General features: G+C 48.5%; 4 protein-coding genes and 1 pseudogene across 5 annotated transcripts; 1 reads left to right on the top strand and 4 right to left on the bottom strand.

The window, feature by feature from the left end:
- Positions 1-32,373: 32,373 nt before the first annotated feature.
- Positions 32,374-35,764, bottom strand: OTUD7A (OTU deubiquitinase 7A). Its single transcript, XM_068544021.1, is given in 10 exon segments — positions 32,374-32,483; positions 32,486-32,638; positions 32,641-32,794; positions 32,796-32,881; positions 32,884-33,397; positions 33,400-33,696; positions 34,810-34,909; positions 35,091-35,131; positions 35,133-35,191; positions 35,758-35,764. Coding segments are annotated over 10 exon segments (1,521 nt in total).
- Positions 35,765-73,603: 37,839 nt separating this feature from the next.
- MORF4L1 (mortality factor 4 like 1) lies at positions 73,604-95,230 on the top strand. 2 transcript variants are annotated; one of them, XM_068559174.1, is made up of 13 exons: positions 73,604-73,762; positions 78,192-78,238; positions 79,951-80,018; positions 82,942-83,058; positions 84,613-84,699; positions 85,509-85,589; positions 88,505-88,530; positions 89,014-89,102; positions 90,119-90,220; positions 91,395-91,483; positions 93,036-93,208; positions 93,490-93,574; positions 94,987-95,230. In XM_068559174.1, the coding sequence occupies exons 1-13, from the start codon at positions 73,723-73,725 to the stop codon at positions 95,069-95,071; spliced, it is 1,089 nt and encodes a 362-aa protein (XP_068415275.1). In that variant the 5' UTR covers positions 73,604-73,722; the 3' UTR covers positions 95,072-95,230. The 2 variants fall into 2 exon arrangements, with proteins under 2 accessions (XP_068415275.1, XP_068415279.1); XM_068559178.1 differs by lacking the exon at positions 82,942-83,058.
- A 9,498-nt stretch (positions 95,231-104,728) lies between these two features.
- LOC137764863 (small ribosomal subunit protein uS10-like) lies at positions 104,729-105,941 on the bottom strand (annotated as a pseudogene).
- Positions 105,942-108,193: 2,252 nt separating this feature from the next.
- Positions 108,194-127,751, bottom strand: CTSH (cathepsin H). The gene is made up of 12 exons (XM_068559166.1): positions 127,624-127,751; positions 123,897-123,928; positions 123,132-123,237; positions 121,496-121,566; positions 120,812-120,916; positions 118,151-118,237; positions 117,311-117,366; positions 115,440-115,521; positions 114,041-114,109; positions 111,358-111,464; positions 109,457-109,582; positions 108,194-108,646 (listed from the first exon to the last, which is right to left on the bottom strand). Exons 1-12 carry the CDS (start codon positions 127,712-127,714, stop codon positions 108,571-108,573), a joined length of 1,008 nt encoding a protein of 335 aa, XP_068415267.1. The 5' UTR covers positions 127,715-127,751; the 3' UTR covers positions 108,194-108,570.
- Positions 127,752-142,822: 15,071 nt separating this feature from the next.
- RASGRF1 (Ras protein specific guanine nucleotide releasing factor 1) lies at positions 142,823-249,765 on the bottom strand. The gene is made up of 27 exons (XM_068538117.1): positions 249,490-249,765; positions 231,761-231,867; positions 223,063-223,210; positions 212,925-213,017; positions 210,118-210,371; positions 202,808-202,887; positions 200,088-200,281; positions 199,507-199,616; positions 195,625-195,743; positions 193,666-193,826; positions 189,835-189,898; positions 187,646-187,782; positions 185,401-185,483; positions 178,068-178,316; positions 175,123-175,496; positions 172,639-172,764; positions 170,823-170,993; positions 170,150-170,256; positions 169,616-169,728; positions 167,191-167,251; positions 162,904-163,007; positions 161,351-161,435; positions 158,009-158,206; positions 153,757-153,836; positions 147,493-147,610; positions 145,609-145,677; positions 142,823-142,915 (listed from the first exon to the last, which is right to left on the bottom strand). Exons 1-27 carry the CDS (start codon positions 249,763-249,765, stop codon positions 142,823-142,825), a joined length of 3,774 nt encoding a protein of 1,257 aa, XP_068394218.1.
- Between the last annotated feature and the right edge of the window lie 37,223 nt (positions 249,766-286,988).

Here is a 286,988-nt window from a genome sequence, read left to right as displayed (position 1 = left end):
ACACACACACACACACACACACACACACACACACACACACACAAAACCCCAAGCCTGTTAGACCTAATAAAGTAAATGAATACAGCAAAGTGGCAGGATACAAAACCAACACACACAGATCAGTTGTGTTTCTATACACGAACAGTGAGCAACCTTGAAAGGAAATTAAGAAAACAATACTATTTACAATGCATCAAAAATAATAAAATGCTTAGGAATAAACTTAACCAAGAAGATGAAAGACTGTACACTGAAAACTACAAAACACTGCTGAAAGAAATTAAAGGCATAAATAAATGGAAAGACATCCTGTGTTCATGAATTAGAAGACTTAATATTGCTGATATGTCCATATTACTCAAAGCAATCTACAGATTCAATGCACTCACTATCAAAATGTTAATGGCATGTTTTTCAGAAATAGAAAAAAAAACATACTAAGATTCCTTTGGAATCTCTAAGGGCCCTGAATAGCCAAAACACTATTGAGAAAGAAAAACAAAGCTGGAGACCTCACACTTCCTGGTTTCAAAACATATTATAAAGTCACAATAATCAAAACAGCATGGTACTGACATAAAGACAGACATATAGACCAATGGAACAGAATAGAGAGTCCAGAAACAATCAACAGAGTGAAAAGGCAACCTATATAATAGGAGAAAATATTTGCAAACCATATATCTGATTGGGGGGGGGGGGTTAATATCCAGAATATATAAATAACTCCTACAACTCAACAACAAAAAAATGAATAACCTGATTAAAAGTGGGCAAAATTCTCCAAAGAAGATATAGAAATGGCCAATAAGTGTATGAAAAGATGTTCAACATCACTAATCATCAGGGAAATGCAAATCAAATCCACAATGAGATATCACCCCACACCTACTAGGATGGCCACTATCAAACATAACAAAACAGAAAATAGCAAGTGTTTGGTGAGGATGTGGAGAAATTGGTACCCTGTGCGCTGTTGATGGGAATGTAAGTTGGTGCAGCCCCTATGGAAAACAGTACAGCGGTTCCTCAAAAAAATTAAAGATAGAATTACCATATAATTCAACAATCTCACTTCTGGATATACTTCCAAAAGAATTGAAAACAGGATCTCAAAGAGATATTTGTGCATCTATGTTCATTGAAATATTATTCACAATATCCAAGGGTTAGAAGCAACATAAAAGTCCATCGACAGATGAATGGATAAAGAAAACTTGCTCTATACATATAATAGAATATTATTCAGCCTTAAAAAGGAAGGAAATTCTGACACACGCTAAAACCTTGAGGACATTATGCTAAATGAAATAAGCCAGCCACAGGAAGACAAATACTGTATCATTCCACCTATATAAGGGACCTAAAATAGTCAAACTCTTAGAAGCAGAAGGTAGGACGCTGATTTCCAGGGCTTAATTGGGAGGGGGAAGTGAGGAGCCGTATAGAATGGCAAGATGAAAAAGCCCTAGAGATCCTTGTGCAATAATGTGGGCAGAGTTAACAATACTATACTGTACACTTAAAAATGGTTAAGATAGTAAATTTTATGTTACGTGTTGTTACCACAATTTAAGAAAGTCAACTTCCTTGGATATTCGTACAACATGCATAGGGATGAAAGTGTAAAAATCTTTTTTAGACGTTAAGAGATCTAAATATTTGGAGGAATTAACCATGTTTTTGGATTGGAAGTCTCAGTATTTTAAACTACAGTGGTTAAGAATCCGCCTGCCAATGCAGGGGACACAGGTTCAAGCCCTGGTCTGGAAAGATCCCACATGCCACAGAGCAACTAAGCCCATGCACCACAACTACAGAGCCTGCGCTCTAGAGCCCACGAGCCTCAACTACTGAAGCCCGAGCATCGCAACAAAGAGTAGCCCCCGCTCACCGCAACTAGAGAAAGCCCGCATGCAGCAATGAAGACCCATGCAGCCTAAATAAATAATTTTTTTAATTAAAAAAAAAAAAAGAATTCCAAGACAGCAGGAGGAGAATATTAAATCAAGTGTAGGGCTCTTTTGAGCATGGGGCCCTGAGCAGCTGCACTGGTGGCAAGCCCATGAATTCGGCCTGATTATTGGCTCCAAAATATAAAATAAACCAATGGCTCAAAATAGAGAGCCCAGAAACAGGCCAAGGCACATAAGCTCATTTGACTTATGACAAAGGTAGCCCTGCAGGAACAGTGGGGAAAGGACAGCCTTTTCAGTCCTCAGCCTTTTCTGAGCCTCAGAAGGAGGCTCAGAGAGTTAGTTCATCAACCTGCTCAGGCTCACACAGCTGGACATAACGGCTGCCGAGATGGTAAAATGCCAGATCAGTCCAGCAAGGGAGAGTCAGGGAGGGTGCACAGAGGAAGTGGCCTTGAGCTAGGCTCTGGGGATGGGAATGGGCTCTCGGATGGAAGACAGAGAGGAAGGGCAGAGAACAAACAGCATAGACAAATTCGGGTGCTGGTCACCCACTGAGCCTGGACCTGGGTAGGCGGTGGCAGAGGCAGGACAGGCTCAGAGCCGGGTCCTGCAGGGGTGCCCTCCCGGGTCGCAGGGGTGTCGAAGGGATTCTGCTAGGGAGTGACACCCTCCAGGGGGCTGGACCTGTCGGGGCCTGAAGCTGGTTTTGATGAGAAATCAAAAACAGGTTTGTGGGTGAGTCAGTCACAGGGAGCACACGGAGAAACCAGCTTCTTGGAGGTCTTCCCTCAGCCCTTCAGACTGGGCAGCCGCCCACGCCTGCCCGCCTGAGGACCAGTGGGAACAGGTTTGCTGCGCCCGCTGGGTGTCTTCCTGTGTGGATCTGGCCTCACTGTTGTGTCTAGACTGCCAGTGGGGGGTCCGGGAGGGGGCACTGGACAAGGCTACGTCTGAAACCTTGTTCCCAACCACAGATGGGGCAGGCTGGTTGGAAAATATTCCTTTCCTGAGGCATCGCAGCTCGGCCTCTTTGAATCACCCGGCCACTTCCTTCCTGTGTGTATCTTACGCTCGCTGGCTGAGGGACTGGGCGGGTTCAGTGTGTGTTGTTGTTGCTTATTTTAAGTTTCTGTCTTGTTCCTTTGTGAGTTGCACGCAAGGGGGGTGGGGTTGGCTCTAAGAGGCCTTTGTCACTGTAATGCATGTCGGGGACAACTTGGGTTTTCTCTGCAAGTTAAAAACCTCTGCTTGTGAGAATGAGAAGGAAGGAGGGTCTCCTTAGGGCCACAGGTAAGGACCTTCACATGTGATATCATGCTTAGGCTCAAATCGGCGTCAAGACACAGGTAAGGCAGGTAAGAAACATGGAGGATCCAGGAAGCTGGAGTATTGGCCGCGGTCTTGGAGCCAACGTTTCCTGCCTCCTAAGTCCAAGTGCTTTCCTGGATGTCCACGGGCGATGCCAACATGCCTTCCAGTGCCTGTGGCGGCTGGGGACACAGTCTTTCCCCCTGAACCTTCAGAGCCTGCACTAAAAGCATGTGCTGCCTGTTTCCTGAGAAGTCAAGGGAACTTTGACTTGTTTTTCTTTCTCTTTAAGTAAACAGAATACAAGAGAGTTTCTCCAACTTCCTTGGCTGTGACTCACGGGAGACGATGCAATTCACATGGCAACCCCATACACACACGAGGGTACACGTGTATATACACATGTGTGTATAATGTGTGTACATGTGTATACAAAATACAAACATTTGTCTCTAATGGAGACAATTTTCAGAAAAAACACTCGCCGTCTGTGCCCCACATTCAACCCACCTGTGATACACGCACATTTTCTGTATAGATGCAGACACACAAACATATATGTGTATCTGTAACTGCTGCAAATTTTAGGAGACAACGTCCACTCACCCTAAGTGTGACGTACTCAGTGTGTGACCTGCTCCGTCTTCTGCTGGCCGCCTTGCACCGAGCTGTGTCCAACACATCAGTGGGTCTCAGTTGATGCTTGGCAGGCACTGCAAAGGAAGGAGTTGTGTGTGTGGGGCCCCAGAGTCCCGCACCCAGTCCCCGGGCACCTGCACTCCCCGCAGTCAGGCGCGCGCACGCTTTGGGCCTGAGGGCAGGAAGGTTTGCCCCTGCCCACGTGGCAGGCCTGGGAGCGCTACCCCGGACTCGGGGTTTCCTAGGGGGCCAAGTGTTTGAGGAGGGGCGTCCAGGTAGGAGGAGCTCGAGGCCACGTCCCAAAGGCAGGTGTCCACGTGGCAACATACAGCACTTGCCACCCCTCCGAGCGAGCCCGTGTTTCCTCTAAATATGGGTGATGGTGATAATGATCGAAGCACAGCCAGCTCCGTTCACAGCTCGGAGGAGCGCGTCTATCACACCTCGCATGGCAGGAGGTGCTCAGGGCAGAGACGCTTCTTGCTAATTCCCATGAATTCCCACGAGGACCAGAGGCCCGGTGGCCCCACCCACCGCAGTGCGCGGGAGGAGTTAAAGGTGGGCGAGGTGTCAGTTCACCCAGGTGCGCCCCGTGTGTGCGCGGGCGCAGGGGTAGGGACCCAAGAGGCTGATTCAGAGAAGCGTGGCCCAGGGTTGCTGCGCCCTCCATGTGGCTGTGGCGCCCCTTTATTCCACACCAGGTGACAGTGATGCCCGTCTGGGGAAGTGCCCGCGGAGCCCTTTCTGATGGGCACTTTCTTGCAGGGCTCTGCAGGCAGTGATGGAACTAGATATCCAGCCGCTACCCTCCCAGAGCTCAGGTCCCATCGCAGGGACCACTGACTCAAGCCTGCTGCGGTGGATTAAGCAACCATGAAGAGGCGCAGTATGGGGGCCGCAGAGTGCAGGCTGCCCTGCCCAGCTCAGCCAGACGTGTGGTTACCAGCCCTGGTTCCCAGCCATCCGTGAGGTGCTGGTTTCCCCCTGGGTCCTGACATGGAGTGTGGACAAGGGCAAGATTCCAAGGGTCAGGACCTGATGGAAGTGGGGTGCCCCCAGGACTGCTAGAGAGCCCCAGCTCCACAGAAAGACAGTCACTGGGCCAGGTTAGAGATACACTCAGCCGTTTAACACCCCTAGGGCTGCTGTGAGGTTTCACACGGTCATGGCCCAGGGCGGTCGCAGGCATGGGAGAGGATCTGCCGGTCAGAGGGGCTTGGCAGGTGACCGGGGCGGGGGATGTCGGTGGGGCAGCTGTCTTCCTTCATGCTGGGGTTTGCTCTGGGTGCCCCTGCAGCTATCTCCAGCTCCCCATGTAAGGAAGGGTGATGCTGGCCTAAGGGCTGCTTCAGAGCCCAAGTATCTGTGGGGTGGGGGCAGGCTGGGGTGCAGCCCGGGGAAACAGAGCTGGCAGGAGGCAAGCCTGGGATTCTTTTCTACCTCAGCCCCGCTCCCTGCCGGGGCTTCATCCCACTACTGTTGCCACGCTTAGCAAATAAAAATATAGGCCGTCCAGTTATGCCTGAATTTCAAATAAACAACGAATACATTTTTAGTATCAGCATGGCCCCAGTGTTGCAAAAGTGTCCTGTATCTGGCCACTCTACCTCCTAGACTTTGGGCTCCATGGTTGGGTCTTGGAACCTGGTCTTCTGCAGGGGCTGGGAGCTAAGGCTGCAGGTCTGAGGCAGCCAGGACAGGCCACCAGACAGCAGAGCCCTTGTGCAAAGGGCAGATGTGGAAAGAATGGGTCAGAGAAGCAGGATCCCGTAGGCCTGGAACGAAGCCTGAGACAGAAGCTGTGCGAGCTCCGAGCCCACAAGCCCGCGTATGGGTGGCTGTGACCTCCTGTGACCTTCTGGGACCCCTTCCACCCAAGCTCACTGGAAAGGGTCTCTGCTCCCCAAACCCTGTCCCTCGCCAGCCACCGACCTTGCAGTGGGGTACTGGTCTCCAGGTGCTTCCCCTGGGGAAGCGGAGGAGACTCGCTCAGCTGGCCCTTGTGCCCCCTATATCCGAAGAACTGGGGCTCTCTAGCTGTCCTGGGGGCACCCCACTTCCATCAGGTCCTGACCCCTGGCACCACAGGACATGAGACTGAAGAGGAAGAGGAAGATTGGGCATGAGAGGGACGTCCCCGGGATAAACACAGCGCCAGTAGGAAGGCCTGGGCCTTTCCTGCTCCCACACCCAGGCCACGTAACTTGCTTTTTTCACTAACAGCTTGGCCTTAGGGAAAAGGAGGGCCCTAGCTTCAGCAGAAGGAGGGATCCTAGCAGTACAGCCCAGCTAAGAAGATTCTGTATTAGAGTTTGGGGCCAAAGGCCATTGAGTAATTGTATAAGGGCTTTTTTTTTTTTTCATTTGTAATTGCTTGAAGATACAGTTCAAACTTGCTTAAACAAAAAGAGGAATTTAATTGGCTGTGTAACTGGATTACTAGCTTCAGGCATAGTTGGACCGAGGAGCTCACATCGCACCCATAGTCAATATGTCAACCTCTCTTTCTCTCTCTCTCTCTCTCTGTAATTCTATTTTGCCCACACCCTTTTGGATTCTTCCTGGGGCCAGCTCCTCCACATGGTCAGAGTGGCAAGCTGACCATCAATAGCTCCATTTAGACAAGCCAGAGCTTCACAGGAAAGAACTCAAGCCCTTGAGGCCACTCTCATTGGTCCCCTTGCTTGTATTCCCAGCCCAGACATACCCCTGTGCCAGGGAGGCAGAGCTTGGCCAGTCCGGGGTCATGTGCCCACTCCCATGAGGGCAGGAGGGAAGAGGAAGTTGGGCAGACAGCCGTGAACCTCTGCAGTGTACGCCCCTGCTAAATTTGTAGCTCACCATCCTAGCGCTTGTGTTTCCAGCAGGGACCTCACCCAGAGAGGAGAGGGGTGGTCTGTCTGAGGGTGGATTCAGCTAATCCTAGGGACTTTACACAAAACTTTGTTAATGTGACGTCTAACAAGCCAATCAGAAGGTTGTGTACTTATGCCGCTGACAGATGACTCAGGCAGGGCTTGGGGAGCGAGACAGCCTCCTGCCAAAGCAGAGTGTAGGCAGAGTTGGTCCTTGGGGCTCTCAGGCCCTTTGGATGGAGATTTCTGGTGCTGAATCCATCTGGTTTCCCTCTGCTTCCAGTTCCTTGGGAGGTGACACTATTAAGTCCCTCACAGTCAGGGGTCACGTGACTGATTGTGGCCATGCACTGTAAGTGGAACGCTGTCTGTGACATCCAGGGGGAGGCATGAATTCTCCAAGACTCTCCCTCTTCTGTACACGATGAGCAGATAGGAGGTCTCGAGGGGAGACAGAGCCACAGCATGGGTGCAGCTTGGAGGGCCACCTGCCACTCGGTTAATCTTGTCCCTGAGAGTTGCCCAGATCTGAAGTGTACTGTGTGTGAGAAATAAACTTTTGCTGTGCTCGGACTCTAAGATCTGGGGCTGTTTGTTGCTGCGGCGTAGGGCTCCTGACAAATACACCTTAACAGTCTCTTGGCCACTGTGAGACCCTGCTTTGCTCTGAGATGGCCCCAGTCTGCTCATCCTTTCAGTCTCTCGGGATTTGCACCCCTGCCTTCCTCCTTCTCTATCAAATATTCCTGGCTGGCTGATGGGGTGCTAATATGAGCTAAGGTCTTAATGGTCGATGCCAGTTAATCTTGCCCACCCAATGTTCTCTTGCCCTTAAACTCTAACCAAACCGAGCATCCTCCAGAATCCTCTCCCCTGGATCTTCGCTGTCCCTGGCCTTTCTGTCCTGTTCCTGCCGTGGGGCCTCGCTGCCTTCTTGGATGGGTGCAGTCATACCAACCCCTTCACACCGTTTCGGATTGCGGCTCCTGGAAGACATTTCCCAGCATGCGGACCCCAGCCTGGACCCTCCGGCAGCCTGCGCTTGTAGCTTCATCTGGGAACCACGTCTGTGCTCGCCTGCCTCCCGACAGACCGGGGGCTCCTGGAGGGCAGGCGGGGTCCAGCCTGGCCCCTGGCGCCCAGGGAGTTTCACCTGCGCACCGACCCCACTTTAGCAGAACTGTCGATGCGTTACGCCACTGGGCGAGTCAAAGGCACTCAGACACCTCCTCCCGCCCCGCTCCCGGCTTTGTGGGCGCGGGCTGGGGGTGCAGAACGCCTGGGGATACTCTGAACCTCGCCGCTCGCTCAGTCGCCCCTTCTGTGGCACACGTGGCCGCCAGCAGGCAGAGGCAGCGAGGGGCCCGCGCTGACCTCGCCGACCTCTCCGGTCCCGGAAACTCCCCGCGGAGCAAGCGAAAACCGCGAGTCAGAGCGAGCGCAGCGCCGAGGTCACGGTGCAGTGCCAGGGAGGCGGCGCCTGCGGGCCGACCGGGAGACGCCCGTCCCCCCTGCCCGCGCGCCCCCGCCCCCGCGCCCCCCGTGTCCCCGTATCCCCCCCCGCCCTCCGCGCGCCGCCCCCCGGCAGCCCCGGCCCCACCGCGCAGCTCTCCTCCCCTAGCACGCTCCCCTCCCCGCGACTAGCCCGCGCAGCCGGCCTCAGCTTCACCCAGAACCTATTTTTAAACCTGGAAGCTGGCTGAAGACCAGTTTGCAAAGACCGACCTTTAATAGAAAGAGGTGCATGACTGAAAGAAAAAGCAAGGCACGTTAGCGTGGGGACTAGTCAGTGGCCACAGAAAGCCCTTGACGTCTTTTCAGTGGCTCCAGCGATGGGGCAGCTCATTCCCACATAATAGCACTTGCTGAATACTTACCTGCACTGGGAGAGGCGCAGGTGACGATGGTGATGGCCGCTCCAGTCTACTGCTTGAGCATCTGCTGTGTGCCAGGCTCTTCACCAGCCACTGTACGTACATCGTATCGGGGGTATAAACTGTTATCCCAACAACAACGTTGTTTTAATTGAAGCATAAATGCGTCAGTCCAAGGCACTTAGATCTTCGGACAGCAGGAGATTCAGACTTTACTCATCTTCAATGTCCACATCAGCGCACTTTCCCAGTCACTGTGGTGGTGTAGCAAACCATCCCCCCCAAACTTAGTGGCTTCACAAGGACATTTATTTTGCTCTTGAATCTTCGAAACACATTCCCCTGGGGCTCAGCAGGGGGCGGTGTTTTGAAGACAGCCCCCCCCCCCAGCCCCCACCTGCCCCCAGGAGGCATTCTGCAAGGACAGAAACCATTCTTTGGCCAGAGCCACCTAGGCTTGACTGGGGGTGGGCAGGGGGGAGGGTGGGGGATGGAGGAGGGGTGTCACAGGCTGCCAGGACCTGTGGAGCCACTCTGTTCCCTCATTCTGTGCCCGTACACTGGAGGGAACAGAGTTCAGGAGGTGAGATCTGCAAAGAGCAAATGACCCAGTCCGGTTACCCAGAGTTACTAGGCAGTTAAATTAGACAGGACGAATTTAATTAATTAGGCTGACTTAGTAAGGGGGACAAACTGGTATCTGGGACTTCTGTCCCACGGGGCCCAGTCCAGGGTGTTCTGATTTACACTCAACCTCAAAGGATCCCAGCTGACCCCGGAGCAGTTGCAGAAAGGGATGGGGCTTCGAGAGCCCCAGCTGGAGGCCCACGGCTGGGAGGAGGATGCCAGCCCGTACCCCCGGGGCTGCAGGATGAGTCTCTTCTTAGAATAGGCCTTCATATTATTTATCAAGACTCAATTTTTTTTCTCCTCTAACTCATTTACTTTTGTTTTGATCCTTGTGCGTGCCTTTAAAAATACAGTCCTCACATCATATTTCTCTTTTCTATTCATTCCTTCTCGCTTGGTGATGAGGGCGGGCGGTGGCCACGTCCCGGGAGTTTGGCTGGGCAGTTTTCTCATCATTCCTGTCTATGTTAGTTGCAGTTTCCATTTCTTCTGTGACCCAACATTTATTTAGGAGAGGGTTTTTATTTTCAGTTTCAAGTGGGTAGATTTTTAAGGTTGAGGTATGATTTGTACACAGTGCATTTTATAAATTAAACTGTAGTTATTAACTTGAACATTTATTGCACTGAGGTTTTAGGACTTCCGTACACTTTCTGCCCTTTGGTATTTATTGAGGTTTTCTTGATGGCCCAATGTATAAACCTTTTTTATAAATATTTCTTGAATGCTGGGAAGGAAAGTGGTCTTTTTAAAAATAAAATTTGAGGGACTTCCCTGGCGGTCCAGTGGTTAAGACTCCACGCTTCCACCGCAGGGGGCACAGGTTCGATCCCTGGTTGGGGAACTAAGATCCCGCATGCTGCGCGGCGCAGCCAAAAAAAAATTAAAATTAAAAAAAAATTAAAATTAAAATTTGATGTAGATATGGCTCACAGGTCACCAGCCTATGACCACGAAATAATAGGCAAGTCTTTCTTATACCTAAATTATACCCAAATTATGAAGACACAGTGCACACGCGCGCACACACACACACACACACACACACACACACACCCTGCTCTGTTGCCAAGGACATAGAGCTCCACAGAAAATGGCCTGTCTTCCCATAGCAGTGGAAAGACTGATGGGGTCCATCAGTTCTAAGTCACACTTTGCCACCTTGACCAAGCAGAACTCCTCTTGGGTCCCAGTCTGACCTCCAAGACTTTGTCCTCAAAGGTTAGGTAACCTCTGGCTATAACCCCATGGCTCAGACATTTTTCTAGATTGCTCCAGAAACTTCTATTCCTCAGCTCCTGCCCTCACTCTCAACTCTAAGAGCTCAAACCCAGTCCAGGGTACCCGGGAAGGGGCATCTGTCCTGGCGTTCCCTCTACTCCACCCACTCACCCGTCCCCCCAGAAGGCTCCTGGTCCCCAAATAAACTCTTCCATTAAAAAAAGAGAAAAGTTCACATGACAACGGATGTTTCTGAACAAAGCTTTACGGTGTTGTAAGGAGAAGTGGAGGTTGATTCAGAGTCACTTCTGCTGATTTTGCAGCCTGTATCAGTACTTTATTTTTATTGCCAAATAACATTCTATTGTATGGATATACCAGATTTTATTTATCCATTCTTCAATTGATGGACATTTAGTTTGCTTGCCTACTGTGAATAAGGCTGTTATGAACATCAGTGTATAAGTATTTGTGTCGGCATATGTTTTCACTTTTCTTGGGAATAGACCTAGGAGTGGAATTGTTGAGCCATTTAAAAATATCCTTAACCATTTTAAAAACTGCCAGACTATTTTACAAAGTGGTGGCATCATTTTACATTTATGCCAGCAGTGTATGAGGGTTCTGATTTCTCCACATCCTTGCCAACACTTGTTGTAACCTGACTTTCATTCTAGTCAGATCTAGTCTGGTAAGTGTGAGGTGATATCTAATTGTGGATTTGATTTGTATTTCCCTAGTGGTTAATGATGTTGAGCATCTTTTTATGTCTTCTTTGTTGAAATATCTATTCAAATCCTTTGCCCATTTTTAACTGGGTTATTTGAATTTTGTTGTTGAGATGTCATAATTCTTTATGTATTCTAAATGCAAGTCCCTTATTAGATATACTATTTGCAGTTTTTTTCCCTCCCATTCTGTGGATTGTCTTCTTACTTTTTCATATCCTTTGAAGCACAAAATTATTTAATTTTGATAAAGTCCAATTTATTTTTTTCTTCTGTTGTCTTTGCTTTTGGTGTCATATCTAGCATAACCCAAGGTAATGAAGACTTATTTCTATTTTCTTCTAAGAGTTTTATAGTCTTAGGTGTTTCATTTAGTTCCATGATTCATTGTGAGTTAATTTTTGTATATGGTGTGACATCTCAACGACAAAAGGGCCTTCAACTGATTGGATGAGGCCCACCCATATTATGGAGGGTAATCTGCTGCACTCAAAGTCTACTGATTTAAATATTAATCACATCTAAAAAATATATTCACACACACACACACACACACACACACACATATATATATAGGGAGAGATTTATTGTAAAGTATTGACTTGTGCAATTACAAAGGCCGAGAAGTTCCATGATCTCTCATCTACAAGTCAGAGAGCCAGGAAAGTTGGTGATGTCATTTAAAGGTCCAAGAGCTGAGAGCTCTAGTCCAAGGCTGAAGGTCTGGGGACCAGCAGCACAGAAGGCAGGAAGAGATCAACACCTTAGCTCATGCAGTCAGGTGGAGAGCCAATCCAATCTCCCTCTGCCTCTTTGTTTTATGATGCCCACCCAAACTGGGGAGGACCATCTGCTTTGCTCAGTCTCAAATGCTATTAATCTCTTCCAAAAACCCCCTAGCAGATACATTCAGAAGTAACATGTAGGGACTTCCCTGGTGGTGCAGTGGTTAAGAATCCGCCTGCCAATGCAGGGGACACGGGTTCGAGCCCTGGTCCAGGAAGATCCCACATGCTGCGGAGCAACTAAGCCCGTGTGCCACAACTACTGAGCCTGCGCTCTAGAGCCCACGAGCCACAACTACTGCAGCCCGTGTGCCTAGAGCCTGTGCTCCGCAACAAAGAGAAGCCACCACAATGAGAAGCCCACACACTGCAACAAAGAGTAGCCCCCGCTCACCGCAACTAGAGAAAGCCCCGTACACAGCAAGGAAGACCCAACGCACCCAAAAAATAAATAAAATAAAATAAAAGAAGTAACATGTAGCCAGAGACAGGAGCATCCTGTGGCCCAGTCAGGGTGATGCATAAAATTAAGCATCACGATTTTCATTCATTTCCATGTATTTTAAAATTTCATGTGAGACTTCCTCTTTGATGCATGGATTATTTAGAAGTGTGTTGTGTAATTTTCAGTGTTCATAGATTTTCCTGTTGTGTTTTCGGCATTGAGGTCTAGTCTGATTCCATCTTGGTCAGAGGACGTCCTCTGTACGAATGTTTGCAGGTTCTAAAGGAGCAGATTGTTCATCCATCCAACCCCTCGCTCTTCAAATGTGACCAGAGACCCCCGTTGTGTAGGAGGAGGTTTCAGGTCCACAGGGTGGGAAGCAGCAGCGTCTTCATGAGGTCCAAGAGCTGTCATCGTGTCCTCTCTAAGTGACCTCCAGACAGTGCCAGGTGAAGCCAGAACCCTGGGTGGAGAGGCCCAGATGAAGGGTCTGATTATCCACGTGGGGCCTGAACCCACCAGTATCGGAATGAGGCTGCTATACCACACGGTATGTCAGACCCAGGCTTCGTCTGTGGCACCAGCCCACACTCAGCAGTGAATTCAGGAGTGGAGGGAGCTTGGCCTGAGTCATTGGGAGACAGGCTGGGACCTGGGACCTGGCACCCTTGGTTGCAATACTTGCGACAAATGTCTCCTCAAGCAACAAAATGCAAAGAAACTATAAGGGACTAAAAATAACTGCATGCATGTGCAGTTGGGGCAAATTATGGACAACAAGATACAAAGAGACCAAAAAACCCAACTGCCACTTCTGAAGAGCAAAAGCAGGGCACTGCGCATGCCCCCTGCACACAACACCACCAAAGGGGTGGGCAAATCTCCTAAGCACCCCTTCCAGCCTGACCCCTGGACCTGCCCCCTACCCTCACCCCATATAAGGAACCAGCTCTTCCCCCGCCACCCCTGAGAAAGCAAGCAGGGGCACCTATTACTTGTTCTCGCTCCCCTCTGCTGCAGCACCAGTCCCAACAAAGCCTTGCCTGAATTACTTGTCTGCCCTCCTATCAATTTCTATTGATTAAGGAGGCCAAGAACCCTGGTGGGTAACTATTCGGGAGGAGCCCACCCACAGGCCCCGAGACAGCAGAGGGCACTCTGGGTCCTGGCTGGAGGCCTCCGCTACCTTCTAGCTCTGCAGGTGGGTGTCAGACCCCAATGGCCTAGGAATCCCATTCGTGGCCACCCCCCCGTCCTGGGTGGCTTGGCCTAGGCAGGGGTATAGAATGTGAGACACAGAAGACAGGGTCAGTCATGGGGCCAACTCTGGGAAGGATGAACCAGAGCTCAAGGGGAAAAAGACCGAGGCTGAGGCATCACGCTTGAGCTGGGCTCCACATTGACTCTGCTCAGCTTCTAAGTGCAGGAAAACCCCACTCTTCCCACCCTAGTCCCAGAGCAGCTTGCCCTCTCCAGCTGCGTCCTGTTCCTCGGGCCGGCGGGTCAGTAGGGAGATGGGTCCTCTCAGCCTGGTCCTGGGCGAGGAGAGAGCAGTGGGCGTCAGCACAGCTTCATCCAGATGCTGAATGTGGCTCCAGCGGCCATCCCCCCAGGTGGTGTGGGTGCAGGCGGCACTTGTCACCTCTCCTGGCACTCTGGCCCTGCTCCTCTGTTCCCTGCTGGGGTATGCGGCTGAGGTTGGTGGCTGCGTGGCTGGTGCCCGGCCACTCTTGGCTCTGCCCACCTCCACGCCCCGTGGCACCAGCAGCATCACTCGCCATGTGTTTGCACACACCCGACTCAGTGCTTCTGTCCCGAGGATCCTATCCCGCAAAGGTACTCAAAATCGAGGGAAGACAAATGACAGAGGTGTGCTAGTAACCAAAGAAACAACTACCGCTCGCTAAACAGCACAGGTTTCAGTCTAGGGTCGTCCACTCACACAGTGGCCCGTGTCTGCTGCCGGAAAGCAGGATTCTGCTTTTGATGTTGACTTTGATATGGGCACAGTCAGCTCCCATGGGTGTGGAACCCCCCGCCCCGGGCATCCTTGTCCAGTCTCACGCCGCCCAGACACCCGACAACACACGCTGTCTGCAGGCTGGCAGCTGCTGCCTCGGGGTGTGGGTGTCCAGACCCCAACTCCCAGCATCACTGTTTTCTTTACCTAAATCAGGATTGCATCCCTTTTAAGTCTGCTTTCCACGTCCTTCTATCATACGTGTTTAAAATCCATTCACAACTTTCTCAAAACGTCTCTTTGGGGAAAAGTGAGCCTGGGAAGAAAGTGCGAATGATGAGTCCTGTTTTTCCGAAAGACTCTCCATCTTCACCCTACAGGATGCAAAGTCACTTTCATGAGCTGCTTGGGAATTTCCTGTTTATTTACCCGGGCTTCCAGACAAACCCAGACTCCTGCCCCGCATGGCAAGGCCAGCAGCCGATTTGGCCCAAGGAGCCGTCTCGGCCGGAGCTAAGAGTGACTCACCTCAAACCTTCCCACCCCAGTGACCCCTGCCCATGGCGGGCCCCAGGCTGCTGCAGATGGAGGCGCCGGGCACCCCTGGACCAGAGGGAAACCCCCGCAGGATACCTTCCAGCAAGAGACGGGTGGCACCAGGATCTCAGCCTGCAGCAGAGCAGGCCTATTTCCCCCTCCTTAGGCTCCTGTGGGCAGAATTGTGGGGACAGCTCTGGAGGAAGAAACGTTCCCCCGCTGCGGGCACAATGTGTGCACAGGAGACCCACAGACAGACCCACAGACACCTCCCCAATGCAGACACACTGCCAGGCACGGATAGGCACACACACACAGGCACTCGCCGTGCTCAGCCAAGGCCTCCTGTACACTCATTTCCTCTTCCTTCTGTGGAGGCTGCATCAGAGCCCAGCTCGTGGCCGCCCTGCCAGGCCTGACACCGGGAGCGTTTTCTCTCGGGGGCCAGCAAGGCTGTCAAGATGTGCCAGCCTCACACCCACATCCATGCTGTTCCCCACCTGCTGCCGCTCTCATTGCAGAGGTCTCGGAGCCCTTTCTCAGACCCTGCTGCTCTGTTCTGCCCATCGGCCTCTTTCTCAGACTTGAGTAGGTGAATTCCCACAGCTGGAAGGGAGTAGCCTCTGTTCCAGGGCTGCAGAGGCCAGGGAGGTCTGAGCAGTTGATGGTCCTTCTGAGCAGGGAGCCACGGGGCCCCTCAGCCAGTGCGTCCTGGGCCCCCCCAAGCCTCCTGAGCCCCCAGCCCCGCCAAGCTTGCTCTGCCAGCAGGCCTGTCACCAGCCAAGCCCTCTGGTGATGGGTGACCAGGAGTGGTGGGTTCTCTGGTGTCCTTTCCTTTCTCCCGGATTTGCTTCCCACTCAAGAGAAGGCCCCTGACTCAGGGCACTCGGGCACTAGGTCATGAATTCTGGGTATGGAGTTTTCATGATGGTTTAATGTCAGCATAAGTGGGGAGAGCCCTTCTCCCACCTCTGTGCCCGGATAGTTGAAGGGGACACCTGTCCCTCAGGTCGCTAGGCTAGGGTTGCCAGAGAGACTCCTGGATGCCCACACCTCACACTGTGGACTCAGTGTTTATGTGGCAACCCTGCCTCTCCCACCCCCACCCCCAATTCTTATGTTAAATCCTAATCTCCAAGGTGATGGTATGAGGAGGTGGGGCCTTTGGGAGGTGATTAGGTCATGAGGGTGGAGTCTTCATGAATGGGATTAGTGTCCTTTTAAGAGACTCCAGAGAGCTAGGTGGCCCCTTCAGCCAGGTGAGGACCCAGGGAGAATTTGACTGTCTATGAATCAGGAAGTGGGCTCTCACCACACACGAATCTGCTGGCCCCTTCATCGTGGGATTTCCCAGCCTCTAGAACTGTGAGAAATAAATGCCTGTTGTTTATAAGCCACCCAGGCTATGGTATTCTGTTCTAGTAGCCTGAATGGACTCCTACACCAGTTGAATTTGAATGGAAAGTCAATGGAAAATTGTTTTTAGTGTAAGTATGTTGCAAATATTGCACAGGACATACTTATACTAAAAACTGTATTCATTGTTTATCAGAAATTCAAATTTAACTGGGCATCCTATATTTTATTTTTTCTTTCTAAATCTGCCCACCCTACCCAGACCTTTCTGTCTGAGGCTCACTTTTCCTCCATGAAACAGCTGACTGGGAGGTGTTGTGCGGGCCTCTTCCTGCAGGACCTCTGCCCTGCTGGGGGGTGGCTCCTGGTGGGTCCTCTCCCAGCATCAGTCCTCCCAGACCTACTGGTCTTCATTCTGCCCAGCTTGCCTTCCCACCTGCTCCCGCCCTCGGCTTCCTGGGCCTTGGCTCCAGTTCTCCTGAAAGGTGCCCACCCCAGGTGTTCCATCTGCCCCTGGCCGGGCCTCTGGCTCCTTTACCCTCTCTGTGCTTCTCCCCCAGCAGAGGTTTACTGAGCACTTTCTCAGCTCCAGGCCAAGCCAAGGGGGAGAGGGGGGAGGGGAGTGGGGGCAGCAGGACCATAGGCCTTGCCCTCAGGAGCCCGAGTGCCCGGGTCGAGTCTGGGCACCAGGAAGCCTTCCACAGCTGTGTCACTGGTGATGAGCTGCCAGCAGATCTGGTTCCTGTCGAAGGCCTGCTTCCAGGTTTGCAGACAGCCATCTCCTTGCTGTGCCCCACATGGCAGAGCGGGGGGGGGTGGGGGGGGGGGGGAAGAAGCAGCTCTCTGGCCTCTCCTTATAAGGACACTAATCACATCACAAGCCTCCCGCCTCATGACCTAATCACCCCCAAAGGTGCCACCTCCAAACACCATCATATTGGGGCATAGAATTTCAACATATGAATTTTGAGGGGGATGCAAACATTCCGTCTATAACAGAAGGCAAAGACAAAGGATCCTTGCAACTATTAACCTGACCGCTTTTGGGGGACGGGAATCACCAACAAGCATTCCTCCCAGCCACGTTCTGCCCAGGGGCCCTCTGCCCTCTCCTTACTCTCTGTTTTCACTGTCCACCATTCGACATTCAGGGGTTCAGCACACCCGCAGCAGTGGGTGCCCGATGGGTTTCATCCATGGTCACAACGCACCTGCCATATGGCTACCAGAATCACAAACCCTGCAGCAGGAAATAATCACAAACATTAACCAAGTGGGAAAGGGCCCTAGCTTTTTTGCGGGGTTCTTGGTGATGGAGAGGTGCCTTCAAAAAATCTTCAAAGGGGCTCTAATCCTGAGACCATTAAAACCACTTTTAAAGCATATTTCCTCTGGAGGCAGTGTTTTCTGATTATATCTATTGCATCTCTCTTTCAGGCATCCAGAAAGGGATTTTTTTCTACTCATGGTATCAAAAAAGTCTAACTGAAGGAATTGATTATTTTTAAATAAAAAGTTGTTTTTGAAGTGGATGTGTTTGGTATCATTATTCATTTCTATTTCTCAGCAGGGAAATGAATGGATTAGGTATTTCCCTAACTGCTGTTGGTAGCAAAGAGACTGGGCTTTATTTCATCATAAACAAAATGTTGTGTTGAGTCCAAACTTCTGATTTAGTTACTGTTGGGTGCACCATAGTCGGTTACATATTTCAGATCACAGATCACAAACTGTAGTAAAATCTAGACCTACAGAATCAATGGGTCAAGGCATTAGATTTGAAAGGAGAATTGGTTGGTTTGCTAAAAACAATTTGTGGAGTATTTTGTCGTGTTCCCCCCACCCCCCGCCCCACAATGTAAAGGAAACAACACGATGAAAACCCTGTTGTGGATCTCCTGGAGCTCCTGACATCTCAGGAGAGCAGACTCTGCCTGGGGGACCATCCTTCACAGCCTCCCGGGAGCCTCAGGCCCCGTGTGGCGGCCCTGGCCACCAGGGGGCAGCGCTGGGCTGGCTGTGGCTCCCAATGCACCCTGGCCTGGTCTGCCCCCGGAGAGGCAGGCCGGTTACCTTCCCTCTGCTCCAGAAGCAAACACAAAAATCACATGTAGTCTCCAGCTGGGTTGCGTATGAAGGGCAGGATTAATATGTTTACCACTGTAGAAGTTTAAACTGATTATTCAACAGATTAAGAGTTAGTCCCAGATCCAAAGGGCATGTTAGCCCCCCGTTTGGGTCAGTGTAATTTACATTTCCCAGGACCTTTAGCTTTCTTCTTTTACAGGCTTCAAATCTATCTACAGAAAACAAAAAGCAGTTAAAAGCCCTCCAAGACTGAGTCGAAGGAAAAAAAAATAACTCTCTGCATTTTCTTATCATAATATAGGTCTCTGTTTACAACTTAAAAGCGGCTTCACACACCCTAACTGAGGACAAAGCCAAAATTCCTGCGAACGCAGCAAAGTCTTTTTTTATAAGCACAGGAGCCACCAACAATCATCCAAACACATCTCCAGACGCAATTTCCTTGACGTTAGTATTTGTTGTGACCAGAACATGTGGCATCCTCTGGCTCTGACATCCCGTTAGTAACACTGCTGTTGGCCCACCTCACAGGGTGGACACAGTGACTGGACATGTGTCATGGTCATCACAGGACAGCAGACCTCTGATTGCACTGCACTTTATTGCATTTTTTGCTGAGCTAGTCTATACGCACCGTTTTCCTAACAGCATTTGCTAGCTTCGTGTCTCTGTCACATTTCAGTAATTCTGGCAATATTTCAAACTTTTTCATTATTATAGTATTCTGATGACTTGTGATCAGGGATCTTTGATGTTGCTATTGCTGAGGGCTCAGATTATGGTTAGCATTTTTTAGCAATAAAGTATTTTTTAAATTAAGGTATTTACATTGTTGGGTTTTTTTTTGTACATTGTTTTTTAAAGACATATGCTATTGCACACTTAGTAGACTACAGTATATTGGGAACGTAACTTTTATTTTTTAATGATTTTTTAATTGAAGTATAGTTAATTACAACATTGTGTTAATTTCAGGTGTACAACAAAGTGATTCAGTGTTTTATATATATACATATATATTTATATTCTCTCATATATTCATATATATGAATATATATTCACCTCATATATATTCATATATAGCTCATATCCCATATAAATTCATATATATATTCTTTCTCAGATTCTTTTCCATTTTAGGTTATTACAAGATATTGAGTATAGTTCCCTGTGTTATACAGTAGGTCCTTGTTGTTTATCTATTTTGCATATAGTAGTGTGTATATGTTAACCCCAAACTCCTAATTTATCCCTCCCCGCTTTCCCCTTTGGTAATATCTCATTGTGTATATATATACCACTTCTTCTTTACCCATTCATCTGTCGATGGACATTTAGGTTGCTTCCATGACCTGGCTATTGTAAATAGTGCTGCAATGAACATAGGGGTGCATGAATCTTTTCGAATTATGGTTTTCTCTGGATATATGCCCAGGAGTGGGATTGCTGGATCATATGGCAACTCTATTTTTAATTTTCTAAGGAACCTCCATACTGTATAGAGAACTCCATACTGTTCTCCATAGTGGCTGTATCAATTTACATTCCCACCAACAGTGTAGGAGAGTTCCCTTTTCTCCACACCCTCTCCAGCATGGGAACATAACTTTTATATGCACTGGGAAACCAAAAAAATAGTGTGACTCTCTTTATTGCGATATTCACTTTATTGTGATGGTCGGGAACTGACCCCGCAATATCTCCGAGGTCTGCCTTAGACAGAAGCTTCCAGGTGGAGAAGGGAGAAACAGCAGGGGGGCTCCAGGGCCAGCCATGGGTACCAGCAGCTGAGTGCTGCCCCTCAGGGTGGCAGCCTCCTCACCCACATTCACTTGTCCACACAACGTCCTCTTGGGTCCAGCAACAAGATTTCTCCTTCCTCACAAATCCAAAACCCTCTGGAGCCTGCGGTGTAGACGAGCTGGCCCACCAGCCAGTGCCTGCTGTGTGCCCACCCCAGGAGGGTCCAGCGCTCACTCCAGCATTGCAGGCGGCAGCCTCTCTACTCTTCCTGCTGTGTGTTGTGGCCCAGCCCTCCCCCAGGGGACCCTGTCTGCTCCCAAAGTGGACTTAGCTGTCAGCTTTTGCGTTCACCTCCCCCCGCTGGGGTTCGGCCTGCACCATCCTGCCTGGGGATCTTTCCTTCCATGGCAGATATAAAGTGGCTTTCCCTCTTGTGTCACTGATCGTGGCCAGCTATTTTCCAAAAGAACAGGAGCCCCAATGGAAGCTAATCCTTGGACTGACAGGCAGGAAGCAGTCTGGCCCCTTGTTTGTTCACACCCATGCCGTCCTCTGAGTCGCTTGCTTGTCCTTGGCGCTCACTGTCCTCTCGTCCCCACCCCCCTCCTCAGGCTGCTGGGTTTTCCAGAGGCAGAGGCATGAGGCATGGCCACTCCCGACCCAGTTCCCATGGTGAGCCCTCATCCCAGCAACTGCGCTGCTTTTACTGAGATCTGGAAGTTCAAACATCCAGACCACACATTTGGACCTGATGGATGTCGGGGCTCTGCCAGGGTAGAGGGGGCCCCGGGAAGGCAGGACTGTCCCCATCCTTCTGCCAGAGTGCTTTGGCCACCACCCCAGGGCTCGTTCTAAGGCACCTGTCCTGCCAGAATGGGTCCGGGTGCCGGTCCTTGGTCGAAAGTGCAGACAGCACTGTACAAGTCATGTGTGTTCAGCTTGGACAGGAAGGGGACAGAGGGCAGGGACAGCTGAGTGTAGTGCAGGGAGGGCCATGTTGTCTTCCTGGGGGGCAGCCTGGGCTGGGGCGGGGACTTGCTTTCGGGGCCCACGTGCGGGGCGTGTGACTGACAGGTGGAGGTGAAGAGGCCAGAGAGGATGGTCTTCTTGGCCCTCTACCTCTAGGACTGGCCAGCGCCACCAGCTGCTGGACACAGGCCTCCCTGAAACCCCCAGCTTCCCCTCTGTGGGCACGTCCCGGACAAGCACGGACCTTGGGGCCAATGGCGCTGTCTGCAGCCCCTGAGAGGTCCTCCTTAGCCAGAGATCCCCGCTTGGAGCCGAGCTGAGCCCCAGCGCCGTGCTCCCAGCTGCTCCCTGGGAAATGCAGAGCACATAGTCACTCCCGTTCCCTGGGAGGCCGCTTGCTGGGCTCACCTGGGCACACAGAGGGAGGCTCCTCTTCCATAAGGAGGGAAAAAGCGCCAGTCACACCCATGGGCTGGGCCCCCTGGGCATTGAGGCAAATCAGACAAAAGTCCTGATGTCCAAGAGCCAAACACCCAAGCAAGGAGATGCACGCGCGTGAGTTTGACCAGGGCAGAGGGCAGACGGAGCTCAGCCTCCAAGAGAAAGGGGGCGGGAGGTGGGGTCGGGAAGCAGGAGAGACAGATGGCTCAGGTCTGCACAAACACACCACGGGGACTGCCCAGCCCTGTGCTTCTGCGCACGTGCCCAACACAGGCATGTAAAACCCTGTGTGTGCCGGGAGTCCATGTCCACCTGGGCTGCTCCAGGGAGGGGCGTTGTTGGGAGGCCATGGGGGCTACTGCACAGGCTCCAGAGAAGATGGACAGGCTATGCTGGTGTCTCAGGTAACCAAAACCATTTGCTGGTGGGATTGGAAAACCATACAGCCTATTTGGAACACTGTTTGGAAATTTCTAATAAAGTGAAATATACACTCATTCTGTGAGCTGGCAACTTTCTTCTTCTGTATTTATCCAGAAGAAATGAAACCTTATGTCCACAAACTGTTCACAAAGGCTCATAGTGGCTTTATTCATAATAGCCCCAAACTGGAAGTAACCTGTCCATTAACAGGAAAATGGATACACAAATTGTGGTAGGGTCATACTGTCCTGCAATAAAAAAGTTACAAATGACTGATGCCCACACCAATATGGGTGAATCCTCAAAACCTGTGGAACAAATGAGAACTGGCACTAAACAGTACATATTTTGATTCCCTTTGTATATTTGTAAGGACAGAGCAAATCTAGAGCGGTCTGGATAAGAGCTGCTTTAGGGGGTGGGATGCACTAGGTCGGGGGTGGGGTTTGCGTCTTTACTGTGCTGGTGGTGAGACATTTGTCAAAACACACCCAACTGTATGTTTGATATTTGTGCCTTTGGCTGTACATAAAACATCTCTGAATAAAATTAACGTTATTAAAAATCACTTCTGGTCTGAAGGCAAAATTCCTTGCTTAAGTAGCCACACTGTAGAGTCACAACCGTTGATGGACTTGGCAGGTCTGAGCCACTTCACAGCTCTGGAGCCCCTTGGCTCGCCCGAGAAAGCCCTGCCGTATCACCCAGCTGACACAGCACATCCCCTGCAGACCTTCTCCAAGGGGCCTGAGACCTTTCGCAAGGGCCACTGTGGCCGGGGACAGACAGACAGACGTGTTCTGACAAATGACTCTTCCCCTTTAACCACGGGGGATGGGGGATGGGGACACTTTGACAATTCAGGGTACTCAGCACTGGCTCTGGGTTGTCACTCATTTCTGGTGACTTAAAAACAGCCCCGTGGCCCCATGGTCAAAGTGGGGGCTTGTGGAGGTCAGGGGGTAAAAAGAGTTTTGTCCCAAGTGTGGGTATCCAGGGCACTGGCGGGTCTGTGGTCATCTCCCCAGTTTCCAATGCGCGGTTGGAGGGGTTATACTCGTCTGCTGGCTGAGCCTCCACGTCGGCTCTCCCGTCTTGGTGTGGATGCTACTTTGGTAGACACGGGACAAAAGTGAAAGTCCTGGCATTTCCCCTCCCTACCAGGAGAATAAATCAAAGGTGATTAATTTGCATCCTGGGGGAATCGCAGCGATTTGTGGGGCTATCAATGACTTGAGTGTGTTCCTAAGGCATCCCCTTATCGTTCCACATCGTGGGCGCTGATGGGCGCCTTTGGTTCTCCCTGTCCATCTGCAAGGACCACCAGAAACAGTTTGTTCATGCCTGCGGGTGCCTGGGGCTCGTGCCATCTTCCTGCTCTCTGCCACAGCACAGCTGGCAGAGGCCCTGCAGAACGCCACGCTGGAGCCACCATTGACATCCTCGTGCAGATCACACCTCCTTTCCTGAGACACAAAAGAGGGAGAAAAACCCCCACAAACATTCGGGGGCCCATCACTTTGACAAAGCTTCGGGGAGACCATGGAGTGTTTCAGGACAACCCAACAAAGTGAAAGAGACGTCGTTATACCTAAAAAAGGAGGGATAACGTTTGCAGAAATTTTTTGGATTTTGAAGGCAACCTATCGGGCATTTGGCTGTGCCCTCCCAAAACCTTTACCAACGAACCTGTAAGGCCACCAGGTATGAGTGGGGCTCCCGGACCTCATCTCCTAATAGACCCAGTGGCACTCAGTGTTCGTGACCAACAGCAATGCTGCAGAGAGCCCAGCGGGGGGACCACCAAGCAGAGCGCCAGGGTTCTGGACAAAGCCAGGCCCTCCTCTGCATGTGACTATTCTCATTTCCAAGAAACAGCTCCTGGCTACCACTGGGTCCCAGTGGGGACTGAATGGCTGACGGGGACATCAGTGGACTGCAGTCCTGAGCTCAGTGCATTATGGACCGGGTGTGATCTGCCCCGCCCTCCCAAGAAGTCGGGTCTACTCGGCTGCAAATTTTCACCTCATGGAGACGGTGCGTGAGAGCCTGAGACAACCCAGAAGGCACACGTCAGTTGCGTGAACAGGTGGCTCAGACCCTGTGACATGTCCTCTTGCTTGTGGCCTCCTCTCTCCCTCGATCGACACCTTCTGGGAAGTTCCCAGTGACCAGATGGCCAAGGAGGTGTGCTTTCAGATGGTTCTCCATGATGCACTGGCTCCAGCTGAGAACAGGCTATGAGGGCATGACAGCCCCAATGTCAAGTGTCCCTGGAAGACAGAGGGGAAGGGAAATCATCCCAGCGGACAGAGCTTGAGTAGAACAAATGGTTATCGCTTTTCTGGACTGAAAGACAGCCGGAAGAATTAACCTACACCAGTGACTCTTCCCCTCCCCCCACCGCCTTGCAGATATTTGGCGAAGTCTGGAGACGTTTTGATTGTCACATCTAGGGGAAGGGAGCTACTGGCATCCAGTGGGTAGAGGCCAGCCAAGGACATTGCTGCACATCTTACAATACACACAGGACCGTCCCCTACAAAAAAGGATGATCTGGCCCTAAACTTCATTAGTGCCACTGTCAAGGAATCCCAATCCACACTGTTTTCCTTTGTCCATGGTAACAAGTAAACCGGGGAAACAAAGTAATGTATCTCATCCCCAAATCAGTCGACTGAACAAGTAAAAGAAAAAGAAAAGGGAAAGAAACAGAGGAACTACATTCACTTGCCAATGCATGTTGGAAGGAACCAAGCCAATACACATCAACACCCATCAGTTAAATGAGACCCACCGGTCAAAGCTGAGGTCGAGCAGGGTTCAGGTTCCGAGCGCAGACTCAGGGAAGTCCCCTGCAGCTCTAAGGGCTCCGTGGGTGGTGGAGGGTCCGGGGGCTTCCTCGGGGTGTTGAATGGTGACCGGCTCTGCCACGGCCCATCTCCAACCCTGCTCATGGTGGCTTTACTAGTTTTGATCATAAGTTAGTGGAGACAAACTGCCTGCTCCCACCTGCCAAATCATCACTCCAAGGCAGGTGTTTGGATTCCATTCCAGGCGAGTGGGAAGCACTGGACAGGCCGCAGGGCTCCTGCCTTGGAGAAAGGTATGCGAGGGCAAAGGGGATAGCCCTGGAAAGCTCGCCCTCTCTGAGGACTGCCAAGAGCACGCCCCCTCTCCCCCACTGTCTGTCAGGGCAGCAATGAAAGGGACCTTGTTTATTGGCAGTTCAAGCAAAGGGACACACACGTGTGGGCCCACTCACCGTCTGCTGGGCAGCTGCCAAGGGAGTGCTACGAGGGAGCTCTTATCCCCCTCCCCAAATGGGGGACCCTAAAACATGGCATCCAGAGAAATGATATCGAAACCACGGAAGGGGAAGAAGAGAAGGACAAAGGCTTTTAACCAGGCCACAGTAGGACAAGGGTCCTATAAGAAGCATGTAACAGTATTTTGCCAACAACTCTTATTAGAGGAAAACACATTTGGCCAAATGATCTAGAAGTAAACAGCAAGGTTAGGTAGTTGGGAAGATCATCCCGCAAGGGCAGGAAGTCCAGAGGAGGAAGCGTCCCTCCCCCTTTGGTGGGCTGGAGGGTCTCCAGGTGCCCGGGGCTGCGGAGGCTGTGTTGTTTGGCTCTGTGATGTGCAGGCTCTGCCCCTGCAGCACACACCCACCCATGACTAAGGGGGTGACCGGGGGCCTCCAACTTTGTCAATGCAGTCCCCTCTCACCTGTGTGACCAGCTCCCCTTCCCTGAAGGCCTGCTTTTGGTGACACAAGAACGGGTCCTGCTAGTGGTGACTCCCTTTTCTGGGCTGGGTCATCTGTGGCCACTGAGTTTGCTCTAGGAAGGAAGGCCTGTCTACCTGGAGCCACTGCAAAGGCACAGCGTCCTAAGGACCCATTATAAGGGACTCTCCAGAATGGTCCAGGCCCATGATGACCTCATGGAGGGCGCGTGATCACGAGAGCTGCCCTGGAGGAAACTGTCCCCACCTCAGCCTTTCCCAGAGGGCCCTCTTTAGACAGTGGAGTCCCTGTGACACCACTGTGAGGGAGGGCCCCGGGGCGGGCGTTTAGTGGGGAGACCTGCCACCATCAGGTCTGGTGCTCACTGCCACGTCTGACTGCTGTGAACCACAGGCTGGAGAAGCAGCCAGGCTGCTATATTAGCTAAAATTCTCCCCATTTAGGGGTAAGAGTAGAATCTCGATTTGATAAAGGCTGAAACCGATATTTTTAGGTCTCTTAATAGCTATCAAATTATTGATTTCATTCTCTTTTTTCAACAAGTATTTATCCATCACCTAATATGTGTCAGGCACTGTTGTAGGCACCAGGAGTACAGCGAAACATACAAAAATTCCTGCCTGAGTGGAGCTTACATTCTGTGGGGGCTGGAGGGAGGCATACAATGAATGAATGAATGAATAATTCACATGCAGCGCTCAGATGGCGATCAATGCACAAGAGGAACATGCACAGGGAGGCCATGGGGAGGGTGGGATGTGTTGGCTTATTAAATAAAGAAGTCAGGGGCTTCCCTGGTGGTGCAGTGGTTGAGAATCCGCCTGCCAATGCAGGGGACACGGGTTCGAGCCCTGGTCCGGGAAGATCCCACATGCCAAGGAGCAACTAAGCCCGTGCGCCACAACTACTGAGCCTGTGCTCTAGAGCCCGTGAGTCACAACTACTGAGCCCGCGTGCCACAACTACTGAAGCCCACGCGCCTAGAGCCCGTGCTCTGCAACGAGAGAAGCCACTGCAATGAGAAGCCGCACACTGCAACGAAGAGTAGCCCCTGCTCACCGCAACTAGAGACAGCCCACGCGCAGCAACGAAGACCCAACACAGCCAAAAATAAATAAATAAAATAAATAAATTTGTTAAAAAAAAAGAAGTCAGGGAGGGTCTCCTTGAGAGGTGACACTGGAACAGGTAGTGACTGGCAGGTAGTGACGGGTGAGCCACGTGGCTGAGGGTGGGTGTCAGGGGGAAGACATTCCAGGCCGAAGGGCATGTGCAAAGGCCCTGAGGTAGGCCTGTGTGCCTGGGGCAGAGGTTGGAGAAGTACATGGGTGGGAGTGCTCTTTGTAAGGAATTGGCTCCACTAATTTAGCCTCTTGAAAATAATGGGTTGCTTTGGTCTTGAGCATATTCAGCCTATATTTAAAAAGCCAGTGGTACTCCTCATCTTACGTTAAAGAACTGTGTGTGTGTGTGTGTGTGTGTGTGTGTGTGTATGTGTGTGTTCTTGAGATGCTCTCTTGGAGGAATAAAAAAGGATCAGCAAGGGACATCATTTTTTATATAAATAATTAGTGTTGGTGGGACTCCTTTTTTTTTTTTTTTGCAAGCATCAAAGAGCAAAAATGAAAATTTCAGCAAAATATTTTGCAAAATAAATGGAAATAGTAATATTGTTCACCTTGTTTGGAGATTCTGGCTTCCGCGCTGTCCCTGCGGTGACATCTGTGTTAAGTCAGCCGGGGGGGAGAGGGGGAGCACGGCATCTTGACACCGCACAGACTACACACGCACTTATTCCTGAGAGGTCCATGCAGGGTAGCCCCCTCTCTCTTCTCTGCTGGGGGTGGAGTGCGGAGGAAGGACTGCTTTGGGGAAACAAAGCTACCCGCATCACTGCAAACAGACCATTTCACACACTACTGGGAGCAATCATGAAACTCTTCCCAAGCGGGGTGCCTGGGAGCTCTCCCTGCAGCCTCCGGGCCTCCTGGGGGGAGTATGGGGGCCCCTAGTCATCATGAGTGCCCTGTGAGTCTCCCTGGGATGAAGCACCCTGGACCCACCCCCGTGTCAGCAGACCCACTGGACCCTCGCTGGAGAGTGGACGTGGGGACGTGGCTGAAACAAGAATGAAGCTGGGCACCCCTCACCGCCCTGGAGCCCCACACCAAAGCGGGCCAGTTCCAGCAGCAAAGAGTTTACAGTATAGTTAGGACTGAAGAGCAAGGTGGGACCCGGGGAGCCACCGCTTTAAGGCTTTTTGGAAAAGGGGTGCCTGCTCCCTGGTGCCAGGGGCGCCAGCCACCACAGGGCCCTTTCCCAGATGTGCCTGTGCTCAGGTGACAGCAGAACCAGACTCTGGACAGAGGCAACGTCCCAGCGGCCGAGGTCTGACAAGGCAGGGCCCGCTCAGCCGCAACACACATTTTCTCCTTATTTATTAGAAGCATCGGGAGAAAGAAAAAGAAAAAAGCACTCGAGGAACTTAATCTGTAAAGTCCACACCGCAATGAGGAAAACCGAATCGTGTCCTAAAGAAAGAAACCCTCCCAAACGCGCATTACTCTACTTCTCTTAGTAAACATAAAAAACACAGAGAATGGAACACGTGGGTTTGGCAAAGCCTGTTTTTTTCTTTCACAAATTTCCCACCACTGATGGATACAGCCCTTTTTTCTTAACTAACGTGAGATATATTTTCATCAGTTAAGTTTATTTCTGCAAAGTAGAGTAATTTGCAAAATAAGCTTGTGGTTGCTAAGGGAGGGGGTGACAGCCACGTAGCCACGACCCCACCCCCCCCCCAAAGACGGTGGGCGCTGCCCAGAGGATTGCACACCTCGAGGTGTGCCCCCTGCTATCTTGAGGCACTAAATAAATCAAATCGGTTTGGAAAACATGAAGTTTGTAAAGTAACAGATCCCAAATTTTCGGAACGTCACTGGAGCCACTGGGTGGTGATAGGGAAGAAATGGTCCACAGTAACTTAGTGAATAGAAAGTATTCATTTAAGAGGAAAAATGGAGTACCAAAATCCAGGAACAGAAAACAAATGGAGCTTTCCATGGAAAAAGAAGAGACATTAACACTGTTCCACTTTCAGAGGAGATCTGAGCAAACAGCACAACGCGTTTCACCCCCGCAGGCCAGCGGAGCCCCACTCCACCTAAAGGTAGCCCTCCAAGGAGACAACCCGGTGACAATATAAGGGTGCAAAATATTGCTCTGTGGCATATTCTGAAAGTAATATAAAAATAATTTCTGTAGTACAGTTTAAACTTGGCTTGTAAAATATCAACATAACATAGCATAAAATCTACAAACAGAATACGCTTAAAAACGCCTTCCTTTCACAATATATTGTTTTTTAAAAACTCATATACCCAGGTAACGCAGATGCAGGAAGTGTGACGCAAATGACTGAAATAACCTCCACTGGAGTTTATAAGTATCTGGGATTCTTCTGGAAACTTGCTGTCACTTAGAGACATTCGACCTTCCCAGAAGGGGAAGTTTGGCCAGACCCGATTGGATGGGAAGGTCGCTCACCAGCAGGGCAGCTGCGCAGCCCACATCTAGGACCTGCACCCTGGTGGGGCTCACGGCCTTTCTAGAATCGCGACTGGCCATCTTCCTTTTCCCCAGTGCCTGCAATCCACTTCCTTTTCCCCACTCCACAAAGGGCCCCCAAGTCATAGAAAGACATTAGGGGACCTCTTGACCCACATGTGAAAAACACAGCAGTTTCTAACAGTTCTTGTGCAGCCTGATGAACTCATTTGGTCTGAGATGTCTGGCCAGGGACCAAGGCTAAAGAGCTCTTGTGAACATGGGGGGCTGGACCGGTCTGTTTAACAGAACAGTGGGCTCGCTCAGTTTTTAACACTGTTTAGAGGAAGGGTGGATCCAGACCTCTCACAAGAGGAAACGGCTATTTGTAAACTACGTGGACGGAGGGCATCCTGTCTGATAGGAGCGACACCCACAGGCGCCCGCAGGTGAAGCAGCCAGTGACCAGGTGGAGGAACTGGGGCCCTTTCAGGCGGCCGGGGGAGGAGCCTGGTGGGGGCGGGGCCTGGATCTCAGGCTTTTATTTATGGCACATATGTCAGGTGGGGGTGGGGCGGAGGTGACTGAAATTCAAGGAGCTAGAACAGGGCACTGTTGTTTTGTTTTGACTTTATTTTTTAACTCTTTTTTTTGGCCGAGTGGCTTGTGGGATTTTAGTTCCCTGACCAGGGATTAAACCCCTGCCCTCAGCAGTGAGGAGCAGTGAGAAGTCCTAACCACTGGACCACCAGGGAATTCCCAGGTCACTGTTTTTTGATAATACCTAGGAGGTTACACTGCCTGGTTTTGAAGGTTTTCCTTTTTCCTCTGGTACTACAAATGGACCATTTTTATTCTCAGTTTGCCTGCCTCCCTCCTTTCCTTCCTTCCTTCCTTCCTTCCTCCCTCCCTCCCTTCCTTTCTTTTTTAACCTGGCAGAGAGCATGAGAAAGATAAATTTTGGAAATTTCTGGTCGGCTGCTTTCATGTTAAAAAATTAAAAAACAAACACGAGATTACTTTCTGCCTCCTTGACTTCTTGTGCGTATGTGTTTGGCTTCTGAATGCCCAGGGAAGCATTTTCCAGACTGGCCGTTGCACCTTCTGTGAGATGCAGGGCAGGAGCTGGGGTCTACACATGAAGCAGTATTTATTTCCTGTGACCTCACAGCTTTGGATGGCAAAGCAGTTGGTCAGCACGACATGAAGAATCAGTCCAAAAAGCTGCCACAAACTGTCTTGATGAGATATTTTTTAAAAACTACTTTTTTTAAACAAAAGAAGCCCCAGTAATATGACAGACGTGAATGTTACTAATTTCCACACATTGAAAGTATTATTTAGCATGAAAAGTAAAACTTTTGAAAAAATTTAAGATCCTATGTAATTAATAATTTTAAGGAACCACTTATGTAAAGCTTGAATAAATTACTGAAAACTCCACGTGCTGTGGATATTTAAAAACAAAAAGGAATTACGCACAGGAGATACTCAAATTAGCTTATTATAATTCTTCAAACAAGTAAAACAAAAACTCCCCTCCCCATTTTTTTGTTTGTTGTTGTTGTTGTTGTGTGTGTGTGTGTGTTTTCCGTTTTTGCTGCTCTTTATGTCCGGGGGGAAAGCATTCTTTCTGGAGAAGAAGCTGGCTCCAATGAAGAGATGGTCTACCTCCTGTGTTTTCTGAAGATACAGCCACAGCGAAGCTGGGCACCTTCTACTCTCTTGGGATTATTAGAGGCAATTCTAAGGCTCTCACAGGTTTTAAAGGATTCTTTTGCTAGTGAGGATTTTACCCATCGTATCTGTATTTCTTGGAAACAAGATCTTCCCTTAGTGAGGCAGGTTTAGCGCCTCAGTGCCCTTGGCCAAGAACGGTGTTCTCCAGAGGTAATCTTGGAAGGAAGACGCTGCATACTGCTGCTCAGAACAGAGTAACTAAGGACACTATTTTTTTTCTTAAGAAATGTAAGGAGGCACCAAAATAGGGACGTGATGGGGCTGCTCCTAATGTGTTCTGCAGCCACGGTCAGGGTTACCCGCACCCTGCGGAGGGGACCCCGATGGGAGCGGCGCCCTTCCACCTGGCTGATCCCGGACAGATGCGGGTGGGGGGCGGGGTAGGGGTGGGCTTCCTTCCCGGCGGCCCTCAGCCCCTTCCCTCTGGAAAGAGGCGCAGGCCGGGTTTCAGGGCGGCCTAGTGGGAGCTTACACAGTGACCGCAGGGTCAAGTTCTCGCCTCTCTCCTGGGGCTTCGATGGTCGCCTCCTACGGCGCCCTCCGGCGACGGTTCCCTGCGGAAGTGTCTTTGAAGGGGAAATGTAGGCAGGGTGTCATCTTTGCTCATATATGGGCAACTCCAAATAGTGAATTGGGAACCTTGCCTTTGGGACCCAAGGTGTCTTTGGAAAGCTCCTGTCACCTGAGCTGCCTGGCACCGGGAGCGATCGCTACATCTCACCGCGCCCTGCGAGGTAGGTTGTCCGGTGTCCATCCTACAGACACCCGCGGCTTTGAGGGCAGTGTGAATGTCGCTCGAGCCGGGGGCTGTGGGAGGAGGCTCTGCTTATGAGATGGAGCCGCGTATTCCTAAAGGGCCACAGAGACCACCAGGGCGCCAGCGGGCGGCCAAGCGTCCTGTCCTCCAGGGGCCCGGGAAGGGCACAGGTGGGAGGGAGCCCGAGGCAGAGCCGCCACCGCGGTCCCGGGGCCGCGCGTTCGCTTTGAAACCCTGGGTGGCACCGCTCGCACGCAGGTGACCGCTACATGTAAGAGGTCAGTCGCCAGGTTAGAGAAAAAAGCCCCCCCCCCCGAAAAGAGGCATGTAAAACACTCCCTTCTAAAAACAAAGGGGTGCAAATTTCTTTACTTCTCTTATCGAGGAACAAAAATACTCTTGCAATGGCTATTCAGTTTCCACAGGTACGAGGCAGGTGCTAGCTAGCACACCCACTTCCAACAGTATGGCTGTTTGCTATCCGTCTACTACCTGAGTGGCGTCAGTGTAGGTTCAGGCACCATTAGGAACGTTTGACCAAACACGTACACAGCACGTACAGAGGATCGCCGGCCTCCCGGTGGACCAGGGCGCGGAGGAGACACCTACAGCACGGAGAGGACAGCCCGGCCGGCGGGGCAGCGGCGCGCGCTCAGGGCCGGGCCGCGGGGGCCTCGCGCCGCCGCCGCTCCTCGCGGCAGCAGTACGAGCAGTAGTGCTCGGTCTCGGCGCGCCCGTAGAACGCGCACTTCTCTCGCTGGCGGGGCCGCCCGGGTCGCCCTCACCGTTCGAGCGCGCGGCCGGCGCGTCGGCGAACTCCAGGCCGTCGCGCGCCGAGCCGAAGCCGTTGGCGTAGGTCTGCGACTTGCGCTCGGCCGCGCTCGCCGCCCCCGCCGCGCCGGGCAAGGCCCCTGGGAGGCGGGCGCCATCAACCCCACCGTGTTGACCGTGCGCAGGGCGGCGGCGCGCGCCGGGCGGTAGCTCAGCGACGACAGCTCGCGGCTCTGCCGCGGGTACGAGGCGCACCGCCGCAGCACGCCCACGGCCGGGGCGCACGCCTTGTCCCGCGCGCCCCATCGCCTCCACGTGGATAACGCTCTGGCGCCCCGGCGCTGGGGGACTGCCCCCGGGGACCAGTCCGCTGGCGGCCGCGCGCCGCTGCCGCCGCCGGGGCCCGTGGAGGCCGCGCCGCGCGTCGCCGCCCGTGCCCCCTCCGCCGACCGGGGGTTCGCGCGCTCCTTGAGCCTGAGCACCAGCTGCGTGGGGGGCCCGGCGAGGCACGCAGGGCTCCGCCCGCCCTCGGCCTCAGGCCTGCGCGGCGGCCCCTTGGCCGTAGAGGCGGCGGGGGCGTCGCGGCGCCGCTGCTCCTGCTTGGCGCTGAAGCGCTCCTGCGCGCTGGTCACGTAGTAGCCGATCATCATCTCGTGGAACTAGTGCCGGTGGCTGGCGAGCAGCAGGCCGGCGAAGATGAGCTTGCGCTCGCCCTGCATGGCGGCGCGCAGGATGTGGAGGTTCAGCTTCACGTCCGTGCTGTACTTCCAGGCGTCGCCGCGGGGCCCGCCGCCCTTGTCGGGTGGCGACGCACCTGCTGCCTTGCCCGTGGGCGACGGCGTGGTCTTCTCCGAAGGCGAAGTGCTGGCCGAGGCGCCCGATTCCTCCTTGCTGTCCTTGCGCGCGCCTTGGCCTTCTTCTCCTTGCCGCGCTCGGGCGCGTCACCGTGCTTGCCATTGGCTGACTTGGAGCGGCTCATCGGGCCGTGCACCAGGCCGCCCATGTTCTTCTTCAGCTGGATGCCCACGGAGTCCGCGCGGGTCTTGTCCTTGTCCTTGCGCTGCTTCTCCTTGTCCTTGTCCTTGCCGTTCTTGCTGTTGGAGTTGCTGCACAGCGAGTCGCGGTCCGAGTCCAGCGAGTCGGGCAGGGACTGCACGTCCTCCCCCGCCGAGGCCGTCGGGGACTCCGGCTGCGCCAGAGGGGCCTGCGAGGGAGAAGGAGGGCAGGGAAAGGAGGAGGTTAGAGACCAGCTGTCCCCACGCGGCAGATGGAGGCAGACCCCTCCCCCGCGGTGTGGCCTCCGGCCTCACTGTCCCCAACCCGAGCTGTGGCCCAGCCTGAGAGTCTCCTGATTCTCGAGCTAGAGCTGCTGCCTTCAGAGTCCTCGTGGAGACTAGAAAAGAACACCCACAGCCAAGTCATCACATAGTCCATGCAGCTGGACTCTGGAGCCAGACTGCCACGGATTGTCACTTGTGCCATCAGTAACATAGGGTATCAGGACCTGCCTCAGGGAGCCCTGTGAAGATTAAATACACGTAAAGGCTGAAGTACGAAAGCACTCTGAGCAGTGCCAGCTTGTCCTGGGTACTGTGTGCCGGGCACTGCCCTCCTTGCTTTCCTCGTGTCACTTAAAAAAATATTCGTCACGATCCCCAGTGTATGGTTAAATAAACTGACGTCTGGGGAGGACCAATTATTTGTAAGTTTTTTGTTTTTTAAACAAATCCCTTTTCCTGGCACTTTACTACTGAGATCACAAAAAAATCAGTCCGGTACTTAGAGCGAATCCCTCTTAGCATCTGGAGGCAGGGCCAGCATGGGTCCTCCCTAGGGGAGGGGGCCAATTGGAGCACCAGCCCCTTTCTCACAGCCCTCCCCTCCTGGAGGGGAGAGAAGGAGAAGGAGGGGGTGCCAAGGAATCACGCCCTCGGTTCCCTGCCTTTTCCGAGGACCCACACACACTTTTATAATTAATTCCGCTCCGTGGCAGCACATCGTGTTCCGATCTCGGCAGAGAGAGTTTTGTGTTGTGACTTGCCTACGGTTTGTTTTCTGAGTAGGGGCGGGTTTATTCCTCTCCTTCCGGAGAAAATAAGGGAAGAAAAACTCCCCTAGCCGGAGCGCGCGCCTACGTCCAGACTCGCAGGCACACGCGCACACAGGCTCGCGTTCCAGCCGGAGCCGGGGCGGCGGGGACCGCGGGAGGGGCTGGGACCCGGCGCGGGGCGGCCCCCCGTGGGGTAGGATGCACCCCGCCTGCCCGCCCCCGAGCCGAGTGCGCCTGCCGCTCCGTCCTGGCGCGCTCCAAGCTCACCCGGGTCTCGGAGGGGATCCGGATGCACGTCACATTCATGTAGCTGTGCAGAAGGTTCAGCTTGGCTTCTAGCGACAGGATCAGGCTAGAGAGAGAGGAACACAGAGTGAGACGCGCCCCAGCTCGCCCGCGCGCACCCCGCCCGCCGGCGGCCATCCTCGAGGAGCAGGGGCGCACGGCGCCCAGCCCCTTCCCGGGAAGCCCGGGGACAGCCCGCCCCATAGGGCGCTGGGGGAGGAGGCACAGGGTAGGGTCTTATTGGGCCAGCCGGGCCCAATAAGTTATCGTTGTCGTCTTTCCCCCACTCCCAGTCCTTCCCTGGCGTCCACCGCAAAGTGCAGAGGCAGCAGCTTGTGCTCCGAATCCTTCAGGGGGATCACGGCTGGGACGCAAAAGAGAGAGACCCGTGCCAGGTGGCCCAGGGCGCTATGGGAGGCTCAAAGACCCCGCCACCCCCAGGGAGGACAGGAAAGGGCCCCCGAGACCAGGTGTCTCCGTGATTAAGGAAACCGAATGGGGGTGTACACAGGACCTCTATGCCAGTAGGAGCGTTAAGGCCAGAGATTTCAAAACCATCCCTAATAGTTTTTTTAAATTCCTCTTTATTGTGGACCCTGAAGAGCAGCTGGAGACGTGACCTGGCCTCGACATGGGTCAAAAGGCAGGTGCCCTCTTTGGGCAGCAGACAAAACAACGCTATTACTACTTCTGCCATTTCTGAGGAAGGATCCAGGCCAGACAGCACAGGGAGCAAGGTCACCTGGGAGGGGGCTTGGGGCCAGACCCACCCATCTCCTCCCAGAGGAGGGGAGCAAGGGCTGCCGGCCCATCTGCTCTTTCGGGAGTTCATGCAGCAAGTCTGTGTCAGTGTGGGACCCAGGGACCCCGTCGCCCTTGCCGCAGAGAGCTCACATCCCGGACTGGGGACAGGATAAACAGGTGACATACAGCTCATGCTGTCAGGCGGTAATAGCGCCCTGAGGGTGAACAGCAGGAGTTTGGCAAACCTTTCTGGGGTGGACCAGTGAGCCTTCCGAGGAGGGAACGTGCAGGTAGACAAGGCAGTGAGGAGAGATGGGCCCCTCACTGCACAGAGGGGTTGATTCATCAAAGTATGCCCCTGCCCCGGGGAACCCGGGACCACCTCAGAAAGGCTGAGGTGGAGGCGGGTGTTTACAGGTTTGTCTGGGATCTGCTGGGAGCTTCCGGGCCCGGTGGGATCAGCTCCCTGGTGCCGTTGTTGATGTCAGGGGCAGAGAATGGGGAGACGGCTACCCCCCCATTTCTGCCCTCGGTGCAGCAGCCGCATGGGGGCTGCACTAAGCTCCCCTGCAGGCCCCACCTGAGGGTCAGGCCCCAGCAGAGCAGCACAGCCTGGGGCTCGGCCAGGCCAGCAGCTTGGTTGCCGGAGCCTGGCTTCCTGCCTCCGTGCCAGTGGCTGGTGGAGGGAGAATTGGGTGCTTCTGTGAGTGCTGCTGAGGATGGTACGTGTGGGTGCAGGGCCTGGTGAGCCTTCACTCAGACCCTTCTGGGGCCTCCAGCAGGGGCTCTCGCCTCTGCTGTCCCACCAGCTTAGGAGGGAGGTGTGGCCAGGCCCCCTTCTAGATGGGGAAGTAGGTTAGGAGCTGACAGCTCCTGGGTGGGCGCCTCCCTGTTTCAGGCCTATCCTTGCCCCTGGAGTGCCTCTCTACTGTCCTGATTGAGCACATGGGGCCTCCCACACGCTGTTTTCCTTTGGCACCAAGAGCCCCATCTTTGGGGACAGTGAGGCCCCAGGCACCACTCCAGGATGCAGGGGGCCTTCCTCCTGCCCAAGGTTTACCTGACCTCCTCCTCCTTACTCCTCTCCCGCCCCCACCTCCCAGGTGCTGGCCGTGAGTCTGGTGTCACTTCCCCATATTCATGGCAGGGGTGCCATGGCAAAAACAGAAAGGCAAATCAATAAATAATAAATACATAAAATCTAAGATTGAATACCATTAGTAGTTGATTTTCTAATAAGAAATCGGAAACATTGACTCAGTGCTGCCCTCCTGTGCTGCTAAAGAGACACAAATAATCCTCTTCCTCCACGCCCCCCACCCCCCCCACCCCCGTCCCCCAACCCCCCATACAAGGGAAATACAGCTTTGCTCCGGATTTTCCTTTTCATCTGGATGGGGCCGGGGGGCACTGTGCTCTGGTTTGAGAGGTCAGGGGCAGCTTGGTCTGCCTTGGCTTGCTCAGTCCTGCCTTTGTGTGGCCGTGACACACAGGCCACCCCTCCCAGGGCTGAGCTGCAGGGTAGTCATGCCCAGGGAGGGCTGTAGGGCTGGCTCAGGACCAGCCTCCCCTGGGCCATACCAGGAGCTAGTCCCATAGTTCCAAGAGTCACCACGACAACAGAGAGATGTTGGCCCGGCTTCCCACCCATGGGCGGGGGCAGGGAGTAGAGGCTCCCTCTGTAGACAGGGCAGCGTGGCTCCCTGGAGGGCTTGGTAAAGGCGCTCACCCCAGGCCCCCAGGCAGATGGCCAAACCAGAGTATCCAGGAAACGGACCCAAGGACTCTATTTTAAATAAGCATCCTCCGTGGGTCTTAAAATCAAACAAATCTGGGAAACATTGTTCTAGAATAATAATCTGTTAGGGACAGTTTCTGTAGGTGTAGTGTGGGTGATTTGGGGTCTGGCTGTCCACCTTCCCAGGGGACAGATGCCTTGGGGGCATCTGCCCAGGCCGGCTACATTTCCCAGTCCCCACCCTAGCGTTAGGAAAGAACACGTGCTGTCTTGCGCCCGTGGGGCATGAGCGGAAGCCCTGGGTGAAGTGGTTAGGCGTGGGTGGCCCTTCTCCCCTACACCCCTTCCCACCGTGGTGCCTTCTGATGACGGTGGCCCTGGAAGGCATCAGGAGTGGGCTCCCGACTCCCCACTTGGAAGGGACCTGCCTGTTTTAGGAACACCCGTTTTAGACTTCGCAGGAGAACCAAACTTGTATCACATGAAGCCACTATGATTTTGGTTTATTTGTTTCAGATAAACCAGCTAAAGTTGTACAGCCCCCCTCAGCCTCCCTACCAAAGGGCTGCTGGGAATTCCTACACTCAGTAGCTGGGCTGGAACGGACTTCCTGGGCTCCCCACCTTGACCCCCCACCCCAATACACAAAGCAGAAGGTTGGAGTCATCTGAAGGTGCTAGAGCCTGACCACCCAGCAGGCTCCTGGCAGCCTCTCAGCCTGGATGTCGGAAGGCATCTTGTAGGCAGAGGGCACAGCTGTGGCCCGCTGGTCAGGGTTGAGGCTGCAGGGCCCAGGAGCCCCACCTGTAGCTGTACAGCCTAGGGTGGCCTCGAGAACAGGCCCTCTGTGAGCCTCAGGTACTTCCGATGCTTCTGCCTGTCACTTTACACACTTACTTTTCCCTGTTGGAAACCTGGCCTCAACCAATGAGAGGGGGAGTGATGCAGCGACTCGCCCTCTGGTGGCAAATGTCAGGAACAGCAAATGCTTTTCAAAATAAGTCTGCCAACTTTTTTTTCCCCCTTTGAAAAAACTCTCTCCTATCGTTTAACCTGGAAACATATAGGCATCATTTCAATCTAGCTTGGACAAGGGGTAACTGAAGCAGCATCCAATTTTCAGTACTTATTTTCCAAAAAAGAATGGGGACCTCTGGTTTCTGTTTGGGATGTAAAAAGCTGAAGGAGCAATGTCCCACCAGTATAACAACAATAATCTAGACAAACTGCAGATTCACAACTTTCTTTTTTTTTCAAATAAATTTATTTATTTATTTTGGCTGCGTTGGGTTTTCGTTGCTGCGTGCGGGCTTTTCTCTAGTTGCGGTGAGCAGGGTCTACTCTTTGTTGCGGTGCGCCGGCTCTAGGCGCGAGGGCTTCAGTAGTTGTGCCGCGTGGGTATCAGTAGTTGTAGCGCACGGGCTCAAGAGCACAGGCTCAGTAGTTGTGGCGCATGGGCTTAGTTGCTCCGCAGCACGTGGGATCTTCCTGGACCAGGGCTCGAACCCGTGTCCCCTGAATTGGCAGGCGGATTCTCAACCACTGCGCCACCAGGGAAGTTCTGACAACTTTCCTTTAACCCGTCTGAGAGCTGAAGTCACAGGCAACTGGCTAGCCCCAAATCGAAGGAAAAACAGGTGCCTTTGAGGAGGGATGGACATGAGCTTAATAGGGGCAGACTCAGTTGGACCCCCTTAAGAAGAATTCAGCTAAAATTGGTAAAGGAAGGGTGTAGCCTGGGGCCACAGACATAAGGGAAATTCACAAGCACTTACAGGCCCCTCTCCATGGGACCTGACCTGTGTTCACAAAAAGACTGGCCAGAATTCTGAAAAAGTGTCCTTCACGGACCTTTCCCATCTGTACTGTGGAAGAGACTGCAGAGGACAGGGCAACACACACCCTTGGTCTTAGGGCACTGGGCCTTTCCCCAGTAAAGCTTGGGGTGGGAGCAGGAAATAGGGAATAAACCTCTTTTTCCCTGGGGGAGGGGCAGGAATATGTGTTGAGACCAGAAGTACAGCTGGGGGAGGTCACTCCCTCCGCCCAGATCCAGGGACACAGCACCTGCCTAAGACAGAGGCTTAATCAGAATAATAGAAACATTACGCTTCTGGGCTCCCCTCCCACACCCAGGCTAACAAGCTGCGAGTAATAGCAATCTAATGCCAGGAAGGGGGCAAGAATATGGAGAGAGACCCTTGCCGAAGTGAAGCGCAGCACAAAGCATGCAGCAGACAGTGAGAAATACCATCCCTACCGTAAACACAAGATATAACTAGAGGCCTTTGAAGGCTGGGTAACCAGCGTAGCATCAGATCCCGACAAGACTGATGCCAACCCCATGAAGCAAAAGGAAAGGAATCAAAATGATATACCTTAGTCTTTACTGCCCTATTCAAGATGGCTGGTTCTCAACAAAACATTTCTGGCGTAAGAAAAGACAGGAGAAAACCAGCACATTGACAAGAGACAGGACAAGTGACAGAACGAGGCAGATATGACACAGGTGTTGATACTATTAGACCTGATTTAAAATAACTGATTAGAGTGAAGTAAGTCAGAAAGAGAAAAACAAATACCATATGCTAACACATATATATGGAATCTAAGGAAAAAAAAAAAAAAAGGTCATGAAGAACCTAGGGGCAAGACGGGAATAAAGACACAGACCTACTAGAGAATGGACTTGAGGATATGGGGAGGGGGAAGGTAAGCTGTGACAAAGTGAGAGAGTGGCATGGACATATATACACTACCAAACGTAAAATAGATAGCTAGTGGGAAGCAGCCGCATAGCACAGGGAGATCAGCTCGGTGCTTTGTTACCACCTAGAGGGGTGGGATAGGGAGGGTGGGAGGGAGGGAGATGCAAGAGGGAAGAGATATGGGAACATATGTATATGTATAACTGATTCACTTTGTTATAAAGCAAAAACTAATGCACCATTGTAAAGCAATTATACTGCAATAAAGATGTTAAAAAATAAATTTAAAAAATAAATAAAAATAAATAAATTAAATAAAATAACTGATTAATAAGTTGAAGACTCTAATAGAAAAGGTAGATACCATGCAGAATTTGATGGTTAATTTCTGCAGAGAGAAAAAAATCTATAAGAAAGAGTCAAATTTAAATGCTAGAAGTAAAAAAAACCCACAATAATAGAGATAAAGAATGACTTTGAGGGGCTGATCAGTAGACTTTACACAGCTGAGGAAAGAATCTGTGAACAGTAAGATAGGTCAATAGAATTTACCCAGATTGAAACACTGGCTGTGCGTACCCGTTGGAGCTGCCCATTGTCATTCAGAGCGGCCATCAGGGCCCAGATTTTGCCTGGAGATGAGAAATGACACGAGATTACAATACTGATGCATGAATAATGGTCACATCCTAGGAGAGAACCACGCAAAGAAGGGTTTCTGTTAGCACGTGTTCACTCACAAACTCCCCACCAGTAGTTCTCGTTCATTTTTCTTTATGTTCTTTTCTTTTTTTTTTTTTTTTTTTTTTTTTTTGGCCACGCCGCATGACTTGCGGGATCTTAGTTCCTTGACCAGGGATTGAACCCAGGGCCCAGCAGTGAAAGCGCCGAGTCCTAACCACTGGACCGCCAGGGAATTCCCTCCTTTTTTTGGTTTTTCACTCAGTGTTTTTTTAGTATATTCACAGAGTTGTGCAACCATCAACACTATACAATCCGAGAACATTTTCATTACCCTGAAAAGAAACTTTTTTAAAAAATTGAAGTATAGTTGATTTACAATGTTTCAGGTGTACAGCAAAGAGATTCAATTATATATACACTTATATAGATCTATTCTTTTTCAAATGCTTTTCCACTATAGGTCATTACAAGATATTGAACATAGTAGTTCCCTGGGCTGTACAGTAGGGTCCTTGTTTTAGTTCTCATTTTTCAGAGGGGCAAAATGGCCTGATGTGTACTCTCTAAAAGTAGAATTTCACACCCACACCTGATGTTCCCTCTGAAGTAGGTGACATACCTACTGTCCTGGCCTTAGATTTGCACACCCTGCAGAACCCTCCATGCTTCTGAAAACCAAGTCATACAGCTTACTCTCCGAGGGGAGCAAAACATAGAGTAAAAAAAAAAAAAAAAAAGAAATGAATGAAAAGAACTCCCACGTTTTCTCTGGGCTTTTGCTCAGTATTTCACCTTTTCCTTGAAGCTTAGTTTGGGGAGGGCAGAGGCTTCGGGGGGCTCGCTGTGTGCGAGCCTCGGTGGGAGGCGACCTCAGAGCTCAGGCGCTGGACTGGGTGAGACCCCAGGCAGGACAGGTGTGCCCACCCCAGGCAGCACTTGGCGGGATGGGTGCTGGGGGTTTGCAGCACAGAAGGGGAGCTGATGGGGGGCTGGAACTCGGTGTGGGGCCTCTAATCCCTGACTCTGAAACTTGGTGGACTTCTAACGGAAGGAAGGAGGCAGCACACACCGCATCCGATTCCATTAGGCATCATGTGCTTTTTAAAGGCAAAGAATTAAAAGCTTAGCTCTAATTTTAAAGAGCAAATAAAATCTTACCCTCTCCCGATTAATTTCGAATTGCAGGTATTCACTATATTCACTAACAATATGCTGAATTATGTGGTATAGACAATAGAATGAGTCTTCGAATGTCTAAAATAATATCTGAGCATCTCCCTCTGGTCTTTCTATTTTTTCCTGCAACAGACTTGATACTATCAACCAGAATGTTTAAATTCTATCACATGGACATTTACAATTTAATCATATTTTTTTCCTCCACAGTCAGCTAACAAAGACACCACAGAAGCATCTTTGCACATCTCAGTGGGAAAGAAAAGCAAACGAAACCATCCGGGTTATTCTACAAAACCCCAGCAGGGTCTGGGGGTGTTTTTGTAAGTGATGACAGGTGGGGACGTGGGTGGAAAGCAGCTCTGTTACTGTTAGTAGTTGTGTCGTGCAGGGTGGTAGCCATGACAGTCAGTTTAGGGGAACCAGTTGAAGCAGAAATGCAAGTGTGCACTTTCACTCTTACACGCAACTAACAATCACAGTGTACATACACTGCCTGTGTGACCACAAACGCACTTTCAAGTCTAAGTGCTGGTGTCTATCAAATGGGCACCCACGTTCCAGGGCACGGTCCAATAATGGCAAGACAAGGCCCTGACTTTAGGGACATTATTCCTTAGCCGGAGTGATGACCTGGGTGGGCACCTTGCTCTAAAGCAGGGCCGAGGGTGGCAGGGGCCCCAGGGAGGGCTGAACCCGTGTCCGGGAGGAAGGTCAAGGAGAGCCGAGGTGGAAGAGAGGCACACGGACCATGATCCTATCACGAAATGCAGACACGTTAATACGGGAGTGCGTATTAACAATGACACCAGCCCAACGGATCCTGGCTGGGAAGGGAAACAGCCCACGTGGAGCACCCGGGTGGAGCTGGGGGTGTCATCGTCCCCCAGCCCCACGGGGAACAGGCACTGTCCTGGCTCCTCACCAACAGAAAGTGAGCCTTAGAGGGTTGCTACACCATGGTGTTTGCATGTGAACCCTCCAATCTGGTTCTTTCCACCGAGCTGCATCTCCCCTGCAGGGCTGCCCGTGGACACAAGACCCAGTCCTGGCGGAGCTGTGGCCCCCCAGCTCCTGCTCCCAGGAGCCAGTCCACCATGCTTCTCCCACCCACGGGAAAGAGCCCGTCCTGCTGTTCCAGCCCGTTCCCAACAGGAGACCCTTCCAGAGCCCCCCATCCACATTCCCATCACAGGCAGTCACGACCGACCACAGTGATCTCTCGTGGCCTCCGTGAACCAGAGCTCCAGGGTGGGGGGAGAGGGTGTTCCCTCCACGTGCCTCTGTTAGAGCATCAGCTAGGGTGACGCCGGGAATCACATGTCCAGCCATCAGCAAAGGCCGGTCCACTCTGCTCTCTCACCCAGGGACCTCTCACTCGCTGGTTTTTCCCACTTGCTCAGGCCTCTGTTGTCTTGTCCCATCACTGCCCTGGGCTCCTGCTTACTTCGCTACACACCTGCCCGTATCCCTAACCGGTGAGCATTCTGGTTCTAACCTGGGCTGCACCTTTTAGCAAACGGAGATCCAGTAAGTGTCGGGTGAGAGCGAAGATGGAGGGGAGGAGGGGGCAGCACTGTCCACAAGGCCCAAATGCTTCCCAAATGCTCGCTTCCAAGATTTTAAAGAACTCCTCAAGGATCCAGGACGCGAGGGTCCGTGCACGTGGAAAGGGTCCAAGAGGCCACTGAGAGGGAAGAAAGCAAGACGGACGGAAGACAGGCACACTCATCAGACGTTTAGGGGGTCAGAGCCCCTCGAGATCTGCTTCCTGCTCTGCACAATTCCAAAGACGGCAGCTCAGGACAACCAGGAATGTCAGTGGTGACTGACAGATGTGTGGATGGGGAATGAGCTTGACACTTGTGGTTGTACAAGTTGTACTAAAAACAGGAAATCTAGAGGAGAGGGGCAGGAGGAGGGCCCTGGTGGCCTGGGAGCAGGGTTTGGTGCTCAGAGAGCGTACATTTCAAGATCCCCTTTCATCTTCTCCACTGTAAGTCTTGAGAGTACCCACAGATGTCACATGGAGGGAAGATGAGGTGGAAGGGCACTGAGGCCCACCGTGGTGACAGCATCCTAGTGATGGAACGGGCGGAGGCCACACGGAATTCACAGCTGGGTGACTGGGGCGCCACAGGCTGTGAGCCCTGAAGCCAGCACACTCATTAGAGGGGGGGATCAGTCTAGCAGCGCAGTCAAGACTCAGGCTCTGGGCCTGGCCCCAGCTCCCAGCTACTTCTGTGACAGTGACTATACACATGCCACCACGCGAAACCTCGGGATACGTTTCTGTGCAATTGGGATAATAAAATCCACCTGATGAAAATTCCTAGGCGGGGTAAGTGAGGCAAGGAGACTACGTTTGTAAAGTTCTTAGCATGCGGAAAGCTCTCAGTGTTAGGACCATTCGTGATAAGTTTTCGCTTATGCCTAACTTCTATCACTTACGGTTGAAATCCAGATGGTAAGTGACACAACTGAGATTCAAAGCCAGGTCTGTCTTGATCAAAACCTAAGCTTCTGGGACCACAGCTCTCTTGAACCTGACCTTGTTTTGGCTCCTGGCTGCTGACCACCCTTGAAACCTCCCTCTCCCCTGCCCACCCATCATGACACCATAACAGGACCTGCCCTCCTTCCTGGACCCCTCCATCCCCACCTTGCCAGTGTTTTCACTGGCTGGGTCCTTACTCTCTTCCCCACAGACTCTCCTGTGCTATGTGAAATTCTCATTCAGGTGTCACCCATGCCATCTCCTAAACCAGCAGGCCACCAGGCCACAGAGAGGACACCAGAAGGCCTCTCTCCAACGCGACATCTTAACAGCCCCCTTGTCCTATGACTCTGAACACTCCATGTCCCCTCTTCTGGCTCCTTCACCTTTCCCTGCCCTTAAAGCACATGGATTCCCCCCATTTTTCTTCTTGTTCTCTTCTTCTCTTAATTTATACCCTCTTTTGAAGATTAAGTCCATCTCTATGGGAATACTCATCAATCTAGTTACAGTTTGTATACTCAGCTTCAAGGCCAAATGTTCAACGATGACAGATGATAGTTGACTATCCAATCTCTATTCCCCTCTGATTCTATATGCACAGAATTCTCATTCATTTGCAAGAGCAACTTGCACAGCTAGAAATACTCATTTTTCTCCTGCAGCCGACCTGAGTGTTTCCAGTGATGTTCCAGCAGTATTTCTCCAAGGACAGTATTTCTCATAAGACAGTATCACTGTCTGGAAGACCTCAACCCAAAGCCTTGAGAGATGGCAGCTGCCTGACAAATGTTTCCTTCCGGGCACTGCCTCGGTTTGTGACTGTCACACGCAGCAGGTGACTGGGGTACCAGCAGGTCACACGCAGCAGGTGACTGGGGTACCAGCAGGTACAGATTTTACCCTCTAGCACTGTTTACTGGTGACGTGCTTGTGCTTTAAACTTCTAATTCATTTTATTTTTTATTGTCTTAAGAGGAACATCAAGTGGGGTTCAATTTCAAGTTAAGCAGTGTATTTTGTTTTGTCTCTCGAAGGGGTATGTGGTGCTTTAGTTTAGCACTAAAGCATCACATCCGTGAAGGAAAATGATGAAGCAGTGATATATGAGCTCACAGGAAGATGTGAAAGAGGAGCTGACTAAACTCAAGGAAAAAAGAAAAAAAAAGAGTTAAAATAATTTCAGAGATGAAGTTCAGTTATAAGGGAGCAGAGAGAAAACAGGTACAGATAGCATAGTAAGGACCATAAAAATGAAAATTAGTAAAGTGAGCAAAATGAAACAGAAATAAAGAAACAAAGGGTTATAGGGAAATGGTAGATAGAGCCTATAGGTGAAGGAAATGCCACATACAGATCACTGGAGCCCAAGATAAGAAATCGAAAATAATGGAAAAGAAAAAAGAATTCAAAACTATGATTAAAAAAGAAAACTTTTTAAAAAAATAGGGAGGTGTTTTATTATTTCCTTATAATCAGGCAAGCTCAACAAAATGATATGCTAATTAAATTTGTGAAATGTCTTGGTAATAAAATTTCATGAAATTTTAAGACAAGGAAAAGCATTTGTCATGTGAAATCACATCACGTTGGACAGGCACTGTGGTTCACATTTTGGGGGCCTGTGATTCCCTCTTCTGCTGATTCTCAAAAAAAGAAGTTAAAAAAATACATTGTACGATGCACATATATTCTGCTTTATCTCATAATTTCAGAAAAAAATATGTGCACACAAATGGAAATACTAAAACAATTAAAAATGAATAATCTCCTCAATATTCTTTCATTAATTAAGAAGAAACAAAATGGATAGCCATCATAGAGTGATCTTGGGTATCCAATCAGTGAAAAGTGAAGGAAAATCAGGAGCAGATGGGATGGCAGTTTTAGGAGAGAAATCTAAGACCAGCAACAGAACTTCTGACATCAATACTTGATCCTACACATTGAAAGGGCACACTGTATATATGGAAACTGTCCTAGTATAATCAATACCACGATATAGCCTTATAACATTATTATGTTTTATAGATAAAAAGAATTATTTGACTATTTCAGCAAAAAGGAAAGACGATCAGGCTGGTAACATACTTCTTGGCAGCCCAATTCAATGCCTGAAGATAATGGGGCCACCTTTACAAGATATTGAAAGAATTAAAGAAGTGTGAGCTAAGAAATGTTTATACCTGTCTAGGCTATTTCTTCATGGATAAGGTTACAGACAAACCATTTTAAACGTATATGAGTTCAGGAAATATTAGCCAAATGGATCTTTCTTGAGAAAACTACTAGATGAGTCCCAGCCGATCAAGAATGCATGCAGGTTTGGCAAAGGGAAATTAAGGCGGCAGTAAATGTATTTAACTGTACAGCTAAGTAAAAGCAAAGGTACAGATACAAATGACAGAGGAGAATGTCAATATTCTGCCAAAACAAAAATGGTGCAATAAATGAAAATGGTAGAACGTAGAAAGTAGAATCCACTTACAGATGCTTCAGCTGTACAAAATAGTATTTGAAGTTGGAAGATCAAATATAAATATGTGAACATATATAATAGTACAAAGGAAGACACTAAAAACGTATGAGTGATATACTACTAACTAAATTGGATGGTAGAAGAGAGAAAGGGAGGAAGAATAAGATATAAACTAGTTTTATTGAGGCAGATCATTGGAACCAACTCTAAGAAAAAGGGAAACAATGTTCATAGCGGCACTATTTACAATAGCCAAGACATGGAAGCAACCTATCCATCTACAGATGAATGGATAAAGATGTGGTATACATACACAATGGAATACTACTCAGCCATAGAAAAGAATGAAATAATGCCATTTGCAGCAACATGAATGGACCTACAGATAGATTATTATACTAAGTGAAGTAAGTCAGACAAAGACAAATATGATATTGCTTATATGTGGAATCTAAAATATGACACAAATGAATTTATCTACAAAACAGAAATAGACTCACAGATACAGAAAACAAACTTATAGTTACCAAAGGGGAAAGGTGGGGGGGGGGAGGGATAAATTAGTAGTTTCAGATTAACATATACACACTACTATATATGAAATAGATAAACAACAAGGACCTACAGTATAGCACAGGGAAATCTACTCAATATCTTGTAATAACGTATAATGGAAAAGAATCTGACAAAAATATATAATGTATTTATGTATAATATAAATATAAATATATATAACTATATATAAATATAAATATATATATATAACTGAATCACTTTCCTGTACACTTGAAACTAACACAATATTATAAGTTAACTATACTTCAATAAAAAATAAAAAGCTAATAAAATATAGTGAAAGTCATTTAAATGTTTATATATAAATAGAAAATATAATATGACAAAACTACGACCAACCATATCTGTCACAGCAATAAATTTAAACAGGTTTAATGCAGCTGTTTAAAAAAAAAGGATTTTCACATTACCTCAAAAAGCAAAGACCAACTTGTGCTGTATATGGGAGATATATCTAGAGCAAAGTGGTTCACAAAGGTTACAGCTAAAGGGGAGGAACTCTGGTTCATCAGGTTTATCAGGCAAAGATAAAATAATAACAACAAAAGGCAATACAGGGGTAATGATCTTATATTGAACAAAGCAGAATTTAGGCCAAAAGGCATTAAGTAAGATGAGGAAGGCCATTTGATAATGCTGAAGGGTTCAGTCCACAGTGGAGATGGATTTATCATGCTTTTTATTTTCTGTATTTTTGAGGTCTTGCTGACCTGGGAGAGATCGCCCGTCTCAGAACTCTGTAATTCTTAGTGATGGCAAGCCTGCCTTTCATATGAAAAACAAGCCAATGCAGAGCCCAAACCCCCCAACTCCCTCCTCTGTCAGGCCCTCATGCTCTGCACCAGTCACCCAGGGCCAGAGACAGCTCACTGCAGCCCCTTCACGCTGGAGCCTGCTGCAGTGATTCACACCAGCCAACCCTAAACCCACCTACCCTGCCTTGCTCACTCCTTCTTGCAGAAACCACAGTAAATCCTATGCCCATGTGTCCCTCTCACCCCCTCTGCCTTCCGGCCCTGGTGCTTCTATGGATGGCCCTGTGTGCCATGCCTCCCGCCTCTAGGGAACTGGGGGTAAAACTTTCTGGCTTCATGACAGTCATTTCTGTGTGTGTGTCTTACCAGACCCGGTTAAAACAAACCCCAGGCACATATTAAAACAAGGCATAAGAAATATGAATATATGCATATTAAATAAAAAGTAGAAACTTTATAAAGCAGAAATTACCACAAGATGCTAAGATAAACACACTGACATGGACATTGACAGAGGAACGCCTGCTATTTATGGCAACAGCCTCCAAACCCTCGAGGCCACCACAACAAAGCTTTGCTTTTTGCTCAGCCCATGGTTCTGCTGTGGGTCGGAAGAGCTCATGTCACACCTTCTCACTTCAGGATTCAGGCTCACAGAGCAGCTGCTCCTAAAACTGCCCATCAATGCAGCAGAGGCACAGAAAGCCCTGGAGCATCTCCCACTAAGGATCAAACAGTCTGGCTCAGAAGTGACACCTCATTTGTGTTCAAAACCCTGTGGCTGGAACTAGTCAAAGGGCCCATCCAACTACAAGGGCCAGGACAGGCAATGCACCCATATCCCCACTAGGGGGAGGCAGAGAGCCGGACACAGTCTATGAACTGCATAAATACAAAGGATGCAAAATTGACATACATGCAAAACAGCCTTCATGTATAAACAAAAATAAGTTAGAAGACATAATGGAAGAGAATATTCCATTTAAAATGGCAACTAAAAGAAAAAATACAGAGAAATAAACTTAAAAGAGATATGTAAAAGACATATGTGGAAAAATTATAATATCCCTGAAAGGCACAAAAGTAGAACTGCACACGCTATGTTCTTAGTTTGAAAGACTCAATATCATCATTTCTTCCTACGCTAATTTGTAAATTTAATATGATCCCATAAGAAATAGAAGCACTTTTTTTTTCCTTCTTGGAATCAGGCAAGATTAATGTTCATTTGGAAAACTAAGCAAGAATAACCAGTGAGAGGGGAGGGGCACTTGCGGGCACCAAACCCACTCCACTGCCTCAATAATTGGCACAGGTAGGGATTTTTTTTGTTTATTTGTTTTTTTTATGTAGGTTCTAGGACCACCACTCCGAAAGCTTTTGATTCTTTCTTTCTTCCTTCCCTTCTTTCTTTCTTTCTCTCTCTCTCTTTCTTTCTCTTTTTCTCACACTGTGCTGCATGCAGGATCTTAGTTCCCTGACCAGGGATCGAACCCATGCCCCCTGCAGTGGAAGCATGGACTCTTAACCACTGGACCAGCAGGGAAGTCCCAATATTTGGTACATGAACAATCAGAGAAAACCATGGAACGTAAGGGGAAGTCCTGGAGAGATTTAAATACAAAATGTCAAAAGGTAAATGTCAATCTGGGAAAATGTTTGCACCTCTTATCACATACAAGGCGTCATCTCTGAGCCAGGTCTGTTCCGGAGAAAATCTGAGGAAGGGGCGTGCTGGGGGTGGTGGTGAGGCAGCAGGACTGGGCGGGAGCGGCAGCTGACCCACCGTGAAGGTGCAACGGGGCCTCGGCTGCACTGGCAGGTGGCATGGCAGTGGGGGTGGCCCTTCGGAGGTGTTCACACTGTGGTGAGGGGCCGGGCTGTTATACTCAGATATAAGAAGGCACGGGACAGGGGCGCCCCCAGGAGGGGGAGAGTCTTGGGTGAGGTGACAATCTCCAGCTGGGGCGATGCCTGCAGAGGCCTCAGCTGTGAGCCACCAGCAGCCGAGGCTCCCCATCTCGGCACCCACAGCAGACACGACACCCTCTGCTTTCTCCTGTGTAGTGCATGTGTGTGCATGTGTGTATGTGTATGTGTTTTGCCCAGAAACAATAAGGAAAAAAAAAAGATCACTCAAAAGACACACAGGCAAAGGACATGAATAGATAGTTCACAAAAAAAGAATTACAAATGTCCATGAAACAAATGAAAAGATGCTTGATTTTATTCACAAAAGAAATGCAATTTACAAATATACTAGAAAAAAATCTGAGAAACCATTTCACACATATCAGAGGGGCAAAATGCAAAAGTTGGCAACAACCTGGTTATCAAGTTAGTGGGTAAACAGCCTTATTCAGCTGCTGGCTGGTGGAAGTATGGAATGATATAACCCCCAAGCAAGGCATTTTCCCAGGATTCACCAAAATTACAAGCCCTTATCCTGTGACTCAGCCATCCCACTTCTGGGAATTTATTCTATAGAAATACCTATACACATAAATATGAGGTATGTACAATATGGTCATTGCAGCATTGTTTATAACAGCAAGTTAATGGAAACAAGCTAAGTGTCCATCTGTAGAAGAATATTTAAGTAATCTACAGTCCACTCCCCTAACATAATGTTCTGCTGTCGTATGAAGGAATGATGGAGGCGCCACAGGAGGGTCTCCAGCATACACTAGGAGTGAAATAAGCAAGGTGTGAAATATTCATAACGCCACCTTTTGAGTAAGGACAGAAAAATACATATATGAATGTTTGCTTGCATCTGCTTACACAAAAGCTGGAAAGGTAAATAAGAAACTAACACAAGTGGTGAGGGGTCAGGGAGGAGTCGGGTAGAGGGCACAGAAGGGGGTGCAATGTTTTCAGTGTCTTCCTCTTTTAAGTTTTGAATTGTTTGAACACATTAGTTACCTAAAACAAACAATAAATAAAATTTAAAGAGGATTTAAAGTAAATCACCCAGTATTTTAAGTGTTTTAGAGTGAGAATTTTTCCATAATGTTTCGTCCGCCATATTGCCATAAGTGGAAGATCTCATTTACATTTGCAGGCAACAATGTCGAATTTGCTGGCTATTAAATGCGGACAGAAATAGAAAGAACTAATTGAAATAAACAATCCTCTAAGCTAGCTGGTAATTTTTTTTTTGAATAGATATTCATACATATCATTCACTCATTCATTCATTGTTTTGAACAGGTAATTCAAATCAGGTCAGAAATGTGTAATAAAAGACAGAATGATGAATGAGGTCTTCTGTGAGTTAACAGTTTGAAAAATGTGCTATTTGGGATATACATATTTTTAAAAATGGGAGCTGAAAACCTCAAAAAGTTACTTTTAATGTAACAAATTACCAACATAACCTAAATTAACTACAAAAATACAAATATTTCATGAATATGAACGACAGGTTTTAAAAAGAAGTCAGCTAGTCAGTAACTAAGGGGGAAAAATGACCTTGTTCTGATTTATCTCATGCTGGTACAGTGAGTGACAAAAAGACTACATAAACAGTTAATGAACTCTCTCTCACTGAACTTGTTTCCAAAAAATGTCTACAATGCCCTTGAAATTAGGCACTATTGATCTGCAACAACAGTGTGCCTTGAATTTCAAGTCAACATCTGCTCACAAAGGCCAGATTACCCTTTTTTTTAAAGTAGCTATCGTAACTATGATAGTTGCTGGTCAAAGAATTTAACCAAAACCTGATCCTACCTTTCTCAATAACTCAAATGTCTTTCAAGTTTTGTCCTTTAAAAGCACCATGTTTGACTATACCACATCTGCCTCCTACACACAGATGGAGAAAGAGAAATATTGGTTAAAACTAAGTATGTAAAATTACTGTTACTCCACAAACTGTGAATGCAATTTAAAGCTTTGACATATTCAAGTCCCTAAGCCAGGACTCGTTTCTTGGAAAGAAGTATAAATCTGAATTTGGCACATCAGGATAACATCCTAAAGATACTACTTGACTGATTTTTGCAGCTTTGTCTTTGGGTATTACAAACAGCAGCCTGAACACTCCATCAGCCAAGGCTCCAGTGAGCTCACACCAGCCCCCAGGAATTCTACCTCACCTCCTGCTCTTTCCTGCTGAAAAAGTACATTGGAAAATACCGTATGTTTTATGTACTTCCTGCAGAACATAAACAGAAAAGATTTGGTCACCATTATTTCAGTGACATTAGGCAACTTCTGTTTCTTTTTTTAATTATTTGTACTGTTGTGTTTTTTTTAATTTATTTATTATTATTTATTATTTATATTTTTGGCTGTGTTGGGTCTTCGTTACTGTGCGAGGGCTTTCTCCAGTTGTGGCAAGCGGGGGCCACTCTTCATCGCGGTGCGCGGGCCTCTCACTATCGCGGCCTCTCTTGTTGCGGAGCACAGGCTCCAGACGCGCAGGCTCAGTAAGTGTGGCTCACGGACCCAGTTGCTCCGCGGCATGTGGGATCTTCCCAGACCAGGGCTCGAACCCGTGTCCCCTGCATTGGCAGGCAGACTCTCAACCACTGCGCCACCAGGGAAGCCCCAACTTCTGTTTCTTAGTCCAAAACACAAAGCAAAATTAAAATGTTCTGGCCTTTCCAGTCAAGCATACCTTGCCTTTGCAGAAAGCCTTCTCTTAAACCACCCTGTGCTAATTAAATTTTTCAAGAGCAATACAGACCCAGGTGTTTTATAAACAACAGCAAACAAAGCACTTCTTTTTTTGCCCTGAAACCTAAATGTCATCTGGCTAGAAAGAGGGAGAACCCCATCGACGAAGTCCTGTATCTCCACACTTCCCGACTTGGGTTTATTAGATGCAGCGATGTGGCTTCTTTCTTTCCTCCTCTCCCGGAAATGCCCTTACGTACAGGCACCTGGGATGCAGCTTTTGACTCACAAAGAAGTCCACGCCCGTTTCCTCCTGACCTGGCAAGAGAAGGATCCTCACTGCTGAAGCACTCCGCCTGAGGGAAGAGAGCCGCCGGCACGACTTGCAAAAGTTCTGGTTCACCTTCACCCGGAGTTCAAAGCGCCGGCACTCTGGCCCCGCCACAGGCTGGCTACCCCGAGTCCTCTCCCGCCCCGCTCCCGCCTTCCCCACCCTCTCGGTCCTACACCATGTCAGGAATCCGGACAGGCACCGAGCTGGGAGCTGACATCACTCCCAGTCCCAGGTACCTCCCCTAGATGGTAATTATAAGGTCAGTTTTATTTAGTTTATTTTTATAGAATTGTGTAGAAGGAAATTAGTCCAAAGGCTGCCTCAACTAATCTTCCAAGAGGTTCACCAGATCCTTGCCCAAATATAACAAATCATAATATAACAGAATTATATGACTGATATTTTGGATATAGAAAATTTAACAAACATTAGTATTATTTTGTATTCCATTGCCAACTATTGAGGCTAATATATGCAGACAATTTAAACAAAGGTTGAAGGACAAGAGACATTATGTTTGCATACCTTCACTCTCTGGCCTGCTGTAAGGTGGCTTTTGTGAGCACTGCTCTACAAAACAACTCTTTTCAAGATGACCAATGACTTTGATGTAGATAAATCCAAGGTCACTGTTCTGTCCCCATTCATATAGCTGACCTCTCCCTCCTTCTGGACTCACTCTCTTTTTGGGGGGGGCAGTGGGGGAAGCAGTATCTAATGCACAGCATGGTGTCTGTCACTCTCACTTCTTCCAAGACTCTACATTCTCTCACTCCGATGGCTGCTCTATTCCTCTCCTTTTAACAGCACCTCTTCCTCCTTCACTAATCTCTAGATGTTGTCATTCCTCAGTGCTCAGATCCGGGCCAAACTCTGTTGGTAGGTGTCTGAAAAGGATTTTTATTTCTGATTTAAAGGAATGTAGATTTAAGAGGTGAGCTGCCTTGTGCTGTTATTCCCCATTGTTACTGACTGGAATGCAGTGTGATACCTGGGGCTGTGGCAATCATCTTGCAAACATGAGATAATAAGCATGAACATGAAACATGAAAAGCCCAAGAGCTACGAATGGCTAAGCAAGGGGAAAATAAAAGCCTGAATAAGAGTCTGGATAGACTACTGCCAGCAACCAGCTAACTAATATAGAGAAAAGAGACAGGAGGTCAGAGAACTACAATGAGACCTAAGTGTTGTGCATGAGTACAGGGCCCTAGGAGGGGACCTAACTCAGACTTGGAGGATGATCAGAGGTGCTCTCTGGAGGATGTCTCATTTAGGCTGAGACCTCAGAGCAGAGTAAAAGCTATTTTGGCAAAGAGTCAGGAGCAGGTAAGCAGGGAGAGGATGGCACGTGGATAAACCTGGAAGTATCATCACCTGGCACATTTAAGCACTGAAGGCAGTTACGTGTGAGTGAAGCCCAGAGTCGAGAAGACAGGAGAGGCCTGGCTAGGGAAACTGAAGTATGCAGGGAGATGGAGATGTCAGGAGAGAGCACCCCTTGGAGGGTCTTGTGAAGTGTGCCATGAGGTCTGGACTTTATCCCAGGGGCAAAGACCGGTCACTGAAGCATTTTCAATAGGTGTGGGGCTGGCTCAGCCCCTGTGTCTTCGCGCCCCTGCTGTCTTTGCACGTCCTGCCTGCAGTGCAGGAGAGGAACCCACGGGGCTGCTCCCGGAATCACCTTCCCGTCAGAGTTCTGGGGGTGGCCTCCAGTGAGAGGTGTTCATTCAAGATTTGGAGGAGCAGCTCAGGCCAGTTTTCTACGGAGGGTTGCGAACAGATACCTGGGCAGAGAGCACGCGTGAGGCGGGCTGGAGGTTCGGGGCAACCTCCTGAGAAGCACCTGCTTTGGTGATCCAGCCGGTGGGTGGGTGGCAGAGGAGGTGCCTGGGACTCCTGAGGCTGCGAGGACTCCCAGTGAGCACCGGTGACCCCCCACCCCATCCTGAGCACAGTCCTCTGATGGCTGGCACTTCTGCGGCTTCCTAAACCTCTAGCTCCCATCCCTCCTGGGAGTACTTCCTCACCCGATGCTGATGGATGCAGAATGATGAACGTGGTGCCAGGAACGCAGAAGCACAGAGACGAGGTTGGTCCTCTGCCGCCGTGGGAGAACCAACAGGACTGTGGTGGGCTCCCCTTCCCGCTGTACCAGGCAGCACGCTGGACAGAAAGGTGCGGGGTGCTCGGCTCCAGGCATGGCTGCAGAGTCAGAGCCCCCACGACCTCCCTTTGAGCTCATATAGCTATGCTGCTGATTCCAAATCTGGACCTTGTGATGCTGCAAGTAGCTGAGTTGTGCAAGCTTAATCCAAAGCCTTGCCAGGTTTCCCAAGAATGGGATAGGATGGTGAGCAGGAAGGATGAGGGCTTGAGAGCTGCACTGGATCTTGAGAAGGTTTAAGGGGGCTCTGATGAAGATGGGGCCCCTGAGTCTCCTGAGCAAGCAGAAGCAGCCCCTCCTCCCTTGACTGAGGCTAGCCCCGTGTTGTCTGAAGACCCAGCAATGACCTTGTCTGTGCAGATGTGCTACAGGGAGATGCCCAGCTCTTTTCAAAGTTTTCAGATTTGTAGCTAGGAAGATGGCTTCGGAAGAGGTCCCACACACATCAAAAGAACTGCAAGATTTCTTCCAGTAGAAATTTGAAAGAAGTGCAGAGGAGTAGATTTTACAACTGTGAAACCAGGAATTGCCCAGCATGCGAATGGCAGACACGGCTGCTGAGTTAATGGCACAGACTCTGGATATGAAGGTCCGGGTGCTGGGTGAGGGTGAGCAGAGCAGGGCAGGTGCCCTGGGGAAGGCGTTACAAACACCCAAACCAGAGTCAGCCAGGGGCCGGGTTCAAGACCCCAACGGTTTGCAGATTTTCTCCCTCGCTTTGTTATTTATCTATTGGTGAGATGAACCAACGAGTACCAGTTTCTCTTCCTTGTCATAGAACATAAGGAAGGCTAAGCGTGAGTAAGCTCTTAATTCAGTCCTCAAGTTACAGATTATCAAAGATGGTCACAATCCAACTAGGTGAGGGATGAACAAAATCCAAGATGGGTCCAGTGCCTTGTGGACTTTGTCTCCGAAGTTGGTGGGAAGTGAAGCATCTTTAGCTGCACGATGGATGGTGTGGAGTTGGCAGGATGTGACATTAATGGGTCACTTGCTCGTTTAGATATGGGCCAAAGGATGTGTGTGGGTGGGGACTGGACAAAGGGGTGAACTGTGCCGGAGATGGAGAACCTGTTGTCAACTACGTGACTGCTTCCCATGCACTCCTCTTTTTCATTCTCCTCTGAAAATGCGGGAGAAGCCTGCAATGACCCTTCCCAGATTGCTTTTCTGACCGGTTCCAGGTTCCCAAACGAGAAGCACTCATGCAAGGTTTGCAAGGCTGCAGGAAGAGCAGCCATCATGCTCCACGGCGAGCTGCAAGCAGGAACACACAGCTCCCAGGGTGGAGGGACTCTGGGGAGTCCCATCCTCAGTAGCCCATGAGTCACAGCTGCTTCCAGAGGACAGCCTGCAAAGGAGGGCTTTGGTGCTTTGGTGGGAGGTGGTGACAGCAGCAGCCCGGCCCGCGGGCATCCCTGAGGTTGAGGGTGACTCCCTTCTCTCCTGCTTCTCTCTGTAGCTTCCAGGCTTTCACTCTCCCAACCCTCCAAAGATGGTGCAAGTCTCTAAGTGCCTGTATTAAAATCCATCACACTTGCAAAGCTCAAGTATCTTCTGTGTTCCTGACAGAGCTCTGACTGTATTCATATGTGTGTGTATACATACACGTACATAAATATGTGTATGTATATATTGTACATATATATCATGTACATATCTGTAGATAATTATTTGAGCTTGGAGAAAAATACTGAAGTATACATATAAGGTTGCTAATATGGGTTTCTAGTAGTTGAGAAGAAGAAGGTATGGGGAACCAAGCAGAAAAGAAACAAATGCTATGTATGTTATAATCCCATTAATGCAATATTATGCATGTATGCATATATGGATGGATGCAGTAAAATAGAGAAAAAAATAGAGAAAGGTGAGTAGGGTCCAGGTGGATGCTTGGCAGGAGTTCTGAAGGGCAAGGACATACTGGTCCACCCTATGTTGTCCCTGGGGGAAGGCGCCTGGCCGGTTACTATTAGGTGCCTGTCATCCAACACTTAATATTACTCTAAGAGCAAATGCATTTATCCAGCTTCTTTCCTGTAAGATAGAAGAACCATGGAGACATGGGGCTATGGAGACAGACCATAAAGGCCACGCAGAGAGGGGAGATCGATGAGTGGGACCCATTACCCTCAGCTCTGACAGTCTATTTCTTTAAAATTAACTAACTTCTGACAATCATCGACAGGAAGACACTGGAACTCACCAGAAAAGACATCCCACATCCAAAGACAAAGGAGAAGCCACAATGAGATGGTAGGAGGGGCACAATCACAATTAAATCAAATCCCATAACTGCTGGGTGGGTGACTCACAAACTGTAGAACACTTATATCACAGAAGTCCACCCACTGGAGTGAAGGTTCTGAGCCCCATGTCAGGCTTCCGAACCTGGGGGTCCGGCAACGGGAGGAGGAATTCCTAGAGAATCAGACTTTGAAGGCTAGTGGGATTTGATTGCAGGACTTTGACAGGACTGGGGGAAACAGAGACTCCACTCTTGCAGGGCACACAATGTAGCGTGTGCATCGGGACCCAGAGGAAGGAGCAGTGACCCCATAGAGACTGAACCAGACCTACCTGCTAGTGTTGGAGGGTCTCCTGCAGAGGTGGGGGGTGGCTCTGTCTCACTGTGAGGACAAGGACACTGGCAGCAAAGTTCTGGGAAGTACTCCTTGGTGTAAGCCCTCCCAGAGTCCGCCATCAGCCCCACCAAAGAGCCCGGGTAGGCTCCAGTGTTGGGTCACCTCAGGCCAAACAACCAACAGGGAGGGGACCCAGCCCCACCCATCAGCAGACAAGCAGATTAAAGTTTTACTGAGCTCTGCCCACCAGAGCAACACCCAGCTCTACCCACCACCAGTCCCTCCCATCAGGAAACTTGCACAAGCTTCTTAGATAGCCTCATCCACCAGAGGGCAGACAACAGAAGCAAGAAGAACTACAATCCTGCAGCCTGTGGAACAAAAACCACATTCACAGAAAGATAGACAAGACGAAAAGGCAGAGGGCTATGTACCAGATGAAGGAACAAGATAAAACCCCAGAAAAACAACTAAATGAAGTGGAGATAGGCAACCTTCCAGAAAAAGAATTCAGAATAATGATAGTGAAGATGATCCAGGACCTCAGAAAAAGAATGGAGGCAAAGATCAAGAAGATGCAAGAAGTGTTCAACAAAGATCTAGAAGAATTAAAGAACAAACAGAGATGAACAATACAATAACTGAAATGAAAAATACACTAGAAGGAATCAATAGCAGAATAACTGAGGCAGAAGAACGGATAAGTGACCTGGAAGACAGAATGGTAGAATTCACTGCTGTGGAACAGAATAAAGAAAAAAGAATGAAAAGAAATGAAGACAGCCTAAGAGACCTCTGGGACAACATTAAATGTAACAACATTTGCATTATAGGGGTCCCAGGAGGAGAAGAGAGAGAGAAAGGACCAGAGAAAATATTTGAAGAGATTATAGTCAAAAACTTCCCTAACATGGGAAAGGAAATAGCCACCCAAGTCCAGGAAGCGCAGAGAGTCCCATACAGGATAAACCCAAGGAGAAACATGCCGAGATGCATAGTAATCAAATTGGCAAAGATTAAAGACAAAGAAAAATTATTGAAAGCAGCAAGGGAAAAATGACAAATAACATACAAGGGAACTCCCATAAGGTTAACAGCTGATTTCTCAGCAGAAACTCTACAAGCCAGAAGGGAGTGGCATGATATACTTAAAGTGATGAAAGGGAAGAACCTACAACCAAGATTACTCTACCCGGTAAGGATCTCATTCAGATTCGATGGAGAAATCAAAAGCTTTACAGACAAGCAAAAGCTAAGAGAATTCAGCACCACCAAACCAGCTCTACAACAAATGCTAAAGGAACTTCTCTAAGTGGGACACACAAGAGAAGAAAAGGACCTACAAAAACAAACCCAAAACAATTAAGAAAATGGTCATAGGAACATACATATCAATAATTACCTTAAACGTGAATGGATTAAATGCTCCAACCAAAAGACACAGGCTTGCTGAATGGATACAAAAACAAGACCCATATATATGCTGTCTACAGGAGACCCACTTCAGACCTAGAGACACATACAGACTGAAAGTGAGGGGATGGAAAAAGATACTGCATGCAAATGGAAGTCAAAAGAATGCTGGAGTAGCAATACTTATATCAGATAAAATAGACTTTAAAATAAAGAATGTTACAAGAGACAAGGAAGGACACTACATAATGATCAAGGGATCAATCCAAGAAGAAGATATAACAATTATAAATACATATGCACCCAACATAGGAGCACCACAATACATAAGGCAACTGCTAACAGCTATAAAAGAGGAAATGGACAGTAACACAATAATAGTGGGGGACTTTAACACCTCACTTACACCAATGGACAGATCATCCAAACAGAAAATTAATATGGAAACACAAGCTTTAAATGACACAATAGACCAGATAGATTTAATTGATATTTATAGGACATTCCACCCAAAAACAGCAGACTACACTTTCTTCTCAAGTGTGCATGGAATATTCTCCAGGATAGATCACATCTTGGGTCACAAATCAAGCCTCAGTAAATTTAAGAAAATTGAAATCATATCAAGCATCTTTTCTGACCACAATGCTATTGGATTAGAAATCAATTACAGGGAAAAAAACATAAAAAACACAAACACATGGAGGCTAAACAATACGTTACTAAGTAACCAAGAGATCACTGGAGAAATCAAAGAGGAAATCAAAAAATACTTAGAGACAAATGACAATGAAAACACGACAATCCAAAACCTATGGGATGCGGCAAAAGCAGTTCTAAGAGGGAAGTTTATAGCTATACAAGCTTACCTCAAGAAACAAGAAAAATCTCAAATAAACAATCTAACCTTACACCTAAAGGAACTAGAGAAAGAACAACAAACAAAACTTAAAGTTAGCGGAAGGAAAGAAATCATAAAGATCAGAGCAGAAATAAATGAAATAGAAACAAAGAAAACAATAGCAAAGATCAATAAAACTAAAAGCTGGTTCTTTGAGAAGATAAACAAAATTGATAAACCTTTAGCCAGACTCATCAAGAAAAAGAGGGAGAGGACTCAAATCAATAAAAGTAGAAAGGAAAAAGGAGAAGTTACAACAGACACCGCAGAAATACAAAGCATCCTAAGAGACTGCTACAAGCAACTCTATGCCAATAAAATGGACAACCTGGAAGAAATGAACAAATTCTTAGAAAGGTGTAACCTTCCAAGACTGAACCAGGAAGAAATAGAAAATATGAACAGACCAATCACAAGTAATGAAAGTGAAACTGTGATTAAAAATCTTCCAACAAACAAAAGTCCAGGACCAGATGCTTCACAGGTGAATTCTATCAAACATTTAGAGAAGAGCTAACACCCATCCTTCTCAAACTCTTCCAAAAAATTGCAGAGGAAGGAACACTCCCAAACTCATTCTATGAGGCCACCATCACCCTGATACCAAAACCAGACAAAGATACTTCAAAAAAAGAAAATTACAGACCAATATCACTGATGAATATAGATGCAAAAATCCTCAACAAAATACTAGCAAACAGAATCCAACAACACATTAAAGGGATCATACACCATGATCAGGTAGGATTTATCCCACGGATGCAAGGATTCTTCAATATACGCAAATCAATCAATGTGATACACCATATTAACAAATTGAAGAATAAAAACCATATGATCATCTCAATAGATGCAGAAAAAGCTTTTGACAAAATTCAACACCGATTTATGATAGAAACTCTCCAGAAAGTGGGCATAGAGGGAACCTACCTCGACATAATAAAGGCCATATACAACAAATCCACAGCAAATATCATTCTCAATGGTGAAAAACTGAAAGCATTTTCTCTAAGATCAGGAAAAAAACAAGGATGTCCACTCTCACCACTATTATCCAACATAGTTTTGGAAGTCCTAGCCACGGCAATTAGAGAAGAAAAAGAAATAAAAGGAATACAAATTGAAAAAGAAGAAGTAAAACTGTCACTGTTTGCAGATGACATGATACTATACATAGAGAATCCTAAAGATGCCACCAGAAAACTACTAGAGCTAATCAATGACTTTGGTTAAGTTGCAGGATACAAAATGAATGCACAGAAATCTCTTGCATTCCTATACACTAATGATGACAAATCTGAAAGAGAAATTAAGGAAACACTCCCATTTACCATTGCAACAAAAAGAATAAAATACCTAGGAATAAACCTACCGAGGGAGACAAAAGACCTGTATGCAGAAAACTCTAAGACACTGATGAAAGAAATTAAAGATGATACCAGCAGATGGAGAGATATACCATGTTCTTGGATTGGAAGAATCAATATTGTGAAAATGACTATACTACCCAAAGCAATCTACAGATTCAGTGCAATCCCTATCAAATTACCAATGGCATTTTTTACAGAACTAAAACAAAAAGTCTTAAAATTTGTATGGAGACACAAAAGACCCCAAATAGCCAAAGCAGTCTTGAGGGAAAAAAACGGAGCTGGAGGAATCAGACTCCCTGACTTCAGACTATACTACAAAGCTACAGTAATCAAGACAATATGGTACTGGCACAAAAACAGAAAAATCGATCAATGAAACAGGATAGAAAGCCCAGAGATAAAACCACACACATATTGTCGCCTTATATTTGATAAAGGAAACAAGAATATACAATGGAGAAAAGACAGCCTCTTCAATAAGTGGTGCTGGGAAAACTGGACAGCTACATGTAAAAGAATGAAATTAGAACACTCCTTAACACCATACACAGAAATAAACTCAAAATGGATTAGAGACCTAAATGTAAGACCAGACTCTATAAAACTCTTAGAGGAAAACTTAGGAAGAACACTCTTTGATATAAATCACAGCAAGATCTTTTTTGAACCACCTCCTAGAGTAATGGAAATAAAAACAAAAATAAACAAATGGGACCTAATGAAACTTAAAAGCTTTTGCACAGCAAAGGAAACCATAACAAGACGAAAAGACGACCCTCAAAATGGGAGAAAATATTTGCAAACTTATCAATGGACAAAGGATTAATCTCCAAAATATATAAACAGCTCATGCAGCTCAATATTAAAAAAACAAACAACCCAATCCAAAAATGGGCAGAAGACCTAAATAGACATTTCTCCAAAGAAGACATACAGATGGCCAAGAAGCCCATGAAAAGCTGCTCAACATCACTAATTATTAGAGGAACGCAAATCAAAACTACAATGAGGTATCACCTCACACCAGTTAGAATGGGCATCATCAGAAAATCTACAAACAACAAATGCTGGAGAGGGTGTGGAGAAAAGGGAACCCTCTTGCACTGTTGGTGGGAATGTAAATTGATACAGCCACTATGGAGAACAGTATGGTATGGAGGTTCCTTAAAAAACTAAAAATAGAATTACCATATGACCCAGCAATCCCACTACTGGGCATATACCCAGAGAAAACTATAATTCAAAAAGACACATGCACCCCAATGTTCATTGCAGCACTATTTACAATAGCCAGGTCATGAAAGCAACGTAAATGCCCATCAACAGACAAATGGATAAAGAAGAAGTGGTACATATATACAATGGAATATTACTCAGCCATGAAAAGGAACGAAATTGGGTCATTTGTAGAGACGTGGATGGATCTAGAGACTGTCATACAGAGTGAAGTAAGTCAGAAAGAGAAAAACAAATATCGTATATTAATGCATATATGTGGAACCTAGAAAAATGGTGCAGATGAATCGTTTGGCAGGGCAGAAATTGAGACACAGATGTAGAGACCAAACGTATGTACACCAAGGGGGGAAAGTGGGGGTGGGGTGGGGGTGGTGGTGTGATGAATTGGGAAACTGGGATTGACATGTATACACTAGTGTGTATAAAATGGATGACTAATAAGCCTGGTGTATAAAAAATTAAATTAAATTAAATTTAAAAAATTTTAAAAAATGACTAACTTCTAACTTGAATGATCATCTATATTCTAGAAATACAATGTGAATGACTCAAATATCTACAAATGGGAAACACAGCTCGGGTGAATTATCTGACAAGTCCTCCAATGAGTGGGAGCTGTTTTTCTACATGAGAGCTGCAGGCTGTGACCAGAGAGGACCAAAATGATACTCTCAGGGGAGTTTAAGGAGTTTAAAAAATGCATAATTTGGGACTTCCCTGGTGGCACAGTGGCTAAGAATCTGCCTGCCAATGCAGGGAACACAGGTACGATCCCTGGTCCAGGAAGATCCGCCGTGCTGCGGAGCAACTAAGCCCGTGCACCACAACTATTAAGCCTGCGCTCTAGAGCCCGTGAGCCACAGCTACTGAGCCCGCGCACCACAACTACAGAAGCCTACGCACCTAGAGCCTGTGCTCCACAACAGGAGAAGCCACCGCAATGAGAAGCCCGCGCACCGCAGTGAAGAGTAGTCCCCACTCGCCGCAACTAGAGAAAGCCTGTGCGCAGCAATGGAGACCCAACGCAGCCAAAAGTAAATAAAAAATTAAATAAATTTATTTTTTTTTTAAAAAGGTAGAATGGTGGTTACCAGGGGCTGATGGGGAAAATAGGGAGTTGTTTAATGGGTACAGAGTTTCAGTTTGGGAAGATGAAATAGTTCTGGGGATGGATGGTGGTGATGGTTGCACAACAGTGTGAATGTACTAATGCCACTGAACTGTGCACTTAAAAATGGTTAAAATAGTAAATTATATATTATGTTTATTTCACCATAATTTTATAAAAAGAAACACAGTATAGAATGGTATCCAATCCAGGATCACCTATTGCATCTGATTATTATGGCCACTGTATCTCTTTTAATCTAGCAAAAGTCATTTTTTTAAAATACAATGCTTACTTCTTGAGGACACAGGGCCGTTTGTCCTACAGAATTTCCCACTTTCTGATTTTGTGCTATTGCTTGCTTCCTTGCGCTGTCATTTGTCTAGTTCCTCATCTCTATTTCCTGTAAACTGGAAGTAATATCTAGTGGTTGAGAGATCCACGCAAAACATTTTTTGTCTAGAATAATTACCATTGATCTTGTGTACTTCAGGTTATGTCACCTCTGAAGACACACAATCCTGTTGAAGATTAGTAAACCACTAGCGAAACTCAGATTAATTTCTCAGGGTGATGACAGCCTGATACCTCTGTTTCACAGTTAGATTGCCCACCCCTGCACCTAGGAAGTAACCGTGTAGTGTTGCTTTGACCCTGTGTGACCCTTATCAACTATTAACGCAATGGTTTAACCTCGATGGCTAATCCTCGTTTTTTCGGTTCTTTTTCTTTTCTTTTTTTGGCCATGCCACGTGGCATGCGGGATCTTAGTTCCCCCACCTGGGATGGAACCTGCAGCGGAAGTGCAGAATCTTAACCGCTGGACCACCAGGCAAGTCCCCGGATAACCCTCGTTTATAACGGTTTGCCGATTTATGCTTTTTCTAATCCTACATTTTTTTCCCCCACCCTATAAAGTAGAGCACTCCCTCATCACCTGGGACTCTTTGGTTACTGGGAACTACAGTTGCTACTAGAAAAGCAGAATAAATCTTTAATTTTTTTCGTTTTGGTGGGGAAAGGTTTGAAATAATGGTCCCTTCCCACGCAGACGTTCTATCAGACTATGGGATAAATGTCTTTACCTTTTAGTTCTGTGTGTGAGCAAACGCCGTAATTAATTCAATTAATTTCTGAGACTGCGTTAGCTTTTTAATGATCTTCTATTATGTGAACAATGGGGCATGGATTAGTTGAACCACCGTCGTGCCACAGAAAAATGCCAGAAACCTCCAAGTCACGCGGGGGCCTCGGGAGGCCAGCCAGCTCTACAGCTGCGCTTTGGATTTGGATCTTCTCTAGAAGGGGGAGCGCGCTCTGCCAGCGGGGCTCTCGGGGTACAAGGGAGGCACCCCAAGCCCACTGCCTTTCCCCCCGGCTGGAGTTTGGGGTCGCCGGCATCAGCCTGCTTTACCGCTTGACCTCTAGAGGGCCATTGACACTATTAAACAGAAAGAGTTTTTGTGCACAGAATCAGAAACGAAACACAATTTTGAAAATAGTAAAAAACTTTCCCCAAAAAATTATGAGAAAAAAATTTAAATGCAAAATATGTCTTGGAACAAGTTTAAATAATCTTATTATTTGAAAAGACCTAGAAAAAGGATCATGTTCGACTGCCCAGCTAGCTTAGTCTGTACAGCATGGGGCTTTTAATCTCAAGGTCCTGGGTTTGAGCCCCCAGTTGGGTGGCAGCTCTTTGCATCACCTGTAATAATTAACCTCAATTCAGAGAACCTTAGTTTTCAAGCAATTCAACACATAACTGACTTCAATCTGGAGTTTCGTATTTTCAAACAATTCAACACTTTAAAAACTACTAAGACTGAACAAGTTAAAAAAGGGAACAATAAAACTAGAAAACAACTTCATATTATAATTACACAGTTAAAGGTTATCTGTGTAGAAAAATATCTGTTACTGAGTGGTCTATTTGAAGGGCAGTGGAATGCCAAAGGTTAGGATATATCAATAGAAGACATGAAAAATTAATGAAATTGTAGGGTTCATACATATTGCTGAAGTGATCTCAAAATGTTTGAACTGTGTAATTTTAACTTTATGCTCTGCGATACTGAAAATTAGTTCGGAGATCAGCTCTGATTCACACTATACACATTAATTTCATATCCTTGAATTCCTCTAAGTAAATTAATTTACTTTGTGCCTTTGGGAAGGGCTAGTGATTATTATGGGCTGTTTAAACCACTGTAAGATTGTTTTAGTGATTAGCTAATCAGGTAGCTATTGTGAACAGACACAGGGCTTTCTTAATCCTTTTTTTCCTAAGTTAGTGATCCAAATTGAACATATTTCCTGCAGCAATTTTGGAGTCTCAAAACATATCTCATTCAATATCCTGTGATAAACCATAATGGAAAATAATATAAAAAAGAATGTATATATATGTATGTATAACTGAATCACTTTGCTGTACAGCAGAAATTAACACAACATTGTAAATCAACTATACTGCAATTTTAAAAAAACCCATATCTCGAAGCAAGGAGTTATCTTTTCCTTCATATGTTTTCCTAAACAAACTCAATTTCTTAGGGCAAAACTTTGCTTTTATGTTCACAGCTGCAAATTCTTTCCTTGTCTTAAATATTTTCCATCATTCCCAGCAATTCTCAAACATTCTCCAAATTACTGTATGTTATTACCATCAGTTCAAGATACAATTTCAGACCTCGGAAGAAACACATGGAAAATTTTGCAATCGAAAATGGAGATTCCCTAAATACTGCTGTTATTACAAAGGAATACCTAATCTCTAGGTGATGGGAGGCGAAGTAGAATTTTTCAAAAGGCAAACTCTGTCAGAGAAAAAGCAAACTGGTAAATTGACGAGAAGTCAATGAAGATACATTTACTTTTTTTTTTTTTTTTTTAAAGTTTAATTTGTATTTATTTATTTATTTATGGCTGTGTTGGGTCTTCGCCTCTGTGCAAGGGCTTTCTCTAGTTGCGGCGAGCGGGGGCCACTCTTCATCGCGGTGCGCGGGCCTCTCACTATCGCGGCCTCTCTTGTCGCGGAGCACAGGCTCCAGACGCGCAGGCTCAGTAGTTGTGGCTCACGGGCCTAGTTGCTCCGCGGCATGTGGGATCTTCCCAGACCAGGGCTCGAACCCGTGTCCCCTGCATTGGCAGGCAGACTCTCAACCACTGCGCCACCAGGGAAGCCCGATACATTTACTTTTAAATATACATCCATTTTAAATTGAAGATCAGTGTTATGGGTTGAATTTGCGACTCCCTGGTATTCATATGTTAAAGTCTTAACCCCTAGTAATTCAGAATGTGACCTTATTTGGAAGTAGTGTTGTTGCAGATGTAATTAATTAAGATGAGGTCATATCAGAGTAGAATGCACGCTTAATCCAACATGACTGGTGTCTTTATAAAAGAGGGAACTATGGACATAGGCATGCACCCAGAAATGTACATTTAGACATATGGGAGAATGCCATGTGAAACGAAGGCAGACATTGGGCTGATGAGTTTATAAGCCTGAGAATGCTAAAGTTTGCCAGCAAACAACCAAAAGCTAGGGGAAAATCCTGGAACAGATTCTCCCTTAGGTCCCTCAGAAAGAACCAACCCTACAAAAAGCTTGATCTTGGACTTCTACATTTGTTGTTTAAGCCACCCATTTTGTGGTATTTTGTTATGGTAGCCCCAGGAAACTAATGCAATCAGTGTCCTATTGGGAGGTGATTTTGATTTTAAATTTATTTTAGTATACCTTATATTAAGTAGTCGTCGTCATCTTCCTTTCCTTTTCTACTTATATTAAGTGTTGTCATCATCTTCATTTCCTTTCCTTTCATTCCTGAAGCTGTAGGGAAAGCAATGGTTTGTTTACATGTGGACGTAAATTCAGCTCAAGTGAGGACATTATGATTACAGCTCCTTCAGAAGTAACATTTAGAAATTAGCACAATCTCGAACTATATTTTCTTCTTATTGTTGGCTGGTGATTTATTATGTTGGCTACTGACTTATTGCTATTTGTACCAAAAGAATATATTCAAAGATATACTAAGTTAAACACGTTTTATTCTCCCATGGAACTCATACTTGGAGACTTTATATTCAACTATCCTATTAATAAATCATTTTAAGAAAGTGTGCTAATTCTCAGTGGTCCAGTTTCTTCAACAAGTAAATGGCAATAAAAAGAGAGAGTCAGAGTGAACTCAATCAAATGAAATGCATGGACCGTGTTTGGATCCTGATTTGAACCAACCAATCATAAGATTACACTGTGACATAACACAATACAATCATGAGATTATATGAGACAATCCCAGGAACCTGAACACTGACTCAATACTTGAAGATACGACAGAATTATTTATTTTTAAATTATTTTATTTTTAAATTTATAAAAAAAATGTAATCATGGTACGGTGTTTTTAAAATAATGGTACGGTGTTTTAAATAATGGTTCGCTCAGGAATGGCGAACCCGAGCACCAGGAGATTGAAAAATGAGGTGCGTTTTAGAAACCTTTTAGAGATACGTACTCACTTGTTTAGAAATGAAATAGACATGATATTTGGAATTTGTGTGTACATATTTTGGTGGGGGAGGAATAATTGGGTACCAAAGACACAAGATTGGCCATATGTTAGTAACTATGGAGGCTAAGTGTTGAGTACACACCATGATTCACTGTACAATTCACTTTGCTTTTGTATATAGTTTTAAATTTCCATAAATTTAAATACTGTTTGATTATGCAAAATCCCAAAGTATCTTAACCTCCTTAGCCCAGTGATCAAATTTAGCCTCACTAATGAGACAACCAGACATCATGTGCCTCCTGATGTGATGCAGTATTTTATGTCACCTATAAAATATTCTTGTCAAAAACACTCAACTTAGATCTAACCAAGTCTTTAGATGTAACTTAAGTTTATAGGAAATATAGGGAAAGAGAAATGAGTTAAGTAACACCACAAGTAAACAATCAGACAAACGCAGAATGTCAAAGATTCAAAAGAATCAGGTTTTTCAAAAAGCAAATGTAGCGAACAAATACTAACACCACTAACAATAAAGTGTATGTGTGTGGGTGGCCTATTCTGTGCCAAGGGCTCCCCTCCCACTCCTGTGGCAGTCCAGTGAAGCCAATGAACTGTTTTTCCAGAATGTTTTTAAATGTATAAAATAAAAAACAACAACATAGGATTATAAAGGAAAACAATTATATTGAAATACAGTTATTAAAATACCTTAAAATATACTATGGTAATGTACATGCTTCATTTTTTTAAAAATAAATTTATTTATTTATTTAGTTATGGCTGCATTGGGTCTTCGTTGCTGCGCGTGGGCTTTCTCTAGTTGCAGCAAGCAGGGGCTACTCTTCGTTGCAGTGCATGGGCTTCTCATTGCGGTGGCTTCTCTTATTGTGGCGCACAGGCTCTAGGCGTGTGGGCTTCATTAGTTGTGGCACGTGGACTCAGCAGTTGTGGCTCGCAGGCTCAGTAGTTGTGGCGCACGGGCTTAGTTGCCCCGTGGCATGTGGGATCTTACTGGACCAGGGCCCAAACGCGTGTCCCCTGCATTGGCAGGCAGATTCTTAACCACTGCGCCACCAGGGAAGTCCCCATGCTTCATTTTTAATACATTAAATAAGATCTAGCAACAGGTCTAATAACTACAGTAATTTCAAAGTAATGACTGTAAATAATATCTCTAAGAGGCTTCCCTGGTGGCGTAGTGGTTGAGAATCCGCCTGCCAATGCAGGGGACACGGGTTCGAGCCCTGGTCTGGGAAGATCCCACATGCCGTGGAGCAACTGGGCCCGTGAGCCACAACTACTGAGCCTGCGCGTCTGGAGCCTGTGCTCCGCAACAGGAGAGGCCACGATAGTGAGAGGCCCGCGCACCGCGATGAAGAGTGGCCCCCGCTTGCCACAACTAGAGAAAGCCCTCGCACAGAAACAGAGACCCAACACACCCATTAAAAAAAATAATAATAATAATAATATCTCTAAGATATATGGAAGAACTAAAGTGATATGAAAGCATATTATTTTTATTGCGACAAAACCACAGGTGCTGCTGATATTTTCAAGGTTTGTTACCTTCATTTATAATGAAAGGAAATGCTAAATTTCACTTTGAATTTGATGAAACTAAAGATGTAATTTTTTTTTCTCATCCAAGTTCATGGACCATTTGATTGTATCCATGGACTCCTACCTTAAGAACTGCCTGTCTAGATTTTAAAAGACTTAAGAAATTTAACAACCAAATGCAATACATTGTCATTTAATGGATCCTATTTTGAAAAAACAATCAACAAGCAAACAAACATAAAAATATTTTAGGAACAAGTGAGGAAATGTGAAATGGGAATTATATGATTTTAGGGAATTATCGTTAATTGTGTTGGGTGTGATAATGGTATTGTGGTATGTAGGAGAATGACCTTCTATTTCGGAAGTACATACCAAAGAAATCAGGCATAATAGGTCCTGATGTCTTCACATACACACACACACAATACACACACATATATATGTATTATAAGGCAAATATGGGAAAATATTTACAATTGTTGAATCGAGATGATATGTAATATATTCTTTCTATTTTTCTATGTTTGACGTTTTCATAAAATGTAAAATAAGGTGATTTTTAAAGATTTTTTTATGGTATAATATAGGTATGGTGGAGTGTATTACTCATGAGTGTACAACTTGATGAATTTTTACATTTGTAAACACCCATGTAACCACACCAGATTAAGGTTATAGAACATTTCCAGCACCCTGAAGTTCCCTAATACCCCTTTCCAGCCAATTCCCCCTTCTACCCCAGCAAACCACTGTCTTGACTTCCAACACCATCGTTAAAGTATATTGTCTTTGGTGTCTGGCTTCCTTTGCACAACATGACTTCCTCTTATATTAAAATAAGTTTTTAGGGCTTCCCTGGTGGCGCAGTGGTTGAGAATCTGCCTGCTAATGCAGGGGACACGGGTTCGAGCCCTGGTCTGGGAAGATCCCACATGCCGCGGAGCAACTGGGCCCGTGAGCCACAACTACTGAGCCTGCGCGTCTGGAGCCTGTGCTCCGCAACAGGAGAGACCACGATAGTGAGAGGCCCGCGCACCGCGATGAAGAGTGGCCCCCGCTTGCCGCAGCTAGAGGAAGCCCTCGCATAGAAACGAAGACCCCACACAGCCAATACATAAATAAATAAATAAATAAATAAAATACAAGAATCTTAGAAAAAAACAACAACAAAAAAAACCCCCAAAAACCTCAAGTTTTTAGAGACTGATAATACCATGTTTGGCATGGATGCGGGAAAACAGGCCCTCTCTTTAATTGTTGGTTGAAATGTAAGCTGATGAGGCCTTTAATAAGTTTAAAATGCCCACAGTCTTTGACTCAGTAATTCTACATCTAGGGGCCTAAAAATATAAAAACAATGGGCACAAAGGTTTAGTTTGAAAGACATACGTTTCTAACAGTATGAAAAACTGAAAGCAACTTAAATGTCCAGCAAGAATCAAGGTTAGATAAATGTGGTCTATTTATACTGCAGTATGTCTCCAACAATTAAAAATGTGAGATGGACACATAATTAATTGGAGTGACCTCTAAGCCATATTATGAAGCAAAAAAAGAAGACACAGAACAATATATACAGTCCATTTATGGTAAAAGGAAAAACAATTAGGGAGCATACGAAAATGTCCATGCAAAATGATGGGGAAGTAAGGAGGGAAATAGAAAGATTCCTCAAGTTTTTTTTTTTTTTTTTTTTTTTTTGATTCCTCAAGTTTTGCCCTGTATTTTATACCTCTGAATTGTTGCATCATGTACAACTCAAATATTCAGATATTACTTGCATAATTAAAACATAAATGCAATAAAATTAATATAAATGGAGAAAGAACACAATGAGGGTGCTAGGATAAAGAAACTGCAAGGATACTCAAACAACTTATAATAGTAGTACCTTTGTGGGGGAAGGAGCAGATGAGGGACTGAAGTGGGAAAGGGACTTCTCACTTATCTTCACTTTTTTTGTTTTTTGTTTTTGTTAAAGCTTCATGCACGCTAACTGATTCTTATCCTCAGAATAAGCCAATGAGGTACATTTTGCAGATAAGGAAAGAGCATAGAGAGATTAGCCAAGCAGTCCAATTTTTTTTGTTTTTGTTTTCTTTCTTTTTTTTTTTTCTGCACTGCACAGCATGCAGGATCTCAGTTCCCCGACCACAGATCCAACCGGAGTCTTAACCACTGGACAGCCAGGGAAGTCTCGCTATCTCCAGTTTTATATTAAAATTATTTTGAATTATTGAATTTTGAATTATTTTAAAATATTCTGTATTCAAAACGTTAAAAGAAGTATAGTTCAGAGTTTTGGTGTGGTGATGGGGTCACAAAGAAGCCCTTGCCCCTTTCTTTGATATTCTAAGAAGTGGAACAGACCAGATGCTGTGCAGACAAGTGGAGTGATGGTTCTTTGTGGGTTTCTGTGGTCAAAGAAGGGCTTGTGTTCAGGCAAGACTGAAGGAGAAACTGGAGTCAGATAAATGGAGAGGGGTCTGGAATTCATGGGGTGCATAGCATGCTCAGGGGAGGGTTTAGAAAAGGCATGCAGACAAGCACAAAGCCTGGAGGACGGTGGGGGACTGTTTGTGGAAGGACTTCAAATGCCAAGCCAAGGACTTCGGGATCGATCATCCTTAACGTTTGCTGAGCGCCATTTCACTGTTCAGCGCCGCACTAAGCCTTTCCATGCAAGTCTCACAGTAAACCGATGGAAAGGTGGTCTTATTCTCCCCATTTTGCAGGTGAGCAAACTACAGACTTTTTGAACAGGGGAACGACACGAGGAAATTCGTTTAAACCGTGTGTGTACTCAATAACAGTTCAAAGACATCAGGTGACCAAAAAGTGCACACATAGGGCAGGTGCAGAACCCCAGCGTGGGTATTACTTGGTATTATCCACGGTAGCCTCTTTGGGCGGCGGGCAGAAGTCCATCACCCAAAAAGCCAGAGCTCGCCCCCCCAGCCTGCCTAGTGTCTCCCTCTCCGTCCTCATTTCCGCAGGACCCAGGCTGGAGAAGGGGAGGAGCAGGACCCGACAGATGGCCGTCAGTCCCACCAAATAAACTGTCAGTGAGCTTGCTAAACAACGAAACTTCTAGACGCAGACTCCACTGCCTACCCCCCTTCTGGCCAGATTGCTGGCCGTGAAACTTTTCTAGGCGGAAACTACTCGAGATGCTACTGAAAGTAGGCTTCAGGAAGCAGCCTTTTCTCTCAGGCCATTTCAAAGCCCACATCATTGTGGCCCTGTACTGCCCGTGGGCCTCCGCAACTAGGCCTCTCCCATTCTTAAGGTGAGGTACTGCCTTCCCTCGCCCTCGCTCCAACAAACAAGCAAAATCAAATCCAGGCTTTAAAAACCCCAGGCGGTCCCGGGGTGGGGGATGGGAAGAGGCCGCTGCCCCTCCCCCACACCGCGACGCCTTAAGCGCCCGGGAACTACCAATCCCGGCGTGCCCCGGGAGCGGGGCGGGCGCAGGGGCGCGTGCGCGGAGGGCAGCCGTTGGCTGGAGCGGCGGCTGCGCGGGTCGCGATGCTGTGAGGTGTGTGGCAGCTGGCAAATCGGGCCCAGGATGTAGAGTTGGCGGTGGCTGACGGCGCGTCTGACGCGCAGTTGGGTGGGGTAGAGAGTAGGGGGCGGTAGTCGGGGGTGGTGGGAGAAGGAGGAGGCGGCGGCGGCGGCGAATTACTTATAAATGGCGCCGAAGCAGGACCCGAAGCCTAAATTCCAGGAGGGTGAGTTTGAGTTCCTGGGGAGAAGGCATCTATCGGCGCAGGAGAGGGAGGCGGGCTCGGGGTGGTTGAGGTTTGGGGGTCGAGGGTGGCAAGGGCTGCGCCCGGAGGAGGCGGCGGACAGGGCTTTGTGCGGGGAAAGCGCATTGCGGCGGGTTATTTCGGTGCGTCATGAGGCGAAAATACCTTGTGAAGCGAAAGCGTTAGGCAGGCGTTAGAGTGGCAGAGGGAGCCGTTGCCGCGTGGCAAAGCGTTAGCGCAGTGTTTGTTCCGAGGAAGAGGGCGCGGAGAAAGTAGCCTATTGTAGGGAGGCGACGGGCGCGCCATGGCGGCCGTTAGGGGAAGTGATGTGGCGTGGGGGAGGGGAGGCAGCGGCGGCGGTTTCGGGCGCCGGCGCGGAGCACCCCGGCCGCGTGGGCGGCCAACGCCTGGCGCTCTGGGGCGGTCTCGAGTCCGTAGGTGGTCGCGCTCGGTGGAGCCGCCGGGCTGCGGCTGGTGGGGGGGGGCGGGGTGGGCTTCGCGTCTCGGGGCGGGAGAACTGCGTTGTAAAATGGCTGCTGCAAGATGGCCGCGCCATCATGGCCGCCGGCGCCTGGGTTCCCGGCTCCCGGCCGCCGACGCCGCTTTAGGGCAGATACAGCGCCCCCTTCTTCGCCCGCTGCCGCGCGGGAACCGGTTCCCCGACGCTTACCCCAGGGAGGTGGGTGGGAACTGGAGAGAAAAAGCGCGAGCGTCTGGGTCGGCTTTGTGTTGCCGGCAGGCGTCTCTTTGCTTACCGAAAAGCTGAGTGCCAAGATCCTATGGGGATGTGACTGCGCTCTTGGCTGTGCGGTTGCTTGTAAAACAATAAATAAAAGCTACCTGAACGCGGTATTATGTTTTCACTTATAAGTCCCATTGCCTTGCTGTTATCTTTTAAGTACAGCAGTTGTTTGAGTAATTGCAACAATATTTGATTAACTGATTTTAAAGTTGAGTTTTTATTGTCTTTGATCGACATGTCTTGGCCGACGGTAGAACCTGATTTCCAGTGGAAGACAGCTCTTTAATTTTCACAATTAACGTATCTAATAATTTATATTAAAGTGGAGGTTTAGGAGTAAACTAAAATGGAAGTAAAATTCTGTGAGGCAAGCAAGAACACTTTAAAATTCCCTTTCATTATTATGGATGTGTTAGTTACCGTAGATGTCGAGACGTCTGCAAAAAATTGTTGTAGCGATTTTCAAACTTTAATGTGCGTTAGTCATTTACACAAAACCCAAGTATATTGTAACTATGGAATGTTTAAGACGTTTCTAAGCGTGTTTCTGCTATAACTGACTCTTAATACCTGCTTTCTCTCACGCTGAGAAGCTGTGTGACTACCTTCTATGGATTGCCTTTTTTTTTTTTTAAACTAGATATTTTGGAGCAGGGATTCTTAATCTAGGGTCAGTGTTTATAATTCAGAAGATCCGTGAACTTGGACGGGAAAAAGTTTTGGTTTCTGTTGTCTAACTAAAATTTAGTATTTTTCAGTTGTGAATGTTAGAACTCCTCCCCCACAAAACAAGCAAAGCAAACAAAGAAACAAAAAACCACAGTAGTATTAGCTGTATGTTTTCATGTCCCAGCATTACAGTGGTGGGAGATACATTGAGATGTAATGTATGCTCGTCATTATTTCAGAGTTGTGGTAGTTATTAGATTAGTGGCTAAATGTTTATATCCATTAAGGAGCTCATATAAAACCATAGAACGTGATATTTTAAATGTTTTGGTAACTATTTCAATACAGTTGGTTTCTTTTGTAATACTGTTTTACGTGTTTGTAGAAAAATTCTGGGAATAGGCCCAAAGGCTTAACCAGACTGTGAAGGGTCCATGGCACAAAAAATTAATCCCCACTGTAGGATATCAAAGGAAGATCACCCAAGTGTGGGACAGTTAAGGTTGGCTTTCTGGAGGAAGTGCTTTAGTTCTAAACTAGAGGGATGGTAAGAGTGATAACAGCGAAGGAGAATCCATGTGCTGCTATAGTGGTGAATTAGAGAAGAGTATGAACCAGTGTATCTGTAAGGTTTTGAAAGCTACCCAAGAGTCTCTGCACTTACCATTACTGTCACTTTCCAGACATGTTTTCTACTCTTGTGTCAAAGTTGTAACCATCTTTAAGAAATTATAATTATTTATAAGACATTTTCAGAGAATATTTTATAAGGAAAAACGAATATTCTGTTGGAACTCACAGAATTATATTAAAACACTGCAGAAGAATTGAGCTTCTGTAATGGTGGAAATACGAATGATCAGAAACAGTTTTTTTTCTAAATGGTTCTTTTAAACTTGAAAGTTTTTATTTAATAATGGTGCAACATGTTATAAGCAGTTTTTAAGCACAGTGACTGTTTTTGCACTCGACTTGGTCTTCCACTTGAAATGTTAAAGCATAAGGTAAAGAAAGCTATTGGGCAACTAGCCCATTGTCAGGGGGAGGACTCTTGGCTTGTTAGGGGACTGACTGATGCTGGAATTTGAGTAATGTTCCCAGTAAGCAAACCAGTGGGAGGATGGGGAATTGGAATCTCATCACCCTTGGAATTTGAGAGCATTGGGCAAGATTACCTTTGTAGTTTGATACTAGAAAGGATTAAGAGTGAAGAAAGATTTTTAAAAAATATCTGAGACTGTGGTTTGCTCCTTCCCCAATTAACAGTCTTTCCACTTCCATGAAAAAAATAGGCATTTGTTATCCTGGGTCATGCTCTTCAACTTACTGTATATTTTTTCAACAGGATATTAGGGCCAGGTAGCTAGAATGGAGGTCAAAGGGTCTTAGTCTCAGTGCAGTTGTCTTTGGAGGCAGCAGCCAAAAGGAGGGAGAGGGGAGTGAGGCCATTTTCAGGGTGCCTTTAAAGAGTACCTGGAGAGTTAAATTTAGGTACACAGGTCTGATCTTTGGTGCTGCTGTTTAGGCCCTATATCTTATCTATATCCCCATGGTCTCATTCTTGTCCACAGTATTCAGCAGTGGCTCCAGCCTAGCTTTCTCTTGCGAGCCAGACACGTACTCAACTGCTTACTAGATGGCTCCAGTTTGGATGTCCTGTAGCCACTGTAACTTATTCCAAAATTGATCAGAAACCCCTCCCTCCATTTCCTTTTCTCATTAATGCTCCCACCATGCTGGAAGTCAGTTTAAAGTGTTTCTACTTTGGCTTAGCTGTCCTCCTCACTGCTTTTGATTCATACCTATTTCTGTTCTTATCCCTGACAGTTGGGAGAAGTCTTTGGTCTCCTTGTTTCTAGTCTCCACTTTTTCTGCATAGGCCTAGTAGCCTCAGGCAGTGGTTCCTCAGGGTGGACCACTGCACAGAATTTGTCATGTTTCTTCTATGCTTTGGTACCAGTTGCTTTCCTCAGCATGGGCCCTTCCCTGTGACCTTCCCAAGTAGCTCATCAGTCACTCTTCTTACTGCTTATGAAGAGAGTTAAAATAGGAAATCCAGTAAATTGTGCAAAACTTTGGTTACATGTCAGTGTCACCTATACTGCCCTGTAGTCTCTTCAGAAATGAGCTAGTAGGCTATTTTAATTTAGTTTTAGAGTCGAAAGAGCTGACTGTGTTGGCCCTTTTGTTACCTCTGGGCCTGTTGAAACCAAATGGACCGAAAATAATGTGAGACGTCTATTTTTTCTACAATCGAATGATATTTTAAGGTACTGCCAGGAATTGCCTGCCTGATTTGTCTGATGAGCAGGGGTGTCTTCCAGATCTTATTCCAGTCCCTAACATTTTATTTAGTCTTGCAAGTCTTAATGGTAGATTCAACAGAGAGAGTAAGTTCGAAAGGTTAGAATTGTCTGGGTTTTTTTCTTTTTTTTTTTTATTTTTCCCATTGAAGCAGCCCAACACCCAGAACATCATTGAACACACTGAAGGCATGAACATAGTGGGACCTCTTTTTTTAAAAAAACCCCTGTATCTGATGCACATTGAAATTTTTATGTAGTGTTTTTCTTAGTTTAATCAGTTTAAGACGGTTGGAAGCAGAGAAGGAATAGGTAGAGCATAAGGTCCTAAACGTAAAATGTCTTTAAATCCCACATGTATCAGTACATTGAAAAATAAACCAATTCTGCCAGTAGATAACTACAGTAGATTTAATTTGTTTAGCAGGTGATAGATGATTTGATGATTTTAATAGATTGATATCCTGATTGCTTTTTGTTTACATCAGATGCTAAGGTGTTTTTGTTGTATTGAAGTTTGATCTGAAGCGTTGATGGATACATTGCCTTACCCACTTGCCTACTTTTTTGAGGAATACTATGGTACAAGTGTGATGGCTCTCCATCACAACCAGATGTGCATATTCTTATATATGAAGAGAAATCACAACTAACCCAGTACCTTTTTTGTGTGTGTGTGTGTTTTTTACTTTTACAGGTGAGAGAGTGCTGTGCTTCCATGGGCCTCTTCTTTATGAAGCAAAGGTATTAAACTTGTTTTCTCTTGAAAAGTTGGCTGAAATTACTGGTTGGATAATATCAGTTTTCAGTGGTTGGTAGCTTTAGTGAGAGCTACCTTTTTCATAGATTTTCATAGATTCATAGTTCCTCATCTTCTCTTTATGGGTGTCTTACTGCTTTCTTAGTAGGTCTTACAAAGCATTGCTGTCTTGCCGTTCATCTTACTGAGCTGCTAAAGGTCCAGTAGTTGGAAAGAGCATTTGAGGGGAAAGATAGAAAATTGACTATTAATGGGAGCAAAATAGCATTTTGTAGTTAATGACTTGTGAGAAAATACTGGCAAAGTTAACTTTATTTGCAAATGTAATGTGCTGAGTAAGCACTGAGTAGTTACGTTAAAGGTAAAAACTAACATTTAAAATGAGTACATTTAACTTACTTGTTGGATTGTTTGGCAAAGTTTGAATTAGGGGGGGTTCCCTTTCCCTTTTCTCTGTATCAGTGTTGTGCTCAGGTAATTGATTTTTCCATTTAGCCAAAGATAAGTGGAATGATGCATTACGAAGTCAAAGGTGTTCTTAGTATTTTGTTTCTGGTAACTTTTTTAGCACAAATATTTAAGGTGTGTCAACTTCTTTTACAGTGGTGGTTTTTTAAAAAAATGAACAGTATGCTGAGCAGTAGAATGTTTAGTTAAAGGTAATTTCTACGTATGTTCTTGGTAAATAGTTTATGTCTCTGAAAATAAGACTGTAAAGTGTCAGTGAGACTAACCATTTTCACTACTTTTTAATTACTTTGAATACATAGTGGATGTATGTTTTTAAAGTTCTAAAATGGCTGAAACTGGATTCATGGAGATGGTCAAGAACTTTTTGTGTGTGTACGTATATCTTAATGGTTTAATACTGCTGCAGCTTATAGTATATTTTAAGTCCTGTTTATCATTTATATCCTTGAATGTTATTTTTGTTGTATCAATTTCTGGCAAACTCTACTGGACTGGCAGATTTTTCTGCTCTGGCAGCAGAAACACTCCAGTGAACATTTTTAAATGGTGATTGAAATAGCTTAAACTATTGTTCTCTTGATTTGCATCTGATAAAAACTTAAATCCAGACAGTCCTCACTTTTTCATAGTTAATGACTTCCCCTAATGATTCAATCCAATTTGTTTGGCTGCTTTTAAGAAGAACACAAGATGTTTTTCATCTGTCACCTTGCTAGTTGCTGATAATCTGCAGCAGAACAGCTATTGCCTTGTGTAAACTAATGAAATTTTTTAATGATTCAAATTATTCAAACTTATTTTAAATTTTTTTAAAAGAGTTTAATTCTTGAGCTGAATTTATTTTTGAAATAAATGTAGCTTTTGGCTAGTTGGACTTTGAGAAAACACAAATACAGTTTTCATTAGCTGTTCTTGGATAGCTTATCTAGCCCATTGATTTAAGGTTTTAGGGGGACCTTTTGTGCTTATGGTTCTTCAGATTTGTTGGACTGACTCCAACAAATTTTATGACTCTTCGGCAGTTTTTATAACTCTGAATACCTAAGTAGTCTGAAGGCTTAAGTGATCTTCTTTTAAAGAGTTGCATCTTATTATGTTCATTTTGGCCACCAGAGAGTTTAAGTGTAGAGTTTGTCTTCGAAAGATTGGATACTTGAAAATTATCCAGGTAGTCTTTTTTATTTCCTTCAGTATTTCTAAGTGAACTTTTTCTTTTTTATTTCAGTGTGTAAAGGTTGCCATAAAGGATAAACAAGTGAAATACTTTATACATTACAGTGGTTGGAATAAAAAGTGAGTATTAGATCTTTAAAAGCAATGTTTTATTTATAATTAACAAGGTAGCTTTGTGTCGTAGACTGATACAAGCATATGCTTCTTAATTCTTGCAGTTTTAATGTAAATACATGTTGAGGCAGAGGTGAACCATTTGTAGTGTGATGAAAATAGAATAGAAATTAGGGTATACAGCCTTTTTTTTTTTGGCTGCACTGCGCAGCACGTGGGATCTTAGCTTAGTTCCCTGACCAGGGATCAAACCCACGCCGCCTGCACTGGAAGCTTGGAGTCTTAACCACTGGACTGCCACGGAAGTCCCCTACAGCCATTTTATTTTACATTCTTTGGAGTATTTCTGTGTTCTGGTATAATGTCTAATAATAATTAGCCCAACTATTTTCTGGTTTTGGTACATTTTAGGACAGCTTGAGTTTTTTGCCTTAACACAAACTTAGTGACTACATATGGTATTTCAAGCAGTTATACTCAAAGCTAGTTGGCTTTTTCTACCTAGAAAAGGGGGGGGAAAAGAAAAAGATTGCCTGATTTGGAAGTATTAACCAGCTCATGTTTTGAACTTTGGAAGCATAATTAAATGCTAACAAAGTGAATTCATGTGGTTCACTTTTTAGCATATGACTTAACAGAGGTACAGAAATTTAGTTACAGAACCTAATTTTGCACCCCAAAGAGTTAAACTTGTTTTTCTTTTTTAGAAGTGATATTGATGTTGCTGGGAGTGGACAGTGGTTATAGATTGAACACATTCTAGAATGTTTAGCCATTGGAGCTCTTTGTCAATGATGGGTCTTTCTTCTTGGGGCCCATAAATATCACATTTGATAATTTAATTCATTTTTGGTGCTTGTAATTGAATAGCCTATAATTTTTACTATGAGAGGATTTTAATTTTACTAATGGTGTTTTGTTCTTCAAAAATAGTACTGCCAGAAAGTGTAGTTCTTGAGGAGTTGTTTTTTAGCAGATTTTAAAGCTTTGTGTCACCTTAGCCATACTCTGGTAGCTGGCTCTCCAAGTGAGCCCTGCCATCTGATTTGATGAATACTCTTGCTTTGGAAGGAGCTTTTCTCCTTGACATTTACTGACCCTGTGACTTTGGTCTTCTTCCATACAGTCCCATAGCCAGGTGACCAACCCAGTTAGTTTTATTTATTAGAAAATTTTATCACAAAATGGTTTTAGCTAAGAAGAAATACCAGACCCTTACTTTTTCTTCCATTAGTATGATTGTAGAAAGGTGGAGATGTAAAATGTGTAAAAGCGCATTCAACAAATGATTTTTTCCCAGTTAATGATAATTAAAATATTTATAATAATGATATGTTGGTAATACAGTAACTCAGAGTGACCCTATGGGCTTTTAATCCTTTGGTCTTAATAGAAGTAAACGTCTATGATTTTAAATGGGATTTCAGGTTTAATGCTAAATTGAGTCTAATATCCAGGAGAGTTTATCTTCTGGATCCCAGTGTAGTTTATGGCTTTTTCTTCCCTGTTAAAAAAATGAAGTGTTTAAAACTGTATGTCAGCCTTTTATTAGACTTAATATGTTATATATCAATATTCTGTTAACATCAGGTAAAGTTGAGAGTATATCAAGATATAAAGAGAATCTCAGTTCACTATAGGAAATAGAATATCTTACTTATGCATATCATGTATGGGAAGTCTATCCAGGAAATTAAAGAAAAGCAAATAGCAAATTCATGGAATAGGTCTGACCCCATCCCCGTGCACACTTTAAGTGTTTTAGGATTTCATCTTAATAGCAGTGAAGACCGCTTTTGTGCTTAATTCTTTCATGTATAATATTTTCTATAAAATTACATGCACGTATGTACAGTGTGAAGACTGGGTTTTAAGTGGCATTTGTAGCTTATAAGAAATTGTGGAAATACATAAAATGCTTGCATTTTCTGATAGTATTGCTTGAAAATAAACCTTTGTTTCCTTTGTTATGTTATCTAGTAACACAAATGATAGGGTACATAGTTTTTTTGGTTTTTTGTCTGTCTCATTTTATATATTACTCCTTGTAAAAAGAATTAAGGAAAAAATAGCACTGAATATTGGAGATCTTTATATCTTTGTAGACGTATTGAGGAATATTAACAAGAATGTGTTTTTTGTAGTTGTTCTGGTGTATAGGTAAATATACGGAATTTTGAAATTTTTTATCTTTAATAAGTATTTAGAGAAGCCTTTAAATCCATACAGAAAGGAGGAGGAGTTGCTCAAATACCCAGCAAGTATGTTATGTTTTTATTTAGTGCTGTGTAAGTAGTGCCATGGATCATTGTGACTTTGGGAATTAATGACAAGCTACCTTTAGAAAATTCTGAAATTCTTTTATGCTTGAGCTATATGTAAAAATTTCTGGATATTTGGCCTTCAGTTACTACCCTAGTAGTGGTGTTCTTCAGAGCAAAAGATGTCATTTCATTTTCCTGTGGTTCAGCAAGGGTTTTCAGCTCCTGACATGTGAAGGAAACTCAAGAATTGGTTTTTAGATCAAGGTCCTTATTTAGATGCATTTTATATCGGGGGAAGGAATTTGCAGGGTTCTAAAATGGAACTTTGTGGTAAATAAAAATTTGCTAGCTCCCTTTAATTTAGAGAGAATTGGAACAGATACAAGAATAAGATCCTCATTTTGAGTACAGTTTATAGGATACTGTACTTTCAGAAAAGCATACAACAAAAGCCCAATCTCCAAACTGGAATTTTCTTAAACTTCAGTAAATGTATACTTTTCAAAAGCACAATAGATAGTAAGATATTTCTAAATTTTCAAAAACCTTATTGGAATTTGTTGACACAGACATTTAAGTATTATATTTGTAAATAAATCTTAAAGCTTAAGCTAAATTCTACACCTAGTTACTGAGATTACTTTGTACTATGCTGTCTGTATCAGAAGTGCTGTGAGGCCCAGGCGCTCTGAAAAAACTTTGAAGACACGTGAGGATATTGTAGCACTTTTTCCTGTTCCTGAAGGAGCTCCCTCAGTACACCACCCCCTCCTGACCTCTAGGTAAATGCATGTTTTAAAGTTTTCTCTAGGAGATCATGTTGAGGGTTGCTTTTTATTTTTTATTCTTCTTTTGGCTGTCTTACATAAGAGGTCAAAGGTGGGAAATTATTAAATAAAAGACTTTGAGGATACATCTCTTTGTGTCACTAAAGGAGCTCCATCAGCAGGAGGAAAAAATTTGAACAAAAAGTTCAGCATTTCCCTAAGAAATACCTTATCTTTGTTTTCCCTTTTGGAAAAAAAGCCACATCAGAAATCCTGATCTGAACAACAAGGTCCTACTGTAGCACAGGGAACTATATTCAGTGTCCTATGATAAACTATAATGGAAAAGAATATGAAAGGAATGTAAATATATGTATTATTGAATCACTTTGCTGTATAATAGAAATTAACACAACATTGTAAATCAACTATACATCAATAAAATAAAATTTTAGAAAAAGATCTTGTCTTTTTTTAAAGATCTTGTTTTGAAGGAGCTTTTCTAAGTGCCAGAAGGCCTTAGCAACTAGATATTTTAAGAGAGTGGTTGGTTCTATCTTTTGATGTTTAGAACACCAAGAATGGTTTTGCCTTGAAAGTTGGTGTATTCGTTTGTGAGTGAGTGATAACCATTGTAACACTTCAATTTACAGTCTTAGTTGAGCTGATCTAGATGGTATTCCGTATTGTAGACCTCCTAATGTTTCTGGCAGACCTTGAGTGTTTATTTTTTTTGTCAAACTCTCAAGTGTTTTATATGTATTATTTAATTCTCATAACAATCCTATGAGATAGGTACTATTATCCTCATTTTACAGGTGAAACTAAGGCACAGAGAGTTCTGTAATTCTGTATCACAGGTAACCAGCCAGTTAGTTTTAGTTCTTTAAGAAGTCAGCTTATTCTGGATTCCTGTGCCTCATTATTTTTTGGAATTAAAGTTCTTTTAGGTACCTTTATTCTGTAAGGATAGTTGCTTAGGGGCTCTTATGTTAAATGCCATGCTTTTATGCCATTTTAAAAAACAATTTGAATAATCTGTTTTTGGACTCGCAGTTTAGATTTGGAATGTTGCTTCTGAGAATATGTTTATTGCCTGTTTAAAAAAATCTTTCATTTATTTATTCTTTGGCTGCACTGGGTCTTAGTTGCGGCACATGGGCTCTTTCATTGTGGCATGTGGGCTTCTCTAGTTGTGGTGCGTGGGCTCTGTAGTTGCAGCATGTGGGCTCTCTAGTTGTGGCGCACGGCTCAGTGGTTCTGGTGTGCAGACTTAGTTGCCTTGTGGCATGTGGGATCTTAGTTCCCTGACCAGGGATAGAACCTGCATCCCCTCCATTGGAAGGTGGGTTCTTAACTACTGGACCACCAGAGAAGTCCCTTTACTGCCTTTTTACAGAACAGATTTTCACTTTAGTTGAGAATGAATTTGTAATGCCAGTTCGTGAAATTAGTCCAGAGAAGTCCGAAGTCTTGCCTCTTGTATTTCTAAAAAAACATAATTGGAGGACAGAGTCTGAGTAATAACGAAATAGTTTTGAATGATATTTTAATTTTTCTCTTTTTCAGTTGGGATGAATGGGTTCCAGAAAGCAGAGTACTCAAATACGTGGACACCAATTTGCAGAAACAACGAGAACTTCAAAAAGCCAATCAGTAAGTTTGTTTTGCAACATGAATATGAGGAGAAATGCCTGTAAGTTAATTTTTAGGAATGAAATCCACAATGGAAATCATGTTGGCTGCCTGCCTTTAAAATGATCCTTGGGACCTGTCAGCTGCTGTGATATGACTCTGACTTCAAGTGATCAGAAAAGCCTTTCCTGGGGAAAGGAAGTAGCATACATGTCATTTCTGGAGTCTGTCCTTAGAGGTAGGTAGAAAACAGAGCAGGATGTTGTTGGAAATTTCTGAAGTTGCAAACTCATTGTTACAGTCTTATCTTCTGGGCTGTTTGGAAGGTACACTTGGTGGGGGAGGAATAAGAAAGGGGGGGCGGTCCCCATTGTTATTCACCTCTGAAAGCACATTGAGAAAAGGAACCCTGAAAGACTGTGTGGTCTATAGGGTAATTGTTTTGTTTTCATTTCAAAACTGAAATATTAAGAAAATGGAAATGATAAAATGGGATCAGATTAAAAAACATTGGGATTGGTGAATTTCAAAACAAATGGAATTTTCAGTTATATGAGAATCTATTGTCACTTTTTACTACATTTATTTTAATTTTCGTAAGTATAGAAGAGTCGAATCTTAGGGCTTTTTACTGTTCTTCCTTTCTTGAATTGATTTTTGTAAATACATTATCTCTCTGTTGAACTTGTTAAATAAAAACTTTGTACCACAATATGTATAGGCTCAGGACTTCAATTTGAATATAAATTTCAAAATGGAATCAAGTGATTAATTTATTTTTCCACATAAATACTCATTTTAAGATGATTTTATTGAAATTATTTTTGAAGGGAGCAGTATGCAGAGGGGAAGATGAGAGGGGCTGCCCCTGGAAAGAAGACTTCTGGTCTGCAACAGAAAAATGTTGAAGTGTAAGAAGCTCTGTCTTTGTTTTAATTTTACATGCTGTTTGTGAAACTCAAACTTGACACACATTGTCTTCTGTTAGGATTTATTGAAAATGAAAACTGGAACATTGTTGTGATTGGAAAAATGCCAATGAGAACCCCCTTGGTGTTGGGTTGCTGAAAATACCTGTTAATTACATACTGATTTCCTTAATTACATACTGAGTCCTTAGCAGTTTTTCTCCCCCCACCTTTCCTTTATTTAGTAAAGGGATATTTCCTTTATGTAGTAAAATATACATAACATGAGAATTTACCACTTAACTCTTTTAAGTGTACAATTGGGTGACATTAAGTACATTCACAACCCTCCTTCTTCTTTTAAAAATTATTTATTTATTTATTTACTTACTTATTTACTTACCGCACCAGGCGGCATGTGGGATCTTAGTTCCCTGACCAGGGATGAAACCTCTCCCTGCAGTGGAAGTGTGAAGTTTTAACAGCTGGACCACCAGGGAAGTCCCTTACAATGCTTCTTTTAAGTTGTATTAAATATGTATACATGTAATGTGTTTTCTTTTACAAGTATAGTGTTGAATTATGAGGACACAAATTTTAAGATTTGGGGGACAGATTGGCTTTTTCAGTAGTGCTAAATATGTGTATTAGTTTTAATTCCCCTTTTGAAACCCATGGTAACTGTGTGAGATGTTAAGGTTTCAAATCATCCCCCCTCCTCTCAACCCCCAAGAAAAAACCATTCCTTGTTAACTCTTAAGATTTAGAACATCTTGGTAATAAGCCTATGTGTGCAAGTCATATGCATACACACATTGGTGTAATAAGTTTATGTACCTGAAAGCCAGTGTGGGAATGGTAGCTTAATAAAAGAACATAAAGAATCATAATTCTTATTAAAAAATCATTTTTTCTTGCCACTTGAATATTTTAAGAACAGATAGGTTTAATGAGTGGTCCGTCACGTGCTTCTTTTCAAAGGATCAAAAGTAACGTGCTGTAAAATATGATTTATTTAAGAGAAGTATGTTTTTCGAGATTATATTCTGTTGCTTTTAGACCTAACTAGTCTGACTTTACTACCTAAAAATTAGGTGATAAGTAATGAAGGTAACGATGCATTTTGAAATGTTTGGGGTTTTAACCTTTTTGGGTGCGTCTTTCTTTTTCTCAAGGAGTCTTCCTTTTAATGGGAACATGACACTTTGATAAGATTGTAATCTGAGTCCTTAGAAAGGCATCATGTAATTTTAAGTATTGCTTTGCCCTGGTAGAATAGAAGATCTATTTTAAAATAAAAATACTGAGTAATTAAACCTGGAGATTAATTTTTTTTCTTTCATTTTGATTTGAGGTTTTGATACAGTTTTTAATATTTAATGTTTAGTTTTATACCTTGCACCATCTTTAGTGTTTGGTAATTGTTCTGTAGCTTTCTCTGAATATACATAAACATGTATGCATCTGGTTGGAAAATATGAGAGCCAGATTTACCTTTACTTTGTTGACATCTAGGTCCTTAAGTTTGGGCGTTTATTCTTTATAAACTAATAGTGAATATATGTGAATTTTGTTAGTGCTTTGGCTTCCAAGCATACTTTGGTTGTTCGTTATTTAGTGGAATGACTTTTCTCAAGAATGACTTTGGGCTTCAGTTATTCTTTCAAATACATTGACTCTAACAGTTGATATTTTGATATAACATTTAGTCCTGAGGCTTAGAAATAGGAAGTCAGACAACACCAGCAGTTTATTTATTGTATGAAATCCGTTGCGTACTTGGAGAAAGTAGCTTGCATGTTTAATTAATACAAGCAAGAAGGTTGAAGCACGAGTCTTTACCACTGGTATTCATTGAAGTGTAGTTTATAGATCTTTAGAGTTGAGATCAGTTGTCAGTATTTTTTCTTTAATTCTTTGGTATAGACTGGGTAAGAAAGGAGTGTAAGGGCTCTTGGCTTCTCTTGGTCTGCCCATGTTCTTGACATGTAGAAGTTCATGGTTTAATCTGACTCAGAAATACTGTCCAACAAATACTAGTGTTACAGAAGTTAACCTTAGAGAAGGAGGGAAAAACCTGTAATTTCAGATGGCCAGATTTTTGTGTTTATAACCAACATAAGTTAACTTTGAGTCATCAGATGAACCCCAAGCTCTAAATTAAATGAATACAGGTAGTTAACATTTGTATTAAAGCTGTAGAAAAGTAAAAATAGTCAGGTGTTCTGTTATGGTCCCTCCAGGCATAATCTATAATCATGGGCTTTGTAAACTGTTTTCCTTGTATTCCAGAAATAATTATGTATAAAATCGAAGTTAGTAATTTACTCTTTGTTAGTGTGTATATAAATGAACATGAGTTAAGTTGCTATTAGAGATGATAACCAAGACATTAGCTTTGTTCTACGAATGGGAGAACAGAGTGTGTGGTGTTGTAGTGGAGGGAATATAGTTCAGAGACGAAATAAAGTGAAAGAATTTGGACCAGTGAGAGTGGAGTAATGGATTGGTCTGAAACATACAAATCTAAAGTCAAATTACGTTGGTACTAAAGTAATTGGGAGAAAATGTTTTAACCTTTGGAGCTTTTTTTTGTGTTTGTGGAACTAATAATATTCTCACAAGGTGTATTTTTATCACTTAACGTGCTATAAACTTACAAACGAATAATATAACCCTGGAAGGAAGCCTCCTGATGTAGTTTTGGTTTGGTTTTCTAGTATGTGGATTTAGCCAACTATCAGTAAAAGTCCTTGTGTCTGAGTAGTGAATGAGAATATGTACGAAATAAGATCGCGGCCTGATCTTAGCAAACAAGGCAGTATTTCTCTATGAACTTAACCTGGTAGGAATTTAAACAGAGGCAGTTTTACTAGCAGTAATTATTTATCTTTTTTCTTTTTCTTCCCTCCTTTCAGGAAAACAAAAAAGAACAAACAGAAAAGTAAGAATATTAACTTTGTTTAAATTATTTTGCCTTTTATAACATTTGCATTTTGAATTCACTGTTAAATTTTTAAAGTTACGACGTTTTAGAGTAAGCTTATGTTGTTGATGGTCTCAAATATGAATCACAGCAATGTTAGAGTTAGGTACGTAGTAGTAGAGAACTCATACTCTTTCTACCATGGAGAAGCCTGTAAGCGTTTATTATTTTCATGTTACTTAATGACTGATCCTGAGACAATAACATTTTAAAAATAAATGTAAGATGGTAATATTACTAAATGTCGCTTTGTACTAGATGTTTGGTAGAGCAGTTTATATAAGATATTTTTGGTAGGAATATGATTCTTTAATGTAGATTTAAGTAAAATCAATGTAATGGAAAAGTCAAAAGAGGGTATGTCACGAAACTAGTTTCCTTAATAGAGTTTCTCATTTATTAAGCTAAAAATACCCCTTCCTGACCCCCAAATTTTTACAGCACCTGGAAATGGAGATGGTGGCAGTACGAGTGAGACACCTCAGCCTCCTCGCAAGAAAAGGGCCCGCGTAGATCCTACTGTTGAAAATGTGAGTTTTTCCTTAAGTTTATGAATATATAGCATGTTAGAATTTTTAATCTTGTCATTTTACAACACAGTAAAAGTCATAGAACTTTGAGTGTCTCAAAAGCATTGCTAACATGGTTAACTACTGAAGTGAAAATACTCCCCTTTTTTGGATAAAAAGGATATATTTGTATACATCTTTATTTCACTTGTAGCACTAGATATGTTCCTGCTAGATTTTACCCCCAGCTCATCATCAGATGTTCATTGTAAAGCTCTGTGTTCATGTACAACACTAAATATTTCTTCGGTATTAGACTGAATAGACTTAGCTAGGTCACATTAAATGGTTTAGTGTGTCCCAAGATGATTTAGTAAACCCACAAAAAATGCCAAGAAAGCCTATCAGTTCCACATGTATGTGTGGGTACAATAGTTTAGGATTCTTACATAAGTGAATAAGATGTCTTATTTCTAATTTATTATATTTATAATTTCCAAAGTTATGAATTTGAAAATAAGGGTTTTAAAATTTTAACCAATGTCGTTTACATTTCTGAAGCTGAGGTTAAAACAGTGGTATGTTCTAAAAATTAGGTATTTTTAGGCAGTTATTGAAGACAAATTAGAAGATAGTACATTTAATTTTCTGTATTAAACTTTAAGATAGTCGTGTTTGGGCTAGTCTTTGGAGGTATGACTATTCAAAATCAATAAATTTGAAAATACTAAGTTAAAATGCATTAAGTTGGAGTGGTCATTTATAGAGGAAAAGGAAATCTGCTAAAGAATATTTGCTTTCACATGAAAAGACATTGAATGGACTATCAAGATAAGATTCTTTTTTCCCAGGAGTTAGCTATATGATCTTTCCATTTATCAGTTTTGAAATGACAATTCCAGCAGTCCATTTGAGTAAATCATTAATTTATACCCAGAGGCTCTAAAGGTTCAGAAAAGCCTTTAGAAAACACTTCTGGAGCTGTTCTGCAGCAAGAAAGGACAGATGTTTAATACTCTTGCTTTTTTTCTGTTTAGGAGGAAACGTTCATGAACAGAGTTGAAGTTAAAGTAAAGATTCCTGAAGAACTAAAACCATGGCTTGTTGATGACTGGGACTTAATTACCCGGCAAAAACAGGTAATTTGAAAGCTACACAGATTGTAATCTATATGATATGTTCTTGCTAGTGTAAAAAAATTTTTTCTAAAGAAAAGGTTGTAGACTTGAATATTGAAAGTATGACTGATGAGTATTTTAATTCAGGGACTGAATAATTTGATCATCAGAAAGGACTTAGGAATAAAACGAAGTACATATATAAAAGTCCATGAGTTTATAATGAATTTTTTTAAAGGTCAAGATAACTCATTGTTGGCGGTTGCTAGGGCAGGAACACATTATTCTGAAAATCCATGAAAACAAGCATGTATTTCCTGTCTTAACTATCATTGAAAATGGGATATTGTCTCATATGTGGCTGCTAATGGAATGTAATAGGAAGCACACAATACTGCCTGCAAGGTATTTGTGACCTCTGAAAAGAACGTGAATCTGACAAGATCCTAGGTCTAATTACTTGTGTACAGGAGATAGGGACATTATGAGGTATGTATGTAACATCACAAGGGTAGTCATCAAAGTCCAGAATGAGGCACTCTACAGGACAAAAGAACCAATTTCTAAAATAGCACAAGCAGGGGTAGGGGAGAAGTGGGGACTGTGAGGATTATGAAACTTCATAGACATCAGTCATATACTGTACAGTATGTGGACTTCGTTTGATTCTTGATTTGCCTCTGGACCTAAACTGCTAGGTTTAGCTTAGTTCTATCTACCACTTACTGAGTTGGGGCAAGTTACCCAGCCTTTTTGTGTTTTAGTGTTTACATTTAGTGGAATAATGGGTCCCAACCTCATAGTATTGATGTGAGGATGAAGAGAATATTCAGGTAAGTGCTTCAGACAGGGTCTGGCACATAATACTATACAACACATCATGACTTGATAATATCACAGAGGTAAATTTATGTGCAAGTGTGTTCCATATATAGTAATAGTGTAATGTGTCCAACAGATTGAGTCTTCAGAGCTGTGCTGTCCAGTATGGCAACCACTAGCCACTTTTGACTATTGAAATTAAATAAAATTAAATTTTTAGTTAGTCACATTAGCCATGCTTTAAGTGCTGAACAGTGCCCTTTTCTATTTTGTAATACTATTAGGTCATCTTTTATTGCGTTAAAGCTTTTCTAGTATACTTTTCCTTTGAAAAAGAGGATATTAGTATTCAAGTGTATTTTTGTTTTCATAGCTCTTTTATCTTCCTGCCAAGAAGAATGTGGATTCCATTCTAGAGGATTATGCAAATTACAAGAAATCTCGAGGAAACACAGATAATAAGTAAGAATATACATATCTTTGAAGTATACCCAAAGACATTTCAAACATTATTTCTAAATAAATTATCTGAAACGTGTACTTTAAAACAAATACCATCAGGGGCTTCCCTGGTGGCGCAGTGGTTAAGAATACGCCTGCCAATGCAGGGGACACGGGTTTGATCCCTGGTCTGCGAAGATCCCACGTGCCACGGAGCAACTAAGCCCGTGCACCACAACTACTGAGCCTGCGCTCTAGAGCCCGTGAGCCACAACTACTGAAGCCTGCGCACCTAGAGCCCTGTGCTCCGCAACAAGAGAAGCCACCGCAATGAGAAGCGCGCACACCACAACGAAGGGTAGGCCCCGCTCGCCTCAACTAGAGAAAGCCCGCACGCAGCAACGAAGACACGACGCAGCCAAAAATAAAAAATAGAATAAATAAATTTTTAAAAAAAATACCATCAGAAACTAGTAAAATAGAATTTCATTGTTTTAGGGGGTTTGGCTGGCAAACTTTTTTTTTTTCTTTTTTGAATCTTATTTTTTATACAGCAGGTTCTTACTAGTTATCTATTTTATACATACTAGTGTATATATGTCAATTGCAATCTCCCAATTCATCCCACACCTGCCACTTCCCCCCGCCTTGGTATCCATACGTTTGTTCTCTACATTTGTGTCTCTGTTTCCGCCCTGCAAACCCATTCATCTGTACCATCTTTCTAGGTTCCACATATATGCGTTAATATATAACATTTGTTTTTCTCTTTCTGACTGACATCACTCTGTATGACAGCCTCTAGATCCATCCACGTCTCTACAAATGACCCAATTTCGTTCCTTTTTATGGCTGAGTAATATTCCATTGTATATATGTACCACGTCCTCTATCCATTTGTCTGTCGATGAGGCATTTAGGTTGCTTCCATGACCTGGCTATTGTAAATAGTGCTGCCATGAACATTGAGGTGCATGTATCTTTTTGAATTAATGGTTTTCTCTGGGTATATGCCCAGTAGTGGGATTGCTGGATCATATGGTAGTTCTATTTTTAGTTTAGTTTTTTAAGGAACCTCCATACCATACTGTTCTCCATAGTGGCTGTATCAATTTACATTCCCACCAACAGTGCAAGAGGGTTCCCTTTTCTCCACACTCTCTCCAGCATTTGTTGTTTGTAGATTTTCTGATGATGCCCATTCTAACTGGTGTGAGGTGATAACCTCACTGTAGTTTGGTAAACATTTTCTTAAAGGGCCAGATAAGTAAACGTTGCAGGTAAAATCGAAGCCATATGTAAGTACCTATATAACCATTTAAAATACAACTGTCCGAAGATGTGAAAACCATCCCTAGCCTGAGGGCTATAGTTTGCTCACCACTGGTCTGTTTTTGGAATTGATTTCTTGCCTTCTTATCAAATCTCTGTTTTAAAAATCTGTTCAGTAGAGGCTCAGGGTCATTAATTTAACCTTTTAATTCGTTACCCTTATGTTGGTTGACTTAATCTTCATCTCTCAATTCCTTTCAGTGACCTGCTTTGAAGGTAAATATTTTTATTCATTTATCAGGGAGTATGCTGTTAATGAAGTTGTGGCAGGGATCAAGGAATACTTCAATGTAATGTTGGGCACTCAGCTGCTCTACAAATTTGAGAGACCACAGTATGCTGAAATCCTCGCAGATCACCCGGATGCGCCCATGTCCCAGGTGTATGGAGCGCCACATCTACTCAGATTATTTGGTAATACTGCCATTTAGAAAACAATTTTACATTTTTTCCTTTGAGCCTTTAATGTTTTTGTCTTTCCTAATTTATATCAAGGGGTAACATAAAATAACATTCAAAAATAATGATTTAATTCCAATTTGAACTTTTATTTAATATAGTAAAATCCAAAGTCAGTTTCTAAAATCATATACTTTAAAGGAATCAGTGATTGTTGCGTTTGCTCATGTAATTAAAATACATGCTTATAGTGCTACCTTGGATGTAACTTTGACTAAATTCTTTTGTTTAAATAGTACGTATTGGAGCAATGTTGGCCTATACACCTCTGGATGAGAAGAGCCTTGCTTTATTACTGAATTATCTTCATGATTTCCTAAAGTAAGTCTAAAAATTAATGCTTGAAATTAAAAACATGAATTAGTCTAGTGTACTGAAAATTACTCTGTGATAGATTGACACTATATAGATATTATTATAAAACTAAAGTAAACAGAACAATGTGTGGTATTGGTACAAGAGTAGATACATTGTTAATGGAACAATTTAAGTGCAAATGTAAGCTCTTAAAGATGAAGGGAATATATGTTACACATACACGTTAAAGGGCTGGTATCTTTAACACCAGAGTTCTTAATATGAAAAAGATGAACAAACCAGTGAAAAGTAGACATTGGATATTCACAGAATTGTCAGTAAAAAGGCCATTAAAATATGTTTAACATAATTAAAATACCTCTTGTCGATTGGCTTATATTTTTGGAGAAATGGAGGAAAGGGCAATCCTGGTTTTTACAGCTTTTTGGAGGGCATTTTGGCAATGCATATAAAATTTTTTAATGTGCTTTTATCCTTTGACCAGACAGTTATGCTTCTGGGAACTTATCCTGTAGAAATACTTGAATGCACAAAGATTTCCAAGCATGTTTATTGCATTAAAAAAAATGGTGAAGAATTTTAAACTGTTATTAATAGATGAGGTAGGTCTAAATATACAAATCAAGAAAGATGTCCATGTTGTGTCAGTTTGAAAAAAATAAATTGCAGTAGAGTATGGTATGATTCCTCTCGTTTGTAGAAACACTTTCAATCTTTGGAATAGATTTGGAAAAATAAGGATCATACTTAACAGTGAGTTGTTTCTTGGGCATAGTTTTGGGAGAGAAGGAGTTTTCCTTTGCTACTTTATATAGTTCTGTGTTTGAATTTTCTTAAAATGGCACCGTGTATTTTATAATAATTTTAAAACCAACGTGAACCTGGGAATCTAATCAGTTTTTATAGTCTTTGCTTTACCAATGATGAATTAACATCCTTTCTCTACCCCCACTTCTTTATGAAATGAAAGTGCTCTACTACTTGACATTTCAGGTCCCTTTGATTTTTATGTTGTTAATTCCAAGTTTAAACTTGAGAATTACTGGTCAATTTCGGAATCTATATTTAATATGATGGATTTCAGAGAGCTAAAGAAAACACCTAGATGTTATTCTTTTAGGCTAACAACACCTGTTTCTTAAAGGTAGTCCAAGTGCTCAGGTTGGTATTCTGGTGACTCCTGTTCTTCGCTTATTTGAAATAAGGGGAGTAACTCTGGACTTTCATCCTTTTTTGTGTTGTTGTCAGGTATATAACCCTATTTACCTGAGTTATAATTACATAGTTTTACTGTGAGGTTGTGATTATTTTAGTATATTTTAAAGTGCTTTGTGTGGCTTCTGTATATAATTGAGAAGAGATTAGTATCAAAATATGATTCTTTTTCATGCTTGTAATGAATATTTCATTTTTAGATACCTGGCAAAGAACTCTGCAACTTTGTTTAGTGCCAGCGATTATGAAGTGGCTCCTCCTGAGTACCATCGGAAAGCTGTGTGAGGCGCTTATACTCACTCTTGTTTGGATCTCTGTAAACACGTTTTTGTTTCTTAGTCCTTCTCTTGTACAAATGATGTACTTTGGAAATGTTAGTGTATAACAGAAGTGATGTTTGTTTTCTGTTTGATTTTAAACAGAAAATAAAAGGGGTTACAGCTCCTTTTTTCTTTTCTTTTTTTTTTTTTCCATTTCAAAGTTGCTACCAGTGTATTCAATGATGGACAACAGAGAGACGTACTGTAGAGTGTTTTATTGCTTAGTTGACAAAGCTGCTTTTGAATGCTGGTGGTTCTATTCCTTTGACACTACGCACTTTTATAATATGTGTTAATGCTATATGACAAAATGCTCTGATTCCTAGTGCCAAAGGTTCAATTCAGTGTGTATAACTGAACACACTCGTCCATTTGTGCTCCCCCCTTTTTTTTATGGTGCTTACAGTAAAGAGCCCATCCTTTGCAAGTCATCCATGTTGTTCCTTAGGCATTTTATCTTTGCTCAGATTGTCAAAGAATGGTGGCTTGTTTCATGGTTTTTGTATTTGTGTCTAATGCACGTTTTAACATGATAGACGCAATGCATTGTGTAGCTACAGTTTTCTGGAAAAGTCAATCTTTTAGAAATTGTTTTTCAGATCTTCAATAAATTTTTTCTTTAAATTTCAAGGAGCAGTGTGCTTGTGTGGATGCATCACAAAACCTTTGTATATTGTGTATTCCTTCTTGTATTTAGACAGTGATTTTTCAGGTGAGTGATTTTCTTGTTTGGCCTTTTATGGAATGAGAAGCTTGGCTTCATTATCTACCTTTAATCCACAGCAGCTTTGGTAGTTTGCTGTCTTGAGTTTTGGCTAAAAAGTTAGAGGTTCACGTGACTATTTCTCTGCTTTTCATAGACTATTATTGTTAATTTTGAGCACTGAGGGAGTTTTTACCTGTGTGACAGCTACCTTTCTGCTGATTGTTTACTTTGAGGTGTTTACCAACATTATTCACAATGCCTATAATTTGAGCTCCTTCCCCCAGTTTAAATATAGGCCTCCTTGAGAGGTTTTGACATGTGTTATCCCTCACCTTTGTTCTGTGGAAGTTCTTGAAGTTAAAAGGCATCTCATCTCTGCTTCTAGGAGTACCCCCTGTGATTTCTTCTTTGTTCTCCCATACAGTCCATATATTCTTGTGAATGGTTATAAACCATGAAATCGACCGACCAAAAGCTGGGCTCAGATTTGGCTCTGTCCTCCCCTGGCCGTCACTGTCATTTCACTGTCTGAGCCTCGGTCTTTTCATCTGAGATAGGAAGGTTTGTTGAGAGGTTGACACAACATCTCAGACAATTGTTATGTGCTTTTTACAGATGAGTTGACATTGTGATCAAACAGAATAGCTCTCTGTTTACACTAGTTGTCGAGAGACAGAATCAGTCAGCTCTGGAATCTTCTTTCCTCCCCTTTTGTGGTTTGGCAAGAAGCTGGCTCAGCAGATGTGACTTAGCTCAAAGGAAGAACAGGCTGAGACTGGAGGCTGAATTCCAGAGGTTCCCCCACTTGCTAACAAGGCCACCTGGTGGACCTGGAAGCACTGCTGTCACACAGATGCCTCGAGGTTGCTAGCCCCACCCCAAATACGTAGAGCATTATGGGGGCAGGTCCTGTGTCTGGCCCCGCTGTGGCCACCCTCAGCGCCACTCCTGGTGGGTCAGGAGAGCTTAGAGGGTTGGCACCTCTGCTAGTTCTAGGTTTTCTCCCAGTGGAGAACTCGAGTGGGTTAGTGATGTGTGTGGGAGTCCAGAACCCCTCTGTATGATGTGAGCTTTCTAACTGTTGCTTGCTCTCTAACCTCTTATTTTCTTTTAACCATTTGAGACTGCATTGTCCACGGCAATGGTGAGATTCTCGGCCCTGCCCCCCAGAGATGCTGGGTCAGCAGGCTCAACATGGAGTTCATAAAACTGCCGATTTTATTTATTTAAAAATTTTCTCAACTTTTTATTTCAAATTCAATCCCACAGAAAAGTTGCAAGAGTAGTAGGATGAATACTTAGTTGTATACTCTTCACCTATAAGATTTACCTTTTGTTAATATTTTTGCCATATTTGTGTACACACGTGCTCTCTCTCCGCACACTTTTATTTCTCTGAATCATTTGAAAGTAAGAATGTAATTGCATTTTTAACAATCTCAGTGCAAGATCCTATTTGAGAAAAACTAGACTAGAGATTCACTGTATAGTAATTTATTGGGGGCAGGGGAAGAGAAGGAGAGGGGTTAACAGTATTTTCTGTCTGGAAATTAGGGCACTGTCACCTTTGAGAAAGATAAACCAGGTCAGGATCAAACTGATCTAGGAGCCAAATATTAACCTAACTGATTGAACTCAAGAAAGGGTTTTGAATGGCTTGTTTGCAGTTAAGAATATTGAGAGCCTCCCTCCCTCCCTTATTCCTCTGTGGCAAACCCTAAGAATAAGTGAGAGGGGACAGATATATACACAGATAAATATGTAGATTTCTTAAACAGAGCTTTAAAAAAAACTCCTTAAATATGACTTAAAGGAGAAGCTTCTTTCTCCAGTTTGCTGTCTTTATCCATAGGATAGTAATAGGTGTTGCCAACTGGTTGACCCTCTTACGCAGTTTGGGGAAGGAAAGTTGTGCCTCCCTCACCCCTCACTCACTTCCACATGACACAAGGTAGCTTCTTTCACATTTGTCTTGATTTGTCTAAAATGGCAAGAAGGTCGTTATTCCAGCTGGCTCTGGCCCTCTCTCAGACCCACCTGTAGAGTTCAGGTGGGTCTGAAGTTCACCGTGTTCCCTGCTCCTGACCCCTGCTCCTCTCCATTTGTAGTGCAGGCTGGAATGTCCAGACTAGGGGTGCGGTGGGGCAGGCTGGTGGAGGTGGGGTGGCAAGAAGCGCCCCCCCCCCTCGGCTGTGAGATCCAGCAATAAAGCAGAGGGATGCGATTAACAACCCCAGAACTCTTCGTTACAAAAGATGTATGTGCTTTGTTGAAAGAAAGTCAAATAACCCAGAAGTCTGTTGATTCTTCTTCCTCACACACATTCCAAGTTAAATACTTTTAACCTTGTGGTGCAGGTCTTTCCACACCTTTCCCTATGGACAGATGGACACGTCTGAGTTTCACTGGGGCCAGGGCAGAGGAGACAGAAACTCAGCCCCGTGGGGACCCAGAGGAAGGAGGACAGCATCTTCAACTGTCCCACTGTCTTGATAAGCCAATTGTCAGATTGCTGTGCAGTGGGGTAGCCAGGCTGGGCTGGTCCCAGCAGCCTTTGGGGAGAATCAAGTTGGGGAAAGCTGCACAAAAGAAACCGAAGTAAAATAGTCTCTGTAAGTATTGCTTATTCATATTGCGACATTTAGATACTGAGAATAATTAGAAAAGTAGGAATTGAAAATGAGGAAGAAATGAGAGATGAAGTGGGTGGTTTCAGAAGAACAGATGGATATATTTTGTGATGCAGCCTTGGGAGAGACTGGAGGGCAGCTGAGCCTGGGAGGATGTCTCCTGCCCTTGGGAGGGGCTTGGGGGTGGGATTCACGGGTGTTGTGTCTGGGAGTGATCAAGGTTAGAGAAACCTCTTGAGGGTTTGGTGCGTCCTTTATCTGATGTTCTCTGTCATGAAGTTAACCATGGGCAGAGCTGTGGCTCTGATCTGAGCTCATCATCCTGTGAGTCTAGCAGTGGTACCAGCACTGACGCCCTTACCGCCCCCTACCCGCGTTGGTGAGCATGCACAGGAAAGGCAACATGCTCTCCACGATGTTCATGGCATAGGTGATAGCTCTGTGTTTTTATTCAAGGATGACATCATCCTACCTTTCCTGGTCCCAGAGCTGGAGACACAAAGATGCCCCCATGGGCGGGTTGGTCTGGGACCCCGGAGGTTCCTGGTATGACCTGTGTCACCAACTTGGGACACACTTCTTCACTTTTACTTTTCCAGGTGATGCTCAAGCCTTTATGTCCATAAGCAACAATTCTTGTACCTCCCTCTAGATCACCCTTCCCCTGGATGTCAAAGAATTCCAGGGGTCAGTCGTCCTTCCCAAGCTGGACTGGGACACCAGAAAATTAGATGTGCACACTAATTGACCGTGGTGACCACAGGTGTCACTGGTGTAAGTGAAGGTCTCCCCATGGTCCATGGGCCTGCCCACTCTCTGGGGACACATGCACAGGGTTGTGGTGGCAGCCCACTCTGGTGCCGTAGAACAACTTCTCTTGGCTGTCACATGTTCCGCCTGCCTTCCTCAGAGCAGGACATCTGCCAGGGTCCCTAAGTCCTCAGTGGCTTCCCTCAGCTGTTCCATGAACCTTTTGATTCTGAATTTGGGTCAGCCTCCAGGGCTTCTGCCCTTCTCCAGGGGGAGTCCCCTTAAGGGCCTTTCCTGCCATGTGCCTGCTTCAGGGCCACCCCAGACTACCCCGATGGCTGCCCCAACTTCATCCTCTGGGTTCATATGCAAACGTCCGCCCTGAACTGTGGAATCCAGGGAGAGGCAATCTTTGCTGAACCACACACAGCAAACCAGGCGGCTCGTTTATGTTTATCACCTTTCCCTAGAACAACTTGCTGCTTTTAGATTGACATAACCATGGAAGCCTAGTCAAAGGATTTTTCCCATAATAGTAAACGTCCGTTCTCTGTTTCTAGCTTAAGACTCAAATTCTCTATCACTCTGCATTAGAATACTTACTTTAAAATGTTTAAAAAATAATATACCAAGAACCATAAAAAGAAAGTAGATATTACCCTTCAGATACCCCCTTGTATCAGCCAGGGTGCAAGAGAAAGGACACCTCAGTGGGATAGTTTGAGGAGAGTTTAAGAAAAGGCTTGTCTGCCAAGGAGGAGGGAAACCCCAGGCAGACATGGATAGTGCCCAGCTACCACCCATGGGCCTGCAGGGGCAAGGCCAGGTCTCCTAAGAGCATATTCAAATTACTTGCAAAGGTTTTAAGAATCCCAAGGATTCTAAATCCTCTTTGAAGAGGCAGCAGAGTGGAGGGGCTGAGAGCACAGACTTGTATGTGAATCCTGACCCGGCCACTTACTGATTTTGTGATGTGGGGCACGTTGCTTAACCAGTCTTGTGCCTCAGTGTCCTCACCTGCAAGTGGGGGTCATAATAGTGTCTGCCTCATAGGGGTGCTGTGAGGAGTGAATGCTGTACATGACCAGGTGCATTGCCTGGCAAATGGAGCTTGTGAAATAAAACCAATAAAAAAATGTCACTGTATATGCAACAAGCTGATGTAACCTGCTGACTCCCAAGACGGGTGGGCCTTTTACCTTGCCCTTTGTTGCAGGCAGCAGACCAGCATTGTCCTTGGACTCTCAGAGCCCCACAGGGCTGTAGGGAAAGAATTCCTTTCTTACCACCTCTGCTCCCTTGGTGCCAGGCGCAGGTGCCTTGGACTTGGCAGGCTGGGGCGCCCTTGCTGGGCATCCCCTTAGGGGACTTGGCCTGCAGCCCTGACTCACTGGTAACCAGCCCCAGCAGAATCCCTCCCTCTCTGTCCTCCAGGGTGGCTGTTTCCTAGTCAGTCCCTGCAGACACAGCCTTCAGCTAAACTCATGTGTTTACTTATTCTGTTGCCAGTTCGTTTGCCTTTCTGAATGCTGTTTGAAAACTAAAAACAATTATTAAAAGTTTAAACTTCATTCTGAGTCAGAAAACTTCACTGAAGTGACTGCTGGTGGGAGTCAGGTATACCTTCCATTCTGCTTAATTTTTAATACCAGCTTGGCATTTTTTTTTTTTAATTTTTAGATTAAAAAAAATTTATTGAAGTATAGTTGATTTACAGTGTTGTGTTAGTTTCAGGTGTATAACAAAGTGATTTGGCTATGCATATATATATACATATATGTCTTTATTCTTTTTTTCTGATTCTTTTCCATTATAGTTTATTACAAGCTATTGAATATAGTTCCCTGTGCTGTCTTCAGAGAAGGCAGAAAGAAAACTCAGTTGGAAGCCTGTGAGTTTGTGAATGCAGCTCCTAGACCTGACTTGCCCCTGCCATGTGCCTTCCCTGCCTCCTGGGGCAGGGCGGGGCACATGTTGGGGGCTTTTTTTTTTTTTTAAGGCGTGCTGAGCAGCATGCGGGAACTTCCCTGACCAGGGATCAAACCCGTGCCCCCTGCATTGGGAGTGCGTCGTCTTAACCACTGGACCGCCAGGGAAGTCCCACATGTTGTGGGCTTAATACACAATTGGTTCTTGGACAAATGAGTAGAAGATAACCCTCTTTTCCTGAGCACTTTCTAAAGGCCAGATGTGGCACTGGCTCATAACAAATGCCATGTAAGTTATGTCACTGTCACGAGCAGACACGTTCTTGGAAGGAGATGCCTAGTTCCCTTACAATAATATTGATGGTGGCAAGGATAGGCCCTGATCTTCCACAGTTAATGTGCCTTGATATTTTTAGGTCTTGAGTACACAGACTTGTTTGTCTAAACATAGCCTACTGCATTCATCAGGATTGTTTTAGTTGCAAATGATAGTTGCAACTCAAACTGGCTCAAAGTAAAAAGGGAATTCATTGGCTCATGTAACTGAAAACTTTGTGGAAAAGCTTCAGGCATTAAGGTGCTTTGTGGTGCTTCAAAGCTTTAGGCATTGATCCAGATGCTCAAGCAGTGTTCTCTGGAATATCTCATCTCTTGACCCTGCTTTCCTCCATTTTGGCTTCCTTTCATTTTTGGCATTTCCGCATTTCAGCAGAGTGGCCAAACAGGAGGCTACTGGTTATGTCTTATTAACTTAGCCACCCAGGGAAAGAGAGTCCCTTTTTTTTTTCTTTTCTCTTTTTTTTTTTTAGCTTAAAACACCACACATTTATTATTGACAGTTTTGGAGGTCAGAAGTCACTTTAACTGAAACTATTGATAAAATCACTTGTCAGCAGGCCGCATTCATTCTGGAGGCCCCAGGGGAGAATCTACTTCCACACCCTTTTTTTAAAAAATTGAAGTATAATTGACCTATGTTAGACTAACACCACGTTAGTTCCCGATGTACAGCATATTGATTTGATATTTCTATACATTACAAAATGATCACCAGAAGAGTCTTTTGATGCTTCCCACAAAATCCCTTGTTCATTGCCTCTGAGTGGCCCATCTTGAGCTATGTGCTATTCCCTGGACCAATCACTGTGGCTGGGAGGATGAGGTGGTGTCATTGACAAGGCCTAGGTCACATGGTCCTGGGGGTGGGGGTGAGGGTATAGAGTCCCTCTAGTAAAACCTTAGGGACTAACAGGGGCAAGGCATGGCTTCCCAAAGAAAAACCCAATGCTATTACCCAACTAAGAGGAAACATGATGGAGAGCTAGAGCTTATTAAACTGAAATTTTCTCTTTGGAATTTCTACAAATGTTTCTGTTTGATGTAAGCACAATGTACAGGAGCCTGTCACTCTGGGTTTCCCAGACTCACTGGTGTGGCATTTGCCTCCTCTTAACCTCCCAGCCCCAACTCCCTGTCATACAGAGGCCCCTATACAGAGCTGTCCCGCAGTGCTCTTTGCCATTCCTGAGCTTTTGAACATGCTTTTGCCCTTTATGTGGAATGCCTTCATTGTTCCTCATTAAGCCCATTCATCCCGCAAAACTCAGCTCAGAAGTCTCATTTGTGAAGCCCCTGGTTTCCTGGGGGGCAGAGCCAGTGCCTAACAGTATGGGTAGCATCCCCTACCAATCCCTCACAACACACACGCCTAGATTTTTTTAAAGGATATAATTTACACACCATAAAACTTACCCTTTAAAAGTATACAACTGAATGAATTTCAGTATATTCACCAGGTTGTGCAAATATCACCACAATCTAATTCCAGAACATTTTTAAGACCCCCAAAAGAAAGCCTAGACCCATAAGTAGTCACTCTCCATCCTCCCCTTCCTCAGCCACTGGCAGTCACCAATCTACCTTCTGTTTCTATGGATTTACCAGTTTTGGACATTTTGTGTAGATGGAATTACACAATACGTGGTCTTTCATGTCCGGCTTCTTTCACTTGCACAATGTGATAGTGTTTGCGAAGTTTATACACGTGGTATCAGAACCTCGTTCCTTTTTATTGATATGTCTGAACAATATTCCACTGTATGAATACACCACATTATCTTTTTGTCAGATGATGAACATGTGGTTATTTCCACACTTTGGTAATTATGAATAATGCTGCTATAAACATTCATGTACACGTTTCTGTGTGGACATATATTTTCAATTCTCTTGGGAGTGGAATTGCTGGGACATGATGGTAATTCTGTTTTTAACTTGAGGAACCGCCGAACTATTCCAAAGTGAGTGCAACATTTTACATTCTCATCACTAGTGTATGAGGGCTCCAGTTTCTCCACATCCTCTAACACTTACTATTGTCCATCTTTTTGATTACAGCCATCCTAGTGGCTGTGAAGTGGTATCTCAGTGTGGTTTTGATTTGCATTTCCCTATTGACTAATGATGTTGAATGTCTTTTCATGTACTTGTCATTTGTACATCTTCTTTGGAGAAATGTCTATTCAAATCTTTTAACCATTTAAAAAATGGGTTATTTGTGTTTTTATTGTTGAGACGTAGTTCTTAGTCTTAATACTCAATCCCTATCAGATACTTGATTTGCAAATATTTTACCCTGTTCTGTGGGTTGTCTTTTCATTTTCTTCATGGTGTCTTTTGAAGCACAGAAGTTTTTAATAAAGCCCAATTTATCTGTTTTTCCTTCTGTTGCCTGTGCTTTTAGTATCATATTTAAGAAACCATTGCCAAATCCAAGATCATGAAGATTTGCCCCTTCTAAGAGTTTTATAGTTTAGCTCCTACATTTAGGTCTATGAACCATTTTCAGTTCATTTTTATATGTGATGTTAGGTAAGGGTCTAACTTCATTCTTTCGCCTGAGGATATCCAGTTGTCCAGGAACCATCTATTAAAAAGATTATTTTTTCTCCATTGAATTGTCTTGGCACCCTTGTTGAAAATTAACCACAAATGTATATAGGTCTCTTTCTGGACTCTCAATTCTGTCCCATTGATCTGTGCCTATCCTTATGTCAGTACAACAATGTCTTTATTATTGTAGCTTTGTAGTAAGTTTCAAAATTGGGATGAGACCTCCAAATTTGCTTTTCCTTTTTAAGATTGTTTTGGCTATTCTGGGTCTCTAGCATTTCCATGTGAATTTTAGCTTGTCAATTTCTGCAAAGAAGCCAGGTGGGATTTTAACAGGGATTGTGTTGAATCTGTATATCAGTTTTGGGAGTATTGCCATCTGAACAATATTAAGTCTTTCAATCCACGAACATAGGATGTTTTTCAGTTTATTTAGATCATTTTTAATTTTTCAATAATGTTTTATAGTTTTCATTGTACAAGACTTAACACGTCTTTTGTTAAATTCTTTCCTAAGTTTTTTATTCTTGTTGATTCTGTTGTAAATTGGATTGTTCATTGCTAGCGTATAAAAATGCAGTTGGCTTTGTGTGTTCATCTTGTATCCTTCAACATTGCTGAAGTTGTTTATTCAGTAATTTCTGTGTGTTGTGTATGTGAATTCCATAGGATTTTTTTTTCTTCTTTAAACAACATAATTTCTCAAAATAATTGATTTAAGCATCTGCAGTGGTGACTTCAACCCTTGACTCCTGGCTCAGTACTGGTGAAAGTAATCAGCTTAACCGTCTCAGAAGGACTGTGGCAAGTCAGTGAGCTGCTTGTGGATCCTCATCTGAAAACGGTCCCATATCTTAGAAACTTCACCACAAGGAATTTTTCTTGTAGTGATTCTTAGAGCCTTGGTAGGCATCTGAACTGGTCCTTTCACTTAGAGATTCTTTGCCTTTGCACCACTGATCAAGACAGCACACACCTTCTCCAAAGATTTTACACTGTGGCTGGTCAGGGTAATTCTAATTCGGTGAATTGCCACCTCTGGTTCCGTGGTGTCTTTCCGGTATCTTTAAAAGCAGTGGCTGCGTCATGGCTTCCTGAAAGACTGTTCCTCAGGGAGATGGAACAGCACAGCTGTGAATCAGGAGCAGAAGTGGGCAGTCCGGGGCTTCACTGGGGCTGCGGCTGTGTCTGCATCTTCCTCAAAGAGCAGGATTTTCTAGATACAAGATCATGTCATCTGCAAACAGAGATGGTTTTACTTCTTCCTTTCCATTCTGGATGCTTTGATTTCTTTTTTTGCCTAAATGCCCCAGGTAGGCCTTCTGATAGGCCTTGCATAGGAGTGATGCTGTGGGTTTTTCATAGCTGCCCTTTATCAGGTTGAAGTTGTTCCCTTCTATTCCTAGTTCGTTGACTGTTTTATCATGAAGGGGTGGTGGTGGTGATTTTTCCAAATGCTTTTTCTGTGTCTGTTGAGATGCAGTTTTTGTCCTTTATTAATATACCATATTCTGTTAATATGGTATATTACATTGATTGATTTTCTTATGTGGAACCAAATTTTTATTCCTGGGATAAACCCACGGTGTGTAATCTTCTTTGTATGTTGCTGGATTTGGTTTGCATGCAGCATTTTATTGAGGATTTCTGCATCTATATTGATAAGGAACATTGATCTGTGGTTTTCCTGTGATATATTTCTTTTTAATCTTTGGACCTTATATTGTGTTGTTGTTTTATTTTTTACTTTGTTGTCTTTTCCCCCAGCATGGGAGCTCCTTAGGGCGAAAGATGTGTACCATAAACCTCAGATCTCTAGACCTCAGCACAGGGCCTATATGGAGGGGTCAAGAGATGGTGACTGAGACAAATGAGGCAGCTTCTGCCCTGTACCAGACTGTCTTCTGGATCCTTGGAGTTCAAGTGCATTTGGAATGTTTTCATCCCAGTTGGATAGAACCTTGCCTGCTGCTCTCTTTAAATCCAAACAGCACCAAGGCATGTGTCATTTTTCCTGTTTCACAACAGTCATGCCCACAGGGATGCCGGGAGCATCTTTGTATTCTCCCAGGAGCCTGGTGTAGGAGGGGAGTTGCAAACAGCTGACACTCAGTAGTTGTTTGGTAACTGAAGGAGAGGTTGGGAATTGGCCTTTGCAAGCCCCCTTTATAGGAGATCCATGATCACCTTGTGGGTTTGAGGGCTACAGACATCCTGGGAGCTTGTGGAGAGAAAGCCTGCATCCAAGTCCAACCCCATAATCTGTAATGAGCTAGGAAACCCCCCAGATGAGGTTAATTTTGAAAATGGTTATTTGCTTTTCTGTGGTAATTTGAATTTCTCTGAAACCTCATCCAGAATCTTTCTCTAAAATGAATGACTTAATAAAAATATGATTATTAATAACACGTTGGTTATATTGGTTCATTAATTTCAACAAATATTACATACTATTGCAAGATAGTAATAATAGAGAAAACTGGGTGTGGACTATATGGAAGCTCTTTGTATTATCTTCACAATAGTTCTGTAAATCTAAAACTTAAAAAATTTTTAAAGTTTACTTAAAAAAAGGATATAATGCTGAGTGAAGATTCAGGTTAAGCTGTTTTTCCAAATAGCTATCCAATTTCCTAGCTCCTTTTATTGAATAGTAGAAATTGATTTGTCTGTCTGCTACTTATGTATAGAATTCTCATATTCTCATAATCTGGGTGTTAGTCTACTCTTAACTGATGCACTCTTTTAAGTGTTGACATTTTATACATTTTGATATGTGAAAAAATCCATTTTCATTACTCAGTTATAAAACCTTATCCATCTTGGGCTTTTTCTCCCCCAGGTAAATAGAAAGTATCAAAAAATTATATTGAGATTTTAGACAGAAATGTACCAAACCTGTATTTTTATTTTGGGCAAGAATCAATTTATTTATGTTAATCTTTCAAATTCAGGAATATGGTATGCTTCTCAATTTATTCAAGTCTTCCTTTACAGTTTTTAGTAATTTAATCATTTTCTTCATGTAGGACTTTTGTGTGTGTGTGTGTGTGGTTATTCCTGGCTACTAGTTTCGTTGCTACAGTGTAAAATATTTTTCTTCTGAGTTTTGTTGAAGGATTTTGATTTTTTTGTATCTGTATCTGGTAAGCAGCCACTCTCTGAACTCTTTTCATTAGTTCTGAGTTTTAATGTATATCCTTTTGAATGTTTTTAGCCACATTAGTATACTGTCTGCACATATTAATGTGGTTTATTCCTTATCACAGCAGCCAGACCTTCCAGATTAATGTTAAGCAACTGTACTGATCTTGGGCCTATTTGTTCCATGCCTGCCTTTAATGGAACTCCTTTTATACCACTGCCCTGGGTTTGGGGATCTTTATTGTATTAAGGAATTATGCTTTCATTTCATGTTAGTGTTTTTTAAAAATCTAGAGTAGATTAACTAGAATAAAATAGATTGAATTTCATCCAATTACTGTTAAGTTTATTAAGGTGATTGGTTTTTGTCTTGACTTACTGTTGTGGTGTCTTATGTTACTAGACTTTTGTAACAGATTAAACCACACTTGCATTCTCTAAATAGGGCTTGTCATGAAAATAACAAGTCTCAAACCATTAGCTCTCCAGGAGGCCCAAATGGCATGAAAGATTTTCTTATTAGGTACACCTATGAACTGTAGGACAAACAGCACCAACTCGTGCCACAGACCCTGCTCCCTGGAGCCCAGAGGCATCGGGAAGCAGCCGAGACTCCACGGCCACCCTCTGGGTGGAGACCCCATGTTCTCAAGAGAAGGGATGGTGGATGTGGCAGGAGCATCAGGGGAGGAAGAGATGGGGGCAGCCCCAGGCGGAGGGGCAGGGGAGTAGGAGCAGGAAGCTGGGACTGGGGAGGCCCCGTGGAGAAGTACAGGCTTCCAGGCTGGTGTCGTGGGTTTGAATCCTGGCTCTGCCAGGGCCTGGCACACTAGCTCCTCCTTCCCCATGTGGGGATGAACAGTCAAGATCTCAAATGAAACCTGTTCTTCCTCCCGGGTCCCACCTCTGGGAGACAGTGGTGCCAGCACCCACGCCATCCTCCCAGCCAGAGAGCCGGCCACCCCTTGGTCCCTCCCTCTTAGGAGGCCAGGGCCCGGAGGCAGGCCCAGGCCCCAGCGCACAGCCTGACTCAGGGAGGTGCTCACTGAAGGTTTATTCAATAAAGACCACAGAAAAGACTGTCCGTGGAGCCTCCTCCAAATGGGAGAAGCAGCCCTTCTGGGAAGAAAGAACATTCTTGGTCCATGTGGGGCTGAGTCAGTTAAAAACCATGCCTAAGGCACATGGCTGGTGGTGACCTCTGTGTCAGAAGACGGCGTGGGCTTGTTGCTCCATGGAATTCTTCCTCGCTGTTTTCTTTGGGTTTCCAGGCTCGGGGCCGGGGTGAGGGCACAAAGTGAGGGGCCCTTGGGGGGTCTCCCACCGCTCACTTCCTCCAGGGCAGGGTTTTAGGCCCCAGGCTGCCCGGTCCTCCCTCCATCCACCAACCAGTCGCTGCTGCTGCCACCCTGGCTCACACCAGGGGGATGGGGTAGGAGGCGCAGGCTGCCAGGCCGCACATGTTCTTCCCACGCTCCATGAGGAAGTACCTGCGCAGAGGGAGGGGCTGAGGCCTGGCGGGCGGCTTCCTCTCCACAGGCCCTTCCGGAACCAAGGTCTGACTCCAGGGATTAGGCCCTCTGAATTTACTCACAAAACAGCAGTACTGGGTTATTCTGACCACCAGGAAATCTCTGACCTGTGAGTAACTTCTCCTTCCCTCGACCTGGCTGCCACCTGAACTCTCTTCCTTATTCTGTCCATATCTCACTTGTCCCAGAGTTTCCTGAGGGCCCCGTTCTTAGCCCTGCCTAGGCCCTCATGTAGTTATTTAATCACCACTGGGACCCCTCGGGTAACAGATGAAAACCCCCTTTTCAGATGAGGACACGGAGTCTGAGAGAAGAGACAGGGACAAAGTCCCATCAAGGTATGTACCCAGGCCACCTGATTCCAGCCCCATTCCAGGAGGGGCTGTCAGCCATCGGGTAAACTTGGTGCTTGGATTTCTCACCCACAGGCCCTCCCAGACGCTGGCTTAGTCCCTGTAGGGCCCTGTGTTGTGAACTGTTTCCTAGTGGTGGTCATAGAACCTCCTGAGCCAAATGGACTCCTGTTCCGGACACAGAGTCATCAAAATCTGGGGTCCAGGATGGGAGAGGGGCTGCTGGAGGGTTCTTCGGGATGTGAGGGTTACATCCTCACGCTCCCCTCTTCCTGGCCTGGGCTAAAGGCTGTGGTGAGCAGCCCCTTCTTGGAAGCCACATTTGAGGTGGAGGAGACCCCCTGCACACTCCGAGGGCCCCCAGACCTGAGCAATCACGCCCCCTCCCAGCACACGGGACCTGGAAGCTGCTTACCCCTTCATTCCCCACTGGGGACCCCAAGAGTTCTTCACGATCCAATAGGGTATCCCATTTTCTTCTCCGTACCCAACAGCCAGGACTGCGTGGTTTACTTTATCTGGAGTTTTATGACAGGAAGTACTGGAAAATGAAAATGAAAAAGGCTTGAAAATATGGAAAATATGTGGGACTTCCCTGGCGGTCCAGTGGTTAGGACTCTGCGCTTCCACTGCAGGGGATGTGGGTTGGATCCCTGGTCGGGGAACTAAGATCCGGCCTGCTGTGCAGCACGACCAAAGAAAAAAAAAGGTGATTCGATCACATCCAACAAGTGAATTAGAGCAACGTTTCCCAAAGCGGGGACTGGGAGGCATTTAAGGTGGTGAATTAACTCTCGTTTAGTCACAGGGCAAGAGAAGTATTCTCTTCAGCCCCTTGGGTTCTGCTCACCCAAAGGAGTGAGATTTAGCGCGGTGCTGGCCCAGCTCTGACACCTGATGCTTTCCGATGCCTCTTTCATAACAAGGAGAGAGCAGCCCTCCTGCTGCACCTTCTGAGGGCAACAGTGTCCGGCTGGAGTTTCACATGGCATTGCTTTGTTGCCTTTTAAGATTACCTTGTATTAGGGACAATTACACAGGTTTCTCATTTTAGCTAGTGAACTAGTTCTCATGAGGACATTCTGAAAATTTCAATAGGACAAACTGCAGTGGTCATGTGATCACTGAGCCGACGTGTAACTGAGTTGTTGGCCCGGGGACAAGGTGCGAGACACCAGCAGTGTGCAAAACTCTGCTCCTGGATTTAGCATGCCTCCTTCGGCAGGGAGCAGGATGGCAGAGAGGCTACTTCTGTACAGTGGACCGAGGGCTGTGACAGCTGGAGGGCTGACAGGAGCCCGAGGGAGGAGATCCAACCAGGTGGGAACGGGGTGGGGCAGGGGCAAGGCTTCCCTGGGGAGGCAGGGGACTCGCATAAAACTACGAGCTCTTCAGTGGGGCAGGGGCAGGGGCACGGGGTGGAACAGGGAGGACGCGGGTGGCTTTGATGGGAGATGAGCTTGGAGAAAGAAGGACCAGAACACGGGGGTTCCCCCGGCCGAGCTAAGACACGGGATGGTGGGGAGACGCTGGAGGATGGAGAAGTTGGTGTGGCGAGAAGCGTGTTCCAGAAGACTGACTCTGGCTCCAAGTGGAGGATGGACCAGCGGTGAGGGCACAAGGACAGAGCAGGAAGGAGGGAGCGGAGAGCACGCTTCTGAGCAGTGTTAATGGGGCAGCGTCTGGTGAGGGACGGAAACATGCAGGATCTGAGGTTTCCACGGGCCATCCAGCTTGATGTGGCGGGGAGGCCCTTAGATCTGTGGGTCTGACGCCCGGCAGAGACCAGGCTGGCGGATGGAGACTTGGAATTTCTTAGCAAACAGCTGGCCGTGGAGTTCAAGGAGTGTGTGAAAAGAGGGCAGAGGGCTGAGGAGAAAGCCCTGGAGAACACCTGCACTTAGGAATGGCCAGATGACAAGAAGGCCATGAAGGAGATGCTACCGGAAGTGGCCGAACTCACATTGCAAAACAGGCAAGAGGCCTGGGTGAGACGAAACCAGTGTTAGAGAACTCGGGTTTCCTGAAAAACCCTGCGGTGGAGGCTTCAGCACGGGATTCTGGCATCTGAGAGCAGCTATTTCCTATTTCACATCTTCAAGTTTCTGAACACAGGTTTTCATCACGAGAGGCAGCTCTTCTGCTGAGGAAGGGTGAGCTCTGGGCTCAAATGGGGGCCCGGGACCCCAGCCCTGACCAGCCATGTGACTGCCTCTCCTCCTCCCACTTGGGGACCGAGGATCCTGACCTTCAGGGCTGCAGGCTGATGCACTGGCGGAAGGTGCGAAATGCCCACCCAGCCCCTCCCCGGCTCACCTGGAGTAGACGCCCTTTTTGTACATCAGAAAGTCATCAATCACCTCGAAGGCAAAGCTCACAGGGTTGTACAGGGCCACCGCCTCCACCATCGCCTCCTCGTCGTTCTGTGGACAGAGGGGCCGACAGGTGGACACACGTGGCCTCTGCCACCTCCCCACCCCACTTGCGAAATACGGCCCTTTGCCCAAAGTAGGGGACAGAGGCTCAAAGTGATGATACTGAGGAGGGAAGAGAAGTCTGTTTTAGACCAAAAAGCTGCCGCCAAGGGGGAGCTGCCCTTCCTTACAGCAGAGCCAAGCCCTGGGTATTGGGGGCTGGTATGGGGGCCCCTGCCCTCTTGCGCCCTGAATGGCCGGGATCCCTGGGGTTTTTTATTTGGCTTATGGGCCCCTCCTCCCAAACTCTGGCTCCCCTGTGACCTCCCTCGGCTTTGCTGGGCTGGACCGTGCGCTCATCTCTCTCCCCCTCCCTGCTCTGCTCCGAGGGAATCCTGCACCCTTCCAGGTCAAGCCCAGGGTGCAGCGTGGACTCATTCGCTCACTCACAGCCACATGCCAAGGCCCTCCCGTGGACCAGGGCCTCCAGGGGGTGCAGACACGGGTGTGACTCCCCCACTCCCACCCCCAGGACCCCCTGCACCCACAAAGCCAGTCTAAGGAGCTTTTTTTGGTAGAACTCAGGGGTTAGAAGTCCATGAGCAGATAAGGCCCAGACGGTGGTAGAAATGTGTGTGTGTGTGCCCAAGGAGGATGCATCCCGTCCAATGGGGAAGGTGGGCGTGAGGAAGTCAGAGGCTTCCTGGAGGCTGCGGCTTTGGAACAGAGCTGCGGAGACTGGGCGAGAGCAGCAGTTGCAATCACCGGGGGAGACTTACAAAATCCCAGTGCCCAGGCTGCGCCCCAGACGATTACATCAGCACCTCCAGGGTGGGTCCCATGAGCAGGATTTCTTAAAGCATCCCTGCTGGGACCCACTGGGTTAGCGTGAGCTAAGGAGGCCATTCCCCTGGCTGGAGACTTAGGGAGTTGAAATGAGGGTGAGCTGAGGCCAGGGCTCTGCTGAGGGAGGGTCAGGCTGGAGGGGCTGGGGCACCAGCCCTTCCTCCGTCCTACCTCCCTGGAGGGGCAGGCAGTGACCCAGCTGCAAAGAGCAAATGGCTGCCTGGTAAGCAAGCCGCTTGCTTCCCTGTGCTCAGAAAAGGCCTTGTGAGCGCAGACAGGTCAGGGCAGATGAGACCAGGAAGGCACGGAGGCCTGCTCACCAAGAGGGGGAGCATGTCATGGGGCCGGCCGTTCTCGTGGGCATCCCTCGGCCCTGCCAAGGAGGGCCGGACGCCAGTGCTGGCCTGCTCTTAGGGCCCTGCAGGTGCCATGGGCAAGGCTCTCCTGGGCACCAGGCAAAAGGGATACCTTTGAGCTGCTGGTTCACTGCCTAATGGGATACGAATGGGCCAGAGTGGTTCAGCCCTTGGTGAGTGTATCTAAGAGAAACTGGCTCTTGTTTGAAGATAAATCTACCATAGAAACATCCCAACTACAGGGTGTAGATTTTGGAATGACACGGTCTCCGTTCAAATCCAGCTTCCACTTCTAGCTTTGTGGCCTTGGGCACGTTACTTAACCACTCTGAACCTTTCTTCACCTATAAAATGAAGGTTATAATGACATTTATCTCATTGTCTTGATAATACATGTTAAGGGTTGTCTTGATAATACATGTTAAGTGGCTGGTATAGCTCCCGTCAGCACTCCGTAAGTTTCATTACTGTTGCTGACTGCATGGCACATGCTTTAATTAAATGGTAGCTACTGTCATTACACACACATCACGTTTGTGATTTACACCCACATTTGTGGGCACACGCCCTCAGCCTCCTGCTCTCATCAGCACACGTCACACCTACGCACACCCGTGGAAATACTCTTTCACTCTTTATGCATGTTCGCCCATGCTTGCAAACATGCAAACAGTGGAGTCACGAGGGCTGTTCACACTTACTCCAGCTCCCTCTCGGACAAACAGAGTATGGTTTGTACTGTACTGCAGTATGGAAGTACTGCACTTCCCCATCCACTTGAGGTTAGGTGTGGCTGTGTAACTTGTTTTGGCTTTGAGCGCCAGTGCATAATTTACCACTCTCTTTCCCTCTGCCTGGGTCCTGGAGTGAAGCCAATGACACAGAGAACAGCCCTGCTTAAACCAAGGGACACGTCACATGAATGAGACATAAAATCTGATTGTTTTAAGCCATCCAGATTTTGCAGCTGTTCCTGCAGCATAAGCTGGTTTATCCTGACTGACGCACATTCACTCTGTGCATTCACATTCAATCTCTCACACACATGCCTGATATCACACACATCCTCACATCCTCTTTGGTAGGATGGGGATTACTGCTTGCATTTTACAGACAAGAAAACTGAAACACAAGATGGAAGAGCTGTACAGACCCAGGTGAGAACCAGAGCACGCGACTGCCAGTCTCTTGCTCTTTCCCTTCTGTCTTTCACCCTGCCCCCATCACGGTGATTGAGATTCAAGGATAATCAAAACTTTTGAATCAAAGTGATGTGCTGCTCGGAAAGGCTGCCCTGCAGTGCCCATTGGCCATCTGACGGCAGTGGAGACTGGCCTCCTGATCAGAACACATTCCCTATCTGAGAGAAGGATCGGTACTCACCATTGTGATGTTGGCTACATCCTTGACAAAAGCAATGGCCTTACTGGGCTGGAACTTGCAGTCACCATCCTGTTCAGGGTGGCAAAGGTCATGGAATACAGGTTAGGGATGCTCGGCCCCGGGCTGAGACTTCAGGCCTCCCCTATGCAATTTGATAACATTTATAAAGCAAAAGCTACAGGTCCCAGGGCCTGGGTGATGAGGTCACTTATGAGAGAATTAGAGGCCTCCTCGTCCCCAAGGACCTCACAGTCTAGTGGGAGGAGATGGTCCTGTGCTGGCTTTGGCAGAGGTCAGCTCGCATGGCACCTGCTGGGAGCACAAGGAAGGGGCCTGGCCCAGTCCAAGGAAGCTTGCCGAGAAATGGAGCCGAGTAAGAGCCTGCATGGCAGGAGAAGGGCGGGCCAGTCTCAGCCCAAGGAACTTCACCCATAAGAGGCAGGCGCAGAGGACACACGGAGGGAAGATCAAGCCCTTCTGAGGCGGGAGAGACGGTCAGGATGACAAGAAGGCAGGACCTGACGTTTAGGAACCAGCAAGTGGGTGGGTGGGAGCAGAGGGCTTATGAGTGAAGTAAAAGACAAGACTGGGAAGACAGATCTGCGTGAGGTGGGGGGAGGGCAGGACTCGAAAGGCAGGCCAAAGAGTCTGGAGTTTCTCTTGCAGGCCCTGAGGAGCCTTTGAAGAGTTCTGAACAAGGCAAAGTGTGGTCAGAGCTGAGTCTCAGAGGCCACTCTGGCAGCCCCTGGGTGGAGGGGGCCCAAGGAGAGGGCACCCACAGTGATCTAGGGTGAAGGGAAGCCAAGGTCTGAGTGCAGGCAGGGACACAGGATGGACCAAAGGAGCAGATGCGAGAAGGTCTAGGATGGTCAGGCTGACTGAGGTGAGGTCTGGGTCAGGAGGCCGCCCCAAGAACGGACCACTGGCCGCCAAGACATTTTAGGGAAGGGTGGTCCTCCCATCGCTGAGAGGGGAGATACAGGAGGAATCCCGGGTTTGTGGGACAGTCGAGGTGCCCAGCCATGCACAGGCGGGGTTGAGGTGATGGCAGGGGAGGCCCTGGACAAAGTGGGTGTGGGCCCAGGAGTGCTGTCCACATGAACGGGGAGGGAAGAAGCCAACAGACGGCGTCCCGGTGCACTCACGGCAGGGTGGGGCAGCCTGACGGTGCTGCCACACATAGGGCGCTAAGAGGCCCCCGGCTGGCTGACAGCTGGGGCTTGGGCAAGCAGAGGAGGGGAAAAAAGTGAGCTGCAAGAGACAATTCTGAGAATCCAGGTGGAAGTGGGGAGTCCTCCAGGGGGGTGCGGGGGAAGAGATGTGTTCTGAGGCTGGGACAAGAACGGAGACGGGGAGCACTGCAGACCAAGAAGACGGAGCCCAGGCTGCCCAGAGTTACCTGGCCCTTGTAGGGGTAGGTGTCTTCACCCATGATGCCCTTGTTGTACCGGATGTACTCGAAGGCCTGGCTGGGGAGACCCCTGCAAGAAGCACACACAGCTGTGCCCACCTGGGACTGGCCCCGATGGAGGTAGGGGCTGGAGCTTGCCAGACGTTTGCCCTGGCAGGGCTGGGAGGCCGTGGTTGGGGCATGTCCCAGGGGCAGAGAAGTCTCCGAGGGGCTAGCAATGCCACCCTGTTTGCCTGGCCTCAGGATACAGCTCAACAGACTCAGAAGAGGCTATCAAGGAGGGTCCAAGGTCCAGCCACACGTGCTTCCGTGGGACAGAGACCTCTGGAAGCCAGGCCCCTCACTCTGTCAGGAACAGGACCCAACAGGATCTGCCCAGCTGACTGGTCATTGCCACCACTGTGCCCACTGGGCCCCGCCTGGGCAGGCGCTCTGCAAACATGACTTTCCAACCCCTCAGAACCCCGGGAGGTAGCTGCTGTTATTTCTTGAAGCTCAGAAAGGCTGAACAACTTGCCCAGGGCCCCAAAGCTACAGCCAGGATCTGGTTCCAAAGGTGGATCTTCTTCTACCTCGTGTTGCCTCCTGGAGTAAAGAAGACTCGACAGCTACCCAGCCACAACTCCCCATCAATCTCCTGTCCCTTCTGGTTTTTGTCCGGAGCATCTGTCACCACCCCACCTGCGGCACAGCTAGAACATCAGCTGCTGTATCCCTCGTGCCTACATACAGGGCAGGTGCTGTCGTATTTGCTGAATGAACGAAAAAATGAAGTAAACCAAAGCAAACAGATCCCTTGGAAAAATGGTGGGGCCCCAGGATGCCCTTTCAGACTTGTGATGGGTGGTGTTTATAAGTTGCAAAGAGGAAAGAGACCAAAAAGCCATGAAGCTAACCATGATATGATGGTGGGTCAGCAACTAGGCCGTGACTTCACCCCCGACTCCCAGACGCAGCCCAAGCGTGGAGGCCCTCGTGTTGGCTCTGTCAGGTGGAGCACCAGGCCTGCCCAGGACTCGCCCGGGAGAGGGATGGGCTGCAGGTAGGCGAGGGGAGGCGAGGCTGGGAGCGTGCTCTAGGGGAGCACGAGGGCCTGGCTTTACACACGTGTGTGCTGGGAAAGCCACTCATCCCGAGGAAAGGTCTCAGAGCACGTGAGGAGGAGATGAGGGCTGGAGACATGGAGAAACGTGGGTAAATCCCTAAAAACCCGTGGGCCAGGGGAATTCCCTGGTGGTCCAGTGGTTAAGACTCGGTGCTTTCACTGCTGTGGACTCGGGTTTGATCCCTGGTCGGGGCACTAAGATCCCACAAGCCATGTGGTGTGGCCAAAAAAATAAATTAAAAAAAAAAAAAAAAGGGCCAGGAAAGCAGGCCCAGCAGAGACGCAGCCTTTATGCCTGAACCCTGCACCACATCTACAGGAAAGCTCCTCCACGTGGCCCACCAAGCTGGGGTGGCTAGTGCTTTAGAGAACTTGTGGAAAGGCCAGCCAGACACCTGTGTGTGGATCTTGGTTTTGGAGGATGGCGTGCTTCTCATTCTATTAATCCTTTCGGCCACTCGCCCAGAGGCCTTGGTGGCCGGTGAGGCCAAACGTGCTGTGGGGTGAAATCCGGATGACACCAGGGAACGAGGACGGATCCTGGAACCAGCCAGGCCTGGGCTTGCATTACAGCTCTGCCCGTTCCAGCTGAGGGACCTTGGGCGTGTGAGGTGACCTTCCCCCTCCACAAGCGGGGCCGATTTTGCTCCCACCGAGAGCAGAGGCTGTGGCAGTGCCCAGCCCGTACGAGGCCCGACAGAAGTGACCCCGGGAAATGAGCAGGGGCTTCGGGCCCCCCCGGTCAGGGCCGTACCCTTGGCAGCCGTGATTGTTGAAGTTCTGGGCGCAGTCCACCAGCTGCTGCTCGGCCTGGAGGGAGGAATGCACGCCCGGTGAGCTGAGCGCCTCCAGCGCCTCCCCGAGCCGACCCACGCCTGCGGCCCCGCCCGCCCGGGCTCAAGGGCACCAGATTGTAAGCTCCCCGAGGGCAAGGGCTGTCTCTGTGTGTCTGAGGTGCCAGCCCAGGAGCCGGCCTCTGTTGGGGAGAAGCTCAGCGACGGCCTGGCAGCCAAGCGGGCAGGTGAGGGGGCGCGGGGGGCCCTGAAGGTGTGCACGTACGTGCGGCTCCTGGGGTCCCGCGGTGGCAGATGGGAGGGGGAGGGGACGGGCCTTCCCTCAAGCCAGTTGCTGGTGGCCCTCGCCAGCCTTGCCCGCCCCTCTTCCCCACACAGGAGGCAGCGGCTGGGCAGTCACCCCTCACTCCGGGGGCTCAGGGGTCCCCGCTCGCTCTTCCCTGCCTGAAGGTGACCAGCTTGAGAGCGGGCCCAGCTCCTACAGGGCTGCCTCCCTGGCAGGCTCTGCTCTCGGAAGGCCCCAGGTGGCCACACCGAGGAACTCCCCGACCCACCCAGGGATGAGCCCTTGGGCCATTTCCTCTACAAGCCTCATTCCTTCTGAAGTGTCAGCTGAGGTCTGCACGCTGCATGTCCGTGAGGCTGGGACACCTGAAGTCCAACTGAAATGACACTGTCAGCTAAAGCCACAAAGAAGCCTGACGGCCCAGGCCTGGCCCTCCGAATCAGGCCTTGGAGCGAAGCTGTGACCCCTCCTCCGCGTCCCTCCCCCGGCACCGGCACCGTGGCTGATCGCTCACCAAAGAGGGCAGCCTCCCAGTTGCAATGGCGACAGCAGACTCCAGGGCCCCGGTGGTGGAGAAGGTCCAGCAACTGCCGCAGCTGCCCTAGAGGCCAAGGGGAGGAGGAGGGAGGTCAGGGACCAGGACCCCTCGGGCTCCCGTGACTTCAGCTGACAAAGCCCTGGCCCACACTGTCCACTCTGACCCTCACGAGGCCTCCGAGGCCGGCATCCTTCTCCCCGTGTTGCAGATGAGGAGGCCGAGGCTTGCACAGGGGAAGCAGCAGCAGCCACCGGTGACGAGCGCCCGTGCACTCCCAACCCTCGCTACCAATCCCCACTGGCCTACACGGCCAGAGCCCTCCCTCCCGACCCCATTCTGTGCTCTTCTGTTCTTCCGAATCTTTTTCTGGCATGCGGGATCTTAGTTCCCCGACCAGGGATGGAACCCGACCAGGGATGGAACCCGTGCCCCGGCAGTGGAAGCGCAGAGTCTTAACCACTCGACCGCCAGGGAAGTCCCTCTACTTCCGAATCTTATGCTGGCTCCTCTTCTTCCCACTGTCTTCCAACAGAAGGACTCGCCAGAGTCCTGTTTCTAGAACCTTCTCTCTCACCTTTCCACCTCCAATCTCACCCACAGTCCCAACTGTTAAACTGACAACTCCCCAAACCCTGCCTCGGCCCTGACCTCCACCCAGGCACAGACACCCTGTCTCCCAGATGATCCCACCCGTATACGCCCCAAACCCCTCAGACTCTGCATGTCCTGCCCCATCCGTCCATCTCCCCGTCCTCTGCCACAGTCACTGCCGTTGCCCGGCCACCTTCCTCCCGGCGCCTCCCAAGGGCTCCGAGTCGGGCGCTGGAGCCTGCCAGCCTGGTTCAAATCATAGCTCTGCCCCACACCCCCTGTGCAACCTGGGCGAGCTGCTGCCCCCTCTGACCCTCGGTCTCCTCATTTGTAACATGGGAACAGCCGTGCTTACCTCACAGGGCTGTTTGTCAGAGGGGTAGATGAGATCCTGCCCATCGTGCAGTTACTGCACGGGCTCCATAATATTAGCTGCTGTTTGTGTTTTTCTCTCAGCCGCATCTTGGTCTCTTTTCTGCCCCTTGCTGGTTCAGTCTTCCATATTTTACTTCTGAAACGTCTCCTAAGATTCCCTTCCTCACTGTCCTTGTTGAGTCCCTCACTGCTTGTCTCCCTGGAAAGAGCCTTCACGCTACCCCGGGCCCCAGTTCTTTCTCTCAAAGCCTTCCCTCGGCAGGGAGGGAGGGCCTGGTCAGAGCGTCTCTGGCTGGTCAGAGGCTGGGCTTGGCCACCACTGCAGGAGGCAGGGCAGGGCCGAGTGGCCAGCACTGGCCTTGAGCAGAGACCTGGATGGAAGGGCCCTCTGTCGTCTGCTTGCCTTGTACCTTCCGCACTTCCTCCTCTGTAAAGTGAGAAACCCTCAAGGCTGCTGAGCTAATGTCAGATCCGGTCACCGTATCTGTAACCACATGGTGGCTACAGCGAGAGACCACACACACCCGTGAGGGTAATCGCCTTGTTCTGGCCCCTCCGCCCCGGGGCTCTGTCCTGCCCGAGGGTCAGTTAACACAAGGACCCGGACCGTTCTTGGCAGACTTCCCCTTCTCACCTGCCCAAAGGGTGAGCAGGTTTCGGGCTTCCACATTTAACACTTGTTGCTTTGAATGGTCATGGAATTCTCAGATGGTCTAAAAGCTGCCTTTGGGGCTTGGGGCAGAGGGCTGACTTCATTCTACCCCTCCGACTGCTGGGAGGGGAGAATTGTTTTGGCTTCCAGGTGCTGGTTTAAACGTCTAGATCACTAGGCAGGTTCTGGGAACCCAGTGAGCCTGGGAGGATTTGGAGCTGTGCCATGTGGCTTTAAGGAAAAGGAGAAAATGTTTCTCATGGAGAGTTTCAGTGGAAAGCAAAGTGCTTCCAGGAGGGAAACCTTCACCTTGTATTTCCTGGGATCGGGAGGTCGGCATCTTCCTGAAGAAGGCCACTGCACTGTCACTTCCAGGGGACAGCAGGGGGTGGGTCCAGACTCTCCAGGACAGAGCAATGTGCTGGGACCCTCCAGCCAGCGGCCCAGTCCTCACCTCTGTGAGGGCAGGGAAGACACCGCCACTCCCCTTGCCAGGCACGCTGTACCCTGCAGGGGGCGCTCCTGAGAACACATCTGAAATACTGGGTTCCATTCTGTTCACTAACCACCTGCAGCTCCCTTGTGGGAAGCAGGCCAGCCAGGGAGGGGCTGGACCCTGGTGCCTTGTGCAGCATATGGAGGACGGAGAAGAAAAGATGTATGGGCAGTAGGAACGGGGTCCCGGTGTGCAGTTACTGAAGGGCACAGAGAACGTGATGTTTTGGGAGACTGTAGAAGAGACCTATGGCCAATGGGGAACTTTAGACAGTGGGGTGGAACATGGGGGATGGGTAAACTTCAGCCCAGTGAAGAAATACGCTTTTATCCCCCAGATCCATCCATAAAAACAATGACCTCCCAGCCTTTCAGAGGAAGGCAGCTAGAGAGATGATGAGAAAAAAAATAGAGTTGGGGATATACTCTCTGTGTTTTGGGATTCTTTTGAGTTTTTCTTCCTGGCATACTGTCTGAGAATGTGGCTGTTTTGGGGGGGGAAAGGTGGGGATTGTCATACGTACCTGATTTTTCACTGGTGAGACGAAATTTCCTTTTTTCCGCCAGTCCATGGAGGGTGGGTAGGGACCAGTACCCCGCAGGTAGTTACCTTTGGTGGCTGAGCAATTCTGAAACAACGAATTACATTTTTTTCAGGGGGAAGAAGAGAAACCTTTTCGATGGAAAAGTATGTAATTCAAGTGGAATCACCAAGAGAGAATAAGAAAGATTGTAGCTGTCAGAACCATCCCACCCCCACCTATTGGTTCCAAATGCTAAATGACAGGTCCTTTTGGGAGCCCAGATTGGGGGTAGTTAGGACAGGGCAGGCAGATTTAGCAAATAAAAATACAGTTCACCCAGTTAAATTTGAATTTCAGATAAATGATGAATAAGCCTGTAGTGTCTGTCCTGTGCAATATTTAGGATATACTTATGCTAAAATATTAGTTGTTGTTTATCCGAAATTCAGTTTTAAGGGGCAACTGTATTTTCTCCAGCAACTCTAAGTTTGGGGTCTGCATGAGGCCATGAGCATGGACTGACGAACTGCTGGGGGCTGATATGTCTGGATCCCCCAAGAACCTGGGGGCCCCCAGCTGCAGCTGGGGAGGGGCCGAACCGCTCTGGAAGCAGAGCCGGCTATGAGCTTATTCCAAAGGTTTGAGCGAAAAGACTCAGATTTGGTCACAATGAGTAACACCCACCTGAGGCTCTGACCAAAGATACTTGCGTTTTAATTCAGCAAAGCTCATGTCTGAAAACTGGTTCAGTCCCACTGAAAAAGAGAAGGAAAAACCATAAACAAACAAAGAAACACACAAAAAAGAGGAGCTCAGTAAGTCACTAATAAAGAGAAAAAATAATGAAACCCCACGTTCACGTGTGTCCGATCTACAGCCCCTGCAACGTGGCTCCTTTAAATTTTTAAATGTCACGTACAGGTGACCCTTTCAAAAAAATTTTTTTTAATTTATTTTTTATTGAAGAATAGTTGATTTTACAGTTGACCCTTGAACCGCATGGTTTGAACTGGGCAGATCCACTTATACACAGATTTTTTTCAATAGTAAATACTGCAGTGCAACATGATCCCAGGTTGGTTGGATCCTTGGATGCAGAACCGTGGAGACAGAGGAACTGGGTATACAGAGAAACCGTGTATATGGAGGGCAGACTATAAATTATACTCAGATTCTCAGCTGTGCAGAGGGTCGGTGCCTCTAACCCTGCATTGTTCAAGGGTCAACTGTAATTCAATATACCAAGGTCAACCTCACTGTGCTTCAGAATTCCCTGGGGAGCTTGCCTTCGCTTTTTCTTTTTTTTTTTTTTTTTAATATTTATTTATTTATTTTGGCTGCGCCAGGTCTTAGCTGTGGCACACGGGATCTTTGCTGCCGCATGTGGGATCTTTTAGTTGCAGCATGAGGACTCTTAGCTGTGGCATGCATGCGGGATCTAGTTCCCTGACTAGGGATTGAACCCGGGTCCCCTGCATTGGGAGCACAGAGTCTTACCCGCTGGACCACCAGGGAAGTCCCGTGGAGGAGCTTTTCAACAGTACAAATGTCTGGGCTGCACCCTGGAGATGCAGACGTAATGGGTCTGGGGTGGGGCCTGGGCACCCATATTTTTAGATACCCCATCAGTGAGTCTGGTGAACGGCAGGGTACAGAACCAGCACACCTGCGCCAAGTGCCCGCCCACCTGCCACCTCCTTCAGTCTTCCTAACCCACGAGGGGAGTGTTATCCTCTCTACTTTACAGTCAAGTAAAACTTCACAGCGGGGTCACACAGTCAATATTGGGCAGAAGTGAGATTCAAACTCAGGTTTCCTTCCACCTCATGCTTTTGCCCACATTACCAACTTAGCTGACACTGCCGTCATTTCTGAGCCCTCAGTATACACACAGTGTGTGTGTGTTTCTAGTGAAACTAACCCAGAGGGAAGGCAGATGTCCTAAGAGGCTGCTCATGAGTCCAGGGCATGTCTCTGAAGAGGCTGCCCCGACAGCAATCCAGGGGCTCAGCATCTGGGCTGGACCTGCAGATGGCAGAAACAGGGCAGGGCTTCTGTTCACCCCCTGTAAACTTCACAACCATCCAGGGGTACCAGCATTGTCCTAAAGCTACAACTCCCTGAATCTCAGAGAATAATGGCGGAGCCAGAATCTGAGGTCAGCCAAGCCCAGCTTCAGAGCCTGGTTTGCTGCTCCGTCCACCCCAAGCCCCTAGTGGGCCCTTTAATCAGTGGCACCACTCATTGATTTCCTTCCAGATCTGAGATGCTCCCTCCTGCCATGGGCGAGAAGCCCGGAGGAAAGGTGTCCCCACTGTACTTTTGAATGTGTGGTTCCCGGCGTTGTGGGCATTGATCTTCCTCCAGTTGCTGACAAACGCCTGCAGCCTGTGGTGGTACTCCTCCGAGCTGTATGTCTTTCGGTGCTGAAACAAAACACATCAGCAATAAGTCACAGAAACAGGATGCAGCTCACCAGAGGGAGACAGTTTTGTTTTCTAAGAGGAGGATTGGAAGTTTTCTTTCTGCCACGATTCTCAGGCCAAATCTGTATCACAGGCAGAAAGCTGCCCTGGGTCTCTGTGGTGAAAGTCGGGAAGTTACAAAGCAACCCCCCCGCTGCCTCTGGGGACCTGTGGTCAGAATGAAGCCCATGCAGCTGCCAGAGAGTCAGCCAAGAGACCAATAGGCCCTGGTGAAGGACCTGCCAAGTGCAGGTCACCTCTGGATGCCGCAACTGGTACTAGGTCAAGTTAATGGCAGAAATCACCATTTTTCAAAAATACGCACACTAGTGTTTTCCAACTGATTTTGCAGCAAGCACACAATGTGACGTGAATACAAAATACAGAAATGAATCTCAAGGCTTGAAAGGCTGCTAGCCAACTTCATCACTGGGGACCACTGTTTGGAAGGAATTCACTTAACTGAATCTTTCCCAGTGCTTGACCGATTCCCAGCTGGGAAAGACCCAGGGAGATGGGGTTGGAAAACCCCTCTTTATTATCTCAAATCCAGCACAGTTTCGTTTGATAACAGGAAACTTAGTGAAATGAAAAACTTGAGAAAGAAGCTGGACACTGACCTGCACCATCCATGACTTAAAGTGAAACATCTCTGCAAAAAAAGAAAAAAAAAAAAATTAGGCCTGGGTGTCTTACAGTAACGTCTATAGCCAAGTAGGGCACATCAGAACTGATTTGCATTTTAGGGAACTGGGCTAAATTTAAAGCACCAAAACTGGTGTTATCTAATGCTGAATGTGAAGAGGAACTCAAACTCTTACCACTTTTGTACTCCAAATTAATTTTGAAAAACTACACACCATTAACCTATGGTATTAAAAGTCAGGATAGGGGCTTCCCTGGTGGCGCAGTGGTTGAGAATCTGCCTGCTAATGCAGGGAACACGGGTTCGAGCCCTGGTCTGGGAAGATCCCACATGCCACGGAGCAGCTGGGCCCGTGAGCCACAACTACTGAGCCTGCGCGTCTGGAGCCTGTGCCCCGCAACGGGAGGGGCTGCGATAGTAAAAGGCCCGCGCACCGCGATGAAGAGCGGCCCCCACTTGCCGCAACTAGAGAAAGCCCTCGCACGAACCGAAGACCCAACACAGCCAAAAATAAATAAATAAATAAATAAAGTAGCTATAAAAAAAAAAATTTACAAAAAAAAAAAAAAAAGTCAGGATAGTGGTGATCCTTAGTCGGGGTGCAGAGGGGGCTTCTGGGGTGCTGGTGATGTTCTATGTCTTCATCTGGGTGCTGGTTTCACGAGTATGTTTAGATTATGAAAATTCATTAAAATGCATATTTAATGATTTGTGCATTTTTCTGCGCTATATTTCAGGAAGAAGTTAATTTAAAAACCTACAAAAAAAAAACCTATATATCCCAAGTGTGGGCAAAATTTTGTTAAAGGGACAGATGGTAAATATCTTAGACTTCGCTGTCTCTACAGTCTGTTACAACTACTCAACTCTGCCCTCGTGTGTGAAAACGAAGGGGTGTGACGGTTTCAATAAAACTTTATTTACAAAAAACAGGCTGCAGCGCCAGTCGTTTGTAGACCCCTGCTATATCCACCCTTGTACATTTTTAAGTTATCTAAAAACTGCACTTCAAATTTTTATAGCTGCAAAGGATGTATTCCAGCTTATTGTAAAGAATGACATATAAAAATAAGACTGTTACATCATTCTTTTAAAGCTGGCCAAAAGGATCCATGATACCATCATGATTTGATATCCACCATCAATAACATGAACAAACCCTTCTATAAGAGCTGGATATTTTAGATAGTTTCTTTTTCTCCTTGAACTCCCATCTCCATCCACATCTCACAGAATTTTACCCTAAGGGAGCATCTGTTTTCACTTGGTCGCTCTAGCATCCTTTTATGCAACAACAAGAACAGAAAGTATAAATTTAAATTACTTTTACTTCCTGTGACCCATATACCCCTAACTATTATAAAAATTTATTCTGGATTAAGTCATCATCATCACCATCATTATTAACACTGATTAAAACATGTCAAATATACCTTATGAAAAGTATTTGTTAAACATAAAAAGTAAACTTGTATTGGAAAGGCATCTCTTAATGAGGTAAATTAAACTTTACTAACAACCCCCCTCCCCATGGATTTATATATTCATGGGTGAATATTACCTATTTTCTTGAATGGGTTAGCATTAATTCTGGTCTTTGTCTCAGCCCTTTCAAAGGGCTGAGAAATTCTGCTCAAATAAACAGGATTGTTCATTGCTTATTGCTTCTGGGAACAGAAGGCAATTTTTAGGGCAATGTCATTCAATTCCTTGCACTCCTTCCTACGCCCCAAATCACATGGTGCTCTATTACGCAACATTATTTCTCGGACCCCAGCAGCTGATACTTCGGTGAGGTCCTCCCTTCTCTTGGAAGTAAAGGGTTTGGAAATAGATTCCCTGTCTGTGCCGGTATCACTTGGAACTTTTTTGTGTTTCCCCACTGATCCACACCCCACAGTTTGAAGATCTCTGTTTTATGGAATTTAGGATCTCCGCTTGTGGGTCACAGATCTGTTCCAGAAAGCAAGTGATAGCCATTTTCCCTGGGGAAGAAATGCACATTTCCCCAATATATGCCCTGCGTGGGGTTTCAGAGGATTGCAAATCCTAGTTAAGGCCCTGCTACAGCTGATGGCTTCAGAGGAAGACAGATCTCAACTTAGGACCAGGGTTTAAGGCAGATGGTTTAGGACAACTGACCAGTGTTTGCCTCCAGAGGTTTCAAAAGCAACAAGCAGGTGTGAAAACCCAGTATTAGTTCTCATTCGCTGGAGGTCAGCAGAAGAAAAAGCCAGAGATGATCTTGGGCGAGAAAGATCTCTGGTGACCCTTCACCACAACCTCAGATAGATCCATTTCAATCCATTGTGACTTTCGGAAGAAAGCACACATGCTTTATGTACCGCCCTGTCTCGGGGACCACGTGGGAGTATCTAGAACAGGGATTAGCCTGTTTTTGTATGGCCCACGAACTAAAAGTGTTCACACTTTTAAATGGTTTTTAAAAAATGACATTTTGTAGCACCTTAAAATCATTTGAATTCAAATTTCAGTGTCTATAAGTAAAAGTTTCCGGGAATACAACCCACTCATTCATTTGCACACTGCCTATGGCTGCTTTCAACACAAGTAGCTGCTACAGAGCCTGTGTGGTTCACAAAGCCTGAAATATTTACTATCTGGCCCTTTACATAAGGAAAAGTTTGCCAAGCCCTGCTTTGGAGTTAAGACAGCTTCCAGCACCAGCCCTCCTCCTCCACGCAGGCCACAGCCAGGATAAGCAAAGCCCTGGCTTGGGAGCAGCTGGGTTTTTCTTAGGTTGGGACTGAGCTGGAGCTGGGCGTCCTCCCAGGTCTGCAAGACTGGGGGACTTCCTTGGACAAATGGGTCGGGAGGAATAAGGCAAGATTCTGGTCGAAAAGATTCAGCCCCAGTGATCTTTGTCCCATCCCCAGGCTGCTCTTTGGCTACAATTCTTTGTCCTCAGGGTGAGGGGGCTGGTGGTCTGCTGAGGTCAGAGCCTGTGGGCGGTGGGCAGAGGCTGAGGGTGGGGAGTGGCAGGGCAGGAGGGAGGCTGCAGGGGTGAGCCTTCAGCCTGGGGAGGTGGCTGGACCCCCAGCAATAGAAGGGGTGTAAGAGCAGCATGAAGCTGGGCCACTCACAGCCCACCTGGCCACAAAGGGGAGCCCTGGGGCTGGACCTTACCCCCCTGAGCCCTTGGAACAAACACCCTCAGTCTTCAGGGGCTAAAACTGCTATTGCTCTAAGTGCATGTCACTCCTCCAAACAGCCCGTCCAGCCCATTGTACAGATAGACTCTCAAGGCACCTCTGGGGATCCCCTATGTGCCAAGTCCCTGGAAGGTACTCGGAAAGGCTGGAAAGTCCCTGCTTGCCTCCGGCAGGGGCAGATCAACGTCCTCTAAGTCTCCAGATGGGGGGTGGAAGGCAGAAGGGGCCGCAGACTGCTGTGGCGTTCTAGTCTCTGCAGCGCCCAGAGCAAGGGGGACCCTGGGCATCTAGCCACCCGCTCCTCTGCTCACGCGAGACGCCCGCCCTCCAAACCTCCCCCTCCTCCCGCCCCCCTCCCCGTCACACAGGTCACCCTGCCTGGATCCCGGTTACCGGCCCGCAGAGCCCTTGAGCCTCGGGCCTGGGAAATGCGCTGCCCGGCTGCTCCCGCGCCGAGTCCCCACCCGCACAAGGTCCCCCGAGTCTCCGACCTGCCGGGGCCCTTTCCGGGGGCGCTCGTCCCCATACCTAGGGAGCTCACTGCCAGGTCGGCGGCGCCGCAGGCAGTGGGGCCCAGGAGCCAGGCTCCGGCGCAGAGCAGCGGCAGGACGGCCCACATCGTGGCAGTGGCTGCGGCTGCGACTCGGGCGGCGCACTGGCTCCAGAGGCCCCGGGCAGGCAGCCAAAAGCCGCCTCGTGGGGGCGGGAGGGCGCGAGGGGCGGGGCCGGGCGGCGGACGGGGTGGGGGGGGTGGGGAGGCGGGAGGCGGGAGGCGGGAGGCGGGAGGCGGGCGTGGAGGAGGCCGGGGTGGGGGGGGCGGGGGGGGGTGGAGGAGGCGGGACCCTGCAGGACTGCTCCGAGCGCCAGGCTCGTGGGAGTGGAGCGCCTTCGACCTCCTGTCCTGGCCACATCACTCCCCTTCTCCGCAAGGAAGGGCAGAGGAGAGTTGGACCGCTCCGTCCGGCGGGGTCCTAGATCTGCCGGTCTGTCGGGACTGGCCGGCACCATGGGCGAGGGTGGTGCCTGTCCCCACCCCAGAGCCCCCATCTCCCACCCTCATTAATCACATTCCCCTGGTTGTCCCTTGAGCCTTGGAATGAACTTAAACTAGAGGAAGTAGATAGTTGTTTTTATGAGCTTGTTCCACCCCTACCCCCGCCTGCCCCGCAGAAAGTCTAAAGTCTTTCTGCTGAGGAAGTCCTATTAGCAGCTGTAGGGCCATTTTCTCTATTTTGCAAATCTGAAAAAAGGAAGAATATGATTTATAAGAGTCTGGGTGTGCGATAAATAAAACAATGAACATCTCCAATGAAGGAAACATGCACAGGGGTTGCTTCAAGGGAGAGGAGAGGATGATCAGACCTGCCTGCAGCAACCCGTCAAGCACGCAGTGGGGCCAGGTTCTTCACTTAGGTCATCACCCTGCCAAGTGGCAGGTTGTGGACCTGCCATTTTACAAATGGGGAAACTGAGGCTCCAAGAGTTGATGGTAATGTTCCCAGTAAGCGTGCAGAGGGAGTCTGAACCCAGGTTTGACCTACTGCACTTGCTCACCCTGCTCTTTTGCAGCCCGAGGCATTTCGGTGTGGTCAGAGCCTGTTAGGGCTGGCCTGTCAGATGTGAGCTGTCTCATGTCTCCCTCCCTCAGACAGGAGGAAACCTAGTTCTCAGCCAGACTCTGCCTGTGAGGCTCCTGGGGAAGCAGATTCCTGGAGTTCTGTCTTGGGATTTGACTAGCAGGTCTGGGTATGGCTCTGGAATCGGTACTTACAGGGCTTCAAGGTGACCGCTCAGGGTGGGCACTGAATCTGCATGAAGGTTAGCAGGGCCAGCAGACACTGTCTTTTCAGATAAAGCAGATCTTTGTCAGTTTATAAATCAGCCCCTGTCTGGATGCCCCTTGGGTGTCCTTTGAGGCAAATGTCTGAGAAAAGACCCTGCATGGTTGCTATTTGGAAAGTTAAGCCCCTGGCTTTGGGATAAAGGTGTCCAGCCTCTGTGATGGCCTATCCTTCAGGTGTGCAAGAACCACCTCATCTTTCTGCCCATCTGAGCCACCTGGAGAGTGGCAGGACTGAAGGCCCTAGTATTAGACCTCAGACCCCAAACTCGTTCCCTGTGCTGGGTCTCCAGTGACCCTCCTTTGTGGTTCATTCCAGAAGGCCTGAGATGTGAAAGGCACTGGCCTGGTCAGTTATAGACTAATGTTTGGTTCTAGTCCTACTACAGATTCACCATGTGACCTAAGCCAGTGGTTCGCCCCCACAGGACCTCAGTTTCCTCATCTGTAAAATGGGAGTAGGTGCCCTGCCTCCCAGAGTGGTTAAATATAGTTTTACAGTTTAGTTATAGGTAAAACACTGGTCCCAAGCATGGCACCATAATAGTGACTCACCCCAAATACGGGCTCAGTCTTGGGCTCTCTCTCCGTCCTTCGCTCCCTGCAGCCACTTTCTTGGTGAGTTCATCTGGTCCTCTGGCTCCAGCCGGGCGTCACCTCTGTGAGGGTTTCTCTGCAGTCTTGGTCCTCTGTATTCCCACAGAGGGGAGGTTGAGGACTGGTGCTGGACACAGAGTGCTGAGCCAGGGATGGTGGGCAGAATTCTAGCTTCCATCACTCGGTTATTTGATCGAACACAATCTACAGACTGCTGGGCAGGGAATTTGCAGGTGGAATTAGGCTTCAAGTCAGCTAATTTGGGGGGATTATCCTGGATTAGCTGAGAGGTCCTGATGTAATCACGGGGGCCATTCAGAGCAGAAGAGGAAAGCAGGAGGCTCAGAGAGATGAGGCAGAGGGAGGTCAGAGCTCTTTGAACCATGAGAAGGACTCTACCCACCATGGCTGGCTTTGACGGGGGCCATGAGCCAAGGACCGTGAGTGGCCTCTAGAAGCTGAGAATGACCCCAGCCCACAGCCAGTAAGGAAACGGAGACCTCATCCCCACAACCACATGGAGCTGAATTCTGCCAACGACCTCAATCAGCTTGGAAGCAGATTCGTCCTGCGGCATCCGCCGGAAAGGAAGGCAGCCTCGCTGACCTCTTGCTTTCAGCTGTGTGAGACCTGGAGCAGAGGAACCAGCCAAATCCACGTGGACTTTTTTTTTTTCCGGGCACACCACGTGGCAAACAGGATCTTAGCTCCCCGACCAGGGGACGAACCTGTGCCCCCTGCAGTGGAAGCATGAGGGTCTTAACTGCTGGACTGCCAGGGAAGTCCCTCCACGTGGACATCAGACCTCTCCACCTGTGAGGTAATAAATTTGCATTGTTTTAAGCCTCTTAAGTTTGTAGTAATCTGGTCCGCAGCAATAGGAAACCAGTACATCAGGTGAAAGGCCCAGGCTGACTGGTGTCTCTGGTGATAGAGGGCTGGGCCTGGTCTCGGGCTCCTGTGCCCCATTTTTGCACTTCTGGAGTCTGGGGAGGCCAAGAGGGGAGAGCAGGTCTTATCCTCCACACCCAGGAGTCATTATCTCCTCTAGGGATGTGTTAGACTCAGTGCCGAGTGCTTTACATGAATAAACTTTCTTAATTCTATTGGTGTTTTCCCCCATGACATAGATGAGGTGACTGAGACACTTAAGTAACTCATCTGTGGTCCCACAACTAATAAGTAAGAGAGCTGGGGTTTGAACCCCTGGCTTACTGAGCCCAGAGTTCTTCACAAGAGTGGGCACCTGCTCCACGGAAGCAGGTGAATGAAACTGAGCCTGGAGGCCTGCCTGCCTTCCTGATTGTCCAGGCCTAGAGTTCCCTGAGGTATCAGCAGAGCTCAGGCATTCAACCAACCACAGCTCCTGGACTCCTCAGTCAGCGCCTCCTTCTTACTGTTCTAGGAATTATTGCCCACCCCACCTCCACTGATCCTTTTTCTTTAGGCCAAATCTGCTGGTTATCCCCCTCTTCCCCTCAGAACGTTATCCCCTCCCCAGCTATTACCTACGGCTTTAACTGGTTTCCCAGATCACTTGTCAGAGTCAACATCCTGGCAGGAAAACTGGGCCCCTCACCAGATTTATTATATTTCTGCCCTCTACCTCTAGCATCTTGTAATAATAATAATAATTGCCATAATAATGTAATATGTAATATTTACAATAACTACCATTTACACAGATTTTGTTCTTTAATGCTCATAACAGCCCTGTGAAAGTTCTTTGAGAATACACACAGCCACTTTCTCGATGAAGAAATTAGATTTGAAGAAGTTAAGTAGGTCTGCTGGTAGGTGATGGAGCTCTTTTCACACCCACATGCTGATTTTACATAGTAGGTAAGCAGAGGTTTGGTTAAGTGGTTTGGGTGGATGATGGTCTGTAAGGATGCATAAGTGGATGAATGGATAGAAGTAGGGATGGATGGATATATGGGAAAATGGCTTTATGGTTGAAAGACTAAATGGATGCTTGGTTGGAAAGAAGGAAGGATGGATGGATGGGTGGGATGGTTGGGTGGATGGATGGATGGATGAATGGGATGGATGGGTGGATGGATGGGTAGATGGGGATGGGTGGAAGGATGAATCAGTGGATATAGAGATGAGTGACCAGAGAGTTTGTAGAGTGGGAAATGTAATGAATGCAGGAGGTGTGTAAGTCTGCATCAAAGAGCAACTTCAGTTGGATTGTAATATGAAGTTGGACCTCTTGCTAGTTCCATTGTTGATGAGGAGACATCCTGTTTAGCCATCTTGGTTACTTCCCTTGCCCTGAGTCAGAGAAGTCAGCCTGACAATGTCCTCCAACTGCATGAGAAGGCATTGTTTGTCCCCTAAGAAGTCAGGGAACATGGGAACCACCACTGGTTTGGTTGTAAGCCCTGAAGATGCTGTATTCACAACCAAGAAAGTGTGAAGGCTTGCAGAAAAGTCCAGAAGCTGTGTTTCATTATGGCCAGGATTGGGGTGAATGCAGTAAGGTTATGTTGAGCAAGTATAGGGTTTGATCCTGTCATTGTTTTGTTTCTTCATGTGTGATATTTTGTTCATCATAGATTTTTGCATTAATTTTTGTTATTTTAAAATATTGCATTAAAATATTATGCAATAAAAATATCATGGCTGAGTATTTTGGCCCTCCCTTAAATGTTGCACCTGAGGGGGTATGTCTCATTTCTTTCACCCTCGTCCTGGCCCTATGACGGAGCACCAGTTTCTGGACTTTTCTGTAAGCCCCTGTACTCCTGTGCAGGGGAAACTTATCCCTGTTCGGTTGGCTTCACTCTTGCATCTGGGGGAGGCAGGAATTCAGGGGCTGGAGCCCAGAGCGTGTCTGCCTCCAGGGCCTCCTTCAGTCACTTGTTGTTCACACATTCTCCCCGTCTACACTCCTTTGTTTTCACTTAAGACCTTCTATGATACATCCCTACTCTGTTTGCAGCGTCCACGGCCACTGCACTCCTCACCAGTCCACAGGTGAGCTCCCTCTCCGGGGCACAGCCCTACCTCCACCCCCTTCCTCCTGCCTTGTCCTCTTGCCTCCACAGAAACTTCCTCTTCCTGAACTCCTGAATTAATCATCTGCATCACACACTGTTATGCTTTATCCTCTACTATTTTGGAGAGTGTCCTGCAGAGCTGGTTGATTTTCAGCCAGTTTGCACCCTTTTGGCCGTTAGTCTGAGTGGTCAGTATTCATGCCATACCGGTGGTTAAATATTTTGAAAATCAGGTTTCCTGTATGTTGCCCTCCTCTGTGAAATGGAGGTAAAAATACCCAGGAGCTCGATCTCAGACACAGAGCCTGACACGCTGCAAGCTGGACAGAAACGGTAGCAGTAGCAGTCGCTGTTGTTATTTATTGAGTTAGACGATAAAACTCTGGTGGCTTTAAAGGTGATATGTGAGGGGCTTCGGATCCTGGCTGAGAGAGGTTTGGAGGTGCTGTACTCCCCGCCTGATGAGGCTTCCGGGTGCCATGAGAGGGCTGGAGAGAAGCAAGAATGGGTGTACGGGTTTGTGGGTGGACACGAGGCTTGGCGGGAACCAAAGGAGAAAGCACAGCAGCTGGGGCTGTGGGGAGGCTCCAGACCTGCAAGGGGAGCAGCCGGTTTGCCAGGACCCTGTCCTGTGTGAGCAGGACATACCTGACTTCCCGTGCCGGGAATAAGAAATGGGCCTTGACTGTCTCTGGGCCATGAGTCACTTGATCTGAGTGTGGGTAGTAATTGCACACTAAACATACATTATGGCATATCCTGTGATCAGTGCTGATAAGGGGCTGTCTGAATGAAAATAGAGTCAGGTTGGGCCAGAGGGAGTCGGCCTGATTTCACCATCAAGCCCTGTTGTGGTACCTCTGGGTGACTCCCTGGCCAGCCACTCAGGGACCCCGGCAGACCCCTCCCACCTGCCACCTGCCTGGTTCCCTCTCTCCCTAGACGCCTCACCAGACTTGCTCAGCCATCGCTCAGACTGTCCCTCATCTGAGACACCCAGGGCCCCCACTCTTCGCTCAGCTAGAAACCTTGGGTTTCTAGCCCTTCAAGGCCCAGTTTGGGACGGTGCCTCCGAGAAACTCTCTCTGAACAACCCCCTGCCCCTCTTTCTTTTTTTACTGTTTTTTTTTTATTTCAAATGAAGTGAAATCAATATAGTATACAACTAACCATTTTAATACATATAATTCAGAGTTATCCCATTAACTGATATAATTTCTGATCACATCTGGAGCACTTTTTAATGAGCAGACAGTTACATTCAGTTCTTTCTCTCTCTTTTTTTTTTTTTTTTTTGCGGTGAAATTCACATAACATGAATTAACTATTTTATTTATTTTTATTTTTTAATTTTTGGCCGCACCACGTGGAATGCAGGATCTTAGTTCCCCAACCAGGGATGGAACCCGTGGCCCTTGCAGTGGAAGCGTGGAGTCTTAACCACTGGACCACCAGGGAAGTCCCATGAATTAACCATTTTAAAGTGTAGAATTCAGAGGCATTTAATGCCTACACAACACTGTGCAACATTGTGCAGTACCTCTCTCTAGTTTCAAAACTTTTTTAATCATCCCCCAAAGAACAGCCCACGTCCATTAAATAACCACCCCTCCTTCCCTCCATCCCCAGTCCCCTGGCAACCATTAACCTGCTTTCTAACTCTATGAACTTGCCTATTCTGAACACTCTATATAAAGGGAACCATTCACTCTGTGACCTTTTGTGTCTGGCTTCTTTCACGTAGCATAACGTTTTAAAGATTCATCCAACTTGTAGCATGTATCAGTATTTTGCTCCTTTTTAAAGCTGAATAATATTCCATTGTATGTATAGCACATTTTGTTTATCCATTTATCTGTTGATGGATATTTGGGTTGTTTTTACCTTTTGGCTATTTTGAATAATGCTGCTGTAAACATTCATGTACAAGTTTCTGTGTGGACATATGTTTTTATTTCTCTTGGGTATATACTAGGAGTGGAATTAATGAATTATACAGTAATTATTGTTTAACTTTTTGAGGAACTGCCAGACTGTTTTCCACAGTGACTGCACCATTTTACAAGCCCACCAGCAACGTATGACGGTTACGATTTCTCTTGCAGAAACTTGTTATTTTCTGTTTTGTTTTTGTTTTGTTTTTTTATCATCACATCTTAGTGGGTGTGAACTAGTATCTCATTGTGGTTTTGACTTGCATTTCCTTAGTGACCAATGTTGTTTAACATCTTTTTTTAAAACAATAAGTTTATTTATTTATTTATTTATTTATGGCTGTGTTGGGTCTTCGTTGCGGTGCGCGGGCTTCTCATTGCGGTGGCTTCTCTTGTTGCGGAACACGGGCTCTAGGCATGCGGGCTTCAGTAGTTGTGGCACGTGGGCTCAGTAATTGTGGCTCGCTGGCTCTAGAGCGCAGGCTCAGTAGTTGTGGCGCACAGGCTTAGTTGCTCCATGGCCTGTGGGGTCTTCCTGGACCAGGGCTCGCATTGGCAGGCAGATTCTTAATCACTGTGCCACCGGGGAAGTCCCTAACATCTTTTCATGTGCTTATTGGCCATTTGAATATCTTCTTTGGAGAAATGTCTATTCAAGTTCTTTGCCCATTTTTAAATTGATTTGTTGTCTTTTTGCTGTTGAGTTGTAAGAGTTCTTTATATATTCTGGATACTAAACTCTTATCAGATATATCATTTGCAAAAAGAGTCTCTTCCATTCTGTAGGTGGTCTTTTAACTTTCTTGAGAATGTTCTTTGATGCACAACAGTTTTTAATTTTGATGAAATCTATTTTTCCTTTCACTCCCTTCTTCTGGCAGCCCCACTCTGAATCAGACCTGACAAGAGCATCTCTCACGGGCCAGGCGTGGTACTGGGAGCCACAGGAGACACCAGCCGAGTCAGACCACCCCAACCCTTGTGGAACCTCATGGGAGGGAAGTGACACAGGTCTTTGACATGAAGCAGAGATTGACCTGAGTTGGGTACAGATGAAGCCCTTGACTGGAGAAAATCAGTAAAGGCTTCTGGAAAGAAGGACGTTTGAGGAAGAGTGGTGTTGACTGAAATAAAAATATTGATAAAAATAAAAAATTGGTAATGAGACCAGCCAAGAGTGTGGTCTAACTGGCATAGAGGGTGGTGAAGTTGCAGGGATAAGATATGGACATATCCAGGGCCTGGAATGACGTTCGCTTGCTCAAATCCAGCACTTCTACGGATGTAGAAAACAAACTTATGGTTACCAGAGGATAAGGGTGGGGGAAGGGATAAACTGGGAGATTGGGACTGACATATACACACTACTATATATAAACTAGATAACTGATTAGAACCTGCTGTAGAGCACAGGGAACTCTACTCAGTACTCTGTAATGGCCTATACGGGAAAAGAATCTATAAAACAAAAAGAGTGGATACATGTATATGTATAACTGAATCACTCTGTTGTACACCTGAAACTAACACAACATTGTAAATCAACTATACTCCAATAAAAATTAAGAAGAAAAAATCCAGTGCTTCTAAAATGGTCATGTGCTATCACTTGGGGACGTTGTTCGGATTCTGGTTCAGGAAGTCTCAGGTGGGGCCTGAGATCCTGCATTTCTAACAGATTCCCAGGCAATGCCAGTGTTGCTGGTTCAGGGTTCACAATTTGAACAGCAAAGATGTGGTTCATTCATTCAACAAACATTCTCTGTAGAATGTCACTACATGCCAGGCTCTGTGCTGGGCAGTGATGGTTGAATGAGATGTGTTTTTGCCCTCATGCAGTTTACACTTTAGTAGGGGGAGGACAGGACTTAAGTAACAAATTATGCAATGAAAAGAAAGAAAAGACATGAGAATGTACGATGGGGTTGTTGTCTTCAAATATCTCTCTGGGGAGGTAGTGTCTGAGTTGAGGTCTGAAAGATGGGTAAGTATGACCTCAGAGAAAAAGAGGAAACAGTATGTGCAAAGGCCCTAAGATGGAAAGAAACTTGGTTGGAAACAGTGTGGCTGGAGCCCAGGAAGCGAGGGGACAGGAAGTAGGCTGGGGAGAGATGGGGTGGGGCTTTGGAGATCACACTGAAGAATTTGAACTTTATCACATTCTTTGATGCCCTTAGGGAATTGTAAGGAGAAGAATGATATGATCGGATCTGTGTTTGAAAAGCTCACTTTGGTCATAGCTGGAAAATGGACTAGAGGAAGGATAAATGCCCAAAAGGAAGACTGGGTGATTGAGACGGCAAGATGACTGAAGTCCAGGGACTCCCCTGGTGGTGCAGTGGTTAAGAATCTGCCTGCCAATGCAGGGGACACGGGTTCGAGCTCTGGTCCAGGAAGATCCCACATGCCACAGAGCAACTAAGCCTGTGTGCCACAACTACTGAGCCTGCGCTCTAGAGCCCATGAGCCACAAATACTGAGCCTGCGTGCCACAACTACTGAAGCCCGCGCGCCTAGAGCCTGTGCTCCACAACAAGAGAAGCCACCGCATTGAGAAGCCCGCGCACTGCAACGAAGACCCAACACAGCCCCAAAATAAAATAAATAAATAAATTTATTTAAAAAAAAAAAGATGACTGAACTCCAGTCAAGACATGCTGGTGGCTTGGTCTAAAGTGGTTTTCAAAAGGGGTTTGTAAGGTTGAAACTACTTTCATAATAATACTAAGACAGCATTTGCCTTTTTCACTCTTTACTGTCTTATGAGTGTGCAGTAGAGTTTTCCAAAGGCTACATGATGTGTACATGATATGGGGATCCACCTTCTGTTAAGCCAGACATTAAAGGGATTGGCGAAAACATAAAGTGATGCCATTTTGCTCATGAAATTATTTTTTTTTTGAAAATTCAGTAACTTCATTAAAAAGAGGTTATTTATGTCAATACATAATAGGTGTGTGATTGTTATTTAACATTTGTTTTCAATTGTGGTAAAGTACCCGCAACGTAAAATTGGCCATCCTCCCTGTTTTAAGGTGTACAGTTCAGCACTGGTAAAAGTATATTCACACTGTTTTGTAACCACCACTGTCCTTTATCTCCAGAACTTTTCTTTCTGCAAAACTGAAACGCTGTACCCATTAAAGAACAACTCCTCAAACAAGCCTTCCTCCAATTTAATTGGGATGCCAGATTTATAGCAAATTGCATCTTTAATTTTCCAGGTAATCTGGAGTTTAGCATTTGATAAATGATTTTTTTTAAAGCAAACATGAAGATTTTGTTAATTTATAATTTATTAGTGTGTTATCACTGTAACTGAAAATGTTACAGAGACTTTTAAATTCAGTCTTGTGTAGAAAGAAATGTATTAAGCAAAATGATGTGAATAAATATCCCCACAAGATACATCGGAATGGTTAAAAAATACTGGAAGAGAGCTATCAGGGCTGCAACAGTGAATGTTTTTTTTTTTAATATTGAAAATGTCAACAACAACAAAACGCTGGCACCCACCTTCTACTTTCCGTCTCCATGAATTTGACTCCTCTAGGGACCTCATATAAGTGGAATCCCACAGTGTTTGTCTTTTTGTGACTGGCTTATTTCACTGAGCATAATGTCTTCAAGCTTCATCATGTAGTAGGTGTCAGAATTCCTTTCCTTTTTTTTTTTTTTTTGTATTTCTTTCCTTTTAAAGACTGAATACCATGCCATTGTATGTGTTTACCACGTGTGGTTTATCCATTCATCTGTTGATGGACACGGACTGATTACACCTTTTGGTTATTGCGAATAATGCTACTATGAAAATGGGTGTACGATTATGTCTTTGAGACCCTGCTTTCAATTCTTGTGGGCAAATACCCAGAAGTGTGATGGCTGGTGTTATCGTTATTTTTAAATGAATTAATAAATAATTATTTAAATACTCTCCTGAAGTTTTAGTTTCAAATAAAATAATCAGTACTACAATTATATCTACTGATAGAACCCAGTTATATGGTTTTTTCTCGGGGGGGGGGGGATCCTCAATAGTTTTTACAAGTATAGAGGGGTCCCTGAGGTCAAAAAGCTGAGAATTGCTCATCCAAGGTAGTGGCAGAGGCAACGAAGAGCTGTGACCTGGCTGGAAAGATAACTAGGAGGTTAACATTGCCCGGATTAGGTGATCCTTTGAAGTGGGAGTCAGGGGTGACCTCTGGGTTTCTAGCTTGCATGACTGGTGGGTAGGGGTGCTGAGGAGGCCCAGGTGTGGTGGGGAAGTTGATGAGGCCAGTTTGGTCCAGTTGAGTAAGGTGGCAGTAGGGCACCCAGGTGGAGGCACCTTCTAGGTAGTTTTTTTTGAGGAGGTTGGAGGGAGGCGTGAGCTGGAGTTAGAAACCTGAGTGCTGTTTGCTTCATGTTTCTTCTCTTCAGCTGGGTCATGAGCTCTAGGAGGTCAGAAGCGGGGCGGGATGCTGGTTACCGAGGTATGCACGCCCAGGTGTTAGGTAAATTCTTGGGGGGGGGGCGAGGGTAGGTCTGGGGGTACTGCTAGACACCCGAGACAACCACCACCCACCTCTCCAGACACTCCTTCCCTGGCAGCCAGAGAGGTCTTGGCAGGGCCACTGCTGGGAAGGAAACCGTGATCATTAGACACAGGGTGAGAGCAAAAAGCTGGAGAGGGGGCAGCCGGATGCCAACGGGCAACACATCTGCCATCGTGAAACCCACTTACCCCAAAGGATGCTAGAGGACCAGGTGCAATCTCTCTCTTGTGTACTGACCTTTTAAAAAGCTCCTTCGTGCGGTTGGGATCAAGAGACACCCTCCAAAACCATCCGACCGAACACAAACAAGCAGGGAGGATAAACAAGCTCACCATCCCTCCCCACGAATGAGCTTCTGGCCTGGACCAATGCTATTTCCTTTCTGGAACTAGAGCCATCCTACACTTCACTTGTAAAAGGGTCAGGTAGCCTCGTCAAGCCGCACTGGATGGAACCTGAGGCGAGAGGAAAAATCAGTAATACCCATCCTGTCTTTATGAAAAAATTGATATTTTGTTCTTCACGGATTTTTTTGCATTAATTTTGACTTTTTTTTTTTTAAAGATTTTTTTGACGTGGACCATTTTTAAAGTCTTGATTGAGTTTGTTACGATATTGCTTCTGTTTTATGTTTCGCTTTTCTGGCTGTGAGGCGTGTGGGATCTTAGCTCCCCAACCAGGGATGGAACCTGCACCCCCTGCATTGGAAGGCGAAGTCTTAACCACTGGACCACCAGGGAAGTCCCTGATTTTGACTTTTAAAAAATATTGCATTAGACTGTTACCTTTATGACTATGTTTTTTAGCAGTCCCTTATATTTCACACCCGAGGTGGGCATTTCTCTTGTCTCACCCTAATCCTGGCCCTGAGAAAGCCTCAGAGAATCGCCCAGCGCCTCACACCAACCAGAACACGAGCACCTGCACTCAGGTGAGTGTTCACCTCACAGCCTCTTTAACGATAGCATCATGGTTTTTCATTATCCAGATTTCAGGTCAGTTGTCCCAGCCTCAGGCAGCCTCAACACTGCCCTGCTGGACTGTGCTTGTGGCACTTGTCATGCTGCCCTGGGTATTTAAAAAAATTGTCCATTGTTATCACCCACCAGAATGTAAACCTCGTGAGGGCAGGGAAATTTTTTTTTTTTTTTGGTGGTGCCCCTTTTTTTTTTTAATATTTATTTATTTGGCTGTGGCGGGTCTTAGTTGTGGCACGCCAGATCTTCAGTTGCTGGTATGTGGGACCTTTTAGTTGTGGCATGTGGGATCTAGTTCCCTGACCAGGGATCGAACCTGGGCCCCCTGCATTGGGAGCACAGAGTCTTAACCACCAGGGAAGTCCCAAGGCAGGGACCTTGACTGCATTGTTCATGGCTAAGTCCGCAGTGCCTAAGATAACCTGGAACAGTCAGGGCTCTACAGATAGTTCATGGTTAGCAAGTGCTTGTCCCGTGCTCATCACCTCAGGGTAGCAGCTTGTAGCAGCACACTGAATCCTCCCAGCAACCTTAACTGCTTTTCTGTGTCTGAAGAAAACAAGCAGTCTTGGAGCCTGTTGGCTGCAGGTCCCAGGGAAATGGGTCTTGCCTCCCAGCGGGCCTCATGCCTGTCACTGAGGGTCGTGTTCTGGGCCCACCCTTCCTGGGTGATTGTGAGGAGGGGTCTGGGGAGGACCAGGGTGCCTTCCCTGAGGGCACGCCCATATTAGCTCTTCCCCAAACAAGTGTACTCTTTCATGCTTCTGGGATTTTGCTGGTCCCCCTGCCCGGCATGCCCTCCCTGCCACCTTCTTCTGGAAAATCATCCCTACTTATCCCACACCCTCCTCACACCTCTGTGGAGCTTTTTCCAATCTCCCCACCTCTGTCCTTTCCTCCGTGGTGTCCCCAAGGCACTTCCTGCACCATCCTGTGACAGCGTGGCTCAAACGGTCTGTCTCTCTAGTAGCTTAAAGATGGCTGCACATTCTTTGTGGCTCTTCCCATCAAGAGGAGGTGCTTCATTCTCTTCCCCCTGTGACCAGGCTGGCCTTGGTGACGTGCTTGACCAATAGAACACTGTGGGTGTGATGTTCTGGGAATTCTGAGCCTAGGTCAGAAGAAGCCTTGCAGCTTCTGCCTGAGTCTCTTGGAAGGCTGCTCTTCGGACCCAGCTGCCATACTGTGAGAAGCCCAAGCCATGTGGAGAGGCCGCGTGTGGATGCTCTGGTTGACAGCCCCAGCTCAGCCCCCAGCTACGGGAGAGCACCATCTTGGACACCTCGTCCAGTCGAGCCTTCAGATGACTCCAGCCTCAGCTGCTCTGTGACTGGCACCTCACAAGGGACTCCAAGTAAGAACCACCAGCTGGGCCCAGTCAACCCACGGAACTGTGAAAGATTGTTTTCAGCCGTCACATTGAGTTTTGGAGCTATTTGTTCCTGCTGCAACAGAGAACATCAACAGACTATGAGTACCCCCCAAAAGCAGGGATTCTGCCCTTATCACTCCAAATCTCTGGTCTGAGCCCAGGGCCTGATAAGGACCAAGTGCTCATCAAACATCCCTTGCGTGAATAAATGAAACCCATCAAAATTCCACCGTTCACCCTGAGATAGAATAGATTTATTAGCAAGAGGTAATCAGGAAACATATATTTTTACAAAAATGGAAATTTCTTTTTTTTTTCCAAACAAGCTGTAAGTTGAAATATTGTAGGACTTGAAATAGAATTCTCATACCACTAGGTATTGCTTACAGCAAAAGTTGTCTGTTTGTCAGAGTGGAGCATGCCTGCCACTTCAGAGTTAACCTGTGTTTTCTATACTGTACAATGTAAAAAATAGATGGTAATATTCACAGAATAAGCACTACAGTACTATATTCCTGCTAGAAGGCATTTAGACAGGACTACAGTATATGCAATAAAAACACTTGGTTATTGATTTCCTAATTCTACAGTGTGGTACTATTTTTCACAAGGCATACAGACTTGGAGCATCTCAACGTAAGCTTGTAGTGACCGTTAGGCGGCTCAGAGAGGAAAAGTGACATTTTTGTGTGTTCCCGACTTGCAGTGAATGCTGGGCAGCCGTTGGCAGAAGTCGACATGACTTTGTGTTGTGATTCTGTTTTCCTCAGGAAGTTCCAGGGCCTCGTCCAGGGTTATCGAGATTGCTAGTCGTGCTACCTGGTTTTATTCTCAGAGCCAGGAGCGATGTGGTGCCTGAATGAGGTGGTGGCCTCGGTGTCGCAGGGCGTGGGTCTCAGCGGACAGGACTCCTTTCCCTCCAGGTCACTGGGAGACACGGAGTTTTGAGACCTGCGATTTTGGCTGAAAAAGCTGCTTTGGAAATTGGCATCACCATCAGCGGGAAGATTTGTCGATGACTGGACTTCAGGGTACGGTTCCCCCTCCCGCCTCCCCCCTACCCCCCACCCTGTTATAACAGCTACATGGAACATGCCGGAGGATGCTGGGTGGCCAACTCAACCCAGGGGCCTGGGCTGGGGACGGACAGAAGCAGGACTGGTGCCAAAGATTCGTGTATGCACAGATTCTGTTTTCCCTTTGGGGGAGAGTGAGGGGCTGGGAAGAACAGACTAAGAGTACAGTTGTTTCAAAGAAACAGGCACTGCAGGAAACGAGGGGCGGGGTGCGTGGACCAAGTCCTAACCGGTGCAGAGATTCATATTTTGGTTCTACAGGAATCTAAGAACAAGAACGGATTTGTATTCTTGGAGAAGCACATACTAAAGAAGAAAATCCAGAGAAACCAAACGACTATGTACAATATCATATAGCATGTGTCCATGGCGGCGGGCTGGGTGGGGAGCTTCAGGTGGGGAGTTTTGGTTCTATTCGGAGAGAACACTTGTAGAGACTTTCTTCGTCCATTACAAAAGATTGGTCCAGTAAATATTGGGTTACCTGAGAAAAGGAAAAGAGAAAAAGGAATGGCAGGGCGATGGGACCTCCATAATACTACGTGGACGTCGGGTGTCTCCTGGGAATCAGGCACTAGGGTGGAGGCAGGGAGGGGCGTCAGGCTTGCACATGAGGCAAAGATGCATTAAGCAGTGTTGTGTCTTTGCATTATTTTTCTTAGTATTATTTTTCGCCTTTTTTGTCTTCATAGTAATATAAAATCACATATAGTCAAAATTACTCTTGACCACCGTTTCTTTGGTTGAACATTAGGTGAAATATTTTAGGCTCATATTAAAAAATCATCTCTATCTATATATCTAAAATGTCAATTGTAGCATCTAGGTAGTGGATGTACGGGTGTTCACAATTCTTTCAATGTTTCTGTATGTTGGAAAAACGTACTTAAACACCAGGTTTATGTAATGCCGAGAGAGATTCACCCAAGAGAAGACAGTGGAAACCGAGGCCGCGTAAGGAAAGAGCCTCCCTTATTTTTCATCTCACGAGGCCCACTCCAGGGCAAAATCTCAGAGTGGAAAGTCAGGAAAAGTCACCATGTGGACTCGATTACTCTCCTTCCTCCTCTCCCCCCACTTCACACTGCTCCCAGGTGTTTTGCTGGATTCCTGTGTGTTAAATGTACGATGAGAGATCAGAGCCCACATCTCATAGGCAAACCCCACCCGCCCTTCGAAAAGAATCTTTCCAAGGCTCATTGACTTGTCACGTTGTTTGGAGCCGAAGCTTCATGTTTTTCCACAGAAACTCAGAGCAGAAAGAAGAAAACACATTATATTTCTTAGCACGTAATTGGGAATCTTCTGATAGCTGCTTGAGAAAAATCAAGTCTTTGTCGCGAGCATCTTTGCTAATGGACCCTCTGCTACTGTGAGGGACAGAACCGGCTTCCTAGGATGCTGATCATCAGTCACAGATGAAGTGATTATTGTGTCTGATTGATTAATGGCTCTCACCCAGCACCTCTAGGAAGACAACCTCAGATACCACCGTCTAGATTAACCCATATCCACTGATAAAGACGTGGCGATTTTACAGCCATGTGAAATAGACCAGACTTTTATAAATAGCTAGTAGCTTCCTGTGAACAGCCCTTTCTAGAGCCCAAAATCTCAACCCTCCCAAACACTCTGGGAATCAGCAGACTGGTTAGTTAGTTTCCTCCGTCATGAGCATTTGTTTCCCTAAAAATTTTGCTTTAGCAGGAGACTGGCAGCAAATACCACCACTGCAAAGCTGTTAAGGAAAAGAGTCTGAAGGGCAGTAACATTTATTTGTATTGCATATGGAGCTCGAGGGCTAGTTTAAGAAGGGACCGAGGCCTAATACAGTGCCTGGCACAGAATACATGCTCAGTAAATACTTGAGCGAATGAATGAACAAGGAAAAAGTGGCACAATTGGTTAACCCACTGATTTTTCTTCTCTTTGTGGCTATCAGCTATTAGACAGATAGTGAGTTCACAGAACATGGCAGGAAACAGGGCAAGTCTATCACAAAGCAAAGTAGAAGGGAAAAATACCAAGAGCTTGATTTTCTGGTATGCTCAGGAGTGTGTCTGGAGCTGGATATTTTTTGTGAACTGCAAACTAGGAGGTTAAGAAGCTGGATGGGAAGCAAATACATCTCTGGGCAGCGTAAAAAAGTCATAGGATTCGGAGCCAGAGTCTGGATTAGCAAATCCCAGTTATTTTAACTGTAAAATGGGGCTAACGGCACAGGGTTTGAGTAGTGAAATGAGACTAACATGCCAACCTCTCTCCATACAGCCCCACCATCTTTTAAAAAATGCATATTAATCCAGTCCTGTAAGCTCCTTTCAGGGCTTCCCACTCTCCTTAGGACACGGCTCCCAGAGCCTTCTAGAAGCCCACAGTCCCACCTGGTTCAGGCTTGTCTGAGGCTACTCATAGCAGCCATCTGCGGCCTCTGTGCTTCTCAGTTGGGCCCTGTCCCCCAACCCCAATACAGGCCCCTGGATTCACACTCTCACAGCACTCTCTGATTACCGAATGTACAAGGTGTTTTTTCCCCACCTTGCCTATAGCAGCAAAAGACTGAAACAACCAAATGTCCATCAGTATAGAGGATCGAATAAATACATGAATTTCTCTGCAGCCGTAAGGAAGAAGGAGAATGCCTCTGCCTCAACAGCAAATATCTCCAAGATATGTTATTAAGGGAAAAAAGAATGATGCTGAAGCAATGTATAGTATGCTATAGTATACATTATAGTAAAAAAAAGTTGGGGTGTGTTTGCACACACACAGAAAAAATGGGTGATACAGCTGGCTTTGGGAGAGGAACTTGGAGGCTGGGGGACTTTTTGCTGTGTGCCCTTTCTAGCTGTGAATTTTGAAACTGGTGAGCATTTTGAAAAGATCTGATAAACACTGCCTCTCCTGCCTCAGGGGAGGTCAGACATGATTATAAACCATCCCACTGCAGGTAAAAATCAGACAGGAGCTGCAAGATTAGCACAGGCGCAGTCCAAAGGAGGGGGAACTCAGGGAGGGTCAGGGGACAGGGGACAGGGAGGGTTTCCGAAAAGAGAGGGCCCAGGGAACTCAGGGGCAGAAAGTGGTTGGGTGTGGAGCGGAAAAGGCAGGAAGGAAGGCAGTGCAGCCAGAGCACTTGTGAAAAAGCGGAAGTGACTGAAAATGCTGCCAGCTTACCTTTGCTTGGTGCTCTATTTTGTAGGCAGTTTGTTGAAACTGGCGAATCTCTCGGATGATATGGGATATCTGCAGGAAGGAAGGAGGGGTTTAGAAGACAGCTTTCTCTTAGTACCCCCTCCCCCGACCCCTCCCCCCCTCATGCCACAGAACAGAAGGGGCATCAACAGCCATGTCTGCAGTCAGTCTCTTAATTCACCTCCTAGGAGACCCCACTGAGGCAGCATGAGTTTCTTTAAGTTATAACATAGAGTATAAGTTATAACATAGAGTATTTGTCCTTCTCTGACTTATTTCACTAAGCATAATACCCTCTAGGTCCATCCACATTGTTGCAGATGGCAGAATTTCATGCAATTTATTTATTTATTGAACTATAGTTGATGTACAATATTATATAAGTTACAGGTGCACAATGTAGTGATTCACAATTTTTGAAGGTTAAACTCCACTTATAGCTATTATAAAATATTGGCTATATTCCCCGTGTTGTACAACATAACCTTGTAGCTTATTTTACACATAATATTGGGTTGGCAAAAAAGTTCATTCGGTTTCAAGTAAAGACACATTTTTCATTTTTACCAAGAACTTTATTGAACAATGTATTCAGTAACCGAACGAACTTTTTGGCCAAACCAATAGTTTGTACCTCCTAGAATTTCCTTCTTTTTTATGGCTGAATAACATTCCTCTTTCTCCGTGTGTGTGTGTGTGTGTGTGTGTGTGTGTATGTGTTTGTATATACCACATCTTCTTTATCCAGTCACATAATCTATAAAAATACTGAATTACTATGTCATATACCTGAAACTATCACAATATTGTAAATGAACTATACTTCAATAAAAAAGATGCATATTCTGAAAGGTAAAAGGTATATTTAGTAGGATCACATGATAGATGATGAAGAAAGAATTGTTTTAAAGACTCAGAGATAATACAGTAAAAGAAAATTACCAATCATATTCTCTGAGTGATGAAAATAAATGAGTGATTTTTGTTGCTAAAAAAAAAAAGAATCTATAGGTTAATTATACTATGTGATTGAGAGAAAAACATATCATTTGATCAGTGGTGCTGGCTTATCCAACATCCTAAAACAGCCCCCATCAATTCCAGCAATAGCTAAAGGCCTCTGCCACTTTCTACGTGCCCACCATGTGCAAGACCACACAAAGGGGCTCCCCCATCCTGTTCCCAGGTCGGTGCTGCCAACTTGCCTTTGACAGAGAAACCTTACCTATTAAACAAAATCTCAGGAGGAACCCCATGACACAGAACCGATACAAATAGAGGCTCTCTAGTTGGAGTGAGAAGACGAGAAGTTTGGCTGGAAAGCAGGCACCCTGCTGGAAGGATCCTCATCTCCCCTCCCAGGGCCTAGACTCCTCTGGGGAAATTGGAAACCTACTTGCTTAGGAGGTGCTGCAGAAATGATTTTGCTGCGGCCACATAACACAAGTGCTTATCTGAACAACAATGGATGGGGCGCGAATAAAGGGGCAGGCTTTGGAGTCAGACAGACTTGGGCCCCAGACCCGGCTCTGCCTTTTCCTTAGGGGTGACCTTGGGCTGGTGATTGATTACTCCAAGCCTCAGCCTGCTCACCTGTAAGGTGGAGAATAATAAGACCACCCACCCCTCAGACTGCGGGCATTGAAGGAGGAGATGCAGGTAGAGCTGGCTCAGGGCCTGCCAGATGCGAGCTGCTCGTTTGAGGAAGTGACTATTCTTACTGGAGAAGCTGGGTTCAGGCTCCGCAGGGCGTGTGCCGCGTCCAGTCAGCCAGGACTGTCGGGCACAGCTTGGGTGAGCCTGGGGCTTGGGTCTGGGTTTTGATGTTCCCCCCACCCCTTCCCCGCTCTGCTGTGGGGAACGCACCATTCTCATCTTGGAGAAGTTGACCAGGCCGTCCTCCGTGTAGTTGGGCGTCCCCTCTTCGATGAAGGCCAGGTCAGTGAGGTACATCCCCAGGTAAGGGACACAGGGTGGGTCACAACTTTGAAGCAAATGGCGTTAACAGAAGTTTTTCACTTAAAAACTCGAGCCTCTACCAAGAACAGAACACCCCGCATGCATCTCTCACTTTGCTGGAGGGAAAGGGATTTCTATTCGCCAAGAATAATAGTAGCTCTTGGTGCTCGGATTGCCAGCTGGGTGTGAGGGTCAGTCCTCCGGGGTGGTGGGGGTGACATGGTGCCTGCTGGGGCCTGGGGTGTCTCAATCAATCACCCCTCCCACCCCAAGCCAGAAGGCCTTCCTCTACCTCTCCGCTCTCCCTCCCGGATGGAGCCCTGGGGCTTGGCCGCCAGCCCCCTCCCAGCTCGCCTTTCCTTTCTGTCTCTCCACTGAAACTCTCCATCCCAATCCCGCCCTAGAATCACATCCTGGGGGGCTTCACAGCACCATGCCCATTCCTGCCAGTCACCACCAGCCACCCAACCCAGCCCCTTGTCTCTTTCTTTCCCCAAGACTTCTCTGCCTTTACTTCTTCCCCATTTGGATCTCTGCCCACCCAAGCACTGGGCTGCCAGCGCAGGAAACCCTTGCCCTCTGAGATCACCACCTTGGATTTGGCTTCTGGGTAGGGGGGTTGGGTGAGACGGCTCCCACGATCGGAGGCTCCTGGGGGATGGCTTTCATGGGGATGGCACTCAGCAGTATGGGCCGGACCTCTCTGATCTGTGGCTCTGAAGCAGGGGCTCATGTTACTGTTCCTGCACAACTTGTTCTGGTGCCTCTGGGTGGGGTGCTAGGTTAAGGGGGTGATTCTGTGATGGGTCCAGTGGTCACTCTACTCTGGCAGAGCTCCAGATAGTTCGCCCAGGGGACTCCTCACACAGTGCTCTGCAGCCTCCTCTCAGCTCAGCACACAGGTACAGGGACCCTCCTTTCTAGCCCATCTCACCTTTGTCTCCTGTGGCAGTCCTGCCACTCCAGAGGAAGGGGAGGCAGGGAGGATGGTAGAGCAAGAACAGAAACCTGGCCTCTGTCCCTTGCCTGCTTGCTGTGTGACCCTAGGTCAATTCTTTCCCTCTCTGGTCCTCAGGTTCCCCTCGTACCAGAGAACTGGTGTTAGCTAAGACAATTTTAGGTGATTTGAGAGTTGATTTTAGGTGATGCCCAGACACTGTTTAAATAAATTGATTCATATGATAAGAAACATTAGATTTTCACTCCCCCCTCCCCCCCCCCCCCACTGCTCAAGGAGAGAGCTCATTTGGTGACAGCATAGCTTTGACACTTTCTAACAAGTGCCATTTTCCTCTTTTTTTCTTTTTGAACAAATAGTAACAGGCCTCACTCAGGAAACACCAGGATCTGGCCAGAATTTCATAATATTATTTTGATTTCACTGTATTTATTTTTTTATGGTAACCTTGTGTATTTATGGCAAATACTCTGGTTTCCCATTTGCTGTCATGATATAGAGTTTTCCTTCTTATTTAAATGTATTTCTGGGAAATAGTGAGTTACTTTAAAGGAGACCATTAAGTAAATGCAAATATAGCTGACACATGGGTATGGCAAAGTCTTGAAGGAGGTGGATGCTTGGAGTTTGGGAAACAGTGAGCAGGAGAAATGTTTTTTGAACTGTCGGTCTTGACCCTGTCATGGGTGTTAAGACCAATTTGGTGAGTGTTGACCAGATTTTTTTAAAAATTAAAAAAAAGAGAATAGAGGATATCTGGGTTCATTGCATGGACTAAAATTGCTTTGTGAAATTTTTGTTCCTGTTATGCATATATGCATTTGTATATAGGGTCACACTGTCAAAGGTAATTTTTTTTTTTTTTTTTACTGTGAGATGTGAAAAAGAAAAAAAAGCAAGAATCCTACTGGTCACTGGCAGACCTCTCTGGGTCCTTCTGGCCAGTATAGTCCATGATTGCTACATGCCTGGCTTTGCATTTCCTTTCCGTCAAACTCCAAGTCTGGAGCACAGGCTGGTGGATCTGACGGAGAAAGAGTTCAAAGGTCTGAGCAGCTGCTCTGGAGCTGGAGGGCCGAGGCAGTGTGCTGACCGGCAGGTTCTGGGGGGCGCTGCACTCCCCCTGCCCTTGATGGGAACCAGGTAGCCTGCAGAGCTCGAAGGACCTCTTATCTCAGATAGAGGCAGAAGGGGAGGCCGGGTGCTGCTCGCTGCCTGTGAATGACTGAAGGACGCAGGGTGTTTCTGGATGCCTCACAGGGCCTCTGACCACCCAGACCAGTGAAAAAAGTCTGGGAGTCCTCTGGTCACTGAGGTGGATCTCCCTGAGGTATTTACTGGGGTTTCTGATCCAGTTGTGGAAAGGTGATGGATGGGCAATTTAGTCACTGCGAGTAGCACTGCCAGCCCCAGCACCAAACTCTGTTCCTGTTTGCTACCTTCACGGTGAGGTGTCCAGGGAACACCACCCTTAATTCAGTCATGTACACACACACACGCACACCCAACCAACCAAAATCCAGAGCCACGTAGGTAAATACATGGGGCTGTCGGAGTGGCCCGTGTAGGGGGCGGTGGGGACAGGTGTGGGGTACACAGGGCTGGTGGAGGGCCCACAAAGGGCACCACTGCGTGGAGACAGACCATGCTGAGCATCTGAGCGAGCAGGGGAGCATGGTAGGGGCTTCGTGTAGGCAAAACACCCAACCTATGGCTAGCTCTGAACTTTCCATGTGGTCATCTGGCCCCTGTCAGGAGGGATCCAGCCTTGCCCTGGATCAGGGCGGGGCCAACAAGGCTGAAATGAGGGGGGGCTTCCTCTTTCGGCAGAGCCCTGCCATGCCTACGTCTGACGTTTCAGGGAGCAGAAAGAAAAGTGCCCCATCCCCCATCCTAAAAGCTGTGCTCCTGGTGTTCTGGGCAGCGCCTAGACGTGGTGACACCTGGCATCTGGATCTTGTCTGTGGTTGTTTGGGGCCCCCGCACTTGATGTTTCTACCAAGAAATTCCTGCTGATGTCAAGGGGGATGAAAGAAATTAACTGTCACCGGCAACTGAAAGCGAGATGCAGCTGCCCCAGGGGCACTCCACCAGACCCCAGGAAACGGGCGGTGACAGCACGGGTCAGCCCTCTCCTCCACCCCGCCCCAGCCGTGGGATGGGCTGCTCTCCCTTACAGGTCTCAGTTCTGACATGGGGTGCAGGGAAATCAGGTACGCAGGTTATGGGAAAAAAAAAATTTTTTTTTTTTTTTTTTTTTTTTTTGGCAATGTGTTGGCAGTGTGGGTGGGGCTCGGGGTTCAGTCTTGCTTTCTGCCTCCTGGATGCTCCCTGCTCTGTTGTCTCATTAGCAAGAGACTGGGCTTTGCTCTGTGGCCACAGACAGAAAATAAAGATGGAAACGGGTATTTGGTCTTGTCGGAGCCCCTGAGACTCTGGAACTCCAGGACTCTGGATCCATCATATCCACGTAGATAGATGGATGTCCCCCCCTTTGGAGGTGGTTGCGGGGTGACCTGCTGGTCCGCTAGCAGACTCGCCCCTCCAGAGCTGTTCCCATCCTCCACTGACGGGAACAGAGGGGAAGGGCTTTCATGGCAGCAGCTAACAGTGAGAGCCTGGTCCCTGCGTTCCTTCCGTGGGCATCCTATTCAAGCTAAAGACAAAGGTGCAGGTGAGCCCATCAGAGTAGATGGACGGGCAAAACTGGAACTGGCCCCCAAAGAGCTGGTGACCACATTTTTCTGCCGAACGTAGTTAGCCCTCAGCCAAATGTTGTTGGCTGGAGCTGTGGGAAGGTTCTGGTCTCTGGGCGGCTGAGAGGAGGGGACAGTCTCATGGGTTGGACCAGGGTGTGGTTTGGGGAATGAGAAGGGGAGATAACGTCCATCTGGGAGCGCCCGGGCAGGGGACTGAAGCATTGTAGGTGGGCCAGGGGATATTTAAGAGAGTGGCCGGGGACGGGAGGGAGGATTTGGGGGTAAAGGGAAAAGGTCACGTGCTAGCCCAGGTGCTGGCACAAGGCTGAATGATATAATGACAGGCGAAAAAGGATGCCCAGGACATCAGAATGGGTCTGAGGACCTACACGGTGGGGTCCGTCATGGGCTCCTTGTCTGGGTGGGTCACCAGCTGTGCCCACCACCTCACTCTACTGCCTCCGGCCCGTCCCCTGCCTGGTGAGACGACCCCCAAACCCTAACACAACACCGCTCTAAGTATAAACCTTAGTGCCTCCGAAGAAAGAGTGCAGAAACGTTTGTCCCAATCTGTCCTTCCCCTGCCTGGCTTGGCCTATATCTCCATAAGGCAGGAACCTGGTTTGCATAAAGGTCTTAGCGCCCAGATGCCTGAAGGCCACCTCCGCCCCGTGGGGCAGGGAGCAGAGGTGTCTGGGAGAGGCACTTACATAGGCCCACGGGTAACCTGAAAGAGGGAAGACAGTCAGGATGGGGACTCGGACAGAATGGGGGACCACGGACGCAGCGGAGGCAGCGGCGGCGGTGGGCGAGGAAGCCATGTGAAGGAGGCTGATGGGGCAGCACGCTGCGGGCGGATGGACAGGTTGGTGAATGCACGGGGGGGCAGCTCCCCACAAGCACCGTCCACGGGGGCTCCGCGGAGCCCAGGCGGAGGAGAGACGGCCGGACAGCACAGATGGGTGGAACATCTGTCTGAGGACACAAATAAAGTGGAGATGGTCAAGGCAATGGCACACGGAGCCGGCACAAGGGACAGACCAGGTACGGCAGGAAGAAAACGAGAAAGGCAGACGAGGCTGGCAGGGCGGGTGTGTGGTGTGTCAGAGCCACCAGCGAGGCTGGAGGTGCTGGGTGGTCGCGGACTTCAGTGGCCTTGTACTGGCAGTGATCACGTGATCCCTCGTGGAAGGGAGGAAAGGCATTCCTGGGCTCTATAAGGAGCCGGGACCCTAGGGGTCTCCCAGGGTCTCTCCAAAGTCCAGCGAGTAGCCAGCCCAACGGGGCACACGTTCAAGTGCCCGAGGGGAACACAGGGGCAGAGACTAGTGGAGGAACCCCAAGTGCGCATCTAGCCAGAGTGAGCAAATCCCCATTTCACGTGCGTACGTGGCCACAGCGTGTACCAACGGGCCGAGTCACCGCTGCCCTGGGAGAGCTGGCCTGGACCCTCATGGGAGGTAACCTCGGGCAAACCACAGAGCACTGGCCTGGGAGGCCAGCCTGGGCCGAGGCCCGGCTCTGTCACCACGGCCCCAAATCCTTGGGCCAGCCACTAGCTCCTCAGCGTCCTTGTCTGGAGAAACACCATGGGAGAATCTGTCTCACAACAGTGGTTCTCAACGGGGGCGATTCTGCCTCCCTGAGGATATCTGGCCATGTCTGGAGACCTTCTCGGTTGTCATAACTGGGGGGGGCGGGGCGGACACTGGCGTTTCATGGGTAGAGGCCAGGGATGTTGCTAAACATCCTTCTATGCACAGGACAGTCCCCACGACAAAAACTGTCCTGGTCTAGGGACCTCCCTGGTGGTCCAGTGGTTAAGACTCTGCACTTTCACTGCAGGGGGCACAGGCCTGATCCCTGGTCGGGGAACTAAGATCCCACAGGCCACGTGGTGTGGCAAAAAAAAAAAAAAAATCCTGCTCTAAAGGACAGGAGGGCCGAGGCTGAGAAGGCCCACCTCACAGGCAGTGTTAATGGGGCTGCACACACCATGGCCAGGCAGGGCACAAACTTTGCAAACTGTAAGGTGTAAATTACTGGTAAAACCGTATTTCTTTGATTCCAAGATGCCATTGTGTGTAAAATGCACTCTTGTCTTGATGACTAATTATCCAGTACAAAAAGGAAACACAATCATACAAAATAAACACACTGACTGTGAGATGTATCCTGATGTCAGAAATGGTAAAATGTAAAATAAAATGTGCATTTTGGAATCAAGGAATCCGGCACCACTATTATCATCATCACAGCTACTGCACGTCTCAAGACTATTCCTGTGCCTCTCCTGGGAAATGCCCTGACACCTTGGAATTTCTCTGGTAGATGATGGAGGACAAAGCTGACCTGCCCTGGGGGTCTGGGATGTGTAGGGGTCGGTCTTGTGGGTAGACAGATGGACAGACAGACAGACAGACCTCCTGCTCCAGCCAGTGGTGGCACGTGAATGCCTCTGCAGTGTGGTTCTACAACTTAAAAAATAATGGTGACAAAATGACACACACTTACTTTTTCAGAGCTTCTCTCAGATTCTTAAATCTGCCCTCTGACGACACAAGCTTTTGGAGCTTATCAATCAAAGCTTTTGTCTAGAAGGAATTAGAAGTATTTACTAGCACATAGCACACATCAAGGCCCGTGACTCTGGCCCACACTCCAGGGCTTCGCTTTGCCTCCTCAAGATAGGGCACGGGGATTTGGGGACTTCCTGGGTCTGGGGACTTGACCCTGAACTCCTGAGGAGGCAGACATGGATCTTTGTTTTGCTTGCCCGTGTTCATACATCTTTCAGAAACATGGGAATAGGGTCAGGAGGGTCCAAGTGTCAGGGTCCTGAGACCTGGGTGGTTGGGAAGGACTTGGCCAGGGTAACTCCAAGGAGCTGGGCCCAGTACAGGGTATGGCCGATGTTTCATCATCATGATCTTTCTCGTGACTGTACCCAAAGGATGTGACCATCTTCTCATACCTTCACTTTGATATATCAGGAGCACCACCCAAATTTAAGAATCAAGAAAAAAAGATGGCAGATGAACTGATCATCAAAGGAGAAAAGACTTTGATGGAGAAGAGGAAACCCTGCAGCAAAGGGTCCCATCTGCCAAATGGCCAGGCCAGGCCCTGCCCACATATCAGGCCGGAGCAACTTGGGTGTCTGGAGTTTGTCTTAAGGGACCAGGGGTGTGCCACAGAGCGTGTCCTGGGTCCTTCTTCTCCTGCATGACCTGGGGAAACCCCTTCACCTCTGAGGTCCTCAGCACCCTCATTCATAAAACGGTGAGATGACTAGTGACCGCCTTTGCAGCTCTAATCCTCAGAATCCAGAACGTAGTTGAGAAACAGGACCGGAGACCAGCCGTGCATCTTATTACTAGAGGGGCTAGTCAGCCTGGAGGGGACACTGGCCACAGAGGCCAACTACACCCCTGATCTTTGGGTCTAATTTTTATCTGAGAAACCTGCCTGCAGAAAATAACAAGCTAAATCTTCCTTCTGATGGAAGAAGAGGTCATTGTGTACTCTTCAAGGAGAAAGGATGGCAGAGCACACCGATCTGCTAGGTCCGTCCTATCAATCCGAAGTCTTGTCGCCTAGTTTGGACCGACCCTGCTCAAAGCAAAAATTTATTCTGGATCTGGTGAAAGAGCCGCAGGCCAGGATGGAACAAGCCCCACCAAGCCAAGGGCAGATGATTCTGCTTTCACCTGAGATGACCCTTCTCAGATGCCCGGGCCAACCTCCAACCCCAGGCTCTCAGCTGCCCTCCTGCACTTAATCTCTTTCCAGAGCTGTGCTCTTGCATCCTCTTCTTTCCCCTCCACCTCCAGAGACATAAGATGCTGCAGCTTGAGGCCAGATGTGGGGTCTGAGTGTCCAGAGCCCTCAGCGGGCTCTATCGCCCACCCTCAGCATGCCCGTGGGCAAGTTACCACTCCACTCACTTTGCTAGGTTTTGACTTTTGTATCTGGAAAATGGGAGGGTAGGTCCAGGTGTTCCTGGACAAGGGCAATACTTGTTCAGACAGTCCAGAATTGTGGGTGACGTAGAAGCTACACAGCCACATAGCTCGAGGTGAAGTATCACCACGCTTAGAGACCATGACAATGTACACAGGATATTCTGGTGGGTGGGGTTTTTGCATACACTTGGGGCCAATTTGTGGCTCTGAGCTGGGCACACTTTGATTTCTTCCACACCTGTGTGCTTACTTGAGGTGTGTGTCTGCTCCTCTTCGGGTTGTTCCTCTCGGTCCAGGAAGGAGATTTGTATCCTGGGAGGCCACTGGATTTTCCCAGCTGCTGCTCAGAAAGTGTGTTCTGACTTGAAGCAGCTCAAGCATCTTCTGGCCATGCCAGGAGCTTCCATCCTTTGAGGCTCACTGGGATAGCAGGCCCCCCAAGGGGCCTTGGGCATCTCTGCTGGAGTATGGACACCAGTGGGCCAAAATATGGGGGCACTTGGAATGTGTCTCTGAAACCAGAGACCAAGCAAGGAGCCTGCCTTGGAAATAGTGTCAGGAAGAAAGATGATCATATATGGCATCTTAAATACCATCCTTTCCTGTTCACCAAACAAGACTTCTGGATGGCCAAGGCTGCTCCTTCCAAAGAAGCCAAAAACTATTGTTAGTCAAAGAGAGGCTTATGTCTCTACTGAAATCCAACCATTCCAGGGAGAGGAAACACACATAACTGCATTAGTCATCTGCATCATCCTCTGGAGATGCATAATCTGATCCTTTCCTGAGGGGAAGTTTTATTTTCAAAGAGGATGGGAAGAGAGGTTGGAAGAAGAAAGGGGAGGGACCGGACATCCCAAACTAATTCTGACTCCCTGACTCTTGCCAAGGCTAGACTGGACTTCGACACAGGCTTTTCTGCTTTGGGCCGGCACATTTAAGGGAATGATAAAAAAAAAAACTAGCTGCTGAGGCTACATTTCAGGTTGGTCTAAGAAATGTGGCCATCTTGGCCTATGGGATACCTGCAGAGGGACAGCGAACTGTTCCTGGTTGGTGTTGACCAGGCCACGGCCATGGCTACCCAGAAGCTCTTGGAGCCGGGCGCTATGCAGACAGACAACTATAGCACAAACTGAAGGGCTGGGAGAAGCCAGTGGGGTCCAGTCTGCCATAGAAGGTGCAGGCCTAGATGTGCTTTCAGAGGCATCTTTGATTTTTGGACCAGGCTGGCTGGCCCTAGGTCTTGAATGACATCCTGGAAGGCAGGCCAGGTCACACACCTTGACCTCTAATTGCCCTCCATTTGCACTCTCCTAAGAGAAGGGAAGACTTCAGGATGGTCAAGGCAGTTCCCTCCCAACTCTATGACAAGGGTAATGCTGGGGAATGAAGCCAAGAAATTCCCACACCCCCAGAAATGGGGTAGGAAGATGGAGCCTGGTCTGCGGGCTTCTAGAAAAGATGACATCATTCTGAAGGAATAGGGCAGGAGAAGAAAGATGCTGACCTGAAATGGGTCCCTCAGACTCTGCCCATAGCCATGTCTGAACCTCGACAGGCCGATCAGCCTAGATGACTTAGAGGTTCTGTAGCAGCCTTGCTCAACCCCTGCCTTCAGGAGTTCATGACACTGTGTGCCACATGTGGCCAGATGTGCCTGCTCACCTGAGCTCCCGCACTTCCAGCCTCTGTTCTTTCTAGAAGCCCGCTCACAAGAGAGACATCTTCTGGTTTTCGTCCTGACCCTGGCATCTCTGTGTGCTAAGCAAGAGGCCCAGCCTCATTGGATGGAAGGGGTCCTTTGCAGTCCTGCTGTAATCTGGAGCTGCAGTGATTGGCTGGCAGCAGAAGGGCAGCAGAGATGTCCCAGGGTTGTTCTGAGATTGGCTGCTTATCTAAGTAGGAGGGATTTATGGACCTGCTGCCTGCCTGGGGAGTAGAATCATGCCCTGCCATTGGCATGAGGAGAGTAGTGAGGAGCAGGGGAGAAACAGAACTATGAGGGGGGTAAGTCCAGAATGGTCCAGATGGGACAGGCCCCTTGGAGACCCTGGGCCCCACACAGCCCACCTGGCTGTAGGACCAGAGACACGATAACCAAGTTACTGGTGCCTTTGGAGGTTTACCCTGTCCCTTGGTGGTGACTGTCCAGCTTTCTGCCAACATGCAGGCTGGGGCTGGGACATCCAGTGCACCCAGAAAGGAGGTGGCCTAAGTGTCCCGTTGTGCCCTCCTTTCAGGAGAGCTGCCTCCTCATGACCCCAGGGCAAGGAGCTTTATTCCTGAGGAAGATTCCACCTTATGGTTTTTCAGAATCAGGTTCTGAGTGAATAAAGATCAAGCCCATATTTAAGATCACATACTATCTAATGGGTAACAGGGACAAGTTAACTCTCTGGGGGCCAGAAGGGCTGGTGAAATCAACATCTGAGGAAAGGACTTGCAGGATCATCTGGCCACCATCTCGGTAACCTGCAGATCTGGACTGAGATCCCCAAGAAGTCACCACTCTTTTGTCCCGACTCAAGGAAAAGAGTGTTGGGACCAATAATCACTGTCCTATATCCCACTCTGGTGTATTGATTATTAAAGTGGGAAGTAAAGTCCCACAAGGTCCTAGTGCCACATCCGTTGGCCTGACATCTGGTCCCAGGTGAAATAGGAGAAGAGGTTCTCTGTTTTACCTGGGAGTACTGGCCCTCACCCTGTCCTTCATCCACCTATGGATGGTGGCCCTCTGGTCTCTCCACCCCAGCCCCAGCCCAGACCATCAGGCCAAGCTGGCTTCCTGCCCACACCTGCTTAGAGACTTTGAGCCACGTCTTTTTCAGCCGGAAGATTGCGCTCCGGTTCATGGATGAGGTGATCTCCAGAACAGCATTGTAGTTGTGTAAGCATCGGCATATGTCAGCCACGGCCACCCACTTCTCGATGGCGCTCACCCTCGCATTGATGTCCTCATTGCGGATGATTTCTGAAGCAATCAAGTTACTGATCTTTAAGCCCATGCAATAAGATAAGAAAAAAGTAAAAGGAGTAAGTATTGTAAAGATGATAAATCACCATTATTTGCAGATTAAATGATTGTCTGTTTGAAAATTCCTGGAAGAATGAATTGGAAAACTGCCAGAACAACCAACAGAGCTCATTAGGGTAGCTGGTTAAAGACTCATATACAAAAATAATTTTTAAAAATATATTAGCAATACCAATTAGAAAATACAATGAAAAAGATACCATCTTCAAAATACCAGTGGGAATCTGTAAATTACCTGGGACCTATAATGAGAACTATGTAGGATGCTACATGAAACATAAATAAAAATACCTTTTATTACCAAAGGTAATAAAAGAATTGATTAATGAAGAAAAAGATTAGATTCCAAAATGGAAATGTAAATATGTCTTTTTTCAAAACTAATATACAAGTTTAATGCAATCCAATAAAACATGCAATGGGAGTTACCTTGAAAACTTGACAAAGTAATTCTGAAGTTTATCCGGAAGAACAGAGAGTTAGAAGAGTCAAGCTCTGAGGGAAACTCCCACCATACCACTAAAGCTTGGATAGGACACACACTTTGGGGCATCCCTGGTCTCACATATCCAAGGACTACTCTACCCCTGTACAGCAAACAATCACATACAAACAAACAAACTAAATGTGGACTGGACCTGGAGCAGCCAGGGGGTAGGAAGCTGGGGCCAAAACATCAGGGAGCTACAACCGCAAGGAACTGGGGCAGCAGGAAATACTGGACCTCCCTGTACATTTCTTTGCAATTTCCTGTGAATCAATAATTATTTAAAAATAAAAAGTACAAAAAACACAACTTGTTATTAAAAAAATAAAGGTGATTAAAGGACAGTTACCGATGAATATAAATTGTAGGGCTTTACCACCCAGAAATATTCTTCTTTAGAAAAATTTCTAAAGGATGTATATAAAGAAGAATGAATTATAAAACTATTTAAGAAGGGAAAACTACTGAAGAGAATCAGGGAGGAATGGTAGTACAAAATAGCACACATATTATAAGCCTTAATTAAATTGAAGTAGTATTTTTTTCCATAAAGAAAACACTGAATTCAAAACAGTTTTACATATGTTAATAACTTTTTTAAAGGAATAGAGTAGTCAAATCTTCCAGAGAAGGGAGAAAAAAGGAATACCTGCCAATTTATTCTATGAAGCCAGTACAATCTTTTTTTTTTTTTTTTGCCAGTACAATCTTGATACCAAAACCAGATACAGAAAATACAAGAAGGAAAAATTACACATCCTTTTGTTTAATATAACATGAATATTTTAGATTTGTCCATGGAACACAAGGATGGTTGAATATTAGAGAAAAATCTGTAACTGTCATTCATCACATCAACAGATTTAAAGGAGAAAAACCATACGACCATCTCAATAGATGCAGAAAAAATTTTGATAAAATGCAGTATTCATTTATAGTAAAAACCATTATTAGCAAACAAGGAATAAGAAAAAGAATTTCTTTAACTTGATAAAGAAACAAACATTATCTTAAGCAGAGAAATATTAGAAGCATTCTCTTTAAAACCAAGAACAAGATTCACTATCACCATTTCTGTTGAACACTGTCATAAAGGGCCAGGTCTAGAGGCACCCAGCGTGCAAGTGCATGCACCCTAGGGTGAACAGTCCCTTAAATTTTGCCCCCTGAGCACCTCGTTCAATTTACCCTAGTTCTAGCCCTGATACTGGAGATCCTAGCCAGTACCAATCAATAAGATAAAGAATTAAAGACAACAGGACTGGGAAACAGCAAAGACAAAACAAAACCAAACCCTGTGTTAGGGAGAGATTAAGAAACAGAGTTTCAGGCCATGAATATCACCTTCAAAGAGGTACACATGCTGTGTACCTGAAAACAAAGAAAGGTGGATCTTAACAGTGATGGCCAAATGCCAGGTAGCGATGAGGGTAGCCCTCTGGAGGTGGATTGTGTGGGTTCAAAGCAGGCTCTCCTGCTGATGACTGGGGGTGAAATTTAACTTCCTTGAGCCTCGGTTTCTTCATCCATAACAGAGAATTAGACAAAAATGAGAATAACAGGATTAAATGAGGTGATGCTTACGAAACCCTTGGCATAGTGCTTGGCACATGGTCAACATTCAATAAATGCTCACTTCATATTCTCACCTTTTACTTATGTGAGTCCTGGGCACACACTGGGGGAGGGGGGGGAGGGGGGGAGAGGGAGGGACTTTCTTTTTTTGGCCGCGCCGTGCAGCATGTGGGATCTTAGCTCCCCGACTGGGGATGGAACCCACGCCCCCTGCATTGGAAGCGTGGAGTCCTAACCACTGGACCGCCAGGGAAGTCCCCGGAGAGGGACTTTTTTTGCTGCCTGGTGCTGTGGTTGGACTTGTGGGTCAGGCGTCATCCGACTCAGGCCTTGTGTGTGTTTCCTGGGGCCTCGCCCACATCCATCGCTTCCTCTCTCCTGCTATACATCCTGCTCTCCACTCTGCGGCTGTGTTCCCTGTCGGGCTCCTCCCCTGAGCTGCAATACCTGGGTCCTCCTTGTTTCCTCCTGGCTGCCAAGGACCTTCCCAGGATGAGGGTCCACCCCTGGCTGTGCTTGACATGATGCGGCCTTGACCAGGCGGTCAGGACAAGTGGACTCACGTGCCTCCACTTCCGGCCGTCAAAAGCTCTTGTGTTGATGGTTAAATTCATCAACAGAGGAACGAAGATGCCGAGTGCAAATGCCCTCAAGGCTGTCACAAGGCTGGGGGTGGACGGGTCCCTGCGGTTGCAGGGGTTGGAGCTTGGGCAAATGTGGGAAAGTTGCCAGGAGAGATTTGTTCCTTCTGGCTGTGGCTGTACAGCAGAGGAAGGCCACAAGCTACCAGACACTGGTCAGGAGACCTCAGGCATCTGCCCTTCAGAGTCTCGGTTTCTTTGTATCTAAAGTGGGATAACAGCCCCCATCTTTTAGGATGGGCGTGAGCTTTAAATGAAATTATCATGCTCATGAATCACAGAGCTGGAGAGGACCCAGGTGGTCTGGTTTTAGCCAGGTGTACAGCCCGTTCAGAGGGTCTCACTGAAGAGAAACCTGCAGAGAAAGGCACTGTACACGCTCCCCCACCCCCATACTCACATCATTGAAATGCTTAGTGGTTTTCATGATATAAGGGGTCCTTTCATTCTTTTCCAGTTTCATCCATCCTTGTCCGAAGAACTCCCTGTAGGAAGTAAGGGAGAAACCCAGGGTGGATGAGGTTAGGTTTGCCTTGCTGATTTCTTTGCTTTGAGTTCTCTGCTTTTTGAAGTTGTCATTTCTGGGGAGTAACTTTCTGCAGAGCCCTCAAGAGGAAGGGACCCTGGGGTCAGGTCTAGCTCTGTCTCGTACCAGCTGTGTGGCTTCGGGTAAGCCCTTGATATCTCGGGGCCTCAGTTTCCTCATCTGTGAAACGGGAATAGTGACAATACTTTTCTTACAGGGTTATCGTGAGGCTGAAATGAGATATGGTGCGATGGGCACATCAGATCTTGTTTTGGATCTTGTTTCTGAATGGGAGAACTCCCGTTTTAAAGTCACCTTGCAGAAGCTGGTCTGTAGAACAGGGAGGACAGAAGGCCACAAAAAAGGGCCAGGTGGAAGTATAAAGGAGCTTGCAAGCCAAGCTAGCAGCGTGTTCTGGTAATGGTGACCTCATGGGACCACAGACCATCCAGGCCTCCAGGAGAATCTCCTTATTTGATAGTGACCTGGACAGAGTTCCATGGGCAGGAGGGAGCGATAACTACTGTCAGAAATAACTGCTGTCTGTACATGCAGGAGATGCGGCAGGTTTCTAAAATGCTGACACTCTCTGTCTAGGTGAGGTAGTGCCCCAGTCAGTGGGGGCCTCTGTGTGTGCCAGGTGGGGCTGCCTTTCTGGAAAGCAGAGATCAAAAGTCCTACAGTGATTCATAACCTCAGAAGCGGTGATCCCAATTTCAGGAAACTATTCTAGGACAATTGTCAGAAATTCAGAGACATATTTAGTTACAAGGAGGTTTACCACAGCTTTAAATATAAAAGTGAAAACTGGAAACAAGCCCACGGCTTAGTGCACTGCTGGGGAATACTGTGCACTTATTAAAAAGGGTGTCTTTACAATGATATCATTTTGGTGTATCGTTAGGCAAATAAAGGGTGGTACAAAATTATGTAGGTGGTATAGTTACGACGAACACCTGGGGGTGATTGACTACAGGCCAGAGCAGGTAACAACCAGGCCTTCGGGCTGCTTCAAAGTCCAGAGTATCCCCCCAGAGTCTGCTCCTGCACATGCATACACACCGACACACTCATGCGTGTGTGCACATTTGCTCACATGTACATGTGTGCACACACGTGAACACATACTCCTTTTCTAGACCTCCAGGAAAGGAGCGCCGAATTAGAGATGCTTCTGGAAAAGTGTGTGTGTGTGTGCGCGTGCGGGCACGTGCATGTAGCTGGTAGGTAAGGACGGAACTTGGGGACAGGAAAGGGGACAGGGGTCCTCTCTCATCCCTGCCGGCACACGCATTTTTGTTTCAGGCTGTGGAGAATCAATCCATGCAGCTCTGGAAATCTACTGCGCATGCTTCAGGGATGGGGATTCGGCCAAAGACGGTGCCCGAGGAGGAAGGGCGGGGTGTCTGGCACCTGCACCCACTCACTCATAAGGGATCTTCTTGAAGACCAGGTGGTCCAACAGGGTCAGCTGCTCCGCGATCTCCAGGGCTGAGTGGTTTTCAAAGGGCTCGGCCTTCACGCCTTCAGCCTGAGAGGAGTAAGGTCCCAGTTAGGCCCATGAGGGACACCTTCTGGCTTTTTGGCCACTTCTTGGAAGGCATCTCCACCTCGATTCTGGTGAGTGGATGGGTGGGGCGTGACTGGGGAGGCCCCCCACGGGCAGACCTGCCGAGGGGAGATGAGGACGGGACGGAGGGGGCTGGGAGCCAGTGTCTGTCGTGCCGTGTGTGTGTGTGTGTGTGTGTGTATGCGTGCACACGCAGGCCTGTGCTGTGCTTCAGGGACACTCGTTTGGTCATCACTTGCCCCCAGAGCATGGATAACAGAGGCATCCAGCGATTAATGACTAGCCCAAGGCAATCAGCCAGAAACAGGCCGACTGAGACCGGAACCCAGGCCATCTGACTCCAGGCTGTGATCTGTCTCTCCCTTCAGGTCCTGTCTGGGTCTACAACTGGCTCCATAAAATTTCTTTTTTTTTTTTTTTTTTTGGCTGTGCTGCGTGGTGTGTAGCTTGTAGGATTTGTGGGATCTTAGTTCCCCAACTGGGATTGAACCCGAGCCCTCGGCAGTGAAAGCGTGTAGCCCTAACCACTGGACCTCCAGGGAATTCCCCATAAAATTTCCTTTTAAATTTCATTAGCAGAGAAGAACTCACCGGTGTGGTTACCTCCTGGGACAGTGCCCCCGTCCTGTGCCCAGAAGACAACTGTCTGCCTTAGTCCTGGGTACCATGCCCCTGCCCCCAGGGCCACCATGGACACCACCTTTAAAGGTGACCACTACCTGAGCCCCCCGATCAGGGGAAATCCTCAGCAAGCACTGGCTAGGGGGCCAGTGTCCCCATGGCAGGGATTAGACAAGAAGCGGCCCAGGGCACAAAGGCCTCTGGAAGGAGGCCCAGGGCACAAAGGCCTGCTGGATCTGGGAGAGGCTGGAGGGAGCTAGAGAAAATAGGGGGAGGGGACAACTGTGCAGTCTTGGGAAGAGTCAGGACCAAGGACGCCCCTGTTCTCCCCCTTGGGGCCAGCTGGGCTGCGTGGGAGGAGAGGGGCCAGCTACCCTGCCCAGAGGGCCCGGCCAGCTGGCTGAGCCCCTGGAAGCTGCACTGATCACAGGGAAAGTGGGGGTGACCCCGAATCAAGGGAACAAGCCCCCGCTCCTGGACGGAGTCTCTCCCTCCCACTTCTCGGCAAACAGTCATCCAGAACTGCCCTGCCAGGTCCTCGTGAGACACCAGAGACAGAAAGACCAGAAAACACGTCTCTGGCTTCAGGAGCTCCAGTCACAGGACCAGAGCAGGGACAGAGTGTGGGAAAGCCGAGGAAAGGGCTCCTACTCCAGCCTCTGCGTGGTGTGTGTGGTTTGTGTGTGTGTGTGTGTGGTGTGTGGTGTGTGTGTGGTGTGTGTGCGGGGTTTGTGTGTGGTGTGTGTGTGGGGTTTGTGTGTGTGTGGTGTGTGTGTGGTGTGTGTGTGTGGTGTGGTGGTGTGTGGTGTGTGTGTGGTGTGTGTGTGGTGTGTGTGTGTGGTATGCGTGGTGTGTGCGTGTGGTTTGTGTGTGTGGTGTGTGTGTGTGTGGTGTGCGTGTGCGTGTTGTGTGGTGTGTGTGTGTGGTGTGTGGTCTGTGTGTGGTGTGTGTGTGTGGTGTGTGTCTGGTGTGTGGTGTGTGGTGTGTGTGTGTGGTGTGTGTGGTGTGTGTGTGGTGTGCGTGGTGTGTGTGTGGGGTTTGTGTGTGTGTGTGGGGTGTGTGCGTGGTGTGTGTGTGTGTGTGTGGTGTGGTGTGTGTGGGGTGTGGGTGTGGTGTGTGTGGGTGTGGTGTGTGTGTGGGTGTGGTGTGTGTGGGGTGTGTGTGTGGTGTGTGTGTGTGGTGTGGTGTGTGTGTGTAGTGTGTGGTGTGTGTGTGGTGTGGTGTGTGTGTGTAGTGTGTGGTGCGTGGTGTGTGTGTGGTGTGCATGTGGGGTTTGTGTGTGTGTGTGTGTGGTGTGTGTGGTGTGTGTGTGTGTGTGTGTGGTGTGGTGTGTGTGTGGTGTGTGGTGTGTGGTGTGTGGTGTGTGTGTGTGTGTGGTGAGGGTCCATGCATCCCCCCTGACACAGTCGTCCCGGGCCAGGAACGCTCTGTGCAGAAGCCCAGATGCAGGAGCCTGGGTGTGAGGGACACGATGCCAACAGGGGATGACAAGTTCTCAGGAAGGCAGCGGGGACGTGGGAACGAGAGCAGCAGGTGCCACCTGGGACACCGTGTTGCAGGGTCAGGATCCTCATGGGGAGGAGCCCCCAGCCTCTGAAGCAGGGGCAGCAGGCAGGGAGCTCAGCCCGCTCCTGAAGGCCCAGGATGGCTGAACTGTCAGGACCAAGGGCCGGGCTGGGCCTGGGGAGCGGCCTGCGAGCCAGGGTGGGGTGGCCCAGTGGCCGGGGGCACTGAGCGCTGCGGAGAGGCCCAGCAGGAGGAGTGCTGGGCAAGGAGGAGGGGCGGCTCCCCCTGCTTCCTCCTGGCGTGGCCAGGCGAGGGCTGAGCCTGGCAGCAGAGGCTTGGAAAGCCATCACAGCAGGAAGCCCTCCTGCTCTCTGCTCTCTGGTGAGGCCGTGGGGCCTCCTCCACACTGGACGTGCCCCTTGCAGGCCCTCTGGCCTCTGGGAACCAGGTCAGGGCCAGGGGCAGTGGCGGGCAGTGCTTTGTTCTGGAAGAGCCTCAGCTCTTCATGAAGGAACAAGAGGCCCTCAGGCTCTTGAGGGGTAAACATTCCAGTCGGGCCCCTGCTGGGAAACAAGAGCAGGGTGTAGCTGCTCCCCTGAGCTTCCCTGCGGGGGCACATGCGGCTTCCTGGGGTGCCAGCCCTGCTTGCTGCTCTCAGGGGCCAGGTGCAGGCAGGGTGCCAGTGTTCCATGGATGGCCTCAGCCACCCCCCGAGCAGGGAGAACCAGCTCCGGGAGTCAGGAGAGGGGCAAGAGGAGAGCAGTGGGCTCAGAACCCAGAGGCCTAAGTCCTCACACTGGCTACTTGGGACAGAATGATGTCACTCGGCCAGTTTGAGAAGTGAGCCAGCAGGGGCCGAGGGGCCCGCACGGTCTCCACCTCCGGGGAGGTCAGAGTTGGCCTTGAGCTTCCTTGGCTGCAGTGGTGGATGGCAGAGGCCCGGGGCTCTGGGGTGGCTCGTGGTGGCATGTCATCAACCTGGAAATAAAAGTGGGCCCAGCCAGGCCCTGGAAGCACACAGACAATCGTCCCCTTCCACCGCATGGAACGCTACCGTGAGCTCTGCCCGGGGTCCCCTCATTTCTAGGCAGGTGGCCAACTGCATCCTGTCCCCTCTGGGTGAGGCAGTGTGGCGTGTGCAATGAGTTCTGAGTGTGAACACCAGCTCCGCCACTTAGCATAACCTGGGCTGGGAAGCTCCCCTACCCCTGCCTCAGCTGCCTCCTCTGGAAGGTGGGGATGATGATATAAACTTGCAGCACTATTGATAAGAGTCTTTAAGACTCTAGCACAGCTCCAGCGCATAGGGGCAGCTCATCCACCGAAGGCCTGACTTCTTACCCTCCTCCTCCCAGGGACACTGTGACCAGAGAGAGTTGAGGGGTCAGGGGAGGGATGGGAGACAGAGGATGAAGAAAATGGAGGTGGTGGTGTTATCGGTTGAATTCCCCACCACCCAAAAAAAGATATGCTGAAGTCCTAAACCCTGGTACCTGTGACTGTGACCTTATTTGGAAATAAGGTCTTTAGAGATGTGCTCAGGTAAGATGAGGTCATTAAGAGTGGGCCTAATCCAGTATGACTGGTGTCTTTATAAGACGGGGAAGTTTGGACACAGGGACAGACATACACAGAGGGAAGAGGACGCAGGGACACCCAGGGAGATGGCCATGTGACGATGGAGACAGAGATGGGAGATTCACTGCCACAAGCCAAGCAACGCCCAGGGCTACCAGATGCCGGAAGAGGCCCAGAAGGATCCTCCCCTAGAACCTTTGGATGGAGCATGGCCCCAGCGACACCTTAATTTCAGACTTCTGGCCTCCAGAACTATGACAGAATAAAATTCTGTTATTTTAAGTCACCCAGTCTGGGGTATTTTGCTAGGGCGGCTCTAGGAAACCAATACAGGGGGTGACTGAGCTCCATCAGGGGGTCGTGGGGTGGGGATCCTGGGAGCCAGGAGGCCAGGGAAGGACAGACTTGGCCAGCGAGCAAGAGGGCAGGCCTGGCTCACCATCTGTGTGAGCTCCTCCAGCGTGATCTGGCTGTCCCCCGGGTCGTCCTGGGTCAGAGTCCTACAGGACGAGAAAGCACAATGAGCCCCATGCGCTTGGTCCCCCCTGCCTTTGGGTCAGCCTCCTCCCTGCCCCAGCACGCAAGGCCCCACGGTCTCGGTGCCCCCCACCTCTCTGTCTGTACTCTGCCATTTCTTACGCCAGGAGCCCCCTTTCCCCTTTCTTGTCACTGACTTCTTGATGGGCTGTCCTCAGGATTCAGCTCCCTGACCCTCCTGGCTGGGCAAGGTCCCCACCTAGGGCTCCCTCAGCCCCCGGGCTTCCTGTGGTCTCAGCCTCAGGCTCCCCATGTTGGAACGGCTGTGTATGTGCCTGTCCCCCCCTGCTAGACCCGCCGGGAGCCCCTGAGGGCAGAGTGATGTCCGATTTGTCCCTGTAGCTCCGGTACCCGGCACAGGGCTGGGCACGTGGTCCGTGCTCCTGTGTGCCTGTGGGAGGAAGGAGGGGAAGGACCTTCAGGACTGGAGGATCAGAGAGGCCAGGAGGGGCTGGGAAGCCGTCCAAACGGGAGGGACGGAGGACGGTGGGAGGCAGCAGTGTGGGGGCCAAAGGCCCGGAGGTAGGACGCCGTCGACGGGCAGCTGAGCACAGTCGAGTGGGTCCCAAGCAGTGGTGGGGAATGAGGCTGGACCCTCGGAGTCAGGCCAAGGTGCTGCACCCTCGTTCTGACAGCGATCGTGAATCCCAGGGATGGGCCTGAGAGCCAGGCTGGGGCTGGGGGGACACTCAGGAGGCTGCGGGGCCTGGTTGAGTCACTGGCGCTCTCCCTCCGAGGAAGCAGCGGCTCAGAGGAATCTCACCTGCAGGCCCGCAGCTGGGTCTCGGTGGGTCCACCGTCCACACCAGGGCTGCCCAACAGCACAGCCGGATCATTCCCCTGCACCCCGGCAACATCCCAAACAACTTTTCTGACCGAGGGTGACTTTGGCCGATAGGCTCAGGGTCCCGGCACAGCCCTGCAAGACTCCCGGGGACCAGGAGGAGGAGCCTGGGGGACCTGGTGGCTGACTCTGCATGTGCGTGTGTGCGTGTGTACGTGTGCATGTGCGTGTGTGCGTGTGTACGTGTGCGTGTACGTGTGCATGTGCGTGTGTGTGTATGCGTATGTGTGCGTGTGTGTGTGCGTGTGTGTCTAGGGGGCAGGTACTGAAGGCGGGGAGGTGTGGAAGAGATTCTAGGACGCTGAGCCTGCAGGAACGATGGGGCCTGTAGCACGGGCCTTGGGAAAGCATAGTGGATAGTCTGGCTGGAGGAAGACTGCAGACTGGGTTGTCGGCAGGAAAGTGGCTGCAAGTCTGGGTCAGAGACCATGACCGCGGGACAGAGAGGGGCAGCTGGAGCCAGGCAAGAGGTGAGGAGGTGAGGCCAGACCCCGAGCCCGTGCACCTGGGCAGGGCCGGAGGGCAGCCTGAGTCGGCAGGATGGGAGCGGTGGGTGGACTGGGGCCTGCGCCTGACACCCCTGAAAGACCTGCAGAGGCATCAGCATGATCTCACCACAGCCTCACCACAGCCCTGGAAGTGGGTGTTGTTCGCCCATTTTACAGAGGAGAAAAACGAGGTTCAGAGAAGGGGCTGGCCCAAGGTCACACAGCGAGTCACTGTCTGAGCCAGCAGGGCTTGGACGTGGGGCCACCTGACCTCTGACCTCCACCAGGAGAAGCAGTCTGGGGCAGGAGGAAAAAGGACAGGTTTGGGGACAATTTAACTCAATTCAACAGACATTCCCTGAGCACCTAGAAACAGGGGCTTGCCAGTGCTGTTCAACAGAACCGTCCTCAACGATGGGAATGTTCTTTATGCTGCCCAGCATGGAGGCACCAGCCACCTGTGGCTCGTGTGACCAAGGAGCTGAATTTTATTAATTTATTTATTTTTAATGATATTCTTTTTTTTTTCTTTTTTTTTTTTTGTCTGGGTGGCATGTGGGATCTTCCCCGACCAGGGATGGAACCCAAGCCCCTTGCAGTGAAAGCTCGGAGTCCTAACCACTAGACAGCCAGAAAGTCCCAGAACTGAATTTTCAATTTATTTAATTTTAATTAATTGAGATTTCACACCTATATGTCACTAGTGGCTACCACACAGGACAGCATGGGCTAGATAGGTGTTCGCAGTGGGTGTGGATGGAGAAGCAGACACCCTTCTTGCCTCAAGGGGCTCAAGGTCTGACGGGGGCAGGCAGAGAGGAGAACAACACATGGACAGCCCACTCCAGAGCCTGGCTGCCCCGAGATCCTCCCAGCACACCTGCCTGAGGCAGTCCTTCGGCCTGGGACTGTCCCTCCTCGTCTCCCTGCCTCTGGCCAGCCGTCCGGAGGCCGAGGGTAGGGCCCCATCCCAGCAGGCCGACCTCAGCCCTTACCTGATGATGTTGGCCGCAGCCTTCCGCTCCTGGGTCAGGAGCTCCGGGTCGTGCATGACCTCCTCCAGGAAGCTGATCACCTTGCATTTGAGCTCGTCGTTGGACTCAAAGTCCTGTGGGGAAGAAAGGAGGGCGGCTGTGGCTACTGTTCCAGCTGCCCTGGGGTGGTCCCGGCCCGGCCAGAGGAGGAGGCTGAGGGTTCGACTCCTGCCCATGGCAGGCTGCCCGCCTCATTCCCCTCTTCCCTAGCTGCCTGGCCGGGCGTCAGTGGAGCCTCCAGACCCAGAGGTAGAAGGCACTGGGCAAGATCAAGGAGCATCCCTTGATCTTGACCGCTACACCCCTGGGCCAGGCTCTGGGAGGTATCCCTGCTGTAGACAGAGGCGGAGAGCAGAGGCCCCTTGTCCCCTGGAATGTCCTAGGTCCCCTTGTAGGGGATCTGAGCAGGCCCTCCCGAGAATATCAGGGTGGCTGGCTCCTGGGGTCAGTGGCCTCGGGTTCCCAGCAGCCCGCCCCAGGGTTAGTCCCACCCACCTGAGAGTGCTTGGAGACCCAGTGGCGGAGCACATTCAGGACGCGATTGGTGGCCGCTCTGCGGATCACAAACTCCTTGTCTCCGTTCCTCTGGTCGGGGGGAAAGCCTGGCAGCACACGTGGCAGAGGCAAGAGAGGGGACGCGAGGATAAGAAACAGCACTGGCCTCTAGTCCAGACTCAGACCCCGGATCTGGGGAAGTCGGGCTGCCCCGCCTGGCTGCTGGCGGGTGGGCTATGGGCAGGGGATGAGAAAGTATGCGACAACCATCCCAGGTTCTGACCAACGAGACTGGATGTCACGACTTCTCTGTGGACACAGTCCGTACACAGCCGCCTCTCCCGGACCTCGGCATCTTTCAGGGGCTGCTGGAGGCGTCTGGCAGCCTCTCCAGACAGGGCCACACTGGATCAGAGCTCTCCGGGACCCCTTCTCTGCAGGACCAATGTCGTGGCAGTGGGAGGTGGTGGGGATGGCCGAGCATCCCGTGGGCAGTGGGCTTGACTCTGAGCAGAGGTTTGGAGTAGCAGAGGGGGTGGGTGGGGAGGAAGGGGCCTCCAGGCGGGAGGCTCAGCACAGAACAAGCCCTGGAGCAGCAGGCGCTCCACATTCGAAGGCGGACAAGCCCCTGGGGCCACGGCTGTCATCAGCAGCCGTGAGCGATCCCCCCTACCTGCGCTAGCCAAGGACATCCTCCGGTACTTCTCCTTGTTTGGGGTGCCCTCGTTGGCGCCTGCAGTTGCTATGGCAAAGGCGGAGGCTGCTGACAGCGCGCTGCGGTTACCGTCCAGCTCGCGACAGGAGGTCATGACGACTCCATTATTATAAGAGAAGAGTGGGAACTCTGTGGAGAGCACGGAACCACTCCTCAGCCCTTCCTGGTCCAGCCCCCGGCTCAGGAAACCAGGGCTCCTGAGGCTAGAAGGGGCCCAAGACGGGCTGGCTGAGATCACTGCACCCACGGCTTGTCAGGCGGTGGCAGCGGGGTCTGTCCCCCTGCTGGGGTCCCCGGGAAGGGACACGCTCATGCCATGCCATGTCACCCCAGGGCTGCCTCAGAGTAGGGAAAGCCCCTGCCCCCCTCTGCTTCTCCTGCTGAGATGAGAAGGTCCCACCAACCCTCCGCCCCTTCCATCCCTCTGCAGCTCCAAACCCTTTACCTCTTAGGCCCAGCTGGGCACAGCCCTGCTTGAGGACAGCATCGTGAGTTTTCTTACCCTTTCAGTCTATTTGGAATGAACACATAACCTGTCCAGTGTCTGACATGGATAACTCATACTGACGGTCTCCCTGGCACGGTGGGGTGGAAAGAGCACTGCACTCCGAGTCCTCACCCCCTGTACTAGCTGTGTGGCCTTGGGTAAATTACCTAACCTCTCTGAGTCAAAATAATCTCTGGATGATAGGGATATTAACACCTGCTTCAAAAGGTGGATGTAAAGATGAAAGGAGTTAACACAGATGAAAGTACTTAGTATTGTGTGAAAAGCTGTATCTTACGGGAAAACCCAAATGAATTTTTTGGCCAACCCAATATATATGCCATGGAACATCAATGCAATTAATAATAATCATTATTTTTTTAGCAGTAATAGTAGCAGAATCTCACTCCAGAAACCTTAAGCTTCAGCTTGTAAATCTCTGGAGAGCAATCCATCCTTAGGAGAAAGTAACAGCACTTACGCAGTGAGGCGCAAATGACTAACTTTAAAACTCAAAGCTGATTTCTGGAATTTGGCTGTCTGTGAGATCTGCTTTCATGTACCTGAGAGGCTGTGGTAGGCCTGCAGTGTGCCTGGGTAGTTTCTCTCTGCAGGTGGGTGACCCTGTGACTTACTGGGTCTCCTCAGAGGGCCTGGGGAGTTGGGGAGTTCAGGGTTCAGGCTGCACCTTGTATGTGGGACCAGGGGCTTTCCATAAGCTTATGCCTCACTTTTGGGTACCTCAGAGCCCCCCTGTATGTGGGGAAGTGCTTTACGGGAACCAGAGACTCAGTGGCTCCCCGAGAACCCTCCAGGGTCATGACTCTGAGACTTGGGTGGGAATCACCACAACCTCTCGGAGACTTTTCCCTTAGATGAAAAAACAGGAATGCCCTGGCCCCGCTGCAAGGTGTCGGATGTTATTAAAGAGCCTGGCCCAGAGCCTGACATGTAGCAGCAACCCAGGAAACATCTTCTGAACCTGGATCTTTCCATGAATGAAGCCAAATGCTGGGCCTTCCTGCCCACCTGCGTTGGGTGGGTTAGGTAGTCTTGTCTGAGGTCAGGGGAGTGATTCTGCTGAGTTGAAGAACAGGATTTACCAGCCAGTGTTGCAGCCCCCCCGGGTTGTGAAGTGCAGCTGAGTTCCTGCACTTAGGAGTCACTCATAAAACAGAAGGCGTGACCCCCACTGGCCTTTCCTCAGCCTGACCCGCCGCCTTCTCCCCGCCTGGACGGCACATGTCCTCTGGAACTGACCTGTGGTTTCGGGTTGGTGGATTGTACCTGAGGAATTTTTGCTTTTGACCGATTTTGGTGTTGTTGGCGATTTGGTTGGTGATGCCTCAGTGTCACCTTCGTCACTCTGGTTTTGATCGTTATCTGACTCTTCCCTCATGCAGACTTCCGAGCCTGGGAGAAAAGAAGGAAACAATTTGATGTTTCTCAAATCGTCAATGACTTTTAAACGCGGGTCTAGAATTTAACGAAGCGAACGGAGTAGGTTTGGGATATACCTGTTGAGGACAGTTTAACAGCTTCATTTGCCACGGGGCCCCATCAGACCTTTTACTCGCTGATGGGCCTGTCAATCTCCAAGGTGGCTTTTGCTCTGCCAGGGCTCCTCAAACCTTAATGGGCACACCTGGGGATCTTGTTAGAATGCAGATCTGGTTCAGAGGTCTGGGGTGGGGCCCGAGAGGGGTGATGCCCACGAGGCTGGTCCGTGGACCACACTTTGAGTAGCAAGGTGCTACCCCACTCCCCGCTTTTCTGGTGTGCGTGTGAAGCATCTTAGTTAGGGTGACCGTCTAGGATATAAAATCCTGCTTTATACCTCTTGCCCCATGCACCCGGTCACTATCAAAAGTGTCCTGGTTTGGGCAGTCCCCCTAAATCTTGGGAGACTCATGGTTTACACACTTCGGGGAAAGCGGATGAATTATATCAAAAGTCCAGCTCTGGCATGGTGAGATCTTGGTCGAAAACTCTTCACCTCTCTGGTCCTCAGTTTCCCCAACTAGAAAGTAAGTGGAGTTACACCTGACCTTTGTGAGAACCCAAAGAAAGCTATAGGTCTTCTCTTTAGAAAAGAATGTCCATATGTGTGCGTGCACAAACACACACACACACACAAACTCTGGTGCACAGTTAGACAGGTTCAGGGTCGCCTGGATCACTGGTCAAGAAGCCCAGTATGAGGGGCTTCCCTGGTGGCACAGTGGTTAACAATCCACCTGCCAATGCAAGGGACACGGGTTTGATCCCTGGTCCAGGAAGATCCTACATGCCGCGGAGCAACTAAGCCTGTGCACCACAACTACTGAGCCTGTGCCCTAGAGCCCGCGAGCCACAACTACTGAGCCCGCGTGCCACAACTACTGAAGCCCGCACGCCTAGAGCCTGTGCTCCGCAACAAGAGAAGCCATGACAATGAGAAGCCCGTGCACCGCAATGAAGAGTAGCCCCCGCTCGCCGCAACTGGAGAAAGCCCAAGCGCAGCAACGAAGACCCAACACAGCCAAAAACTAAATAAATAAAGTAAATAAATTTTAAAAACAATTAAAAAAGAAAAAAGAAGCCCAGTATGAGATGACTTCTCAGGGCTGTCTCGCATCATATTTTATCACGCGCCAGGCCTGGACTCACTGCAGGTTGTGGCAGATGGAGTTCTGTGCCCCTTGACGTTGCCCTGTCAGGGATTCCGTCCTTTGCTCCTGCGGGACGGCATCTGGGGCTCTCTGGTCGGCTGTTACCTTGGTTACTACTGACTTTCGGCTACGCATGTCCCCTATTTACTGTATGCGCCACAGTAAATGTCACTTGGTACCGCAAGCTCCTGGGGGCTTTACCCCTCCCCAGCTTTGCCCTCTGCTGGTGGTCCCGCTGACTTCCCTCTTCTCAACTCAGAGGAGAGAACTTCCGACCATCTTAAAATTTAAGGCCTCCTCCTCAAAGGCTGGGGCTTCCATCCAGCCCAGGGTCGTGTGTAAACGCATGTGTGTATGTATGTATGCACATGTGTACTAACCAAGACAAGGCTGGTGTCACCCAGGATGTGGGCTGACCCAACCTAAGACACAGCCAGACAATCCTCCCAACAAATGCCATTCTAGAATGGTCGGGCTTCTGAGGGCAGGGAGGGCCCAGCCTGCCCGGCATCACCTCCGGCCACTGCCCCACACCCAGTGTTCCAGGTGTGCTGGGTTTCACGGTGTTGCCTGAACACACAATGCTTTTCCTTGCTTCTCAGTCTTGCCCACTCCATTCCCTTTGTCTAGAATGTTCTCCCTTCCTCCTGGTGACAAATCTAGATCTAATAGGTCCTCCAGGAAGCCTTCTCAGACTCTCCCGACGGCGCCCCCACTCCATGCTCGGGGTCCCTCGAGCACCCCTCTAACGCCACATGCACCAGGCGCCCATGTTTCCGTGTCTGGTCCTGCTCCTCTGCCACACTGTGAATCCTGGGCTGCAGGAGCCCTATCTGATGCCCTCTTCTCTCCTAGGCCCTGACTGGGGCCTGGCCCAGGACACGTCCACTGCAGAGATGGACAGATACAAGGATGCAAGAGGAAGCTGTCATCAGGGCAGCGGGAGGGACGCTCATCCCACTTCCTGGGCATCTCTGCCTGCCTCTCCCCCGCCCAGGCTCTGCACTGCCACCACCATCTGGCCAGGACCCCCCAGCCTGCCGGTGGGAGCCTGGCGGGGCTGGGCCGGCCTCAGCGGGCCCGTGAGCGAGGGGGCAGCTTGGCCCTCGCATCCACTCACTCTGCTTGCTGGGAGCTGAGAGTTCTTCGGGCTTCTCAGCGCTCATATCGCCCTCATCTGGAATCTTGCTGGCGAAGCTGCTGGACACGTAGAGCTTGCTGGTGTCCAGCGTGGCCTTGCTGAAGGGCGACATGGCCGAGTACATGCTGGTGTAGCCGTTGGAGTTGCAGCTGAGGGCGGCCAGGTCCAGGGCCTTGCCGCCCGTGATGATGGGGATGTTTAGGGAGAGCTTCCGCCGGCGGCTCGGGGATGACGTCTTGGTGATGGACAGGGGCGGGGGTGAGGAGAACTTGCGGGTGGCGCGTGGCGACTTGGGGGGGTCGCCGTACAGGAGCTTGTTGTTCTGGCCACTGGCGAACAAGAGCTCCAGTGACCTGTGGGGAGGGCCAGGGAGGAGATGAAAACAAACGGTCAGTGTAGGCCTGGCTGCCGGCCCGGGCCTGGGGGTCCCCTGTCTCCTGGGGGGCTCAGCGGGGCAGCTGAGCGGCTCCCTCAACCTCATGCTCCCTGACCGCCGGGCTGGTCCTCTGAGTGGGCAGGTTTGAGAGGAGGCCACGCCCAAGGGGCTGGGTAGTTAAATGGTCTGTGGCCAGGTGTCTATAGGCCCAAGTGTCCTGTTCTGGGAGAGGGGCAGGGACTTTGGTGGCATGGTAGGTCTGCCTGATGCTCCCTCTTTGTATCCCTCTGGTCAGCAGCAGCAGCTGACCCGTGATGCTGTGGGTCTTCCTGACCTGCAGGCTTCTGAGAAACCTCTCTCTGTCCCCCGCATGGGCTCGGTGTCACCAACACCTCTGACATCCTCCTCACCCAGGTCCAGAGAGTTTATGGATGGAGCTGAGACTCAGAGATGGGAAATGACTCATTTGATGCCTCCTGACTCTAAACCCAGTGTCCTTTCCACCCCACTTGGGCGCTTGATCAGCCTCAGGTGTAAACTTGGGGGGCGGGAGGCTTCCCGCAGCCCTGGCCACGCTTCTACCGTCTGCAGGCAGGGCCCACAGCTCAAGGCCGGGTTGGGAACAGGTGATACATACATGATAACACAAAAGGCAGCTTGCGTGCACGGAATGTATCCAGCATGGGACAGACCTCAGCTCTTAATCCTCACGGTTGCCCCAGGGGGAAGGTGCTCGTCTTCCCATTTCACAGACAGGAAACAGGCTCAGAGAGGTGAAGGGATTTGGTAAAGGTGGTACGGCTGAGAGCTGGGATCTGAACCAGCCTCTTCCCACTACAGGCTCTGCCTGCTGGGTGGAATCCCAGGGGGTTCCCAGGTTCCGGGGGGTGACCTGCTGGATCCCTCGGGAATGATCTCGATTGGTTTTCAGGCGTGACTCCATCCTGGATGGGGCGGTTTTTCCTGCTCTCTCAGAGCCCTGGGAAGCCGGCTGCTGAGGTTTAGCAGGTAAACTGTGAGCACTTGTGGGGGGGGGGAGGGGGACAGGGAGGGGCTGGGGGAGGGGACGGAGGTGTACTCTGGGCAGCTGGCATGCTCTGGCAGCAGAGGCGTGGGGCGGGGCGGGGGGATGGTTAGAGTCTGCAGGCCTCCCTGCCCCCCCCTTGTATCCTGGGCTCTCATTTGGGACCAGCCCAGCCTCCAGGTGGCCCTGGGAGTTGGTGTGGCTCAGGAGCTCTGCTCCAGGCAGCCCTGGAGCCGAGGCCCCAGCCCCAGTCTCACCCGGGGGGTGGGGGAGGACTCAGCGGCGTCCAAGGCGGAGGTTCAGACAGAAAAGGAAAGCACCAGTTGGCCCTTCTCCTTTCCTGGCAGGCCCCTCCTGGAGCAGTGAGGTTCATCAGGATCCCTGAACTTGACCTACTGCTGGGTAGCCTCAGGCAGGTCCTTCATTCCTCTGTGCCTCACCTTCCCCTCTGCTGGGTGAGGATTGATAGATACCTTCCTCACCCATCTCAAACTGGGCTGAGGGGAGGGTCTTGCTGGGTTTGACCTGCCCCCCTGGTGCCTTTTTGGTACCACCCTTGGCTGGGTAATCATCTGGCGGGATAGGGGTAAAGGTCTTTGTTCACTAAGCTGGGTCCCCAGCAGTTGGACTGGTAAATGTTTAAGTTCTGAGGCTGGCTCTTGGGGCTGGCCCCGGGCCTCGGCCAGTCTAGCGCCTGACCCTGCCGTGTGGGATGCGCCTGCCCTTAGAATTCTAACCTGGCAGGGACCCTGGGTTCACAGTGACCCCACCAGGCCCCTCGAAGCTTGGCCGGGCTGGGGGTGGGCAGCTGAAGGCTGGTTAAAGCAGGGACGTGAGGAGGACAGGTGGGAAAGGAATGTCAGGGGGGCACCTCCGCCCTGCCTGTCGCCCAGACTCAGACAGGGGTGGCCGCGTGGGCTCCACGAGACCGGGGCCCTGGGTTCAAGCCTCCACTTTGCCACAGACTTCCAGGAGCCCTGGGGCAAGTCTCTTGACCTTTCTGGTCCCAGTTGGCCCCCCACAGGGCTGAGCTGTGACAACGCAGATGGAAAAGATGGCCTTGAAGCCAAGGCTAAGGTGGCCAGCCCTCCATAGGTGGAACCACCCCAAGTGTGCAAAAAGGGACTCTCTTCTTCAGAGCAGGACGTGGTCGAAGCAGAGAGGGGATAAGATTCTCTCTCTGTCTCTTTCTCTCCCTCCCTTCTTCCCTTGACTCCGCCCTTCCTCTTTTTTTTCCTATGGGGAAGGTGGGGAAACCCTGTCTTGTGGAGGCGACCCCCCCCCCACCCCGCCAAACTCTACCCCACCCCAGGAGCCCGGGCTGGGAGATGGAGAAAGCTGGGGCTAAGCAGGAGCATCAGGCAGGTCAGCCCTCCCCCACCTCTTTGCAAAGGGCAGGCTTGGCTCCTGGGGCGGGGGTGCCCCTCATGCCCCCAGCTCGGGTTCCAGCCCGCTGCTGAGCTCCGTCTCCCTCCTGGGCCCAGAAGCTCTGCGGGTCGGCCCGGGAGGAGGAGGCCTGCCCACCTGGCGGGGATGGCGCTGATGGGCTTCCTGTAGATGGTGATGAGCTTGTCCAGGACCACGACGGCGGTGGTGAAGACGCGATAGGAGTGCAGGAAGGTGTTGAGGAAGTCGATGCTCAGGAAGCGCAGGTCCGTCAGCCTCTCCAACAGCCGCTCCACGCTGGCATACCGGATCTGCAGCACTTTGCAGGAGTTCATGGTTTTGCTGAAGCGAATGTCCACGTCATCGCAATATAAGGAGGCGTCGGACCTGAGGAGGGAGGAGGGACCGAGAAGGCACTTGGGGCTGAAGGTGTCTGAGTCCGTGGCTGTCTCCCCGACCGGGCTGCGAGCTCCCCGAGGGCTGGACCACGGCACACCCATCACTGTCTCCCCAGCGCACCAACAGCCAAGGATGGAGGGACTGATGAAGGACGGGGTGGCTTGTGAGGGGAACAAGGAAAGCTTTGGAAGACTGACGTTGAGGTAAAAGGGGCTGCAACTTCTTTTTCCCAATAATACCTGAAGACCTGACATTATAAAACTTTTAGAAATGCTGGATGAAATATAACAAACTTAAAAATAATGTGCTGCCAAGTTCACAAGCTATGAAGAAAATCCGTTCACACAAAAACATGGACACATATATTCAGAACAGCGTTACTCATAATTGCCCCAAAGTAGAAACAACCCAAATGTCTATGAACTGATGAAAGGATAAACAGAATGTGATCTATCCGTACAATGGAATACTATTCAGCCATAAAAAGGAATGAAATACTGATATATGCTACAACATGGATGACTCCTGAAAACATGCTAGGTGAAAGAACCTAGTCACAAAAGTCCACACATTGTAGGATTTCATTTATATGAAATATCCAGAAGAGCCAAATCTATAGACACAGAAAGTAGAGTGGTGGTTGCCAGGCGGTAGAAATAGGGGGCAATTGGAAGTGACTGCTAATATGCATGGGGTTTCTTTTTGGGGTGATGGAAATATTCTGGAATTAGACAGTGGTGATGGTTGCACAACACAGTGAATATACTAAAATCCACTGAATTGTACACTTTCAAATGGTGAGTTTTATGTTATATGAATTATATCTCAATTAAAAAAAAAAAAACTAGGGGCAAAAAATATACGGAAAATTTCCAGGGGCCAAAAATGAAGAGAAATTTGGAAACCAGTTGATGTTTTAGCTGCCTTTAGGGCATCTGTTGCTCTTGGAAACCAAGTGCCTTGGTTTCAATAGAGAAGTAGACCAGGCCTGGGCCTGCGGGTGGAGGGAGGTGGAGTGAGACCCCCATGTAAAGCTGGGACCCTTGAAGGGTTATAGGCTCAGTGAAAGGTGGCCTAGAAAAATCTACCCACCAGGAAAAGAAGATTGCAAGTTTTCTGTTTTAGCCCAGGCTGTGAGGGGGGAGCATGGGGAGAGTATCAAGCTCCCTGAGAGTGTATTATTTGCCCTTCCAGTGGTTTTGGAAGACAAATACCTACTACCTTTGTGGTCTGGGAAGCCCAAAGAGTATTAGTGTGGTCACAGGATGTAATGCTCCTGGGGCAACTGGTGGAAACAAATGCAAGACCTTTCTGGAAGGGCATCTGTCAACCAGGCTCTACAAGACATTCAAAGATAACCCCCCCACTGAAAATGAGCTCACAATCCAAAATTAAAAACTACATAAGCAAGTGTCAGCAGATATGACGAATAGCTTAATTCAATCCCCAAGGGTCTAATTTTTTTTCTAAGTCTAAAAGTCCTACACATTTCTGTTACTAGCTGCTCCTGCTGCCAGCAATCTGCTGACATCTCTCCTCCCTTAGTTACGAAGAGCTACAAAGGGTGAAGATGCGACTGTCATTCCTTATAAACCTCCGGCCTCGTGCCAAGGCGGGGCAGAATTCTTAGCAGTTTATTCAACCTTCTCAGTCTTTGTAGGGGGAGGTCATCTCCTCCTTGACCTCACCTCGGTTGCTTCTTAAAGTATTAGGGTCAATTAACATTAGCCTGCGTTACATCAGCTGGACTAAAAGGGAAACTCTCAGGGCTGAGCAGTCATCCTGGATCAGATCTATCAAAGTCCTTCATCCCTGGCCAAAGTGATTTTTGCATAGGGTGGGGGTATAACCCAAGCCAGAGCCATCCAAGTCCTTTTCTGGGACCTTCCAAACTGGATCTGGTGGCAGCAAGTCTCATTCCTCTCAGGCTGCCAACACGTGCGGACAGGCGTCTGGTGGTCAACCAGACCATAGTGGGCTGAGGACCTGAGGGCTGAGCTGGGTCTAAACATCCACGGGTCTCTCTTCTTTCAGTTTGAAAAGAGACAATCCTGAAGAAACAGGAATGATTCCTTCTAAGGTAGCTTTGCTGCAAGACACAGAACATTTTAGAAAACACCTGTTTTATTTTTCACCAAGATTCAGGAGAATATATATTGCGTTGACCGAACCGCAAGAAGCAACCAGGAAGAGGAAATCATCTGAGATCGGAAAGATTTCTTGGAAACGAAAGATAAGAGTGTTGAATCAGAGGACATGAATGCAAGTAACAGCAGATCAGAGACTCAGAAAATCAAATGAGTGACACAGAAGCGAACTTGAGAAATTTTCCCAGAATGCAGAGAAGGTGGAGAGGTTCAAGTGAGGAGAGAAAATGTAAGCAGCATGGAATCGACAGACAGGGATCCAGCCAGTTGACTACAAACCTCTAAAGGAAGAAGAAAAGTTGCAGAGAAGCAAAACTGAAAGACAGTGGGCAGAAGAAAGTACCTGCAGATGGGAAGGACTCAGTGGCACCATCCCTGGAGAACTGCCCTCGGCCCTTGGGTGAAAGGACTCCCTTAACTCGAGCCAGGTCCCCACCACGGGACTGCACCTTCTAGAAGGACAGTGCAACTCCTCACACACTATGGATCCCGAAGCATCCAGCCTAGACCTGACATCCTCAGTGGTGATTACTGGACCCCTCTGGCAAGGGTTTGCTTCTAGCACCTTCTTTTTGGGCTCCTTCTGCCACTGGAGGGGGTAGAGAAAGTGAGAAAAGCCCTCCCTTTTCTTTTTTTTTCCAAGGGTTAGTGGAATTTTTTTAAAGATTTATTTTTATTTTATTTATTTATTTTATTGTTTTTGTTTTTTTGGTTTTTTTTTCAGTACCATGCGGCATGCGGGATCTTAGTTCCCCGACCGGGGATCGAACCCAAGCCCCCTGCATTGGGAGTGGGGAGTCTTAACCACTGGACCACCAGGGAAGTCCCAAGCCTTCCCTTTTCTATCAACCTCCCTTGCCCCCTTCTTTGTCGCAAACCTCACAATCATTGGTGGTGATGGTGCCTCTGGCAACTCCAATGTTATGTAAACCTATTCTGGACTTTAGTTGTCCTATCTGTAAAATGGGAGGGCACACTAAAGCAGTGATAAAAACAGCTTTCATCCTGGATACCAGTTCTGCCAGACTGGGAGTAACTGCCTGGGGCTGTGTTGACCATTACAGGCTCAGCCTTAAAGACTGCCATGACCCATTAGTAATGTCTGCCACGGGTTCTGGATTCTGATCCAAATGGCTGGCTCATGTGTTAGATATTTGCCAGCCCTGCTAGAAGGGGTTTTCAGTCCCTCACAACACAAGCATCTTTTGACTGTAAATTCAGCCCTGCCTCTCTCTTTGCTCTCCCAATACTTTTTCTTTTTGAGATTTTTTTTTTTTTGGATGTGGACCATTTTTAAAGTCTTTATTAAAATTTGTTACAATATTGCTTCTGTTCTACATTTTGGTTTTTTGGCTGCGAGGCATGTGGGATCTTAGCTCCCTGACCAGGGATCGAACCCATATCCTCTGCACTGGAAGGCGAAGTCTTATCTACTGGACCTCCAGGGAAGCCCCCCCATACTTCTTGACGAAGCTCCAAGTGGCATTCCTGTCTCCCAGGCATCAAGAGGCCTGGGCTTGATGGGAAAGGGCTTCCCTTTTCCTCCTTCCGCAGGGGGAGCGCCCCGCCTTGGGTCTACCTGTCCTTGAGGTCACATGTTGGGGCAGAGCCTCAGGACCCAGGGCAGATGGAATGAGACTTCTTGGATCTTTGGGCTGCTGGTGGTTGACGATCTTCATTCTCTGGGACCTTCCTCTCAAACCCTGCCACTAGCATCTACCCACCAGAGGGCCGGGATGCAGTGTGTTGGGAGGGTAGCAGGAATACTCAGAGTGCATGGGACTAAATGTTTCTTTGCATTGCAAACCAAAAATCAGGACGCTCTTAATTCAGTCTGACAACAGGGTGGGGTATCTGAAATGGGAACCATGCCAGAAACTCAGAGGCTTACGGGGAACACATCTAGGGAATGTCCCCCCAGCCATGGACCCTCCAGATATACCACTGATGCCTTTTTCCAGCCAGGCTCTCTGTTGCCACTCTATCCCTGGCCACCAGGGGGCGTCCGTCACCGCCTTGGGTGCAACCCTAACACCTACAGAAGAAAACCCAACTCCTCACCTGTCACGTTACTCTTATCTGACTCCTGCCCACCTCTTCAGCCCACTGTCTTGTTTAAGAAAATACAATTGTGCTATAAAAAATAAGAGGAACAAAAGAGGAGGATAGACGAAGGAGCAAACAGCTTGTGAGCCATGGCAGGCATATATATACACTAAGTAAAGCATACGTGTGCCGAATGTAAATAGGAGGGGTGGAAGGACCAAGCATGCACTAAATATTCACAAGGCACCAAATATTCAAGCTACACTTAATATTCATGGGGCATAGCGTACACTCAATATTCATGTCTTAAGTCAGCTACCCACTGGTGACGTCCATTCTGACCCTCTACCCTCTGTCCCAGAACTATAGATAAACCTGTAGCTCTTCTTCAGTCTAACTGGTGAGCTGCCGCTGTGGCCAGACATACTTGCCCCGACTTCTCAGACAGAGCAAGCGTGTGCCCTTGAACCCATTGATCAAGCTTCAACTCTGGTCCTTGTAGCTGCTCCATCAGCAAGGAAGGTAGATGGGGCAGGGAGAGAGGCTGTACAATGACCATGGTGTAACTAGCTCATGCAACTACGTGTAACAGGCACTAACCTACTATCCCTTCTCTTTCCCCTGGTTTCTCACTAAGTGTTTAAAATTGATTCACTAGACTGTGTGGTTAACCATCTTAATTGGGTCTGCGAGCCTTTCTGTTCCAAGACCTCTGGGATAGTTTACCTGGTAGTGAACTTGGAGGCCACAGTTGCATCAAGGTTATTTCCCATAGGACATACCACTCTCCCAACCCTGCAGCCCCATGGAACGTTTTATCATTTCCCAAACACACCATGTGCTTCCCTGCCTCTGCGCCTTTGCACATGCTGTTCCCTCTCCCCAGGATGCCCTTCCCCCTCCACCATTTAGCAAACCCTAACTTATCCTTTGAGGTCAGTTCTGACGTCCTCTTCTTGGGAAAGTCTTCCCCAGCTGTGCCAGGTGAACGAGTCACTCATTCTCTGAACCCTCGTTCGTAGCATCATACAAATTCTATTTTGCAGCACCCGCTAGTGTTTTACGATTTCTATATGTCTCTTTCACTAAATGGTGAACTCCCTGAGGACGGAGGCCACGTCTGCTCATCTCTGCTCCCTGGCGCCCTCGCAGGGGGACGCTGCCCATGGGCTACTCCTGCCAAGGAGGCCACGCTTAAGTCTGGGAGCCGACAGCTCCTTGGAGTTGTCACTTTGATCTGGATATTCCATTCCCTTTATCACCATCATAGTTTACAATGCTGGTATTTTTTCTTTCACGGGTGAGTTTATTTTGGTTTCATCTGCTCACTTTTACTGCCTCAATACGCACTCTTTGCAGAAGATAAGTAGGTACCCACTATACATTTAACCATCATTCTACATGTGGTGTTTTTAATTCATCGTTGAAACAAATCCAGGAGGCAGGCAGGTAGGTGTTATCATCTCCCACTAACAGGTGAGAGACCCAAGCTCAGACATGTTAAGTGACTTGTCCATAGTCATACAACACAGAGCAGAAGCTGTGGGCCAGGGCTCGTGCCTTCAAGTCCAGACCTTCCTTCTGGGCTCCAGCACCTTTGGCCGTTAAACAATGTAGCCATGGGGTGGGGTGGGGTGGGGTGGGGCTACTCCTCATAAACTCAGCCGGATGCTTGAAAGCTCTGGCGTATACACGACACTGCCTTGGCTAGCTCCTAGCTGCTGGCGTGCTCGCTTCATCAGGCCTGCCTTCGAAAGGGGTGGGTGGGACCTTTCACACCCTCACTACATAATGGCCTGCAGCTCCCCCGAGTGTGCACTTCAAGTAGCAAAGAGGCAGTGGGTCCCCAAGGTTTGCTTTGGGCAGGACAACACGCCTGGGGTCGGTTAGCTGGGTCCTGGCGTATGCCAGGTGGGCAGAGCAGGCTGGGAATTCAGAGGTTCAGATGGAGGCCAGGGAGCCAGTGGCCACCTGGGGGGCACCATGAGGGGGTCAGGCGAGCAGATGCTGGAGGAGAAGCAGGGCTGGTGGAGGCCAGGAGGCTGCACTGCCCAGCGGGGCTCCGAGAGCTGAGTTCAGCAGGATGCCAGCCCCCTCGCCCTTCCTCCCTGGCATTGCCCAAACAAAAGAAAAATAGTTATTAAAAAAAATAGAGTGCATGAAATGTCATTCTTGATGTTCTATTTTAAACAGCCTAATACGAAAATCCACATTTTCAAGACAAACAACTACAAAAACTGTGGTGGCCCCCAAGCTGTAAGCTTATTCAGCTTTCTGCTTTCCGGAGAACTGCTTGTCTCTTTCTTGGTATGCACTCCTGACGCTGCGGTATTGAGCGTAAAAAAGGAAAATGGCTTGCGGCCAGTTTCGTTCCAGGTGCCTGCTCTGGATCTAAGAGCCCCTGGTTGCTCCCCAGAAGAAGGACGTGCTGCCCTGAGGGGGAAGTCTGTATCTCCAAAGAATGGCCCATAAGGCATGCTGACGCATAGATAGTGGCGCATAGATAGTGGCGACAGAATTATGTGGAAATACAAGGTTTACTGATTTATTGTCTAATATTCGTTCCGTACTAAACCTATATATACATTCATGCTCTTTGAATAAACTTGCCTTGCAACCATCAGTTGTCTTGGCCCTTCTGACCCCATACTGGTGCTTTTCAGTTCCTTACCCCTCACCGCCAGGAACTTCTAGCTTTCTGCAGCCGGTCTTCGGCAAAAAACTAAGCCAAAGCCATCAATCAAATAGAAGTTAACTGAAATCAAACACCTAACACATCCCAAAGATGAAACCCAGCATCTTCTGAGCCCCCTGTGGTCACTGTGTGGCCCTCAGTCTCTGGAGCTCAGCCCGGACAAGAGGGGGCTCAGGGCACTTACTTGATCATCTGCGGCACAGTGACCTTGGAATTTTCCTCAAATGCGTTCATCATGAGCCCATTGCACCGGATGTTATCCACACACTGGAATCAGAGAGAGGACCCCCGGGTCAGAGCCTCCGTCTCCGTTCCGAGACCCAGGCCCAGCAGGGGTTCTGCCGAGTGAGGCTTCGCAGGCCCCGGCCTGACACACGGTCAAAGGGCATCGTCCAGGCAAGGGCAGGGTCAACGCACAGCATGCCTTGGGTTCTGATGGGAAGTCAAGTCCCCAGCTCGGTGACCTTTTGGGGATTTACTTGACTTCCCTGGGCCTTAGTTTCCCTACCTACAAAATGGGGATAATGATTCCTACCTCCTCGGGGTGTTTGCAAAAATGGGAGTGTCCGACCCTGGCCACTCTGTGGCTGACCTCTGAGGTCCAGCACCAAGGACAAGATCAGATCCACAGTGACCTGGGGCCTCTGTCCTGGGAGGCCGGCTCAGCGGGTGCCGTCCTGCCCCCCAAGTCCTCTGCTCACCACAGAGCCCACACCCTGAAGCCACAGACGGTTTTCCACAGTAAAAATCCTGCCTGGGGAAGGCAAGGCTGCCAGCACTAAGGGAGAAGATTGTACATTTTACTCAGCCTCTGAAAAAAATTTAAAATCCAAATTTTTCTTTGAATAAACAGTACACACCCAAACAAAAAGAAAAGACACAGAGATACATCTGTTTCTCCTTTTCATTGCCCCCTGCCCCAAGCTCTCACATTTCTTCCAAGAGAGGGTCTCTCCTTGGCCCGGGCTGGGGGGTACTCTGCGGGGTCACATCACAGTATCTTCTGGTTTTGAGGATGTGTACGTGCGGGGAGGGGTCAAAGTCACCGGGAAGTGAGAGCAGAGAGGCGGGCACAGTGGGTCAGGGCCAGGACCCCTAGTTTTTCGCGGGCCCCAGAGGAAGGCTTGTGTCAGTGGCCCTTCCCAGCCCATTTTCTCCAGCTCCACACTCTGAGACACTCTTTAGCTCTGGTTCTATCGGCAACCCTGCAATGCAGGGCGCCTGGCCACCGATCAGCGCTGCCTGGAGGCGTCAGTGGGCCTGGCGGGGGGGGCCCTGACGCCTGGTGGTGTCAGCAATGCAGCCCTCAAGAGGGCACAGGCCCGGGGGGTACTCTCCAGGCGAGCAGCCCTGAGCCTCTGATGGCTCCCAGAGGACTAGAAAAGGCCATGCTCGAGGTTTCCAGGTTTTCGGTTTTCTCCGGGGCACGCTGGTTGTTTGAAGCTGGGAGGGCAAGACTGAGAAGGAACAGACATCTGCTACTAGTCATCCGCACCCCGCCACGCTGCGGGGCTGTGGGATGGGCAGGCAGGGCAGCCCAGGTGTGCGGCCTAAAAATGAGGGGCAGGGAGTGAGTGGGGGGACTGCCCTGAAATACAGTAAAGGCTCTGCCCCCCAGTTCTCCATAAACACAGCTCCCAGGCCCCCTCCCCCGAAAGGGGGACATCTCCAGCCTCGCTGTCCCCTTCCTCCCACCATCAGCTGCCCTCCTAATACTCTCCTCCACTGTGCAGAGAGCAGGCGGTCCGGAGAGGTTCCTGTGCTCCTGGGACGGGGCTGAGCTGACCCATTGCAGGCCCTTGCTGGGCCCAGGGAGAGGCCTGTCCTGGGCCAGCAGCCCGGTGCTGCCGACAGCCTCTTTCCAGACTCAGACCTCTGCCCTGGTCCTGCAAGTGACCGCAGCCCTCTGGGTCTGCTCTCTGGTCCCTGGGAGGTCTGTGCTTCCTGTGACTCTCCCAGTGGGGTGACAACCCTAACGCTGGTGCAGGCAAACCTTCCCTCCTGCAGAGCGGACTCCGGGCTTTGCGGGCCCTTTGCTTTCTCTCCTGGCTCTGCTACATCCAGCACCCTTGGGTGACGGTGCTCAGACTTTTCTGTGGTACCAATGGCCTGGGGCGTGTGCCAAAACGTAGGTTCCCAGGCCTCGTGCCAGAGACTTGGATGTAGTAAATCTGCAGGGGACCAGCGGGGAGCCCAGGAATCTGGAGTTTTAAAAACTGCCCTAGGGATGACCCAGATGCAAGGGGTTCCCAGACCACACTCCACGGGTGGCCCAGGGGACTCTGCAAGCTGGACAGCTAGCTGGGCTCAGCCTTGGTTGGTAGAGATACTCACATCTTTTCCATTAGAACCCTGCAGCTGCCTCCCGCCCCCCAACAGCTTAGGCATGAAGGGACCACTTGCTTTCAAGGACAAGTGACGCTGCTCACCTGGCTGATGTCACTGGTCCAAGCCGCCTTCTCCTGTCTGGACGAGGCCACAAGGATGACTGTGAAGGGTGGGGAATCCTTTGGCTCCACCCCGATCTTAAAATCCAAGTGGTCTGTGTCTTGGCCGGATCCTTTGGCTTCCAGGTGCAAAACACAGAGTTAGCAGAATGAGTGTGGGTCTTTCTGAGTTGGAAAACGACTGCACGATACCTGCCTCACCCCACTGGTGAAGGCACGGCATCAGTAGGGTACCAGGCCACTTGCTAGCTTCAGAACATCTTTTTTTTTTTCTTAAGGTGAGGAATCCCCACTTCAAAGATGGAGAAACTAAGACCTAGAGCGCAGAGTAGCTTACAACCACACAGGGACAGCTCCAATTCCGAGTCGGAAGAGCCTTTCGGAATCACCAGCGGGCTCTACCCTCGTTAGGCCAATGGGGAGCTGAGGTCCCCGGGGAGGACTTTCATAAGACCCCCCAGCCGGGCAGCGGCCAAGCAAGGTCTAGAACTGGCCTCACAGCTGCGCCCTCCAGCTACGCCAAGGTGATGCAGGGGCCAGGAGGAGAACTTTAGATCTTGAGCTCTTATGGACCCGGCTGGACATTTAGCTCAGTTGAGAGCTCCCCAAAGCCAAAGTAAATTCTAGGTATTTTTATTACTGCTTTTAACCCGAAGGGTTCCTTGAACTCTTTATTTGGAAAGACTAAGATCACAGTTCAGAGATTCCTTGCAACATGGCCACATTCTTCAGGCGTGCCCTGAATGGGGTGGAATGTTGTGGAAGGTCTGCTACAGCTCTGGTCTCTGCTTGCTGGCTATGTGACCTTGGGGTGATACCCTTCCCGCTCTGGGCTTCAGACGTCCTCCTGTACCAGCAGAGTGGGGCGTGACGGCTCTGAGGTCCCCGACCCTTCCAGTGCCGACACTCGAGAATTTGAGGGCACTGGAGAGCCTGCTCTGTGTGGTGACTCGAGGATGGGATGACGCTGGCTCCTCAGAAGTGGGGTGTCTGTGTGTTGACTGGGGGATGCATGGGGCCATGCCTCTCCCTTTCCTGGCCCTGGAGGGAAAAGGGCTTTGAGGACTGACAATTCCACTTGAGTCGGGACCAGCTGTGGCCAAGACTGAAGAAGATCATGCTGGTAAGAGCTCCGGGTAAATTGCTGCACGTGTATTTTTGCCTTGGGGGGGTGGCGCTTGGCTCCGCCCTCGGTGGAGGGTCATGAAGGGGGCAGAGCCCAGCTCCCGCTGCGGCTGACCAGGGCACACGCATGCGCACGTGTGTGTGTGTGTGTGTGTGTGTGTGTGTGGACTACGCCCCCAGCCCCCAGCAAACCCTGAGCCCGAGCCCAAGCCAGGCCGGGACTGGGATCTGGGGTCCTTCAGACACAGCCCTGCTTCGAGGAGCCCCAACCTGGGGAAGGGCAAAGATGGAGAGTCCAGTTGGTGCACCCCCAGGGGAGGGCCTCCAGAGCCTTGCTGAGGGGCCAGTGACGGAGGGAGACGAGGACCAACTTTGGTCCAATCAAGAGACAGTAGTGACCCCACCCCTTCACCTAAAATAATAAGCCCATCCCCCAATTCTGATTCCCCGGGGAGAGAAATCCCATGGACACCCCTACACGGCGGCTTTCCGAGCACCTGGGCACCACCCTCCCCCAGCTCTCCGCCCAGCCCCTTCTGGTTTGCTGGGGCCCCACTCACATGCTCCTCCCTTCTCCCCAAGTCTTGCCTCCCGTCCTGGTCGCTCCAACGCCACTGCGGGGGACCTTTCCCCTGCACTCCCTCTGGTGGTGGCACGTGTGTCCCTGCACACCCCACCCATTTCCACTGGAGGACAGAGATAGGCCCAGCTCCTCCCCGGCCTCTTCCTCGCGGCCCAGTGAGCCACCGTGCATGTAGCACACGGATGCGTGAAGGAGGGGTGCTCACTGAGAAGTGTGACCCCCAAACCCCATGGCACCGCGTCCAGGACCCAAGGAGCTTGGAAGGAGCCAGGAAGGGGGAGGAGGCTGTCACCTGCAGGGCCAGAGAGCTCCTTCTCTAAAGACCCAGGACCAGCCTCTCCGGGTCCAGCATCCTTCCCTTCCTCCCAAGAAAAAAAACCAATGCCCGGGCCCAACCTTTCAGGGTGAGTGTGTGTGCATCTGTGTGAGCACACACAGGCTTGCACGTGACTTGCACACTTACCTTCTTCCTCCGTGCTTTCTGGCTCCTCCAATAAAGTGCAGTCAATGAGGGATATGACTCCGTTCTGAAAAAGAGCAGGGGCCACCTTGAATCAAGGCGAGAGACGTGCTAGTTTCGGAGTTCCAGAATATCAGGGTGAGGAGTGGCTCTAAAAGTGAGCACCCACATCGACGCACGTATGTGTGTGGACATTACATGCCAAGCGGGTATTTTGGTTTTTAAGTTGAAGAACTTTATCTCCATATAGGAAGCCCAGTGAAGTGGCTCAAATGGGATTGCTCAGAGACGCCTTCCCCAAAGGAGGGCCAAGGTCGGGCTGGGGGTGGAGGGGCTAGAACCTGGCTTGCACGGCCTTTTCTTGCCCTACAGTGGCTCTGAGGCATCATCTGGTAGCCCTAAGTCTGAAGTTTGAACTCCCTCATTTTAGGCTAAACCCTGCACGTTACCAATAGGGAAACAGGACCATTTTACAGACCTGTCTCAGGTATTGTTATTCCGATTTTACAGATGAAGAAATGAAATCAGGGAGTTAAGCGTCTTGCCCAAGGTCACCTCGTAGGTAAGTGGCAGAGTCTGGAAAGAGCCTCATGGGCCTGTTCTCAGCTCAAGGTCAGTGGCTGGCTTTTAATTATTAGGAATATCTGGAAAAACGCCTCTTATCCTTGAGTGTCTGAGCATCTTTTAGGTGTGAGATCCCTTGATCCTGTAGTGAGAAATAAAAGTAACCACCACTGTGCTGGTTGTAAAGGACGTCCACAAATTCTTTGATACCCCGTCCTTCAAAAGGTGAAGGCTACTTCCCTTCCTCTTGAGTGTTAACTGGACTTAGTGACTTGCTTCTCATTAAGAGAATAAAGCAGGAGTGATGGTGTTCAGCTTTGGGGTCTGCAGCCTCCTGCTTGCTCTCTTGTTGTTTCTTGGACCACTTGTTCTGGGGGAGGCCAGCTGCCGTGTCATGAGGAGAGGGCTACAGATGAGGGACGAGGCCTCCTGCCAACAGCCATGTGTGGGAGCCACACTGGAAAAGGATCCCGGCCCCAGTCGAGCCTCAGATGACTGCAGCCCCAGCTGCCATCTTGACTGCAACCTCATAAGAAACCCTGAGTCACGTATGTCCACACAGCAAAGTTGTCCTGACTTCCTAATGTGCAGAAACTGTTTGTGACAACAAATGTTTGTTTTAAGCAACTCCAGGGGACTTTCCTGGCGGTCCAGTGGTTAAGGCTCCACACTTCCACTGCAGGGGGCGTGGGTTCAATCCCTGGTCCGGGAACTAAGATCCCACATGCTGTGTGTGGTGCAGCCAAAAAAAAAAAAAAAAAAAAGGCACTCCATTTGGGGGAAATTTGTTACACAGCAACAGATAAATAACATAACTGACGATAACAGAAACCTGGCCAGGTGGCTAATCTATACGTGAAAATGTCTGCAGGGCAGGCTGCCACCTAGAAGGCAGAGGGGGACCTGGAGAAAGTATCAAGAGTGGGCCCCTGAATCCTGCATTCTGCTTCTTGTTTGGCTCTTTGGTGGCCCTGGGGGAGCCCCCCAGGTCTTGCTGGGCCTTAACCTGATCACTGATGTCACTGGGCTGGACAATCTCCAAAGCCCATCTAGCTCTAACCTTCTCTTACTTTAAGTCCCAAAAAATTCTTACGGTAGTTTTAGATCTTGTGGAGTTGTAGCAGGTCCCTTTTAGGAGGACTGAAGGCATTCGATTTCCAATGGGAGTATTTAACAAGAAGTGGTTTGAATTTTAGCTTTGGTTTCAGAACACAGACTCTGGAGCCAGACTGCCTGGGTTCAAATCCCCGCTCTGCCACTTGCTGGTTGTTTCTAGAAGCCACAGTTCCCTTATTTATACAATAGGGAAAGTAACAGTATCTGCCTCAGTGGGTTGTTCTATGAATTAAATATACATGATGTATTTGGGCTAGTGCTTGGCTCATAGTAATCAGCATGCAAAGGCTTGCTATTATTATTATTATTACAAGTTCACACTACATAATTAAGAGTGACAACGACTATTGCCTATTGAGCACTTACTATGTACCATGCATGGGGCCATGTGTTTTGCACCCACGTCCTCACTTAAGCCTCATAGCATTCCCATGAAGTAGGTATTTTCACTCCCATTTTTTAAAAAAATAAATTTATTTATTTATCTTATTTATTTTATTCTTGGCTGTGTTGGGTCTTCGTTGCTGTGCATGGGCTTTCTCTAGTTGTGGCAAGTGGGGGCTACTCTTCGTTGCAGTGTGCAGGCTTCTCATTGCGGTGGCTTCTCCTGTTGTGGAGCACGGGCTCTAGGCACGTGGGCTTCAGTAGTTGTGGCATGCAGGCTCAGGACTTGTGGCTCACGGGCTCTAGACCGCAGGCTCAGTTGTTGTGGCGCACAGGCTTAGTTGCTCCATGGCATGTGGGATCTTCCCGGACCAGGGCTTGAACCCGTGTCCCCTGCATTGGCAGGCAGATTCTTAACCACTGCACCACCAGGGAAGCCCTTCACTCCCATTTTGCAGGTAGGTAAACTGAGGCTTGTTGAGGTCACCCACTGGTAAGTGGCAGGGCTAGAATTTGAGTAGCTCTCAGATTCCATGTTCTTTACCAATATGCTAAGAGACTTTTAAAACTCAAACAAACATATAAACAACCCCCCAAACCAAAATAAGATAAAACTAACAAACGTAAAAGCACATGCTTTCAGACTAAAAAGGCCGTCTTGAAGTCTCCAGTTCAGCCTGCCCCTACTGACCCCCACCTGCTGGGGGAACCATCCCCCCAGCCTGGACAGAGATCTTCCCAGGAGAAACTCCAGAGCTAATAAATAATGAAGGCTTTCCTTGATATATAATTTGGTTGAAACTGGAGTCTTCAGTGTTTGTAAATTAATTTCCCCTTGTGCAGCCGACCAACTAATGCGTTGACATGTTAACATAAGCAGTATATTCCCTGAAGCCACTGCTTGATCAATTAGCTCTGCAGGAGGTTACAGGCCAGGCATCCAGGGTCTGGAAGAATGGTTTCCCTGATGCTCTGGCTTAATTAAGGGCACCTTCTGGCCCTTTCCAGGCCACAGCGCATTTAGATTTAAAATCTCCAGAAGTGAGCTTCCACGGGGATGAACACAGTGCCGGGGAGACTGTCGCTTACAGAGGCAAGGGCTTCATACTTCCCAGAGCAGATTTACGGGCACCTGCCTGCATCTGTGCACGCCTCTGCTGAGGACAGTCATCCCTGTTTTGCAGATGAGGAGGTGAGGTGTGGACAGGTGTGGGACGTTTCCAGGGTCACACATGTGTAAGAGACAGAGGTGGGACCAGATCGTGAGCTCACAGCAGCGGGATAAGCCATGTGCTGTGCTGGGGAGCAGGAGATTCTGCCGGGGGTGCAGAGTCTTGTGCTGGCAGAGTGAGTGCCCGAGGGCGTCAAGAGGGGGCGCTGTCTGAGCTCTTTTTGGTTGGAAATGAGACAAAGGCTCTGGCTGCTGCTCTTCCCTCAGCCAGGTGCCACCATCCTCCCCGGCCCCTCAGATACACGTACACGGGCCTTTGAAGGGCTTGTCTGGACCCCCTGGCTCCTCCGCCCCAGCCCCCAACTCTGGGGGCTCCTTGAGGGGTCTTCGTGCTCGCTTTCCCATTTCCCACGATTTCTCCAGTAGAAAATCCGTCAGTGGCCTTCTCATTCCAAGCCGCCAGTCAGACCGGGGCGCATGCGTGCACACTCACGCGTCTCTGACACCCTGGTCCACCCTGGGCCCGCGGTCAGGGTCAGTCGGGACCCCTAGGGTCAGGGTGGTGTCTGACCCAGCAGCTTCGCTCCCGCCGTCCCTACCTTGGTCAGGTGAAGCTTCCCACCAGAGCCTCTGGTACAGATGATCAGATGCTTAGAAAACAAGAAGCACTGTCGCTCGCCCTCTTTCTTTAGGGACAGAGACCCCAGGCGCCCCCTGGTGATCTTGCCCTTTTCAGACATGGGCACCTGGATGAGGGATCCTGCGGATGGAGGAGAGAGAGCCTGAGTGCATCTACCGGAATGACCCTCCGCCTCTGACCTGGCTTTGAGGCTGCAGGTGGGGCTGCGATGCCAGCAGCCAGGGCAGTGGGACAAGGCAATCCTAGTTCCTGGTAGCAAACACGCACCTCGGACCCTCCCTCCAGCCCCTCCTCAGGGCCGGGTGGTGGGGTTTGGGGGGTGCAGAATGACGAGAGAAGCTCCATGCAGGAGCTTTGACCTCCCAGCCAGGGCCAGGGCCTTGGAAAGCAAAGGAACCCCAAAGGACATGGCTCATGAGGTGAGAATGCAGGGCTGGGCTGGGGTCTGGGGGTGGCAGGAGGTTGAACAAGCGGGGAGCTGGCTCTGGCCCAGAGGGATTAACAAGATCCATTGGGCACCTGCTGCCACATGCAGCCACTGCAGACATGACCGATTGGTCACAGCACGCTCTGCTGCAGAGCCCAGTGCCGCCTCTTCGGGAAGCCCTCCCTGACTGCCCAGCCCTGCTCTGGGCCACCATTCTGCCTCCTGCCCACGTTCATCACTGCATGGAACCCTTTCCTGTATCCTGACTCTCTCTCCCCTGCACAGTCAGTTCTGGAGGGCGGCGCAGGGTCTATTCTCTGGGCGTCCCTTGGAGACCTGAGTTGGCCTGGCATGAATAGGGCAGGCGTCCTTGGTGGTGGGCAGTACGACTGAATAAATGAGAAAGGGCTTGCTGGGTTCCCCTGTCTGATCTCCAGGTCCAGCCCCACCCCTCGGGAGGGGAGGAACGGCTTTGGTTCAGGGTGATGAAGCAGATTCCTGGTCTTTGAGGACACTGCTGACCCCAAGAGAGGTCATTCTTCCGGCCACCTCCAGCTTGGGCACAGCACAGCTCAGGGGGAGCTGGGAGTCAGGCTAGGCTGGCTCTGGGCTCAGCAGGTCCCAGGGTGGGCCTGTGGGAAGGACACAGGGACCACACACAGGGGCTCAGAACAAATTCCACATTGAGGATACTCGGGCCAAGGGCAGCAGGGGCCAGAGGCAGCTGCACAGGCCAGCAGGAGGTGCTGGGAAGCTCTTCATCTAGTCAGAGAACTCCAACTAGATGGAAGGAAGGCGGGAGGTCCATCCTGAGGTGAAGTCACCTCTAGGGCACGTGAGCAGAAGCTGAGTTTCCCATAAGACATGGAATCTGAACCTGAAAGGCATCGCAGCTCTGACATCCCCGAGTTGGAAGTCAGTCCCCTGGGCCACAGAGAGCCTCTCCTGCCCCTCTCAATAGGGCTGTGACCCTCAAAACTGTCCCCAAGGTCAGCTGAGGCCCAAGGGTGAAGGGAACCCTACCCAGGACCACTGGGACCACGGCCTCCCCCAAGAGGCGAAAGATGCCGAGCAAAGGACAGAGGGACTGACCCACGTCAACTCCATCTCAGACCCTGAAAATGCTTGAGATTCATAGAGCCGATTGGAATCTGTCCTCATCCTCCGCCCCCTATTCTCTCCCCAAAAGGACATGTCAATGTTTACTATGATGTACAATAGACAAACCAAGACCATCTGGGAAGAATTATGTTTACATCTGGAGAGAAGGAAACTGTGAAAACCAATAATACCAGCATCGATATCTATAGATACCGACATCTACATGTAGCTGTCGCATTCCCCCGGCAGGCCCGGAATACTCTGCAATCACGCTTGCAGGTTTTGGCACGCGGCAGCCCAACCAACTGGTGGTGTCCTGAGTGCCGCGTGCCTCTCGCTGCTGGGGCCAACCTGGCGGGGGGTTGGAGAGGCAGAGCACACAGGCCATACCTTGTCTCACAAAGGTCTGGCTGGTGTCCAGGAGGATTTCACAGCCTTCAATGATCATGCGCTCAATGGCCAGGTTTTTCCGGATGTTCTCTGTTTCACTTACTTCGTCGTGCATTATCCTGCGGGGACAGGAAATGACAATCAGAGACAGGCTGCCCCCACCTCCCAGGGTGGAGGGAATGCTGGGTCTCTGGCTAGACCTCGGAAGAAAGCCTGGATTCTCAGGTGGAACCTGTTGTCATGAAAGGGGAGAGAGCACGCATCTCTTGAGTGCCCGTTGTGTGTGTGCACTTTACAGGTGTGATCTCATTTTATCCTCTGACAGCCCAAGGAGGCTGAGAAGCAGGTCTGTCTGATTTTAAAAAGTCTGAACCGGGGACTTCCCTGGTGGCGCAGTGGTTAAGACTCCACGCTCCCAATGCAGGGGGTCCGGGTTCGATCCCTGGTGGGGAAACTAGATCCCACATGCATGCTGCAACTAAGACCCAACCAAATAAATAAACAAATAAAATAAAAACTTTAAAAAAAGTGGCACGTGATTACCAATAATGATTACGAGGCTGAAATAAACTTAAAAAACAAAGTCTGAACCACATGGAAGAGAGACAGCAGAACTGGGAGGAAGATGGCAGTAGAGGGGACATCCTTTGTTCATTACCCGGCCCCTCATCCCACTATTGGCCTTATTTCCATCCAGAGTACAAACCAAGCTCATTCCTGCCTCAGGGCAATTTGTACTTGCTGTTTCTTCCCCCTGCACACTCTTTATAGGGTTGTTTCCTTAATGTTTGGGTTCTGGAATGGCTTATGTCTGGAGCATCTGGCAATCCAGCTGGCTCAGGGGAAGACTGACTTCAGTTTACTTCTATAGGCTCTGGCACGACCGGGAAGTAAGCAGGACACGGCTTGCCCCTTCATCTGAGAATACAGACAACTTTTTGTCCTTGTTCTGACTGCTGCAACATCCCTCCTCTCCAGGAGGTGGCACTGTTTAACTGTTTTTGTTTTTGTTTTTTAAAGAGCGTTGGTGGGAAAAGGTAGGTGTGAACTGCCAACTTTGCTAAGACCCTGGATGGGTCTCAGGAGTCTTAGGAAAGTAGTGAATCATGTTTTTTTTTTTTTTTTGGAGGGGGTCTGGAAAAAGTACCCCACCTACTCTAAGGAAAGCACAAAGCCTCCTATTTGTCTGCTGATGCATGAAATTCCACAATTGAGACCACTAAGAGAGCTGATTAATGTGTGTGTGGCTTACAAAGTTCTCTCACAGCCATTATCCAGTTTAAACCCCCCAACAATGAGAGATGACACTGGTGGAGCTGGAGCTGTGATTAGTGGAATCAACACGATGTTGAACAAATTACTCAACCCCTCTAATCCTTACTTTCCCCATCTGTAGACTGTTGGGGTGAGGATGGAAAATAATGCATTTCATGGGCTGACCTCATGCCTGGCACATGACAGGGGCTGGAATAAAGGGTGGTGATCATTGCCATTATCAGGGCTTCAAAAATCGTATTGTAAAAAAAAAAAGGTGGTATACTGTAACTCGTTACTTATTCTGGGTATCAGACTGGGGCATCAAGATGGGGTCTCTGCTTTAGGAGCCTCGGTTCTCCACCCCCATGCCCCTCCTCCCACCCGGGCCCAAGTGATGCTTTTCTCAGAAGCCCAGGCCTTAGCCTTCTTCTGGAGAAGACATGGGACAGGGAGGCACCTTTCAGGGCATCTGCAGTTCCATGGATAGGGATTTATTTTTGGAAGTAGTCCAAGGCAATCAGGACCCTCTGTCTTGATGAGGGTGGGGACTTTGCTGAGGCTAGATTTGCTAAAAAATAAGGGGGTGATTCCAAGGTAGCAAAACTAGTTTTGCTGTTAGACATGGATAAACTTCAGCTGCTCAGGGTCAGTGGCCCCAGGCTGGGATTTGTGCTGGAGGGGCTGACACTGCACGCGCAGCTGGGGGTGCTGGGCGGGGCTCCAGGAAGGCAGCCCGGGGTTCCGGGGCCTGAGGCTCCTGGGGGAACCGGAAGTGAGGACCTGGGTTATCAGTGAGCCCAGGAGTTAGGGGTTCCGGGGACAAAGTGGGACAAAGGCCAGAGGTAGGAGACAGCCAGTCCCGAGGGGAGAGGGGTGCAGGGTTCTGAACACTGCCAGGGAGGGCTTGGTTGCTGGCTTCCTGTCAGGGCTGGAGCTTTCCTCAGGCCCCAGGGGAGGGCGCCAGGAGGAAGAAAAGGCTGTTGTCACGTGACGGGAAAACCCTCTTCTGTGCTGCTCGGGCTGGGTTCAGGGCCAGGTGCAGGTGATCAGGGGGACAAAAGAAAAGCAGGCTGCATACCCAGGACCCGGGGTGGGCAGGGGAGGGGATTGGGGTCCTGCCTGCACACCTGCCTGCACTGGGACAGGGCATCCCGTGGTATCGAGGAACTCACAGCCTCAAGGGGGTCCCAAGTCTTCTGCTTGGGGAAGAGTACGTGGGATCTGGCTCCCTGGGGCATGAGAGAACTGGGGTCCACGACCCATGATGGTTTTGTTAGTCTGCAATCATGCCCTGCTTACATCTCCTCCTTAATCCTCCGCTCTGGGGCCTGTGCCCTGCCCTGGTCCAGCCTGGTCCTCCCTCTGTCCAGCCGGGAGCCATGGCCTCACCGGCTGCCATTCGTTGGACATGGGCAGCTTTTGTAGGGCTCTGAGTGGTCGGCAGGGCGCCAGGCAGGGCTGAGGGCTGAACCCCACACCCTGCAGACCCATCCTCCTTTGCAGATCCTGGCCGCCTATCTCTGACCACAAGGCCCCTTCTCACCTCTTGGCCTGCACCGGTGGAGGCCCCAGGCTCAGCCCTTGGTTCATACCTCATTCCCACCTAAACTCACTCCCTTGGTGATCTCACCAGCCTTGTGACTCTAAGTACCATCTCCGAGCTGACGATCTGGTATATCTTGGCTCCCTGAACTCCAGACTCAAACACCGACTCCCTTTTTGTCATTTCCACCGCCGTTGTCCATCTCAGGTCCAACACACCCCCAGTAAAACTCCAACGCAGCGAGGAAGACTCTCCCTCCAAACCTGCCCCTCTGGCGCCTTCTCCATCTTGCACAACGGCAATGCCATCCTTCTGGCTGCTCGGCAGAAAACTCTGGAATCATCCTCGACTCTCATTTTCTCTCTCTCCTCACCTCTCGTCCATCAGAAACTCGTGGAGGTTCCACCTTCAGAAAACTCCAGAGCCTGAACCTTCTCACCTCCACGGCCACCCCCTGGTGTGGCCACGCCCCCTGCTGCCTGGGCTGTGGCCGTGCCTCCCCCCGTCCTTCTGCTCCTGCCCGTGCAGCGAGGAAGTTCCCTGGGCTTCGGGGAGTGAAGGAGGACACGGGAGGGCCTCGACTAGGGGGGCTGCGGCCTCTGACGGTGGCCCAACCATGGCCTGTCCACCAGCGGACACTGCCTGCTGCTGAACGGAGCCTGAGGCACATGAAAGCCCGACACCCAGGACCCCCTGGGGCTCCTAAAGCCACCGGTTTTGACACATGGACACTGGAGAACCGAGGAAATGGGCAGAGAGTGCCTGCGAGTCCTGGGCAGATGCCTGACCTGGGAGATGGGCCCACTAAGTGCCCAGGGCCCTTTCTCGGACCCCATCTGTGCCAGGGACAGCGTACCCCCCATCCCATCTCACTGGGTGCCCACCTGGGCTGGAGCTGTAAACCCCTCAGACTGCTCTGCTCCTGGGGACCCGGCTTCCAGGTGGGACAAGCTGTGGGTCCCCCCCCACCCCGGAATCCTAACCGGAGCACGAGCTTTTCCCATCTGGGGCTCGGCAAACCCCGGGTGGGGGCACCCTCAGCCTGGGCCTGCCCACCGGTGTGGGACCCCAGCGGGGCTCACCTGGACAGCTCCTCCAGCTTGGACTTGGCGTAGTCCAGGCTGTTGCGTTCCACGTGCTCGTGAGGGGTGTGGGCCAGGAGCTCGTGCAGCGTCAGGATGTACCTGGGGATCTGCAGTGGGGAGCGGCGGGGACAGGACCAGAGGGCCAGAGAGACAGAGGCAGGGAGAGAGACACAGCAATGAAGCAAGAGAGAGACGGAGAGGCAGAGCAGGGTAGACAGATGGGGGGGGGCAGGGTGGGCAGAGAAGGGGGCTCTCAGCTCCGAGGACCCCCACGAGCGGGGCTGAGGAAGGACACCCACTGCACTTCTGATCCCAGACTCTCTTAACTTGGAGGCTCTTCCAGGGTCTTATCTGGGACGAGAGCCCAGAGCTTGAGGTTCTGCCCCGCAGAAGGCAGGACCTGCCCCTCACTTCCTGCACGGCCACCACCAGCCAGGGTCGGGGGAGGGTCCTAACCCCGTTCGTTCTCCAGGCAACCGGGGGTTTGCAGGGCCGTGGCGCTCGGCACTGTGCGCCCCTGCCCCCAGTCAGCCGCAGCCCTCCCCGCGCATGCGCCCTGGCAGACGGGGCGGGCGCACCTGGAACATGGGGTAGGTGAGGAAGGTCTCCAGCGTCCTCTCCTCGCAGTCGGGCTTGGCCTCGTAGTGCTTCAGCAGCTTGTCGAAGTCGCGGTTCTGCTTGCAGTGCGCCAGGATCTGCAGGCTGTACTGGTGGTTGCGGACGAACTCCTGGTAGATGTTGAGCATGGGCAGCAGGATGTCGAACAGGTCGGCTGGAAGGAGGCGGGACTCAGCGGGCAGCGGGGGCGCCCTCAGCTCCCCCAGCCCCACCCGGGGAGGTCGGGGCGCGGCTCAAAGCCCCATCCCAGAGAGACCCCTGCCTTCGGAGATGACTCTGGCACCACTGCCCTCTCCTAGGCCAGACAGGGTGGCCCCAGGCATTGAGACCACAGCAGATTCACAGGTTTTTGAGATGGAGCCCTGTCTAGTCTGACACCTGTGTACCGGAGGTCAGAGAAAGGAGGTAAAGAGGGTGCTGCGGTGTGCCCCCCGGACCCCCTTCTGGACCCAGGCACTTGTTCCCCAGCTCTCACCAGTGCGGGGGGCTCTCAGCTGCGTTCTCCCTTGCTGGGAACTGCTCCCAGCTGAAGGAAGCTGCCTTGCACAAGCTGGGGCCCAATGACAGGTCCAGGTCGGGGTGTGAAGGCCAGCCCCTGCCTCGATGGGGGATGTCCCTGAAGGGCCACCTCAGTTCCCGAGCTTCCCTGGGGTTGGCTGAGGCTTCTATTGTAACTGCTGTGTCGTCCACTCCCCCCAGTGCCCTGGCTCTGCCAGGCTGTTATGCTGAGGGGTCCCCAGGGGCCTCCATCCCAGTGTGTCCCACCTGTGACTGTGACCTGTCAGAGGTCACAAGGTGAGTCAGGAGCTGGCCTGGAACCAGGTTTTCCAACTCCCCCATTGCAGCGCTTTCCACCCCATGATATGCTTTCCCGAGTCTCTATCCCTTCACCTGTTGGTCCCTTTGTCCCTCTGTCCCTGTCCTTCCAGACCTCCCCAGCTCTGCAGCCCCTGGCTCAGTGAGGTGGACCCCCTGCTCAACCCCCCGTCTGTCTCAACCTCCTAGGTATCTAACATCCTGTCCTTCTAGCTCCCAAGAGCTCAAACCAGCCTTTCAACACTTGATGGGATAGGATGGACCCTCTAAAACCTCTGCTTACTAACCCCATTAAAAAGAAAGACAATGCAACTAGAAATGATCATACAAAGTGAAGTAAGTCAGAAAGAGTAGACAAATACCATATGATATCACTTATATGTGGAATCTAAAACACGACACAAATGAACTTATCTACGAAAGAGAAACAGACTCACAGACATAGAGGACAGAATTCTGGTTGCCAAGGGGGAGGGGAGGTGGGGGAGGGATGAAGAGGAGGTTGGGGTCAGCAGATGTAAGCTTTTATATATAGAACGGATAAACAACAAGGTCCTACTGTATAGCACAGAGAACTATATTCAGTATCTTATGATAAACCGTAATGGAAAAGAATATTAAAAAAAAGAATGTATATATATGTATAACTGAATCACTTTGCTATACAGCAGAAATTAACACAACATTGTAAATCAACCATGCGTCAATAAAATAAAATAAAAAAAAGAAAGACAAGCTTTCCTTGGAACAAACTCTAAGTGGGAGCTCTTACGTAGGGCATCCAACTACCCAGTGGACAACCTCTTCAGCTGTATGACTACAGAAAGTGCAGCCCTTGTCTTTCTAGGGCTGCTTCTTATTTTGACCTTGGAGAAAAACAAAATGGTGCCACTCCCCCTGGAAGTCTCCTGGCCCATGGGCAGAGGAGCCTTTTCAGCCTCAGCTGTCCTTTCACCTCCCTGAGCCTGTTCCCTCGACCCCATAGTGGAAGTGACACCAACACTCACCTTCTCCTATTGAATTAAGTGAAAGGAAGATGGTACCCAGTGTGGGAGGGGCGGGATGTGGGACGCACTCCTGTACATCACTCACAGGAGTGAGGGCTTGGAGAGCAATGTGACGATGTGTACACAGCGGGGAGTCCATCCCCATTGTTTCAGTAATTCTACTTCTGGACACCTGTCTCAGGGGAATACTCTCTAATATGGAGACAACTTCACATGCAGGGATGATTATTTTTAGTAGCAAAAAGGTAGAACAACTTTAAGAGTTGACGAAGGGAGATGGCTACATAGATGGTGGCAGATTCACAGGGCACTGGAACATTATACAGCCATCAAAAAGCATACTTTCAGCTTGAGAAAACACTTATGCAATTATGTTAAGTAAAAAAAAAAAGAAAAACCCACAGCAAGATTCAAATTCTATATTCAGTATGTTTGCAATTATGTAAAATGGAAAAAAAAAAACACCCAAGATCTATGCATAGGAAAAAAAATTGGAAGGAAACACACCGAAGTGTTTACAGTAGTTATCTTTGGGAGGCAGAAACGTTGATATTTTTAAATGTTTCCTACTTTTCTGGATTCTCAGATTTTCTCAAATGGGTACCTATATATTATTTTTAAAAGGGAAAAGCAGATAAGAAACTAAAAATATATCACTTCCTCCTAGAAATGTAGCTTTTGCCAACTTCTCTTTCCTCTTATGCTTCCTCTGAGGGATTCTGTGAGTTTTTAAGGGGCCACTCTGTTATATTCGGGAAGGACAAAAGTGCCACCAGCCTGGAGGTGTGGCCCCTGCACAGGGACTTCTCAGGATGGGGGCGGAGGGGCAGGAGACCTCTGCCAGGGCTGCTACTCACCGAGGACCAGAGTGGGCCAGCTGGAGATGCGGGCCTTCAGGCCTTGGTAAAAGATCTGGTGCAAAAACATGATGGTCTCACTGGAAGAGAAAGCACAGGGTAAGCTCCGGCCAGGAGTTCCTCTCCTTCCAGGTGTCCCCTCCCACCAAGTTCAGTAGAGCTGAGGGGCCCCAGGGGGGAGGACAGGGGCTGTCACTGCCTGTGGGACTATAGCAGCAAACCTTCTCAGGTGAGACCTTACGAGAAACCCCATCAGTGGGATGGACCCTACAGTCTGTGGGGCCTAATGCAAAACCAACATGCCGGCCCCTTGTTAACAAATGATTAAGAATTTCAGGATGGTGACAGCAGAGCCTCAAATTAAGCACGGTTTTTCTAAGCATGCAGTCAAATGCCCATGAAGCCGGCCGAGGAGGGGGCACTCCGGCTGCTGGCTTCCCTGGGCCCCTCAAGTCCCCACTGGCTCTGTCATTGGGTGCTGTCCCCTCTCCCAGGAGTTTGTGTCCTGAAGGCAAACCCCCAGCCTGGGGTCGCACACTCTCAGGGCAAGGGCAGGGGGTGGAAGGTGCTGGGTGGGCGCAGAGGCGGCCCTGAGCTGTGAGGCACAGGAGGCCGATGGGGGCCTGGGACCCCATGTTCACGGTGGGCCTGGGGGGCACGGGGCTCCCTGACCCCAGGGGAGTTTGAAATGCCCTGAGAACCCCACTCTGCAGAGAAAACAGGGTGGATGGGGAGAAAAAGGGTGTGAAAAAGAGAAGAAGGGAGGGCTGCAAGAGAGAAAGGGGTGAGGGAGGTGAGAGGTGGTGGTGGGGAGAGAGAACAGAACACAGCACCTACGGCTGAAGAGCCCAGCCTATAACTCCATCACACCCACAGGATGTGCAGAAGGGCTGGAACCGGTAGGGCCTTTAACAAGTATCTAAGTAGCAGAAACACTCCGAGTTCTCATTCCTGAGAGTGGGTCCTCTCATTACTGTGAATTAACTGTCATCTCCCTGAAGTCCCGAAGGAACAGGCCCCCACAGGTGTGGTGACACTGTGATTTCTGGACTAGGGGCCCTGCCTGATGGCTGAAGTCATTTGCAGTTTTCAGGTAACAAGTCTGTGACAGATTCACCCTTGACAGGGCTGGTTTCTTCCTGTCTGTGGCCCCTGAACTAGTTACTGAATAGATAAACATGTACTGTACCAATGTGAAGAACTTTAGTTGTCCACATGGGAAGACCCTTAGAAAAATTCAAAAGAGAACAGTCCAGGGGTGCATGAAAGTGCACAGAAGGGAGAACGTGGGCCCTGATGTGGGGGAGGGTGGAGGTAGGAGGACTTTCAGGGGTTCCTGGGGAACTGGGAGGCTCTGGATGACCCCGAGCACTGCCACAGCAAGACTCAGGGCCCCATTCCCGGGCAGCTCCCACAGACGGCTGCAGGATGCACTGTGCAGGATTCACGGCACGGACTTGTAGGGTAGCACATTAGGAACATCATAAGCTGGGACTATAAAAATATATTTGATGAAGCCTCCGTTTTTAAAGTACTATAAACTGTGAGGATTTCACTTGTCATCCTACTACTCAGAAACTACCATTGTTACCTATCTGATAAGAAAAAAATGATCTCATTTTGATTCGATTTGCTTTACAAAATCATTGTGAGTGGGTTGGTTGAACATTTTTCCTTTGTATTGGCCATTTGAGTTTCTTCTTTTGGGAACTGCCAAGTCATGTCCGTTTACTATTTTCACTTTTATTAATTTAAAATAACTCTCCATATTAAGCGTATAATCTTAACATATACATTGCAGATATTTTTTTGCTCAGCTATTTGCCCACTGATTTTGTGTTTGGTGTTTTTTGAAGTTTTTCCATTTTGCCCTATGAGATTTTCTTTCTGCTTTTTTGCTTCAGGCATCATGTCTTTTCCCACTCAGACTGCATACACACTCACCTATATTTTATTTTACTATTTCATTTTTACACATAAATACTTAACTAGAGTTTACTTTGGTGTAGGATGTGAGTTAAGGATATAAACGTAATCTTTCTCTCAGTTTGGTTAGCCAATTGCCCCATTTTATTTATCAAATACTCCAGCTGCTTTCACTGCTTTGCTAGGCTGCCTTTTTTGTTACTAAATTCTCATACATGCCTGAGTCTGTTTCTGGACTTTGTATTTTATTTTGATGGACTATTGGCCTATTCTGGCAATAGTCTCACGCTGTTTTCATTACTTTTAATATATTTATAAGCCTATAATACATTTTACTTAATGTAGGAAATGTTTCTTTCATTGTTTTTTTCAGAACATTATTATCTATTTACATGCATTTTACTCCTTCAGTTGAACATTAAAATCACTCTGCTAGGCTGCACTTCGATTGGAATTATATTGAGTTTATAGCATGTTTTGGGTGAAATGACATCTTTACGACATGGAATCTTGCCATCCAGAATGCTGGCCCACTTTCTGTTTTTGTACAGCCTGTAAGCTTAGAAGGATTTTTTATAATTTTAAACGGTTGAAAAAAAATCAAAAGAATATTTTACGATAAGTAAAAATTAGATGAAATTCACATTTTAGTGTCCATAAGTAAAGGTTTATTGGAACACAGCAACATCCATTCATTTAGGATTGCCTAAGACCACCTAGTTTTGACAGAGACCCTCTGGCCCACAGGGCCTAAAATACTTACTATCTGACCCTTGACAGAAGAAGTTTGCTGATCCCTAGTCTATGTGAATGCTACCCCTGAATTGTGCAGCGCACAGCCGGGGCAACTATATTCTATGGCCCTGCACACTTATAGTCCAGCAGGGAATCTATACACAGAAGAATTCATTATTTAAGTGCAATGAATGCTACAAAAGGGGCAGCATGGGGGCCCTGGAAGCACACAACCAGGGAACATAAGCCAACGGTGACAAGGGGCATGGGGGTGGTCAGGGACATCCAAGGAAAGACATGAAAAAAGAGTAGGAGACAGCTGTCATAAGGAAAATAGGAAGGACAGTAGGGTGGGAAGAATTCTAGGGAGAGGAAGCGACTCGTCTGCTTTGGGAAGTGCTCATTTTGCCTGGTTCCCTTCTTGAGCCCAGAAAGGAATGTGACTTGCCCAAGGCTGGTCCTAGGTCCACAGGGCTTGGCCGGTGGAGGGCAGAGCCAGGCCTCTTCACTCCAGCCTCACCCTGTGCCTCCTCACTCCCCAGCCCATGCAGACAAGACGAATTGATGGCAGCACACGCCCCCACTGAGCCTCATCATTCTTCTCGGCCCAGGACTCCAGGCAACCACTGCCAATCAATCAGAGCGGGCATCAAGATAGGAACCATCTGTCCCCCACGCGGGATGCCTCTCATCACGGGGCAATGCCTGTGGTTCCCAGCACACGTTGCTGGGCATGGTTTTTATTAAAGGGAAATAGCCCAAGAGTATATGCTCATTGTTTCGGGTAAACAAAACCTGGTGCACATGTTTACTTCAAAGATTCCCCCCGCAGCCTTCGAGAAGCACACAATTAACCCCCTCCCCAGCTCTGCAGCATCCTCCGTGAATCTGCCAACCTGGAGACAGGCCTCTCTCTTCTCAAGGACTTCTTTTAAAGAGCTCCAGCAAATGAAATCACCAAATTAGCATCAGGTGTCTAATGTGGCTGTACATTTCAGCCTAAATGCAAATCCAGGGGAAAGCTATGTGCAGAAATCCTTCCAGTGAGTGGGCTGGCAGCTTCCACCCTTGACCTGTGACAAATACAGACTCTGTGCTGTGGTCCAAGGCAGGGAGACCTGGAAGGTTCATGTCCCGGATCTGGCCTCCACAGCACCTACACAGTAAGAGGGAAGGCTGGGCTCACATACAATCGAAAGTTCTCGATGGTGCAGGCGTGGGCAGGAGCATGTGCTGAGACCTGCACTGTGGTGAGCAGGCATGGGGGGTAAGGAGGATGGGGGTCGGGGGAGATTCCAGCCCATTATTTAACAGGGCAGCAGGGGGGAAGCACAGGCCTTCACATCAGACAGAACTGGGTTAAAATCACAGCCCACCCGAACCCTGAGCACACCCCGTCACCTCTCTGATCTCTGGTGTCAGCCTCATGGGGCGTCTCTGAGGATTGGAAATTACGTAGGCCAAGTGCTTACAGAGAGCCTGGCACCAAGCAGGCCCCACAAAGCACCATCTTAATGTGGTGAGTGTAGTCCAAAACAGTCATGCCAAGTGCTGTGCAGGGTTGCTATACAGTTAATGAAAAAATAATTTCAGCTGTTCTTTGTGCTCACAAAAAGCACAGAGGTTACGCCAGTGAAGCTTGTACTCTTATGTACCCAGTGGATCATATAGTGAGGGGTGAATGATTAGAAGGCAGTCATTTTCTAGCTCTTCCTGCCCCGCCCTGGGCCCTGGGGGGGAAGGAAAGAATTCCGGCCTGCTCCGGATTGAGAACAGGGGCCAGGGGGTGGAGAGAAGCCAGTCACATCAGACTGGCATCCATTGATAGGATCATTGGTTCTTCTTACTTAATATTGTAAGAAAATATAGTAAAACATATTTGATTAATTTTCAATGTTGAATCAACCTTGCATTCCTAGGATAAATTCCACTTGGTCATGATGTATTATCCTTTTTATATATTTCTGGATTCGATTTTATAATATTTTGCATCTATGACCATGAGCGATATGGGTCTGTAGTGTTCTTTCCTCACAATGTCTTTTTCTGATTTCAGTATTAGAGTAATGCTGGCCTCACAGAATGAGTTGGGAAGTGTTCCCTCCACATTAGATTTGAATTGAGTTTCTCACAGGGTGCATCATAGTGAAGCTTTCTTGTTGTAATAATGTCTAGCTCTTATGAGCACTTGGGCTATGCTGGGCTCTGTACTAGATGCTTTACATGAGCTCTCATTTGATGCTCCAACACCTACAAGAGGCAGGTCCCATTCCCTGGTCAGTGTTTCCAAGGACCGCTAGAGTCCATATTCTGGAGGCCTTAACGATTGATCAGGCTGGGGCTATTCTGACCAGGATCAATGCGACTGCTAAGATGGGAAACAGTCAACCTTGGGCACATTGTGGAAAAGGAGAAACAGGCCTTGCAGGGGCCTGGAAGGACACCAGCAAAAGAGGGGACTTTCTTCCCTCCTGTTTATTCCCAGTTAAAGGCATCTGATCTGATCCATGCAGTGATTAACAGACAAAAATATAAAACCATGTTGTGATTTGCTTCAAACAACTTTTGAACACATTCTGTGAGTTGGTATGAATACTCTTAACCAAAGATTACAGGTGAAAAGAACTCCACTGAATGCAGTGGAACAAAATTATGCAAAGATTAAATAAATACAAAAGGACACCTTTATCTCTTAGTGGTTATGATCAACAGTCACCAAGAGTTTGCAACTGTGGCCTAAAATGCAAGGAGAGCACAAACAACCTAGAACTGTAACAATGTTTCCTGAAGTATTTCTCAAGTAGGGCCGTGGCCGAGTCCCCAGTACAGGCAGTCCCCTGCGGTTGTCTCAAGGCTCTCATTTCCGGGTGCTCTGGGACCTGCAAACTTGTTGGAAATGCAATCCCTATGCTCTACTCCAGACCTACAGATTGAGAAGCTCGGGGTGGGGCCCAGCGCTCACGTTTGAGAAGCTGTGACTCCAGCGGAGCTGTCCGGAGTTTATTCAGGAAGAAACAAGTTCTTCACACTTTACAGCCAAATTCCAGATCATTGAGTTTAAAAGACCCAATTGTAGTTTCTGGAGAAAATCTTACCTGATTTCACAAAACAATAATACCTATTTTCTTTGTTTTAATAAAGAAGTCAAAGCATTTATTTACTCTCTAAAAACTGTGTTCGAAATGTATATTAAAAAGCAACCTTGTAAGACCCAGTGATTCAGTTTCTAGAAGGTCTAATGAGGCTAAAAGCCACTCCCCTCCTCCTGCTCCCCACCCCCACCATGTCCCCACACTCCGACACCTCATCCACATTCATGGGGTCAGCATCCCAATGTCCCTGTCCTTGTCCTTCTCCCAGGGACTTTCAGCATCTCCAGCTCAACCTCTCAGAATCAGACCCACGTCCACTGCCTCTACCCCATCTCCTTCCGGGTGTCCCACAGGTCCCTAAACTCATCACAGCACACTGGCAGGTAAAGGAGTAGAGCAGGGCACAGAGAAGGTGACCCTGGGTCCCAAACACCTCTGCAGAGGGCTTGGATGAGGGCCAGCTGGAATTAGTGAAATGATTGAATGATGGATACTTTAAAAGAAATGCAGCTGAATGAACAACCTGGAGCACATAGTGATTTACTTTAATTCCTGGATGAGAATCATTTGTAAATAGCACTCTGTTGATATGTTTTCATATTTGTTGCTTTTACCTAGTTTACCCAATTTTAATGCCTACCAAAAAGCTCATTTAAACCATTTCCTAAGACTTTTAAAAAGAGGTTGACAGCAGAAGGGCAGCCATCAGCTCAGCCTTCTCAGGTAACACAAACCCCATACGAATGGCCAGAGTCACCATTTGGGAAAAGTAACTGCTTTCGTAAGATATATGGGTAGTGTGATACAGAGCCCAACTCTTAGGAGACTCAGAATTCTAAAAATTTAGACCTGGCTTCTAGATCGTTATGACGATGATATTAAGGTAGAAGAATGGAACCCATTTGGTTTTTTGTAGCTTGATTTATAACTTGTAAACATTTAAACCAGGGTTTCTCAACCTTGGCACGATTATTTCTGGTGGAAGAATTCTCTGCTGTGGGAGACTGCTCTGGGCACGGTGCGATGTTTAGCAGCGTCCCTGACTTCCACCCACTAGATGCCAGTCGCAAACCCTCCCCCGCAGCCCCGCCAAGTTTTGACAATCAAAAATGTCTCCCATATATACACTAATATGTATAAAATGGATAACTAATAAGAACCTGCTGTATAAAAAATAAAATAAAATAAAATTCAAAAATTCAAAAAAAAAAATTGCCTCCCAGGGATTGCCAGCCATTGATCCTACTTGATCCTTCTGAAGCAAAAAATAAATTAAAAAAAACAAAAAAATGTCTCCCAGCATTGCCCCAGTTGAACCACTAGTTTAGACATATACTACGTGGGGCTCTATTTGTATTCCTGCCTGTAATAGCTGGGGCACTGGCTTCTCGTCATGGGACCTCGGGCAGCTTCCTTCCTCTCTGGGCCTCAGTTTCCTCCTCTGCACTTGGCGGGAACTAGTCAAGGGCTCGTGTCCAAGTTCAGTGCCGGCCAGGCACCCTCTTCCCGCCTCGGCCAAGGGCTCCGGGAGGGGGCGCTGAGCTTCAGGGTGCTCACCTGTTCAGGAAGATGCTGCTGACATCGTCGTGCGTGATGGGAGGCTTCTTGGAGCTGGCGGCCATCCGCAGCGGGCGCAGGAAGTTGTTGACAAGGATGTGCAGCTGCTGCACGTACTCGGCCTCGGCCTCCAGCATGCTGAACACCACCTGGTTCCTCTTCCGCATGCTGTCGGCGTGCGGCGACCGGATGTAGTCCTGGATGATGGTCTTCCACTTGCGCCGGCACAGCCAGCCCCGCAGGAAGCTCTGCACCTGGGCGCCGAGACCAGAGGGAGAGTCTCCCGTTAGCCACAGCTGCTCTGGTCCTTCCAGGCTGTGAGTGCCCCAAGGGCAGGGGCCAAGGCCCTGTTGTCCCCCATGCCGGGCGCGTAGGGAAAAGAGCTGAGGCAAAGATCAGGCCTGGTGCTTCTGCCTGCATGGTGCCGGGCAAGCCCTGTGGTTCCTCTAAGCCCGTTTCCCGTCTGTGCCATGGGGCCAATGAGATGATGGCTGGACTCTAAGTGAGGTCCCTGCAAGGGAGCATTGGCATCTCCTGAGAACTTGTTAGAAATGCAAATCCCCAGGCCCTGCCCCGGCCCTCTGCATTTAAACCAGATCCCCCAGGTTGCTTTGGCAGCATCCTCTGAAGGAGGAAAAGTGTGGCCCCGAGTCCCCATCACGGGAGGGGGCTTGAGCATAGAGGGTTGCCAGGCTGTGCTGGGCATGGCTCACACCGCTTCTTGCCTAATGACTGGCCTGAAAGCCCAGAAGTTTCAATGAAAGCTCGTCTGGATAGAGGGCGATTATCAAATTCAGTGCGGCAAATTAGTTAATCTCATGCTTGGGCCTCATCAGCGCCCGCCTGGAGCCCCTCCTCTACCTCCGCGGGGAAATGAAGACAGACACTTGACTTGCCTGACTCGGAGTTGGGCTGCTTGGCCTGGCCTCGTTCTGGCAGGAACTTGGGAAGGGCCTCGACTCACAGACACAGAGAACTGTTTTAAGATACGCACGCTTCCAATCAAGGCACCATGTAGCTCCTCACCATTCCTGCTGCTGAGCTGTGTGCAAGCTCAGGGGCTGCACAGGGAGGGCCCCAGGGCCCCAGGAGCAAGGGTGCTGGGCGGTGCTGGGGTGGGGGCACCTGGAGATCCAGGGGCCGCCTGCCAAGGCACTCATCAAAATATTATCAGCTGCAAAGGGCACTGGCCATGCACAGCAGGTGCAACCATCCGGGTGCAGACCTTTGGCCAGGGACGTCTGCCCTGGGGAGGAGAGGCCTGGCCTCAGCAAGACAGATCTCCTTGAAGAGAGGAAGCTTTTCTGGATAAAGGAGGGCCTTGCTCTGAAGCCCCAGGAGGGTGAAAACAAAAGGAGGGAGGTGCATTTCAGGTGGTACTTAACAAAATGTTCCAACCAGAACGGCTTTGCAAAATGGGCCGGAAAGCCCAGTGGGGCCATGGCAGAGAAGGAAGGCCAGCGCATCCCTGCCTGGGTGGGGCTTGGTTCAGACCCCAGGTGGCACTGGTGGCAAATCCCAATGTCCATGGGGGCCTGGCAGGTCCTATAGATCCCGAAGCCGGCTGGGTGGGCACTAATGGAGCAGCAACTGGCCTGGGGCCAGCAGTCACTGTGTGCAGGAGGTGGGCCCGGGGCTGCAAGACCTTCTGCTTTTCCAAGAGATCGTGTGTCGCAGTGACCAAGGATGTGGGCTCTGGAGCTTGGTGGCCAAGGTTTAAATGTCACTCTGCAAATACTTAGCTGTGTGACCTGGGGAAGTCACTTGGCCTTTCTGTGCCTCAGCAACCCATGTGAAACGCAGATAATAATAAAACCTCAGAGGGCTTTTAGTTAGGAACAGATTCATCTACATAAATCTCCTAGAATAGTGTCTGGCACATGGAAAGTGCGTAATGAATGTTAGCTCTTCCTATTTTTAAGAAGCCAGAAATACATATTTTTATGTGAAATGTTTAGCTTTTAAAGCACTGGCAACAAATTAAAAAGGGAAAAAAAAAAACACCGTGTGGGCTAAGAACCCCAAACATGCTGGTAGGCTGAACTTGGCCTGTGGGATGCCAGTTTGCAGTTTTCTGGTCTGGATGGCGCTGGTGTCCTTTTACGCTCTCAACAAGGAGGATTTTTTGGTTTCGTGTGTTTTTCTTAGGGTGAGTCAGGCTCCCCTGCTTCAAGTCTGGCAAGCTGCAAACACAGACCATACTCTTCCCCTCCACACCCCCCTCCATGGGGGGGCCCACGGTGTTGGTCAGTATCCCTGCCACTGGGCAGCTTTCTGATACCTTCTGAGATGTCTCTCCTAGCCTCTAATAGTGTAAAACCAGTGGGGCCAGCTAAGGGGTGTCACAGAGGCCGGCTCCCATGCTGACCTCTGCCGGGGATGAAAGGGGGACGTGTTTGCAGGAGAGTAGCTGGGGGGAGGGTGGGCATGCAGGGCTGTGACAGTGGACATGTGGCCTGGGGTATCATTGAGGCTGCCCAGCGTTGTGAGGAAAGCTCTCGGCTCTGAGTCTCACAGCCTGGGTTCCTGCCCTGGCTCTATCCACTCTTTCATCTCTTGGAGCCTCAGTTCTCCTATCTATCAAATGGGCTGAACCACCCTACCTCACAGAGACAACCAGAAGACATGGCTCGACGAGGTGCTGGTCAGGGGTGAGGGGCTGTTGATTCTGCCTTTGGGGCGGAGGTGGGAGTGGTACGCCTGAGAGCAGTGGGACAGTAGGTGGACACTGCAGACCCTGGGCTGTGCCAGGGGGCTCTCTAAAGAGGACCAGGGCAGCTTTGCCAGCCCCGAGAGATGGTACAGACCTTCTTGATTTTCTTGATGTCACTGTCTTCGTCATTGGGGGTGACAGTCTGGGTGGACTGGATGCGCTCATTGTCCTTGAGCAGGGATGCGATCTGCAACGGAAACACGGGTCAGCTGCAGGGGGCGAGCGGCGCCAGCCGGCGGAAGCCCCACCCCTCCGGCTGCCCCCAGGCGTGGTGTGGTGAGTGAGCGCCCCGCCACGTGCTCCCCAAGGACCAGTGGTACTGCAGCTCGTGTCCTTTGCTCTGTGTGAGGTTTCGAGCCAGACGTCGGTGAGTGAGCACTGGACCGGGAGCCCGTCCACCTGGGTCCGGGGCAGCTGGGCTCTGACTCCGAGTGACCCTGGGCGAGGCACTCTCTGGGCTGCAGGCAACCCATTTGTAATCTGGGAGCTTTGGTCCAAATCTGTGATTCTCTTCCTTATTCCCTAAACCATCATCAGTCCCTTTACTTTCGAATTTTTATTGTGGTAAAATATATATAACATAAAATTTACCATTTTGGGGGCTTCCCTGGTGGCGCAGTGGTTGAGAATCTGCCTGCCAATGCAGGGGACACGGATTCGACCCCTGGTCTGGGAAGATCCCGTGAGCCACAATTACTGAGCCTGCGCGTCTGGAGCCTGTGCTCCGCAACAAGAGAGGCCGCGATAGTTAGAGGCCTGTGCACCGCGATGAAGAGTGGTCCCCGCTTGCCACAACTAGAGAAAGCCCTCGCACAGAAACGAAGACCCAACACAGCCATAAATAAATTAAAAAAAAAAAATTACCATTTTAACCAATTTTAAGTGCACAGTTCAGTGGCATCAAGTACATTCACATTGTTGTGCAACCATCACCATCATCCATCTCTGGAACTTTCTCAACTTCCCGAGCTCTGTACTCATTAAACAATAATGAGTTTAATGAGTTTAATAATGAGTTTAATGACTTCCCTGGCGGTCCAGCGGTTAAGGCTCTGCGTTTCCACTGCAGGGGGTGTGGGTTTGATTCCTGGTCAGGGAACTAAGATCCCGCATGCCGCGCAGCGCGGCCAAAACAAAACAAAACACACTAACTCCCCATCCCCCCTCCCTCAGCCCCTGGCACCCGCCCTTCTACTTTCTGTCTCTATGAATTTGACTCCTCTAGGGACCTCGCCTCAGTGGAATCAGACAGTATTTGTCTTTCTGTGGCTGGCTTATTTCACCAGCATAACATCCTCAAGGTTCACCCATGTCATAGCACGTGTCAGACTTTCCTTCCTTTTTAAGGCTGAGTAATATCCATTGTTATGTACAGACCCCATGTTGCCATACATTCATCCGTCGATGGGCACTTGGGTAGTCCCTTTATTTTTTTCAAACAAAACCGTCCTGGAACCCCAGCAGGACTTCAGATGAAAGCACTGCTGGCTTGGCTGTCCCGTCCTGGGACAACCCTGAAGCACTTCTTTGACTTGGAGCCCTCTTTGGAGCAGAACCTGGAAACTGCTGGCCTAGAAAACTGGAACAGCCCTTGAAACGAACGTTTGAGCTGATCTAAGAATCTCCATTTGCCAGATTTCGGGATCAGAGAGGTCGGCCCAGCTGCAAGAACAAAACCAACGGGGTGGTGACCAGGAGAAGGGGTGCCTTTAGCCATACCGTGGCCGGGGCCTCTGGCACTGCTCAGGTGGACGGGCCTGTGGTGTAGCCCCCGGGTGGGTTCCTTCCTGCCACCCCCGAGTCCGCAAGTCTCTGCTGGGGTTCCTCCACCAAGGCTCCCACGGCCTGCGGACTTGCCCGGGAAAATGCAGGCAATGCCTATTTATTCCATCGCGGCGGCTGTGAGCTCTGTGGGCGAAGGACCACCCCGTTTCATTCATTCCTGGGCTCCCGGTGCTTAGCATTCGGCTGGCACTCAACATATATTTGTTGGCTACATAAGTCAGTAAATTAAAGAAGGATCAGAGCAGGGACCTCCCTGGCAGTCCAGCGGTTAGGACTCCACGCTTCCACTGCAGGGGGCATGAGTTCCATCCCTGGTCAGGGAACTAAGATCCCACGTGCCGCATAGCTCAGCAAAAAAATAAATAAATAAATACAAAATAATAAAAGAGGGTTCATTAAAAAAAAACATTTTCCAAAGGATCAGAGCAACAGCAGCCACAGAAACCTCAACCACAGGAAGACACTGCAGTCACCAAGCCCCGCACGTCTCAAGACAGCGGCCCAGGGGAGTCCACAAACACTGCCACAAAGCCAGAGCTCCTCGCGCCTCTTCAGAGCACGGGGCTTTGTCCCCTCAAGGCCACTTGCTGAACTGCAGAATGAATGGGCTCTCACAGTTGAGCGAATTGAGCACTTTGAAAGCAAAACGGAAGTTACCCGCTCTCCACTTGCGGGTTGCTAAAATTACCCTGGCCTGTGCTTGGAGAGCGGCTGAAAATATCCGAGAAATATTCAGCACCGACACGGGCTTTTCCTTTTTCTCTCCCCCCCCTCACCTTTTCTTTCCATTCTCTGGGAACATCTGCACATTAAAAGAAAGGCTGATTCTTTGATCTGTATTTTAAAGGCCTAAGGAACGAACACACACACACACACACACACACACAGAGGCAGGCTACTGGAGAGCTCAGAGAGGCAGGGATGCCCAGTCAATGCCCACCTTTGGTCTGATGTTGTCACCTCCTTGCCAGTCTGCTTTCTTTGCCAGTTTTGAGATTTGCACACGGAAACCGTTTTTTTCTTTTGCATGGCAGTGTGTGTGTGTGTGTGTGTGTGTGTGTGTGTGTGTGTGTGTGTGGTCTGTATTTAAAACTGGCGCTTGTCTCAGAGAGAGGCATTCCAGGACATCTACTCAGCAGGGACCAGGGCAAAAAATAGATGCAATTAGGTCAGGTACTATGCTACGTGCGCAGGCAGTGCCAGCAGCCTTGGAGTCTTTGTTTAAGGATCAGGCCTGGTGGGCAAAGCTCTAGAGGGTTGTGAGCCTGGGGACCCTGCAGAAGTCTTGGGCTACAGCCCATCCCTGCCAGGAGCCAGTGTCAGGTGAGCTCATGGAGGCAGCCTTTCTCTTACCCTGGCAGGTCTCTTCTGGAGATGGATTTGCCTTGGACCCTGGTTTGCTTGCTGGACGTTCAGGGTCTGCTCAGCTGACCCTTGTCAATGAAGGCCATGCAGAGTGGGGACTTTGGCTCACGCCCAACTTGCCAGCTAGGGTCCAGCTCCGGCTGTCTGACCTGGCTCAAAGCCTGGTGTCTCCGCTGGCCCCCGCCCACTGGCCACCCATGGTCTGGCCTCCTTGACCCATCAGAGGAAAACCCTGCTTGCCACACCCCTTTGAGGCATAGCGCATGGGCTTCTGCCCCATCCTACTCCCGTCCCTGGAGACAGTGTCTTTCATCCAGAGTGCATTTCGTCAGTGCAGTCATTGATAGTGGAATTAATCCAGGTTCTTTCCTTTTTGTTAGCCTCTGAGGTTTTACTAAAGACCTCTGTAGCTCTTGCTTTTCCTGCAGATCTCTGTAGTTCTTGCCATGCAGCTCAGTTCTTTCTCCCTCCTTCTTGATCTCTTCTGGCCTCCTCCAAGCCCAGTGGGTGCCCATCTCTGTCTGCCTTTGTGCCAACACCGCCACCGGATCCTGATGCAGTCTTTGGGTTGGGTACTGGTGAGACACAGCTCGCCACTGGCTAAGGTGGATGAGTCAGATCCCTTCCCGGGAGGAGCTTCCAGCCTGAGAAGGGGGTCAGACCCCCAGAGAGGCAATATATAATCGGACAAGGAGAGGCCAGAAGCGAGGTATGTTCCTACTGCAATGGGAAGGTCTCACCATGAAAGCGGCAAGGGCTACCTGGAAGGGGTTTTGAAGGACAAAGAGGAGCCCCACAGGTGGGCTACAGGATGGAGGGAATTTGAGAGGGGGTGTGTGAACAGAGGCACAGGTATGACAGGGTGTTGTGTGCCAGGGTGGCGGGGGGGAGGATGGCAAGGGGGAGATGGGAAGCGGGACTCAAGGCATGCAGGGTGGGCCCTGGGGAGGGGCTGCATGGGAGGGGTCACGGCCGTCCTTTCTTACTTCTCCCAGAGTAGTCCCCTCATTGACCTAGTTTATAAAGTGGGGTACCATGTTGAAGTTTGTTTGCAAAACCGATCCCATGACTAATTTTTTTTTTTTTAATGTTTTTAGTTCTTTTATTTATTTATTTATTTTATTTCTTTTTGGCTCTGTTGGGTCTTCGTTGCTGCACGTGGGCTTTCTCTAGTTGTGGCTAGCGGGGGCTACTCTTTGTTGCAGTGCGTGGGCTTCTCATGGCGGTGGCTTCTCTCATTGCAGAGCACGGGCTGTAGAGCGCAGGCTCAGTAGTTGTGGCGCACAGGCTTAGCTGCTCCACAGCATGTGGGATCTTCCCAGACCAGGGCTCGAACCCGCGTCCCCTGCATCGGCAGGCCGATTCTTAACCACTGCGCCACCAGGGAAGCCCTAAATTTTTATTTAAACCCTGAACTAAAGATCTTTTCCGTTTCTTCCAGTGTCAGCCTCCCAGGATCCTGAGTGCTTCCAAGCCAATAAAATATTACGACTACCTCTAAACTCCTATTTTGCCCTTTAGGGCCTGTCTTCACTCTCCAAATTTACTTCCCATCATAAATGGGAGGAAAATAGCTATTAAAACAATGAAATGGGGGAATTCCCTGGCGGTCCAGTGGTTAGGACTCTGCACTTCCACTGCAGGGGTCGCTGATTCTGTCCCTGGTCGGGGAACTAAGATCCTGCAAGCCACACAAAGCGGCCAAAAAAAAAAAAACGAACCAACCAACCAACAAACAAAACCATGAAATGGTCCAAACTGAGCATTCTAGAGGTGGGGGGGGGGGGTGATTCTTCTCAGAGGTAGACATTCCCTTTGTTTTAGATGGTCCTTAGAGCCTTTGGGTTATGAAAGATGAAGCCTAATTAAGGTTGTTCAGATGGGAGAAAAGAGACTAAGACAGAGGTGGGTAGTTACGCCTGGTAAAGCTTTCTGCAGACTTTTGTTTGGATGCAATCTCCTGTTACTTCCAGGGCTAGGGGTGGGGGCTACAGGGTTGGGAGTAGAAACAGGGCTGGATTCCTGGATGTGTGACCCGTGCAGAGCTCCAGGCTTCGAAGGGACCAACGCTTGCTTTAAGGCTCTGCTGCTGCTGCTTTGAGATTCTTAAGGGCCCTGCATTTTCATTTTGCACCAGGTCCTGCACATTATGAACGAAGATGTAGACAATGGTCTACTGGTAAATGCTTAATGACCAGCTCTCTGAAGGAAAACCTCTGACTGGTAGCACCTGCCAGTTTCCATGGTGTGGGCATTCCTACCTCAGCCCATTTGAAGCTACCAAACTTTGACTAACTAGCTTGCAAAGTTCTTGAAAACGTAACAATTGGCTCTTGCAAAGGTGATAGGAGCCTACTCCGCACATCACTGGATGCAAGATGAGGGTCTTGGTAGATAAAGAGATTATGAAGGACACCACCACCAACGAAATGGCACGTGGGAGTGCGAGGAGAAGTTGGTGGGAAATCCTTGTAGCAGGAGAAGGCTAGGTGACATGAGGGCAGGGGCGGCTTCCATTCATTTTTAAGCTGTTTTCTGTTTCAGTGATGGACCCCCCCCTCTCTATTAGAGCTAAACCTTTTGGAAAATCTGTTACACGCAACAGCCTGTGTCAAGGGACTTGGGAACTGAAGGAGGAGCCACGGTTGGGTAGTCACCAGGGCTTTCGTGGATATGCTGCTTCTCCTCCTCGGACACCGCAGGATGGTATCTCCCAGTCCCCTCAAGTCGGGCCTGGTCATGTGACTTGCTTTGCCCAGTGAAACGTGAGCAGAGGTGTCACATCATCTGCTTGGTTCCTTTCCCCCGCCATGTGACTGGTGAATCTCCTGACCAGTGGGAGCCCCGTCAGACTGTGTCCCTGACTCTGAGTGAGGATGTTGTGGAGCAGAACCCACCATGGACACAAAGCGTGAGTGAGAAAGCAACCTTTGTTGTTTCCAGCCACTAAGACTCTGGGGTTGTTTGTTACTGCAGCATCGCCTAGCTCATTCTGACAGATACATGTAGTGACCACCCAAGGAGCAAAGAGCAGTAAAGTAAAAATAGCTGCCTTGGGAAGTGAGGCGATACATCAGGAGAGTAGAATTTGAAAGCAAGAGGTGGGCAGGAAAAGGTAAGGCCCCTGGGGAATCCGCAGGAATAAGTGGGATGGGGGCTTGAGGATCTTATTTGGCTATCAGAGGAAAGGTGGACCATGAGTGCTTGGGGCCATCCAGGTGACAGTCACTGCCGAACATTCACCTTTTATCAGGCCCATCTCCTCAGCAGGGAAGGAGTAAGTTGTGGGGCAGGCACAGGCCAAGGATCTGGAGCCTGGAGATCCAAGTTTGAGTCTGGACTCCAGTGCTTGAAGTGACCTTGGAGTGACCTTGGGTAAGTCCCTTCTTCTTCTTCTTTTTTTAAAAAATATTTATTTATTTATTTATTTTGGCTGCGCTGGGTCTTAGTTGCGGCATGTGGGACCTTTTAGTTGCGGCATGCGGACTTCTTAGTTGTGGCATGCATGCAGGATCCAGATCCCCAACCAGGGATCGAACCTGGGCCCTGTGCACTGGGAGCTCAGAGTCTTACCCACTGGACCACCGGGGAAGTCCCCCCTTCTTCTTCTATGGACCTCAGCGTCTTCAGACCCCTCCCAGCTCAGACATTCTAAGACCTTCTGTCTTTGTCACTGTGGTCACTCATCACTCACTCGGCTTCTCCTGCCTACCTGACGGCCTACTTCTTGGGAAATGGGCTCTGTTTCCACCTTCCTGGAGCTCACCCAGAGCAAACAGGTGCCCTCTGCCCTGCAGGATGTGTGTGTGTGTGTGTGTGTGTGTGTGTGTGTGTGTGTGTGTGTGTTGGTGGGGGGGTACAGCCAGAAAGCTTTACTAAGCTGGCCTTTCTTTCAAAGTATTTTTAAGAAAATCTTTTTCCCTGGAAGGTAATGCACTCAGTTGGAAGCATTGCTCCAAATTCCCACCAAATGGGCCTCTGCTGCCACTCTGACACACACACACACACACGCACACACACACATATGTAATCACTCCCAACTGACCTGCTTTCTGCTCCCCAGCACCAAACAGGGTTCTGCCCTTTGTACCCACCCCTTCTCTGGCCTACAGACCCCTGAAAGGGTTTTAAGGTTGTATGCTATGCAACATGAACCCACACCTGTGGCTGTGAAATGACTCACTTCCTGCTTGGGTTCACACTGCAAGCCCTATTATAGCACCGACCACACTCTACCACAATCAGACCGTAAGGGTAGAAGCTTCCATATCATTAATGTCTACCACAGAGCCAGTGTCCATTCATTCATCAAGGCATTACTGAGCACTTACTATACGCCAGGCAAAGCGGGTGACAAAGGACCCACCCTGTCCTCAGGGAGTTTCCACCAGCCCGGTGGGGGACAGACACGTGTGGCACTGGCTCTGCTGTTCCACGCTGACTGCGGGCAAGTGGTGGGAGCAGGGGGCAGGGAGCACACGCCTGGCTAGGCCAGGAGTCCCCAGGAGGAGGCATTTGAGCTTGGGAGAATTTCAGCAGGCAGGGAAGTATGCGGGTGACAAGAGCATTCCCAACAGGAGACCAGAATGTGCAAAGGCCAAGGGGTGCACAGCTCACTGCTATGGAGCACTAGCTGGAGCCCCGAGTGGGTGGAGGGGAGGAGCCTGGGGAAGGGGAGGAGGCAGTGGTCAGGTGATTAGGGCATTTAGTGCATGAGTGAGTGAATGAATGAATGACTCCTGGACACCTTTGATCACAAAGCTAATAACCTGGTCTTGGGACCAGACCTCTTCCCTGCTCCCCGACGGGGGCTCAGCTTGGATTCAGGGATGTGTGTTGGGCTAGGATAGATCCCAGAATGAATCAGGTGGTTTAGAGGTGGGACGAGCCCCGATCCTGGGAGCCATGCAGGAAGAGGCTGCAAGCGGAGGGGAGAGCCTGGCAGGCAGACAGGCAGACCTGGCTTCCAGTCCCAGCTCTCACACCTCCCAGGTGAGTGAGCTTGGGCAGGTGACTTGAGCTCTCTGAGCCTGGCCCCTCGTTCGATCCTATCAGGGTGGTTGCAGGGACTAAGGAAGCACGTCTGAAGGTGCCCAGTGTGGGGCTGTGGGGGAAGGGCGCTGAATCTGAAGTGTTTACTGAATCTGGAGTTCCAAGTTGACGTTACTGTGAGTTCAGAGCTTCACAGCTGCGTGACAAGGTGGAACTGGTGACTTCAGATCTTTGAGCATCCGAGGCAGAGCTGGCTTCATGGGTGGGTGACGGGGGTCCTGTGTTCAGAAGGCCAGGTGCTTGGGCCTGCAAGCTCAGCAGTTGCTGTCTTGAAATTCTTAAGAATCTTCTCTTTGAATTTGTGTATTGTAAGTGACGTCTGCTGGGACCATGGGGCACACCCCAGGGGCTTGGAGCCTCAGTTCACGCGTGTTCCTGTCTCCCTGCCTATTCTTTATACCCCGGCACCCTGGGACCCAGGCCTCTGCAACCCTCTGTCTGGGTGGCAACGGGTCAAGTCAGCCCAGCAGACACATCTCACTGTCCGCCTCCGCCCTCTGCAGGGCCTGGTGTAGGTACAGAGAAGGTGGGTCTTGTGCATACCCGTGGTGTCACAGGGCAGGGCGAGGAGACAACTGTCCTGCCTGGGCTGGTAGTGCCTGGTGCATTAGGTGGGTGACTTGACAAGGGTCCCTTGCCCACCTGAATCTAGGTACTGAGTGCATCATGGCGCAGAGGTTAGGGGAGTTGGCGGTTGAAGTCGTGGATGGCCTGTCCACTATGGGTGGAGGCCATGGCGAGTGGGAAGGGGAGACTGACTTCCCCCACCCTGGCCAGGGCCTTGCATTTTAACCTTGCATCGGGCCCTGCAAATTATGCAGCTAACTCCGATTGCAGGGATCTGTGTTTTCATATTCCCCTCCTCAGCTCAGTCACAGACCTTGGGTAAGGTGGCCAGATGGTTCTGAGCGCGCTGGTGACGTGAGGGGGTGAGAGGCGATCAGATCATTGTGAGGTGGCGTGGACAGCTGGTAAGGGGTGTCTAAGGGCTGAAAGCCAGCGCTTCCCAAGCTTTAATGTATTGGGTTGGCCAAAGAGTTTGTTCGGGATTTTCTGCCGATGTTACAGAAAAACCTGAACAAACTCTTTGGCCAACCCATAAATGAGAATCTCCCGGGATGTGGTTAAAATTCAGGTTCTGATTTGGGAGATCTGGGTGGGGCCTTAGGTTCTGCATTTCTAATGGGCTGCTGTTTCATGGACCACACTTTGAGGAGTGAAGTTCTAGATGGCTTAACCTAGCAACGGCTCAGCCTCCGGACAGCCGTGACAGGCAGAGGGAAGGGACTCCCTTGGAGCTGAGCCCGAGCCACAGTCTAAGGACCTACCAGCCACCCTCTGGCCCTGCCCTCACCCCCTCCGCCCATGTGGCTGTCAGCAGAGTAACCAGGAACTCGTCCATGAATGATCTCACTTGATCCTCACAACCTTGTCAGCCAGGGAGAAACAGCCTGTTTTAAGGATGGAGGTGCAGGGCTTCCCTGGTGGCGCAGTCGTTGGGAATCTGCCTGCCAATGCAGGGAACACGGGTTCGAGCCCTGGTCCGGGAAGATCCCACATGCCGCGGAGCAACTGGGCCCGTGAGCCACAATTACTGAGCCTGCGCGTCTGGAGCCTGTGCTCCACAACGAGAGAGGCCACGACAGTGAGAGGCCCGCGCACAGCGATGAGGAGTGGCCCCTGCCTGCCGCAACTGGAGAAAGCCCTCACACAGAAACGAAGACCCAACACAACTAAAAATAAATAAATAAATAAAATTTAAAAAAAGGATGGAGGTGCAGAGAGGCTGGAGGACTTGCTCCAGGTTGCAGTTGGTAAGTGGCAGAGGTGGGCTTCGAACCCAGATCTGACCCCAGGACCTTCCCACTCTGCCAGCATCACTGATTTTAAGTTTGGAGGCTGGCACAGCCGTGGCTGGAGCGGGTCCCTCTTGCCCATCACGTGCCTCCCTGACCCTGCGGGAGCCCGGGTTTGAGGTCTGAGGCCCGGGCCCCCCGCCAGCCTCCTCCGCGCCCCGGGTGGTCGGTCACCTCTGCCTTCAGCCGCTCAATCTCAATCTCCCCATCCTCGATCTGCTGCCGCAGCTGCTTGGCCACCGTCTTCTCAGTCTCCACGATCTGCAGCAGGTGCAAGTACTTCTGCATCAGTGCCTCGTGCTCCGTGGCCAGGGTCCGGTAGCTGTGGACAGAGGAACACGGCAGGTAAGCCATGGCCTCCTGGTCCCCTGGAGACCCAACCAGAAGTGGGGCTCCCCAAAGACTACACTTAGGAGAAGGTCCTGACTCCCAGACACAGCGCCTGAGGCCTTAACCTGGCTGCTGCGCTGCTACTGATCGCTCTGGCCCCTTCTCCAGCTCCCCGCTCACACTCTGACATCTGGTTCCTCCACCTGGTCTTGCTCTCACCTTGCCCGACCACCCTCACCCTCTGGGCCTTTGTGCAGATAGATCTTCTGTCTGAAACATGCCTCCTCCCTCCTCTCCCTGGGCTAGCTCCATCCTCTTTCCCAGAGTAGGTCCCAGTTGAAATGTCATTTCCAAGAAGTCTTCCCTCCCCCCTCCCCCCATACTGTGTAGGGTGTTCCTGCAGTACTCCCGGGCTGCTATTACCATAGCGCTGGCCAGACTGATTGGGGGTGTCCAGTTACTTCTGTTCCCCCAGGATACCCTGCCTTCTCTGATGGCAGGGACTATGTCTGTGCTGCTTACTGCTGTCGGTCCAGGGCCTAGCCTAGTGAACATTTGTTGCATGGATGCACCTGAGTGAATGGACGACACACAGAGGAGAGTCAGGCACATACATTTCACTGGCTGGGAGACATCTGAAGAACCTGTGCAGTACACCTGTGTGCCAACTCATGCACCAAAGGCTGTTAGTGCTGTAGGAATCAGAAGAGGGGCCAGGCCAGCAACAAGGACCTGTAATCAGGGAAGACTTCCTGGAGGTGGAGCTCTCTCTCCCACCAGAATCGGAATCTAGGCCTTCGGACTCCAAACCCAGTGCTCTGGGCACATGCCCATCCAAGGGCAGCCTCGGGTGGAAGGCCTGTGCTGGGGGTAATTAGCAATGGGGCTGGATGGTTAGGTGGGGCCAGATCAGAGAGTACCCCAAAGGATCAGAGGGTAGAAGAAGTGGCCCCAGCCTTTGTGTAAATGAACATGTCTCAGATTTGCAAAGCATCACGACGAGGGGGAGGGCAGGAAGGTGGGACTCGGAAGATGAGCTGGGCCAGGGGGCTGCCCAAGGTCACAGGCCTGGCTTCTCCCTGATACCCACAGCACCTGCCTTTGAAGGTGTCAGAGCTGGGGAGAAACCCGATTCTATAAATGGGGTCCAGTCTCAGAGGGCAGAGAAGCTGTGAAAGGGAATCCCACCATTCCAGGGAGGGGTGCCCACCTGGGCAGGGGCAGGAGACTTGAAAGGCACAGATTCGGAGGGCAGGCTTATTGGTCTCTGGGAGTGTCTGCAACGAAGTTTGGGGGCCGAGGTCTCCAGTCCCCCCTTTCCCTGGCCCCCACCTTTCCTCTCCTTTTTTGCTTCAGCCCAGGACCACCTCCTAAGCCCAGGACCACCAGATAGGATCTCATAAGATTCCCCTCTGCCCGCATCCTTGGCTCCTCCTCGCGCTCACCCTTGCCTTCCTTCCTGTGTCCCCCTCTCAGCAGTGGGCAGCCCCCCGTTTCCCACCTTCCAACCTCAGCGGGGCCTTGAAACATTTCTGGTGTCCCTGCCAGCTCCCCACCCACCCCAGAGCTTCGGCCCCCTTCAACCTCATTCCTCACCACCCCCCAGTCCTCTGCAGGCGGTCCTGCTCTGACATCACAGCCTGCATGATGTGCAATGCTGTTCCGTCACTTCCCGCCAGCCCCACGGCACGCCCACCCTCATCCTGTCTCAAGGGCAGCATCCCTGCTCGGACCTAATCTGCCTGGCTCAGCCCCAGCTCCCACACCCACTAGCTGAGGGACCTTGGATAGGTCACTCAGCCTCTCTGTGCCTCAGTTTGCTCATCCATACAATGGGGATGATGGCAGTCCACACCCTGCAGAGTTGCCGTGAGGATGAAATCTGTGGACACACATGAAGCTTTGTGCGGTGTGCCAGCGCTGTGGTAACTACCGTCTCCCTCCCCTCCACATCCCTAGCCCCTGACCCCTCCTCAGGATTTCTGTGCATCAGATTCTGCCTAACAGCTCCACTGGCTCTTTCTCCTCAGCATATGCGAAGCCTCAAGTCACTCCCCACTTAGGATGAGGACGTGCCCTCCCCCTCCCCCACCCTCCCCTGAACTCCTGTCCCTCTTTTCCACCTTCAAGGTGAGGTTTGTTGTAAGAGCGACCGCACTCATCATCCCCATGGTCCCTCTTCCCCTTCACCCCTCAGCCCTCGGCGGGCTGGCGTTTGGCCCCAGCACCCACAGGAACTGGGTCCCTCTCTGGGGTCACCAACTATCTCCCACTTAAATTGAGGGGACACTTTTCAGTCTGGAATCTACTGACATGACCTTCCAGGTACCCTGGATGTGGCTAGTCAGGGGGGTGCCAGTTTAGGGACGCTGGCTTTTGTCACAGACTCAGAAGCTGTGTTACACAAGTTCTTTAAGTCCCTGTGACCCTCATGGCAAAATGGGACAATGATAGCTTCCCTACAAACCCCCAGGTTTGAGGTGAGGAGGCCAGGAGGCCGAGGGTGGGAAACAGCTTTGCTCTATGAAAGGGGCTGTGTAGCAAAGTGGTAGGCAGTGGTCCCCTGATGGTTTCAGAGAAGGAGGCTGCCCAGCTGTGCCCTGAAGGTGGGAGGGTGCGGCAGGGCAGGGCTGGCGACAGCCCAGCAGGAGGATGGCAGGAGCAGAGGGCGGGCAGCGGACCTGGAGCATGTGCCTGAAGAAAAAACCTGATCCAAAAATCAAAGCTCCATGCTTCTCTCCCACCCCCTTCTAAAGATACATAACAAGCTATAAGAGAGAATTCTTCGGTCTGCACTACTACTTGGTTAAAATGAGGAATTTTGTGCATCTCTTATTATAATGAATTTAAACCAGAATTATCAGGTTTTAATGTTTTCCCAACTTCCCAAGAGGCTTAATTGTCTTTACTTGCAAAGGAACTTCAACTGAGAGCATGAAGGAATCCATTTTCACACCACCTCATCTCTCCTCGCTCCACGGGTGTGAAAATTCGGAGCCTTCAGTAGCTTGTTTTTAGCGATGGCACTCGCCCTGGTGCTTCAAAACGGGGAGCCAGAGTCTCATCTGCAGGACAATTTGGTCTGTTTGCACCTCCCTTTCTTCCCTTCACCGGCCCTCTCTGCCTGCCTCCCTCCCTCCCCACTCCGCCTCCCCCTGTTCTCCCTTCTTCTCCTTCCCCTCCCCCCTCTCATCAATACAGATTTATTGAGCACCTCTTGGTGCAGCACTATCTTTTTTTTTTTAAATTTTTATTGAGTATAGTTGCTTTACAACGCTGTGTTAGTTTCTTGCTAAACAGCAAAGTGAATCAGCTGTACGTATACATGTATCCCCACTTTTTTAGAGTTCCTTCCCATTTAGGTCACCACAGAGAATTGAGTAGAGTTCCCTGTGCTACACAGCAGGTCCTCATTAGTTATCTATTTTATACGTAGTATCAATAGTGTATATGTGTGAATCCCAATCTCCCGGTTCTTCCCAACCCCCCTTCTCCCCTTGGTATCCATACATTCGTTCTCTACGTCTGTGTCTCTATTTCTGCCTTGCAAATAGGTTCATTTGTACCATTTTTCTAGATTCCGCATATATGCGTTCATATATTCGTTTTTCTCTGTCTGACCTACTTCACTCTGTATGACAGTCTCTAGGTCCATCCACATCTCTGTGCAGCACTGTCTTTATAGATGCACAGATTCGCAGAGCTGGAAGGATACTCAGGAATCACGAAAGGCCAACTGCCTCATTTTATAAGTAAAGAAACTGAGGCCCAGAGAGGGGAAGTGAGTTGCCCCCCAAATAACAGTCAAGGAGCGTCAAAGCTGGAGCAGCAATCAGGCTCCAGTCCCTGAAGAGGCAGGTCTATGCTCTCCCACATGGCTGTCTGGTTCGCATCTAGCTCTCCTCACTGAGATGCAGACCATAAGCCACACTCGGTGTTACATTTTATACATTGCTGTACATACACATACCACAGAGGCATCCCAGAATACTAGACTATTATGCATATGGTGGGAGAGTACATTGTGTCTCTATACCTATTCATACACTATAGTGCTTATTTGTGTATATACCATGTATCTACTATGTATATGTAAATAAAAACCAAATTAGGTACATGCAAACATACCTACTACTCAGTATTGCTGTGGAAGAGAGCCAGTCTCTCCCTTGACACACACACACAGGCACATACTCTCGCGGTGTACACGATCTGAGGTTAAATAACGCTCAGAGCCTATAGTCTGTCCTTTGGTCACACAGCCAGCTGCCTAGGGAAGAGCCTGTGGCTTCTGTTGGCCCAGGAGGTGCCTGACAAGCCGAACCTGAGCCAGACTGGCTGGTGACAACTATTCTAGGGAAGGGGACTCTGTTTCCCTTATTGGTGACCATCACTGTGACCCCCGTCCCAGCCCTAGGCCCAAAGGAGGACATTCCTCTGAGGCCAGTGGGTTGACTCAGACCCGTGGGCTTGACCAGGGAAGACAAACCATATCCAACTGGCACGTCCCCCTGGCTTCCTAAAGGATGGTGAGTACTGAGGGGTTTCTGTTCAAAGGTTCACTCTGCCCAATGGCTCCTCTCTTGGGGAAGAGCAGGTGTTTGGTTTGAGTTGCATCTACCTTACCTGGGAGTCACAGAGACCCAGACTGGGAGCCAGGATCTGGGGCACCCCAACTTCTACTCAGGAGCCCGCACCCCTGTGTGCCACTGGGTCTCACTGGCTACACCTGTCAAGCGGGCCTGAAGGGACCACCACACACTGGGTGGCCATCAGGAGCAAATACACTGTGTGAAAGAGCTTCACAGACTCTAGAGGACTGTGCAGTGGACACAGGTACCCTCAGATGTGAACATTCGCTGTCAGGCAGGCTTGGCAGCACTTATGTCAAACACATGATTAGGATTTTATGGGCTACTTGGAACCAATCTCCAGTTTAGTGAGTTGCTTAAAGAATCATTGTCCTCTCTCCGTGGCAGACAGAATTCTAAGATAGCCCCAAGATTTCCTGCCCTGGTTTGGAAGCCCTACATAATCTCTGGGATGATGAATATGATGGGTTTTATTCCTCTTACTAGGCTATACTATACGGCATAGCTGACTTTAACATAGGGAGATTCTCTAGGTGGGCCTGACCCGATCACATGAGCCTTGGAAAATGGAGAGTTTTCTCTGGCTGGTTACAGAAGGGGAGGTCGGAGATTTGGGGCTGGAGAAGGGTTTGGTGAGCCATTGCTGGCTCAAGGATGGCGGCGACCACAGGGCAAGGAAGGCAGGACCTCGTGGAGCTGAGAGCCATCCCTAGCTGACGGCTGGCAGGGAAACAGGGACGCCAGTCCTACAAGGAACTGACTCTTGCCAACGACAGGAGTGAGCTTGGAAGCAGAGATTTCTCCAGAACCTCGAGGTAAGAGCCCAGCTTGACTGACTCCTTGATTTCAGCCCATGGGCCTCTGTGCAGAGACCACAGCCGAGCCCAGACTTCCGACCTACAAAACTGAGCAATGGGTATGGTTTCAAGCTGCTAAGTTTGTGGGGTTTTTTTTTCGGCTGCACCACATGGCACGTGGGATTTTAGTTCCCTGACCAGGGACCAAACCCAAGCCCCCTACAGTGGGAGCGTGGAGTCTTAACCACTGGACCACCAGGGAAGTCCCTTAAGCTGCTAAGTTTGTGATCATTTGTTCTGCCGCAGTAGAGAACTAAAACACTCTAATAGATAGAATTTATTTTAAAAATTTGAGGATTAATGCCCATATAATGGGAAGCACAGAACTTAAATATACAGTTTGATCCAGGTAGATAAATGCATACACCCTAATCGAGATAAAGAAAATTCCCATCACCCAGGGAGTTCCCTCGTGCCCCTTCCCTGTCAATCCCCACCCCACAAGCAACTACTGTTTGGATTTCTATCACCACAGTTGAGTTCTGCCTGTTTTAGAATTTCATATAACAGGAATCAGGCAGCATGTACTATTTTGTGTCTGGCTCTTTTTACTCAGCCTATCGACTTTGAAATTCATCCGTTTTGTTACATATTTATATATATATATATATTTTAATAGATCTTTATTGGAGTATAATCGCTTCACAATACTGTGTTAGTTTCTGTTGTACACCAAAGTGGATCAGCCATATGCATACATATGTCCCCATATCCCCTCCCTCTTGAGCCTCCCTCCCATCGGGTTCCTTTTTATTACTGAGCGGTATTCCATCGCATGGATGTATCAAGGTTCCTTTCTACATCTGTCTGTTGATAGACAGCTTGGTTATTTCTAGTTTTGGGACTAGTGTGCAAAAAGCTTCTAAGGACATTTGCATACACGATTTTTTGTAGATGTTTTTCGTTTCTCTTAGATAAATACTGAGAAGTGTAACTGCTGCGTCACAGAGTAGGTGTATGTTTCACTTTTAAAGGAAATGCCTAACAATTTTTCAAAGTGGTTGAACCACTTTATGCTCCCACCAGCATCATGTGATTTATGGTTACTCCACCCCCTCTCCAATATTTGCTACTGTCAGTCTTTTTCAATTCAGCCCTTGTAGATTCTACAGGTAGTGGTATCTCATTGTCTCTAGAAAATTTTGGTATGAATTGATTTTCGAAGTCAATGTAGTCCTGGTTATCCAGAATATATACCAAATTAGAATTCTATAATACCTCAACACTTACAAAGCCCCGTCACATACATAATTTCATTTGGTTCTCAAAACAACCCTGCTATTGGTTCTAGTTTAGTGCTGGGAGCCTGAGGTCCAACTGCTTTCCCTGAATCTGGGTTCTTCCTGCTTGATTCCATTCTCCACAATGCCAGCAATTTCCACTCCAAATCATAGCTCTGATCATGTTACTCCCCTGGTGTAAGACCTTCGATGGCTTCCCGCCGTTCCCAGAGGAAAAGCACAAACATCTCAGCTGGGTATTCAAGACCGTTCTGATCTGGTTCCAGTCCAACGTCCAACCTCATCGACCTTCTGACACCCAAACTTTGTCTCTTCATTTTTCTTGGAATTGTCTTTCCTAGATCACTGCCTTTATTTAAGGCTTTTTGGGGGCTGGAGGAGGGGCTGAAGTGCCCATAGCTAAACTCATTAGATATGAGGCTCCAATCTCCCTTTTCAAGTCAAATGTCACCCTATTTCCACATCCCCTAGATTCCCCCATTTCCCTGAAGATGGAAGTATGTCTGTCTCCCATGGTGCCTTGTACTTAACACAGCCTTCGTGCACCAGAGCTATGTGTACATCTGTCTAGTGTCTTCCTGACTAGGCTGGGGTAGCCCTGGGGGAATACCTGTGTTGCATCCATCCCTGTCTGCCCAGTACCACACTCAGAGCCTGACTCTATTGATTCATAGGTGAGAACCTGGTCTCCATTAGCTAGACTGGACGCTCCTTAAGGATAGGGATGGAGGTGGCTTGACCTCAGGGTCAAAGTCAGTGCTATAGCCATAATAAATGGTTTCTGGTCAGCTGGCTTGATCCAAGGCTCAAGGAAGGGCTCTGGTATCCATCTATCTATCCATCATCACCTGATGGATCCATCATCTACCCATCAACATTCATCATTGATTTATCATTCGTCCTTCACATATACTTTCAACACTCATCCATTTATCATTCATTTACCCTCCATTCATCCATCATTCACCTTCCACACATAAACTCAACATCCAACCTCTATCCATTCATTCATCCTTGCATTCTTCCCATCTACACTGCTGAGCACTTGTCTATACCTTTATAAGGCCCTGGGGATGCAAAGAATCGTACTTAGTCCCTGTCCCGAGGAGCTTACATTTTACCGGAAAGTAGACACAGGAACACACCATTATCCACTCAGCCAGAAAGATCTACTGCTCAAAGGGGTGAGTCTGGGTGTCCATCCCCCTTGACAGTACTTAGCTCTGCCAGGGGACTGTCAGCTTGGGGGCCACACCCCAGCCCACAAGCCCATCATTTCCCCAAGACCCAGGAAGACTCAACGCAGCTTGGAGCCCCCATTTTCTCTGCAGCATACACTCTCCTTTTGCTTTTCTCCCCACCTGGCCCAGTGAATCCCTCCAGAGAGGGGTACACATTGTTGGGAATGAAGGGAAGAGCAGGTCTAGAATCCCTGCACGTCCAAGCTCAGAGAGGTTTACAGAATTTCAGTTTACAGATGAGAAAACCAAGGCCCAGAGGAAAGACAGGACTAGTCCATTCCTGCAGCATCTGGGTTAGAACCCTGGTGGTCTTAGCCTTTGGTGGCTCTAAAGCCCTGTAATCCAGCCAAATTGTACTCGGTTCTCCTAGTATGAAAAAAGGAGCTCATGTGGTTGAAGGGGGCAGGAGGCTGTAACGCTGCTCCTCAGGGCCCTTGGTTCCCTGTGCACCCCAGGGAGGCACGTCCCAGAGCGCCGGGGCTCTAAGGGCGGGCCTGTCAAGATGCCCTTCTTACAGCTTCCATTCTCCCCCCATCTCCTCCTCCTCCATGCCTTCCCCTCCTGGGGTTTGAGTCTGCTCAGGACGGGGCCCTTGGGTGGGCGAGACATACCTGGCGTGAGCGATGGCTGCCACCCACTCGTCACAATCCCTGGCGTCCTCTGTCCTCAGCTCCAAGGCTTTCTGGTTCTCGTGGCTGAAGTTAACCGTGAAATAATGCTGCACCAAGAAGAAGACAGCTCCAATTACCAGGGCGATCGGCACGGAACCGGCAGCGTCTCCTGTTAACAATCTGGCTATTTTGCAAAGCACTCATTGCCACATCTGCTAGGCAAGGATTCATTATTCGTGATCATCAGAATGCCATTCTATTTAGCGGTTTCAAACTCTCTATTAAGGCAGGCTTTGTACCATGTAACAGAACCTATGCTTAGGCTATTGTAAGAAGGAAGCAAACCCCACAAAGTCCTATTTGCCAACAAACTGCAAAAAAGCCAGCTTTAAACCATCAGGTATGCTGGGGGAAAGGCAGAGAAAACACACCAAGAGAACATCCCCTTTGGGGACTGGGTATCAATTCAGGGCAGCATGCATTTAATTCACTCCACAAAAATGTTTCAACACACTCTTCTAGGTCCTGGAGTCAGAGCAATGAACAGATAGACCCTAGCAGAGCCCACCGGAAGCCAGCTCTGTGTTGGGTGCAGGTGACCCACTTAGAGCTGGGTCAAATGTGGGGCCTGCTCCCCGAGCTCCCAGGGAAGCAGAGGAGCCAACGAGAGACACACATCTGTAATATCGTTCTGTGAATGAATACATGTAAAGCTCTTAGAACAATGCCCGAAATCTAGTAAGCACAAGTGTTCGCTATAACGAATGCAGTGCAACGATCATTACTGTCATGGAGGTAAGAAAAAAGGGCCCAGAGAAAGCCAGCCACTGATTCAGCCCAGGGAAAGCAGAAGGCCTTCCCAGAGGATGAGGCGTTGGTTGGTCCAGGTTTTATTTCAGTTGATGGAAGAACGTGGGGGGAGCGTGGACATCGAGAGCGCACGGCGTGCTTGGGGGTAGGAGGGGCCGTGCAGTGGGGTTAGGGATGCCAGAGGGGAGGCTGGGCGGGGGGCGGGGCCTGGCTGGTGGAGCTGAGCGGCGGGATGGGGTGGAGGAGAGCAGAAAGCCCAGGTTTCTGGCTGGAGCAACTAGGTGGGTGGGGATGCCATAGACTGGGGGAGGCATGGGCAGGATAAAGGGCAGGGGTCAGGGGGTCAGGGGTGGCGGGTGGACACGCAGACCCTGTGTGCCTGTAGGCCACGTCTCTGCGGGCTGCAGACAGGGGTCAGGGGTGTCAGCCTCGGGGCGGAGAGGAAAGCTGGGAGCAGACTCGGCCAGAGAGAGGGTGCACAGGCAAAGTGCTGGGGGCCCCACCTGCGGAGGCCTCCTGGGTCTGGTCCTGGAGAAACTAGGAGGAGAGAGGCAGGCAGTGAGGCGCAGAGAGGGCCCCCGAGGCCTGCCCATTCAGAAGATGCACCGCAGGCCACGGTGCGGTCCTGTGTCAGTGGGCACTATCCCTTGTCCCTCCGTCCCTCGGGGCCCAGGCAGCAGGGAACAGCAGCATGAGGCACGTAAACTTATTTTTAGCTTCCGCTGACATGACTGTCTTTCTGTTAATTGTCGTTCTTGGTGGCAGCCAGAAGTGTGTGTGTGTGTGTGTGTGTGTGTGTGTGTGTGTTTTGCAGAGTCAATGTCTCTCACTTCTTTCCTAGGAAGCAGGTAACTGGCTGTCCTCCCCCTGCGAGGGAGCAGGTGAAAGCCGGAGCTGCAGGTGGCCACCTAAGCACTTTCCCCATCTCTCGAGAGGTGGTGAACACGCAGATGCTTGTTTCCCGTGATCTCACTTATTCCCATATTCACCGGGTGGAACAGGTATTATTATCTGTTTACTGCAGAGGAACCTGAGGTGCAGAAAAGTCAAGCCACTTGCCTGAGCCCACATGGCTGGAAAGCAGAGGAGCCGGAATAACATACCTTCCCTGGGTACCTATCGTCCACTCAGATCTTGGAGCTCCACTGCCAGCAACCGCCTGAGGATCTCATGAGGCTGGTGGTCTAGCAGGTGAATGGGGTGTTTCTGGGGGTTCTGGGGAAATGCTATCAATATCCATCATTTCTAGGGAGGAACAGTGACCCTGGGTACCATCAGAGCTCTTGAGACAGCCTCATAACCTCAGCTGGTGCTGGATCAGAGCTCTGACAGACCCCAGGTCACCCTTGAAAGCTGAACCACCCCTGGGCTTCCCCGGAGTTACAAGGATGTGCCAAGGCCAGAGGTGGGCCACTGCAGAGTGGCAGAGTGGACACCGGGCTCAAACTGGGGCCACTAGAGCTGCTGTGATGAGACCAGGACCACACCTTGGGCATTCTGCCCAACCAGAACTCCCTCAAAGCTTCTCAGAGTATGGCGGACTCACGGAGAACAATACGTGGGCCTCAGCATGACCATGGGACAAGAGCTTAGCCACATTTGCCAAAACGATGTGACCATATGGGTTCATGTGGGTTCTGGCTGGACCCCTATGCAGAACAGAAGCATTGTTTTGGAATCAGCCCTGGGGCACTCTAGAACTCTCCAGTCAAGACAGAGCCACATCTGAGGCCTCCCTGGGACACTGATGGGATCAGGGCTCACACACTATATGTGATCAAGGATGTGGGATAAATTCAGAAATAAACCCAGGGGCCTCCTCCGGGAACCCACATTTCAAATGTGGAATCCTGACAGGCCCAGCTAGAGTTGCTGGAACATATCTGGAAATGCAACAGAAGCAGAAACCACCAATGGACCATCCCTGACTTCATTAAAGAAGAAGCAAGACTTGGTGAAATTACTCCTGGAGCCTCACCAGGGCTGCAGGGATGGGCCCAAAACTCCACCTGGGGCCTCCACAGAGCTCCCCTAGACCTGAAGTGAGAGATGGATACCTTGACTTGGGGCTCCACCAGAAGTCCCAAGATGGATCCCGAAACCCTCTAAGCATCAAAGCCAGACCCCTAGAAAGATCCCAAACTACTCCAGGAGTCGTACCAGGCTCAGGATAGAGCCTGGGGCTTCACCTGGGCTGCTAAGTATCTCCACCAGCGGGTCTCAACCCTGACCGTACATTGGGCTCTGCTGTCACTAGTCTGGGTGTGACCTGTGCGTCCCTTGGTGATCCTAATGTGTGGTCAAGGTGGAGAGCCACTCGCTGGTCTAGACCTTCACCTGAGGCCTCAGCAGGTTAAGAGGGATTGATCCAGAAACTACACCTGTGACTACCAAACTCCTAGGAAGGGACTCAGAAATCACACCTGGGGTTGTGCCGAGACCAGAGTCATGTTCAGGTCCTTACCTTGGCTGGAGAAAATGTTCTAGAAGCACACCTGTGGCCTCACCTGGGTTCGAGGTACTATACTTAGAACTGGGGCCTCACCAGGCTGAGATCCTGGGCTTCAGCTCATGCCTGGTCCCCAGGATGCCCTCTCTCTGCCATGTATCACCTGACCACTAACTGATTCCTGCTGCCCCACGTCTGTGTGGGGCTGGATCTACGTCCCCTCCTGCCTCAGGATGGGCCTTTGTTTCCAAAGTCCCAAGTGCCTGTATGGTAATAAACTTCTATCTAGGACAGCTAAAGCAGACCTGAGTCTCTGGGCGCTGGGGAGCTAGGCTTGGAACCCTGCCTGCTTGGCCTTCCCCTTGCCTCCTGCCTGTCCCAACCGGCTGGCAGGGCTGCAGCACCTCCACAGGGTGGAGAACATTGGGAAACCACTGACAGGTACGGTGACCAACCACCCCAGTTTGCCTGGGACTGAGGTGTTTCCGCGGGCACAGGACTTCCAGCGCTAAGACCAAGACAGTCCCGAGCAAACCGGGATGCTTGGTCACCCTACAAAAGGTGGAGGAGGTGGAAGTCCCAACAGCCGGGTCTGGGTCTGGCTCTGCTGCTCGGAGCCAAGGATGCCGGGCAACCTCTGCATCTCCCTCTGGCCAATGGGCATGACACTAACACTTGCCTTGGTCAGCTACACACAAGTGGCCTCAGTCATGAAAAATCAAGTTCTCTCCACCTTTAACTCTCTACCTGAATGATATCTCATTTGTGAATTCAACCCATATTTTTCAGTCCCCACTATAACCCAGACACTGTCCACCTCATGGTAATCAATGACACACACGAAAGCCCACGATGCTGAATGCTTTCTGCAAGGTACGGGCACTCCACATCATCGGGTCTTAGTGTATCTCTTTCCTGCTCCTTCTAGACTGTCAAATGTGCTGCCCCCGTCCTTCCCCATCAAAACCATTATCAACTTGTAATGATTTTTTTTCCCCCACTTTTGGGACGCCGTGTGGCATGCGGGATCTTCATTCCCCGACCAGGGATGGAACCCGCGCCCCCTGCAATGGAAGCTCAGAATCTTAACCACTGGACCGTCAAGGAAGTCCTGTAATGACTTTTTACTGTCTTTCCTACCACAGCAGAGAGTCTTAATCTGGGCTGCACATTAGGGATACCTGGGAATCTAAGAAAACACGGATGCTTGAGCCCCCTTCTCGGACACATTAAAGCAGAACGTGGGAGAAGGGGAACAGGGAGAGGACACGGTTCAGGCACTGGTATTTTTCAAAGCCCCCCGGTTGGTTCCAATGTTCACCCAGTGCTGGGAACCCCTAAGAGGGCGCAATGTCTGCAGCAGAAGCACCGCTTCCCCTCCCCCCATCCCCCCATGTTCTCCTAGAGATGCACGGTCCTGGAGCCGATGCCTGCATGCAGCCAGGAGTTCCCAGTTATTTGGAAGTGACACGGACAGACCAAATGAACGAGCTGTGTGTGCTGAACTCTAAGTACAAATGACAAAGAAGGAAGTGGAAGTGTCTCAGAGAAAAGCGGAGATGGGAGACCTGGTAACTAGAGTGGGAGTTGGGGAAGGTGGGCCGGAGAGAGATGGTTCCTGGTCCAGGCCTTGGAGACCCAGACACATGTTTTCTCCTTGGGTTCCATTAATTATCACTGTAACTATTCTAAGAGTCCTCCTTAAGCAACAACCTTAAGCTGCTCTGAATGGGCTCCTGTTCCTTTCAAATAAATGATTCCTGACCAAGAATATCCCCAGAGCCTGGCACTGTTCCTCGGCCTGTGCATGGAATAGCCTTCATTTGCTGAATGGGTGACTGAATGCATTTATCACCATGGCATGGGAGCCCGGCTTATTCATTAATTAATAGCAAAAGCCACAAAGCAGGTAGCATTGAATCTGCTTCTCAGGCATGGGCGGGTGAGCTGGCTGGAAGGGTGTGGGCACTGGCTCTTCACAAACGAGGCTTATATCTCTTCAGGGAGAGGAGGCCCACTCACCTCATAAAGGCACTGAACAGTCCTGCAATGTAGGAACTTCTTCCAGAACTTATCCCATCATGGAACACTTTTGTTTTCATTTTTGGGAAGGTCTATCAACATTCCAGAAAACCAGTGTTCCGGGGACTTTGGGACCCTGGACTTGTGGCATATGCCAGGCTTTGGAGTCGCCTGGGTTTAAATTTATTATTTACTATTTAGCTTCCGTGTCTCCAGCGTGTCTCTTCACTTCTGTGGACCTGTTTTCTCTTTCACAAAAAGGGGAGGCTATTACCCATCTCACAGGGTTCTGTAAAACAGATGATGTTGTGAAAGCTCCTGGTTCATAAAAGGGCTCATGATGGTTTTTAAACTAACTGAATCATTTGCAAGGTCCAAGAGATGGGTCTAATCAACCTATCAGTGGACAATTACTAGGAAAACCACATACATGTGCATTCACACGTGTGTGTACAAATAGCGTTCCCCCTAACATTCATGTTCGTCGGAATCTGTCAAGAAGACCTTATGTGAAAATATGTGGAATCTAAAAAAATGGTATAAATGAACCTATTTACAAAACAGAAACAGAGTCACAGATGTAGGAAACAAACTTATGGTTACAAGGGGGGACAGGCGGGGGGAAGGATAAATTGGGAGACTGGGATTGACATACACACACTACTATGTATAAAACAGATAACCAACAAGGACCTACTGTATAGCACAGGGAACTCTACCCAATACTCTGTAGTGGCCTATAAGGAAAAAGAATCTAAAAAAGAGTGGATATATGTATATGTGTAACTGACCCACTTTGCTGTACACCTGAAACTAACACAGCACTGTAAATGAACTCTACTCGAACACAAATTTAAGAAAAAGACCTTCTTTGAAAATAGGGTCTTTACAGATGTAATCAAGGTAAGATGAAGTCATACCAGATTACTAAGAAGAGGCCTTAATACATAAAAAGAGGGAAATGTGGACACAGACACACAGGGGAGAAAGCCATGTGAAGAGGGAGGCAGAGACTGGAGAGGTGCATCTACAAGGCAAGGAACACCAAGGACTTCTGGCAGCCATCAGGAGCCGGAAGAGGCAAGGAAAAATTCTTCCCTCGAGACTTCAGAGGGACCATGGCCCTGCAGGCATCTTGGTTTCAGACTTCTAGCCTACGGAGCTGTGAGAGAATAAATTTCTGTTGTTTTAAACTAACCCCCCTCAAAAAAACAAAACCAAACCAATCCATATGCACATGTACACACACAGGAGGCACGGGAGAGGCTTAGAAACTGGAGTCATAGCTGTGCTAAGATCAAAGGATGATTACGAATCAGCAATTTGGGGCATTCCTTCCATCACCTTCAGCTCCTATTTCTTTCTCATTTCTGATATTCAATTGGTCACCAGGGTCTCTGCTCTGGATATCTCTGGAACTCTGCCTTCTGCCATCCTCACTGCCCTGCTTGCTTCCAGGCTTCCTCATCTCCCACCCGGGCCATTAAACTGCCTCCTCTGGTCTCCCTGCCCCTGGTCTTGCCCCCTCTGATTCATCCTGCTTGACCAGAATCCAGACCCACTGTCCTGTCTGGGCCTCTGCTCGCTGTCTCCTCCAAGAGGGAGGTGGGCTGGGGTCAGCTGCAGGATGGATGCCATCACTCTCGGTCAACACCACCCCTTCCACTTAGTAGGTCCACTCTGGTGGCCTGGTCAGGCAGGGTCAGCTTCTCCCCCACTGGGTCCTAGCTCCTTCCTCCTGGTCCATCTTTGGGACCACAGTCCCAGCTGGCCCTGGCCTGGCAGTCCTCTCTGCCCGATGCTCCCGAAGTCCCAGTGCAGAGGGGACAGTGCCAGAGGGAACCTGAAGGGGCCTCAGCGGGTGTGTGTGTGTGTGTGTGTGTGTGTGTGTGTGTGTGTGTGTGTGTGTGTGTGTGTGTGTGTGTGTGTAGATGCTCTGGCTGGAGTCCATCTCTCCCTCTATAAGGGGCTATCCATCCAGGCTCCCCGTCACCTGAGGTCCCTGCCCGCCTCTCACTGCTGAGATCCCAGGGGAAGGCTGTCTGCTCTCTGGCTCCCGCAGGAGAGATCCCGCTCTTGCCTGGGCCAGGCCACCCTGGGAGTGTGTTCTGCCCTCTCTCAGGGCTTCTGCAGCACCGTGCGCAGTTCTCAGCGCTGTTCCCTCCCCGCCCTGGCTGCACCAGCCTCGTGCTGGCCACACAGAGGGGCTTCACTGGGCACAGTATGTCCCAAATGGCCCTGCTGAACAGAAGTATTGGCCTCGAGCAGCCCCACTGGTGCTCCCACACCAATCCAGAAAAGACCTACCTATCCTGCCCTATGGCTGTGGCTCACCTGGTATGGCTCCACACGGGGTCTGGACACCCCACTTCATGACATTCTTCCCCCCTGCTCTGAGTCGCCTCGCTTCACCGACCTCTGCCTCTGGGTTCTCAAGTCTTGGCCTTCCCAGGGCCTGGTGACTGCACCATGACCTCTGCTCTGACCCGGGGATGAGCGCCTGTCTCAGACCCCGGTCTCCTATGGGCTCCTAAGAGTCCCAGGGCTGAGAGCTGCTGCCGGGGACCGACCTCCTGGACACCTTATCACTCGCTTGCTTCTACTCCCTGCCTGCCCCCTGGGGACAGGAACAGAGGTGGGAGGAGAGACAGGAATGTCAGAGCTGAAGAGCCCAGTGAAAGTCCCTCCCTCCCAGAGTCAGCCTTGAACTAGGCAGTGCCTGACCAGCGGCCTGGGGGACGGTGTCATCCTCCAAGCTTCTGCTGCTGATTGGTCTGTGTCTCCACGTACATTACTCCAGACCCCATGAGCCACAGCCACAGATGTCATGCCTGGCTGGTCCTGCACGAACACCTTTCAATCTGTCATCACAGGTCAACAAGCCTGCCCTTCCCCCTCCCACCAACAGCCTCTCTAGACGTCTGCTGAAAGAAGGAATGAATTCCAGTCTGGACATGTCTGCCTTTCACCTTCTGTTAGAAATGACCTGTGCACAAAGGTGTTTATTAATCGCAGCTCTGTTTGTAATTAAAAAAAGACTATAAATTACCCAAATGTCCCTCGAGAGGAGGTTAGCTAAATAAACTACAGCACATCCACACAGTGGAATACTATGCAGCTGTAAAAAAAGAGGAGGATGATCCATATACTTACAGAGAACTATCTCCACAATATAGTGAGAAGAACAGGTGTAGAATAGTGTTTGTAGTACGGTACCACTTGTATAATTATACAGATGTGCATATATATGGCCATAGAGCTCTACATCTTTGCATATATTTGCATATATAATGTCTCTGGAAGAATGCATAAGCAACTGGTAACATCAAAATCCTTTGGAGAGGAGAACTGGATTGCTGGGGTCAGCAGCAGAAAGGAGCATTGTCAGTGTACACTTCTTCGTAACTTCTGAATGTCGAGCCATGGTAATATATTACCAATTCTAAAATTTTATCTATCTACCTATTTATTTATTTATTTTTGGCCATGCCGTGTGGCATATGGGGATCTTAGTTCCCTGACCAGGGATCAAACCTGTGCCCCTGGCATTGAGAGCGTGGAGTTTTAAACACTGGACCTCCAAGGAAGTCCCAATTCTAAAATTTTAAAATAAAAGGCAGTGGCTGTTTGAGAGGCCCAGCCGGCCATCCACTCCCCAGGTTCTCCAACCTGCACCCTGCACTCCTGGTCACCAGGACACTCCTCTTTTGGACCCCAGCAGTGCAGCGTCCTGGAGAGTGATCTCCACCAAACATGCTTAGCCTGCCCTGAGAGCCCACGGGAGCCACTGATGGGGTGGGACCCTGTGTTTGCAGTGATTCTGCCCTGGAGATCGTCATCACTTCCCCACTGGTCCCCTTTATGAAAGCCCCTGGATATACAAGTGCTCTTGCTTGAGGAATTGCACCACGTCTTTCCAGGAGGCAATGGGTGTCCCATAACCAGCTTGTTTCCCTTTTTTGTCCAGGCTACCAGGAAGTTCTCAGATGTAATTACTTACCTGCCTCTCCTCACCTGTGCCCACACCGTATGGGCTCTCCTTTTGGAACACCAGCCCCTCCCCCAGGTCCCCAAAGCCTGTGGATCTGACCAGAGGTGAGGGGAGCCCAGATGACAACCAGTGTGGCCGGAGGGCAGGTAAGGCCCCTTGCGGGAGAAAGAGGGTAGAAGGGCAGCAGCAGGCTCGGGACAAGGTGAGTGGGCATGCAGAGAATGCTGCATGATTGACTAGGTGCTTCCAAACTATTTCACTCATTTCTTGAGTGTGGCTAAGAGTCTAAGAGACAATTAAATAAAGTTGGTTATATTTTACTCACATAGTCTGACAGAGGAAAAGTCAATCTAGATCAAGCCTGTCTGAATTTCTAGATGGGTTTCTGGAATACTGGCTAAGGTTGCTAAAAATTCATTCATTCACTCTTCTAAAATGAATTTTATTTTAAGGTCTGAGTTAGATTTTCCAAGTTGAAAAAAAAATCAAAATTCAACTAGGAAGTATCTTCTTGAAAATCATTCTCTCTTTTTTTCAGGGGAAAGAAGCTGCATTAGCCTTGCTGGATTAGTAAGATCTGGTCTTTAAGTATACATTGCTGAATTTAACAGTTGGCCTGGATGTCCACTGACCTGAAAAACCTAGAACAAGGAGGGCTGACATTTATTAGCAGTGACAGCTCGGGGTCTGGCACAACACAGACACTCAGGTATTTGTTGGGAGAGGAGCTCCCTCTATCTGAGGTTTATCTGCCAAATGGGGATTCTCTCTCCCCTGTGTAGAACTGCAGTAACAGCAGCGTTACTTTGGTGGTTACCGGAAATGCTAAGCTTGAAAAGGACTTTGTAATCTGTAACCTGCAAAGGTGCTCTATCTGAGTGGTGGCTGGAGGAGAAGGTATGGTAGGACAGCACCTGGTGCTTTCACGGGATGAGAACTTGACACTCCCTGCCATTGCCCACCGAGCCCGGGAGGTGGGAAGCCCCAGAGGCTGTGGGGTGCATCCTGGGCATGCAGGAGCTAGGGATGGTTTTTGCAGCACAGCGCAAGCCCAGGTTTCAGTGACATGGTGACGCAGTGACCCGGCTGGGATGGGAGTGGAGGGGGGACCTTCAGTGCTCGGCACGCCCCAAATTCAGGCCTCTTTTACTGCTCAGTTCTACAGCCTCCTCTGACCTGTACTCCTGCCTCCAGATGGGTCGTCCTTCTGTCTCTTCTCACCCTGCCGTGATCTCTCCAGCACAGAGATCACAGCAGTCCGTCTCTAGCGGAGAGACCTGTGCCGGCTCCCCACCGCGCTCTGTAGCCTGCACACAGGCTTTGGGGGCCAGCTCTGCCTACCCTGCAACCTACATTCCTGTCCTACTTGTCCCTTTCTTGGTGGAGTCTCCCTGATGCCCCCAGGCTGGAAGGAGATGCCCCTGTAAGGGTGAGCACAGATTCTGCTTTCTGTTATTAAACCCATCAAGACGGCGCCTTTGCCTTTCTCCTCAGCTACTCGTGTGTGTGTGTGTGTGTGTGTGTGTGTGTGTGTGTGTGTGTGTGTGTGTGTGATGATCAGATCTGCATTTTGGAAAGTGGTCTGGCTGCGGAGAGGCATGGGGATGGCGGGACGCAGCGGATGTAGGGAGACGGTTCTCCCAGCATCTCTAGAGCCCTGCTTTCAGGCACGTGGTGGGTCTGCACGTCCCCACCGCCGCTGAACTGAAGCCACATGACGTGCCTTGTGGTCATGTGGTCAGCATGGGTCACTTCCGGGGGGCGCTTTAAGAGCCAGGGAGAGATCTGCCACATTCTCTGCCCTTGGCTGAGGCAGCTGTGGAGGCAGGTGTCAGGACGAATCTCCATCAGGCTGGGTCCCTGAGCGATCACAATGAGCAGTGCCCTCCTGCCAACCGCATGGGACCTAAAGCATGAGCAAGAAATAAACCTCTGTCATGTTCATGGAGATCTGGGGCTTGGTTGTTACTGCAGCATGACGCCACTCATGCTGACCAGTACACCTGTTAGGAGGCCCCCACCTAAGTCCAGACAAGAGATGATGGCTGTCTGGACTAGAGCCTTGGAGGAAGAGAGGGACAAAAGTGGATGGTCTGAGAGAGATTTAGGAGGTGAAATCGATGGGGCTGGGTGAAGGTGTGGCTGCCAGGGAGGAAGGAAGCTCCTGCAGCTATTTTTTCTCTTTCAGGGGCGTGCTTGCTCAGACATTCTCAGAAACCCATAGGTTATTTGAGATAAGATTTACCATCCTACCTTTATATCCAGGGTCAGGGCTCTGTGTTGACTCACTTCAAACCTGCCAGAGACCCAGGTGATCTGGGTCATTGCTTCATGCAGGAAGAGCCTTGTCCTAAAGGTGAAAGCTGAAGCCACAACAGCTACTGTGAATTGATCGGACCTACGGTGCTACGCTAGGGCTTTACAAATAGCATCAAGTACAACACTCAGAACAGGGCTGCCGGGTAGGCTGTGTTACGGTTTCCACCTCACAGATGGGGAAACTGACGCTCAGAGAGCAATAAGACCTTCCCTAGGTAGGAGGTGACAGAGCCAGGATCCAAAGCCAGTCTGTGTGGCTCGAAACCCACAACTTTTACCTAAGGCTACGTCATTGCCAGAGACAGAGAAACCCCTCAGTGAATGAGCTGGGAGTCGAGGCTACGCCCTCCTCTCCGAGCAGCGGATGATGGGCAGTGGGGGAGTCCGAGGCTCCCAGCTGCTCCCTGCACGACAGTCGCCTTTACCGAGGTGTTTGGGCGTTGGCAGTGTTCTGGGCCCCCCTCAAGTGCACGCGTCACCAACTCTCCTGCATAAACATCGGGGGCTGAGTCCTGTTCTTGGTTCTGTACACATGGGCGCCGGCTCCAGGCTCCCACGGATTCCAGGGAAACGGGACTGCAGGGTGTGGATGCCTGCCTTGGGGTGTTTATCCTTGACTCCTGGGATTCGAGGTGCAAGGTTCCCACCCAAGCAGAAACAAAAGCTGCTTCACAGATGTCACCAGAGAGGCAGTGGCATCATTTCGCTTGCTGTTAATTCTCTCTCTCTCTCATTTTTCATTTATCTCGGCAGAGGATGGTAAACTCACACAGTCCCTCAGCCCAAGTCTTTATGCTGTGCTTATGCTTGGAGAGCTCAGGTTTTAGAGTCAGGTGGACCTGGGTTCACATGCCAGCTTTGCCACGTATGCTCTCTGTAACCTTGAACAAGTTACTTACCATCTCTGAGCCTCAGTTTGGTCATCTCAAAAATGGGTTACCAGGTATAACCTCACAGGGCTGTTGGGACGATTAGGGGAGGTATTGTATGTAAAACATGCACTCTGGCCCTTACGTTCTAAGGGGAAGGAAAACCCTTCACAAACCACCAGCCAAATAACATCAATTAATCCCAACCTGACAAGCGATGTGGATGAAGGAGAGAGGGTTGTCCCTGCCTGTGATGGGGGACCTGGGGCTCCACTAGCTCCTGCAGTGAGGGGAGGCCCTCAGGAGGTGACTTTTAGGCTAAGACCTAAAAGGAGGTCTTAGGAGGAGGAGAAGTTGGTCACTAAAGGCTGGGGGGAGTAGGCGATCATTCCAGGCACAGGGAGCAGCCGCTGCAGAAGCTTTGAGGTGGGAATGAGGAGGCAGGTGTAGGGTGAGGAAGGAGGGGGATGGGAAGGCGGGGCAGAGTTAGCAGGGCAGGCAGAGGCTGGAGCCCCTTGGGTCCTCCAGGTCATGCTGGAGAATCTGCATTTTTTCCTAAAGGCAGTGAGAGCCAGTGACACTTTCAGTGGCTTAGTACATGGTCAGGTGTGCCCTTTAGAAGCTCACTCTGGTGGCTTGCTGTGTGGCAGGGGACTGGCGTGGGGCGAGGTGGGACCATGTGAGCGAGTTCAACACATCAAGCCTGACACTGTGAGCTCCTGAACCAAGGCAGGGGCAGGGAGAGAGTCCGGACTCCTTAGGACGGAGAATTCCTGGCACTTGGTGTTTACTGTGGGAGTGAGTCTAGGGAGAGCGCCCTACTCCACTGTGAGACCTTTGAAGACAAGGATTAAGTTTGATTTTTCTCTGTATCCACAAGACCCAGCATGGGCTTCACACGGAGAGCCAAAATGTTTACGGCACGCACAAATGGCAGTGAGATTTTAGTGTAGGCTTGTGTATGTACAGTCTGCTTCTGACCTTCATCCCACTGTCGCCAAGCAGAGGGGCAGGGACCTGGTACTTCCTTGTCCCGATTAAGGTGTCATTACTGAGCCTCTTCAACCTCATGTCAGTGCTAGAAATATTTGGGGGCTGGGGTGGGGAGATGGGCACCCCACACCTGCTGGGCTGGGCTTGGTTTGGAACCGCGGGGCAGCCCTGCTGGCCCTTCCATAGGTGCAAGGATCGTGGGCTGAGTTGCTGGCACCCCGTGTGTGCGGATGACGTCCCTGTGTCTGGGGGGATGTTGCTTTTCGAGTACACTTACTCCCCTACATTCAGGTTTGTGTTTTTCTGATTGGCCCAGAGGGCTGAATGTGCTACAGCAACAGGCAGGCAGGCTTTGTGGTGAAGACAGCGCAGCTGCAGAGGAAGCCAGAGAGCATTTCAGCTGCTGCCTTGCTGGGTGGTGCTGGTGAGATTGTTTCCTCATCTGCAAACCGGGCACACTCATGACTTTAGGGCTGTTGTGAACAGGTATCCACCAGGCCAACCAGAAATGTGTCCTGCGAATGAGGACCAGGAGAGGGACTTCCTCTTGTCTCCAGGGAAAGGCACCCACTGGGTGGATAACATGTGCTAATGGGCACCCCCAGCTTCCGGAGCCTCCGCCCACATCAGTGCTGAGATTCCGGCTGAAGGGATCTGTCTGTGTCCCTTCTGTTTTACAGGAATCAGGAATCAGTCTGGGGTCTACATTTTGATCCCTTCTGGTTGGGGCGGGGGAGTGGGGTAAGGGGAGTGCTGGGGTTGGTTTGGTCAAGTCCACCACTGAGAAGCTGGGGTGGAAGCTCTCTTTCGGGGGGCTGGGAGTGAGGGTGGGAAAGGCCAGTGTGGGGTGACTCCATGCCAAAGCAGGGCAAGAACCCCAAGGGTCAATCTCTGAACCCAAATTCTAAGTCCAGGGCCTCTGGGCCTTCAGTGTGTGGGCTGTAGGGTCAGAGGTGAGGAGGTCAGGGATGAGCAAGCAGGGCTCAGGCCAGCGTGTGGAGGGGTGCTTGCAACTGCCAGTCAGCATAGGAGCGCGGCTGTGCCCCTCCGATTTCAAGAGGCCTTGGGATTCCAGGCCAGAGCTACTGCAGACACAGTCAGAGCAGTGTAGAAGCAGCCAGAGGATAGCACATCATGCTAGGATGGGCCTGGGCTCCCAGAGCACCCTGGGAGCCCTTCCTATTAGAGCATCTTCACAGTGTAAGGTACCATCTTTACCTGTGTTAATCTTCCTTGGGGGCCGGGGACTGTGACATCCAGCTTCCTGGGCCTGTGACCCCGCGCCGGGCCTGGACTGGTGTACAGTCAGTCCTCAGGACATGAAATGTGGAATTGACAAGCTACACCAGTAAGTTCAGCTCAATTAGTATCTCCTGAGCACATACTATGTGCTTTGTCCCTGACTCATCCCTGTCATCGGGGTGGTTCCCAGCCAAGACTTGGTTTCTATTTCTCGAGAAACCATCTCTGGCCCTTCCAGATGGAAGCTGCCTGCTTAGGCCTGGATAAAAATGACATCCTCCTAAAACCAAGACTTCACTAGATGTTGGCCAGTCCAAACTGATAGCCTCTTTGAGGCCTCCTAACATGGGTTCTCTGCCACATGCCCAGCAGGTTTTGAACCAAGGTTTCCTGGGGTTTACAAGGCAAACCCAGTCACAGAATGGCTTGGAGCTGGGCCTCTCATGAGGGTGCTCTGTGGGTGCTACGGGGGCTCCGCCTCAAGGAGAAACATGGAGCAGCTGTGGAGGCCATCAATTTTACTCAAAGGTTTAGAAAAGAAAAAGATATAAGTTTTTATAGACATGTGCAGACCAAAGGAACAGGATCTACTTTTCCATACGAGCCGAACTCTCCGTCTGGAGTCAAATGGAACATCTCTATACGTGCACGAAACAAAGCACACGTCTTTAACAGAAGTTTGCACCTGAGCTGGGCAGCACCAGACCATCCCCTGCTATTCCCAACCCTCTTCTGTTCTCTTGTGCCAGGAGGGCTACTCTTGTGACCACATTTGAGGACCTCTGACTGTTGGTGTTCTGGGGAAACGGCTCAGACCACGTGTGCACATGGTCAAGTGGTTTTGCACTCCTGTCCCTCCCATAATCCACTGCTAGCACGATTTAACACCCGAGCCAAGAGGTGAATGATCTGGAATCAACGTAAGATCTCATTTTCAGGAATTCTTAGACATTGGGTGAATTCTAGGTCTGATTCTGCCACCGAATCAGAATCAGGTAGGTAATTTCTTCCCAATCTGCTCTTCAGTTTCCCTATCTGTAAAATGGGAGGAGTGGGCTGTACAATCTCTCTGAGGTTCCTTTCAGCTTCAACATTTTATGTTAGACCTCTGTTCCTTGTCTAGGTGGGTATAATTCAGATTCAATTAACATTTATCATGTCAGACTAAAATGGATTGTGAGCATACTTCCATACACATTATTTGTGTTCTCAAAACCCCAGAAAGATAGGTGTTATTACCTTCATTTTGTTTACAAAACAGTGGCTCAGAGAAATTTAGTGTGTTAACTGAGGTCACATAGACAGGAAGTTGCAGAGCTGTGATTCAGTCTCAGGTCTGTTTCTGGCTTTGTGTCCAAGGGGCTGAGAGCACACACTGTGTGCCCAACAACAACTCAGCTTCCTTCAGCCCTCTCTCCCTGCCTGCCCAGGAGCTCAGCTCTGTGCTCTGGGGTAGGGGGCCGAGGATGGGCACCAGTTGGGGCTATAGGCCACTGGTAGTACAGGTGGACTTTGGCCAACAAGTGTTGATAATGTTCTGGAAGGCTGGCAAAGGGCAGGTTATCAAGGGCTGAGAGAGCATCTCTAGCTTAGCCTGGGTCTGGCTCTCCCAGGTGAGTCTTCCAGGCCCCATTTGTACCTTTAGCTTAAGGAGCTGCCTGCTCTTTGCTTTGCTTTGCCATCTGGGAGCCCCTACCTGCCATACGGCTTGCCATCCCCAGAGACCCAGCCTCAAATATTCCTGTCCACCTTCCCCTGCCTTCGAAATCGTCTCGCAGTACCTCTGGGCTGAGGGCAGGGAAGGAAGAGATGTGCTGCGGGGACTGAGCTCAGATCTGTCTCGACCATTAGCAGGGTGACTTCAAGGATGCTTTTATTTCAGCCAATTCAATCACCACCAGTCTGCCTGCAATAATGGCTTTTGAGCCCTCAGTTATCTTCCCAGAACCTTAAGGTGGCCTCAACTCCTGGCATGACACTGGGCAAGTAAATTTCTCTCTTTTGGCCTCAGTGTCCTCAACTAGGCAACAACCAGCTGGTTGGGTCCCCATGGATCGCAGGTCCCTCCCAGCGGTGACATTTTAGCATTCACTATCTTTGACTTTACCTTCCCAGAGGAGGGGGACAGACTAGATGCCTTTGGAGAGTGCATCGATCTTAAAAATTGCACTCCTGCTGTCTGGTGCTCTCACTGGGCGCCCGCAGGTGCTACTCCATCCCTCCACACCAAAGGCGCACCCGCACCCCGCCCAGGCCCCCGGTAGATCCAGGCCCGGCCTTTTAGCCTCGCCAACTCCGGAAACGCTAGAGCAGCGCTAGAGCCGCGACTGCGGCGGCGGCGGAGGCGCAGGGGGCGGAGGAGGAGAGATGCGCCCACTTGTCCCGCGGCCTCCGCAGCGGCCCTGGCCCCAGCCCCGGCGCATCAGAAAGGTCCCTGGAACCCTTCGGTTTGTTGCTTGCGCCTGGGGCCGGCTGGGAGTGCGCCACCAGTCGATGGCACCTAACCGACCCCTGCGGCCTCGCAGCCGCCCAACTTGGCAGAGCGAGCGCAGGCTCCTCTTCGCTCCCAGCCGCGGTGAGGTAGGGGCCGCGGCGCTCGCACGCCTCCGTCTCGCCCCTCCCGTGCCTAAGCGCGGGGAATTACACCTCCCCGGTCCGGGGCTCTCCCGGGTGGGAGTGGAGGTGGGAGCACCATTTCTGGCTGGATGTGGGTCTACATTCATTGCTTCCGTCTCCCGCGGGAGCCCATCTCTCTCCGCACCTCATTCCCCTCCGCGTCTCGCCCGCTCTGCGCCCGCCTCCCACCGAGCTCACCGGGTGAAGGGCAGCCGCAGCCCACACCCGCTCCCCGTCCGCAGTCCCTGACCTCTCTGGCCACCGCGGGGTCACCGCCCGCTTAGGCCAACCCTCCCTTCTCGCCGAGGGCGCCGAGAGTAGAGGGACTAAAGTTCGGGCGCCTTCGGCCGGCGGAAGGGCCTGCGCCCCGAGGGCCGCGGCCCGGGCGCTGGGAGGTCACACGCGGCGCTGGCCTCACCTGTTTCTCCAGCGGCTCCTTGGCCGAGAGCGTAGGCTTGGGGGAGGGCGCGCGGTCGCAGACGCAGCCCTCCAGCAGGTAGAGCCCCGAGGGCCGCGAGCTCGAGTCGCTCTCGAAGTAGAAGAGCAGGTTCTGCAGCAGCGCGAACCACTTGGTTTGCCATTTTGTGTTGTCCGAACTCCGCTTGCTCAGGTAGCCCTTGCGCGTGCCGTCCTTGCGCGCCAGCAGTCCCAGGGACGCGACGTGGCCATCGTTCAGCCGGATCCCCTTCTGCATGGTGCTCGGAGGCCAGCTAGACTCCACGCGCTTACATCTTCTCCGCGCGGCACCCGGCAGCCCCTGTCCGTGCGCGCTGCCTCTCTCAGGCGTTCGCTCGCTCCTTCTCGCTCTCCCCTCCCCCCAAATTTCTACAGTCCGGGATCTGGCGCCGAGCCGCGGCTGCTGGAATCCGGATGTACCATTCCCCTCCAGAACCTCTTCCCCGCTTCGCAGAGCCCCCGGGCCCTGGAGATGCCTCCCGACCCTCCCCTGGCGCCGGGCAAACTGAGGGACTGGCGAGCTGCGCGCTGGCGAGGGGCAGGCGGAGTCATGTGACGCCGATCCCTCGAAGAGCCCGCTTTAGCAGCGCGGACAGGGACACACGCACGCAGCCCGCCGAGGCGCAGAGCTGCGCGCAGGCTGCACCTTGGCGCCTACTCCCCCTCCCCGGACACACAGACGCACACGCACAAACAAATCCTGTCCTCCCTCCCCTGATCTCCTCTTCTCCCCTTCGGGTGTTAAAAAGCAAATCAGATCAATTTTCGTTTAACCCAGTGGAACACCGGAGGCTCGCCATCCCGGGAGTTTGCGTCTCTGCGCCCCGCCGCGGCGCACTGTAGACCTGGGGTTAAGTCCCATTTGTCATTTTCTCCTCCAAAGGCTTTCTCCTGGTACTTTATTTTTCTAATCCGTGGTGGATGGAGGAAGGTGGATGGCGAAACAGAGCTGAAAGAGCTTTCGGTTCTAATATTTGCGTAATCGGCCAGGTCACATTCATTTCAGCATCCAGCCCCCCTTCTGGTGGCTTCCCCAGCCACCTAAGGACAATACAGACGGAGATGTGGAGGGGGAGGTGAGTGTTTATTTTATTTTATTTTGAGTGTTGCCATAATTACGGGCGCCACCCCCTGCGCCCTGAGGTCTGGCCGGCGAGCCGCTGCTGGGAGTTTTCTGCAAATACCTTCCAAAGCCTGAAGGCGGGCTTCAAACGCAGGCGCCGGGGACCATGGGAGCCTTCAAATAGCTGCGCTGGCGCAATGATACCTTAATGATAGATTTTCCGTTCTTATTTTTAGCTCCCATTCGCCTACACAGTTACACGGCATTTATCCGAGAACGTCACAGCGCCCGCCTGCTGCACCAGGAGGGCGCGCGGGCCGCCGGGCAGCCGGGGCGCTGGAGCGGGGAGCGCGCACCGCCGTCTGCCGCAGGGGGCAGCCGCCTCGGTCGGGCCGGGAGCGGCGCCCAGCCCGGCCTGGCCTGTTTGCAGCGGGGATACGCGGCCGCGTAGCTCTCAAGAGGAAGGAAGGAAGAAAGGACACCATTTTTCAGAACGTGCGGGCCCCCCCTCTCCCCCACGGGCAACATGCACACATCCTGGTCTGGAGCGAGGGAAGGGCCTGGGAATCAGGTAGCCCTGGGAAGGCCCAGGGAAGTCCACGGAGAGACACCCGGCTGTGGCTGAATTGGACCTATCCCGGTCCTGGGCACAATGGCGCAAGCCTGCCTTTTTTAGGTGGGGACAATTCCGAGGGAGAGATTGACCGTATTAACCTTACTCTTCCCTCTCGGTTCCCACGCTCCGGGCTTGGGAACTGTCTAAGGACGCGGTGAGGCTGATTTTTCTTCCCGGATAATGAAAGCAAAGAAGGGAGATGGCTAAGCTTCTTTATTTAGTCTCGATTTTCCCAAGAAGGTCCCTATACTGTGACCACCTTTACTTCTTTTTTGGCCTCTTTATGGAAGCAGAGTTTCCAGAAGTAACGTTCCTAATCCAGGCTCTCTTCGTGTAAACTCTTCTATTAGGAAGCCTGATACAGAGGCCAAGGAAGCGTCAGGGAAGGGACACTGTTCTAAATGCTTCAGATCCGCTAAGTTGTTTAATCCTCACACAACTCTGTGGAGTAGTGTCCACCCCTCCTCCCCACCCCGACCCCTCATCAGCTCCATTGTACAGAAGCGGGAAACGGAGGCGTGGACGGGTTGAGTGACTTGTGCAGAGTCACTCAGCTGGAAACTGGCAGGGGCGGGATTTGAACTTGGTAGCCTGTCCCCACTGGCTTTGTAGAGTTGAGTGGCTGGTCCCTGTGTTGCAGAGGGGGTTCGCCTTTATCCTCAAAGCAGGCAGGATCTCTCATTGTGGGCCAGAGCCAAGATAGGGTCTGCTTGGAGGCTGCTGTGTCAGAGAGACCTATGGTACGTGAGTTCTGAACTTGGCCTGCACATTGGAATCACTTGAGGACAGTTAACAATCACCTGGGGACCCAAAAGGCCACAGGCAGGTTATACACTTTCATGAGTGGTTTTAATGTGTAGCAAAGTTGGAGAACCGCTATCTATGGCAGAACCAGTGATACGGTTGTTGCCCATGAATCACTTGGGATCGGGCTCAAATGCAGATTCTCATTCTGGGGCTGGGTCTAGGGCTGAGAATCTGCATTTTTAACAAGCTCCCAGGTGAGGTGGCACTGCTCGTCTGAAGATCACTCTTTGGAGGATTTCGGGCACGCAAGAGGTGGGAAGGGATGGAATTCGTTCATTACTTCGCTCATTCAGTTACATACACCTCATCCCACCAGTGTTCACTGAGCCGCTAGTCTGTGCCAGGGCTTAGGCTGGGCCACTGGGGACATAGTGATAAACAAAACACAGTCCCTGCTTCCTGGAGCTTAGACCAGCCCAAGGGTTCCTTCTGTATAGGGCCCTTGGCAGGAGGGAAACCATTTTCCCCTGGGTTTGGGGAAGAGGTGTAAATCAGGAAAAGAACTGAATCCTCTTCCGTGGGCCTCAACCTTGGTGCACTTAGAGCCCCTGGAAGGGTTTGTTAAATATCTGTGTTCAGGCTGCACCCCAGATGGTTAAGTCAGAACCTCTGAGGGTGGGACATGGGCATCAGTACTTTGAAGGCTCCCCAGGTGATTCGAATGCACAGCCCAGGATGAGAACCACTGATCTGAAGCTTGGACGAAGAAAATCCCCTCTCAACCTCCTCCCTCCCCACGGCTGGCACTGAGGAGGCCAAATGGCCCCCTCTTGCTGGTTTTGGAGTTCCTGGTGGGAACTCCAGGAATTCCTGGTGGGTTGGGCCACACTGGGTGGTTGGGCTTGGCTCAAAGTATCCAGGTCAGAGAGAGGAGGGGACAGCAGCCCTGGCACTTTGATTATGTCCATCTGAGCTGCATTCATACTGCTTTCTCTCCAATCTGTCAGCAGAAACCTGAGCAGAGCCTGTGAATGGGCCCTCTGGTCATTCCCTTGGTCTCCAGCCAGAGGGCCCTTGGAAGGCACTCAGGGGAGTTGGTTAAGGAGACATCGTTTACCAGGCTGGCTCCAGCTTGTGGTGGGGTGGGGGTGCCAGGAAGCAGGTAGGCATGTCTTGCCGTAGCGGGCAGAGGTGGGCACGTCTAGCTATCGTGTGTGTTGTCTACCAGGCCAGAGACCAACTCTTCCCCAAAGGTGGAGAAGAGGTCCATGTGAGCATCACAAAGCGCATCCAGGCTTTGCCTTGTTTCATTGCATCCTCCCAATAAGGCTTTTGGACAAGGGTTAATAACCCCATTTCACAGATGGAGAAACTGAGGCTGGAGAGTGGAAGCCATCTGGTCCTGGACAACACATGAAAAGATGCTCAACATCTCTAATTATTAAAGAAATGCAAATCAAAACTACAATGAGGTATCACCTCATACCGGTCAGAATGGCCATCATCAAAAAAATCTACAAACAATAAATGCTGGAGAGGGTGTGGAGAAAAGGGAATCCTCCTGCACTGTTGGTGGGAACGTAAATTGATACAGCCACTGTGGAGAATAGTATGGAGGTGCCTTAGAAAACTAAAAATAGAACTACCATATGACCCAGCAATCCCATTGCTGGGCATATACCCAGAGAAAACCATAATTCAAAAAGACACATGTGGGGCTTCCCTGGTGGCGCAGTGGTTAAGAATCCGCCTGCCAATGCAGGGAACACGGGTTCGAGCTCTGGTCCGGGAAGATCCCACATGCTGTGGAGCAACTAAGCCCATGTGCCACAGATACTGAGCCCGTGAGCCACAACTACTGAAGCCCGTGTGCCTAGAGCCCGTGCTCCGCAACAAGAGAAGCCACCACAATGAGAAGCCCGCGCACAGCAATGAAGAGTAGCCCCCACTCGCCACAACTAGAAAAAAGCCCTCATGCAGCAACGAAGACCCAATGCAGCCAAAAATAAAAATAAAATAAATTTAAAAAAAAAGACACATGCACCCCAATGTTCATTGCAGCACTATTTACAATAGCCAGGACATGGAAGCAACCTAAATGTCCATCAACAGAGGAATGGATAAAGATGTGGTACCTATATACAATGGAATATTACTCAGCCATAGAAAGGAACGAAATTGGGTCATTTGTAGAGATGTGGATGGACCTAGAGAGTGTCATGCAGAGTGAAGTAAATCAGAAAGAGATCAACAAATATCATATATTAACGCATATATGTGGAATCTAGAAAAATGGTATAGGTGATCTTATTTGCAAAACAGATGTAGAGACACAGACGTAGAGAACAAACCTATGGTTACCAAGGGGGGAGAGGGGGGTGGGAGGAATTGGGAGATTGGGATTGACATATATACACTATTGATACTATGTGTAAAATAGATAACTAATGAGAACCTACTGTATAGTACAGGGAACTCTACTCAGTGCTCTGTGGTGACCTAAATGGGAAGGAAATCTAAAACAGAGGGGATATATGTATACGCATAGCTGATTCACTTTGCTGTACAGTAGAAACTAACACAACATTGTAAAGGAACTATACTCCAATAAAAATGAATTAAAAAATGAAAAAAACTGATCATCATAAGGCCTAGTGCTACCTGTTACTGATAGGGTTAGCTTGTTTTTCCCCTGAATCATAGCTTTGTACAAATCTATAAATGTGGATGTAATATCATTTCCTGGATATTTATTGAGACTTGTCTTATGGCCCAGTATGTAGTAAATATTTGTAAATGCTTAAAAAAAAGAGTGGAAGCAACGTTCGCAGAGTCTTACAGGGAGGAGCTGTGATGGGGTGTCCTGACTGCTCGACCAGAGCTCATCCCAGAGGACCTTCCTCTCTGCGTCTCCCAACTTCCAGCTCTCTGGGCTGAGGTCTCTGCAGATAAGGAAACAGGAAGGAGGATTAAGGAGTATTTTGGTGGATTTGATGTCTGCATTCAGCAATGGCCAGCTAATGACGAGGACATCACTTAGTCCAAAATCCTATTGAGTCTTTTTTCTTTTTTTAACTTTTATTGGAGTATAGTTGCTTTACAGTGTTGTGTTAGTTTCTGCTGCGCTGCAAATTGAATCAGCTATGGATGAATTGGGAGGTTGGGATCAACATATACACACTACTATGTAGATAAAAAAATAGATAACTAATGAGAACCTACTGTATAACCCAGGGAACTCTACTCAGTGCTCTGTGGTGACCTAATTGGGAAGGAAATCCTAAGAAGTCTTCATGGGGGGATTTCTGCCAGCCTTCAGACTAGAGGTCAGCTTGGGCATTTGTTGACATGGGTGTTGTGTGGGTCTGACCTGCCTTTAGGCCCTGGGAAGAGAGGATCTCCGGCGGGGGGGGGGGGGGGGGGGGTGTGTGTGCGTGTGTGTCTGTTGTGTGTGTGGAAATATCTGAGTGGTGTGATGTGCACGTGAGAGGTGTTTGTATGGTGTGTGTGTAACATTTAGAGAACCTTTGGTTTTTTGGCAACATACTCCGAAAGAAAAATGTAATTTTCAGATCACTTAAAACAACGAAGCATTAAGTATGTGGAGTCAGAGGACTTTTGGAAATGGAAGCTTTGTCGGTAGGGGCTCACTACTCCAACTTTGGGCTCAATTGGTTAGCTTTGCCCCAGGATCCACATGCAGATGTCAGGGGTTTATACCTTTACTTTCTGGCCAGTGAAAATAGCCGTATTATACCATCGGATTATAAGTGTAACGTAGGCTTTTTGTAAAGTATTAAGGCATTATAGAAAATAAAGAGATAACTCCTCCATTTATTTATTTATTTATTTATTTTTTTGCTATTTAATGTCCTTGACTTTTCTCTTTGCTAATATATTTACCACAATGGGCTTCCATAACACACGCTATTTTATAATCTCAATCTCTCTCTTACTCTCTATTTACTTAACAGTATGTGAGGACATCTTCTCATATTACTACGAATTGTAATCAACAGATTCTTTATGATTGGGCATTTAGGTTGTTTTCAAGTCATAGTTTTTGGAATAATGCTGCAATTAATATCTTTGTATATACATTTCCCTCCCTTACGCTAAATTCCTGAAAGTGAAATTTCTAGGTTAAAAGAACATATGTTTGAAACATTAGTACCTATTAATAGATTTCCAAAGAGAGCTTTTATTCTTTACATGGCTGTCCATCGGGATGAGACTGTGCATTTCTCCATTTCTTTGTCAATCCTGGATATTGATATTATCCATCTCCTAAATATTTGCCTGTTTTGAAAGAACAGAAATGATATTCCTTTCTTGTATTGATTTTCATTTTTTAAATTGCTGTGAGGTTAGACTTTTTTAATGTTTATAATTATTTACATTCCTTTTGGGAATTTCTTGTTAATATATATTTTTTTCAGTTGTGTTTATATTTTTCATGTACATTTATCACAGTGCTTTATGTAAGAGGGATATTAACCATCAGTTTTTATATGTGTTGCAAATAATTTTCACAGTTTGTTGCTTGTCTTTAATGCTATATATCTATATCTATACATTGTATATGTCTTTATATGGATTGTAAGAAATTTTAAAACTTGGGGGTAAACATCTTTTTCTTTATGGTTTCTGATTTTAGATTCCCTGCCCTCTTGTGTCAGTTCCTTCCAGATTGAAACATATTTGCCCAGATTTTCTTCTTCAATTTTATAATTTTATTTTCTCCATTTATACTTTTAATTCATTTGGTGTTTGAGTGAGGTTGGGATCTGGCTTATTATTAATTTTTCCCAAATATCTGGCAAGTTGTCCCAATACCCTTGATTGAATAATCCAAACTCTACCACTGATAGGAAGTAGCATCTTTATCATATGCCAAATTCTTGTTAATACTTAGGACTATTTCAAGATGCTGCTTTTTGTCCCATTTTTCTGTCTGTCTGTTCTTAATACCAGTGATTTTTGTTTCTTACTGCTTTACCAACCATTTTGAAATCTGGCCATAGAGAAATACCCTCCTAATTTTTCTTTTTTACAGTGTTCCTAAATATTCTTTTGTATTTATTCTTCAAGATTAATTTATGACTCATTTTGTCAAGTTCCAGAAAAGTCTCTGAGATTTTGACTGGAATGACATTGAAAATATCTATTCATTTAGGAAGAATAAATACTTTTACAATGTTTTGTCTTCTTATTCAAGAAAAAAGTACATCACTCCAATTCTTTGTCCTTCAAAATCTGCGGATAGAATTTTTTGTGTTTCTTTTTTATGTATATATCTTGCATATTTCTTGTTTAATTTATTTGTGGGTATTTTATATTTTTTGGTTGCTAATGAAAATATGATCTTTTTTCCTACTTTAAAAAAAGACATTGTTGGTATATAAGAAAGCTATTGCTATTTATTTATTTTGTAGGCTGCTGCTATCCTGAATTCTTCTAGTTTAAAAAAATTTAATTTTTAAACTAGACAATTGGAATATATTTCCCAATATTTAGGCATTTTTGTATTTCTTAGATAAAACCCACTTGGCCATGGTGGAGTTTTACATAATCACTGGTTTATTTGGCTTGTTTATCTCTCCTGAGTTAATCTTGGTAATTTAAGCTTCCAAGACCATTTATTTATATTTTCCAATTTATTACATAGATCTGAACCAAATATTTTCTTACAAGTTTTCTAATTTTCTCCATCTATGTTACTTCTCTATTTTAGGTGCTGATTTTGTGTTTTTATATTATCTGATTTTTCTTGCAAAGGTTTTAACTATATTATTAAGACTTTAAATTTATTTGTCAATTCTATCCTTTTTCTGGCTCATTAATATACACTTATATCTTTATTAAATTTATCCTCCCACTTTCTTTAGATTTGTTGTTTTCTCCTAACTTCTTGAATGCTTAATTTATTTATTTGAATGCTTAATTTATTTTTATTATTTCTTGCTTAGTAGCTATTTAAGATTACGCCTTTCCTTTATATATATATTTTTTTAAAATTTATTTTATTTTATTTTATTTTATTTATTTTTGGCTGCATTGGGTCTTCATTGCTGTGTGTGGGCTTTTCTCTAGTTGCGGCAAGCAGGGGCTACTCTTCGTTGTGGTGCGCTGGCTTCTCATGTTGCAGAGCACAGGCTTTAGGCATGTGGGCTTCAGTAGTTGCAGCGCGCGAGCTCAATAATTGTGGCTTATGGGCTCTAGAGCACAGGCTCAGTAGTTGTGGCGCACGGGCTTAGTTGCTCCGTGGCATGTGGGATCTTCCAGGACCAGGGCTTGAACCTGTGTCCCCTGCATTGGCAGGTGGATTCTTAACCACTGCGCCACCAGGGAAGCCCACACCTTTTCTTTCAAGTGCAGACTTTTTCCGGATCCACTAGGATTGCTATATAAATTTCTGATTATCACTCCATTAAAATATTCTGAAGTTAGTTTATTTTTTAGGCAGATAGTTTTCAAAGTTTAATTGAGTACTCTCTGAACTTCCAAGTAGATTTTTTGCTTGCTTTGGCATATTTCTGGTTCTATTATATCGTACTTAGAGAACGTGGTCAGTATTATTTCTACATTTTGAAGTTTCTCACTGTTTTTGTTGTGCCCTGTATATGGTCAATTTAGTGATTGTTCTATGGCCCCTGGGAAAGAAGATACATATTCTGTTCACAGGGTATGGAGTTTGACAAATATCTAGCAGCTTAATTTAATAAGTTATATTTCAGGACAAATCTCTAATTCTGGTCTCTGTTCAGGGCAGCTGGCAGCTGTGCACAGAAGTTACAGCTGTTAGCATGGTTGTGAGCACCAGGGCTGAAAAAGCCAATATTCCCTTCCAACTCAGTCCAGTGTCCCTGTGGCTCAGGGACTTGCTAACATCCAGAGCTCAGTAGCAGACCAGGAAGCAAACATAAAGGGCCTCTGGGTAGCCAAAGGGAAAACCACAGCTCCAAGGCTCTGATTTAACCAGAGACAAGCCCCCCGGGCCGTCGTCCATCACCTCTGCATATACACTGTATACTGCCTTCTGGTGAACTTGCCTGTTAGGCTTCTTAGCCCATCGAGACTCAGGAGCAAAAAGTTGGCCGATGTGTGAGCTGAGCATATGGTTGCCCACCCATTAAGTAAAGCAGATCTCGGTCCTCCATGAGCACAGAGTACAGTGCGGCAGTCCGACCACCAGTGTAAGGAGCTCGTGCCGGGCATCTCCCATTTGCCACTTCACACCTGCTCGCCACTCTTCCCCGGCCTGCTCTGTGCCCCGGGAGGCTGGCATCAGTCTTTGGTCTCAATCCCGTCCAGGGCTTCTGGTTTGGTTGCATCGGGGAGTGAGGTTGGTGTAGCATCCCTGCTGTCAGGGACGCTCTCCACACAGCCCTGCCTCTGGGTTCCAGTGACAGCTCCCTCCCCTTGCTCCTCAGGACCTGGGGTGGTACTTACTCCAGGATGGAGCTTTCTCTCTGGCTTCCCTCCTCCCAGCCCCAACCTTTGGACAGAGTCCCTATTATTACACTCCTCTCTCAAATTACCCAGTTTGAATGTTCTCTCTGTTTCCTGCTGGACCCTAACTGATTCAGAGCTGATAGGAAACCTAAGAATAATTCAATCCAACCTCCTCATCTTTTGATTGGGAGAGTGACATGCTCAAGATCACACAGATAGTCCATGGCTGGCTAGAACCAGAATCCAGGTCTCTGGGATCTTAGTTTACCATTCTCGCCTCTCCAGTATTCTTTCTTTGGATCAAATTTTGTGACATACAAAATTGACTAGGATTGACTTATAACCATGGAGGAGTATGAACAATAAGTCGAAGATTTACCACCCCCTGCATTGGAATCAGGCCCAGCTAATCTGATCTTTTGAATCATTTTAGAGGAGTGGGAGGGGAGGAGGCATATGTGCTCTGCTTCTAATTTTGATCCAATTTTCTTTCAATATTCTTGTTTTTTAATCTTAATTTTCTACTTTTTGTAATAAAAAAGTTACTATAGTAAAGAAATAAGAAAGGGACAGGAAAAGAGGTTTGAGAAATGCCTTCGGTCAAAAACTTCTGCTGCTTAAAAGAGTAGGCACATCTTCTGCTATTTAGAGAGTGTATCTTTCCATGTGGTACAGTTCTAGAATGTTCTAGATTGTTCTGGAAGAGAGATTTTACTGAGTTTTTTGATGAGAAATTGTTCCAAGCTTCCATATTGATTCTTTGGGGTAGCTTTGTGAAGAGTCCAAAGTAGGAGAGGATTTTAAGAAATGGAATTCAGAGTGGTTTAAAAATCAATCTAGTGTCATTAGGCTCTTTTCAGTATTTTAATTAAAGAAAGAAAAACGAAGGAGGGAATTCCTTGTTATAACTGAGGTGACCAAATTGGATAATCATTTGATAACTTTTCAGGATGTCCCCACCCTTTCGAACCTTACACTTTGTACAATTCCTGGAGCACATGGGGAAGGAGGAGGTGAGACCGGCTGGGACCTGGGACCCTTTGCTGCAGTGCTTGCACCTGGACACACCTCTCCTCCAGCAACAGAAAATAAAGAAACTATAAGGGACTGAAAATAACTGCGTGCATACGCAGTTGGGTCAAATTCTGGACAAAAGATACAAAGAGGCCAAAAATCCCAACTGCCACTTTTGAAGAGCTGGGAGCAAAAACAGGGTGTCGGCAGCAAAAGCAGGGTACTGCGCATGCCCCCTGCACACAACACCACCTAAGGGGCGGGCAGACCACCTAAACCCCCTCTCTGCCCGACCCCTGGACACACCCCTACCCTTACCCCATATAAGGAACCAGCTCACCACTCCCACTGAGGGAGAGCAAGCAAGGGAAACTGTTGTTCTCACTCCCCCTGCTACAGCAGGGCCCCAATAAAGCCTTGCCTGAATTTCTTGTCTGGACTCTAGTCAATTTCTCTTAATTGGGGAAGACCAAGAACCCTGGGTGATATCAGAGGAAACTTTTCTCATGGCCCAGAGGCACAGAAGATGAATCCCCAGGTCAGCTTCAGAGCCTGCGTTGGTATAGACTGAGCTCTGTAACAAGTGAATCCAAAAGATTTTGGTTCAAACACAGTAGACATTTGTTTCTTGCTCATGTAATAGTCCAGAGTCGCCTTAGTACCAGGGATGTGAACGGAATGGCTTTGCCTTCTGTATGTGCCGTGCGTGGCTCAAACTGGAGCCATCCAGCGGTGAAGCTGCAGGCTCCCTTGGAGATCCCTCTTCCTGCCAACCGCACTCGACAGATGAAGAAATGGAGGCTCAGAAAGGGGGAAGTGACTACTTGGGACAGCCCACATGCGAGTGTGTGTCAGGTGATGTCCAAACACAGCAACTTCAAGGTGTCCACAGAGCTTCCGTGCCAGGTGCTGATGGCTGCCCTGCTGTGTCCCTCCTCCACACACAGGGGGTGTGACATATCGTGGGAAAAAATGCTCTTGATCCCTGGGATGGGATTTCAGAGCCTCACCGTGGGATGCTTTGTCTGACCTGGATGACAGATATGACAGAGGTATGCGAAGGGCCATTCTATGCACGAACCTGACGGCAGAACCCAGAGTTGTGTCAAAACAAACTCTGAGCTTTGGATACAGTTGTCTTTTTTCTGGGTCACTGGTTGCCATCTGCCATCTGTCAGGGAAGAAGGTTGAATCTGCGAGGGGACTTTTCTTAGCTGTGGTGGGTTGATGTTTGCCTGAGACTTGGGACCTCTCAGTCTTTAAGCAGCTACTGAATCAGTCACAGGCCCGTGTGGGAGATAAGAGACTTTTGCTTCAGACTGTTCAAACCCTTCACATCCTATTGATGTTTCCTGGTATGAATTCTGGTGCATGGCCTCTTAAGTAAAAGCATGGACTTTCTCTTGCAGGGGACTGGATTCCAGCAATTCTGAGCACTGAGGTAGGAAAGAGTGGGCAGAGGGGAGCTTTGGGCTCCTTTTAGGAACCAACACTTTCCTCCAAGCTTTATGGATCCCTAGGACTCAAGTCCAGAATGGCACTGGATTCTTGTTATGTCCGAAACGTAAGGGTCCTCCCACCATCTATCTTGCTTTTAGCCAGAGCATTTACCCTTCCCTCCTCCTTCTACCCATCCCCAGGGTCACCTAAGTGGGTCAAAGCATTCTGACATCTCAAAATCGAACTCTCTAGGTTTCTTTATTGGTCATTCTACAATAGGTTGGCAAGTGATAAAGGGAAATATACATTCAAATGAGTGCTTTTTTTTTTTTTTTAAAGATATTCGCCATGTATTTCTTCTTTAGGTCTTTTTTTTAAAAATTTATTTTTATATTTTTATTTTTGGCTGTGTTGGGTCTTCGTTTCTGTGCGAGGGCTTTCTCTAGTTGCAGCAAGCGGGGGCCACTCTTCATCGCTCTGCGCAGGCCTCTCACTATCGCGGCCTCTCGTTGCGGAGCACAGGCTCCAGACGCGCAGGCTCAGTAGCTGTGGCTCACGGGCCCAGTTGCTCCGTGGCATGTGGGATCTTCCCAGACCAGGGCTCGAACCCGTGTCCCCTGCATTGGCAGGCAAATTCTCAACCACTGTGCCACCAGGGAAGCCCCAAATGAGTGCTTTTTTGGTATTAGTTGATATTAAAATGTGATTTTTCTCCTTAGCATGTTAATATGATAGATTATTGATAGGCTAGGTTATTAATATGGTTGATTGACTTTCAAGTATTGAACCTACCTTGCATCACTGGAAGAAACCCTTTATAGTCCTGGCATGTAATTATTTTTATATATTGCTGGATTTTCGTTGTTAATATTTTAAGAATTTTTGTATCTCTATTCATGAAGGAGATCTGTAGTTTTCATCCTCTGAATTGTATTTGTCTGACTTTGGTATAAGGGTAATTTTGGTCTTAGAAGATGAATTGGGAAGTGTTCTATCTTCTATTTTTTAGAAGAGATTGTATAGAACTGTTGTTAATTCTTATTTGAACAATTCAACATAGTACTGGAAGTCCTAGATCTCTCAAAGGCAAGAAAAGGAAATAAAAGGCATACAGATCAGAAAGGAAAAAATAAAACTATACCTATTTGCAGATGACATGATGGTCTACATGGACTATCCCAAGGAATCTATGAAGAAAAAAAATCTCAGAACTAATAAGTGAGGACATCAAGGTCACAGGATACAAGATCAACATAAAAAAATCAACTGTATTTCTGTAAAATAGCAATAAATACATGAAAAACAAAATTAAAAATACAGTGTCATTTACAATTGCTCCAAAAAAGAGAGATGCTTAGTGTATTAGTCTGGAGAACCAGGAAAGCTGGTGGTATAATTCAGTCCGAATTCAAAGGCCTGAGAACCAGGGGAGCCGATGGCATAAGAGCAAGACCCTGTCTGAGCCTGAAGGCCTGAGAACCAGGAGCACCAAGGAGCACCAATGTCCAAGGGCAGGAGAAGACGGATGTCCAAGCTCAGGCAGAGACCAAATTTGCCTTTCCTCTACCTTTTTGTTCTATTCAGGCCCTCAACAGATTGGATGATGCCCGCCAGCACTGGTGAGGGCAGTCTATCTTCTTCACTCAGTCTACTGGTTCAAAATGCTAAGCTCTTCCAGAAACACTCACACAGATGCAGCCAGAAACAATGTTTCCCCGGCTCTCTGGGCATCCCTTAGCCCAGTCAAGCTGACACATCACACTTAGGTATAAGTCTAACAAAATATGTACAGGACTTATATACTTAAAACTGCAGAAGCTGATGAAAGAAATCAAAGAATATCTAAATATCAATCAATGAAGATATGCTATATTCCTGGGTTGGAAGTTTTAGCATTATTAAGTTGTCAGTTCTCCCCAGATTGATATACAGGTTTAACACAATTCCTATCAAAGCTCCAGCAAGACTTTTTGTAGTAGAGACAAGATCATTCTAAAATTTACACAGAAAGACAAAGGACCTAGAATAGCTAAAACAATTCAAAAGAAGAGGAAGGAGGAGAAGGAGAAGGAGGAGGAGGGGGAGGGGGAGAAGAGGAGGAAGAAGAAGGGGAAGAAAGTGAGAAGAATCAGTCCACCCAATTTCAAGACACTATATAACTGAGTGATATTGGTGGTGAGATAGTCACATAGACTAGTGGAACAAAAGAATCCAGAAACAGACCCAAACAAGTACAATCAACTGATTTTTGAGAAAGATGTCAAAGCAATTCAATGGAAGAAGAATCGTCTTTTCAACAAAGGTGCTGGGGCAATTGTATATCCATAGGCAAAAATATACACCTCAATTTAAACCTCACACTATGTACAAAAGTTTAACTCAAAATGGATCATAGATAATTATAAAATATAAACTTATGAAACTTTTAAAAGAAAACATAGGATAAAATAAGGCATAGGGCTTGGTGAAGAGTTCTTACATATGACAAGAAAAGAATGATCTATTAAAGAAAAAAATCAATAAATCGGACTGCATCAAAATTGGAAATGACTCTGTCAAGAAAATAAAAGATAAGTGCCAGATGGGGAGAAAATATTTGCAAACCACATATCTGACAGATGGTTCATATCTAGAATATATATTTCAAAAAACCTCTCAAAACTCAATAGTAAAACAACAAACAATACAATTAGAAAATAGACAAAAACCATGAAGAGATAGGTCACTGAAGACCTAAGAGGGCATATGGATGGCAAATAAGCACATGAAAAGATGTTTAAAGTCACTAGCCATTAGGGAAATGCAAATTAAAACCTTGATGAGCTCTCACGACACATCCATTAGAAGAGGTAAAATAAAAAAGAGTAACAATACCAAATGCTGGCAAGGATGTGGAGAAACTGGATCTTTCATACATTGCTGGTGGGAATGTACAATGTTACAGCTACTCTGGAAAAGAGTTTGGCGGTTTCTTACAAAACTATACATGTGCTCACCCGACAACCCAGAAACCACACTCCTGGACACTTAACCCCAGAAATGAAAACGTATGTCCACATAAACTGTACAGAAATGCTTGTGGTAGCTTTATTGCAATAGCCAAAAACAGGAAACACCTGGAATGTTCTTCAATAGGTGAATAACTAACTGTGATACATTCATACCATGGAGTACTACTCAGAAAGTAAAGAAATAAACTATGGATGCAACCAACAACCCAAATGAACTTCAAGGACACTATGCTGAATGGAAAAAGCCAATCTCAAAAGTCGCATGCTATATGATTTCATTATATAATGCTCTCAAAGTAACAAAACTATAGAGATAGAAATCAGACTAGTGTTTGCCATGTTTTATGAATAAGAGGTAGCAGGAGAGAAGTCTTTGTGGTAGTGAAATAGTTCTATATCCTGATTATAGTGGTGGTGACACAAATCTACACATGTGCAAAATGGCATAGAACTATACACACACTATACCAATGTCAATTTCCTGGTTTTGATATTGTAAGATAGTTATGCAAGATATAACCGTTGGGGGAAACTGGGTGAAGGATATACCAGACCTCTTCATAATATTAATATTTTTCAACTTCCTGTGAGTCTATAATTATTTTGAAATAAAAAAATTTAAAATATTTACGTACAAGAGAAAAACAGTCTCTGACCCATCATAAATGTTTCTAAGTCTGTTGTTTATGCCTTTAGGGCCTTGGCTTTAAAAAATTGATTAAAATTTTATTTTATAAATTCAAATTTATAACATTTTCTTATGACGGATTACAGATACAGAGATTATATTGCTGCTCTCTAATGTGTTAAAATTTGTTGTGTAACATATTTCAAATTGCATGATACTTTTTTACTATAGGTTTTTCAAAGCTGTTATTTCTGTTTAATGATATAATGAATTTACATAGTTTAAAAAGTTAGTAGTATCCCACCTCTCTCCATGTCCTTAGCTCCATTCCCCAGAGACAACTACCCTCAAATCCTCTGACTTCTTTCCCCTACATTTACCATGTCTCTAAATAATATGTTTACATGGATATTATATCATTTATCAATTATAGACATTAGTTCATGTTTTGTTGTGGTAGATGTGTAGTGAACTCTCCTACAACCCTCCCATTGTTTGTCCTGGAGTTAACAACTGCCTTGTTTTTCATTTGCCTGCTTTTCTCCCTACCAATGTCTACAGGTTTTCTCATATGCTGTCTCTCCTGGTTGCTTTTTAGGACAACTGGATACATTTTCCTGGGACTTCTCCTTATTGCACTTCTGGATTGAATCCCCTGCTTTCTGGATCCTGTGTGTTTCTCTTTCTTGTTTTACATTTGCTACCTAAACAAAAGGTGTGTAGGAGGTATAACATGTGAGGTATTGGGTATCTCAAAGTGTCTTTAATCTGCTATCCCTTGACTGATAATTTGGCTGGGAATAGACTTTTAGATTGAAAATGATTTTCTTGCAAAATCTTGAAGGTCCTGAGAAGGATGAAAGGAGGTCTTGTGTGGGAAAGCTCTTTGCCAATGCAGTCATATAGAAATGTGTGACAGTCTTCTTTACTATATTGGTATCCTTCTTGTGGTCCACACCACATTCTATTGGGTGTATTTGAATACTTGTTTCATTTTCTCTCGTAAGCTGAGAAACATGAAGGTATAAGCCCTTGGAAGTCAGAAGGACTCGGACATTTCTTTGTTGCTGTATGAATTTGTATCCCCATGGTCATATGCAAGAACCATCCCGCTATTTTATTTTTGTAAATCAAATTAAATATGGCTATGAGCTCCCAGTCACCATGGTTGAGTCGTTGCCTGGAGCACCCCCTCCTTAGGGTGAGCAAGGACGGTTTACACAGACCAGAAACTTCAGCAAAGCTTGTGTTCTTCTGTCCCATATGGTCACTGTTGGAGCCTCAAGTTCAAGTCCAAATGTGTCATTCCAAGGAAGGGTGGCTCCTCTTCCTTCACGCCGAGCCAGGCTCTGAGATCTTTTGCAATAGTTCACGAGGTCTTTAGAGCTTGGGTTTCAGTCCCTGGCACCCATGGGCCACCCTGTAAAGGGTCTCGCCCCCTCCTGAGGAGCTGCATGGAGGTGGGTGCATGTTGCCGTGTCATTGGTGTGCTGTAGAAGGCTTGTACTGGCTTGTGAGAGCCGACTGTTTGCTCCTTTCTTCCCAGCTTCCTATGCAGTGACATGAAGCTGGTGGCCTGACATCAGTCACGGTGGAAATAGTTACACCACAGAAATCGGTCAACAGTGCAAATCAGGACCCATCCCCACTGCCCTGAAGGCAGGTTGTTCGCTTCACCAGCATAGCACTACCCCTCCCAGCACCCCTTGGCTCCCTGTCTCAGGGAGACCTGGGTCTCTCAGGGGGTTGAGCCTCTTCCTGTCCATCCCAGAGCCCCTGCCCATGCCAGACAAGCCAGCTCTTTGTGCCCAGAGCCTAGCCTTGAGAAATTAAAAGCCTCTCTGCGTTCCCCTGGGGCAGACGTCATGGAGAGTCCTGCCGGCTCTCTTGAGAGAAGAAGGGGGGATTCCTCTCATTTTGTTTTCTGCAGCTTCCTCTTTCAGATGAGTCTGCAATCTCATAAAACACCACCAATTTGCTCATTTTAAAAATCCTGCCACATTCGAAGTCCTCCCCGCAGTGCCTGGCACTGTGCTCTGATCCGAGCAGAGTGAATGGATAGTGGATGGAGGGAAGTTCAACCTTCACCGCTCACGGTCAAGTGGGCAATGCTCTTGACACCTCCCCACCCCTGCAGTGCACAGTCCCCCTGGGTCCTAGGCACCCCCCTTGCTGCAGCTCTGCCCTGACCTCTTGCCTTCTGTAGCTCTTTATGTAACCAAGTACTAAATGTTCCATCTGGGAGGCTGGCTCCAAGGAATTTCTCATTTTCAGATATTTATGCTTTAAACCGAAGACCAAATATTGCTGGTTCCTGTCTCCTGTCTCTTCACGGCATCATTAGTAGTTTTCAAGAGCTGCATTCTGTAAGTGAATCTGCCAGCTTGTCACTGGTGAGTTCTAAGTTACCAGTGACACTTGAAGAAATGCCCAGAATAACTTCAGCCAGCCAGCAATACATAACCAGGGAGACAGAAGCTCAGACACATGAATTTATGGAGAACAGTGGGGATCTCATCTATAAAACCCCAGTAATAGCTGGTATCCTTCTCCAAGGAGATAAGAAAACTATTGTTGCTTCCAACTACCTTCTCAGCACTCCCGTGAGGAGGAGGACAAGCAGAAGTTAGTGCTCTCATGTTGCGTGGGGACCCTGAGACGGAGGACATTATTAAAACTTAAAGAAAATTAAGTAATATATAGGTGAGAGTCGCTTAAGTGAATATTTACAAAGGGAAGTAGTGAATCATTTATTCATCCATTCATTTATTCAGCAGGCTTCCATGAGCACCTATGTGCCAGGCTCTTTGCCAAGATGGAGACTGATACAACAGTTAATGAAACAGGACTCCACTCTCAAAGAGCCCTTATTCTGGTAGAAGAAGCAGACAGTTAAGCAAATTATTTCAGTGTTATATGTGCAAGGCCGCCATGTACAGTTGTTCAGGTTCTTCACTGCACAAACGTGCTCAGCTGAAGGGGCAAGTAGGACCTGAAACCTAGTCCTTGGTCTGCTTGCTGGGCCTTTGCCCTGGTGAGGACCTGGGTCTGCCTGAAGAAGGGGTACTTTTTCCTAGTGGTGAAAAACATATATAGGTAAGCCCTGGCCTGGCCACAGGACCCTAGCCCCACATTTTTATAGCATTATCTTCTGTAAGCCATTCCAGATGCTAATCATAAATAGATGTCCTGATAATCAACAGCAGCCACCTGATCTGGGTTCTAGATTTTACTCTGTCTACATTTTACCCTGTCCCTGTGCTTCTTCCCCTCTCTGGATCTCAGTCTCCTCTCTGCAGTGTAGGGGTGGGCAGGATGGGTGTAAAGACCCTTCTTGCATCAACAGTCTAGGTGAGTACCGTTCCTTGCAGAGCACCTGCCAGGTGATGGTTCCTGCGTTTACACTTGGGGGCTGGATACAGGCAGAGAGAAATGTCAGTAAAGGCAGGGTATTCTAAAGGGGGACCTCTGCTAACACGAGTCTGGGACTTGAAACAAGACAGAAGGGCTGCCTGAGCTCCAGTGTCCAAAGGGTGGACTAGCTCATGCCCCGGTGCTGGAGGCCATCCTGGTGGCAGGGCGACTGGAAGTGTAGGCCAGTTAGAAGGCTTGAGGGGTGGTGACTGGCAGATGGAGATCAGCAGGTGGCCTGGGGCAGACTCCAGCTTGTGGGTTCCAGAGGCTTCCTGACTTTTTCAGCAGGGCAAAGGTCAGACTAAGAAGTCGGCATCAAAGCAGGGACTGGGTCAGCACGGACACAGGGGCCCTGGGGACATTCAGCCCAGCGTTCCCTGAATCTGTCTAACAACGATGGGTCTCACAGGGGTCGGGTACCAGCTGTGCCTGCCAGGACCCAAAGTGGCCAAGGACAGAAGGGAGGGATGGGAAATGCCCATGACTGAGGCAGAGAGAGTGTGGTGTTGTGAGCAGACACCTGAGCTCAAACCCCAGCCCTAGCACTCTGCAGTTGGGTGACTTTCTGGGCAAATTATTATTTTTTAAAAATATTTATTTATTTCTTTTGGTTGCACCGGGTCTTAGCTGTGGCATGCAGGATCTTTAGTTGCAGCATGTGGACTCTTAGTTGCAGCATGTGGGTCTAGTTCCCTGACCGGGGGTCGAATCTGGCCCCCTGTGTTGGGAGCGCAGAGTCTTACCCACTGGACCACCAGAGAAGTCCCTGGACAAATTATTAACCCTCTCTGAAGCTTCGGTTTCCTCATCCATAAAATGGACACGACAGTCTTGGCTTTGCACGGTGGTTGCGAGCACGAGCGGCGTTGGACACGGAGTCCTAGCACAGGGCCTGGCTCAGAGTAGATTTGTCTTAAATGACGGCTTCTATTCATCTGAGTGAGATTATGCCAGAGCGCAGTACAGGCATGACTAGCGAACAGCTTTCTGCCTGGCAAAAGGGGACATTCCACCTGTCCCCCAGTTTATTAGCACGCCTCCCTCTGCCACACACCTGGATGAAGGGACACAACGTCTAGCTTCTGTGACTCCTTCCTTTACGAGAAAGAATTCTAAGTGAGCCCATCACCAGGTTTGTCTTCTAAAGACTGTGACAAGCTGTATCCAGGGTAGCTGGAGATGGGATTTCTATTTTGGTTGTCAGCAGTATCAAATAGATACTTGGAGCAGGCTGTCAAATCAGAATTGGACAGAGAGGACAGGAGATTCGTGCTGAGGCAGGAATCTCAGAGCTTTGTGAGGGGCACATTCAGAACACCGCTGTGCACCAGCATGTCCGGGGGTCGACAAAACCGACACTCTGGGACTTTCCGAAAGAGAGTGCCTTTAATGACAAGAGAGAACACGTGGCTGTCACAGTGATCAGAACCTTGGGAGGAATGAAGCCCAGTCCCGTACCCTGTACCGTGTAGAAAGCCTCTCTCATTTGATTCTCCTGCCAACCCCGTGGGGGAGATGTTGCCCCCATTCTATAGACAGAGAAACTGAGGCTCAGAGAGGATGATAATAGACAAGTCAGGGCAGTACAGTGAGGAAGGGGTGACACCAGGACCCAAACCCAGGAACCTGCTGCTAATGGTGGGATTGTTTCTACAGAGACACATTGTGAAGCCCTGGGGTCTGCGTCTTGCAAAGTTTCAGCTGTGGGGGAACAAAGCTAACGATGCAGGTCTGGGTTTGTCCCCTCTTTTTTTGTTTCTATTTGTTATATTTTCTATTTTTTGACCCAGTATGGGAACATTAAACCCCCATGTGCTGGCACCTCCTGAAGACTCTGCACAGCCTTCCCTGCGCCCCCCAGAGGGGCTGAGATGCCTCATTATACTCTCAGAGGCCCCTGTGGTGTCCTTGGGCAACCCGCACCACAGGTGGAGTGACTTCATGCGTTGCGGAGTGATGAGTGTAATGCCTTCCTCACTGGACTTTAAGCTCCCTGAAGGCAGACCATGTCTCTCTGATTTACCCCAGTGCTTAGAGTGATGGCTGGCACACAGAGGTTGCTGAGCCAAAGATGACGGCTTCCATTCGGAAGAGGAATGGAATTTGGTCCAGAAGAGATGGGTGGCAGCCACTCCAGATGGAGAGGCGAGCCTGGGTGGGAGAAAGGTCCAGGCTGAGTGTTCACCCTATCCACACCCTCTCAGTATGGAAAGCACAGGACCTTCCACAGAGTAGGTACCATATAATGATTGATTGAAGGAAGGCGGGAAGAAAGGAAGGAAGGCGGGAAGAAAGGAAGGAAGGAAAGTCACAGCAAATTCTGTTCAGCGTTCTCTGTTCCAATTAGTTTCTTTTCATGGCTGGTTTGGGTGTTATTGGCTCAAGCGTACATGGTTTGAGGGGCAAGAATGCAGAGAACTTACAAGGGGCCCCCAGGTATTATGTATTATTTATATATTTTCTATTTATTTATTTATTTATTTTGGGCTGCGTTGGGTCTTCGTTGCTGTGCGCGGGCTTTCTCTAGTTGTGGCGAGCGGGGGCTACTTTTCATTGTGGTGCGCGGGCTTCTCATTGCGGTGGCTTCGCTTGTTGCGGAGCACGGGCTCTAGGCGCGCGGGCTTCAGTAGTTATGGCACTTGCGCTCAGTGGTTGTGGCTCGCGGGCTCTAGAGCGCAGGCTCAGTAGTTGTGGCTCACAGGCTTAGTTGCTCTGCGGCATGTGGGATCTTCCCAGACCAGGGCTCGAATCTGTGTCCCCTGCATTGGCAGGCAGATTCTTAACCACTGTGCCACCAGGGAAGCCCCCATGTATTATTTATAAATATTCCATTATCCTAATTAGGAGAACTCCTGGGCTCTGGGCCTGGGTCACTTGGGATCCCAGGGGTCAAAGATTGGACACTGGCTTAGGGGTGGGATGGGAGGAATTGGGAGACTGGGATTGACACATATACATTATTGATACTATGTATAGAATAGACAACTGATGGGAACATACTGTATCACACAGGGAACTCTACCTAATACACTGTGGTAACCTAAATGTGAGGGAAGTCCAAAAGGGAGGGGATATCTGTACCTGTATGGCTGATTCATTTTGTTGTGCATGGAGGCTAATACAACATTGTAAAGCAACCATACTCCAATAAAAATTAATTAAAAAAAAATTGGACACTGGCTTAGACTGATGAGAATGGTGATTGCATATCTAACCTCTCACCCTGTGGGGATCCAAGCTGCTTCAGACTCCCTTGCCTCCAATCTGAATTGGGCCAGTGCCTGGGGCATGGCTTGGCTGAATCTGCAGAAGGGGATCTGGGGTGATTAGACTGACATGAGGCTTCTTGAATATATCCTGTTAGGGCAGGATGCCTTAAAGTGTGAGCAGCAAGGGAATCAGACTCTTACTGATGGTAAGGAGAATGATGAAGTGGATCAGTGCTATCAAATGTGTGACCTAGAGTAAATGGTAGGTTTTTATCCCATTCCTTTCCTGCCACAGGACCTTTGCACATGCTATTCCCATCTCTGGCTCCTCTTTCCTTTTCTCTGATGATTGGCTCCTTTTTGTCCAACTGGCCTCAGCTTATTTGTCTTTCCTTAGAGGGGCTTTCTGTGACCACTCCATTATAAATAGAAGTCCCCATATCCCTTATTCTCTTTCTCAGACCCTTATTTGTTGCTTTCATTATATGTATTAGAATTTGTAATCATTTTACTTATTTGTCTGTTTACTTGTATTTTCAAAAATTTATTTTCCCCAGTAGATTGTAAGCTCCATGAAGACAAGACTCATGCTTGTCTTGTCACCATTGCCTTTCCTCCTCCACCCACCCCGGTGCCTGGCAGAAAGTAGATAGCCATCAATATTGGTACGATGTTTGGTTGATTGAATGAAAAATTATGTAACTAACTGATCAAGATTGCCCTTGAACTTTGGCTTCCAGGAAATTCAGAGCTAAATTTGTAATGCAGCTTTAGTAACTGTCTGGGTCCTTAAGATGAGCATTTCTGTGTGCTTATTTTTTTTATCTGACTCCACCTCCCTCAGTGGATCTTTTTTGTATTGACCCATGTAACTGATGCTTATCATTTATGGTAAGAATCACACTTTCCCTCATGATTGAAAGCAAACATGATGTACATTGCAGGCTAGGCAACATTATCTTTGTATAATTTCCAGAAAACAGAACAGTATAAACAACAGCAATAGCGCTATGGCAAATGATGTTTTCTCTTCATCGGAACTGTCCTTCAGCAAGAACTCTCAGGTTAGGCCCCATACCCTAGAGGCTTGGGGCTGGCAGGGGAGCCCTGTGACAAGTGAGGGTTCTGCCACAAGTGGACAAGGGCTATGGCTATTCTGCATAGAACTTTTGTGGATATTAAGAAAAGGTGCCCCTTTGGGTGGATGCAACACTGTGCAAAGGCAAAAAGGTTGGCAAATGGAGATTTGGCTGTATTTCATCCCCCCACCCCCACCCCAGCCCTTTGGTTCAATGTCTTTGTGCAGTAAGCAACCTGAACCACTGTACATGGTGGCCCTGAATGGAAAGGTCTTGAAGGCTGGGGACTGTTCCTCTTGCCTTGGTAGTTGGACCGCTTCCTTTAGGGCCTGCCCAGCAGACAGGACTTCCTATAGTCTGTCATTGCTTCTCTCAATCATATTAGAGCCTGCTCAGCCCTTTGGAAAACATGGCTGGGAGGGGACAAAGGGCATAGGCAGAAAGCAACTGTCTTTCAGGTGTCTAGTATGCGCCAGCCACTGGGCCAGGTGCTGGGTATATAAAGGTGAGTACGACCTGGTTCCTTCCTCACAGTCTGATGAAAGGAACAGACAAGCAAATAAAACAGGAACAAATTCTCACAATGAAATGAGTGCAAAGATGTGGGAGCAGAGGCGAGCACATGACACTCCCACAGGAGTCATGAACAGCTTCTCACAGAACATACTCTATGACTTGGGCCTTGGAGGAGTTTCCAGGCCAGCAAAGCAAGGGAAAGGCATTCCAGGTACGGGAAGAGCCAATGCAAAGGTACAGTGCCCTGAGTCTGCGTGATGGGGCTGAGGAACAGAGGCTGCTAAGGATGCACTAAATGTCCTTCTCCCACTCACCCAACTCACCCATCTCAATGTCACCTTTTCTGTGATACCTTCCTTTGCTGCCCTAAGACTCTTCCTTTATGTTTCTGACGTGCACACACTCGTCTCTTGTAGCACCTGGCACCTCGTACTGCAGTCATGTACACCCCTGCTCTCTCACTAGAGCCTGAGCTCCCTGGGGGCTGGGGCAAATCCTGCTTCTCCTATGTGTCCTCTCCTCTCACACAGTGCCAGGCACAGGTCAAGGGTTGGGGAAAGGTTTTGTTAAGTGAATGAATGAACAGTGTGCCTGAAGCAGAGACAGTGCGGTGAAGCGGGTTTGAAAATGAGGCTAAAGAGAAATGCCAGGTCTTGTAGTGCCATGCAAGGGGGTCTGGAAGACAGGCATCAGCAGCCATCACCCATTTTGGCTGGAGGACGACCTCAGGGTCAGAGTCACACCTGTTCTGCAGTGGGTATTCAATCTGGCAGGCAGATTTTGGCAGTAGGACACACAGGGGGCCTCTGACCCTCTGGATCTACATAGGTGCCTGAGTGCACAGGGGAGGGTCCCAGGGAAGCGCCCCCTGGAGGTGGGAGAAGCCCAGGGCTGCCTCACTAGGGTGTCTTTGAGTCTAGATAACAAACAAACGATACTGCCTTGTATTATCTCCGTTGATAAAACGTCCAGAAGTAAGAGAGCTTTCAGGTTAATACAGCTCAAAAATACAATCATATTATCGAGGTTCCTCCCATCTGTCTGCCTCAGCCTCCTCCAATCATTGTTGACCCTCATGATTCCAAGATGGTGGCAGCAGGTCCAGGAATCACCCAGGCCCCTCAGTGCTCATTGGTAGAGAAGAGCCACGCCTTCCGGGAGTCTCCTTCCCAGGAGCAAAGAATCCTTTCCCAGAACTCCCTGAGCAGACCTCCCCTCACATCTCATTGGCCAGAATTGGCTCACATGCTCACTCCTACACCAATCACTAGCAAGAGACTAGGAGCTCTGTGATTGGCTTAGACTCACCACTCCAGTTTACCTGCCCTGCAGCCGGTGGTGAGGTGGTGCGGTGGAGCGGTGGATACCCAGCCACAGAGGACAGTGACCCAACTTCCAGACCTTAAGGTGGGGTGTGTGTGTGTGTGTGCAAGGTTGAGCAGCGACCCCTCCAGGGGGTTCAGGGAAGGGCATCCTCCAGGAGAACCTTGATCGCATTAGAGGAGAGGGTAGCATCCTAGGATGGTTCCAGAGGGCGCACGAAGAAAGGCTTCCCCTGCTGGGCTCGAGTGCTACATTAGCTGCTGGCACAGTGAGGTCCTGGCCCTGCTGGGGGCTTGATGACTTAGCAGTCTGGGCATCGAGGGGGCAGGTGTGGCTGAGGCCTGGTCTGTAGGAGGGAGGCGGTGAGGGCGCGGGAAACTGCACAGCCTGTTTCAAACACTCAGCCCACGCACCACACACGCGCATACCCATACACGCACACAGCCTTGCCGTTTACAATCGTAAACTCCTCCTCTTTGCCCAAGCAACGAAGGAAAGGCCCTGGCTCTTATTCAGAGAAATACAGAGGAGTTAACTGTATCTTACTACCCTTTTGACATCTTCAACTGGACGTCTCAAAATCCCCCAGTGCCCACCCGCTGGAATAGCTGGGGACTGACTGGGCCCCTCTTTCTCCATGCTGGTCTTTCCAGCAGGGTGGCAGGGCTTTTTACATGACGGCTATCTTCCAAGAGGACAAAAGAGTAGAAGCTACAAGCTTTTTAAAGTCTGGGCTCAGAAGCCCTGGAATATCCATTTCCCCCCCCACCCCTCCCGGTCAAAGCAAGGCATAAGGCCAGCCCAGAATCAAAGGAGAGGAGAAATAGACTTCATCTCTTGATGGGAGGAATGGCGTGTGCACACAAGGATGGGACGGATTGTTGGTGACCGTCTTGGAAAACAAAAGCTCTTTATACAGAATTGGTGAGCAAGAGGGCAGGGGCTCAAGCCTTTGCCTGTGTAATGCCAAGTCCACATCTCCACATCCCTGATCAGATCATGGACTTTTCCAGCTGGGAATGACACTTGAGATCATGCAGTGGCCCACAACCCTCAATGTCTTAACCTGGGGTTCCTCAGAAGCAGACCCTGAGGCCCAATTTGAGTATCAGTGGCTTATTTGGGAAGAAGCCCTGATAGGTAAGTGGAGGAGTAAGATGGGGAAAGGATGGGAACCATTAAATAAACAGATGACATTGTGGCGACTAGAGCTCAATCTTTCTGGGGGACTTCTGGGAAGTGGTGTGGAACGCCCCTAAGGGGCAGGAAGCTGGGGTATACATCCTCCCATTGCCTACTCTGGTGCCTAGATCTCATCCCAGGCTCATGGAACTGGTGCTTGAGTTCCTTTTTGGGCTGGTTCAGGACACCTTCATTCACTCCCTGTTCTAGAGGCTTCTTATTGGCTAGAGAGGCCATACTGGTGCTTACCCTGGAGCCACATGCCACAAGCTGGCTGAGCTCTTTAGCAGATGATAAAACTCCAGACTTTTCCAGGATAACAAGTAGTTCCTTCTGCTTGTATCCCTAGGCTGTCCTTGCCTGGCTGTAAGATCTATAATTAGAACTTGTGGTAGACTGGTACTTTGGTGGCTGCCAAAGAACTATGCCTCCCAGTACAGTAAGTCCCCTACATACGAATGAGTTCCATTCCGAAAGCACATTCGTAAGTCCAATTTGTTCATAAGTCCAACAAAGTTAGCCTAGGTACCCAACTAACACAATCGGCTATATAGTACTGTACCGTAATAGGTTTAAAATACTTTTCACACAAATACTACATAAAAAACAAAGAAACACACACACAAAATAAAGAAAACATTTTGACTCTTACAGCACAGTACCTTGAAAAGTACAGTAGTACAGTACAACAGCTGGCATCCAGGGGCTGGCATGGAGTGAACAGCAAGAAGAGTTACTGACTGGAGGAGGGAGAGGAGGTGGGAGATGGTAGAGCTGAAGGATTGTCAGCAATAGGAGATGGAGGGCAAGCTGCAACATCACGCACACCTGACGTGGATGGCACAGGTTCTGGTTCCTTGCTGGATTCAGTTCTATCTACCCTCTTGAAAAAAACGATCCAGTGATGTCTGGATAGTAGCTCTTTCTTTCTCATCATAGATGATGCAGTAGCACTGGATTGCATTCTGAATGGCTGCTGCAACCTTCGTGTACCGTTCTACGTTCGGGTCCTGTGCCTCAAAAACCAGCAGTGCCTCCTCAAATACAGAAAATCCCCTTGCCATTTCCTGTGTCATGAATCTCTTTGGTTCTTCAGTTACTTCTTCCTCTTGTCTCTCTTTGTCCTTTCTCTGGGCACATTCGCGTCTTTGAAAGTTTGCAACTTGAAGGTTCATACGTAGGAGACTTACTGTACTCATATCCTGGCGTGGTCCCCTCCCACATCGATTCTGAGCTTGGTTATGTGACTTGCTTTAGCCAGTGGGACATCAGCAACCGTGGTGCACACAGAGGCTTGATAAGTAAATGCTTTTCTTCTTGCAGTCCAGCTGCAATGCTGTAAGGAAGTCCAAGCCATCCTGCTGGAGAGAGAGATCATATGAAGAAAACAACACATGGAGAGAGAAAAAAGCCACCCAGCGTAGCACTGGGCCATTGGGCAGGTGAGTGAGGCCTTTTTGTACTTTCCTACTCAGCCCAGTCACCAATGCAAGGATAGTACATGAGCAAAAGAACCACCCACCTATGCTGTGTCTGAATCCCTGACCCTCAGAATCTCAAGTAAACAAAGATGTTTTTGTTTTATGCCACTAAGATTTGGCGTAAAACTTAGTGGCGTACCATACCACATACCATAAGCATCTTTGTGGCTCCTGAAATTTACTGACTCTGTACCCCATTCCTCTGTAAGTCGAGGGGATAGTAACCCAAAGACACTCAACACCCATCTCGAGGAAGTGGGGAATGAGGGCAACCAACACCGCCTGTTTCTGGGCTTGATAGGAGTGGCAGAGAGGTAAGTGCCTCTCCCCTATCCAAATTAAGATCATCAACTAAATAAATCCCCCCCCAACTGATGAATGTACCCAGTTCAAATTTTATTAATAAAACCTAATTTGTTTTCCCAATTTTATGGATTGAATTCCCCAGTTCTGTTATTTATTCCCACCACCTTTTCTTCTTGAATCACAAAATAAATGTCAATTTCAAAAGTTAGATGGTGAATATTCATCTCTCTCCCGAGAATATTGTGGGTGGGAAGCTTTCTTCCTGATTTAGAAGGGGAAAAAAACCACAATTTAAATATGAAGTATACATAAAGGAAAAAGAAATGGGAAAATTATTATAAAATAGTCTTTTTTTCTTTTATTCCCTTTTTATCCCCATTCCCCACTCTTATTACCTTCTTCCCCACAGGAGACCATTCTAGTGTATTTAATGTGTATTGCTTTATATGTATGCGTCTTGTAAACGTGCGCCGTTGTTGGGTACATATGTATTTTTAATTGTTGTTACTGGTGTTATGTTATAAATCCCATTGTTTCTTTCTTGTTTTCACTCGCTCTGTGTTTCTAAGATCTATCTATGTAGTTATATGGACAACTGACCTTTCGATTTTAACTGCTGTAGAACGTTCCATGATGTGCATCCACCACACTCCACCTTTTCATTCTGCCAGGGATGGACACCTTGATGGCCTCCAACCCCTGGCCACGTTAAACAACGCCATACTAAGCATCCTTGTTCACGTCCCTTTACAGACTTGATAAAACCAATGTTCACGCATTTTATTCACAAATTGCCGTGTGTGTCCACATGCCTTTAAATTAGGTGCAAAAAGAATCCAGTAAACATACAGATTTATAAAGCTGAATTTAGATTTCCTAAATTCTTTCTTTATTTTCATAATGAAAATGTTCAAAAAGCTGTTAACATTATGACTTTGAAAACATAAAGAATCACTTTTTTTTAAATTTATTTTTTATTTTTTTGGCCACACCGCCAGCTTACAGCATCTTAGTTCCCCAACCAGGGACTGAACCCGGGCCTCCTGCAGTGGAAGCGTGGAGTCCTAACCATTGGACCGCCCGGGAAGTCCAACAAAGAATCACTTTAGAAACAAATTATTTCCTAATTAGTAATAGCCTGTGAAGAAAAAAAAAGCACATTAAAAAAATCAAATCTGTTGTATTCATTTAAAGCAAACACACACTCACGGTAAAATCTCCCAAGGTTTGTAGAGTGAGTCCATTTTTTTCCAGTTGAGCAGTATTACAATTTGTTGGAAGGGCTGCTAAATCACGAGCAAATGGATGAGACAGGTGCATGTGGTCTCTGTTTCTGCACAGCCTGCTTCTGCGACAACAGCGTTCTTGTTCTCTTTTCAATTTTAACTCCTACTTGAAAGGGAATAAAGACACAGACCTACTAGAGAATGGACGTGAGGATATGGGGAGGGGGAAGGGTAAGCTGTGACAAAGTGAGAGAGTGGCATGGACATATCTACGCTACCAAACGTAAAATAGATAGCTAGTGGGAAGCAGCCGCATAGCACAGGGAGATCAGCTCGGTGTTTTGTGACCACTTAGAGGGGTGGGATAGGGAGGGTGGGAGGGAGGGAGATGCAAGAGGGAAGATATATGGGAACATATGTATATGTATAACTGATTCACTTTGTTATAAAGCAGAAACTAACACACCATTGTAAAGCAATTATACTACAATAAAGATGTTAAAAAAAAAAGAAAGAAAGGGAAAATGTCAGACACATCTCTAGATGCAGCATGGGTCTCAACCTGCCCTCTTTCCCTCTGGGAAGTTACAACTCTTACACTGTGAATATCTCTTACATGTCAAAATGTCCAACAAGGGCTTCCCTGGTGGCGCAGCGGTTAAGAATCTGCCTGCCAATGCAGGGGACACGGGTTCGAGCCCTGGTCTGGGAAGATTCCACATGCCGCGGAGCAACTAAGCCCGTGAGCCACAACTACTGAGCCTGCGCGTCTGGAGCCTGTGCTCCGCAACAGGAGAGGCCACGACAGTGAGAGGCCCGCGCACCGCGATGAAGAGTGGCCCCCACTCTCCGCAACTGGAGAAAGCCCTCGCACAGAAACGAAGACCCAACACAGCCAAAAATAAATAAATAAATAAATTAATTAATAAAAAAAAATGTCCAACAAATTCAAAAGACGGATTTTTCAATACACTCTTCCACCTTGTCCAGGCCTGATGTTTTTGGTCCATGTTCCCCTTCGGATCTGGTAGCCCCCTACTTAGTGGCAGTTCGCAGCCCAAGCTGGAGACCTGCTTGCTTGTGAGTTGGTGGCCATTCCCTGGTCATCTCCATGGGTGGGCAGTTTTTTCCCTTAAGTTTAGCAGGTCTCTGTTTGTTCTGGGACCCAGCTCCATCTCTCTTACAGGAGTCCAGTGGGGCAAGGGACTTGCATATCTTGAATCCTTCTCTCTGAATGAATCCTTCTCCAGCTCCCCTTTGGACATGGAGCCTTTGTGACTCCTGCAGTTACAGACTTAGGCAAAAATAGCTTTTTGGAGGTTCCTGAGCCCTCCATAATTGCTGGGAGAGTGAATAATCTAAGCTGTGGTTTGGTCACCCCTCCTGCCTCTCAGTGCACGTGAAGACCCTCGAATCCTCTTTTAAACAGATGTGCAAGAATAGTCAGGAAACTTTAGGGATGGTTAATAAAGAAGGAAGCTTTCCCACCCAGATACTAAAGTGCATCAAGCTGTGACAGCTGAAACCATTTAGAACTGGCACACAGGATGGAAGGTACATGAGTAGAATGGAAGAGAAAGTCTCGACATAGAGCAAGAACCTGGAAGAATTTAGCATATGAAGATGACAGCATCTCAGACCAGTGATGAAAGATTGGCTGATACAAGACACAGTGTTAGGAGTCCTGGTTAATCATTTTTTGGGGGAAAAAAGTTAGATCCCTACCTCACACCAGAAGATGAAACATCTAAATGTTAAAAAAAGAAAGAGGGGGCTTCCCTGATGGCGCAGTAGTTAAGAATCCACCTGCCAACGCAGGGGACACGGGTTTGAGCCCTGGTCCGGGAAGATCCCACATGCCACAGAGCAACAAAGCCCGTGCGCCACAACTACTGAGCCTGCGCTCTAGAGCCTGCGAGCCACAACTACTGAAGCCCACGTGCCTAGAGCCCATGCTCTGCAACAAGAGAAGCCACTGCAATGAGAAGCCCGTGCACCACAACAAAGAGTAGCCCCCGCTCACCACAACTAGAGAAAGCCCACGTGCAGCAACGAAGACCCAATGCAGCCAAAAATAAATAATAAAATAAAATAAATAAATTTATTATTTTTTTAGAAAAGAAAGAGGGTAGGAGAAGGAAGTCATCAATAGATTAGAGAATACTGGTGACTATTTATACAACCTCGGAATAAGGAAAGTTCTATAAGCACAGCAACAAAGGCAAACACCATACAGGAAATATTGATTGATTTCCCCAAAAGCAAAAAGGAGACATTTTTCTGTCTATAAACCCATCAAAAACAAAACTTAAAGGCAAAATAAAACTGGGGGAAATATTTATAGCATATATGCCAAGTTGTTAATATCAGTATATTAAGAATTGTCACAGACCAGTAGGAATAAAGATGAGACGGATGTTGAGCCCCAGAGGAGGCACCATTGCTTGAGGAAAGTTGCCAGCGGCCTGGTAATATGTTGATCACATCAGACCCCTTCTTCGCCTAAAGGGACAGCAATCTGTGCTTTTTAGATTTTTACCTACGGCAGATAAGGGTTTGCCTGCCCTGTCTACAGGGTGTCTGCCAGCACTCCTGTCTGTGGACTGGCAAAACTGGCGTGATATTCTGAATAACATGGGCTCAGCGTGAGTGACTCATCTTTTGGAAAAAAGGAGGGCTGACAGTGGCACACACAATGGGTTCCACTGGTCTTCCTCCACACCCCATCAGCCGGAAGGAGCCAGTCTAATGTAACAGTGGAGCGCTCTGTCCAAGTCTTAGCCAAAGTGCCGGCTCTGGGACAACACCCTGCAGAGCCGGCAGGGCGAGCTCCAGGATGCAACATGAACCGATGAGCTGTTTGCAGAGCTGTGTAGCCAGTAGCTAGAATACACAGGTCTGGGAGGAAAGGAGAGGCTGCTATTTTCTTTCTTTGTGGCTTCGATGGCTGTTGACACTGTCATTGCCATTATCTTTATAATGACTGTCATTCCTTGTTTTTACGAGTGCCAGAGCCAGCACTGCAGCCTGTGTGTCCCCTTCCTCCTATGTAGTGCTGGGGTGCTGCAGCATGGCAGGGGGTCTCACCACCACACTTAGCACCAGAATTCAGATCCGTGTTGCCCCCCGCCCAGTGAGAGATCCAACTCCAGAATCCCAGCCTGAGGGCCTGCTTCCTAGGGCTACTTCTGGTGCCAAACATCCTAGTTTGGGTTCCCCACCAAGCAGACTCTTGAGACTAGACTGTGAGAGTGAGTAGTGAATCTGGGAGTGATTCCAGGAAACACCAGCAGGGGAGCGAGAAGGTGAGACAGGGAAGGGAAGGGGGTCCATACGGTGTGTGTTAATGACCACAGGTCACCACTGTGGGCAGTGGGAGATGATGTGGAACGTGCCTTGGAATTGCTCCAGTCTCACTGGAGGGGCCACATGGCTGGGGTAGTTATCTACCCGCTCCTATTCATCACTAGTCAAGACTGTCCCTAAGGTGCCCACTCCTCAGAGCCTCTGACCTTCTTGGAGAGTGAGCTGAACATGTTCCCCCAGCCTTTGGGCGGGGAGTCTCTGGGGCTGGAGGTTAGAAGCCGTCCAAGTACACGGGACGGTGATTGTTAAGGTGATATGACGTGTCTGACTTGGGGTGTGTGTAATTGACCCTAATGACCACGAGGTACTGGGGCTGCTGCTATACTGGGGGACAGTGGGGAGCAGGTCTGGAGCCCAGAGAATTCACTGGAGTTTCATAATGTTCCCAAGCCTGGTGATAATGGTGAGTGGGGAGTTTCAGTGACCAGAATCCCACCAGGGCAAGGCAGTTAAGGGCTCAGACCCTTCAGTGAAGAGCTGGGTCACCCCAACAGGTAGGCAGCATAGACCAGTGTGCTGGCTGAGGGTGAGGGAAATCTAGATTGACTGGTAGAGGAGGAGGATTATGGCTTCAGGACCAACTGCATTATATCTTGGGAGAGACCGTGGTTGGCCACCACCTTGAAGGGGTCTCTGTGAGGAAGTGACCTTGCTGGAGGATTTGTGTGGATCTGAGTAGTACGGGGGGCAACCTGGATGCTATGCCCGTCGTGTATCACTTCAGATCTTCTCAGCCTCAGCTCCTACTCCATCCCCGCTGTGGCGGGCAGTTCCACACTGGCTTGACCAGTTTCATGAAGGTACAACCTGAAGACTCCTTTCCTGCAACCCGTGCCAATGCGTCTTGCTTCCTGCCTCAGGCCCAGGAAACCCAAGGATCCTGCTCAGGACTCATACATGTGTAACCTGGATGATCAAGGCAAGTTGACTCTCATGATCAGTGGGGGACAGAGCCAATGGACACAGGCTTCTTTGATCTCCAGGGAAGATCGTTCTGGATGCATTTCATTGGCTCCTCAGAAGGTTCCATGGGACTGAGCACTGTTGCCCACATAGGTGGCCAGCTTGATAACACATCCTTGGATCAGCTCTCCCCTCTTCCCCATTTTACTTCCACTGTCCTTCACTTCTGTTTCTTGGGATTAATTCCCAAATAGACTATCTTCATGGAAGCTTTGGGGGGAATCCAGGCTAAGATACTTAAAGTCCCGTGCACTTATGGAATTAAGCTTCCATTATAAGTCATTTCTGTGTTCCTTCCTTTCATTCATATGAATCTGATGATGAATGGTTACAACATCAAAACTCAATATCTTCCCAAACTCCTCCCCAGACCTCAGGCAAGCTGTCCACTTTGCAGCTCCATCATTGTTTACCCTGACATTCCTCTGCATTCCTCTGGGTGTTCTCAATATCATTACGTAGAGCCGTGATCCTCCAGCGAGGGAAAATAGTGCTAGTTTATTGTTGGCAGTTAATTCTCTGTGGGACTTTGACATTTCTGCCTGTCTTACAAGCCGAGGCTTCTCTGTTTGCTCCAGACTGTTGTTTTTCAATTATATCTACACAGTGAATGGCCTTGGAAGATAAAGACTGTGTTTGCCTCTGGAGCAAAGGGCAGGCCTGTTTACCGCCAATTAAAAAAGATTCGGGTTCCCTAAGTTCAGGGTTCCTGTCCTCAAATGCAGGTGTCACTTGGCATTCTTTCTGTCACCTAGACCTCTTTATGTCATCCTGTGGAAGCAAAAAATCCAACCAAGCAAAAACCCCCACTGTCTCTCTGGCTATCGCTATTACTATGAGTCCTAAAGTCCTTTGCTCTGACCCAGGAGACCTGTGTCTTGTGCCAGCATCCATGGAACTGTGACAGGCTAACTTGGTAGATTGCAAGTAGGATAAAATCTTAGACAGTTCTTCACGGTTCTTGATATGTGCTGTTTTAGTCTTTACCGAGACCCTAAATCCACCTAGTTAAACTCCCACTGTGTTCTTCCCTCAACCTTCTGTTGTTGCAAGAATTCCTTTAGCAGTCACTCAGCCACTTCTTATTGAGGCCCTTCTGTGCGCCTGGCCCTCTTCTAAGGCCAGGACTAAATGAAACAGACAAAATCCTCACCCCCTTGTGACTTACATTCTAGTGAAGCACTCATCTGTACTATTGGCTTTCTCTCTTTGTTTTGTCCGTCTCTCTCTCTCTAGATAACGTGAACCTAAATTCACCAACGATACTGATTCTATTCTTTCTTCTAACTTTGAGACCAACCATTCCCTCCTCCAGTGAAACGGGTTTCTTTGCTGAATTTCCTCTCACATCAGTATGCCAGCTCCTCCCATTCTGAAAGCGAGATCCTAGATTCTGTTCCTTACTCAGCCACCAGCTCTGTGACCTCGGACACGTCCCTTTCGCTTTCACAAGTCCTCAGGTCCTAATGGGTGCAATGACGTGTATCCTGCTGAGTCGCTGGAGGGGCTGGAGGAGGCCCTGTGTGTACAATCACCACATCTCTGTGCAACACACGGGGACCCTTCAGTCGCTCTCCCCATCCCAACCCTAGTCCAGTCCTCAGTAAAGACTGGTTAGAGAGACGGAGCCCAGGCGCTTCTAATTTTCAAGGTTTCTCTCATTTCTGACTCACGGTTGCTCAGACCTCATGTTGTGTCTGCCCTCCTTTTCCACCCTGATTTCCACAGTCTGCTCAGCTTATTCTTCCCATAATATGGTGCAAAAACTAACAACTCCACACACAGAACATGGCTTCCTGCACTGAGCAGCAGCTCCAGACACTTCATCACCAAGTAGATTAGAATAACACTAACTTTTGCTACCATAGCAACTGCTGTTGGTTGCGCAATAGCCGACTTTTCAAAGCTACTTAAAAATGCGCAAACTATTTTGCATAAAGTGGCTTTACATCACCAAGAGTAGTGGCTTTCCTTTCCCCACGAGAGTCTTCTTTAAGAAATTAAAAATTTTCCCCCTTAGAAGAATTTCAGAATTTAGTTTTAAAAGAACCATTTTAAACCAAAGTTTTGCCAGTAGTTTCTTCATGCCCTTGTAAAGGCAAATACAGATTAAAAATAAGAGGCTTACTCCTTCCTGTTGAAGCAAGAGGGGACTTCTCCCCTTCCCTTTTCTTAGAGCATTTACTTTGGAAACTTGTACTTGTTCCTCTGTCTCTTTGAAATGTATGCAAATCTTTTTAAAAAGCTAAATAAGCCTCTTGCCAGGTTTATGAGCAGGAATGTCTTTCTCAAGGACCTGGGAACCATCTCTCTGAAATGCCAGCCTTGAGGAAGATGGTGCCCTTATCTCCCTGTTTCTCTGGGAGGGCAGAAGCTGCCAAGCTGCAAAACTACCTCCTGTCATAAAGGTAGGAGAAGTTAATTTTTCCTTTGGATAAATCCAGTTAGCTAACACAGGTGGTTACCCCAACTACCAAGTGAATTCATCTTAAGTTAAGATGAATTATGTGTGACCAATGATGCTGTCAAGTCTTTTTTACTTGAGGGCTAGTTATTGTTTATCTTCAGACCATGTATGTAATTGGTTGTATCTGCTCGGCTGTATAAAAGGACGAGATTCTTTTCTGTCTTTGCCATCTCCTAGCGGATTGCCTGAGAGGCGCATCACATTCTGGTTTAATGCTTATTCAATAATAAAATTGTTTTCTTTCTTTTCTTCCTTGATGGAGAGGTTTTCTGAGTTGGGAGGAGAATTTGTTTTTAATTCTATTTCCCCAACGCCCACCAGAACCAAACATTTAAAACAGCACTCATGGAGGATATCATTATGGTGTTTTGTTAAAAGCTCTGGAGGAAGTTGCCAGCGAATTATAGGAGGAGAAGGAAACTGTATCCAGCTTTCCCTTCATTTACTCTGCCCCAAGGAAGGTGAGGCTTCCATTCAGAATCAGCCCTGGAAGCGGTCCTCCGACAACGGCCTTGGGAGATTCTGGAGTTCCGGACCAGATAATAGTGGAGGGTCTTTTCCTTTGCCTTTTTAGGAAAACAAAGAATCAACACCTAGACCTGAGGTGCTAATTCTGCAACCCATCTCACAAGTTAGGGAACACCTAGGTACTGGTCACAACTCCAGGGGGCGCCACCCCCACTGTCGCCTGTGTGGATGACACCCCTGGGGTCTTGCGGTGCCAGCCTGCATCTCTCTATATTGTGGCCATGTCCCTTAAAGAGTTTATTTCAGAAACCCTGTGTTCAGTTCATCTATAACCACCTACTGCCACTGCCTGAGAAGGATCCAGGGAGAAGTCCAGACAGAAAACTCCAACATCCCAAGAATTGATTCTGCTTCTTTTGTCTCCAGCTGACATTTTTCTTCTCTTCTTTCCTTCCTTTCTTTTCCTAACCTCTCTCTAGCAGAATAC

This window comes from Eschrichtius robustus, chromosome 1 (genome assembly GCF_028021215.1).
Source record: "Eschrichtius robustus isolate mEscRob2 chromosome 1, mEscRob2.pri, whole genome shotgun sequence".
Classification (NCBI taxonomy): Eukaryota; Metazoa; Chordata; class Mammalia; order Artiodactyla; family Eschrichtiidae; genus Eschrichtius; species Eschrichtius robustus.
The sequence above is the reverse complement of the archived record's forward strand: the minus strand, read 5'-3'. Positions and strand labels throughout refer to the sequence as shown.

Bases quoted from the DNA above. Each gene is read 5' to 3' on its own strand.
- MORF4L1 (XM_068559174.1), top strand. From the start codon at position 73,723: ATGGCGCCGAAGCAGGACCCGAAGCCTAAATTCCAGGAGG. The intron at 83,059-84,612 runs GTAAATGCATGT...TCTCTTTTTCAG, and splicing joins CACCCCCTCCTGACCTCTAG to TTGGGATGAATGGGTTCCAG. The intron at 93,209-93,489 runs GTAATACTGCCA...TTGTTTAAATAG, and splicing joins ACATCTACTCAGATTATTTG to TACGTATTGGAGCAATGTTG.
- CTSH (XM_068559166.1), bottom strand. From the start codon at position 127,714: ATGTGGGCCGTCCTGCCGCTGCTCTGCGCCGGAGCCTGGCTCCTGGGC. The intron at 118,238-120,811 runs GTACGTATGACA...CTTGGCCTCTAG, and splicing joins TCTCACCAGTGAAAAATCAG to GGCAGCTGCGGCAGTTGCTG. The intron at 117,367-118,150 runs GTGAGCGATCAG...TCCTCCCTCCAG, and splicing joins CTGGGAGGCTGCCCTCTTTG to GCCGAGCAGCAGCTGGTGGA.
- RASGRF1 (XM_068538117.1), bottom strand. From the start codon at position 249,765: ATGCAGAAGGGGATCCGGCTGAACGATGGCCACGTCGCGTCCCTGGGA. The intron at 213,018-223,062 runs GTGACCGACCAC...TTTCCGTTGCAG, and splicing joins TTGAGCGGCTGAAGGCAGAG to ATCGCATCCCTGCTCAAGGA. The intron at 170,257-170,822 runs GTAGGGGGGATC...GTGTGCTGCCAG, and splicing joins GATGTCCTTGGCTAGCGCAG to GCTTTCCCCCCGACCAGAGG.